Source organism: Syngnathoides biaculeatus, chromosome 6 (genome assembly GCF_019802595.1).
Source record: "Syngnathoides biaculeatus isolate LvHL_M chromosome 6, ASM1980259v1, whole genome shotgun sequence".
In the NCBI taxonomy this organism is placed as follows: domain Eukaryota; kingdom Metazoa; phylum Chordata; class Actinopteri; order Syngnathiformes; family Syngnathidae; genus Syngnathoides; species Syngnathoides biaculeatus.
Window position 1 is genome coordinate 10,789,917 of NC_084645.1, and position 228,252 is coordinate 11,018,168.

The following is a 228,252-nucleotide window of genomic DNA, read 5'->3' on the forward strand; positions in this document are numbered from 1 at the left end:
TTTTTTAAATCATTATTGGCACATCATTGTTCTAGACAAACAAAATGGTAATGAAGAATCAACAAGTTATCACTTATTTATACATACTATCAAAAACAAATGCTTTTGGGTAACTGCTCTCAACTTAATTTCGGGCATTGTCGTTTATATCACATCACACAATTATATGTACATACAAAAACTCGAAAGTATTGTTGTGCTGCCATTCTGCAAAACTAAGGACTTTAGTTATTAAAACAGCTCTCATGTTCTCAGGTACTTGGCACAGCTAGAGAACACAAGCCCATCAAATGATTTATTGTTTTAAAAGTTTATACTTCATGAGAAATTAATCTAATAAGACTTTAAAGACATTGTATAAAGGGAATCCGCTAAGACAACAATGAGCATCAGTTTCCGCAACTAAATGAGGCATCAAACAGCTGCCTGAGTCGACAAAAGTGTATTGATGTCAGCTCTTATGATAGCCTCAATTACTGTTTTGTGGAAGACAAAAAAGAAGACTCAAAACAGGATAGCACAACCTGGTGTGTATGAGAAAGCATTTATGCAACAGAATGAGTGCTAGAAAATAAAGTGAAGCAAACATTGATCAAAACACTGAGGTCAGCTAAAATGGCTCATGCAGCTGTTTCCAGTATTTTAAAAAAAGTTCACAAACAGCCTAATTGTTTGTAAATCACAGCAACATTTTCATTGAAGAAATTGTAGCATATTAAAACAATATATACGTTGATTGTATAATACTGTGCTTGTAGGAGAATCATTTCATTTTCTCCATTAAGTGCTCAAGGAACTCAAAACACAAAATAACACCATAAAACTCCATATTTGGGAAACTGTTGGACGATGCTTGAAATATTCAGGTGTGAAAGTTGAACAGTTAAAAATGAAGTGTCGAAGAATTTCTGTCAAAAGAAACTGTTTTCCAGGTCTAACTAGCTTTTTACAAACATGCACCCTTTCAAGTACACTTAAACTTGTAGCAATTTTTAATTATAAAATATGAATTTTGCTTTCTGGCCAAAACAACATCAGTTTTCAACAAAAGGCAGTTAGAGTGCTGCTGCTATCTTGTATCCCCTGGTGTTCTTGGAAGGGTTGAATATGCACCAGAACAGAAGTTGGAAGGAATTCCATGTCAAATCAAGCACTCAGTTGGATACTATAATTTTAAAAATCTTGTAATAAGGCTAATAAAAAAAAAAAGTTTTAAATTCCACATATAAAGGCTTTTTACATCTACAGTATCTAACAGAGTTTCTGGGCCTTTCTAACCTCTTTTTGATGAATACTTTCTGATTATCTAAATTTTTGGTTGGAAAATTTTGTTTTTCAATACAAGTGCAAATAAGAGGAAATGTATTATTCCCACCTTGAATTAACCTCACACAGAGGCTGCATAGTTGCATCTGCTAGTATTGTAATTTAAAGTTGAAGTGGCATTTAGTCACAAACGTTGGTAATTCAACTGTGATGTAAATCTCACAGGACTTGTGGATTTTCTTGGTCTAGCTGTCAGTGAAGAGTGCATTAATGGGTAAGTCTTCGAAACTACGAGACAGCGTGAAACTTAACATGATTTAGGAGCAGCTGTACCAATATTTGCCCAGATGTTACAAATAGGAACATCATTGTAGCATTCCAAGTGAAGGTTAAAGAAAAAAAGCAAATCAATGGAATGCCTTCACTCGTCATTTGACAATAAATGCAAATATTATGCATTTACAAATAGTAAAATAAAGGTTTCAGTCTAGTCAGTGTCTTGCAATTCAAAAACAAGATTTGGGTTTCCTGGTTTTGAAACAATGTAGTCAATATTTAAAATTGTCAGGTGCAACTTGCAGGTTTTCTCATGAATCCCATGACAAATATAGGGCACTAGGTTAAACGGCCACATAACCTTGAGAATCAAAAATCATTGCAAAAGGAAGGAGCAACAATTTCAGTTGTGAGTCTACACTTCTATGTAAGGCACTTTGAGCTGGGCTGTGTGGTTTTACGATACTGAAAAGAGAAATCACATTCACAGTCTTTTGGCAGGTTAAAAACACAAGTACTAAACAGAGCAATTATGGCAAGATGAGATAATCTTAGACGGAAGGCAAGACATGCCTTCATTTTTGCCTTTCAAGGTCGCGTCGATGTTGCTGCAAATCTCCAGCGGCCACTCTTCAAGACAAATAGTACATAAATTCACAGCAATTATCATCAATCAAGAGGGTGTGAGGGAATGTTTACTGTCCTTTTAAGTAACTTAATTAGCCCAACCACTGTTTAACAGATCCTCATGTAAGGTCATTATTCCAGTGACCAACTGAATGAAGACTGCCCACATTAATCAATAAATACATGTCAAGACACATGAAACAACAATATAAAAGGAAACAAGTACTCCAACCAGTTAGTGGATGGATAAATGGAATGCGAGATGACAATGTGGTAAAACATAATTGGAAAAAAATGCTATAAAAAGTAGGTCCTTCAAAGTTCAGGGATTATCATTTTGATTTATTCTACAGTTTTGATGGCAACAGGAACTTCCTCGAAGTTTGTTTGTCAAGGCGTTTGAAACAGGTTATTCTCCGAGTTTCTTTTTGGGGGTACCGATACCTATTTGACCTTTTCAGTCCCCACAATAAGTTATGCTTCAGCCATTGTACTGCTGCTGATAGCGTCTGTTCAACTCACGCAGCTCTTTTTCCCGAACACGACGAGCTTTGTTGGATTTGGTTGAACGACTGGAGTGCGTAGACTGGGCCGACTTGGTGCTATGGCAGCGAGATGACGCACGCTTCAGCAGGTTCTGAGATATACAGCGTTGTAGGTTTTTCATGGAGGAGGCAGCAGCCATGCTGACGATCCAGGGGTGCTTGAGCGCCTGGCCAGCAGTCAGCCGCGAGCTAGGATCCACTGTTAAAATTCGCTCCACAAAGTCTTTGGCAAGGTTGGAGACACTGGGCCACGGCTGTGGAAAGACACAAGAAAGCATTACCTTAACTGTAACTGTAACGGAGTGCCGGAGTCTATCCCAGCTGTCAACAGGCAGGAAGTGGGGTACACCCTAAGATGGTTGCCAGTCAATCGCAGGGCACGTAGAGCCAAACAGCCGCACTCACAATCACACCTAGGGGCAATTTAGAGTGTCCAATTAATGTTGCATGTTTTTGGGATGTGGGAGGAAACCAGAGTACCCGGAGAAAACTCATGCAAGCACGGGGAGAATATGCAAACTACACACAGGGAGGGCTGGGATTGAACCTGGGTCCTCAGAACTGTGAGGCCAAAGATTTCCAGCTGATCCACCGTCCCACCATTCCTTTTTTAACTTTCGCAATTATTCTCAAGAGTAAACATAAGTAGCATGTGTAGCTCATCTTTGCTCTCTGTTAGGCAGACTGTGTTGCTTACTAAAGAACCGGTGGTGGGCAGTGGATCAGGATGCTGACATTATAAACCACATTGATGGGCTGCATAACTCTAACATTCGTAATTAGGAGTGTACCCCTTTAAGAGCCGAGGGGGGCGGTGTTAGGTAAACTACGAAAAAAAGTGTAGCCAGCAGCAAGTTGTTGTTAGAGAAACTTCCGTGTGCCGCCTAAAAGAAACCGTGGCTTCTCTTCATTTTTTACAGTACGTAAGTGAATTGTGCCATTGAATTCAGCAACCTAATCTACCTCACTCATTGAATCACTTTGGAAGATGCCACAAACTGAATAGCTGTATGTAATATTTTCAATTTACGTTGGATTTAATTTTTAATGTGCGCAACGCCAAATATATGTGCGAAGAGACATCAGCGGTGCGCAAATTTTTTTTTTTTTGGCACGCGATCAACCAAAATGCCTCGCGGTCGACACATTGAGCACCCTTGGCATGCATAAACCATCTGCTACTACCTTACTAAGACTTACTGTAATTTCTTGAGTATAATGCGTCCTGAAGTATAATGTCCACTCCCAAAATTGACCTAAAAAAAAAAAAATCAGGAAAACCCTTCTACCAATGTAGAATACACACCACCAATTTGCTGCTCTCTATATTCTCAAAATATAAACTTAGGGGCATTCAATTCTGATGTTTGGTGCAGTAGCAACAAATATTCGACGCTAACAATCATAAAATGCGAAGCTCCTCCCCCACCCCCCGGAGGTCAGCGTTCAGAGATCATATTGGCGGTTAAAGGAAATGAAATGTATAAAAGTTAATCAACAAGGCGATGTATTTGCAATACTGCTTAATGTGTGAAAGTCTGAGGATGAAAAGTTGCAGTGTGAGAATGTGGCAAGAAAGTGATTACAGCAGATAGCGTGCTAGAACGGAATGTTCTCGACGGTTGGTGGTGACCACAATCAGGTGTGGGGCGACGCTTGACCTAGAGGGAGACGGGAGCAACAAAACGTCAACAACCGCAGGCGCGAGGAGTCGGCCCACCATCCTGCGGACAAAGAAAGACCAATGAGAGAGCGCCGAGGATAACTGCAGGGGACACATAACCAATAGTGAATTAGTAGATTGTACTTTTAAATTGTCCTGGGCAACTCGGATGTGGAGTACGTCGGCTGGAGGGAATGGAGACGTACAGGGTTGTATTGAGAGGGACCCGAGACCCAGGTGTTTGTACTAGTTTTGTAGGAATAAATCCACTCGCGTGTGAAAACGCCGGCTTCCTAGTCCTTTCTCTTGCAGAACGAGCGCGCAAATTGTTGGATGGGTGGTGGTTGGGTAAGGTCACAATTTGGAGTCAGATGATTAACGGACTTTCGTATTGATTGAAAATCATATCCAACACGGTGCACATTACTGTAATATATATAAATCTGTAACATAAGACATTGAATATCATATCAAAAATTTCATGTATAGCTTTTATACCACTATGTACCTGTATACTGCTATAAAATGTGATGTATTTTTTTAATCCAAACCTAAATATAATACGCTCTATTGATTTTTTGAAAATATTTTATCGCAATGTCGCTTATGGTACGTGTGCTTTGTGGCTCCGCTGGGACCACAACTAGGGTCACAACCCACAGCACTTCAGTGCAAAAAAGACCAGTGCAACAAATATGACATGGGCTGATCCGATGAGCAAAATTTTGTCTTAAACGTAAGAGTAGAGTAGCCTAACATTGTTCTCGATTAAGAGTACAGTTACTTGACAATATTGTGACGAGTAAAAAGTAGTCCACCAAAAAATTGGGTTGAAGCAAAAAGTACGAAGGGAAATTATTCCTGAAGTACTGAGTAGATACTTCTGATTTACTTTGTTACCACAGCATGAACGTCAATAAAATAAAAAATACATTAAAAAAATGCTGTGTGTTTCCGTGTGTGGGCCCACATGTTTAGGGTTAGACACAATACAACACATCTGAAAGTGACTGCACATTGTTTTCTATAAGTGAGGCCAAATATCCACATTTTGGAAGACAGTGGCAGACGAGTACTACAAACTCAATTCCAATGAATTTGGGATATGTTGTTAAAGGGGAAATCCAGTGGTTTGCATGAACAATGTATCCAAGAGGTCATGTAATATGTACTCTATTTTGACAATCTGATGTAAAATCCTTTAATAGTGTTTTAAGAAGATTTTTAATCGACAATTATGAATTTTCAGGGGTGCTGTCATTTTCGCGTGTTACATGACCTACTTGGGAGGATGTCACGTGTTACGTGCCATCCCAAACGCTCGATTACATGGGACACCATTTATGCCCAGCGCTGATTTCTTGGATTTATCCTCATCTGATGAACAAATAGCAGTATTGGTTGATCAGGAAGATGGAGGAATACTTCTAGACAGATTTGAACCTGTTGCTGTAAATGTTGAATATTCGGATGGTTCTTCAGACGAGAATGACGTGGAGTCGGACTACTTGGAGGCCGAAGTGAGTGACATTAAGGGCGTAAACAAAGGACCCCGGAGCGCTGGACCGGCAGCTGCGGATGGTTCTTCGAACGGGAATGACGCGGAGTCTGATGAGCGAATATCATGGCTGCAACATGTTCCAAAAAAGCTGTGACAGGGTCCTGTTTACGGTTCCCTCTGTTACATCACCTTTTGTTTGAGTGACATTCAATAAATGTTTGTAAACTGAACACTAATTGTTGAAGCTTTGTAGGTGGAATTCTTTCCCATTCTTGCTTGATGTACAGCTTCAGCTGTTCAACAGTCCAGGATCCCCATTGAAGTATTTTACGCTTCAAAATGCGCCACACATTTGTAAATGGGAGACAGGTCTGAACTGCAAGCAGGTCTAGTGCCTGCACTATTTTACTAAAAAAAACACGCTGTAGTAATACTTGCAGAATATGGTTTGACATCTTGCTGAAATAAGCAGAGGCGTCCATGAAAAAGACATTGCTTGGATGGCAGCATGTTTCTCCAAAATCTGTATGTACCTTTCAGCATTAATCGTGCCTTCAAAGATGTATAAGTTACCCAACACACTCCCATAACATCACAGATAGTGGCTTTTAAACTTTGTGTCCTTAACAAAGGATGGTTCTTTTCTTCCTTACCCCAGATCACACAACATCCACAATTTCCAAAATCATTTTGAAATTTGGACTTGTCAGACCACAAAACACTTTTTCAATTTGTATCAGTTCATCTTGGACAAGCTTAGGCCCAGAGTATAGTAGATAGTATAGTAGTAGTAGTATAGTAGAGTTTTAAGATGTACTTTCGGATGTAGCTCCGAACTGTATTTACTGACATTGGTTTTCTGAAGTGTTCCTGAGCCCATGTGGCGATATCTTTCACACAATAATGACGGTTTATCATGCAGTGCCTGAGGGATCAAAGCTCACAGGCATTCAATGTTGGTTTTCGGCCTTGCCGTTTACATGCAGTGATGTCTCCAGATTCTCTGAACCTTCTGATGATATTATGGACTGTAGATGATGAAATCCATCAATTCCTTGCAATTGTACGTTGAGGAACATTGTCATTAAACTGTTCAATTATTCCCTCATGCACTTGTTCAGAAAGACCTGAACCTAGCCCATGTTTGCCTGTTCCCAATTACCAGGTTTACCTGTGGGATGTTCCAAACAGGTGTTTGATGAGCATTCCTCAACTTTATTTTTGCCACCTGTCTTAGCTTTCTTGCAATGTGTTGCAGCTATAAAATAACAAGTTCATGATTATTTGCTAAAAACAATAGATTTTATGAGTTCAAACATTAAATATCTTGTGTTTGTAGTCTATTCCACGAAATATATGTTGAACATAATTTGTGAATTATTGTATTGTTTTTATTTATGGTTAAAAAATTCCAACTTCATTGGAATTGGTTAAGTACAATACAAGAAGGCTGTTGTTTTTCTTTGTCAAATGTAAACACGAATGGCCATCACTTCATTATTACGATGACCAGGAGTTGTCGCGGTTATCACGTACCAAATCACTAAATACTCGGTGTTTCCATAATTTCAAAACAACACCGAAAACGTAGTTTATACATTCTGGATATAGAAGCCTTTACTATTTAGCAGTTTATGACTAACTAAACCAAACAAGAATGTCACAAACGCTTACCAGTAAATAGTTCCAACACGAGGCATATCCTGCTCCATGCTTGGCACTTTCTTTATAGTCAACCATTTTGTCTGCATTTGAACATGTGTGCTGTCTAACTGCCTCAAACTGATAACCTTTAACACCTTCATAAAGCTCGTATTCTTCACCGTCTTCATGGGACCCTTCAGAATAATGTTCATCGCTTGAATTATCAGAAAATTCATCGTCGTTCTTCCAGTGTATTCCTACAGGATCTATCTTGTTGTCACAACGTCCTACGTCACACCCCTGATCGGTTTTCTCCGCCAAGTTTCCGTAATTTTCCGGCGGATACAGCAATGTGCAATCATTTGTTGCAGATAATCTAAAAATAAAAATGTAATGGATTTAAGATTCGTATTCAGCATAAAAACTGCATAATATTAGCAAAAAGGTACATTGCTGCCCATCCATTCCCTTTCAAATGAATCAATGCAAACAGCACCCAAAGTGGAAGTCAAAGTCATAGTCTCGTGCAGAAAATATTTGCTGAATAATTGATAAATAAAAGCAGCAACCAACATTTACATCAGAAGTGGTGGAAGTTTTTTTCCTTGTCTCGTCAACTCCTGTGACTTAGCCAAACCAGGTCCCGAGCACACAGGCGAAACCTCAGGCTAATGTACTCGCATGAACCCGCGTGGGGTAATATTCAGAAATTACATGTGTGGATGGTGGAAGTGTGAAAGGGATCTAGCAACCAGTTGACCAATGATGTCAGCAACAGCCACAGCTACATCCATGAAAAAAACTCATAGGCTCTAATGGTTTCATGTAAATGGGCTATTTTGAATTCAAAACGGTGAATTTCGCCATAAAGCGTTTGATTGCATGTATGTCTCTATAATACACCCACAACACAATAAACCTGTTTTTTTTTTCCCCAAAATATGAAAAGATTATGCAAATGTGTGTTTTTTGGCAACTCCTTACCTCTCCAGAGAAGCTGTACTTCCCCTTGAGAATCTGACGGTAGAGCCTCATACGGTTGTCATCCTCAAAGGGCATGGTTCCACACAGCAGGATGTATGAGATCACTCCCAATGCCCACATGTCGACAGCATTCGTGTAGGGTTTCCTCACCAGAATTTCAGGGGCAATGTACTCGGGCGTGCCACAGGAGGTCTTCATCAGACACTCGTCTCCCTTCTTCCTGCTGTTGGCCAGTCCAAAGTCAGTGATGATGATCTTAGAGTCGGCGCCAGGGTGGTAATACAGCAGGTTTTCGGGCTTCAGGTCTCGGTGTGTGATCCCCAAAGTGTGGAGATACTTGACGCCATCCAGCACCATCTGCAGCACCCGAGTGGCATCTCGCTCCGTGAAGGAGCCCCGAGCAATGATGCGGTCAAACAGCTCTCCTCCGGTGGCCAGTTCCATTACCATGTAAACACGCTCGGTTGTCTCAAAGACCTCCATGAGCTGGATTATGTTGGTGTGGCGAACCCGTCGAAGAACGCACAGCTCAGACTCACAAACTTCCCTTCCCTCCCTGTACCGAGTCTCAATCATCTTTATGGCATACGGCTGCCGAGTGCTCTTGTGCTCCACGCGAACAACTCTGCTAAAACTCCCTCGACCTATCAAAGCTTTGATGTCGTACTTGGCTGTGACTCGTGGGTCAAACTTGGCTCGATATTTGGCCACCTTTTTCCGTTGAGGGTCTGACACCTCAGATGAATTTTTAGGGTGTTGGGTGGAGGCGACAGTAGTGGCAGCTTGTGCCTGCTGTGTAAGAGATGGGGAGGTGGAGCCCACCTTGTCGTTTCCCACTCCATCAGCCTTGCTCGCTGTACCATCTCCTCGAATGAAGTGTTTGTAGATGTCTGTTTGAGGGGGTGGATCCACCTGAAAGAAAATACATTTGAGTCAGTCCCAGATGAAACATTAAGGAGACACAGAAAGGAAGAGAAAAAAAAAACATAAAATCACCTAATGGTGAATCTCTCCTGTTTGTCACTCAACAACCCACCTTTTCACTGTTTTATACTCGGGCCTAAGCCCTGTCTCATATAATACATATTATAACGGTATTGCTTTGGCACCACCTTGTGGCATCCTCGTGCAAGGGAACAATGCTGAAGTGAGTTGAGGAGCTCTGTGTAGTGCTTTGCAACCATCATGTGGGATCTATTGGTAAGGAACTCCGTCTAATGAGTTAAGCAACTTCATGCAGTACTTTGCTACCATCTTGTGGTACCTATAAAGAATTAGAAACCCTTCCAGGGGCAACATATGCAGGTTTTTGCTGTGTGCAGCAGGGTTCAGACTTCATTCAGAAGGGAATACTGTATTATTGGGGAGTAGGGACCACACCCTATTGTAAATAGCAAAAATATTCAAGTAATTGAAATCCTCCTAAATAGGTTTACACTTGTCAAGATGGCCGCAAAGCACTACTTTTTTGTCTCAATGAAGCTCTTCAACTCACTTTAACATACTTCCAAGATACTGCCAACGTAATACTTTTTACACCCTGATGTGTCAATGTCATGTGATAGTAATAAACCAGTAATAAACCTCTTTTCAGTGTTTTAGAAGAACGGTGGAGCAGCTGCAGAGTTGGCCTCACAGTTCTGAGGACTGGGGTTCATATCCCTGCCCCGCCTGTATGGCGTTTGCATGTTCTCCCCGTGTTTGTGTGGGTTTTCTACGACAACTCCGGTTTCCTCCCACATCCCAAAAACATGCAACATTAATTGGACACTCTAAATTGCCCTTTGGTGAGATTGTGAGTGCGACTGTTGTCTGTCTCCACGTGCCCTGTGATTGGCTGCCAACCTGTTCAGGGTGTATCCTGCCTCCTGCCCGTTGACAGGTGGGATAGGCTCCAACACTCCCAAAACCCTCGTGAGGATACGTGGCTCAGAAAATGGATGAATGGATGTGTTGGACTGAGGCTTTATTGGATAACTTTAATAACTTCTACAAGTTTTTATGTCAGTTTAGATGTCATCAAAAATTTAAATATGCCCTCACTGCTCACAATTGAATTTCAGCATGGCTAGTAATGAACTTAGTTATAATAGTGCCATTGCTGCTTTAGAAGGGACAATATGGTAACAGCAAGTGAACATAGGAATAATTCAATTACTATTTATAAACTCTATAGAGTATACTATGTTTTTGCAGTTTTCAATTCACCAATAAAACAGTTTAAACACCTCAACACAGCAAAGATTACAAGCACTCACAATTTACTGAAAATCCCCATCTGTGAAAGTTTTTTTTGGAAGAAAATAAATGAATCAATGTGGGGGTGGATAATTTTGCGTAAATGGTCTGAAGATGGCAAACACAATATTTGCTATGGAAAGCTGTTCATGACCATTTTCACATAGCATTATTCTACCTACTAGCAAACAGATATTTACAATAGTCTGATACAGATTCTCTCATCATGTTTAAATATAACAATTTACCACACAGTTAATAAAATTTAGCCAAAAAAAACCATTTAAAAATAATTATGGCTTCGATTTACTCTTATTAACAGTATTTTCCATGGCCATTTTTAATCATGTTATAAAATAAGCATCAATCAAAATTTGCAGCGGTTTATTGTAGCTTGAGCAACTAATGCATCTAATGAGTGCAGTTTAAACAATATACTGACCTTTTTGACCAGGTCCAACTGAACATCCCCTGGAGGCTCAGGGAGAACCTTACTGTTCCTGCACCCCATCACATAACTTGGGGACTCAGCCCAGACAGCCAAGCAGGCCACCAGGAGCCCTGCCTCATCACCGCAACAGGCGACTCAACGTCGTCTAGGCTGCGGCCCGACTCAGACAGGGGGTTCATGAATTGAACTGAAGTCCCAATCAGCTGGCATCAGCAGTCACTGATCTTGAATGTATCAGATCCATCCACTAATGCAAAACGTCCAAGATTTCATTACCTCAATATCACAAACATGTTGGATGTCTTCTCTCTCCAGCAAATATGCGATTACTCCATGTCACCATCTGTTGCTGTGCTGATATATCTGCACAGAGTCAGTGCGTCGGAATCCAGTGACAATTGAAGCAAGGAAAGCACTGCAGCATCCAAAATTTAACATGAGCTTGGTTGCACTTGGGACAGAGAAGTGCAAACTTTAAGAATTGGTTTCGATGAAAGTGCGTGTAGAGCGCAAGGTCAGCATCAATGTATTCACAGGCAAAGCTGGTGAAGTGAAGATGAAGACTCTGTAACGTAGAACATAACACTTTCGTTAACACCTCTGCAAAACTAAAAGTTCTGCGACATTATGCAAAAGTCGCTTCTGAAACTCAGATTACTTGTCATTTTAAGACACTACTATATTTTCTGAACAATTCCATTTCATGAGTGAAGTCTAGAGTGTCATGCGTGGTTTTGTGAGAATTTGTCCAAAAGTTTTGTTTAAGCAACCCAGGCCCTTCTGATGCCCAACCTTTCCGCACACAAAGACAGAAATTTAGCATTTTGGTATAATGGGTCAGTACTGAGTATTCCGCACAGGCACCCACACACAACTTAGAAATAACATATCAAAGCAAAGTTGAATTGTTACCTCAATCGTGCCAAATAGCGATGGCGAAGCTGAGCATGCTAATATGCAAGCTAGCAACAGGGCAGGACTTCTAAATATGCCAAATCCAGCCCCCTCACCCCACTATCACTCTGCTGGCCTCTCCATTTTCAACTCGATAACTTTTCAAAATTCGTTCTTCAAGTTAAAAGAGTCAAACCCCCTCAACCACCTAAGAACGACGGTTAGACTCAAATCCGCATTTGATGGTATCCTTCGTATACGATGTCAAGTTGAAAGTTGTCATTAGACGTTGCAAACGTTCCTCCTCGGATGTTTTTCTGGTCGGTGTTTGTCAATGTCGATCAGGACCACCTTCCCGAAGCCAGAATACAGACTAACGCGCTCACACATTTTTTTCCGGTGTATATTTTCAAAATAAAATATATTTTGGGAGGGGGGAGTCGGTCTAATTTCCTCAGTTTTGCTCAAGTAAAAAGAAAAAGTACAGACTGTTAAAAGCACTTAGGTAATGTACAAAATAAAAAGTTAAAAAAAAGAAGTCAGCATCCATTTTCTAAACCACTTATCCTCACAAGGATCCGGGAGTCCTGGAGCCAATCTCACCCATTTTCCGGCAGGAGGTGGGGTATATCCTGAACCGGTTGCCAGCCAATTACAGATAAATAACCATTTACACTCACATTCACACCTACAGGCAATTTAGTCTTTAAATCTAGCACACAACACGAGATATTATCCATCAATTAGGTCACAGTTGGGGAATATCCTGCTTCTCTAAATATTTTGCTATTATTTTTTTTCTATCTTGGAAGGTTCCATTCCTCTGTATTTTTTTCCTCCCCCATAAATCCCCCAAATCACAACAATTCAGCAAACAAAATCTCAGCCACGGTTGACTTTACCTTTCTGTGTTTGTGCAGTCTTCTATATTGTTTCATCACCTGCAGAAGCTGACAAAAGTAACAAGTCTATTTTTGAAGAAGGAATAGAAATTACACGTTTCTTTTTTCGATTGGAGAGCGCATAACACAGTAAATATAGTACTTGTACATTTAGAGACACGGTGCACAAAGGTCTATGATCACTTGATTTGTTAAAATTAACATTGCACTTTTGATAATACAGTACCGTGGTGATGTGGTAAATAATAATACAGGGAGATTAGAACCAGCCATGTCATATTACTCTCAACATACAAACTGAGTATTTTTTATGTCTCACAGCCAACCACTCCCCTTGAAGCCATCACCTACCTTTGACACTTTCATCTCCTTGCTGCTCCCGTCAAGATGTCCGTCCTTGGTGAATGTCTCCCTTTTATGGTTCACCACAACACTATGCTTTATGTCTTCTTTGTACTCTCATTCAGTTGTAAATCTAAACGTATACGTGTACACTCGCGCCAGTCCAGGCGACCGTCACCTCTTCCTTACTCTAGTTTGCTGTAAATCAACAAACTGTAAATCTTTCATTCTGTATGAAATGTGACTGACTCTTGTCCTTGGATATGTTGCATCCACTCAATTCCTCTTCTATCTTTACAGAATCAGAGGTCAGGACAAGACAGACTCACAGACCTGTACAGGAAGGGTTCAGAGCAGCGATTCTCAACCAGTGTGCCGATGCACATTAGGATGCTGTGAGCGCCCTTCGGGTGTGGTGTGGGAAATAATACCATCTTATGTAATTGCTCTGAAAATTATTTATTGACAAGAAATAATCTAATTATGTGCGTGGACATAATGACAGATAGTGACAGACACAAATCAAACCTCTCCTAGTTGATGGCAGAAAGTACATAGAGTATTTATTGTATTCACTTCATGTTGACATTTAGGGCTGTTTGTTTTTCAATTATAAAATGTATGCCTCGGCTCCATAAGGGTTGGAAATCATTGGTCTATATGCGTGGATTGATTCATTTTAAAGTGGCAACCTGATGATCCAAGACAAGCTGCTCACCGTGCTGCCATCTAGCCATGCGTTGTGCTTTTACTTTGAAGGCAATTCACTCAATTTCCGTGTTCACTATCACTGTTAGCGTGACTGGGCTCCTCTTCCTCCTAACTTCTTTTGTAGAGACTTGACGACCTCCCTGGGGCTGTCTCGACCCCGCTAAGTCATCTCCGTCACTTCCTGGATACAGGGAGAAGTTTGCCAAAAGTGCTGACTGCTATCTTGGAAAAGTACTAGAAATCCGAGAGGCAAATCATCCTCTTCACATCAAAGTTCCGAGTTGGTGGAGAGTGACTTTTATTAAATCCATGTCTGATCAGAGCGAGCAATCAGTTAGCACCATCTCATAGAATCTCTTGATGAACTTGCTGTTAAGTTCTCGAGTTGTTCAGCAAGCATCTGAGTCTAATCTGAACGATATGGAACTAATAACATTTTTATTATTCCCTTATGTTGTGGGGGTTCCGATGACCTCCATTGTAGCACCCCTGGAGATCCATGCTCTTTTTCTGCGATCAACTAAGCGCCTTAGTTCAGTACATACTTGCAGAGGTATCACTTATTCGTAGTCACGTTTCACATTTCAATTTAGCACCAACCCTTTCACAAAGACTTTACTGTAATTCTGACTGTAGGTTTGACAATGTGAAAAGTAAATATAGGGGGTTTCCCACTGCAAGAACCTTTGCAGCAGCTTCCAAGCTACTCTGATAGCTTGAGTTCCCCCTGTGCCCCCATTGTTTTGTTACGATTTTGTTCCTCCTGTTAGATGGTGTCTTCCTGGAGCTACCAGGATGCTTAGGTTTTAAAGATATCTAGAATATTTTCAATTTGAATTAAAATATGGAGACACTGATAGTGTAGTGGTACACTTGGGTGACTGGTCGCCATCCAATCACAGGGTAAGTACAAACAAACAATTCACACACGCATTCACACCTAATGGCAATTTAGAGTCTTCAATCAACCTACCACGCATGTTTTGGGGTTGTGGGAAGAAACCACAGTTCCTGTAGAAAACCCATGGGAGAACACTTGAACCTGGGTCCTCAGAACTGTGAGCCAGATATGCTAACTAGTCACCCACTGTGCTGTTACATGCAAAATACTAAAATATATGCTTAATTCTTGCAACAACAAAAAAGAAATCAGTAAAAAAATTTTTTGCAATAATTCAAATCATTGTTACATTAAAAGTTGCTGTCGTTTTTGTGTTTGGTGCTTGGAATGTATAATTTAAGACACCTTTAGCTGTCACATTTATTGTTCATTTATGTTGTACAGTTTTTTTGTTCGTTTGTTTTTTTCAAATGAAACAATTACTTTAGGACTTTAGGTAGTATGGGAAAGGATCTCTTTGTCCTAACAACACTCAAGCAATAATGCTACCAGACATTTTGACATAGTAAACAATCATTCGTCCCTTCAGCATTTTCGTCTTCTTTTCCTTTCGGCTTGTCCCATTAGGGGTCGCCACGGCGTGTCATCTTAGATGAACGCATATTTTGTTTGACACAGTTTTACGCCGGATGCCCTTCCTGACGCAACCCCTCTGCATTTAGCCAGGGAGAGAAGCTTACAGCACCCGTTATTCCTAGGTGGTCTCCCATTCAAGTACTAACCAGGGCCAAACCCACTTGGCTTCTGAGACCTGACCAGTTCAGGCGTTCTCAGGGTAGCGTGACCGTAAGCCCCTTTCAGCATTTTGTGATCACTTATTTTTTTCTGTTGTAAGTCGCTTATAACTATTGAAAGAGGAAGCTATTAAAGTGTTGGTTTCTCAGTGCTTTAGTCAAAATAGCAAGTCTTTGAAAGTCAACAGGTTCAAATCCAAGTGGAGTCACCAGTTGTTGCTGCGCAAGTCCAACTCGAGTTGCTTCGAGTCTTTTCACATTTTGTGGAGTCGAGTCTGAAGACATCAAATTTATGACTTGAGTCTAACTGGAGACTGAGACGTGTGACTCAAGTCAACACCTCTGGCTCAGTGGATGTAATCTTTTTATTTTGAAAAACCAGTTGCTTTTCACCTTGGTCAGTACATATAGTAGTCATTATGACGAGACTAAGACCTTCAAAAATGTCGAAGGTCTTGGTCTTGTCATTTACAACACGGTAAAAGGGGGCTGTAGTGTACATTTGCTTTCATCTGTGTTAAAACAGTGGGAGCAATTTTTCAATTTGCTGTGGATGAATATGAGACAGGCGCAACAAAGTGGCCAACAGGTAAGCAGATCGGCTTCCCACTTCAAAGTCATGGGTTAAAATATAATAAAATCCTTCCTGTGTGGAGTTTGAATTGAATTTTGGGTGTCTGTATTGTTTATCTCCAGGTACTCCAGTTTCTTCCACATTGCAAAATCATGCATGATAGGTTAGTTGAAGACTAAATTGTCTCAAAGTGTGAATGGTTGTCTGTTTATACCAGGTGTCAGCAACCCCAAAAAGAAACCACAGGTGTATCAAGTTAGATGTCGAATGGGTAGATCAAGGAAAACAGCAGCAGTTGACGACCGAAACATGAAGCTGTAAAGAAAGACCATAAAACAACTTTTAGTGACATGAACAACCTTGAGAGGGCAGTAGTGACTGCATCATAATCAACTGTTTGCAGAAGACATAAAAGAGAAGAGGCTATACAAGAAGATGGAAACCAGCAACAAGAATAGAAAGGGCAGACTGACTATGCTCAAACACTTTAGAAACTAGATTAAAAAAGAAAACACTTTTTTGGACCAATGAAAACAAATATTAACTTCCCCCTCAAATTAAGAAAATGTTTAGATTTGTTCTGACATGACGGTTAAAGCAGTTATTGCACACAAAACATTTGAAACTGTTATTTCCAGGAAAACATTTGTTAAAGATAGCGACTACTGTAGATTGCTGTTGGTGCAGTGACATACTGCATGTGGTTGGGCTGTCTCACTTGGCCCCAAAGCAAGTGGACTGTAAATGTGAAAACATAAGATACATATCTGTCAATTTTGTTTGGAACATGTGTCAACCCTTTGCACAAAGTTGTGTAAGTTCTTGGATAATCACTGCTGATGAGCAAACCAACAGTGCAGACTGTAAATCTGGATTGTATTCTATTCTTCACTCAAACGACACAAATACATTTTGGGCAGGTTGTCCATCCATTTTCTTTCTACAGATCCATCCATCCATCCATCCATCCATCCATCCATCCATCCATTCATCCATCCATCCATCCATCCATCCATCCATTTTCTTAGCCGCTTATCCTCACAAGGGTCGCGGGAGTGCCGGAGTACAAGTTATTAAAGTTATCCAATAAAGCCTCAGTCCAACACATCCTTTCATCCATTTTCTGAGCCACGTATCCTCACGAGGGTCGTGGGAGTGGTGGAGCCAATCCCAGCTGTCAACGGGCAGGAGGCATGAGACACCCAGAACTGGTTGTCAGCCAATCGCAAGGCACATGAAGATAGACAACAGTTGCACTCAGAATCACACCGAGGGGCAATTTAGCATCCAATTAAATGTTGCATGTTTTCGGGATGTGGGAGGAAGTTCCTGGGAGAAAAAAAAAACATGCGGCGTAGGATCTCAGTCACGAATCAGTCACAGGCTTTATCCGCACGATGTCACCAAACCGTTAAAAGTCGATTCCATGGCTGACTTAATGGTCAGTTTTATTTTGCAGATACTGCAGTCATTTCGGCTTTTATCGTAACAACAGCTTTCACTTAGCGTACAGCCCACAGTGCTTGTTCGTGAACATTGAAAAAGTTAATAAAGAATACATGGCCATAAACTGAATATTGATGTGAGAGAGTGAGTGCACTGGCCTTACTTAAGGCCTCCGTGACTTGTGCAGCCCCCTACAGTAAGACGCTGTAGGCTTCTGTGGAGAAGCACTGACGGCAGAGAATTATTAACAGGACAATTTTACCAGAAGGAGTGCCAGAGAGAGGGTAAAATTACATTTTAATGCCAATAAACCTCGTTGGATCGGATTGAGACAGTGAAAATGCGGGGCGGGCCGGGGGTGGGGAGGGATGATGACAGATGGTGAGCATCAGATAGAGATATAGTAAGAAAGGGAGGGGGAGCAGGGGCTGGCTCGGAAAACGTTCTTTTATCACTGTCTTAAATTCTAATCTCGTTACGTCTTGTTATAAAATTGAAATTGCCGTGAACACTTAGGTCTTTCAAAGTGTAATCACATAACTGTAAAGTTTTGAGAACAAAGGTCTGCCACGTGTCTTTCTGTCACTTTCGCTCTCCTTTTCTCTTGCTGTCGTTTAAAAAAATAGATAAAATACAACAGTCTCCTCTAAGATCATCACAAAGCCACTCAGACTCTACTCCACTACTTCTTCGTGTCTTACCACAGAGAAACATAAGACAGACTATTGATTACGACTGGCACATCTTTCCTAAGGGGAATATTGTGTGACTACTACTCAGACACCGCAGGAGATAAAAATATCATAAAAAACAGTATGCTGATGGCAACAAATACAAGCTCAGGCCAGGTCTTCATATTATAGACATGGGGGTATTGTTTGCTCATTAGAGAGATTTTTCTATTTATGTCAGCAGGTGCAGTATCTCCCTATCCTATATATTAAAATTAGTCTGGGACTCTCTTTCACTGCCTGACTTTCAACTGACCTCAACACAACAAGGGCTCACATTCCACATTCGGCTTTTGGCTTTTTACAGTGCTGTGCAAAAAAAAAAAAAAAAAAACAGGCTAAGACTACTTTGGTGTAGCTTTTCAAGGAAGTCATTTCAGAGTCACAACTGACTACTCCCAAAGCATTGTTGAGACACCATGCATGTTTCAAAGAAGAAAGCACACAGCAAAACATAGTGTTAAAATTTCAGGGTTAAATTTTTGGGTGGTGATTTTAACTCCCCAAGTGTCATTTTGATATTTCACATTTTTTCTGATTACCGGTGCCAGCTTATAAATATATTTTAAAATAGGAAAATGCAACCTTTAGCTACAACTAGAGTTATAGCAAAAGCTATAGGTCAAGGTTGCTTTTTTCTTGCCTATTTTGAACACATTTTTGGATGCAAAATTCAAAATTGATCTCAGTATTTTTCTCTATCATGTCAAGGTTTTGAACAACAGACCCATACATCCATTTTCCAAGATGAATTTCTTCAAAAGGCTTTGTGGAATGCTGGACCCTATCCGAGCTAACTTTGGGCAAAAGGCTGACTACAGATCCATGTTTTCTTTAAAAATGTGAAAAATACTGTTCCTAACCTTATAAAACTTCTCAAATATTGTCATACTGGAAATATGAAAGAAACTGGAACTACTGCAATGTTTATTGAACACAATTATGTTTTAAAAAGTGGTGAACCTGGTGAACGACATGTTAGCACATCCCCTCACAGTTCTGAGAATTTGGCCTCAAATCTTGGCCTTGCCTGTGTGGAGTTTCCATGCTCTCCCTGTGCTTTCGTGGGTTTTCTCTGGTTTCTTCCCACCTTCACAAAACATGCATGGTAGGTCAATTGAAGACTATAAAATGTCCATAGATTTGAATCTAAGTGCAAATGGTTGGTTGGTTGTATGTGCCCTGCGATTGCCTGGCAACCAGTTCAGGGGGGTCCCTGCCTCCCTGCCGACGATGGGTCAGATAGTCTCCAGCATGCCCACAACCCCCTGGGTGTTTTACAACGCATATGGCACAAATACCTACTATGCTTGCTTTCTGTTTGCAGAGATCGACAGTAGTGATCTGTTGGGCGCTACGTGCACCTCCCACCGCATTGTTTCAAAAGTGCACAAACAAGTTGTCACATAGCTCTAGATGAGTCCAGTCATTATCACAATTTTGGGAGGGGAAACTGTCAAGAAAAAAAAACATGACGCAAAAAAAAAAAAACCTGAGTGCAATTTTGGAATGAGTATGGCAATTTTTCTTTTAATCATCATAAAAATGTCACAGATTTTTTTTCTAAATTGTTCCCTAGTTACTTTCCAGGGATGTAGATTGTATCAACAATTTTTTGGGTGACTGAGCAGATGTGTAACAGTTTCTGGTTCCATTAAGGATGTTCTTCTTCTTTTTTTTTTGGCTTCTCCCGTTAGGGGTCGCCACATCTTTTTCCATCTAAGCCAATCTCGTGTATCTTTTTCTCTAACACCCACTCTCCTCATGTCTGTCTGTTTCTTTCGGCTTGTCCCTTTCGGGGTCGCCACAGCGCATCATCTCAGATGAACGCATATATATGTTTGGCACAATTTTTACGCCGGATGCCCTTCCTGACGCAACCCTTCTCAGGGAGTGGAGGCCCCAGTGGGATACGAACCCACAACCCCTGGTTTACCAAACCAGCGCTCTAACCAATGAGCTACGGGGCCTCCCACTCTCCTCATGTCCTCCCTCAAAACATCCATCAACATTTTCTTTGGTCTTCCTCTTGCTCTTTTGCCTGGCAGCTCCATTCTCAGCACCCTTCTACCAATAAACTCACTCTCTCGCCTCTGAACATGTCCAAACCATCTAAGTCTGCGCTCTCTAACCTTGTCTCCAAAACATCCAACTTTGGCTGTCCCTCTAATGAGCTCATTTCTAATTCTGGATTTCTATTACAAACCCAATTTAAATTAAGTTAGGACATTGTTTTAAACATAATTAAAAAAAAAATAATTGAATACACTACAAAGACATGATTTTTGATGTTCAAACTGATTAACTTCATTTTTAGCAAATAATCATTAACTTGGAATTTTATGGCTACAACACATTCCACAAAAGCTGGGACAGGGTCACATTTACCAGTGTTATGTGACCTTTTCTTTTATCAACATTGAATAAACATTTGGGAACTGAGGACACTAAATGTTGAAGCTTTGTTGGTGGAATTCTTTCCCATTCTTGCTTGATGTACAGCTTCAGCTGTTCAACAGTCCGAGTTCTCCATTATCATATGTTTGTTTATGTTTCATAATGCGCCATAGATTTTAAGTGGGAGGCAGGTCTGGACTGCAGACAGGCCAATCTAGTACCTGCACTCTTTTACTTTGAAGCCACATTGTTGTAAGACATGCAGAATGTCATTTAGCACTGTCTTGCTGAAAATTCACAGGGCTTTTTATGAGAAAGATGTTGCCTGGATGGTAGCATATGGTTCTCTTTGAGCATTAATGATGGGTTCACAGATGTGTAAGTTAACCATGCCATTGGCAGTAACACAGCCCCATCCCATCACAGAGGCTGGCTTTTGAACTTTGCGTCAATGACGTGCTGGTTAGGGTAACCCTAACCCTATTTCTAAAAACTATTTGAAATGTGGACTCGTTGGACCACAGACCACTTTTCTACTTTGCATCAATCCATCTTTGATGAGCTTGGGCCAACAGAACCCGAAGGCGTTTCTGGGTTTTGTTACTACACGGCTTTTGCGTTGCATAGTAGAGTTTTACTTACGAATGTAGCACCGAACTGTACATGGTTTTGGCCTTGCCACTTACATCCAGTAATTTATTCTGATTGTCTGAACCTTTTGATTATATTATGGACTGTAGATGATGAAATCCCCAAATTCCTTGGAATTGTCATGATCCTGCCGCTTCAGCACGAGCTGTGCTGGTGCCCGTGCGGCTGCGCTAATTGGGAGGCACACACCTGTGCCTCATGCGGGCTGATCATCCCCCGTATATATAGGACCCGGTGACGACTGGTCCTCCGCCAGTTCGTTGAGCTTTATGTCCCGTTCCAGCACACTCGTATCCCTGATTGAACCTGTGTGTACCGACCTTCGTCCGTTCTCCGACCAACCCTGTAAGCCTGACTCCTTGACACTTCTGCCTGCGTTGATTGTTTCCCCGTGTACCGACTCCTGCCTGTCCGCTCATCTGTTCTCGTCGCTCGACGTCCCAACTACCACTGCTGCACCGGACTGCCTGCTCGATCCCCGCCCTCTGCATACAATAAACGTGTCTCTTCTTGAACTACCTTGCGTCTTCCGAGTTCCTGCATTTGGGCCCTACCTCTCGTTCCGATGGGACGTGACAGGAATTGTACGTTGAGGAACATTCTCCTTATTCTCCTCAACTGTTTTCTCATGCCTTTGTAAATTTTAAACATCTATAGAAATGGAGTGCAAGTGCCCTCGCTCATACCTTGGAAGTTCATATAGATAATGAATAAGGGTTATTTCTTGCAAAGATTGAGTGGCCCCAGACCAAGCGAATAAGTCCCATGGGTCTGTATGTTCAAACACATGCAAGTGAATCGACACCGTCTCACATGCACAATAACTGTCAAGTGTAATAGTTGTGTCTTCATTGCTGGGGCTGTGGACCCCACCCAGATGAGAGGCGGGGTTAGGCCAAGAGGCCACCCAAGAGTGGCAAGGTGTACGGAACACCACCCACCCCCACCCAGGATGGTCCACCAGGCCCAACAAGGTGCCCAAAACTGGCCACACAGCGGAGGCCAAATGCCACTCACCCAGCCCCTCCCTGCAGCTCCATGTGCCCCACAAATGCCGCCTCCACCCATGCCATTATAGCCACTCCTCACCCAGCCAGAGGGTGAGATGGTGTCTCCCATTTGGTGCAAAGGAGGGTGGAAAGGGGCACCCAACAGGGGACCTCAGAGAGTAACCACTGGGCATAAGAGGGGACCCTCCACTCCAGGTTTCCATTCAGCCAAAGGAGCCCGGTCCAACTGGCAGTCAGTGGCCCTCCCCTGTGCATGAGTGGGGCTTGAGTGGATGTAGCAGTGCATAAAAATCTGGAGTGGTTTGGGATGATGTTGACAAGGGTATGGCTGCCGGGCACTATTGCTCAGCAGACATCAAAAGGTATTTTTCCCATTCAGTGATGGTAAGTGCATCGATTTTGTATTCATCCATCCATTTTCCTCGCCGCTTATCCTCACAAGGGTCGCGGGGAGTGCTGGAGCCCATGTCTGCTGTCAACGGGCAGGAGGCGGGGTAAACCCTGAACTGGTTGCCAGCCAATCCTAGGGCACATCAAGACAAATAGCTGCACTCACAATCACACTTGGGGGCAATTTAGAGTGTCCAATTAATGTTACAGGTTTTTGGGATGTGGAAGGAAACCGGGGTGTCTGGCGAAAACCCACACAGGCACAGGGAGAACATGCAAACTCCACACAGGTGGGTTTGGGATTGAACACCTCAGAACAATGGGGCCCACGCTTTTCAGCGGCGTGCTGCCGATTGACTTTGTATGTGTCGTGATCCTGGATTCCAGCCAGGGCTGGGCGTGGCCGTCTAATCGGAAGGGTCACACCTGCGCCTCATGACCTCCGATTAGACCCAGTACATATAGGACCCGGGGGACGACAGAGACTCTGCTAGATCGTTGCCTCTCATGCCTCGTTCCTGCACTACCGTACTCCTGACGTCTACCTCCCGTGTACCGACCAACGCCTGTCTCCCGACCTACCCCGTAAGCCTGCCGTTACTGATCTTGCTGCTTGTTTGGACTGACTCCCTGGTAACCGACATTGGAACGAATAAAGGCTTATTCCGCACTGCTTACCTCTCACCTGAGTCGTGCATTTGGGTCCACCCCCGAGTCTCGTCCGTGACAGTATGTGAGATTAATTTAGAAACTTTTGAGACAGATCTTTTTTCTTGCAAGAGAAGCTCCACTTTTGCTTAACAAACTCCAACAATTGAAGAGGGCTCTGAAGTTTTGGGATTTGTTACTTTCAGTAAGTATTAAGAAGAACGTGCAGAAAGTTGCTTTACATGTACTTTTTGAACTTGCAAAACATTACACAGGCACATAAAGAAGAACAATTAAAACAAATGGAAGAGCAGGAAAAGGATTAGGAAACAAAATTAAATCTAATATAGACTAGTGAGCCTTAGACAGATTGGACAAGAAGGAAAACCGCTTTGCAAACAAACACAAAATCAGATAAATGAGATTAAAATGTATCCAAGAGATAAAACTGAGTAAACATCTGAAATGCAAGGATTTATAAAGGTACTATTGAACAGCTTTCAACACAGCTGTGCTGTCATTTTTGTTTTTCTAGCATCTGCAGGAGATTTGAGCAGGGAAACACAGTGGTCTGTAATTGCAAGAGTCGAGGTCATTTAATGCCGTGTAAGTAATCTTCACAATCTTGTCATTGATTCTTGATTTTCTGGCCACTGGGGACAGTGATTGAGTCATGTACAGAAGGAATTAATAAAGAAGTGAATTAATGAACATACATGGCAATGAATAAGCATGTGTCATGAGAACACTGCAAAAAAAATATATATATATATCATATAGTATGAGAAATAGCCGTGTAGCACTGGAGATGTACACATAGACAATAGAGGACACTGAAACTCCCAGAGCACAGTCTGGTGTCATATGTATCTTGAATCTCTGTGAATGAAATTGCCTAGGTGCCTGTGGGTAACGTTTGCAGGACCGCAGATACTGTACCTTTGAATAAACATTCACGTTTCATCAAAGTGACCAAAGAGGTAAATTTACCCATCCATACATTTTCTGAGCTGCTTATTCTCCCGAGGGTTGTGGGAGTGCTGGAGCCTATCCCAGCTGTCATCGGGCAGGAGGCAGGGTACACCCTGTTTCCATGTTCTCTGTGTCTTTGTATAGGTTTTTTTTGCAGGTACTCATGTTTCTGCTTGCATTTAAAAAAACATGTATAACAGTCAGTTCTTCTTCTTCTTTTCCTTTCGGCTTCTTCCGTTAGGGGTCGCCACAGCGTGTCATCTTTTTCCATCCAAGCCTATCTCCTGCATCTTCCTCTCTGACACCAACAGACCTCATGTCTTCCCTCAAAACATCCATCAACCTTCTCTTTGGTCTTTCTTTCACTCTTTTGCTTGGCAGCTCCATCCTCACCACCCTTCTACCAATATACTCAATCTCTGGCCTCTGGACATGTCCAAACCATCGAAGTCTGCTCTCTCGAACCTTGTCTCCAAAACGTCCAATTTTGGCTGTCCCTCAAATGAGCTCATTTCTAATCCTATCCATCCTGCTCACTCCTCGAGAGAATCTCAACATCTTGATTTCTGCCACCTCGAGTTCTGCTTCCTGTTGTCTCTTCAGTGCCACCATCTCTCACCCATACATCATGGTTGGCCTCACCACTGTTTTAAAAACGTTGCCTTTTATCCTAGCAGAGACAGTGAAGACTCCAAATTGTCCATAGGTGTCACTGTAACTTTCAATCTTCTTCTTTTCCTTTCGGCTTGTCCCGTTAGGGGTCGCCACAGTGTGTCACTGTAACTTTCAATTATTTTTATTTTTGTGCATTGCAATTGGTTGCTGGCGGCACGGTGGATCAGCTGGAAAGCGTTGGTCTCACAGTTCTGAGGTGCTGGGTTCAATCAAGGACCCACCTTTGTGGACTTTGCATGTTCTCACCATGCCTGTGTGGGTTTTCTCCGGGTACTCCGGTTTCCTCCCAGTTCCCAAAAACATGCACCATTAATTGGACACTCTAAATTGATTGTGAGTGTGTTTATTTGTCTCTATGTGCCCTGCGATTGGCTGCCAAACAGTTCAGGGTGTACCCCACCTCCTGCCCCTTGACAGCTGGGATATGGCATTGACTCCTGCACTCCCGCGACACTAGTGATGATAAGCGGCTAAGAAAATGGACAGATGATGGATGGATGGATACAATTGGTTGCTCAGCTCCAGTTTAGTCATCAGCCCAATTAGGACAAGTGGTGTAGAAAATAGATAAATGAGCAAATAAAATATCATGGTAAATATCCATCCATCCATTTTCTTTGCCGCTTACCCTCACGAGGGTCGCGGGGAGTGCTGGAGCCTATCCCAGCTTTCAATGGGCAGGAGGTGGGGTACACCCTGAACTAGTTGCCAGCCAATCGCAGGGAACATGGAGACAAACAGGCGCACTCCCAATCACACCTAGGGGCAATATTAGAGTGTACAATTAATGTTGCATGTTTTTGGGATGTGGGGGGAAACCGGAGTGCTGATAAGAAACCCATGCAGGCACAAGGAGAAAAATGCAAACTCCACACAGGCGGGTCCGGGATTGAACCCGGCACCTCAGAAGTGAGGCCACCGCTTTACCAGCTGAACCACCGTGCCGCCCTGTGACACAGTATATATATTTTTTGTAAGTACTATACTCTCCTTAAATTTGACACATTTTGGCCAATTTCAATTTCTTTCTTCTCGATTTAATTTTCAATCACTTCTTTATTTTTAAAACTAATTTAGGTAATTTCTTACCAACCTATTAAGGAAACAGTCCTATATCATATTTTTGAAGGGATTTCCTTGCATGATTTAAATGGCCAAAACGATTTTGTTTTACTAGTGAAACAATGTTTTTTTTTTAGGTTCTATTTGGGCTGTAATAAATAATTTTGCCTTTTAGTGTTGAGTAAAACCAAGTCAAATTTCAATGAATGCTGTTAAGCTTATCTCTTCAATGAAACAAACAAGGTTAATTAGATATATTTGTCACAAGAATACAGTTATTCAGAGAATATGGTCCATTACGTCCATCTTAAATTAGAAAGACACTAAGACTAAGACAATGCGAATGTTGAATATTGATAAACATCATGTGTCATTTGTTGAAAATATTGATGTGCCTGACAGTATACAGTATCTAGTTTTGCAGGCACAGCTTCATTGGTTGTACCTGGAAGGTGGGTCAAACAAAGCTTTGTACATCATAAAAACAATAGCTCTCATATTTGCATGGAGGTACTTAGAATTTTTCTGTAACATTGACAACAACAGTGGTTTGTCGGAATGTGCATCTGTCATTTTATACACAAACAATGTAAATGCCAGTAAGGAATGTTTACTGCGGTCTGCACCCCGGAGGAATACATGGCTGGCTACAGCCTACTGCACACAGAAAAGTAGTCACCACATTTTTACTCCAAAGCCATGTATTGGACTGCAGTAACACATTCAGCCATCGTCTAATTGAAATGAACTGGAATGTCCTTGATAAAAATATAGCCTCATTGCCAAGTCAGCAATTTTATATAATTATGTATATCTTACATTAAAGGTGCTTTGACAGATGTGCAAGTTACCTAATGCTGTCTGATAATTTAAAATGAGGGTCTGTCTTTTGAACTCATGCTGACAGATTTGAACTCGTGCCATAGCTACAGAAAATTGCAGTAGGTCAAAATTTTACATTGTTTCTGATAACCATGAGTATTTCCTGTGGAAAGCAATTGCTTCTGTTTTATTTTTATTCCTGTCACTGACTGGATCAGCAGTGTAGAAAAGAAATTGAGAGATGGTACTACGATTGAAGTTGTTCCGAAAATGCTATGGATGATCCCGATAACCATTTAGCAATAAAACATTAAACAGAAATGTCAGCTGATCACTTAAGCAACAAAAAAATATAGCTTTAAAACAGTGACCTTCAACCTTCTTAATATTCATCAAAAATACATGGTTCATTCCAGTTCAGACAATTTGAACAACCTAGTTTTCTTCAAAAAGGCCATGGTATTACCAGCAGAGAAATCATCCCCAATTTAACATTTGAACTGCAATCCATGTCCAATTCTCCCAGGACTCTTTACATTGTATGGCTCATCGTGGCTTAGCGAGACATACGTGGCATGGATGCTTATGCTCAGCACACTAGCATCTAAGACTGAAAAGAGGGATGGAAAACCAAGATAAATCCAATTTGGATGATATTGCCTTAGGACCATATTCCTTTTGACATTACCAAGGGTGCGTAGGATTTATGGTCAAGTATGACAGCTACAGAGGCATCCTCTGAAGCAGATACTGCCCAAACTAAGTAGGTGTCAGGGGTACAGTCTTGTGCAGAAGAATGAAGCCCAGATAGGGCTCATGGACATTACCTATACTGACCACACTTCCAGGCTAATTGGGGTGGGGTGGGGGGGGGGGGCATAGAGCTCTTACAACTTTCAAATTCTTATACTGTATAAGCAGATTTCTTACGTTTTGTATTTCAAGAAGCCTGTGCCCATTTTCCTTAAATTAAATATTTAAAACAAGGGTATGTGTTAATTACACATAATCATATTACGACATTCCAATTATCTGGGCAATTTTCCTAATGTCTAAAACCTCTGGTGATTAAAAACCTTCTGAGGAACTGTATAACTAATGCAACCACAAGACATAATGTGGAGACAAATTTAACATTCGGAATAAATGACAGCCAGTAAAAACTCGAGTTGTTAAGGTCATACAAAAGTTGCCAAAGACAAACCAACACACAGCATCCAGTAAGCTACGTAATTGCGGAACTGTTAAATTGATACACTTGAGGTCAGGGATGAGTTTTACCTCTATTTATTTCAGCAGTCTTAATGACTGTTAAACGACATCATTACGTAATTCTTCTTATATTACACCCACCAGATGGATGCTGTACACTCACTTGAAATACTCTACTTCGAACCCCACTGGGGCCTCCACTCCCTGAGAAGGGTTGCGTCAGGAAGGGCATCCGGCGTAAAAATTGTGCCAAACATATATGTGCGTTCATCTGAGATGACACGCTGTGGCAAGCCGAAAGTAACCTCCATACATACTGTAGATATTGTTCAGAACAACAGTCTCACGATTCTGAAGACAGGTGGAATGTTGGTTTTACATTTCAAAATATCTACAGTTCACATTGGGACATACTGAAATATTAATAGATGCTCATGTAATTTCGCAAGTTTTTAAGGGAATGTTGTTTTAAAAAAAATTCATTAAGTTGATTTTGCCACAGGATTGTTGGTGAGCCACACTGCTGATTGTGGTGTAACTATTCATGTACAGTACTCAGGGTATCCCAATCTGTCATGACCAAGAATGGGCTTGGGCGTGGCCTGGCCACTGCTTTGGGCGGTGTCATCGCTGACACCTGTCAACGGTCACAGCTGTTTCTCATGAGGCACTGTGATTAGACAATGTATTTAAGTGGGAGTTTTGTCACTGCAATTTGCCAGTTCGTTGCCTTGAGTTAGAGAGTTGCGTTCGCTGCTAGCAGGAATCTCCACCACCGAGAGAAAGTGTAGTGTGCGCTATCCTTGTCACAGCGATTCTGTGCCACCCTATTTTAGGCCCATCTTAGTTCATGTATCCAAGTTTGTCTCCTAGTCATCAGACCTCGCTTCATGTTTTTGGATTTTGCTTATAGCCTAGCGTTGTGCCTCTGCCTTCTCGGACTGCCTACATTGTGTATGACCTCAGCTTTGATTAAAACTATGCCTAACATCGTGCCCTCGTCTCAGAGTCCTGCATTTGGGTCCGCCCCCATACCGCAGGTTCGTGACACAAGCCAATCTTTGAGATTGTAAATTGGTCTGGTGTCAGAAAATAAAGTATCGAATCGGACTGGATCTCATATGTCTGAATTTCAGTGTGTACTCGAATCACATAAAGTCATGATTGACGTTCTCTATGATTAGCACTCAGGTTGGATGTATGCCATCGTTTCATTAGAGCTTATTTCTGTTGACAGTTAACACCCTGTTGGGCACGTTCAAGAAGGGGAATTGACCAGCAAGGCACACTTTCAGGGACAATAGAATGTAACTTGTTGTTCTTCTTTTTTAAAGAAACACAGTGCAACCTAAACCAACAATAAATGTGGCAGTTACACAAGTTGCACATTCCACAAAGTACGTACTGGTAACACAGAAACAACATTGACAATTCACATGACAATAAGGTCATTAATTATTGCAAAAGAAAAAAACACATTGCATTGTGGGAATCCTGGGGCTTGACGTCACCTATGCTCATTTTCATTAGCATTAGCATTCATGTTGCACTGGCCTTGCAGTCTCTGGTATTACTGTTCATTACAGTCTGATTTAGTTACAGATGTGTTCTCAAAATTCAGTCTTGTATTTCTTTTTTTATTCACTTTATTTAAAGATCAGCACGCTGTGAGCATCTATTCCACATGAAGCTACATTTTGTATGAGCTCTTTTTCTTCTTGTTTGCCTCTGTTTTGACATAATATTGCATTGTATTGGATTTCTGTATCGATTATCCTCACTAGGGTCACAAATGTGCTGGAAACTATCCTAACCATCTTCAGGGGAGAGGCGTGGTACACCCTGAACTGGTCGCCAGCCAATCACAGGACACTTATAAGCAAACATGCATTCATACTCACGATCACACCTATGGGCAAGTCATTAATGAACTTACCACTCATTTTTAGGATATGGGGGACAACCAGTGTACCTGGGGAAAATCCACACATCCCCAGGTAGAACATGGAAACTCCACACAGGCGAGGCCAGGATTTGAGGCACGGTAGATGCACTAACTAGTCGGCTATTATGCCCAAATGCAACACTTCTGGATGCAAATTATCATTTGTGACAGGTCTGTGAAATCTAACTTCAGAAATGCAGTAAAAAAAAAAAAAAAAGTTGGAGAAAAGTATTTTCCTCAAATAAATGAAAACGTAGTATTGATCGGCTTTGAAGTGTGAAAAACTAAGCCCCCCCATCCTTGACAATCTGCTTTGAAGGTGCAGAAATCTTGTTTCAGCCCACTAGTTTTCTTTGAAAGTTCAATGTACTTCCATCCATCTATTTTCCATGCCACTTATCCTCACAAGGGTCACGGGGATGCTGGAGCCTATCCTAGCTCACTCTGCTCGAAAGGTGGGGTACACCATGAACTGGTCGTCAGCTATTCGCAGGGCCCATATAGACAAAGTTCTTGAATATATAAATGTATATATTTTATATATAAGTATATAACATTAATGAAAAAGATTTTATATACTCAAATATATTATTACTTTGTTGTTGTAATGATTCAAACAGACTTGAAACGCCAACTTATCACTTTGCTTGGGACTTGCTCGACTTGACTTGGACCTGACTCGTGACTGAAGGGTAAAGATTGAGACTTACTTGGGACTTGCAAAGCAATGCATTGCCCCCACCTCCCAGCTTGCATGGAACCCATTCGAAGTCCTAGACTGGTGACTTCGGCTGGACCCTCTCCTCTTAGTTCAGATGGCATAGGTTTCAGGTTTCTGTGACTTGAAAAGGAGAAGCATATTGGATGTGCAGTGTCCTTGAGGGCCTTGAAAGATGTTTACAAATAATATCCACAGGAATTGAGGAAGAGAGTTTAAATGTTTACAAAAAAGAGAAACTTAATAAAGAAAACGTGCATAATGTGTATACCGTCTGTAGGCAGGGTAAAATAGAGGAAGATTAAAACCAATTGCTAGTTCGAGTGCTTATCAATATGTTCCCATTGAAACCAGGTGCTTGGTGCATCTGGAAATGTGGTAGATGAGAGCATTGAGGGTGAACAAAAGTAATTTGCAGGATGTAAAACGAAACAATATGCTGAGACCTGCCAAAAGACGGCAGAGGTCTGGGCTGAGTTTCAGCTTAGAGTGATTATGACACACAGGTTCATCACTGGGACTGCCCCTTTCATTTGACACGTGGTCATTTCAGCAGTCGTTGAGCCAATGCTGAGCATTGGGAAGTGCATTTTTTTTCCCAACATGACCTTGCCAAAGCTTGTTTGGATGTGCTTGGTGTGGAAAAATGGAAGAGCCCTGACCTGAAAGTTAAAATACATTTGGGATGACCTCTGACTTCACAAATTTAATTGTGAATGAATTAACAATCCACCTATCCATCCATCCTTCCCTCCATTTTCAATATCACTTACACTGTAAATGTTTAGATGCATTTACCACTATGGAACCAAACCTGTGACATCCTTCCCATAGGAAGATGTCTCAGAAGGGTTGCCTTTTGTTGTTGTTGTTTAATGACATATGACTATATTTAACACTTTACATCCCCAAATTGGGTTGCAACGCCGCTCTCTATTACTGTATTATAACTGAGATAAATGCTATCACAATCAATGATCAAGATGCAATAATAAAGTAATGACTGACCAGAAATCTTTAGTTGAATGTCAAACAGTATTTTGTCAAGTCCGTTGTTCTTTTTTTCTTTTCGTTGGCTGTGCTTTACATAGTTTTGTTTATTCTTCAAGCTTATTACAGGGTGTCATGTGTCTGTTTTCAGTTGTATTTTTTCTGTTTCAGTTGTTAGTTATTTGCTAAAATTACTCACAAGGCTTCCTTCAATCAAGTGTGTATTTCAGGATACACACATAAAAAAAATGCTGATAACCGAGAAGGAATGTGTTTTACTACCAGTGTCAAAAATGCCATTAAAACGTATGTATATTGTAAATGCATTAAGCATTTAAAAATAAGTGTTAATTTTAATTAGATAATCTAATGAGCGTTCTCTCTTCATTGTTTTTTTTTATTTATTTATTTTTTAGTTAGTGTTAGATCATGGCAAAATACAATTAGCCTGTGGCATTAAAATTTCCAGGTTGAACAACTCCTGGATAGTAAGTGGAATTTACTTAAACTCAAAATTAAGTACTGAAACCTTTAAAGGCACCCCCTCAAATTAACTTAAATAAATTCAAATTATTTAAGTTAATTCACTTAAATAATTCAAATTAGTTAAGTTAATTTGAGTCCAGCACACTCTCAATTAACTAAGTCAATGAAATACAGTAAATTTACATCAAGTATTGCACTTCCAATCAAAGAGGGGACTAAGTCATTGCTTTACAAGTCACAAGTCTCAAGGCTTTTCCGTCAAGTACCGCGTCATGTTCAAAATCAAGACAGGCAAGTCCTTTGTCAAGTTGCAAGTTGTACACCTTGAGTTTAGAATCCTTTTGATTCAGTGCAACAATGAAACAAAAATATATTTTATCCATCCATTTTATTAGCCGCTTATCCTCACTCAGGTCGCAGGAGTGGTGCAGCCTATCCCAGCCATCATAAGGCATGAGCCCGGGAGCACCCTGATCTGGTTGCCAGCCAATCGCAGGGCAGATAGAGAAAAATTCATATTCAAACCAACGGTCAATTTAGAGTGTCTAATTAATGTTGCATGTTTTTGGAATGTGGCAGGAAAACGGAGTGCACAGAGAAACCCCATGGAGGTATGGCGACAACATTTAAATGCCATACAGGCAAGGCTGGGATTTGCCCCTAACAAACTGAAAGTGTTATGCTATGACTTACTTTTTCTCACTTTATTTCTGTTGACTTTAAATAGAAGTAAATTTGAACAACCAACGGGTTTCCTCTTTTAGATACTCAACTGTTTTTTTTAGCATTATACATAAAGCAGGAAACTGCACATTCTTGTCTATAAACATTTCTAGTGAGACAATTTCAATCACAAATATTAATAGATCAATTTAAACTTGGCCTTTCTTGTGAGTATCAAAACATGAGGCAATAATGCAGCGTACGGCCCAGAGTGTATCCTGCCATCAGTCCTGTTAGCAGAGATAGATGCCACTCAAGCCCGGGACCCGAGGGAGGGTAAGCAGCACGGAATGGATGGGAAATGTAGTATCTTACATCAAAGCCAACTAATCGTGTGTTTTCTTGTTTTCACCATCCACCTTTAAAAAGTTGAGGAAGATGGATGTAACTTAATCACAACAGTCACATGGCACAGACAAACGTATACCTTAAACTAGTCTATACCAGTACACGGCATGCGGTGACATTTAGTGAGTGTCCTAGCTCTCTCGTGCACCACTCAATCGCTCTTCAACACCCCCCCCCCCACACACACACACCATCAATGTAAAACCACACCACACAAATATCAGTGCAGTCCAGTCACTGCAGCTAATATTAGTATTTATGCTTGATCAAGTATAAAACAATAAACACTGTAAGTAAGGAAGTTGACTGTTTTGAAAAATATAATACTGTATGCCTGCGTCTGTGTGCCTTTTGGTTTAGAATAAGGTGACTGTGATTAATTTCTCTCTGTAGCCCTGGCTCTAATTCCCGGTTGGGTGGGAATGGTCCCTGAAAGCGTCCCCTTGGAAATCACAGGAGGCAGGAAGGCAGCAGCTATGAGAAACACTGATGAATTATCTATAGCTGGAGATAGAGAGGGGGAGGGTGTGAGGAGATAGGGAGGCATGGGATGACAGAAAGAGAGAGAAGGGGCCGTTAAAAGTGGGGTTGATAGAAAAGAAGTAGGAATATTAGCAAAAAAATTAAGGAAGGTAGGGTGACTTATCAGATATTTAAAAATCAATAAAAGAAGATAAAGAGTTGAGAGAGGAGGTAAAAGCCACATCACCTCCTCTTACTTTTTACACATTTTCTCATTTCATCAGTTTTACTGTACATTACATTTGACAAAAACAACAACGATATTGTATTGTTAATTCCGACAGGACAGTAATTGATGAGTTATGATGTCTAGCTCATAGTTAAAATAGGGGGATCGAATCTTGACTCCGGGCTCCCTGTGTGGAATTTTCATATTCTCCCAGTGCGTCTTGCAATTTATTTTGACTGTAAAGTGTGTAGGGCATGGGTGGCCAACCAGTCAGAGATGAAGAGGCACGTTTTTTACTGTGATATGGCAGAAAGCCACATCATACACATGAACATTATTCCCTCCTCACACATACCTTTGCTCAGCCAGATTTATTGTAAATGTCACACACCAACATAAGAAAAATCGACTCCGACAGAGTACCAAGATCACAGGCCAATAAATGTTTCAAAAATTGAATTGTGTGTTCTCTCACACAGAAAAACTACCAGTTCAACCAAGTCTTATCTTGCATGTCACAACTATCATCTAATGCAAAAGTAAAATCTCACATGATTGGAGGTCTGAGTGCAACTGTGTATCAGTAGCCATGCTAATGTCTGATATTCTCTCCAACAGTTGGAGGTCTGACACCATTTGTTTAAAGAGGAATTCCAGTGCTTCGCATGTATCCAAGAGGTCATGCAATATGTACTCTATGTTGACAATGTGTGTTTCTTTCAGCTTGTCCCGTTCAGGGTCACCACAGTGTGTCATCTTAGATGAACACATATATATATGTTTGGCACAATTTTTACACCAGATGCCCTTCCTGACGCAACCCTTCTCAGGGAGTGGAGGCCCCAGTGGGATACGAACCCACAACCCCTGGTTTACCAAAGCAGTGCTCTAGCCACTGAGCTACGGGGCATCCGAGGAGGTCTTTGGCCTGGCTCCGGCTAAATGCCTCCACCGTCTGAAAGCTCGGTTCGCGGCCCGCCGCCGGAGATCATTAGTCATTCCCATCCGAAGAACATTTCACGGGTGCTGGACCGGAGCTCCAGGGGCCTTTGTTGGCTAGCTTCGGCTAACGGCCTTCACCGCTGGAGCTCGCTCATCAGACTCTGCGTCATTCCCGTCCGAAGAACCCTCTGCGGATGCCGGCCGGAGGCATTTAGCCAGAGCTTGGCTAAAGGCCTCCCCGGATGTCGAAGCTCGGCTTGCGGCCCACCACCGGCGCTCCGGGGGCCTTTGTTTACGCACTTACGTCCCACGCGTAGGCCTCAGAGTATTCAGACTCCGGCGTCATTCCGCCCGAAGATCCATCCGAATATTCAACATTATTTCCAGCCAAAGTTCAAATCTGTATGGAAGTATTCCTCCGTCTTCCCGATCAACGAATACTGCTATTTCTTCATCAGCTGGAAATAAATCAGAGAAATCAGCGCTGGGTACAATGTAATCGAGCCTTTGGTCCGGCACCTTACACGTCACATCCGCGCACATAAGTCATGTGGCTCACGAAAATGGCAGCACCCCTGAAAATTCGTAATTGTCGATAAAAATCTTCTCAAAACTTACAGGATTTAACATCACATTGTCAAAATAGAGTACATATTACACGACCTATTGAGTACATTGTTAATGCAAGCACTGGATTTCCTCTTTAATGTTTTTGTTTTCAGGAGACAATATTTCAGCGACATCACCAATGCATTTTTAAAAAGATAAATTACCCTGAATTGTATGGAGGTATGGAAGGAATTTGGAGAGGTGGCTGTGGAGTTTTTGACTAGCTTATTCAATAGAATACTAGCGGGCAAGAAGATGCCAGAAGAATGGTGGAAAAGTGTGCTAGTTCCCATTTTTAAGAACAAAGGCGATGTTCAGAGCTATGGAAACTAGTATCTGCGAGCAACAGTATGGTTTCATCCCTAGAAAGAGTACCACAGATACATTATTTGCCTCGAGGATGCTAGTGGAAAAGTACAGAGAAGGTCAAAAGGAGCTACATTGTGTCTTTGGGGATCTAGAGAAAGCCTTTGACAGAGTACTAAGAGAGGAACTGTGGTACTGCATGCGTAAGTCTGATGTGGCAGAGAAATATGTTAGAATAGTACAGGACATGTATGAGGGCAGCAGAACAGCACTGAGATGTGCCGTAGGTGTGACAGAATAATATAAGGTGGAGGTGGGACTGCATCAGGAATCAGCTCTGAGCCCCTTCCTGTTTGCAGTGGTAATGGATAGGCTGACAGATGAGGTTAGACTGGAATCCCCTTGGACCATGATGTTCGCAGATGATATTGTGATCTGCAGTGAAAGCAGGGAGCAGGCGCAGGAACAATTGGAAAGATGGAGGCACGCACTGGAAAGGAGAGGAATGAAGATCAACCGAAGTAAAACAGAATATATGTGCATGAATGAGAGAAGTGACACTCAAGGGAGAAGAGATAGCAAGGGTGGATGACTTCAAATACTTGGGGTCAACAATACAAAGCAGTGGTGAGCGTGGTAAAGAAGTGAAGAAACAGGTCCAAGCAGGGTGGAACAGCTGGCAGAAGGTGTCTGGTGTTCTATGTGACAGAAGAGTCTCTGCTAGGATGAAGGGCAAAGTGTATAAAACAGTGGTGAGGCTGGCCATGCTGTACAAATTAGAGACAATGGCACTGAAGAGACAACAGGAAGTAGAACTGGAGGTGGCAGAAATGAAGATGTTGAGGTTCTCGCTCGGAGTGAGCAGGTTGGATAGGATTAGAAATTAGTTCATTAGAGGAATAGCCAAAGTTGGATGTTCTGGAGACAAGATTTGAGAGAGCAGACTTCGATGGTTTGGACATGTCCAGAGGTGAGAGAGTGAGTATATTGGTAGAAGGGTGCTGAGGATGGAGCTGCCAGTCAAAAGAGCGAGAGGAAGACCAAAGAAAAGGTTGATGGATGTTGTGAGGGAGGACATGAGGACAGTGGGTGTTAGAGAGGAAATTCCTCGAGATAGGTTTAGATGGAAAAAGATGGTATGCTGTGGCGACCCCTAACGGGACAAGCCGAAAGGAAAAGAAGAAGGCTTTTTGGCCCTTGCAACGTTCCAAGTCACTTGATATGATGCAAGCATTCACCTCTGGATATATTTTTTTAAACTGCAGCTGCTTTTCTGTGTGATTTTTCCAAGTGATTAACTTGTGACTGGGAAGTTCAGTCCCTTTTGGAAATTCCAGGTTGATGTTAGCATGGAGTGAGTTGAAGTGAAGATTTGAAGCTGTGAAATGCACTAGATGTCTGACACAGGGTAAAGTGGCTTGCCCTTGCGTTCAACAAAAAAGAAATATGAGTGCTCCTGCTCTGGTAAATATGTCCTGTGTTCAGCCACCTATTTTTGTTAAACTGTGGATTTTCCCTTCCATTTTGAGAACGAAAATGTGTGGGAATTATAGAGGAATAAAGTTGATGAGCCACACAATGAAGTTCTGGGAAAGAGTAGTGGAGAATATTGTGAGAATATTGAATTTTTACAATGTACCAGTGCGTACGGAATGCAGTTGAACCGGGGCGGATGGTGTAACAATGTGTAAAAATGCTACACAGAGTTGGTGCAGCCAATTAACAGGTGCACATCACAAAAAACAGTAATATTGTAAATAACACATTCACACAAACATGTACACACGTGCATGCAAATGCACACTTCAACCAAATGCACATTGAAACACTCCATGAAAAGCAGTGGTGAAATCCACACAACTAATTTCTGTTCTGAACAACTCCACAAATGTGTCTTGCAGACAATTTACTGCAGTTAAGATCATCTCTTAGATCATCTTCGCTCAAAGTGTGTTTCTGAAACACAGTACAAAGGCATGGAGGTACATTGCTCAAGGTCTCAAACCCTCTTACACATGTATGCACATGCACACATACCCACACGCACACACACACACACCACACACACACACACACACACCACACACACACACACACACACACACACACACACACACACACAACACACACACACACATTATCCTCTGCTTTCTTCACTACACACTAAGCACTCATTAGTATAACCTTCATTCTCTTTCTGTTCTTTTCCTCCCCCCGTGCTTGCATACTGTATCTTCATAATCTGTCCTTCAAATTTTCATTTTCCTCCAGAATTTTTGCTCTGCACTGTTTTTTGTCCCATCTCTTGCCGCATTATCTCCACCCATTCATCTTCTCTTACTGCATTTACTTTGCAGAGAAGAAATGGATTAGAATAAAAATGGTCAGGTGGATCAGAATTACTTTTATCCATCTCATCTTTCTTTTACCAAATGTAGTTTCAAATCATACTTTCATGTTAATTCTTTCTTTCATTTCACATAGTGTCATGATCCTGCCGCTCCAGCACAAGCTGTGCGGGTGTGCTAATTGGGAGGCACACACCTGTGCCTCATGCGGGCTGATCATCCCCCGTATATTTAGGACCCAGTGACAACTGGTCAGCCGCCAGTTCGTTGAGCTTTATGTCCCGTTCCAGCACCCTCGTATTCCTGACTGAACCTGTGTGTACCGACCTTCGTCCGTTCTCCGACCAACCCTGTAAGCCTGACTCCTTGACACTCCTGCCTGCGTTGATTGGTTCCCCGTGTACCGACTCCTGCCTGTCCGTTCATCTGTTCTCTTCGCCCGACGTCACAACTACCGCTGCTGCACAGGACTACCTGCTCGATCCCCGACCTCTGCGTACAATAAACGTGTCTCTTCTTGAACTACCTTGCGTCTTCCGAGTTCCTGCATTTGGGTCCTACCTCTCGTTCCGATGGGACGTGACACATAGCACTTATCCTCACTAGAGTCGTGGGCATGCTGGAGCGTATCCCAGCTGTCTTCAGGCGAGAGGTGGTGTACACCCTCAACTGGTCGCTAGCCAATAGCAGGGCAAAAATAAACAACCATTCACACCTATGGACAATTCGGAGTCTTCAGTTAACCTACCATGCATGTATTTTGGATGTGCAAGGAAATCAGACTACCCGGAGAAAATCCACACACGCACAGGAAGGACATGCAAACGTCACACAGGCGAGGCTGGATTTGAACTGAACTGTCAGAACTGTGAGGCTGATGTGCTAACCACTCGTCCACCATGCCACTAAGTCACATTTATAACAAGCAAATACTTCTGCTGACTTCACAACACATGTTACGAAGTCATTACGTATAAATTATCGCATTGTGATCCCTACCGAATATGCAGGGTTTCGCTGGTCTATGAAATTAACAACACAAACCGCCCCTGCCACACACACTTAACACACCAACCAGGTTGAGGGTCACGTCACAAAAATTGGGTCCTATGTGGGTTCCGACTTCTGATAAAATTGGATTAAATTGGTGTCGTAAGAAAAGAATCCGGTCGGAAGAATGCCTGGAGTGTTCTGTCGATATAACCTGATATATTCAAGAATGCTATAGCGAATATTGATGACTCAAAAAAGACAGAATTCCAAACCAAAGTACAAGAGAATGTCCGACCTAGCTATCCATCACCCTCATCCTTCATTCTGAAAAACAGACAACTCAATACCCCCCACAAACCACTGGCTACCCACACGGCGAGATTTTTGAGCAAAGCAGCTGCCTGCTCCCAAACAGATCAACGGTGATGTGACCCACCTAGCCAGCCAGACTTTGGCACTGCTGGTCAAAGAAAATAGATTTTTGACAAAGCTGAACTTTATTCTTCCTTCAAGTCATCGCTCAGGGCAAGCCTACTATACAATGGCACGCTGCATCCTTAGCCGCAAAGTGAAACCATAAATCAAACTTTACTATTCACCAAATGAAGTACAAATCGATCCATCGCATATTGGCGTTGATTTTACAAAGGGGAGAGTTTCACAAATCCCACTCTTGGCCCATGAATGTATTTACTAGCAGTACATATTAGGCAGTTTCACCTGTGTCATCCCTCAGTTTTTATCTCACCTTTCTTGAAGTAGATTTTAGAAGATTCTCTTCTTGATACTCGTTGAATTAAAAATGAAATCTCACAAAACACGTGAACGTTGCTCTTTGCATTTCTTGAATAAAATATGAGAACCTCTGTTGTTGGAGAACCACCCAAATTAAAGAAATCACGGATTTATCGACATGTTGTTGTCGCTTGGACATGCTCGTAACAAAGAAAGAAACAAAGTTGTCCCTTTTAACAATAATATGAATATACTAGTTATTATCAACACTTAGATACCTGACTAGGCAGCACTGTGGCACAGCTGTAGAGCGTTGACCCCACAGTTCTGAGAACCGGGGTTCAATCCCGGCCACGGCTGTGTAGAGTTTGCATTTTCTTCCTCTGCCTGTGTGGGTTTTCTCCAGGCATTCTGGTTTCTCCCACACCCCAAAAACATACACCATTAATTGGACACTAAGTTGCCCTGAAGTCTGATTGTGAGTGGGACTGTTGTCTGTCTCCACGTGCCCTCCAATTGGCTGGCAACCAGTCCAGGTTGTATCCCGCCTCTTGCTCGCTGACAGCTCGGATTGGCTCGGGCACTCCCAAGACCCTTGTGAGGATAAGCAGCTCAGAAAATGGATGGATGAATGAACGATATCTGACTAGTGGTTGTGGTCAGTACTGCTGCCGGAGCCTTTTGTGATCTTAAAACAAATGAAATCCATTTATTGAAGAACCACTACACACTAAAATGCACCCAAACAAAACTTAGGAAAGATTTAGACAACACATGAAAAGATTTAAAAGAATGATGTATGGCAGGTGTTTTGCATTCAAATCTAATTATACCATCAGAATTTGTTTAAAACAATCCAATGCACCCAATAGTGTTTACTTTTCTTCAGCATCTGTCATGGCCCTGCCAGTCCTTGTCCTGGCTAAACCGGTACCCGATGCGGCACGCACCTGCTGCAATTAGCGGAGGCGCATACCTGCACCTCGTCTCTGGTATTCACGTCCCATTTATATAGAACCACACCGATCGTCTGGCCATTGCCAGATCATTGCCTCATGCCTCGTTCCCGCACTTTCCTAATCCTGTTCCTGCTTTCTCGTATACCGACTCCCGCCTGCCGACTGACCTCAACCTCGTGTTCTGGCAGAAACATGGACCACGCCGACTCAGCTGCACTCCGCCATGCCCTGCGAGTCCAAGAAAGACATCACCGAGCAGGAAACCGCTCTCCAAGCGACTAAACACTGGCTACAGGAGATAGTTGCTTAGCTGGATTCCTGGTTCAAGTCCCTGTCCAATGCTACCGGCGCAAGTTTGGAGGCAGCTACCACCGCTACAAAACAGATTCCGTCCGAGCCCGCTCCCCTTCAGGTCGCTGATGCCCCGTGGACCATGTGTTCGCCACTCTCCCGGCCGGAGCGGTTTTCCGGAGATTCTGGTAACATTAAGCCCTTTCTCACCCAATGTGATCTACATTTTGAGATGCAGCCCTGCGCCTTTCCCACCGATCACTCCCGGCTAGCGTTCGTGAGTTCCCACCTAACGGGTTCCAACACATGCTGCTCCTGGGCTTCCTTCGTGAAAGCGATGACTATTCCAATACTCGTCCCCGGAATGGGGGGCGGTGACCTCGCTGATCTCGCAGTGGCAGGGTCGACGTAGGGTCGCACACTATGCAATCGAGATCCGCATCTGGGCGGCCGAGAGCCGTTGTAACAAAGGAGTGCTACTGGACGCGTTTTTTTCAGGGGCTGTCGCCCGGGATCAAGGACCGCCTTGTTTCACTGGAACTACTTCTGGGCCTGGATTCTCTCATCCCCTTTGCCTTATGTTTCGACCAGAGGCTCGCAATACAAGAACAGGTCGACTCGCGACGGTGGGAATGCTCGACAGAGCCCTGGACCGCCCACTGCTCTCCAACCGGCTCCTGTCGAGGGGATGGAACCCATGCAAGTTGAGGGGGTTAGCGGTTCTCCAAAGGAACGACAACGATGCTGGCGAGAGGGCCGCTGTTACTACTGCGGACAGCTGGGCTACCTCAGGGCTTGCTGTCCGTTGAAACCCGCCCGACCCACACTCAAGGTATCCATGACGGTGTGTTTGAACTATGCCGCGGGCGGTCCGACGCGGCCTCTGCTTCAGGTGACGTTAAGCACAGGTGGACGTTTATACATGGCTAAGGCGTTCCTTGACCCCCCCGTCTGACGCCAATCTCTTGAACCCGCAAATGGTTGACTTATTGGGCCTGGAGACCTTTAGAATGCAACGTCTCTGACACGCCTATGCAGCCAATGGCAAGTTTTTGTGTTGGATAACTCACCGCACCCAGACCATAGACATGACATTCCCAGACGCACACACCGAACACTTCAGTTTGCACGTTTTGGATTCACAGAGCAGTGACATAATCCTGTGGAACCCCTGGCTCCTGTTGTCCCGCCATTGAGGAAGGGGAGTCCAGTACCTGGTAGACTGGGAGGGCTAAGGTCCTGAAGAACAATCATGGATCCCGTCAGGGTTCGTGCTTGATCCCTCCCTTATCAGAGGCCTTCATCCTTCCCAACCTGAGGCGCCTGGGCCATCCAGGGCTGGCCGTTAAGGGGTGAGAGTGGGGTACTGTCATGGCCCTGCCGGTCCCTGTCCTGGCCCTACCGGTCGCCGATGCTGCATGCACCTGTCGCAATCAGTAGAGGCTCACACCTACGCCTCGTCTCTAGTAATCATGTCCCATTTATATAGAACCACACGTACGGTCTGGCCTTTGCCAGATCGTTTCCTCATGCCTCCTTCCCGCACCTTCCTGATCATGATCCTGCTCTCTCGTGAACCAACTCCTGCCTGCCGACTGACCTGCCTCTTACGCCTGGCAATCCCATTACTGCTGCTTCCTTGGACTGCCTGTTGGGTTCTTGACACCGGTCTGAATAAAGACAATTCCCAAACTGGCTCTGCACCTTCTGAGTTGTTCATTTGGGTTCAACCCCATGTTCTGGTCGTGACAGCATCTCATATTTAAAATGACCATACATCCAAGTTATACAGAGCTGTTATGCCTTTGATATGCCCAAGCCTTTTGCCCGCTTGCATCGTACTTTTTAACAACAAACAAATTTTAACAATAACAAGATACTGTCATGGTCCTGCCGGTCCCAGCCCTTGCTTAACGTCCTTGATACTGCTGCTCTCTCTGACTGACCTCCCGTGTACCGAACCCTGCTTGCCTGCTGACCTGCCTTCTACGCCTGACGTCCTGGTTGCCGCTGCTTCCAGTTGACTGTCTGCCTGATTCCCGACCTTGGAACGAATAAACACTTTTCCCCAACTGCCTCTGCGTCTTCGGAGTCCTGCATTTGGGTCCTCCCCCGCACCGATGGGTCGTGACATATACCTTGGGAAAAATGTTTATTGGTGGTTATCATTCTTGATATTGCAATTAAATCACAATTCAAGATTCATTGTGGGGTTTAATTTTGATAAGCCCCATGAGCTGATTTGTAGCATAATTTATTTTCATGTAGTTGCACACATAAATAAGCTTTTGAGGATAAATGAATGTTTATCTGAATAACTGTCATTGATCTTTATGCACAAAGGGCTCCACAAATCACATTTTATGTTAATTTTTGTAGGCAATAATAGTCCTTCTTTATTGTCTCTGCGAATAAAAAAAATAATTGTTTTTATACAGACTCTGAAAGACACAAACCATTATATTTAGCGAGTAATTTCCATGTATAATTATTCCATACATCATGTATTCTAAATGACTTACATGTGATTAAGCACTCTCGCTTGAGCAAAAATACAGCAGGAATCCTGCTCTTACGCTCGTTTAGTGTGTGTGTCTGGGTGTAATGGAATAAAATCTGTAGAACAACGGCAAAAACTAAATAACTACAAGAAAAACATCTGTATAATAACTACAAGCAAAATAGAAATGAAGAGAATAGATTTGCATTACTTTTTTTGAGTTTCCTGCAAGCGCTCCGGGCTTGCTTCACCTGTATTTCGATCCATCGGCCCTGGCATCTACCCTGGAAAAAAAATGCAAAATAAGGCTAAAAAAACAATAGATGAGCAATAGAGGAACATGAAAGAAGATTACAGAGTTGCAACGACTGTCTTAGCGTCAGCTGTCTTGACCTCGGTGTAAATGTAGCCGTGCCATTCAAATGTGTGATTACATATGCTTTCGCACTTACTGCGTAAAGCTCAGGGGGTTCTGGGAATTACTCTTCACATCATCAACTGTTGCTGCTGTTCTGTTTACCGAGGCATCCGGCTCTGATGAAATATTCATTGACCAAACCATCCAAATAACTCCAAGTACTTCCTCATGCGTGACTTTCACCTCACACAACTGAACGTGTATGGTGCACACACACACACACGCATGCAATCGTCGTAGTTCTATTGAGAAATTCGACGTTCCATGTGACTTCAATGGTAATTAAAGCTGTTTTGACATTCGCGGTCATCAAAGGGTATCGCAAACTTCTTTACAAGACCATGTCTTTGTATTGTTTTGGTTTGAATTTAAGCTATGCAATGAGTTTACCAAATCGTTTTAATACACATTTGTAAAACTGTAGTACCTCATGAGCTGAATAAGTTTAATAAATTCCATATTTCATCCTTGAGTTTTTTCATTCTTGTATGAAAAAGTATTTCATATTCATGATGGATTTTTTTCTGTTTCTGATGACTGAATTTCATTTGCCTGTGAAAGAGATGGAATTCTAAAGGATTTTGCCTTTGTTTGATTTTGCCTTGTCATATCACTTCCCTTTGCAGTGCATACGATTTCTGACTTGTGCTTATCATGTTTCTTGTTTTTGATGTTGTCCTGCTCTGTTTTGCCTTCTCTTTACAGTCTCCTGGAGGAGAGGTTCTGAGTACTGGTGTTCTCATAAGAGCGAGGTTGGGTCTGAATCCCACTGTCCTCCCACCTGAAGCAAACATGGCTTATTTATTCATAAATTGCTAATAGGAGTTTTGTTTGGTTTCCGAGCATCAGGCCGAAAAAGCAATGGCAAGTCCTCTAGTGAGAAAAAATTCCCTCGCAGGTAAGCCGTGACAAAACAAATTCCACAGAATTGCAAGTTATTGACGGAGAAATCATTTACTAAACTGAGAATTTGTTGATAAAATTAAGATCTTTTGACATGCTGTGGCTCACTTGGGGACCAGTCTCATTCTCCGGTGGACAAAGTATTGGTACTCTACATGATACAGTGAAGAAAATAAGTATTTGAACACCCTGCCAGATTGCACGTTTTCCCACTTAGAAATCATGGAGGGGTCTGAAATGTTCATCGTCGGTGGATGTCCACTGTGAGAGAGATAATCTAAAAAGAAAAATCCAGAAATCACAATGTATGATTTTTTTTTTAACGATTTATTTGTGTGATACAGCCGCAAATAAGTATTTGAACACCTGTCCATCAGCTAGAATTCTGACCCTCAAAGACCTGTTAGTCCGCCTTTAAAAGTCCACCTCCACTCCATGTATTATCCTGAATCATATGCACCTGTGTGAGGTCGTTAGCTGCATAAAGACACATGTCCACCACATACAATCTGTAAGACTCAAACTTGTGACATGGCTAAGACCAAAGAGCTGTCCAAAGACACCAGAGACAAAATTATACAATTCCACATGGGTGGAAAGGACTACTGAGAAATTGCCAAGCAGCTTGGTGAAAAAAGGTACACTGTTGGAGCAATCATTAGAAAATGGAAGAAGCTAAATATGACAGTCAATCTCAATAAGAGTGGAGCCCCATGCAAGATATCACCTCGTGGGGTCTCAATGATCCTTAGAAAGGTGAGGAACCAGCCCAGGACGACACAACAGGACTTGGTCAATGACCTGAAAAGAGCTGGGACCACCGTTTCCAAGGTGACTGTTGGTAAGACGCTAAGATGTCATGGTTTAAAATCATGCATAGCACGGAAACTTTCCCCTGCTTAAACCAGCACATGTCAAGGCCCGTCTTAAGTTTGCCAATGACCATTTGGATAATACGGGGGAGTCATGGGAGAACGTTTTGTGGTCAGATGAGACCAAAATGGAAGTTTTTGGTCATAATTCCACGGACCGTGCTTGGAGGAAGACGAATGATGAGTTCTATCCCAAGAACACCATCCCTACTGTGAAGCATGGGGGTGGTAGCATCATGCGTTGGGGGTGTTTTTTTGCACATGGGACAGGACGACTGCACTGTATTAAGGAGAAGATGACCGCGACCATGTATTGTGAGATTTTGGGGAACAACCTTTTTCCCTCAGTCAGAGCATTGAAGATGGGTCGTGGCTGAGTTTGTCAACATGACAATGACCCGAAGCACACAGGCAGGAATACCAAGGAGTGGCTGCGTAAGAAGCATATCAAGGTTCTGCCATGGACTCGCCAGTCTCCAGACTCCAAGCACAATAGAAAATCTTTGGAGGGAGCTGAAACTCCATGTTTCTCAGCGACAGCCCAGAAAGCTGTCTGATCTAGAGAAGATCTGTGTGCAGGAGTGGGCCAACGCCCCCCCCCCCCGCAGTGTGTGCAAACCTGGTGAAGAACAACAGGAAACGTTAGACCTCTATAATTTCAAAGAAAGGCTACTGTAGCAAATATTAATATTGTTTTTCTCAGGTGTTCAGATACTTATTTGCAGGTGTATCACATCATTTAGCTAATTTTCCAACCCCAAATTTATTGTATCTATTGTATCATTTCTCTAAAAAATTGGAATATTGATTAACCCTAGATAACCCAAGATATCCAAGTCCTCTTTTAAAATTGTGACCCCCCATGGATTCTCTCGGGTTAAATCTTAATCAAAATTACTTGAATGACTTATTGTAAATTCAGTAAACCTCTATTATTAAAGATCAGATGATTGATTCTTGCAACTGGCTGGCAACCACGTCTGGGTGTCCCCCACCTCCTGCCCGAAGATAGTTGGGATAGGCTCCAGCACTCCCGCGACCGTTGTGAGGATAAGCAGCTCCAATAATGGATGGATTATTATTGCATTGTAAGAGTAAACATTAAAGTGAGAGTTAGAAGGTTCGAGAAATGCTATGTAAATTTGACAAACCACAGAGAAAAATAACGTTAACAAGCAATAAATGATTTTAAAAAAAGAGGGCGAGAGATACCACATATTTACTGGTTTTTGCCTGTATGTGTGTTCTTTGTGCAGACAGGCTATATGGGAAGCAAGTACCATTTGCAGTGTTCCATCAAGAAGCCAGCCACCACTTGCATTGTTTTTTGCCACATGGTAAGTCCTGCTTTCATGAACTCAGTCTTGTGTTTACAATTTGGGGTCCTAACAAGTGCATAATGAGCCACTCAGAGGGCACACACAGGTTTAAAGAAAATGCTCCGTGCTTGGTTTCATCAAACATACTATCTGAAATTTACACATACAACATGACATTAATAATTTAGTCAGAACCTATTTAATTATTTTTCTATAAAGGTAGCAAAACATATAATGGTATGGATGAAGGATATTTGAATTGGATTCAAGGAGAGAACAAAGCACAAGGACAAACACGAGGACACATTAAAAACAAACAAATTAAAAAAACACATTTGTTTGCTTTACAAACACAAAACGTTATTTTTGAGAGCAGGATGATATTTTGGACATATGCCTCAGTGTACAGTACGTACTCTACAGCTACTTTGAAAAACATAACTCATTGCTGCTGTCTAGAGGGAATGCATGTCTTGTGATTGGTGTACACTCATCACACTTGTTGAGCAGCTTCCTACTTCCATCCCACGAAAACCGCACCTTTCAAAAATGGCACATTTGAACATGTGTTGTTTTAGATGAGAACAGAGTGACAAGTATATAATGTGAGCTCATGTCATTGTCGATTTCCTGTTGGGCTATGTTTTTATTGTACATATCGATCATGTGTACAGTGAACTAACTATAAGATAATGAATTTTTAAAAGTGGCACCAGAAGAATATAGAATATTGTGTATCCATCCATCTATCCATCCATATTCTGAGCATTTCAGTTCACAGTATTTCATGCACACAACAGATAGGAAGTTTCTTTCGGCTTGTCCCTTTCGGGGTCGCCACAGTGTGTCATCTCAGACGAACGCACATATATGTCTGGCACAATTTTTACCCCGGATGCCCTTCCTGACGCAACCCTTCTCAGGGAGTGGAGGCCCCAGTGGGATATAAACCCACAACCCCTGGTTTACCAAACCAGTGCTCTAACCACTGAGCTACGGGGCCTCCCATGTACACAACAGATGTCCAGAGTAAATTTGTATGTAATGTTTTGCACAGAGCTTATGAACATTGGTTTTTGTATGTGTTGTTTCTTTTCTGTTTTTATTTCATGCTGGTTTGAAGTGCCGTCTGCCAGTAGCATCCGGAGGGAATAGTACTTGTGATGAAGACATAAATATTTTCATCTTTTATCTGAAACATTTCCATAGTAACAGATGACACAATATCCAGACATTTTTTTGCTCAAAAAAGAACACACTTAAACCTACATGTAATTGTTTTTGTAATATTGTCTAAGTCAAAACTGGTTAGAGTGGTTAAGGTCTTTGGGTTGGACCCTAACAGGGTCCATCCATCCATTTTCTCTATTGCTTATCCTCACTTGGGTCGCAGGTCTCTTGGAACCTATCCCAGTTATTGTAAACTTTAAAATTCAAAAGTCTCCTTTTAGACATTAATATCCCAAATTACTTTAGACAGGTACCCTTCCATCTACAGAACAATTTGAAAAGTGCTTCTTGAGATATTCTTTCTCTACAGCAGTGGTTTTGAAACTGTAGGGCCCCCAAGGGTGATCACAGTGTTATGACGGATTATTAAATTACACCTAGCTGTTGTTAATCTTTTTGCTTATTCTCAAGCAGGGGGTGGCTGATAATTTGCAAGCAGGGGCTAAAAATTTCATCTCCAAAAAGGGGGGCGCTGCAAAAAAAAGTACATTTTATGTATGTACATTTTGTAAACTTGCTTCTGGCAAGATAGATCAGCAGGTTCAATGCACGGCGAAGTCCAAATATCATCAGATCTTCTTTGTCACAGCAGTTTCATAAATGTTCACCTTTTGCAAAGTGCGTATACTCTTGCCTTAGACCATACCAGTCAAACTCATGGCCCGGGCGCCTGATCCGGCCCACCACATGATTTCATGTGGCCCTTGAAGGCAAATCATGTGTGTGCACTTCCTTGATTCTTGTGAAAATCTGTACCAAAATTTCAAATTGTCATATATTATAAATTATACTTTTGCGATATAAGCATTTTTGTGTTACTAAACATGAACAGAGGCTTGATTTCCGATTCCAAAACGAGCTCATAAATTTTGTGTGTAAATATGAGGCATTTATTATAAGGAGATTTTAATGGCCATAACAGCCCTCCAAGGTAAACCATAACTGCAATGTGGCCCATGCCAAAAATGTTTGACATCCCTGCTTTAGACGAGTGGTTTCATGAAAAAAGAACCTTAAACAGTCTGATAAACATTCGATGCTAGACAACTAGATTGAACGTGTACATCTGAACCACGAACAAAAGTGTTGTCTTTCCAAGAGGACTCTTCCCTTACCCCCAATCCAACTCTAATGTGACAATATTTCTGATCGCGAGCCAGACAAAAGCAACTGTTCCCAGCACCCAGTTAGAATAACAAACATTTCAGCAGGCCTGCAGGCTGAAACTACACTTCCCGGAGCATGAAATACACTTGGCGTTTGATCGGGCTGCAGTGCTGTCAGAAGCACATATTGGTCCCATAATGTAAAGATACAGTGCAGGCTTCCAAGGAAGATCCCTGGAGTATTCCAGACCTGCGCAACAACCAATTAAAATAAACCAAAAAAAACAGCTCAAGCACATTCACTTCACAGTAACTTGTAGCATGTTGTGACTGTTGTACAGGAAACTGCTGTGACATCCCAGCAAATAATCAAAAGCTGTTCACCTAATTCTCCTTGTTGCATAATTTAGAGATGTAATGTGTAAATGCGTTTTGCAAACTAGTCCAGGAAAATCCAGGAGAAATTATTCATTCCAGCACTGCATTGACTGAATTTTGAATAGTTGTAATTCTTTAGGCAGCACGGTGGTTCAGCTGGTAAAGCACTGGCCTCACAGTTCTGAGGACTTAGTTTTGATCCCAGCCCCACCTCTGTGGAGTTTGCACGTGTCTCCCTATGCCTGTGTGGATTTTCTCGGGGCACTCCAGTTTCCTTCCACATTCCCAAAACATGCACCATTAATTGAACACTCTAAATTACCCCTAGGTGTAATTGTGAGTGTGGCTGTTTGTCTCCATGTGACCTGCGGTTGGCAGGCAACCAGTTCAGACTGCACCCTGCCTCCTGCCCGTTGACAGCTGAGATAGGCTCCAGCACTCCCTGTGACCCTCGTGAGGGTAAGTGGCAAAGAAAATGGATGGATGGATGTAATTCTTTACATAAGCTTCACTTCTTTATAGACCAGACTTCCAATTTATATATGTAACTGTATGTCTATATGGGTGTTTTTTTCTGTATACAATATATGTATAAATCCATCCATTATCTGAGTCGCTTATCCTCACAAGGGTCGTGGGAGTACTGGACTCTATTCCAGCTAACTTTGGGCAGGAGGGGGGTATACCCTGAACCTGATCCCAGGCAATCACAGGGCACATAGAAACATAGGAGCATTCACCCTCACAATCACACCTAGGGGCAATTTAGAGTGTGCAAAGAATCCATGTTTTGTGGGATGTGGGAGGAAACTGGAGTGTCCTGAGAAAACCCAAGCAGGCACAGGGAGAACATGCAAACTCCACACAGGCGGGGAGAAGATTTGAACCCCGGTCCTCTGAACGGAGGCAAAGTCGTCCAGGGAACCCCTCTCCTGATTTTGGGAGGGGTGGGGTGCGGGTGGGGGAGTTCACCCTGGACTGCTGACCAGCACAGGAGACATTAATTCAAACTAATATCCACACCTTAAGCCCCTTTAAAGTCATCAGTGAAAATAAACTTCCTGTCTTTGAAATGCGGGAGGAAACCGAAGATTCAAACTGAGGCAAATGTGCTTATCACTGCTGCTTTGTGCTGTCCATTAGATAAACCTCATTGAAAATTAAGGAAAACAATCTTATTTAAACATTATGTGTATTTAGAGAAGAGCGTAAAAGACATCAGACACCAAATACAAATGATTTAAACCAACAACAAATTGGCAGAGCATCATTACATCTGTTCACTGCATGTATTTTTGAGTGAGATCAAATATGTGGGACAGCTTTAAATTCCAGCGGGATTTGGTGCTATCAATCCACAGTACTTTCATGCAAAGGCTCAAAAATGGGTCTGACTTATCAAGCATGGAGTCTCAGGAGAACATTGACAATTTGTGGCTGCAGAGTAGCACTCATCTCCACCTCATCTGTAGTAGATCAGGGCTGAGCATGAAGGAAAAGAACCTTGTAGTTAAATCAAGGTACAGTACATCATGCTTTTTGTACTTGATATTGAAACATGCACCTTAAAGTCAAGAAAAGCTGTACACTCTACACACTGAAAATCCTCAGAGTTAGTCTTCAAAAATGTTGTTTTAAAAGCCCCTAACATAAAGCCCACAGTCTTGTTGTATGATGTTTTGGATGAACCCGAACAGGACATTAGATAAGTGTCTTTGCGCTCTCCTTTTCAGCCCGTTCTTGATACAAGCTTGCAGTTTATGAGACAAATAAAAGTATAATGACAGATAGGTGACATATGGCCATTTTCTTTCTTTTGTGTGTGTCTTGACTATGTACAATTTTCAGATATCACTAGTTGAAATCTGTAAGAAATGGGATTAAGGAAATTCCGAAAGAAAGCATGCATTCCTCTCTTCTGGTGTTTAGGAAAAGGGGGACAGTGAGGAAAGGTGGAGGCGAGAATGCACAAAGTTCATATTTACACAAGTCCTATTGTGTTTTGGCAGTTCTGTTCAAAACAGCAGCAGTAGAGAAGACAGAAGCATGGGAAAGTAGTAGGAGGCTGCCAAACAACTGACTCGCCCTCTTAGAGACTCTTGGTTGAGCTCGCCTTGGATGTGGGAGCCACGCGAGGACCCAGAGGTTAATGTGTGACTGTTGCGGTTGGAGCACATGTCATAGAGATTTCCTGAAAACTGCATCTTCTTGGATTCTTGGCGGAGAGACTCCCAAACGGTTGCTGCTTCCTCTGGACAGCCGGCCATTGCTACGTTGGCACAGTCATGAAACTCATCCCATGACCTGAGAAGAAAAACAAGAACATGGAAGAATTGATTGGAAAAAAGTATCATGTGTCGGCCATGTTTTTGATGGGATAAAGAAACCCAATTCATACACACAGTTTGGGATTTGGCAAAATTTTGTGTAAAGTTGGTCAAAACCTTGTGTCACCCGATTTTAAAAGATAACACTGGGCATGCTTGGGTATTTGTTTCGTGACTCTCATTTCAAAACCTTGGCTCATTTCAGTGGTTTTCAAACGTTTTGTGGCACGGCCCCCTTTTTGGAGATTAACACCCCAAAAACAATTTGAAATGGGGACTCATCAGACCACAGAACACTTTTCGACTTTTCATTTAGTCCATTTTAGATGCGCTGGGATCCAGAGAAGCTGGCGGGGTTTCTGGGTGTTGTTGGCAAATGGCTTTTGCTTTGCGTAGTAGAGGTTTAAATTGCAGTTGTGGATGTAGCACCACAGTGTATTTACTGACATTGGTTTTCTGAAGTGTTCTTGAACCCAAGTTATGATATCCTTTACATATTGATGTCAGTTTTTGATGCAGTGGTGCCTGAGGGATCAAAGTTCACGGGCATTCAATGTTGGGTTTCAGCTTTGCTGCTTATCTGCAGTGATTTCTCCAGATTCTCCAAACCTTTTGAACTATCAATGGTGAAATCCCTATATTCCTTGAAATTCTTGTTCGAGGAATATTGTCCTTAAAAGGTTCGAGTACTTTCTCACATACTTGTTCATAAAGAGGTGAACCTCACCCCATCTTTCCTTGTGAATGACAGAGGAATTGAGGGAAGCTCCTTTTATACCCAATCATGGCACCCACCTGTTCCCAATGAGCCTGTTCACCTGTGGGATGTTCCAAACAGGTGTTTAATGAGCATTCCTCAACTTTCTCTGTATTTTTTGCCACCTGTCCCAGCTTTTTTTTAACATGTTGTAGCCATAAAATTTCACGTTAATGATTATTTGTAGGCTCTAGCACTCCCTGCATCTTGTGAAGATGAGCAACTAAGAAAATGGATAAATGGATGGATGTTGATTTGTTAAAAGCAATGTTTATCAGTTTGAACATCAAATATCTTTTCTTTGTAGTGCATTCCAATAAATGTAGGTTGAACATGATTTGCAAATCATTCTATTCTCTTTTTATTTATAGTTAACACAACATCCCAAGTTCATTATAACTGGGTTTACGTGATTAACATGGTTAATAATTTTGTTTTTAGATTTGATTTTTTTAATCCAGTAGATTGCCTACACACTACAATAAATAAAGCTTTTTGGTGACAACAATTTTACCCAAAATGGATTGCTTGTAATAATGCAAAATACTTGTGATTGGCAAGTGATCAGTCCAGGATGTACCCATTCAACTGGGATAGGCTCTAGCTGCCCTTTGATGGTGAACAATGAAAGCGCTGTGGAAAATAGATGACTGGATATCTGATGGGCTGAGTACTGCCTCAGTCAAGATGATGAAAGAAAGAAATCTTCTCCAGCATTTCTCTTTCCGTTTAAGATTTAAATGTCTTTTGAGGTGGCATGGTGAAAAACTGGTCAGAGCATCTGCCTCACAGTTGTGAGGACCGGGTTTCAAATCCTGGCCCTGCTTGTCTGGAGTTTCCATGTTCTCCCCGTGCCTGTGTGGATTTTCTCCGGGTACTCCGGTTTCCTCCCACATCACAAAAACATGCAACATTAATTGGAGACTCTAAATTGCCCCTTGGTGTGATTGTGAGTGTGACTGTTTGTCTCCATGTGTCCTGTACCCTGCCTCCTGCCCCAAACTTGGCGATATAAGCATTTTGGCTCCAGCCCCCGCCCCGTGATCCTTGTAAGGATAGGCGGCTGAGGAAATTGATGGATGGATGGATGGATGGATGGATGGATGGATGGATGGATGGATGGATGGATGGATGGATGGATGGATGGATGGATGGATGGTGTCTAGTGTTCTTCGAGCACAGAGGTGGGCAATATACAGCCTACGGGCCACATCCGGCTCATTGACCATTTCAATGTAGCCCACCATAGATTGGTCCAGAATTGCCCGGATCCTGCCAAAATCATGACTACATTTGTTGGATCTTGTCTGGAACACGAAATGGTTCTACCAGATTGTGCTGTAATGCCCACTAGTTCCCCCAGTCAGTCGGTCCAGTGATACATTGAGTTGACTTGAGTTGCTCTGTTTTTACTTCAGCTCTAGACACTTCGTCCACAAGGAGTAGACTAATGATGTGAAATGCCAACAGCGAACGCTGAGCAGTGCTGCCACTTTAGAAAAGAGAAATGAAACACCTTACCTCCCCCAACAGAGCTACCACATTGCATTACTTGTGGCCTCCTAACATTTCTCAGCAAAGGATAGCTGCATGGCAATGATAAAGGTGATTTTTCAACCATTTGCAAGTATTTTGCAAGTCAAACAAGTTGTTAATTTGTAAAAGGTTGAAAGGAATGGATTGAAAGGTGATTGTCAAATCTATAATGCACAGTGATGATCCAATACCAAAAAGTGGTTAAGCAATGCACAATTCACTATTGGCACCCTATTTTGATTTTTCCTTTTTAAAAACTATTTTTGTTGTTGTAAAGTTTGACTAAAGTGCGTGCATGTGTGGGTGTGTGTGCAAAACAGTTTTCTACATGGACCAGTATCAGTTGAGTCGTTTGTCAGGTGTACTGAGAATGATGTACAATACTTGTTTATATTTATGTGCTTACTGTATCTGTCATGTCACTTTGATGCGGACAGCGTGGGATCAATTCTTGCTCAGTGATGGTGTTGATATAAGCCAGCTGACTGACTGGCAACCACTTCAGGGTTTTGTCTGCCTTTTACTTAATGTTAGCTCTGCTGTGACCCTTCTTAGGCTTTGCGGCTTGAACAATGGAGTTTCATGGAGAATTTCTCATGTCAGATGTCAAATCTGCGCTAAGCTGCTGATTTAATGTGGCCTCAACTCCATTAATATTTAAGTTATTGGTTCATGTTGGTGGCTACATGGTGGAGTAACTGGTTAGAGCGTCTGCCTTAGCGTTCTCACGATCATGGTTCAAATCCTGGCCCCGCCCATGTAGAGTATGAATGTTCCCCCTACATTGCTAAAACTTTTATATAGAACATTTCTAAAGAATTTCTATAAGAGATTCTATAGAAATGCTATAGAACTTTTGGACCCAAGTTTAAAAAAAAATGTATAGAAATATTCTACAGATATGCTATAGAACTTTACCACTATAATAATAACAACACATGTACTGGACCGTCCAATAATAATGATTCAACCATCCATCTATTTTCCATACCTCATCCTCGCCCAAATTTGAACTTGTGTCTACTGAAATGAGAGGCAGATGTGCAAACCAGTCCTCCACTATGCTGCACCTTTAATTCATTTTCTTGGAATTTGGGAGGGAACCAAGGACAGGGAGAACATGATGAAGGATGAACTGAGAGGAGACTCAAACCCGGGTCTTCTGATCTGCTGCCCAGCTTGTCAATCACAAAATAACCATTTATACGGGGTCTTCCTTTTGCATTGGTCCCAACCTATGATGGTGCTCTTGGTATTGCGGGCTGCCCAAGGAATGGTCGATCAGTTCTACACACTTCGTTGTACCCTCAAGCGTGCATAAGAGTTCAGCTAGCAGTCAAAATTTGTTTTGTAGACTTGGAGAAAGCATTCGACAGTGTCTCTCAGGGAGTTTTCTGGGGGTGCTTCAGTGTTATGGGGTAGCAACCCCCTGATTTGGGCTCTTCAGTCACTGTACAAACAGTGTCAGAGTTTGGTCTGTATTGTCGGCAGTAAATTGGACTTGTTTCCAGTGAGGTTTGGATTCCTCCAACGCTGCCCTTTGTCACCATCTCTGTTCATTACTTTTATGGACAGAATTTCTAGAGAGGTAGAGGGGGTCTGGTTTGGTTGCCTCTGTATTGCATTTCTGCTTTTTGAGGTTGAGTTCATCAAGCTGTGATCTCCAACTCTCACTGGAACAGTTTGTAGCCTACTGTGAAGGAGCTGGAGTGAAATTAGCACCTCTAAATGTGAGACTGGGTAGAGTGCCCTCTCCTGATTTGGTTTGAGATCCTGCCCTAAGAGAAGGAGTTCAATCAGTCTTGTTCATGAGTGAGGGTAAAATTGAGCAGGAGATCGACTGGAGCTACAGACTCTGCAGTGAAGGAGCTAAGCTAAAAGGCGAAGCTTTCGATTTACATATGTTATGTTACGATCTATGTTCCTACCCACATATATTCATGAGTTCAGGGTTGTGAGTAAAAGAACAAAATTGTGGATATGAGGCGAAATGAGTTTCCTCCACAGGGTAGGATAGGGTGAGAAACGGGGTTATTTGTGAAGGACTCAGAATCAAGCCGCTGGTCCTCAACATCTAGAGGAGGTGGCTATGGCATCTCTTGAGGATGCTTCCTGTACACCTCCCTGTTGAGGTGCTCTGGGCTTGCCCCACCAAGAGGAGTGTCCAGGAATGATCAAGAATATGTTGGTTACCTCCCAGGCTGGCATGGGAACCCCTTGGGAATCCCCCTGAAGGGCTAGACAAGAGGAGACAGAAGTCTTGGCTTCTCTGATAAAGCTCCTGCCCCCCCCATTCATGAAAGAAAATGGAGGGATGCATCGAGAACTTTTCCAAGATGCTTGAGATGACGATCTTTTGATACCATTACATTTTATTTTTATTTACTTTTATCATTAGTAAAAAAAAAAAAAAAGGACCCTACATTTCTATATTACTTCAGATTGGTTATATGACATGATGTCACCATTTTGCAGAATCTACCTGAAATCCACTGCTATACTGCACCGAAACATATAATATTAAACAATGCATCTTTAGATCCTACATATCTATGAATCAAAAATGTCTGAAAGGTCCTCCCCCCATCCCACAAAAGCTCAATCCAAACTCTGGAAGTAACTCTGAGTTTATTGACAAATTCATCATTGAATGTTTATCTCCTGACGAGTCTGTCGCAACTACCAGCCTGAAGGGCTGTGCTTCACAGACTCACTACACTGGCTTGAAATAGAAGCATACAGATCTTTTTTCTTTGTAGTATATGCACTTTTTGTGTAGAAGACTATTTGTTTTATTTGTTTGACTGGCAAATGGAAAATTATTATAGGATTTATTTTGTGGTGCTGTGTTTCTTTGGAATTGAGACTCATTTCTGCAAGAGACTGCAGTATTTTTCAGTTGCAAAAGCACAAAACCATAGTTTCTGAACAAAATTCTTGGTGTCCTGAACATACCTGAATTGCACAAGTTTTGATGGAACCTTGAGCACTTTTGACGTAGTTAGACACAACTAGAAAAGATATTTCTCCCACTACTTTGATGCACTTGTATTGCACAATGGTGATCACATGTACCAAGAGTGAAAGTCAATTATTTTTTATGCCGAGATAGACACTAAAATCAAAAGTATTACACAATTGCAAAAACCTTCCACTCAAGTAAAATTTCGGCTCAAATTTACTACATCCTAAGCCCAATGTCAGCCTCACACATTTGCCAAGCGATTACATGCAGTGATTTACAAAAGACTTAATCCTCTTGCATACATTTGACACTGAAGTTTAGCGCGGTGTAATTCTTTTGCAATTCCAAAGCACTAGCTGTCAAATTACCACGGCTATTTGTTAAACTCAGCCAACAGGGGCCCAAACACATAACTGCTTAATTGTAGACACACAACTAAGGTTTAAGCTCTAGAAAAATGCAGTAGGTGAGTTCACGTGTCTTCAACTAAAATGAAGACAGAAAAAGACAGAAGGTGAGAGAGGGAGTCCACGGAGGAGAAGGGAGACCAGAAGTAGGAGGCGAACAAAGAAGTGTCCCAAATTTGTCAAGTGAAATTTGCACAACACAGATTGACCATGCCATGAACCAAAGACTGATGCTAAGAGAGGCTGGATTAAAGTTCAATCAAATCTTAGAAGTGTTACAATGGAATGGAAGCAACTGGTTAGAGTAGTGGCCTCACAGTTCTGAGGACCAGGATTCAAATACCAGCTCTGCCTGTGTGGAGTTTGCATGTGTCTCCCTATGCCTGTGTGGGTTTTCTTGGGGCACTCCGGTTTCCTCCCACATCCTAAAAACATGCAACATTAATTGGACACTCTAAATTGCCCCTAGGTGTGATTGTGAGTGCGGCTGTTAACTGTCTCCATGTGCCCTGCAATTGGCTGGCAACCAATTCACCGTGTACCCAGCCTCCTGCCCGTTGATAGCTGAGATAGGCCCCAGCACTGCCGGGACTATTGTGAGGATAAGCAGCTAAGAAAATGGAAGGATAGATGGATAGTAATAATAATAATAATAATAGGTGCCATGGTGGCCGACTGGTAAGACTGCGGAGGTGTCCAAGTCAAGCCCCAGGGGCCAGATCTGGCCCACCACATCATTTTTTTGTGGCCTGCAAAAGCAAATCATGTGCTTGAAGTGCCATGATTCATACTGTCATATGCAATAAATCTTTGCAATTTTATTTCAAAACCCCTTTTTACAGTATTGCACTGTAACTTGAACAACAGTTACAAACTATTACCCTTTTAATTTGTTGTATATGTAATAACATAGGGTGATGATTCAATATTTATATGATTTGACAGTCATAATGGCCCTCTAAAAGAACCATAACCAGAATTTGGCCCAGGACAAAAATGAGTCTGGGTTAGAAAATCTGCCTCACGGTTCTGAGGACCCGGGTTCAAATTCACTGTCACCTGTGTGGTGTATGCATGTTGTCCCTGTGCCTGCATGAATTTTTTCCAGGTACTCCAGTTTCCTCCCACACCCCAAAATCATGTTTCGTAGGTAAATTGAAGAATCTAAATTGCGTGTTAGTGTGAATGGTTGTTTGTGTGTGTGCCCTGTGATTAGCTAGATACCCATTCAAGGTGTACCCCGCCTTCCGCCCAAAGATACCTGAGATAGAGTCCAGCACACCTGCGATCCTAGTGAGGATAAGTGGGTACGGAAGATGAATGAACAAGGACAGACAACCCGGACGCCAAGCACCAGGATCCCCACGGGGTGATTCGGGTGGACGACCTCGGTGAGGAACCAAACGGCGAAGCAGGAACCAGACCAAGTCATGCCACTGCTCGGGACGAGGACCTCCCACACCGTGGTTGCGAGACGACCAGGGATTGGTAGCCACCGAGGCTTAGTCACGAGGCAGCCAGAGATCAGTCTCAGCCGAAGTCCGGATACAAAGGGGTCGGGAATCATCCGAGGAGGACGGCGGAGAGAAGAACCAAAGCCATGACCGCCACAATCACCATCACAGCCATCCCGAGGACCCTCCAGCTTCGGAGTGGCTCATCAGAACTCCCCAGTTCCTGTTTCCGTTGAGACAGGGGCTGCCACGCGGAGGACCCGGGTAGATGGGCAAGCGAGTTCCTTCGAACGGGTTGGAGGACTCGGACCTACCGGGCGAAAACGCTCGGGAGCTGGAAATGCGGGGAGGTGAAACAAACTGACTGGGATTAAAAATCGGGCGAAGAGATTCATAGTCGAAATAATCCGTGTCGTAGTCAGGCAGCCGATCATATAAATCACGGTCCTCCTCGTAGTCCAAAAAATCTGAGTCCAACAGAATGTGAGGCGCTGGACGGGTCGTGGTTGGGACGTATTCATAGCTTGCCGGCGGGGCGTGTGACACGGAAGCGGAGGACGTCAAGGAGCCTACCTGGATCGGACAGGCTTGGTCCTCCGGCAGTCGGTCTACCTTGCGTCGGTCCCGGCGACTCCGGGCCCTCCTGCTGGGTCCTGTTTTGGCCAGATCGTTCTGTCACGACCCATCGGAACGGAGGTAGGACCCAAATGCAGGAGTACACAGGAGACGCAGAGGTAATTCGGGAAAAAAGTTTACTGTTCCACGGTCGGGGATCGGGCAGGGAGTCAGGTGCAGCAGGGGTAGTCAGGACATTGGGCATAGAGAGGAGGTCAGCGGGCAGGCAGGAGTCGGTACACGGGAGATCGATCAAAGCAGGCAGGAGTATCAAGGGAGTCAGGCTTACGGGGTCGGTTGGAGAACAGGCGGAGGTTGGTACACACGGGTTGACAATCAGGGGTACGGGAGTGCTGGAACTGGGCATGAACCGCACCAGTCGTTCACATGGTCCTATATACACCGAGACCAATCAGCCAGTATGAGGCGGAGGCGTGTGCCTCCCAATCAGCACGACTGTGCGGGCACCAGTGCAGCTGGGGCTGGACCCCAGGATCATGACAACTTGTATTTGTTTTTATTCAAATAACCTTCAAACTAGACCTGTAGAGCTCAGTCTGACTACAAATGGCCGTTAACGCATCCTAACATAATGTTGGCTATCTGTTCCCACAGGAGAAACTGTGACAGTAATGACAAGGCCTTGAGAAGGAGGGACAGATGAACAGAGAGAGAGAGAGAGAGAGAGAGAGAGAGAGAGAAAGAGAGAGAGAGAGACAGAGACAGAGACAGAGACAGAGAGAAATAGCGAGAAATTGTGTGGAAGCAGATGGTTCTGACAAAAAAAAATACAGGAGGCAAAAAAAAAAGCCTTTTAAAAATCATTCCATGGAGATTAGTGGCAATGAAAATCACATTTTAAGATCATTAACATGACAAAGCGATGTTGTTCACTTGGTAAAACACGAATAAGAAACAAATAAAGCAGTCAGGAATACAATTAAGCAACATACTGGTTTCATACTTGACTTATTTGAGATAGCGATAGAAGTTTTATTGCTGTGTGTTGATAGTTGTGTTGTATATAGTTCAAGATTTTATTGTATGCATTGTCTTTTTCAATATTTGATGGCTCATACACACGTTGCCATTGCTGAGACCAAAGCAACTTCTCCAACTTTTCCACTTCCAAGGAGAAGGACCTTGTTAATTTATATCCCGAATTAGTGTGGACTTCAAAATAATTTAAAATTTCTCATGTGCCTTCAGCTTTTCCACATTTTGTCATATTTCTGCCACAAACAAAAATTATTGGTTAATGGGGTTTCATGCTATTGACTGACACAATATTATTTTTCAAATACAAAGGACAAAAATGTGGCATGTCAAACTACACACCCCAAATAATATTGTGTTCTGTCCTCAGAAAAAAATCCACCACAACTAGTTGTCTTCAGAATTCACGTATAGAGTGCTTGTTGTTGGCATAGAACTACACAGCATCAGTCGTAATGGTGACTTTATGAAGAGAGCGGTTTGGCAACGATGTATCAAGAAAAAGGAATCTTTTTAGTGAACGGAGCTAACCAAAGCTCTTAATGGAAAGCCTTGGTTTTCTGCCTGTAGGACAGCACTACTCTTGGACATAAAATGGCAAATGTAGGTATTGGCAAGATGAATTAAGGGCCGCAAAATTCTCATGGGCTGTAGATTGGACATTGCGTTGTTACATCTGCAAACTATTTGTTCAGAATGACAAATATTTTTAGTGAAATGAAACAAATCAGTTTAGGAAAGCATTTGGTAATTGACACCCAAAAAAGTATTGCACATAGAAGTAAAAAATTAGCTCCAAATAATGCTTGAAAACAGACACAAATACAAATGTGTAGTACTACAAATTGAAGAATAACATGTACAGATGCAATTGGCACTTAAAGTGGAATTCCGGTAGTTTGCATTAACAATGTATGCGATAGGTCATGTCATCTGTACTGTACCTTGAAAATTTGAAGTTAATCCTCTCTCATTTAATGGTGTTCTGAGAAAATTTTATCGGCAATTACAAATTTTCAAGGGTGCCACCATTTTGGTGAGTCACATGACCTACGTGCGTGGATGTGACGTATTAGATGCGGGCAACAAAGGTTTGCTTGGGAAGCAATTATGGCCAGCGCTGATTTTTCAAGTTTATGCTCATCTGATGAAGAAATAGCAGTATCGGTTGATCGGAAAGACGGAGGAATACGTCCATACAGATTTGAACCTGTGGCTGTAAATAATGTTGAATATTCAGATGGTTATTTGGACGGGAATGACACGGAGTCTGACTACATGGAGACCGACGTGCAGGACATCAAGTGCGTAAACAAAGGCTCAGTTACATTCCTAAACAATCATGGACAGTGCTGATTTCACGGATTTATCCTCATCTGATGAAGAACGTGAGTCGGCCAATGCGAGGGACACCATTCATCCATCCTATCGATTTTGGAGTGCGTTTAGGCCAGCCAGTGGAGGACTGAGGACACCATTCGTGGACATGAAGGATGGGAGAACCCATGAGTGAAAGGTCGGCCTTATACTGTGGGAAAGTTTGTCTGAGCCAACAGGGTGGCCGTGAAAATGAAATGATCTTTGGCTTGGTGAAAGTTAATACTGCCTCCACAACACCAGCACGGTAGTTCAGCTGGTAAAGTGTTGGCCTGTTGATTTTTGAGTTTTTTTTTTTTTTTTGAGTTGTGTGTGTGTGTGTGTGTGTGTGTGTGTGGTGTGTGTGTGTGTGTGTGTGTGTGTGTGTGTGTGTGTGTGGAGAATTGTGGAGTTTGCATGTTCTTCCCGTGCCTGCATAGTTTGTGTGTGTGTGGAGAATTTTGGGGTTTGCATGTTCTCCCCATGCCTGCATAGTTTTTCTCCGGGCACTCTGGTATCCGGTCCTTACATGATTCTTTTTCTTACTGGGCAAAACATGCCACCGAACATTCCACGGATTATTTCTATCTGAATTATGGCAGAACTTCGTGATACAGTAAGGTATTTTACCGTGTCCATTCGTGGTTGTAGCGCATGTGAAGACGTTACAAAGCGACAATTTCTTTGTTTCCGTACTTAATACGTCACATCCACAAATGTAGGTTGTGTGACTCGCCAAAATGGTGGCGCCCATGAAAATTCATAATTGCCGATAAAAATCTTCTCAAGACACCATTAAATGAGAGAGGATTAACATCACATTTTCAAGATACAGTACAGATGATATGACCTATTGGATCCATTGTTAATCCAAACCACCGGAATTCCCCTTTAAAGATATCTATCATTGTCTAAGCCACTTATCCTCTTAAGACAGGAGGCAGGGTAAACGCTGAACTGGTTGCCAGCCAATCGCAAGGCACATTGAAACAACCATTCACACTCACAACAACACCTAAAGGCAATTTGGAGTCTCCAATTAATACGTTTTTAGAATGTGGGAGGAAACTGGAGTTCTTGGAAACAAAGCCATGCAGACACGGGGAGAACATGCAAACTCCACAGAGGCGGGGCTAGGATTTGAATCTCGGTCCTCAGAACTGTGAGGCTAACACACTAACCAGTCACACTACCATGCCACCTACTTAAAGGTCAAGTGTCATCCTTATAAACATTCTAAAATATATATTGTAATGAAAATTACATATAACATTATTCACTTCAGCGGAGAGCGTGTCATCCATGCGCAAAGTTGCAGAGGTGTCATTCTACGACGTCCAAGTGGTCGCCATATTGGCTGCATCCCCTGTCCGTCACGTCACACGGACATTCGTCAATGAAAACACGCAGTGGATCCAACTATGGGAGACGAACACGCCCCTTCTGACACGGAGGCTCTTTTCGAAAAGGAGAACATCACACAACCGAGTGAAGTTACCGGGGCAATATTACCCTATTGTTTCTAGCCATAATCAGATGATATGCGCTCACGGCTAAACCGCCTCCCTGTCCGATCCATTTCCGCGGCGGAAATGACCCATCACGGCTAATCGCAGCCGGCCGGTGTGGCTCATTTTCGGCGCCGAGGTGGCTTATCACAGAGCCGAGCCGTGCTGCTTTAGGGGGTTGTTCATAGCTGCCACAGTACGCGATGAGCAACACTGTCGAGCCTGGGCGCTTTACTGCGTTGTCGTCGCACGCAGTTGAGTGAGGCATTGTCGGCTGCGTTCTACAGAGCCGCCGCAGTCCACAATCTCGACATGCAGCCTTCGTCGAAGCCATGATCAAGCTCGAGGAGGAGTTTGCAAAAGTAGAAAGCCTGAAAACTTCTCGATCAAGCCTAGTGAAGGACGAGGAAAGCATGGCAAGGCGTGGAGGATCCAAGTGCATGGAAGCAGTGAGGTAAGGCAAGAGTAGAAGAAGCTCCAAAAATTAATTAAAAATGAAAACAACTTCATAAAGTGACCAAAATCCTCAATGTAATAAACCATGACCGAAATCAAGCTAAACTACACACGACTGACTGACTGACTTCATTACTTTGTAAAAAATCAATGACCAACAAGTGACACGGATGATGGGTAGATCCGTGCCGGGCGCTTTAGCCACGCCTACTTAGATACTGTTGTTATGCACCCCAAGCTACTGAGCAAAATGGCAGATGCAGTGCGGCCGAAGCATGTATGAGCGATTCATTAGAACGAATTCCCGATCGTATTTCTGTTTCCTTTCTGCCCATGGTATCAGAAATATCGACAAAGAGGGTACAGAAAGGCCTGAATTACTTTCAACAGGGATATATTGATAATGTCAAGGTTTCACAAAGGTTAACGCCAGTTAAAGTTTCTGCAATGTGTTGGCCGTCCATGCGAAAGAATCAACCACCTTATAAACTAATGTTAGACATCGAATGCGATAAGATTTTTGATGCCTATTGTTCATGCAAAGCAGGGTAAGTTTGCATTTTTACGCCACATAAACATGTCGATGCAAAATTACATCTACGTTCATAGTGGATACTTAATTTACATAAATTATGGCAGCCACTGTACACGTAAATGTAGGCCCAAAATATTTGTATTCACGTGATGTGTCTAATCATGGATAAGAAGGCTTGAGAGCAGAGCCGAGGTGCGGCTGGAAGCTTTGAGTTGCCCCCAGCTCAGGTAGAGCTTCCTTCTTCCTTTATAGCTGTTACACCAACTAATTGAATAGTTTACCTTGGAACAGAGGGCTTTGTGCTGACTTATCTTTGATACGTTCAGGTGGTTGTGAGGTCAGCCACAAGCCTTAATCGACCCTTTGCATTTATCTAAATTACGCTTTGGGGTGGAAAAGCGCACCAGATATCCTCCCAGTAATCTCTCTGGATAGCGCTTATCTCCATTACACATTCCCCAGCCACATCGAAGCACCATATTTCAAAATCGGATATAAGCAGGACTATACACTCGCAATTCAAAGGCTTAAAGTAACCACCCTCTCTCTTTGTTTGTGGGTAAAACATCGCAGCTGTGGACAGCATGCGCAGAGTTCAGAAAATGACGCTCACTGATTGGTCAAAAAGGACCTGTGAATCATTCTCACGAATCCATCCATAGACTGACAAGAACTGAAAAAAAAAATGAGTTAAATACGCAGATTGATGAGACAACGAAAAACACCGAGACAGGACATAAGTTAGTGGAGGGAGCTGATTGATCAACACAAGGTAGGAGATTTAACGAGAACAGGTGGACCCAACTCACAAAACAAGCACACGAGACATGGAACACAGGAAAAATAAAATCAACCTAACCAAAACTGAGAACATGAGAGAAAAAAAAAAATCATTTTGTACATTTCCTACAAACACTCATCGATCACTTCCTGTTGGATCTGTGGTCACATGTAATGCTTTCTGTTGCATCCTCTGTGATTTTATACTCATCTGCTACTTTTGTACTCATCCAATAACCAACTCAAAGCTAGGAATGCAAACAGTCCAAAGAAAACGTCAGTCACGTCATTTTCCTTAAAGTGATAAGCACACCGACATGAGGTGTCATCTGTGTGCAACTGTTGTCTGTCTCAATGTGGCCGACGATTGGCTGGCAACCGGTTCCGGGTGTACCCTGTCTCCTGCCTGTTGACAGCTGGGATAGGCTTCAGCTCTCCCACGACCCTTGTGAGGATAAGCAGCTCAGAAAATTGATGGATAAATAATGCAAATATGAATTTTAAATGACACCATAACATCTTCGTCCTCTGACCTCTATGTAACACCTTCAGAGTGTCATTATTTTACACTAGCAAGTGTTGTTTAGTAAGTCTCACTCTATTAATAATGTTTATGGTTTCAAAACCTTTGGTTTAAAAAGTGGTTTCCATATAAACCCTGTAACACTGTTGATTTCAACTCTGAGTGTTTTAAATTTGATTTTAAATCTGCCAAAGGGAGAATGAATTTAAAAACTTCAAATTGTCATAATATCATCCAAAAGAATGAGAATAAAACCACCACGACTGAATAATTTCAAACTTATCTTTGTAAGAGTTACAGTGAAGAAAATATGTATTTTCATCCTGGGTGCATGTCCACTGTGATAGAGATAAGAGAAAAGAGCTGAGACCACCATTTCCAAGGTGACTGTTTGTAATACACTAAGACACCATGGTTGGCACAAAATGTTCCCCTGCTTAAACCACCACATGTCAAGGCCCGAATTAAGTTTGCCAATGACCATTTGGATGATACAGAGGAGTCGTGGGAGAAGGTTTTTTGGTCAGATGAGACCAAAATGGAACTTTTTGGTCATAATTCCATTAACCGTGTTTGGAGGAAAACAAATGAGTTCCATTCCAAGAACACCATCCCTACTGTGAAGAATGGGGGTGGTAGCATCATGCTTTGGGTGTGTTTTTCGACACATGGGACAGGTGGGACAGGGCGACTGCACTGTATTAAGGAGAGGATGACCGTGGCCATGTATTGTGAGATTTTGGGGGAAAAGCTCTTTCCCTTAGTCAGAGCATTAAAGATGGATCGTGGCTGGGTCTTTCAACATGACAATGACCCGAAGCACACAGCCAGGAAAGCCAAGGAGTGGTTCCGTAAGAAGCATATCAAGGTTCTGGCGTGGCCTAGCCAGTCTCCAGACCTAAACCCAATAAAAAAATCTTTGGAGGGAGCTGAAACTCTGTGTTCCTCAGCGAAAGCCCCGAAAACCTGTCTTATCTAGTGTGTAGTGGAGTGGGCAAAAATCACTCCTGCTTCTTCTTCTTCTTTTCCTTTCGGCTTGTCCCGTTAGGGGTCGCCACAGGGTGTCACCTTTTGCCATCTTAGCCTATCTCTTGCAGCTTCCTCTCTAACCCCAACTGCCCTCATGTCTTCTCTCACCACATCCATAAACCTTCTCTTTGGTCTTCCTCTCGCTCTTTTGCCTGGCAGCTCCATCCTCAGCACCCTACCACCAATATACTCACTCTCTCGCCTCTGAACATGTCCAAACCATCGAAGTCTGCTCTCTCGAACCTTGTCAGCAAAACATCCAACTTTGGCAGTCCCTCTAATGAGGTCATTTCTAATCCTATCCAACCTGCTCACTCCGAGCGAGAACCTCAACATCTTCATTTCTGCCACCTCCACTTCTGCTTCCTGTTGTTTCTTCAGTACCACCGTCTCTAATCCGTACATCATGGCCGGCCTCACCACTGTTTTGTAAACTTTGCCCTTCATCCTAGCAGAGACTCTTCTGTCACATAACACACCAGACACCTTTCGCCAGCTGTTCCAACCTCCTTGGACCCGTTTCTTCACTTCCTTACCACACTCACCATTGCTCTGGATTGTTGACCCTAAATATTTGAAGTTTTCCACCCTCGCCATCTCTTCTCCCTGTAGCCTGACTCTTCCCCCTCTACTTTTCTCATTCACGCACATATATTCTGTTTTACTTCGGCTAATCTTCATTCCTCTCCTTTCCAGTGCATGTCTCCATCTTTCTAATTGTTCCTCTGCATGCTCCCTGCTTGCACAGCATATCACAATATCATCTGCGAACATCATGGTCCAAGGGGATTCCAGTCTAACCTCATCTGTCAGCCCATCCATTACCACTGCAAACAGGAAGGGGCTGAGAGCTGATCCCTGATGCAGTCCCACCTCCACCTTAAATTCTTCTGACACACCTACAGCACATCTCACTGCTGTTCTGCTGGCCTCATAAATGTCCTGTCCTATTCTAACATATTTCTCAGCCACACCAGATTTACGCATGCAGTACCACAGTTCCTCTCTTGGTACTCTGTCATAGGCTTTCTCTAGATCCACAAAGACACAATGTAGCTCCTTCTCACCTTCTCTGTACTTTTCCACTAGCATCCTCAAGGCAAATAATGCATCTGTGGTACTCTTTCTAGGCATGAAACCATACTGTTGCTCGCAGATACTTACTTCTGTCCTGAGTCTAGCCTCCACTACTCTTTCCCATAACTTTATTGTGTGGCTCATCAACTTTATTCCTCTATAGTTCCCACAGCTCTGAACATCCCCTTTGTTCTTAAAAATGGGAACTAGAACACTTTCCCTCCATTCTTCAGGCATCTTTTCGCCCGCTAGTATTCTGTTGAATAAGTTGGTCAAAAACTCCACAGCCATCTCTCCAAATTGCTTCCATACCTCCACCAGTATGTCATCAGGACCAACTGCTTTTCCATTTTTCATCCGTTGTAGTGCCTGTCTGAGTTCCCCTTTACTAATCATTGCCACTTCCTGGTCCTTCACACTTGCCTCTTCAACTCTTCCTTTTCTCTCATTTTCTTCATTCATCAACTTCTCAAAGTATTCTTTCCATCTATTTAGTACACGACTGCCACCAGTCAACACATTTCCATCTCTATCCTTAATCACCCTTACCTGCTGCACATCCTTCCCATCTCTATCCCTCTGTCTGGCCAACCTGTAGAGATCCTTTTCTCCTTCTTTCGTGTCCAACCTGGTGTACATGTCTTCATATGCCTCTTGTTTAGCCTTTGCCACCTCTACCTTTGCCCTACGTTGCATATCGATGTACTCCTTTCGCCTCTCCTCAGTCCTCTCAGTATCCCATTTCTTCTTCGTTAATCTCTTTCCTTGTATGACTCCCTGTATTTTGGGGTTCCACCACCAAGTCTCCTTCTCCCCTTTCCTGCCAAAAGACACACCAAATACTCTCCTGCCTGTCTCTCTGATTACCTTGTCTGTCGTAGTCCAGTCTTCCAGGAGCTTCTGCTGTCCATCGAGAGCCTGTCTCACCTCTTTCCGAAAGGCCGCACAACATTCTTCCTTTCTCAGCTTCCACCACATGGTTCTCTGCTCTACCTTTGTCTTCTTAATCTTCCTACCCACCACCAGAGTCATCCTACACACTACCATCCTATGCTGTCGAGCTACACTCTCCCCTACCACTACTTTACAGTCAGCAACCTCCTTCAGACTACATCGTCTGCACAAAATATGATCCACCTGCATGCTTCTACCTCTGCTCTTGTAGGTCACTCTATGTTCCTGCCTCTTCTGGAAATAAGTGTTCACTTCAGCCATTTACATCCTTTTTGCAAAGTCCACCACCATCTGTCCCTCAAAGTTCCTTTCCTGGATGCCATACTTACCCATCACTTTTTCATCGCCCATGTTTCCTTCACCAACAATCTGCACCAGTCACAACTCTCTCTCTGTCTGGGATACATTATCATCTTCATCTAGTTCCTTCCAGAATTTCTCTTTCATCTCTAGGTCACATCCTACCTGTGGGGCATAGAAGCTAACCACATTATACATAACACCCTCAATTTCAAATTTTAGTCTCATCACTCGATCTGATACTCTTTTCACCTCCAAGACATTCTTAGCCTGCTCTTCCTTTAAAATAACCCCTACTCCATTTCTCTTCCCATCTACTCCGTGGTAGAATAATTTAAACCCTGCTCCTAAACTTCTAGCCTTACTACCTTTCCACCTGCTCTATTGGATGCACAGAATATCAACCTTTCTCCTAATCATCATGTCAACCAACTCCTGAGCTTTTCCTGTCATAGTCCCAACATTCAAAGTCCCTACACTCAGTTGTAGGCTCTCTGCATTCCTCTCTTTCTTCTGACGATGGATTCGGTTTCCTCCTCTTCTTTGTCTTCGACCCACAGTAGCTGAATTTCCACCGACGCCTTGCAGGTTAGCAGTGCCGGGGGCGGGCGTTGTTAACCCGGCAACGACCGATCCGGTATGGGATTCTTTAGATGAACTCTCACATTTGTTTGGCACAGTTTTTACGCTGGATGCCCTTCCTGATGCAACCCCCTGCATTTATCCGGGCTTGGTACCGGCCTACAGATTCCACTGGTTTGTGCCCCCCATAGGGCTGCATTGCAAAAATCACTCCTGCAGTGTGTGCAAACCTGGGGAACAACTACAGGGAACGTTTGACCTCTGTAATTGCAAACAAAGGCTACTGTACTAAATAATATTGTTTTTCTCAGGTGTTCAAATCTTTATTTACAGCTGTATCACACAAAACCATTACAAAAATTCATATATTGTGATTTCTGGATTTTTCCTTTTGGATTATCTCTATCACAGTGGACATGCACCTACAAAGAAATTTCAGACCCCTCCATGATTTCTAAGTGGGAGGACTTGCAATATAGCATGGTGATCAAATACTTATTTTCTTCACTGTCTTTAAAAACAGTTCTAGTTTTGGATCTCACTTGGAATCTGCAGGTGCAACATTACGTTGTGAGTGTATAAGAATGAAATGTGAGGTGTAGAAAAGTTTTACTTTTTTTCATGTCATATCTGAGGAATTGTTTCTCATCTCACACACACACACACCACACACACACACACACACACACACACACACACATACACACACACACATGCACACACATGCATGCATACACAAATTTGGATTAGGTCCAGAACTTCAACATTCCAGCAGTCTGCTACTGGTTCAGGGAGGCTTGTTGCCTCCTTGCTATGGGAGGAGCAGCAGATGGAAGTGATGAGTCTTGTATGCTTGTGTGTGTGTGTGTGTGTGTGTGTGTGTGTGTGGTGTGTGTGTGTGTGTGTGTGTGTGTGTGTGTGTGTGTGTGTGTGTGTGTGTGTGTATGTGTTAGCTTGAAGTCACAGGTGGTGCGTAAACAGCAGAACAACTGTGAGGACACTTAACAGACAAGCAGCTGCTTACAAACAAGACTAAAACCTCAAGAGAGTTCTACTCTACTGCTGATAACATTTTATTGCTGTCATTGTAAAACTTCCAAACGCATCTTCTCAGCTTTGTTCTTGAAGTTCTTTTCCTCAACTGGAATAAATACTGTGACCTGAAGGGTGTTTTGGTACTTTCAGCATCAGCAGTATTTGAGATACCAAGTTGTAGATACTAAGTTGTATCAATAGAGTTGAGTAATTAATTTAAAACTGGGCGGCACGGTAGATCAGTTGTTAAATGTTGGCCTCACAGTTCTGAGGTCCAGGGTTCAATCTCAGCCCCACCTGTGTGGACACAAAATCACCAACTAAAGGAAGAATCCAGAAACGTGAAACAAGGTCCGATGACTATGACACAAACTAAGACTTGACAAGATGTGGATAAACAAAAGGGCACAGACTTGCTGTGACAAGGAAATCTCAACACTAAACTTGCAACTTATATACACTGTAGCGGAGAATCCAACATGCAGTAAATGCAACACAATGCACTGGCAAATGCCAGTGACAAAACTCCAAATTAAATATATGGTCTAATCACAGTGCGTCATGCGACACAGCTGTGACCAGTGACAGGTGTCAGAGATGAAACCGCTCGGAGGGGCGGCAAGGTCACGCCCTTCTTGGCCATGGTCCAGCCTTGCTCATGACAGTGGATTCGTCCAACTGCAGTGAGAAACACTCACAATCTCCGATGCCCTTCCACACATCAGCCATGGCTTCACAGCGCCGTGTAACTGCCCTCCTTTACAACTGCAGAGATTTTATTGAAGAGAATATTTCCGCTTTATTTTTAAAAGATCGGAACTATGAGTCAGGTATGACTCATCTCTCCATCTTGGAAGGACTTCTTGTTATCAACGATGATGTGACGAACCCGGAACGAATGACAGCTTTCACTGTTGAACTCTGATGTGTAAAAAGTGACTGCTGTGCGGCCAGTTGGAATTTTAATCCGTTCACTTTTCTCATTCTTATCCTGCTTTTCGGCGCAATGTCGGTGTTGTATTTTCCATAAACAGTTCGAAGACGCCGCTCCACATTTCACTACACTGTTAGATGAGGCAAACGCACTTCGAAATGACATCGTTAAAAAATTGTCCGGCTCCCATTCCGTATAAAAGTGATACATACGTCTTCTTTACTGCAGCATCCATACTCATGTTTGTTAAGATTTCTGAAACTAGAGCTTAAAATAGGTTGGGAACTCTAACTTTTCCTGTACTGTCGCTGTTTGCACATGCGCGGTGAGTTAAAGTTAAAAAAAATACGGCTGATGTCTTTTTTTTTTTCTCGGCACGCCATTTCGATCGACCGAAACTGCCTTGTGACCGACTGGTTGATCGTGATCTACGCATTGAGCACCCTTGATGTATACAGTACATACACGGGTTTTTTTTTTAAAATAGCATTCATTTTTTCTTTGTTTGTACTCTAGAATTTGCTACATAGGTGTGACTGAGAATCTCCTGACCATGAGATGCCAATGCGGCAGTGGACCAAAAGTTTGTCACCATCCTCAGACACTCAGTTTGGAAATATCTATTTGGTTAGCATCTATAGGTAACTTTCAATAGTTATGCTCGCCCACACTGTTACAATTGTGAATACACTTTATTAAGTCAGTGTTTAATGGTTCATGATTAAATTCAGTTTTACTTTGCATGTTTTACTACTGTCTTTACAGTGGGCAAGTAACCTTTAAGATACATTATAAGATATATAATTTTGCCCTGTTGTAACACAGCAACTATTTTTCATCAGTGCCTCTCCCATTCCATCTTAAGCACAGCAAAAGGTCACCGTTTAATTCCATTGGGCATCCTTAGCCCTGAATATTTCCTTTTCAGCCCTGCTGATCTGCAGCCACCAAGAGAGATTACAAGTGCACAATATCTATTGTGGAGATGAGGAATAAAAAAGCAGAGCTGCACTTCAGGGATGCCTTTGACAATGGTGCAGCCTTGGCCTAAATGCAAATTGCACTTTCAGAATCACAATCATCTCTATTGGCCAATCATGGAAACAACACACAAGGAATTTGTCTCCGGTAGTTGGAGCTGCTCTAGCACGAGATACATGTTGAGTACGACAGCAGACAGACAATTAATTGACATAGAACCTCTGTTTTTTTTTTTTTTTTTATCCAACTCACAGTTGTGTAAAGGATGCCGAGTCTTCCAGCATTTAGTAAGAATGACCATGAGAGCAATAGTCCAGTGCAATGATTGTTGTGCAAAGTGTGTCAAGAGTGGATGCAGTTTAAAGTGACTAGTCATGCAATAGTTCGGGACAATGTTGATTGTCCAAATGTTGCTGATACACATCAGTCGATAGTGCAAGTGGTACAGATGCTACTCAGGTTTGAGGGGCTAGTATTGGTCAACAACAAATATGTCAATGGTGCAGAGTGGTCAGACTACCATAGTGACAGCATGAATAATCAAAAATATATAGTACTAATTGGCCCGGAAGAATGTGACAACTAATTCAAGAACAAAAAATTGTCAGCATGTTGCAGTTGAATTGTACGTTAGCTGTTCAAGAAGTGAATTGCAAGAGGGAAAAAGCTGTTAGAATGCCTGCCAGTTTGGTTTGCAGTGTACGGTACTGCCTACACGAGGGAAGGAGCTGGAAGGCCAATTGGCCAGGATTTGGAGGGTCCAATAGGATCCTGCCTGTTCCTGTCCTAGTTTGGATGTTGTGCACATCCGCAAGGGTGGGTAGGGTGGTGCTAACAATCTTTTCAATAGTTTTGATTGTCTCTTACAGTCAGAGTTTGTCCTTTTTGTGGGAGCCCCAAACCAGACTGAGATGGAGGGACACAGTACTGATTGGATGACTGCTGTGTAGAACTGGTTCAGCAGGTATCATGGCAGGCTACGCTTCCTCAGAAGCACCAGGAAGTATATCCTTTGCTGGGCATTTTTTGAGGATAGGGTTGATGTTTGTCTCTCACTTCAGGTCCTGTCCGACTGTAATTCCCAGGAACTTGTATGTCTCGAAAGTTGACACAAGACAGTTGATCAGCGTGAGCGGCAGCTGTGGTGAAGCACGCCTCCTGAAGTCATCTCTATAGTCTTGGACACGCTCGGTTGTGTCGGTCACACCAAAGTTTCAGTCTCTCCACTCTCTGTCAATTGGCAAACTAATCATCTTTTTTGATGGGTCCGATGACTGTGGTGTCATTGGCAAACTTCAAGAGTTTGACAGCCAGGTGCATTGAGGTGCTGTCATTTGTGTAGAGTGAGAAAATCAGATGGGAGAAGACACAACATTGGAGTGCCCCAGTGCTGATGGTGCAAGTAAAAGATGTGGTGTCCCCCAGCCTCACCTGTTGTGTCGCGCCTGTCAGGAAGTTGTAGATCCACTGGCAGATGGCAGCCAACATGCTGAAGTGGAGAAGCATGGAGGACAAGAGTTCAGGGATGGTGTTGAATGCAGATCTGAAGTCCACCAACAGGATCGTCGCGTGGGTTCCCATGCTATCGAGGTGTTCAAGAATGTTGACTGCATCATCCACAGGCCTGTTTACTCGGTAGGCAAACTGCAGTGGGTCCAGCTAAGGACCTGTGATGCTCTTGAGGTGCTCCAACACAAGGCATTCAAAGGACTTAATAACCACAGATGTCAACGCAACAGGCCTGTAGTCATTCAGACCTGAGATTGCAGGTTTCTTGGGCAGTTGGATGATGGTGGAGCATTTGAAGCTGGTTGGTATTTCGCACAGTTCCAGAGACCTGCTGAAAATATTTGGAGCAAGTTGGTCTGGGCAGACTTTTTGAGGTAGGATGGAGACACAAAGTACGGGCCCACTACTTTGTTAATCTTATTATTTGAAGATGTGTCTCATGTCCTGTTCTTGGATGGTCAACCCAGAAGTCGAAGGTGTTGAAGTAGTCAGTGGTCGAAATGGATGGGTGTGTGGAGTGAAAGTGTCCTTTTCAAATCTGCAGAAAAATCTCTTCATGTCATCGGCTAGCCTACTATTGTTTTCCACTCGGGAGAATCGTCACTTGTAATTGGTTAGTGATTGTAATGCGTGACGGACTGATTTGTAGTCATTGGCACAGTTTTTCCATCTTTGCTGCATAATTCCTCTTTGCAATGTTAATTTCTTTAGTTAGGTGATTTCTAGTGAGATTGTACAGGGCGCTATCTCCACTACGATATGCAACCTCTTTAGCCTGGCGAAGTTGCTTAAATTGTGCAGTAAACCAGGTTGGCTTGTTGTTATTGTACACATGAAAAGTTTTTCTTGGTACACACACCTCTTCACAGAAACTGACACACGATTTAATAGGATCCATATATTCATCTAGGCAGCTCACTGAATTTTCAAAAACACTCCAGTCGATGGATTCGAAACAGGCTTGAAGTTCTAATTTTGCCTCATTGGTCCACTTTTCATTTGTGTACATAAATTCTTGCCTGTATGTAGGTATTAAATACATTAAGCAGTGATCAAAAGAGCCTAAGGGAATGCCACAGTATCTGTTTACTGCGGTATAGCAGTGGTCTAAAGTGTTATTATCTCTGGTGGGACAGTCAATGTTCTGCTTGCACTTAGGGAGCTTGTGGTTGAGTTTAGCTTTGTTAAAATCTCTTAAAATAATGAGGCGTGAGTCTGTTTTTTTTTTTTTCCCTCAATCTTATTCAGTTGTTCTGCAAACTTTAGCAGTCCTGCATTCATGCTATCTTGGGGCATGATGGAGACACCGACAAATATGAATGAGGCAAATTCACGCAGCAAGTAAAATGGCATACAGTTCAAGAACAGAGACTGTAAAAGTGGGCTGTGTCATGATCCTGCCGCTCCAGCACGAGCTGTGCGGGTGCCTGCGCAGGTGCGCTGATTGGGAGGTGCACACCTGCGCCTCATGCAGCCTGATTATGCTGTGGATTTATATGACCGCGATGACAACTGGCCGGCGCCAGTTTGTATGATCTTCATGTCCCGTTCGTGTGCCCCGGTATCCCTGATTGAACCTGTGTGTACCGACCTTCGCCTGTTCTCCGACCAACCTTGTAAGCCTGACTCCTTCGTTACTTCTGCCTGCTTTGATTGTTCTCCTGTGTACCGACTCCTGCCTGCCCGCTCACCTGCTCTCTTCGCCCGACGTCGCAACTACCGTTGCTGCATCCGACTGCCTGCTCGATCCCCTACCTCTGCATATAATAAACGTTTCTCCTTGAAGTACCTTGCATCGTCAGAGTCCTGCATTTGGGTCCTACTCTCGTTCCGATGGGCCGTGACAGGCTGCAGTGTATGCAAAGTAGTGTGACGTCCATGGACCATTTTTCATTGATGTAGAAGCATATACCAATGAGTATAGAGTCGCTGGTCTGGTGAGTAACTTTGGGGAAAAAATCTGGAAATTTTTTACAGTTGTTGAAAAAAAGTCCATGGAGCACTCCCTGATGGTTACCAAATCTTCCCTTGTGTACTTAAATCCAGAGACGACCCAAAAACACAAAAAAATAAACAAAACCAGGGAACACCATAATGAGGCAGCCACACATGTAGGACTTAGAATATATCCTGAGTAAAGTCCTGAATATATACTAAGTGTAAATTTGCTGTAGCTTGACCAGTCTGTGTTTTTAATAGGTGCCTCTGTCCGTAAATCACATAAACATGTGATCAGAATGAAGGAAGAAAGGAAAAGTGTAGTAGAGGCGGAATTGGGAGCAAGAACAACTAAGTCAAAGAGAGTTAAAATCCTCAGAGAAAGAAAATATATGGTAGTAACATTAGGAAGACTGCTTGGGGGGGAAGTGTGTATGTGACAAGTGGGTTTTGTGAGTATTTTAACACCTCTGCCATTACATTAGGCCCACTCCCGCTAAGGTGGCTGGGTTTCAGGATAAGTGCTTTAATTGGTACCTCAAGGAATAGAACTAAGTGAATAATAGTGAAGGGGTGCTATATGGGTGGGCTGTAGGGTCACGGTAACACACAAATACTCTCTAAAATTAGGCTTTTAAAGATTTTTTTGGGGGAGAGAGAGGGTAGACAGTGTGAATCATTCCCTTAATAACAATTTCCACCAGATGATACTACTGCAGATCTTCCTGTTGGTTTGAATTCCTGCTCCTTTTGTTCTTGTGTTGGCTGTCTTGGAAAGAAGGATAACTAATTACATGTAATGTAATTTACTTTCAAAATATATGTAACGTTACATTAGTGGGAGAAAATTGGAGCTTAAATTAGAGTTGTTTTTGGAAATTTTCACAGTTTTAGTCATACTTGAAAAAACAACTGTTAAACCACATTTTTTCACATTTTTCTCCTACTACAGCTGACACTTGTGATTGATTCTCTCTATTTGTGTACTGTTCTTGCCTTTTTATCCAACACAACATATTTTTTTGCCCAAATATGAACTCACAGCACCACCTTGAGATTTTGCAAATGTTGGAACAGGTAAGGCTCATCTTTCGTTACATTTTTTAATATAAAAAAGAACATTGACTTTTGAAGAGTGGCAGCATGGTGGTGCAGCTGTAAAGCTTTGGCCTCACAGTTCTGAGTTCAATCCTGGACCCGCCTGTGTGGAGTTTGCATGTTCTCTGCGTGGGTTTTCTCCAGGCACACCAGTTTCCCGCCACATTCCATAAACATGCAATATTAGTTGGCCACTAAAAATTGCCCCTAGGTGTGTTTTTGAGTGCGGCTGATTGTCTTGATGTGCCCTAGGATTGGCTGGCAACCAATTCAGGGTGTATCCCGCCTCCTGCACGTTGACAGCTGGGATCCCGCGACCCTTGTGAGGATAAGCAGCAAAGAAATGGATGGATGGATGGATGGATGGACTTTTGAGGAGTTTAAACTGTATAATTTTTTTCTTTTTTATGGAACAATCACAATCAGAAAAATATCTGATTTCTAATATGAAGTAGTATTGGGTGAATTGTGCACATTTGACATTAGGTCATGATTTCCACATGTTCACTTATACACTGTATTTACAGTTGTTTGTACAGTATTCCTATGTAATTTGAAGCAAGAATCTTGTTTATTAATGTATTAACATTTCATCATGTTTTCTGATCAGATTATTATTTTCATAAAGAATACATATGTGGTTAATTCCAAAATAATAATCTATGGTTTGAATCCAATTTTAAGGGGGGAGGAAACACTCAAGGGTCCCGGTGATACATTAATTCAAAATTGGGAAAATGTAATCAAAATGTAATCAAATGTGATTAATTATTCATCTATCCATCCATTTTCTGTACCGTTTTTCCTCGCTCAGGCGGCGCCTACCACAGATGACTCCAGGGGAGTGACGGTGTAAACGCTAAATTGGTTGCTATCCGATCACAGGTCACATATACTGTAGACAAAAAAGTATGCACACGTATATTCACACCCGCGTATAATTTAGTCTTCAATCAACTTACTATGCATGTTTGTGGAAAGCGGGAGGAAACCAGAGCACCACCCACCACCACCACCACCACCAAAAAAAAACAAAAACAACGCAGGCACAGGGCAAAATATGCAAATTCCACAGTGGGGAGGCTGGATTTGATCCCTGGCCCTCAGAACTGTGTGGCAAATGTACTATCCAATCATCCACCATTCCATCTAACTAATTTTCTAACCTTGATAAAATACTTGGACTACTACAGAATTACATTTTGAACAGGGTAACTTGTAATTGTTAACCACATTTCCAAAGTACTCTTCCTCACACTGTTTATCAAACATTAAATAAGGTGCATCAGCATTGTAACCTCTAAAGTTAACCTCTTGAGTCATACAATTGGGAATTCTAACGCAATTATCAAGACAACTATGGCCTCATTATTGTCAATGATCCTGTCGATATGTGCCCTGTGACTGACTGATGTCCAGTTCAGGGTATTGTCCACCTTTTGACCAAAGATAACTGGGATAGGCTATAGCACTCCCGCCACCCATGTGAGGATAAGCAGCTTGAAAAATGTATGGATGGATAGTTGGATAAAACTTAGGTTTCATCACAGAAGACCTAAGAATATTGCCAGCACCAAGTATCCAATGCATCATGTATTTTCTTTTGAAAAACTGTCCATAAAAAAAACCCTTCAACTCTCCATTTCTGTGTGGCCAGAGCCTAGTAGTTTTTGGATGAGTTGTCCCAAGTTTGAAACGCAATCGTAGACAGAATGGGCTGATGCATCCAATTCTCACTCACTGGTGACAAGTTCAAAAATGCAAAATATGGCATTTACAGCAAGTGGTTGTTGGGTTCCAAGAATGTTTGGATTTTCTGTAACACAGTAATGTTTATTATCCAGACTTACTTCCATGTCTTTCTTGCTTGCATTGCTCTCTATTCATCAATTTTAACAATTCAATATTTTTTTCTGTCAATATTTGCTGTGTATATATTAATCAGGAAAAAATGAACATAGGTGATTTTGGTAAATTACTGCAATATAAGCAAGAGAGAAAAACTGAAGAGGGTATTAATACTTTGCATACCCATTGTTTATGTAAATCTTTATCTGTATTTGCTTTCATTTTTGCCTTGTTGTACTCTGCAGTCTGCAGAGAGGTGGGAATTGCAAAAGAAAATCTGGTCTCAAGTGACTTACCTGAATAAATAAAGGTGAAAAAACTTTTTAAAATATGACCAAAACATTGGTGAGGGTCATATGTGCATTCAAGCTTTCTTGCAGAGAATGGAGCTCATTCCAATAAAAAATACCACATGCTTCATCACTGGTTGGACTTCTTTTTAAGAGTTATACAAGCAAATTGAAGGAAATACAGTATACACACGGTTATTGTTCATATATGCCTGGTAATCTTGAGAAAAAGAATACCTTGCCTGGCAGATTAAGTGTGCCTGGGTGAAAACCCTCCTTCATTATATATTGCAAAGAGTTCTACTCCTAGTCCCTGCTGTTAAACAGTCAGATTCACACTACAGACAGTTTTGACGGAGATCTACTGTGCCATCCACTGAGATGATTCCATTTACTTCCTCTAGCGCTGTACACATTTATTTTCTGACAGAAACCCAGCACTTAAATCAGTGATCCTTTTCCAAGACTCTCAGCCAGTGGGTCTTTACTTTAGTCAGTAGCATGTCTTCAGAAGATAGATAAAAGAGAAACGTATAAATAGAACAGTGAATAGAGATGACAGCATGAGTGCGAGGAATCACCGTTAGGGATAGGCTATAGAGGAATGTAGTGGTACCTGAAAGGAGAATAGGAAAATAGGAGTGACGAGAGATGTACATCTTTAAACAGCAACATCCGCTGCAAATAAAGAGAGGTTAAAAGGGTCATCAGAGTGCAGACGCGCTCCTGAAAGAAATAACTGTGAGCCACTGGAGATGGTATTTCAATTTCCATTTGTCAAGGTATCCGATAAAGTACTGTATCATGCCGAGAAAAAAGGTTTCTAAGGTAACTTGATAACATAAAATGAATCATCTGCACTATTCTGGGGGATACTCATTGACCATTTGCCGGACCCAGAATTTTATGTTAAATAAAATTTAATCGGGAGCACAGTGGTGCAGCTGTAGAGCATTGGCCTCACAGTTCTGAGGACCAGGGTTGGAATCACAGCCCCGCCTGTGTGGAATTTGCATGTTTTCTCAGTGCCTGCGTGGGGTGTGTTTGTGAGTCCAACTGTTGTTTGTCTCTATGTGCCCTGTGATTGGCTGGCAAGTAGTTCGGGGTGTGCCCCGACTCCTGCAACATGATAGCTGGAATAGGCTCCAGCTTTCCCACGACCCTTGTGAGGATAACCAGCTCATAAAATGGATGGGTGGATGGATAGATACAGATGTATGGAGGGAAGCAATTCAGATAAAAGAGCATTAATGCCATTATACTCTGTATTACTGGTGTCATAATGGCCCTATTATGACCCTTAAACTATATACTTTATATATATATGAACAATAAAATGTTGGATAAATTGTTTTCAAATCAGAAGTCAAGAATAATAGTTTAACTATTGTTCAAGTTATTGTAAAGTTGAATATTTATTACATAATAGTGCCATGTCCTCATTATCTGCTGTTTTTTCACTTTCAGTCCTCAGTTTCCAGGCTGACTGCTGGTGGGCGGGGTCTCCTGTTGTTCACCTGATGGCAATGACGATCTGGAGGTAATTTAGGTGCAACAATAGAAGAAACAGGGTGCTGGATAATTATTTTTTGCATTGCTGTCTTCTATTGTTCCAATCCCCTGTGTATTTTACTATTGGCTCTAGTACTGTAATATCCACTATCATACCTCAAGGCCTAAATCACTCCTAATGTTGTCTGGATTAGATTCCCTCTTTCCTTGGCGTCATCCTTCTGCTGTGGCTCTGTGCACCGAGTCGATTTAGAACAGGATGACTGGCATTTGTTAACACGCTGACCTTTTTATTAGCATCTTCTATGTTTTGTACTTTTACTGCTTCTACTCGTGTGTTACGTGCACTTTTATTCCCTCTTCCTCCCCGTATGTTATATACAAGCTGTGTTATTAAATTGTGTGTATGTTACCTAAACACGAGTGCGCAGATGGGGGTTCTTATTCTTTTGAGATTGCATAACAATTATGATGGAAAATTTTCTGTTTTCCTCCTACATTATTAATTCGACACACCAAACTGCCCCAAGGTGTGATTATGAGTGTGACTGTTGTCTGTCTCTGTGTGCCCTGCGATTGGCTGGCAACCAATTCAGGGTGTACCCTGTCTCCTGCCCAATGACAACTGGGATGGGCTTCAGCACTCCCGCAACCCTCATGAGGATAGGTGGCTCAGACAATGGATGGGTGGTGGTGTTGCTTGAGGATAAAAATTGATTTTTGGTTTTGACAGTGTTTAATTTCATATTAACTTATTCATTGGTGTCTTTTGTGTATGTTGTTTACATGTTCAACTCCAATGAATGTATTGTAACTACTGAATCAATGAATTATGGCGATCTACTATATTGATGTACTACGTGCTCTCCTAATCTATTATGTGTACTGTTGATTATATGTGGACCCCGAGAAGATTTGCAAACGTTTACAGCACAAGCTAATTGCAATGTCAGCAATGTCAACAAATGAACCGTCAGATGTACTTCAAACTTCTCAAAAAACAAGAATAAGAATAATGCTGAATCACATCCATATACTGTAGTTGTGTCAGAATCCTTTAAATGTATGATTTTCAACTCTGAAAACACCTTTTACAGTCAGATTTGTGTTGTAACAACTACGAGGAAGGAACAGTTTTGTCTTAGTTAAAACTTTGAATAAACACTTTAATGAAAACCTACCCCATAAAGATGTAAACCTTTTTTCTTCCAAACGTCATTGCCTCCAATCAAATGAGATGTCCTTCGGCATTCTTTTCTTGAGTCGTTCGCCGGTCGCTTTCACTTTTTGAAGTCAGGTTGCTCAAACACAACCACGACTTCTACAGCAATGTGTCTTCATTCAACCAAAATTAGCAGTAACAGTTAGTAATTCTGCCCTGCGATTGGCTGGCAACCAGTTCAGCATTTACCCTGCCTCCTGCACGATGACAGCTGGGATAGGCTCCAGCACTCCCCGCAACCCTTGTGAGGATAAGCGGCTAAGAAAATGGATGAATGGACAGTTAGTAATTCTTAAAATGCATGAGTGGATGCAGAAGGACCCAAAACTGGTTCCTTTGACACTGGTAGTTCTTTAGCTGTTGTAAAGCCACACTCCCAACACTGAGTACTGTATATTCCATTCAAATAAATGTACACAGCTCAGGGAATTATGTGGACATGTCTGGCTGATGCGATTATGCGGGCCAATGTCACACTGACTTCAAATTGATTGGCCAGGAGCTTGACATGTTTGCTTTATTTGGTCAAGGATGACACGAGTCGCTTTATTTCTATGAGCGGTTACAGAATGCCCACTTACAGACAAGATGCTATCGACTACAACTCACGCCCAAGCATGCCACACTCAGACTCTCTGACTTGAGCCGACATACAAGCTTAAATGTCTCTTTGCTTTTCATCTTTGCTCATGTCACAACCCCAGTCAACAGGCCCTGCCCTTAACAGCCCACAGTCAGAGTTCAGATTTTACAGTGTAAATCATGCAACACGTAATAAAAGGAGAGCTATTTACAACCTGAGCTGTGAAGCATGCTGGGATGCCATCGACTTCACAAACACAACAATATGTTACAGCAATCACAGTGTTCACATTCTGCTGTACTGACTTTTTGTCTGTAGAAAACAACAGATTGTTTAGAATAATGTACACCTGCATATTATTTACGGACAGACTGAAGGATAGTTGTGAGCTGTTGTCCTCCTAATTAAATCTACGGTTTTTCTGAAAACAAAAGAGCTTTACTATGTTTCTAAGTTTTATAACTGCTGCTTTTGGGTGAGTGGCAGTCACTGCCAGTTAAGTGGTTCCCTCATTTGACTTGCATGCAGGCAGTTTGAGTTCAGTTTAGCCTCAGTAACAAAGTGAATATGAGTGTAAATTGTTGTGTGTCTCTACATGTCCCCTGTGACCAATCCACCGCCTTACACCCTAAGTCAGCTGAGTAGGCTCCAGCTCCCTTTGACCCTGAACCGGATTAGTGGTAGAATGAATGCTATGTATATTTTATTTCTTGTTTCCCGTATTGCTGCTGAAAAAAATTAAAATATCCCCATTCTGGGACGAATCAAGGTTATCTTACTTTATCATATCTTAGAATGGATGGATCACTGATGGTGTAGTGGTCCACATGCCTCACTTTGGTGCGAGCAGTGTGGGATCGATTCCCGCTCAGTGATGGTGTCGATATATGCCCTGCAACTCACTGGTGACCAGTTTAGGCTGCAGTCAGACTTTCGTGTGAAACCAGCTGGGATAGGCTCTAGCTCTACCATGACCCTTGTGACGGTATTGTAAGTGGCTTGGATACTGGATGGATGGGTGGGTGGATGGATAGATTAATTGTTGGATGCAACCAATCTTTCCATCATGTGAGCCAATGCAAATCTTAGCTGTGCAGGGCAAAAGTGATATGCACAGCAGGTTTTCTTTTCCCAGCAACTCAGCATGTGGGTGTTTAAACGGGACCTCAGTGTCACTTGTCTACTGACAAGACAAGTGGTGTGCCGTTATTGTTGATACCCTGGGAAAAATAGACAACAACAGCAACAATTTGCAAGCCAGCAGAAGATATTTGCTTGGATTGCATCCAACAACCACAAGTGCAAACTACCAATGAGAGTCACTCCTGTTATCTACCTTCCCTTTGATTATCTGGTCACACATATTTATACATTGTAAGAATTCCCCAGGCATTATAATATTCAGTCCCTTCTGTATAGAATAAAGTATGTGATGGAATTTATCCATCCAACAATTTTCTGAACCGCTTATCCTCACAAGGGTTCCCTAAAGTTTGACTGTGGGTGTGAATGTTTTTTTGTCAGTCAGTGCCCTGAAGGTCTGGTGACCATTCCACCTCATCCCAACGTCAGGTGTGATAGCTTTTAGCTCAACCGCTACGTTGAACATAGTATAAGGAGGATAAGAAAAAGTATAAATAGATGGGCATTGTGAAACATGGGTTAGCACATCAGCCTAAAGTCAGAGGTCCTGGTTTTGGATTTCGACAGGACTATTAGTATGTCTTCCCCCTGCCTGTGTGAGTACTCTCCAGGTGCTTCGACCCAATGCATAAAAACTACCACATAGAAAGTAGGTAAGAGTAAGAGTACCTAATTAAAACATACGATAAAGTAAATACCTTTGTTGTCAAAAGTAAGGACTCATTAGCCCTGCCACATCTGTTGACAGCAAAAATGAATTATGTCTCTGTTATGTGCTCATCAAATACACACCACAAGCAAAGTGCCAGCCTCCAGGAGCACACCATGTGTCATTGAAAGCTTGAAGAGAACCATAATAGGAGAGCTATAAAGCCTAATTGATACCAAAATGTGGGTAACCAATTTGGAAAATTTCTAATATGGTATTATGAGGGTTGTGGAAAGCTTTGAATCCCCATAACAAAATATTAACAACTCAATAAAAAGTAACATTTACTACATTGATTGCAAATAAAGAAGATACACTGGCAAAGACACTTTAACGACTGCACAAGTCAAAATTAGCCATATGAAATAAAAGCCTGTAATTAAATGAAAAATCATTATGTGGGAAACATCGAAGTGGCTTCACTTGATTAAGTATGTAATTTAAATTAGATGTAGTCGACAAGTAATTTAGCAATAAGATATTTTTTGAAATGTTGATCACTGGCAGAAGATGGACTGCATGGCTCGTATGTATGCCTCATAATCAAAAGGTTCTGGGTTCAAACCTCTTCCTGTGGGTTTTATGTATGTCTTTTGTTTTGGTTTGTTTCTTTTTTTATGAGGGGGGGGTTCTCTGATGTCCTCCCACTTGATCAAATGGTGAAGCACGGGTTCAACAGCGAGACCAGCTGATGCCCAGTCAGCAAAGTCCACTGCTGGCCAACTTGGTCTTGCTAAAGGGTGGCGGTCCGAGTCCAAGCAGTCATGTGTGAGTTCCACAGCGGAACCAGAAAAGACAAAGACTTAAAAGTCAATTTGTAAAAGTAGCAGGCATACATTCTCTTAGCATGTCCAAACTCTCTGCTAGTCACTTTTAAATGGGAATTCCACTGGTTTTCATTAACATTGTATCCAATAGGTCATGTAATATGTACTTTATTTTGACAATGTGATGTTAAATCCTCTCTCATTTAATAGTGTTTTGAGAAGATTTTTATCGACAATTCCGAATTTTCAGGCGCGGTGCCATTTTTGCGAGTCACATGACCTGCGTGCATGGATATGATGTGTTACGTGGGGTTCAAAATGCTCAATTACATGGGACACCAACGCTGATTTCTTGGATTTATCCTCGTCTGATGAAGAAATAGCAGTATCGGTTGATCGGGAAGACAGAGGAATATTTCCTGCTTACGGCTCTTTATTGCGTCTCCCCAATCAACCGAGTGGTGGAGTCGTGAGCTCGACCCCTGACCCCTGGAGCTCGCCCATATGGCTTGGGGAGCGGGCTCGCGGCTCACCGGAGCCCCGGAGCTCACTCGCACGGCTCGGGGAGCGAGCTCACGGCTCCCGCGAGCCCCGGAGCAGTGCTGCTCATGGCTGTGTATGGAGGTATTCATCCGTCTTCCCGATCAACCAAGCGGCCGAGCAGCGGAGCCGCTCACGACTGTGCCGCTTACAGCTGTGTATGGAAGTATTCCTCCGTCTTCCCGATCAACCAATACCGCTATTTCTTCATCAGATGAGGATTAATCAGAGAAACCAGCGCTGGGCATAATGGTATCCCATGTAATTGAGCCTTTGTTGCGGCACATAACACGTCACATCCACGCACATAGGTCATGTGAGTCGCCAAAATGGCAGCGCCCCTGAAAATTCAGAATTGTCGATAAAAATCTTCCCAAAACACTATTAAATGAGAGTCGATTTAACATCACATTGTCAAAATAGAGTACATATTACATGATCTCTTGGATACATTGTTAATACAAACCAGTGGAATTCCCCTTTAATTTTATAGTTGATTCACTGTACAATCCAGAACACCAACATCACAGCAGAACCTGTGATATGACTATTGCACACACATACATCAGGACGGCAATACTCAAACATATATTTTGCAGCCCTGATATAGATCTATATCTACAGGGTGACTTATTTCAAGTGCTGAGAACATTGACATTGAATAGTGTAATTTCATTTAAGAAGCTATCAGAGCAGACACACAATACAAAAGATCTAATACTGGGAAATACAGCAAGATGATAGATAAGTTAATTCGTTCAGTCAGGGTCATTTCTGGGTTAAAACCAGAACAAGATAAAAGTTACATACTCCAGCCTTATGTGAGTAAATGCACTCACCTGCAAATGGAGTGTATCTCATGTGTGTCTTCATCCTTGTGCGCAGTGTCCGTCAGACTGTCGCCCAGTGCCATGAGACACTGCGCAAAGCCCTTGTAGATAAAATGACACCTTCTAGTTGAAACTGCAGCAACAGAGCAAGGGCTCAGCACTGAAAGTACACGTAAGGAATCAAAACCACAATATTAATTCATTTATGAGGCTGAAAGCACATAGAATCCAAGAAATGACATGTTCTTTTGTTTTTTTTTTGTTTTTTGTTTAGTGCAGTTGTTTTATGATGGACTTCATCATACTTGTGCATAACATAACTATAAACTGTCTTTTAATATGACTTTACTTTAATATTACATTTTGTCATATTTGTTTTGAATGTAACAACACACATGATAGTGTTTGAATGGAAGGAATCCAACTTCAAATACATCCAAGGGTGTTTAACAAGAAAAAGCAAAAGAACGCAGCTTGTGGTACAAAGACAGATAAAGCAGTGCACACACACCCTGCTTTTTAACATGTTGATATATTGAAAACGTTAAAATTCCCCACACATCACAAGGGGTAGAAATGAAAGATGTTTGTTTTCTGCTTTGTAGTGTTTGGTGTAACTCAACATGACTGAAACACCTCACCATTCACATGGTAATACATCTCGACCAACAGCTCTTCTCCCAAACCACATTTCTGATATAGGACCAGGACTAACTTATTTTGTCAAAGGGCATCGATTTGTGCTCCTAAACAATAGATTCATTCATAATCATGTCTTCAGAAATTTAGACAATCTGCTACATCTGCAATTCTTTTTTTTTTTAACTAGTCAACATTAAAGTTCTGAAGAGTGTGACGGAAGGATAGCAGATACATGCTTAACAGAAGGGGTCCAAGAACTGACCTTTGAGGGACCCCACCAATCATTGTCACTTGATGAGATTGAACATTCCACTGGTTAGGAAATAACTCTTTTACTCCAGGTAGGACCTGATCATTAAAAGGACTGTTGCATTTAGTCCTACCCACATTTCCAACCTGTTCAGTAGTATATCATGATCCACCATATCAAAAACCGCACTGAGATCAAACTACACCAGAACTGACACCTTTTACAGACTCAATATTCAACCTTATATAATTTAGCACTGTCATGATCCTGCTGCTTCAGCATGAGCTGTGCAGGTGCCAGCGCGGCTGCGCTGATTGGGAGGCGCACACCTGCTCCTCATGCGGGCTGATCATCCCCTGTATAGATAGGACCCGGTGACGACTGGTCCTCCGCCAGTTCGTTGAGCTTTATGTCCCGTTCCAGCACTCTCATATTTCTGATTGATCCTGTGTGTACTGACCTTCGTCCGTTCTCCGACCAACCTTGTAAGCCTGATTCCTTGACACTTCTGCCTGCGTTGTTTCCCCGTGCACCGGACTGCCTGCTCGATCCCCAAACTCTGCATACAATAAACGTGTCTCTTCTTGAACTACCTTGCGTCGGTCCCGGCGACGCCGGGTCTTTCCTGCTGGGTCCTGTGATGGCTAGTTCGTTCTGTCACGTCCCATCGGAACGAGAGGTAGGACCCAAATGCAGGAACTCGGAAGACGCAAGGTAGTTCAAGAAGAGACACGTTTATTGTATGCAGAGTTGGGGGATCGAGCAGGCAGTCCGGTGCACGGGGAAACAACGCAGGCAGAAGTGTCAAGGAATCAGGCTTACAAGGTTGGTCGGAGAACGGACGAAGGTCAGTCCACACAGGATCAATCAGAAATACGAGAGTGCTGGAACGGGACATAAAGCTCAACGAACTGGCGGAGGACCAGTCGTCACCGGGTCCTATCTATACAGGGGATGATCAGCCCGCATGAGGAGCAGGTGTGCGCCTCCCAATCAGCGCAGCCGCGCTGGCACCTGCACAGCTCATGCTGAAGCAGCAGGATCATGACAAGCACATTGTTAAGGGCACATTCTATACTGAGGGAACTCTGTAAAATTTGTCAAAAAGTCAATATAAGTCCAAGAAATTTCATAGTTGACTAAAAATAACCTTCTAGACAAAGTTAGATTTGAAAGGGAGATGACATGCTTGCTAACATGGACATGTCCAGCGTTCTATTTTCTAGACGAGGCTAAATGTCAGAAACTTTAAGAGCTTTAGGAAACTCGCTTGACTGAAGTGAGCAATTGATTGCTTGCTGCAAATCAGTGAGATAGTATTGAGTCATATCAGCTTGTTGATGGTTTCAGTTGCTGTACTGTTTTCTCTACAGTTTTTTGGTCAACTGTATGAAATTCTTATGTGGTAATGAGTTTTTATCCATGGGTGACATCAGATGTATTTTCAATTTATTATTTTGCTGATTTGTACTGATATCTAAGCTGATATACTTTTTTTTTTTTTCAACTAAAATGACAAGCAAATTGGCGGCACGCTGGCGCAGTTGTAGAGCATTGGGCTTACAGTTCTAAGGTCCGAGTTTCCCCGCTTGTGTGGAGTTTGGATGTTCTCCCCATCCCTGCGTGGATTTCACCGGTCACTCCGGTTTCCTCCCACATCCAAAAACCATGCATTAATTGGAGACTCTAAATTGCCTTAAAGAGTGATTGTGAGTGCGACTGTTGTCTGTCTTCATGTGTCCTGCTGGCAACCAGTTGAGGGTGTACCCCGCCTCCTGCCCGTTGACAGCTGAGATAGGCTCCAGCACTCCCATGACCTTTGTGAGGATAAGTGGCTAAGAAAATGGATGGATGGATGGATGGACAAGCAACTTTATCAGATTTGTTAGTTATTCAAAGTTCAGGCGCTATCTGATTCTGGGGGGTTGTGAGCCTGTCAACTACAGCATAAATATTGCAAGAATTGTTGAAATTCTGACTGATGATTTCAGAAGTGTTGCTTTCCAGCCCTGACCAACTCTTGGTTAAAATTACAATGAGGTGCCTCAAAAGCAAGGACTAGCACATATCAAAAGGCTATTCCAAAAGGAGTGATTCTTTTATACTTATCAGAGTTTATGATTAGAGAGCTAAAGCCCATTTATCAATGCGTATAACTCCATTTGATCCCTTAAGATTATTGTATAAATTGTATGTCTATTTGATTCTGTAAGGAATATGTTTTAATGCTGTTACTGTGCCTTTATATGATTGATGGATGACTTCAATTTCGATGGCAAAGGCATTCCGATTGTGATTTCTCACAGCATGGGTGAATCTAGGATCAGAAGATTGGGGATCCTGAGCTTCTGGCAGGCAAGATAAATTTTATTATTGTGGATCCAGTATTTTAATGCAGTTTAGTTCCTACATTTGAGAAAGAAAAGCACATCACTTCTGTGGAAGGTCTGTGACTAAACCATCAAATCTAAAAATGGTTATTTAAATGCAGAGGCTCTGGAAAAGACAAATGGAGTGGATTTTAAAAACAAACATTGTACAGGACACAACAGCCAGCTTCTCTGATTCCAATTCAAACAGGGGTCTGTGGGATCATCTCTGACCACCTGAAATATCTTTTAGCTCGGAAAAAAATAAATGGAGCAAAACTGAGGAATGGTTAATGATAACAGTGTGTTTTTAAGTGGTAGGAGTTAATAAATGTTCCACAAATCCTGTTTTAAGACAGGTACTTACACCACGACTGTACATAAATGGACAGCAGCCTAGTTTTTTGTGCAGATAACACGTTAAGAGTCCAGTTGAGCAGACTGAGAGGGATTGGGTGGAACAAACCATTTTGAGGCAAGGTGGTGCTGTGTTTTTGTTCTGAAGAAATACATTTCAACCAAGTATTGTATATGATATAGTTTTCTGGCTTGAATTTAAAGAGATACAGTTGAAAAAATAAATAATCTGAAATTTAAGGGGTGCTGTGATTCAATTTAGTGGTGTTTGAAAACCCCCAAATGTGGCCTTAAAAAGTCCACCGCACCGGAGTGCCACCACACTCTAAATAGGAATCACTGTTCTATAGCACTTGTCCACGTTAAGGTCAAGGGTGAGCTGGAGTACATCCTGGCTGACTTTGGGCAAGATGCAGGGTACTCCCTGGATTAGTCATCAGTCAGGGGAAGGGCACACACTGTATATAAAAAAAAATAAATAAATAAATAAAACTTTTAAACTCGCATTTACACCAATGGTCAATTTAGAGTCTGACAGGAAGCCAGAGTTCCCAGATTCAAACTTTCAAGGTCCACACAGGAAGGCCCCCATCATAAGAACTGTGAAGCAGACCTGCTAACCACTCACCCTGTTTTTGAATTGATTTCTGCATTCTTCTATCACAGTAAAGTCAGATTTCATCCAGGGATGGACCGCTCTTCTGGGACAAAAGCAGTGTTGTCTGATTTAGACGCTCCTATTTTAGCTTTTAAATAATGTAGTGGCAAATTGATGAGAGTAAAGGCTAAGCAGCAGTGGTAAAGTCATACTAATTAAAAGATGTTACCATCACACAATTTTGTCTTCTTTTCATTAAATTCCCAATATCTCCCTCATCCTCTCTTCAATTAAGAAAACACGTTCTCTAGTATCTCCTCAAATGCTCATGACAAATGTATAGTGCTCAAGCCTGGAAAGTGAGACAAGAATAAAGCACATCCATGCATTTACAAAACATTTTACTTACAACCGTGACAAGAATTTTTACACAAAAAAAAACAAAAAACAATTCCATTAAAGGTGAACATTCAATCAAACTTGTGCCATCACTTCATGTGCATGGCTCCTGAAGAGATTAAGTGAATGTGGCTTTATTCACGTCACAATTCATCTCATCTCTCAACTCGTTGATTTGGAAACTCATTGGTGCTGACAGCCAATACACAGAAATAACTAGCTGCCTGTTCATTTGCCAAGTCTGAAGCGCGTAGGTGAAAGAATGGAGAATGATGACAATTAAAAACACATACACATATGAATACTACGCAACACATGCATAAAACCCTCAAGGGTGTGAATCATCACACCGCACTCCAGTCATTCAGCTGGAATGAGCTCATGTGATTGAATCGTATCAATGGAGCTGATGTGATGCAAATAGCTTAACCACGGTATGCAGGCTGTGGATTCAGATCTCCCAATGGATATGGGAAAGTAAGAGCATGACCCACCCTACCATGGGCCTAAGGTGCTCTCAACCAAGACACCTCCTCCAACACTGAAGTGGTCCTCTGTTTCCATGTCAAACACTGGATGTAGAAATGTCAATTAACTATTCACACGGGCCAAGAAAAAAAACATTGTGTTCAGTGATGCTAGCAACATATTACTCCAAATTGGATGTTATTTTAAGTGATGAGCAATAGTAAAAAAAGTTGTTGGGAGATAGGAATCATTGCTCACATCTCAATGATTTCAAAATATATAGCTTTCATAATAAGAGCATAGCGATATTAGCAATAAGGAATCACTAGTACACAGCACACTGTACTTGATCGTGAATCCCTCTCTCGTTGTTTGTGTACATCCGCAACTTCTGTTCGACGACGCTTGACTTTTGTTATAATGAGATTCAATAAAATTCTCACATCCTGCTCCACTTTATCTTTTGTTGAATAAAGCTGCTGCTTTTTCGGTCAAGGTTTCGCCCGCACACAATGAGATCCCTCTCTCGTTGTTTGTATACGTCCCCGACTTTTTACCCGACGACGCTTGACTTTTGTTATGTTGAGAATCAATAAAATTCTCACAACTTGCGCCACTTTATCTTTTGTTGAATAAAGCTGCTGCTCTTTCGGTCAAGGTTTCGCCCACACACGATGCATTGTTGTGTCGACAAGCGATCCTCTGAGTTTTATCATCCCCGCCACATCAAGCTTGTTTATCTTTGAAAAGGGTGGAATTCTCCAGCTGCCAACGTCTGCATTTCCCAAGTGTAAAGACCAAGATTGATTTGTCCAAATCTTCCGTGAGTTTGGAAATGTGTTTCCTATTGGTGCAGCGGAAGTAACGCCATTTGCAGAAATACTAGAATGGCAGTTAGCCGACTCTAACAAAAAATCCCATTTTGCAGCGGTGGCATGGTGGCACAGCTGTTACAGCATTGGCCTCACAGTTCTGAGGACCGGGATTCAAGATTTGGCCCCATCTGCGTGGAATCTGCATGTTCTCCCAGTGCCTGCGTGGGTTTTCTCCAGGAACTCTGGTTTTCCCCCACATTTCAAAAACGGGCATTAATGAAAGACTCTAAATTGCCCCTAGGTGTGATTGTGAGTGTGACTGTGGTCTGTGTCCATGTGCCCTACGATTGGCTGGCAACCAGTTCAGGGTGTACCCTGCCTCCTGCCATTTGACAGTTGGGATAAGCTCTGGCACTCTTGGGACCCTCGTGAGGATAAGCAGCTCAAAAAATGGAGTGATGGAAATTTAAATCACTTTTTTGTCTGCCTAGAGCAAAGCTGTTGATTGTCTGCCATGATGGGCGAGATGGTGTGATATGGAGTCCATTATCCTGAGAGCTGTATCTATCAATAGTTGACTCCTATTATGGTCCCATTTGCATTATTACCTCTCCCTTCTGCATGTATTGCATGACTGGGCCAACCCACATTAAACGTGATTTAACCACTTCTGATCACTTCGGGTGTAAAAAAAAATGTCACATTCACTTAGTTTTTACTTCCTAATTACATGAGGCTCTTTTTCTGTAAGTCATAAATATATTTGTTTTGGGTTTTTTTCTCATTTATATATATATATATACACAAGTGCCCTCCATAATTATTGGCACCCCCAGTTAAGATAAAAATAAATTTAATTAAATCACCTTTTCCTCAATTATTGGAACCGTTAACAATTCCCAGGAAATGAAAATAATTGAAGCATTTCTGTCATTTATACAGTAGTTTACAAAGTTTACCAGAGTATGTAGAAACTTTTAATTCGTAATTCATCACTTCCTGTTTCTCTGGGGTATAAATATGACATGACACAGAGGCCATTTCTCTTATCCACTCTTAAACATGGGAAAGACAAAGGAACACAGCATACAAGTGAGGCAGATGTGCGTCGACCTTCACAGGTCAGGTAGAGGCTACAAGATTGCCACTCAACTGCAGCTGCCCATATCCACTGTGAGAGGAATAATTAAGAAGTTCAAAACAACTGGAACAGTGGTAAACAAACCTGGACGAGGACCCATATTTATTTTGCCACCACGCACAGTGAGGAGGATGGTAAGAGAAATCAAATGATCTCCCTAGCTCACTTTTTCAGAATTACAACAAATGGTAGCATCCTGGGGTCACAAGGTCTCCAAATCAACCATCAGGCGCTGTCTACATGCCAACAAGCTGTTTGGGAGGCATGCACGGAGAAAACCTTTCCTCACTCACAATCATAAACACAAACGTCTGGAGTTCGCCAGGCCGTATAGGGGCTTCAACTGGGACCATGTGCTTTGGTCAGATGAGAGCAAGATTGACCTTTTTGGCAACAAACACTCTAAGTGAGTCTGGCGTGCCACGAAAGATGTGCATGCTGAAAAGGACCTCATACCCACTGTGAAGTATGGGGTTGGGCCAGTGATCCTGTGGGGCTGTTCCACTTCCAAAGGCCCTGAGAACCTTGTTAGGGTGCATGGCATCATGAATGCTTTGAAATAACAGGACATTTAAAATCAAAATCTGTTGCCCTCTGCCCGAAAGGTGAATATGGGTCGTCACTGGGTCTTTCAGCAAGACAATGACCCTAAACATATGGCCAAATCTACACAGAAATGGTTCACCAGAAACAAAATCAAGCTCCTCCCATCTCAGTGCCCAGACCTCAACCCCATTGAAAACCTGTGGGGTGAGCTGAAGAGGAGAGGACCCACGTCTCTGGATGATTTAGAGAGATTCTGCAAAGAGGAATGGCTGAAGATACCTCTTTCTGTCTTTTTTTCTTGTGAAACATTATAGGAGAAGATTAGGTGCTGTTTTGTTGGCAAAAGGGGACACCAGGGGTGCTAATAATTGTGACACACATTATTTGATGTCAAATAATTATTTCTTTATGTGGGATTTTTTTCCTCACTCAATAAATGCACTTGTATTGAAGGTTGGATTTTTCTCTTTTTATCCATTAAGGTCCCATATTATTTAGAAAAAAAATATTAGAAGCTAAAAAACATATCTTAACCAGGGGTGCCAATAATTATAATTATATATATATAGATCTGTCCGTACCCAAATGAACTGAAACTTTCTGAATGCATTGAATCAATGACAACTAAATCATGCAAGAAATCCTGTTCTGTTCTGTACTAAGCCTCGGGCTAGATCTTGTCTTACTAAGCCTTGTTCTATGAACTGATGACATTGCTCAGCTGAGAAGAAAAACATCTTCTAACACAAAAAGAGTCCATCTGTGATCGATTCAATGCCCTGCGAATTAAATGATTTGGATCATGCAAATATTGACGAGCATCTTTTTCAACCAAATAGAGCACTAAACTTTTTCTTTCTACATATCTTTTTATGGGTCCCCACAGCACACCAGCCTGTCATTCATCGATTGCATTTTCCTCTCTTAACATCATGTGCCCTCATTGTCTTCCAGCTCTACATTATCAACCTTCTCTTGGGTCCTGCTCTCACTCTTTTTCCTGGCAGCTCAATTATCATCATTCTTCTACGAATGTATCTACTATCGCTCCTTCAAATGTGTCCATCTAATTATGATTTATTATTAGTCACCACACTCACTGAGAGATGCTGCCAAAGCGACTAAACTAGACAAATACATAAAAATTCCTGTCTGTGACCAGACACCACCCATCATAATATTGACCTTCACACATACAATCAACTTGCTGCACTGGAAAAATCGCGATGCTCGGTGTGCGTAGCAGGAAACGTTTTGAGGCACCAAACACAGTGTACTTTTTAAAAATTGACATGACAAGATGGAGTAATTGTCAACAATAAAAGAGAAATAAAAGTACAGTGAGTGTAAATATTTTAAGAGGAAGTTGGCAATGATCACCCTATTCATGGACTGACTGTACTCCTACGTGTCCAGCTGTTAGCGGCCGTCTGAATGTTGCTTTGTTCATCCTAACCTAATTTTGGTTCTGAAGGCTTCAATATTTCATCCACAGGTATATACGAAGTTATAAATATACAGTAGCTACACAAAGCATTGTTTTGAAACACACATTATGTAACACCTTTCACCAGCACTTCAAATTTTGAATTTAGCAACAACACCAGTTGGCTGACAGTCTGCCACTAATGAAAAATAGTTACTGAATCCTGCACACTGTGCTTCAATTCTGTCAGTTTTGAACACATCCTTCAGTATGTGATGGGACCAACTCTGGTTCCAAAACTTTAAAAATAGACTGTCCCTCCGATGTGATCATTTCTTATCCTCTTCAACTTGGTTACTCCGAAAGAGAACCCAAACACCTTCATCTCTGCCACTTCCAGCACAGCCTCCTGTCATCTTCAGTGCCACAGTCTCCAATTCATATATACTGGCTGGCCCTCACACCCTTTCCACAATCACCGTTGCTCTGAACTCTTGACCCTAAATTTGTTAGGCCACCCTTGCTATCTCTTCTCCCTGTAGCCTCACTCGTCCCCCTCCTCTCTTCTCATTCATGTAAATATATTGCCAAATCTTAGTGAATTTTCATTCCGATTTCCTGTACATCATTCAAAGTGTTCCTCCTCCTCCTCCCTACTCTCACAAAAGATCAAAATATCATCTGTGAACACTAATTTCTATGCAGGATTTTAATCTCGCTTTAACGGTCACCCGATGTTCGTTATTTCAAACAAGAAGACACCCAAAATTCCTTTGTCACAGCTAGAGCACATCTTACTGCAGTCCTGCAACTCTTATAGTTGCCCTGACCTACAGTACCACCAGAAAGTATTCACACCCCTTCACTTTTTCCACATTTTGCAATGTTACAGACTTATTCTGAAGATGATTCGAGTATGGTTGTCAAAAAATTGGGATAAAATATCCCATACTGGCAAAGTAAAATATTTTCAGACAGTCGTGCAAATATATTGAAAATGTAAACATTTGAACTAGGTACATAAGTATTCAAACCCTTGGCTTAATATTTTGTTGAAGCAAATTTGGCAGTAATCACAGCCTCGAGTCTTCTTGGGTATGTCTCTATGGGCTTTATACACCCGTTTTGGAGCATTTTTCTCTCTTTGTTCTCTGCAGATCCTCTCCAGTAGTCAGGTTGGATGGGCAGAACCATTTTTGGGTCATTCAAGAAATGTTCGATTAGATTCAAGTTCGAGCATTGGCTAGGCCACTCAAGGACATTCACAGGCTGCTCCTGAAGTGAATCCTTTGTTATCCAGAATGTATGCTTTGGAGCTTTCTCATGTTGGAAGGTGAATCAACGCCCTTGTCTGAGTTCCAAAACACTGGAACAAGTTCTTTCGAAGAATTTCCCTATATTTGCCACCTGTCATCTTACCCTCTATGCAGACTAGTGTCCCAATTGCTGCAGCAGAAAAATAGCCCCACAGCATGATGCTGAAACCACCATGCTTCACAGTACGGATGGTGTTAGCCATTGATGAGCAATGCCTCTTCTTCCCCAGGTATGAGGCAAAAAAGTTCCATTTTGGTTTCAAGAGACCAGAGAATGTTCTTTCTGTAGGTCTGAGAATTCATGAAGGGCCTTTTGGCAAACTCCAAGCAGGTTGCGATGTGCCTTTTAGTGAGAAGTGGGTTCCATCTGGCCACTCTATCATAAAGGACTGATTGGTGGTGTGCATTAGCAATGGCTGACTTTCAGGAAGGTTCTCCTGTCTCTGCAAAGGAAAACTGGAGCTCTGCCTGACCAAAGAGTTTTTGTTCACTTCTCTGACCAAGGCCCTTCTTCCCCAGGTACTCAACTTGGTCGGACGGCCAGAACTACGAAGTGTCCTAGCGGTTCCAAACTTCTTCCATTCCCAAATAATCAAGACCACTTTTCAGTACCTTCGATGCAGCTGAACTTCACAGCTACTCCAAAGAGTTCCTCTCTGGGTACTGTAGCATGGGGTTTCCCTACATCCTTTGACAGAGCAAATCTAAAATCTGTAAAAAGATCTGGGCTTTCCAAGTGGTTTGTATATTAAAATGAAAATATCAGAAATCAAAAAGCTGGGTGAAGATGCAAGGTATCACTATGCAAACACATGAGATTTAAAAACTGATTACTCTGTCAATTAGGTTAATCAATGTGAACGACCAAGAAGATGAGGAGGGGATGGATGGGGAGCACTAAGTGTTTTGCACTCATGTATTGGGTACTGTATGTGGTGTGTAGATGTAATGTTGACACATGGATGCTTATATTCCTATAAACTGCTGTCTATTGTTACAAAGACAAGTTTCTTCTAAGGTAAATATCCATCTATAAATCCATTTTCCGGGCCAGCTATCCTCATAAGAGTCATGGCTGTACTGGAGCCAATCCAAGCTGACTTCAGGTAAGAGGCGGGGTACACCTCAACAGGATTCCAGCCAATTGCAGGGCACATTTAGACGAACAACCATTCATACTGACTTTGACAACAATGGACAATTTCCAGTATTCAATTAACTCGCCATGTATGTTTTGGGAATGTGAGAGGAAACCAAATGATAGATGTCTCATGAAATATACAGGTCAAGTTTATCAAAACATATTAGTGGGGAAGCAAGTATGGATCAAGCAGATCAATGGCACGGCTGCTGATCTACACAGTTCGCCTGTATTTATATTTGATATCTGAATTAAAACAAGGTAGCATGAAAGCAAGCAGAATCTTCATGGGTTTCAGATTTGTTTGTTTTCATAAAGAGCGCATTAAGGGGATTTTACAAAAGAGGATATTATAGAGGGTTTGTTTTTTTTAGGAAGCTGCATGACTAATTACTTCTTTTACAGATTTGTTTAAGTGTATTGATGTTAGCAAACATTGATCTCACTGCAGACTGCAGCAGAGTATAATATTAGGATGCCAAATGTTGGAGTGACAATGCAAATATGTTTCTCATGAAGTCCGCTGCAAGCCCCCCGCATATACTATACAGAATAAGTGAGACTTGATCTGTAGCCCACTTGTTAGACATTTAGATGATTTGATTGATGGACTTCATAACATAGAAACATAGCCACACATGTAGGGGGAGGACAATTCATCTCTTTTCATTTACTTTATTGTGTGGACTAAGGTTCAAATTCTACTGTGTGGTTGGATACGGCAGCCCTAATGGGGTAAAGAGTTGTTCAGCTTCTACACCTCAGAATTGACAAGGCAAAACCCAGAGGCACACTGCATAACGGTGCTGAATACTGTTGCATTTGGATCCGTCAAACAGCTATGCAGCAAGGTCAATGGGAGAATTTTAAAAGTACTGCATAGGGGAACACTGGAAGTTCTGACAGAAACTAAAATTTGATTGGGATATTGTTTTGTCACACTAACTGCAGCTACACAGATCAACAAACGGGTGTCACTTGGTTTTGTTTTGTTTTGTTTTTGTGCTTGCATGATTTAGTCTTAAAACAACAACGACAAAGATTTCCTACTTGTGTTTCTGGTCAGAAACGATCAGCCGTCATCCATTGTATTACGCTTCAGGGGGAGCTAGAGTCTATGGAGGCTAATTTTGGGGATGAGGGAAGTTACTTCATAAATTAGAGTTTTCAACAAACTTACTTGCATGTTTTTGGTTTTGAACGGGGGCGGAAGTTGTTTTATTTATTGTGGACATTTTCAATAAAAATAACGGTTACCTTCTTTTGACACTTTCGTGATAAAGATGAGTTCTTAATTGGCTTTTACTGTAACATTCCTTTTACAGTAAATACAGTTCATATAATGGCGATGGGTGCCAGTATTTCCATAGTATAGTTCGAGGGACATATCCAATTTTACAATTTGAAACAGTTACAGTTACCCTAACAGGTAGTTATGTGTAGAGCTATTAAAAAAAAAATTGTTGTTTGGGGGCTAATTTGTCTCGCAGTTTATAGCATATGTTACGTGTGAATTCAGAATAAATCTCCTTGATCAAACCAGCAAAATATAACAAAGCACTTGTACTGCGTTTAAGACAATTTATCCATCCATCCATGTTCTTATCCGCTAATCCTCACAAGGTGATGTGGGTAGTGCTGGAGCCTATCCCAACTGTCAAAGGCCAGGAGGCGGGGTGCACCCTGAAATGGTTGCCAGCCAATTGCAGGGCACATGGAAACAAACGACAGCCACAGTCACAATCACACCTCGGGCTAATTTGTCATGTCATTATCCAAGTCACTTATCCTCACAAGGGTTGCAGGAAAGCTGGAGCCTATCCCAGCTAGCTTCGGGCGAAAGGCGGACTACACCCTGAACTGGTCGCCAGTCAGTCACAGGGCAGATATCAACACCGACATTGAGCGGGAATCCATCTCACGCTGCATGCACCAAAGGCAGGCGGGTGTACCATTACATCATCAGTGACTCTAGGGGCAATTAAGAGTGTCCAATTAATGTTGCATGTTTTTGTAATGTGGGAGGAAACCGGAGTGCCCAGAGAAGACCCACGCAGGCACAGGGAGAACACACAAACTACAGACAGGCGGGGTCGGAATCGAACCCGGGTCCTCAGAACTCTGAGGCCAACGCTTTACCAGCTGACCCACCGTGACGCCCCTAATCTTATAATATGATCTGTATATATAGAACTGTCTCCACAAACTTCATTTACAGTTCTACTTATTCCACTGGTCGTTGGGCTTTCAAAAGGTGAAAAGGTGTCACCAACATCACAGGTGTTATTTTCGCTTTTTGGCAGATATAATGCAGAATGCATCTTGATACACGCTTGCACACAAAAATTCACGGTACTGATCTATTCGTGAGTCCGCTTGTGTAGAGGCTGGCAGGGTCACTGCTGACTGTACTGAAATGCTGCTGATGCCTGCTGCTCTCCTCACCTGACAAGCACACACACATAGAGCAGATTTAAATTGATTAGACCTGCAGCTATTTTTCTTAAACTGTCAATCCGTCCCTAAATGATCCACATAGCTCCATGTTATCGTGCTATCTCCAATAATCTGCACATACACAATGTAAAAAAGCACACACTATGTGAAACTACGACAACTTATGTTATGGAGAGAGAGTGTCACCTAACTCCTTGTGAAAACATATTTAGAAGTTAATGATGGTTGCCAGGGTGGTGGAGCTCATTGCATGAGAAACACCGTTCCTTTGAGACTAAACACTGTTTACGTGTGTGCACGCGTTTGTGTGTGCGTGTGTGTGTGTGTGTGTGTGTGTGTGCGCATGTGGGTGTGCGTGCGTGTGCGTTCGTTTGTGTGCGTGTGCGTTCGTGTGTGTGTGTGTGTGTGTGTGTGGTGTGTGTGGTGTGTGTGTGTGTGTGTGTGTGTGTGCATGTGTGTGAGTCTTGCCCTAGCAACATGTGTATTCGTAGGACCAAAGATGAATAGCATAATTAGTTAGGCCAAGGCTAGGTGACTGACTTGGAACCCTGCCTTACACTATACTTTTGCATCAACACTTGAATCTGTGGCCTCTTTACACTGTCTGTTGTGGAAGAAAAAAAAAAAATGTGAAGAAATAGAATAGAGTCAGTTCTAGTTCTCTCTCTCATATCCAGCGCTGCATTTGGCATAACTCTGCAAAGAGATGGGCTAGACCTAATTTTCCAATTTAAAAGTTGGACATCTGAGCTGGTCTGACCGTCTACATAGCAAGTTTAATCCTGTCCAATCGACCTGGCTTCACTCATTCCCTTTAAAAGGGACTCAATAATCTTGCCTGGAAAGGTCTCAAGTCATAAGAGGAGCCAGCGTTGGGCGCAAAAGAAAGCAAAAGAGAGACCGTAGAACCGCCTTTATGTGAGTGCGATCGATGTATCTGCCACAACTGAATCAAGCGGCGAGATGGAAAAAAGGCTGACGTCAACGTTTCCTCTAATTTTTTATGTGTCTGAGCAAACACACTAAACCCGTGAGTGCTCCCTTTGACCATTGTGAGCAACATCAGACATATGCACTGTGGTCAGATCACTGTCATCCATTGAAACTACATGGCTCATTCAAAGATTCACATTAGAGCATTTACATTCCCATCAGAACATTTTTAAGAACAATTTTATTTGTGTTTTGCAAACTTACAATGAAAATGTCAACAAACAAAAAAATACATTGCTAACCAAACCAAGCCAACTATGAACTATAAATTAGAAAGGTCGCTTCCAACTTTGTTTAATTTTTTTTTTAATCCACAATGATATTGCTTCCAGGTACCCGAGTGAGGATATGCAGCTCAGAAAATGGATGGATGGATGATTGATGGGCTGCGTAAATGCTGTAACATTTATAATTATGAGTGTACCCCTTTAAGAGCGGAGCTAAGGTAGTAAACTATAGAGCTCGTGCAGCTACGTCATAAAATCATGTGACCTTTGTTTACTTCCCCATATTGCTGGTCTAACAAAGCATTGTTCAATGCTAAGTCAGTAAGAGACAGCACGAAAATATGTCTTATAGCACGACATCCAGACTCTTGTCCGATACCGTTAGACATTTAGAAGGTGACAATAAACAAAGGTACGTGGAAAAATTAGATAAACTCGGCATAGAGGATTCGTATTTAATGCCGAAATCTATGTTTTCGCCAATAAGAAATTGGACTGTTAATTCACTTCGGGTTGCCGGCTCATGAACGCAGAAGTGTGTTTGGCCGCAAGTTAACCTTTGGCGGAATCCATCGATCTTTTCTGCTACTATTCAATACAAATGCCAATATTAAAATAAACGACCCCTGGTTTTACACAAACTCGCATTCATTAACTATGATTGAAAAAAAAAAAAGAGGACAGAGTCGTCTCCACGAACGTACACGGAAATGATTGTGGCCACACTTAACCTCCGTAAACCTCTGCGACAGTTTTTTTTTTAATATGCATTGTTCTCAAATGAGCCAACTTGGCATTATAAATACTTCTTGGTATTTTGACATTGACAAGAATAGTTCCTACCTAAAATGAAGCAAACGCTACACAGGCGTGTGTGTATTTTGGTTGGGCAACATCCATCATGTTTAATTGCCGAACTCCATCAATATTTTCTGGTCTTCTCTCCTGCTATTCCATAGAATGATCTCTTTGAATATCTGTCTAGTCTGTTGTGACAACCAACAGCACAACAGGTCTCGAGTATTGTAAATATTCTCCTCCGGTTCATTGTCTCCCACAATGTCGAGCAGCTGTTTGACCGGGAATATGGCTGTGTGAAAATGGTGACGTCAGATGCACGAGCTCGAGAGGCAGGAGAGTGTGTGGCCGAACAGGAGGCCGTTGTTTGAGAAAGTTCCGTGTGATGCCGAAATGTAAAAAAAAAAACGTCACGCGGTCGACAAAAACTGCCTCGCGATCGACTGATCCAGCCCCTCCAAGACTCATTTGTTTCAGCCTAACCCCACGATGTGGAACGAAAAAAATATATACAATAATGTTGAAAATTTGTTAATCATAATGTTGATAATAAGAATAAGAATGTGTTAAATTAATTTATATTCACATTGATTGAGGGCTGGATGTCCGCTGTTGAAAGAAGTTTGTCATACACAACACTTTCACTGAGTTTGAATATCCCTCTGCCTACTTGTACCTCAACCTCAGTCATCCAAATCGCATTAGATCACCTGCACCAAAACGGTCCCTGATGGCTTCAATCAGGGTGTCAAGCTCATTTTTGTCACAGTCTATGTTAGTTACGATTTCCCTTGGAAGTCCGTTTTGACTGTGAAATTATACAAACGTTCAGTTGCCACTTCATAATATTACATATTCACAACAATGTGATGGAGAACTAGTTTTCAAATCAGAAGTCAAGGAAAACAGATTGTCTAATCTTATCATTCATTACATTTGACATTTAAAACTTTTTGGTACAGATTTAGCAAGAATCGTGGAATTTGACACATGTGATCTGCTTTCACAGGCCAGATAAAATGGCATAGTGGGCCATATCGGCCCCTCGGCCCTTGACTTTAACACATGTGGTTTAGATCGACTTTCTGACAAGAAAAATCTAATTCTGCCAACCACAAGTCTGACAGCACACCCCCAATGTTGCAGCTGTGGGTTTGCCAAATTGATAAACACGCAGTGAGTCGTTTGCACAAAACTCATAGATGCGCTTACATGGACTACGAAAATACAGCCGAGTGTGTCAAATCAGTGGATACTATGCATTTTCTGTGGGCTGGTTCAATATGTGTTTGGAGTTCTTAATGAACTAATTTATTGAAAGTCACGTGAAGCCAGATTTGCAAGAATCCGTGAAGAACTACTTTCTTTGCCCTCAGATGACAGGTCTTTAAATTGCAGCTCATGTTTTATCCACACAGGACTATTTCACAGACATAGTAAGAGTGTAATTCATGTAATTTTTATGAGGTATGCTGATGCTAGACAACCACGATGAAACAGTTTGCAGAGTATAACTTGGGGATTTTTAGAGACTTCACTTGTTTAGCAAGACTTATTCTTGTACATTTAACATGTAGTTGAATGGAACCTAGTGGTTAGGACAAAAAATTTGCGTAATCTTTTGACACTTCTGTCACAAGTACTCATTGTAATCTTTTTATTTTCCCCCACATTTCAAATGAAACATTTACAGGTAGATATTTAACATGTATTGAGTGAAGAGTGTTTCTGAAAATTGTTAAAATGCAGCATAAACATTTGGAAGCAATGACTGCCGTGGGATAAATTTAAATTAATTGAATAGAATTTATTGAGCTGTCCGAACTCAAACCAAAGCTCAATTTATACTAAGCATTGTGATCGTGGTTGTGATTGTGATTGTGAATGTAACTGTTGTCTGTCTCCATGTGCCCTGAGATTGGCTGGCAACCAGTTCAGAGTGTGTGAGGATAAGTGGCTCAGGTAATGGATGGATGGATGTTCATCTTGCCAGAATTCACCACCTCATATTGCAGAAGATTAGTTTTTCATACTCGTAATGAAAATGGTGAACTTCGAGCATTCATTTAGCTGCTCTAAATTGGGCAAATAATCATTTTCAATGATGTATGGACATAGAAAAGAAACAAAACAACAGCAGAGGCAACATTCTAAATGGTTGCATTCAAATGCAAACTAGTTCTTGATTTTATTATCAAAATGACTTATGTAACTTCACTAGAAGCTCTTAAAACAAAACTATTTTAACTGTTTGGAACCAACAAGAAAAGCTTCAAGGCAAGCAGAAATTTACACTGTGTTATAAAATGATTATGCATGTAGGATTTGTGGTAAAGTAAAGTTTTGCTTTCTTGGAAATCTTTTCACATGTTGTATCTCCTGTCTCGTCAGATTATAGACGTCAATCTCTGACAGGTTTAATTTTTTTGTCTCTTTCAAGTTTATTGGTTGAGACTTAGAAAATGAATACGGTTTTGCTTTATGAGTATGTTTCACATTATTAACAAAATCCCAGTTTATACATAATGCAGTAAAACTGACAGACACCATAGGATGGTCTTGTCAAAGTAATGAAAACCCTGGACATTTAAAAAGAAAAATCATCACACTGTTATATAATTTGTGTGTGATTCCGAGAGCAAACAGGTACGTTCAGAAGAAAAGTATGGTATTGTTTTCCCAGGCAATTTCCTTAAATGAAAAGAGAGATGTTAAAAAAAAAAAGACTGATCGTCAAGGAGCAGCTATTTGAAACTGCTTGCATGCGGACAATTTCAATTCATCTAACATACCGGGTTTTGGAATGTGGGAGGAAGCGGGAGTACCTGGAGAAAAACACACACGCAAACTCCATGATGGAAATCAGAATGGATTTGAGTTTCCAACACCATACCTTCTAACTGTGAGGCAGACACGCTGACCACTGCCTAGGAGTGAACATTATATATTATTTGAGATGGGAATATTTTTCATTCAGCTTTTGGAGTTTATAATGGGGTTTTTTCAAATGCTTTAAATCATGTGACGCACATTGAGTTACCTTGTGTATGAAATGTGCAGTATTTTGCCTTTTGCTTTGCTTTGTTTACGGTGAATGCAAGAAATGGTTGGGGAAGTTTTATGATTTATAAAGGGAATGTAAAGTTGTAAATGCCCATTTTTGCAGTCGCAGATTGATGCAGTTGGAGGAAAAAGTATGTGAACTCTGTAATTTCACAAGTTTCAGGTTAATTTGGTCCCAAAATGTAGTTTGATCATGTAAATCACAAGAGTAAAGTCTGTTAGAGTAATACCACACAAACAATTATAGAGCATAACTGTCCAGCCATTAAAGGAAAAAGTAAATGAACCCATGCATTTAATAACTGGTAGACCCTGTCCTTTGGCAGCAATGAATCCAATCAAATATTTCCTGTAGTTTCAGATCAGATGTGGGTATTGATCAGGATGAAGTTGAGACCATTTCTCTTAAAAGAAGAACAAAGAAAAAAAACTTGCAGTTCAGCAAGATTCCAGGGATATCTGACATGATTAGCTCTCCTGAGGACATGCAACAGCATCATAATTGGGGGGGAGTCAGGACACATTTTCTTCTTTTGAAGCCTTTCTGTTTTTGATTTTCTTTTGTGTTTTGGGTCATTGTCCTGTTGCAGCATCTTTCCTCCTTTAAGCTTCAACTGTTGGACACAGGGCCTCAAGTTGTTCTGCAAAATACTGTATCTTGATACAATCAAAACTGTCTAGGCCCAGCGATAGCAAAGTACACCCATACCATGATTCCGGTTCCCTCATGGTTCATTGTCGAGAGAAGGTTTTGATGTTGGTCTGCTGTTCCATTTTTCCTCCACAAATGGTATTGTGTGTTTCTCCCAAACAATTCAACTTTGGTTTGATCTCTCCACAGAATATTTACTTTGTTGTGGTGTGTGTCATGAGCAAGGACAAGCATAGGACCCAAATGCAACGACTCCAAGGCAAGACGTAGTTTATAAGGGAGGTTTAATGCTAGGCAGATGTCAATATACATGAAGGCAGTCCAAAAAGGTGACAGTACAAAAATATGAGGCAAAAGGCAAGGGCCAAAAATCATTAATCAAGCTCAGATATCGTCAAGAAAAAAAAACATGGAATATGGAAAACAAGACAAGACTAAGAGACGTAAGATTGCTGCAACATGGGACCGAGGCACATACACTCAACAAGAAACCCATGTACTCATGCAACGAACTGGCAACTCGTTACAAGACAGAAGAGGCTTAAATGCATGGTTTTCTGTAATTAACATCAATAAGGTTCTGGTGTCAAGAGCAGATGCGTGCGAGGCCGTGGCATGACCACGCCACTGACACTCTATTGTGAAGTACTACTTGACAAACTTCAGTGCAGATTTGTTTTATTTATGTATTTATTTATTTATTTATTTATTTATTTATTGCAACAATGGGTTCTTCCCTGGTGTACTCCCATGAACCTCATTCTTGTACCTGTGCTGTGCTCTTGCAGTCATCTTGGCAAGATGGCTACTACTTGAAAGAGAAGCAACAATGCTGAACTTTCTCATTTCATAGACAATTCGTCTAACCGAGGACTGATGAACATCAAGACATTTAAAGATACTTTAGGCACCTCTTTCAACTTTATACAGATTAACAGTACGCACAATATGCACCCCCAAATATCCACCTAATGATATACATTGGGTGCCCAGGCCACAAAACACGCTGGTGAAGCCCCTCAACAACGGTCGATGTAATCATTGTGTGAGCGAGTGTTCCGTTTGTGGCCCCAAGTTATAAACATAAAGGCCTCTTTACACTCTTATGCTTGCACGGTCCACATCTCCCGCATTCCGTCACATAACCTATGCATTGCCCTGCACAGCACTTCTGCGTAGTTTGCAGCGCACATGACAAAAAAGTTGCTGCGCGGAGAAATCTCTTGTCATTGATCTGTTTTAATTAAGTTGTGATGACGTACTCAGCGCTCCTCCACATGCCACCTGCAGCGCCGCCTTCCTGATCGATCTTGCAGCATATTAAACATAACATCTGGTCATTTAAGATCCTTTGTTATTCCAGACAGTATGCCAAGATCATCATTGTTGTTCCTTGTTATGGAAAGGAAAATAAAAATGGCTACCAGAAATGACCAAATTATCCTGACGAAACTCCACCCCTGTTGAGTCCTAGCCAATATCAGCTATAGCGGCACCGATGACTTGGAGAAGAACTGCATTACGGTCTCAAAACTGTGAGCCAGGTTTGCGCTTGAGTATAAAGCTACTTTAATTTACACGCGGGATAGCTACAGTGACATCAGTGCAGTCGCCGCACGCGCAAGTATAAAGAGGCCTTAACGCTGTACAAGTTACTGCACTCACAGAGAGATGTGGCTTGGGACCTACAGTAATTTTAGTGGTGCATTAAATTGTTGTCAAGAGATAAAATTCTAGCACCAGCACACCAAAGGAGAGATGAAATGGATCTCAGAGTTTACTCAGGGCTTTTTAGTCTAAGCCTTTCAATGGCTCATTAAATTGTTTTTAATAGCAGGGATGACTCAGTGTGTGTGTGTGAGTGTATTTTAAATCTGCTATGATGTAAATTGCTCAAATTGGATGAATGGCTTTCTAGTCCATCAATGCATTTCAAAGCGTGTACTCAAAAAGAAAGAAGGACAAAAAGGACAGATACAGTATGTAAGTAATGGCAATAATTTGGCCCCTGCTGACTTGAGTGTCTTACAATGGATAAGTGTGACCATTCATCAGTGCATCCCACATGAGGTCGCAGCTGGAGTGTATCCTAGAACACCCAGGCTACATTCACCCTAAAGTGAAATATGGGCATGTCTGCTCATCCTCCTCATGGGACACCTAAATCCTTAGCGCATATTAATGAGCACAGAAACAATCTATTCTATCATCAGAAGTGCTGATTCAGGACATTGATGCAGTCTGCCTAAAGACTCTACTTGTACAGTACGTGTGTTGTGACAATCAAAGCCTCTTATGCAAAGTATGTCAACCAAAAAAAGTCAACAAATAACAAATGATTAGGAGCAACAATTTTCAGATTTATTTGCTGCGTTTGAACTCGATATGGTTTTAGCATACTGGAAATATACTTAAGGCACAAAGTCAGCAGAACCTGCACTTCCACTTTGTATTCTGTTGTCGTGTCTTCATGCTCCATACATCAATCTTTGAAAAAAAAAATCTATTTCACTCAACGCAGTGTTTCATTTTAACCAGCTTGTTAAATCCATAGCTACTGTAAAAACAAACACTGAAATCCCGGCGACTGCGTATTTTTCACTACTTTGCTCAAAGACGCATGCAGCCAACTGGCCCAAGTACTTTGTAGCATTTAACTATCAAGAAGAGACACTCTGACAAGCTACAATAGCAACAATACTTTGCATCCCATCACATTATGCGGTCCCACAATGGCTGTATGCTCGTCGGCTCTTTTGAGCAAATAAGAGCAGTTTAATTTGAATCTTTGTTCACTCTGACAGCCCCCATTCATATAACTGACATTGCAAATGTCAGGCAGTATATAAGGAAACACATGGATATTGTCATTATTACCATTGCATTTTTTCAAATAAAAACTTGATGGGGAAACAGCCGCCATGTTGATGACAGAAACAGTTGGACCTTGTGTGCCACTGCGTTGAAAAACATCCAGCCATCCATTTTCTGAGCTGCTTATATTGGTTATGGTCGTGGGGCGCTGAAGCGTACCCCAGTTGATTTTGGGCAAAAGGCGACCAGTTGCGGCGACACCCTCAGCTGGTCACCAGTCACAAGCCACATGTAGACCAACCATTCGCACTCACATTCACACTGTCAATGAGTGACAAGGGAACTCAAGCTACCCGCACCAAAGTTAGGTAAGTGTAGGGCTACACTGTCAGTGACTCTAGATGGAGCGCATAGATATTTAAAAATAAGTTTATGACGGGCTTGTAATTCTCAGTAAGCAAGCACCTTGTAGTTGCTTTTGTCATTTACCTCCCATATGAGTTTAAAGTGTGACTTTCTCAGGAAATAATCAACTTTAGCACTTAATGTGTCTTGTATTAGCCAGAAAATAAACAATGCCAGATCAATACTTTTACCTCCAACTTTACTGTCACCAGACAATTAACACCATAAGCAATATGTCTACTTGACATGCGGTGTAATTAAAAACGGGAAAAAAAACAAGTATCTCTTCACAACCCAATGACGATAAGCAATTAATTTTACACTCACACACAAAAAAAGGCATATAAAATTTCAGGTCTTGCTTCCATTCATTTCTTTATCTTCAGTACACTACAGCACACTTTAAGAGAAATGCAGAGTTGACAAGATGAGTACAGTAACTGCATGTTCCTAATGGTTGTCTCGTGTCTCCACCAGGTGATGCACTACATCTGGGGCAGTGCCATCAATAGGAGGACAGAATTGGTGGAAAAAAAAAAAACGGGAAAATACTCCTACAGTGTTTTCTTCTCCAGTTGGTGCATTCACTTCAACCAAATTTAATCAAAGTGCTTGGTTTAGTCAACAATAGACTTATCGTGTATGTGCTGTTAACCCCACATGAAGTTAATTACAGTGCAGGATTTACGCAGAAAAAGCAGAGTAATAAGACTGCGGGCCTAAAGAAAGTTGTTGGTGCGTAGCCAATTACAAAGACTGACTGCTAAGTCTATACTGTACTGGTCCCTGACAAATAAACATGAAGAAGGTTATTAAAGTGCTTCCTGTACGTTCAGAGGACACGTGAACATAATTAACAAAAATGGATTTACTGGTATTTATGTTCATATCTACTGTATTTAACATTGATTCGCATAATGAATTGAAATGTAATACAGGAGTCTTCACGATGGTTATGATTCATCTACAACTGTGGTATTAGCACATTAAATGCACTCTATTGTTGACTATGTTTTTAAATAAAGGATTTCATTTGGTTCTTCCTAAGTGTCAGCCAAACTGTGGGACAAGTTATATCATTAAAAAAGATCTATTCGAACTGGGAGTGGATGATTCTGTATTCAAGTCTTTTCTCCTAAAAGTACAGTATTTAAGGAAACTTGACCATGTTTAGCATGTAAGACATTTCACAAATCAAAAGGGGACCCGCCTGGGTGGATCTGAATTTGTCACGAACGAGGCTCGAGGGCGGACCCAAATGCAAGACTCCAGAGGCAAGCAGGTAGTGTACAGAAAGCCTTTATTCGGTCCGTGGACAATGATCAGCGAGTCAGTCAGAAAAAGCAGCAGTATCAGAAGAGGCAGGCTTACTAGGATGGTCAGGGAACAGGCGAGGGTCGGTACACGGTAGGTCAGGTATACGGGATTGCGGGAACGAGGCATGGGAATCAACGATCTGGCGGAGGACTATTTGTCCCCCGTGTCCTATAAGTACCGGGTGTAATCAGCCGAAAAGGGGTGCAGGTGTGTGCTGACTAATTGGCTGACCACGCCCAGCCTGGGGAGGATGCCAGGGGCATGACAGAATTAGTATTATTTGCAAAACAAATGGGAGATCACAAACTATTTCCACCTTTATATGTTGAATAACATTTGTTCCTATTTTTGAACAGCTCAAACAAATATTTCAGTTTCTTCAGTATTCTGCCCCCAATATTATTTTAAATCAACACAAAGGTATTTTTTTTTTAAACTCAAACAGCACGTGAGCGACACAGTGATGCAGCTGTAAAGCCTTGGCCTTTAATCCTGGCCCCACCTGCGTGGAGTTCGCATGTTCTCCCCGTGCTTGAGTGTGTTTTCTCTGGGCACTCTGGTTTCCTCCCACATCCCAAAAACATGCAACATTAATTACACCCTCTAAATTGCCCCAAAGTGTGACTGCGAGTGTGACTGTTGTCTGTCTTCATATGCCCAGTTCAGGTTGCACCCAGCCTCCTGCTCCATGACTGTTGGGATTGGCTCCAGCACTCACGTGACCCTTGCGAGGATAAGCAGCAAAGAAAATGGATGGATGGAAACATCATATTTACACAATACCTATATATAGTGACATTGTTCAACCTAAACATTGTTGAGGCATCTTTGGCAGCAATTCCAGTCCACGTCTCTTTGAATAGCACAAACTTGGCACACCTTTTTTTATGCACTGCCCTTTTTTTCTACTCTGTAGAGTCTTTGAACTCTATCGGGTTCGATAAGGAGTGTTGGTGTGAAGCCAATTTGAGGTCTCTCCAGGGATGTTCACTCAGGTTCCCCGCTCCTGACAAGCCTCCCAGTTCTTCCATCCATCCATCCATCCATCCATCCATCCATCCATCCATCCATCCATCCATCCATCCATCCATCCATCTATTTTCTTAGTCACTTATCCTCACAAGGGTCACGAGGAGATCTGGAGTCTATCTCAGCTGTCAATGGGCAGGAGGCATGTACACCCTGAAATGGTTGCCAGCCAATCACAGGGCACTTGGAGACAAACAGCCGCACTCACAATCACACTTAGGGGCAATTTAGAGTGTCCAATTAATGTTGCATGCGTTTAGGATCTGGGAGGAAACCGGCGTGCCCGGAAAAAAAACCCACGCAGGCACAGGGAGAACATGCAAACTCCACACAGGCACAGGATTGAACCCGGGACCTTAGAACTGTGAGGCCGACCCTTTCCAGCTGATCCACCATGCCGTCGTCTCCCAGTTCTTGTCAGTGGAAAACATCCCCACGGTATGATGCTGCCACTACCATGCTTCACTGCACGGATTGTATTGATCAGGTAATGGGTGGTGAATTTTTTTTCTAATGGCACTTGGGGACAGTATCTTAGCACCAAATTCTGAGCCTTCTGAAGGGCCCCCAACCCTACTGCCCTTCACACACAAACATTAGCTGTTTTAACATGCTTTATGAAGGGAAATATGGAAGGCGGGCCTATAAATGACCCCTGAAGTAGACTACAGTAAACACAACTATTATTTCCTTCCTACAGATTTAAACAATTGCTAAGGCTACTGTACTATAAATGTGCCACGCCCTCTGAAAATCTAAAGGGATGCGCATCCTAACAGTGAGAATAAGTATACCATTAACACAATGTTTTAATTACGTATTATGAATATCATAAAAAGTATGTTTTTAAATGGAGTAGGTTCATAGTTAGCAGTTAATAGCAGGCTGTTTTACCTTCACCTAAGAGGGCTATTTCATATTGGTGATCTATGATATGGAGGTCTAATTAAAAACATTAGTCAAAATGTTCATAAACATTTGGTCGGAATTAACCTTTCTTTTTGCAGAAAGCCCCAGTTCTGCACGTCTGTGAGATTACATCAACCCGGTCTAACCTGCGCCTTGCAGAATGAAACCATGCCCTACACCGGATTTATGCTAGTTAGGAAAATAGAGCCCTTCAACACAGCAGTCTCAACCAATTTGGCATATTTTAATTAAGAATCACAATCATCTTTACTTTGCAACAGTCTATCGACACAGAATTTTAGAGGTAAAGACATTGAGAAAAACTGTCAAGCAATAAAAGGTTGCTAGTAATCTACAGTAATTAGTACAGTAATTTACTACAATTTATTTAATTTTGACAACAGATGCAGATTCCTCTAGCAACTAGAGCAGTTTTAATGACTAATAGAGCAATAGTCCAGCGCAATAATCATTTTGCACAGGGGGTCGAGACATCAAGAAATGTATGCAGTATAAAGTGACTAGTGGTGCGATAATCTGGGACGATGTCAGTTCTGCAAATGTTGCAAATACATTTCAGTCGAGGCTTAGGTGAAAGTCATGGAGATGCTATTTATTCAAGCACATGAGTGGCCATGATTCGTCAACAACAGATATGCTAATAGTTCACCATGGTGAGACTACTACAGCAAGTGCAGGAGTAATGTATATAAATGGACCAACAAAAGTGTGGCAGCAAATCAAGACAAAAATAAATGACAGGATTTCCATCCATCCATTTCCTGAGACACTTATCATATTGCAATGGACTTGAAAATTAGCTGTTTTAGAAGTTAATGGAAAGAGGGGAAAAAGCTGTTGGGATTGTCTGCTAGTTTTGGTTTAAATTGTTCAGGAGGGGCTACCTGAGTGAAGGAGTTGGGACAGCCGGTGACCAGCATCCTCCTGTTTTAGTTCTGTCATTACCAGAAAATGAGGCTGAACCCAAATTGCATGTCTCAGGAGAGCGGGTACAGTTCGGGAAGCGGCTTTATTCAGTCCAAGGTCAAAACACAGGTAGGCAGTTCAAAGAAGCAGCAGTACCAAAATTGGCGGGCGTGAAGGCAGGGTCCTTAACGAGGCAGGGTTCAGTACACCGAGTAGCAAGGACATAGGTAAAGGGTTGTGGGAACATGAAATAGCAGTACATCAATGTGGCAAGGACTAGACTGCACACGTGGCAATATACAGTGAAAAGAATCAGTAGCTATATTGCAAGTTCTCCCACTTGGAAATCATGGAGGGGTCTGAAATTTTCATCGTTGGTGCATGTCCACTGTGAGAGAGATCATCTGAATAGAAAATTCCAGAAATCACAATGTATGATTTTTTTTAACGATTTCTTTGTGTGATACAGCTGCAAATAAGTATTTGAACACCTGTCTATCAGCTAGAATTCAGACCCTCAAGGACCTGTTAGTCCACCTTTAAAAGTCCATTTCCACTCTTTGTATTATCCTGAATCAGATACATCTGTGTGGGGTCGTTAGCTGCATAAAGACACCTGTCCACCCCATCCAGTCAGTAAGACTCAAACTTGTAACATGGCCAAGAACAAAGAGTTGTCCAAAGACACCAGAGACTGTCATGGTCCTACCGGTCCAGCCCTGGCTGTGCAGGTCCCCTGCGTTGATTAGGAGGCGCGCACCTGCGCCTCATTGCTGATAATTAACCCCAGTATATAATGTAACCAGTGGACAGTCTGGCCTTGCCAGACTGTTGCCATCCATGCCTCGTTCCTGCACTTTCTCGTTTCCTGATCCTGAACCCATTTGTACCGACCTCTGCCTGTTCTCCGACCAACCCCGTAAGCTTGACGCCCTTGAGACTGCTGCTCTTTCCGACTGATCTTCGGTGTACCGATCCCTGCTTGCAAGCTGACCTGCCTTCTACCCCTGATGTCCTGGTGACCGCTGCTCCAGTTGACTGTCAGCCTGATCCCCGACCTTGGAATGAAAAAATGCTTTTCCCAAACTGCCTCTGCATCTCCGGAGTCCTGCATTTGGATCCTCTCCCGCATCGATGGGTCTTGACAGAACTATCTGGTCATTACAGGAACCAGCAGGAAAGACTCAGTGTCGCCGGAACAACGCCAGGCAAACTGCCTGCCAGAGGGCCAAGCATATCCTATCCGTGTAGGCTCCATGATGTCATCCTCTTCCTTGTCACACACACCGCCCGTGTGTCATGATTATGTCCAGACCACCGTCTTAGTTTGCCAATGACCATTTGGATGATACAGAGGAGTCATGGGAGAAAATTTTGTGGTCAGATGAGACCAAAATGGAACTTTTTGGTCATAAATCCACTAACCGTGTTTGGAGCAAGACGAATGATGAGTTCCATCCCAAGAAGGCCTTCCCTACGCATGGAGGTGGTAGCATCATGCTTTGGGGGTATTTTTCTAACCATGGGACAGGACGACCGCTCTGTATCAAGGAGAGGATGACCATGTATTGTGAGATTTTGGGGAAGAAAACCTCTTTCCCTCAGTCAGAGCATTGAAGATGGGTCGTGGCTGGGTCTTTCAACATGACAATGACCCGAAGCACACAGCCAGGAAAACCAAGGAGTGGCTCCATAAGAAGCATATCAAGGTTCTTGCGTGGCCTAGCCAGTCTCAGACGTAAAGCCAATCGAAAATCTATGGAGGGAGCTGAAACTCCGTGTTTCTCAGCGAATGCCCAGAAACCTGCCTGATCTAAAGAAGTTCTGTGTGGAGGAGTGGGCCAAAATCCCTCCTGCAGTGTGTGCAAACGTGGTGAACAACTACAGGAAATGTTTGACCTCTGTAATTGCAAACAAAGGCTACTGTACCAAATATTAACATTGGTTTTCTCTTACTTACTTACTTGCAGCTGTATCACACAAATAAATCATTAAAAAAATCATACATTGTGATTTCTGGATTTTTCTTTTTGGATTATCTCTCTCACTGTGGACATGCACCTACGATGAAAATTTCAGACCCCTCCATGATTTCTAATTGGGAGAAGTTGCAATATAGCAGAGTGTTCAAATACTGTACTTGTCATGACCCATCGGAACGGGAGTAGGACCCAAATGCAAGGCTCGGAAGATGCAAGGTAGTTCGGGGAGAAACGTTTATTATTCCGTGGTCGGGGATCAGGCAGGCAGTCAGGTGGAGCAGCGGTAGTTGGGACGTCGGGCGAAAAGAGCAGGTGAGCGGGCAGGCAGGAGTCGGTACACGGGAGATCAATCAAGGCAGGCAGAGGTCTAAAAGGAGTCAGGCTTACGGGGTCGGTCGGAGAACAGGCGAAGGTCGGTACACACGGGTTGTCGATCAGGGATACGGGAGTACTTGAAAGGGACATGAAGCTCAACGATCTGATGACCAGTCGTCATCGGGGTCATATGAATACACAGGATAATCAGCCCACATGAGGCGCAGGTGTGCGCCTCCCAATCAGCGCAACCGCGCGGGCACCCCCACAGGAGCGGCAGGATCATGACAGTACTTATTTTCTTCACTGTATTAGTTTGTGCAACCGCCAGAGTGGTACAAGAAAGGGGCTTAGTTGGATGACAGTCATCCGACATCGACTGAGGAATGCTTTATGTCTCATTCGATGTGCCCAGAAGACTGCTTGAACTCTGTTCGATAGACCATTGAGTTCTTATCACAAAAGCTGTGTCCACTCTGGATTTTGATGGATATTGTCCAAGCATTTTCAATCCGAATTTGTTACTGAAGTGTCCCTGGGCATGATGTTGAACTCTAAAAGGCCTCCAAGTCAGCAATGTAAATGTAAACTAAATGTAATCATCTATTGTATCGTAGTGCTGTTACGCATCATCCAGAAACACCAATTGGAACCTGACATGGACAAAAAAACTATAAGCAAGGGATATAGAGAGTGTGAGAGGGAGATAGAAAGAGAGAGACAGAAAGAATTTTTATTAGATGAGAAATTAAGCAGAGAGTATGCGGGAAGTTGGATAGACTGACTAGGAAAGAACTACAGCAAGGTTGGTGAACAGAAAATAGAAAAGACCAGAGGAGTCACAGGAGAAGGTCACCTTGGCAATTCAAAGTACATTCCACTCCGTAAAGCTAATGTGTGATGGGAGTAAAGAAGGTTCGCTGTATGGTTTTAATCTAGTATGAGGGGGGAAAAAATTGAAAGAAACTAGAAAAAAAGAAGTTCGTGATGAGAGAGGATTAGAAGGAATGAACAGACATGCCATAGATATATTAATTGCTGCATCTGCAGTGAATATCTGTCAGTCATTTGCTTTACTACAAAGAAGGCATTGATGTGTGGCCATGACTGTTCTTCATGATTTCCCCATTGGTGCATGAACATTCACACACCACGTGTGCCCCCCCCCCACCCACGCACACGCACACACACATAGTGAATCTTGACTACACGCATTACTGTCTCACTTTCAGTCCCATTAGAACAAGACTAAGAGATTAAAAAGACCTTTGAACAAATGGTGTTGGTTCATGAATGTCTATTCAAATTTAAGTGTGTTTGTGTGTGCGTGTGTGTGTGGGGGGTTGGGGGGGAGAGACAAGGATTGCATTCAAATTTTCAATGCCAGTGAGAATCCCACACCACTTTGTGGACCCCCACGAAGGCCTCAGTAAGTGGTGCACCTCAGGAGGTAGACGATCTAATCATTTTGGCAGAAAGCTTTTAAGGTCTGTGCCGGTGTTTTATTCAACAGACAGAGTTGCTCTCATCGTCCCCAAGCATGTCACCAACAAATTAGAGCGAACTTTGTCACCAATTCAGTTTGTGTTAAGTTTTAAGGTGCCCTTGCATAACTATAAAATACAGTACGTGCTTCCCCTACCAGCTCGAGGCTTTTATTTTCTCCTCCCGAGGTGTATCAGTAAAGTTCCAAGATGGTCACAAAAGCTATATCTCTGAATTTTCCCCATTAATGTTGGCCAGTTGAGATGAGATGAGATGAGATGGAGAAGAAGTGACAGTTAAGAGAGGATGACAATATGTATATATCCTTACATTAATATATCTATATATATTTATATATCCAATATATCCTTACATTTCCCTGATCATGTAACAGTTCAACAGCAATATGCTGGAGTAATTTTTGTAATCACCCAAGGTGGCTTTGTGTTATATATATTTTTTTCTTTACAAGCTTGAAGAAGCCATCAAGATGACCTGGAGAACGTCAGGTTGACCGTGATGAGGAATCAGGAAAAGTCCTTGCTGTTGTGCGTGGTGAGGTAGCAGAGATGGCTGAGAAAGTGCACTAGAATCCGAAAGGATTACGTCAAAGGGAACATTTTTAAGTTTCTCATTTGGATTTGAAAAAATGTTTTGTGACACTAGTCCTGGAGCTTTTTTGAAACACCTTGGATGTTCTGATTTGTGCTCCAGTGCTGCAAGGTTCATTTGATTAGAGATTTTGCTGCAAAACCCTGAGATCATTGTTTTGCATAATCCGTTTTCTTTTCTGTTTTCTTGTACAGCTTATGTAAATTTAGCCATGCTCTGAAATTAATGATCTCAGTTTCTGTCATAACTATTCATAGTTAAAACATATGCTCCATTCATAATCAGCCATGCTGCATGAGTGGTAGTGCTTTGTGGCAGAATGCACATTATAGAAGAGCCAATCAGAGAGCAGTGAAATGGCACAAATAAGGGTCCTGACTTCTGCGCAAACAGTGGAAGCATCATCTGTCGTTAGAGATATCGTACATTTAGTTAATGGCTCACAGCTCACCTGCAATATCCATCTTTCCATTCATCTACAGGTACATCTGCATCACATGTCAGCAATAAAGTGCATTGTGGATATTTTGGGAATACTGTAGCCCAAAAATAACATAACTCGAGAGTCCCCTTAGAAGTTTCAGTGTCTATACTACTCTCTATACTAACTCAGACATCATAGACATTCCCAGCGCCACAATAAAAGACAACAACTGTTGTCTTTTGTACAATTACATGAAATGCAGTTATTTGGGGGAGACTTTGCAGTTTGTTCACTTAAACATTATATAATATATTGTGTAAAGCAGATTACAGGCACACACATTTTTAACATTTTACCCAATTTTCTAATGTGAGAAACCCCACACACAATGAGCAAAACAAACTACACAAAAGGCCTATTTCTGCCATATTTGCAGACAAATTGGTCTAAATCTCTCTCCGTGAGCATATCCATCCACAGTCAGTACCTGGTGTAACCCAGTACAGCGCATTGCTGTTGATTGTGGAATGTTGGTCCACTCCTCTTCAATGGCTGTGCGAAGTTGGTGAATATTGGCAGGAAGCGGACGATGCTGTTTAATCAAAAGCATCCCAACCAGCTCAATGGATGACACGTCCAGTGAGTGTGTTGGCAATGCAAGAATGGTGATGTTTTCAGCTTCTAGGAGTTGTGTACAGATCTTTGTGACATAGGGTTGAGCATTATGTTGAAGGGATGGTAATGGATGAATGTCACAAAAATGGCGCTCAGTGCCTCGTCAAGGTATCTGTGCATTAAACAAAATGCACGATTATTCTTTGTCCATAACATAAATCAATCCGTACCATAACCCTGCCCCCGGCATGGGCCACTTGATCCAGAATGTTGACATCAGCAAACCCCAGGACGCCACACAGATGCCCTGTCGCCATATGATTGAAAAGCGGCATTCATCCATAAAAGGGAACACATCTCTAAAGTGCCATCGAAAGTGAGCATTTTCCCACTGAAGTCGGTTGCTACGGTAAACTGCAGTCAAGTTGAGACCCAGACGAGGTTGACGAGCATCCAGATGAGGCAGTTTCTGATTCTTTGTGGAGAAACTCTCTGATTGTGCAAACCAAAATTCTTGGAGGTGAAAATGCCGGATCTGGGGGCCCATGTTCAAATACTTGGTGGACTTCCTACTGAAACATGGCGTCCGCTCAAATCCGGAAAACATTGTATACAGAAAAATATCCAGATTTGGCAGCACGGTGGATCAGCTGGAAAGCGTTCACAGTTCAATATTAATTAGTGCTACATGTTCATGTATCTCTGACATGGCGATTTATCAGTTTCTCAGCATCACCTCTGTTGCCGAACCACCAACCACAGCAAAAACGTGCATACGCCAGCCATGAAGTTTGCGTCAAGCGCCTTTGATGTCTTTGCTCATTTCACTGTTGATACTTCAGTACCCATTGCTGTGCCATTCATCTAAAAGTATGACCTCATTTTGCAAAATCCCAGTATCGATTGAGCAGGCTGGGATGCTTGGGATCGGCGTATACGAAAGCGTGTTCCATGTTCTCCCACCATGCCGCCACTTCTCACATTTCAAAGTAGTTGAACAACATTCCACAGCTACAAAGAACAACCTGATCAACTTTAAAGGTCAAGTGTCATGAAATGGATGATTTTTGGTATATTATGAATGAAAAACCCACAGCCAATATGGTCCCAAGTGTTTTTTCACCACAAAACATGATTTTGACGTATACAGCTTTTTGTAACTCCCGCCATGAAAATCCTCTCGAGGGATTTGTTTTCGAGAAGAAGCAGGAAGTGACGTACAGGACAGCGGCTCCCCCTCGTGGACTCATTTGTTTCCATTAGTTTTACCTCCGGGAAGGTAGCTCATCGTTCCTTCGTGTTAGCCAAAACGCCGGCTCATTGCATTGCTGGACATTGCTTGAACACTCGGGAGAATGGAATTACCCTTCATAAGTTTGAAAGAGACCCTGTTCGTTGTGAAAAATGGATCGCACGGGTGCAGAGGACAAGAGCTTTGTGGGTTCCGAATAACAGGTAGACAGTAATGTGCCCGGCTCGACGGTGTTCAACAAGCACTGCGGCGCCTTTGAACATACCCCTAAAAGCAGCGGCTCCACCTCCTCCTTATATGCCACCACGGCGCAGAAAATCAGCCACCCCGGATGAGGCGGCGCGTTCGGTGGTCACTGCTTCTGCGAAGGCTGCGCGTCGCCGCGATGGCTCATCTCCGCCGCGGAAATGGATCGGACGGGATGAGGTTTGGCCGTGATCGCATATCATCTGAATATGGCTCGAAACAATAGTGTAATATTGCCCCGAGGGCTCGAAACAATAGTGTAGTCTTGCCCCAGTAAATTCACTCAGTTGTGTGGTGTTCTCCTTTTCGAAAAGAGCTTCCGTGTCAGATGGGGTGCGTTTGTTTCCCATAGTTAGGGTGCACCGCGTGTTTTCATTTGCGAATGTCCGGATGACGTCACGGACGGAGGACACAGCCAATATGGCGAGCACTTGGATATCGTAGAATGACACTTCCGCAACTTTGCGCATGGATGACGCGCTCTCCGCTCACATTTATTTTTTCGTATAGACATTGAAGTGAATATTGTTATATGTATTTTTCATTATAATATCTATTTTAGAATGTTTATAGGGATGACACCCAGGCTTTAAGCTATATTCTATGCATTGCATGCTTAAATTCAACTAAGTATGTTTAACTTAACTGAGCCTATTTCTGAGAAATTCCATGTAACAATATTATGTAAAAAGCTTGCTGAAATGTTTCCAGGCTGGACTCCAATTGCTTGAAGGTGTGACCTTTCAAATACTTCCCTAGGTCATTAAAGTCAACAACCACCTTTTTGACCTTTTCCCAGAGCGCACACGTGTATATTAATAGTGTCACGATATTTCAGGAACGATATCCTGGTTAGCAATTTTGCAGAATAAACCTAGTTTGCGTCTGCTGGTAAAGTCCACTGAGAATGAGGATGAACTAAAGGATTTCACAACTTTATTTCCTGGCTCTCTTCTTTACACAAGAGCAATTGTTTATTGCTGTATTTTATCACAGTGGATGAACACGCAGCAACAGGGAGTAAAAAGAAAAAAAAATGGAAGCACATACAGTTTGTCCTTTTTACATTTTTTTCAGCTTCTAACCCTGAGTAAACACATACCAATCTTGAACATCCAAACTATCCATTTCCTGAGCTGCTTATCCTCAGGATGGCAGGGTAAACTCTGAACTGGTTGGCAGCCAATCACGGGGGACATAGAAACAAACAACCATTGTGACTCAGTGCCTCTGGGCAATTTAGGTTGCTCAATTTATCTACCATGCTTGTTTTGGGGATGTGGGAGGAAACCGGAAAAAAACTCACACAGGCAAACAGGGAGAATATGAAAACTTCACACAGGTGGGGTCAGGATTTGGACCATGGACCTGAGAACTGTGAGACAGACACACTAACCAGTCTTCCACGGTGCCGCCTAATATCCTAACCAATTTCTAAAAAAAAAAAATCACTAAGTGTGTGCTTACTGACCTTATGGTGTGAATTGCACTTGAGAGGATCATCACAGGGCACCACACACATACTTCAGACATAGAGTATTCCCACAAACAATCACAAATCTCTACCCCCAAAACCAGAAGTCTGTTTTAGTAGAAAGACTGAGAGACTGTGGTGAATGACTTCTAAAACACATACAAAGACAACAACCAACTTCTCTGTGTCAGAGAACGGCGCCAGCTACTTGTAGCTCAGTTGAAGTCTTGTTTTGGTCACATACACAGGGTTTCAGAATGGTAACTATTGAACATTTTGAACATTTATTGTTAGCCAGACTCTTTTCTCAAAATACCACAATTCACATACCCCACACCACAGGGAAATCAGTCAGAATAATCTTTAAAGGGACCTTTGTTGACAATAATGGGGAGGGTGAAAAAATGTTCAAATTCAACCTGATTATTGTTATGTCTGTAGTTCACTTAAACTGGACAAACGAAGATAGACCCAACATTCAGGATTACAGTGTTCCGTGCAGATTTGCGATTCACTATTTGTAAATCCACCTGTTTGCCACATTTGGGAGAAAGTTATCTTCCTTTATTCACTGAAATTCTTGTCAATGTGTTTATTTTTGTGTATTTCTTTGGGACCCTCATGGTTAGAGTGAGGCATTTTTTTGTAATTTGAACGATTGTGGTTCCAGTTCCAGCTCTTTGTTGTGATTCCGGTTCCAAAAATCTGGAATAGTTTTAAAAGAGGGTAACATTTGAAAGTCAATATAAAATGGTTTTTAAGCTCTATAAAGTTTAGTGTCTGGTTCCAAGAGACTTTTTTGTCAGTCTTGGGTTACTCCATATGCCTCGCAATTTTAGTAGACAATCAAAAAAAATAATGTTGGTGACGCTACTGAACCATCTTCTAGAAATTACACAATAAATCTCCAAAATATTGAAATGTTTCCAAGGTTTGTTGTTTGTGTAAAGTTCGAGTTTTCTTGCACGTTTATACCCTTAAAAGAGTTTTGTTATTTTGGCAAACAGCCCTGCAAATAGCATCTCACCATGGCAACAGTGTTACACGGAATGAAAAGTTTTCAACATCTTTTCAACTTCTGTATCTTTAGATGAGTAACACAAAGTAAATCGGATTAAATCGCCTGGTGTTTGTCGAAATATGACCTCTGTGAAAGGCAAAAAACAAGATAAAACCTGAAAGTAAATTAAAATGGCCTTTCACTTGAAAAGCACGTTTCTACCGAAAGTACTCAAAGTGCTTTCACACTGCCTCCTCATTCACCAACTGATCATCCAATATTAAAAGCAAATTGGGGTTCAGTTTCTTATACATATAGATATTTGGACATGGTCACAGGTACCAATGATCAAACCCACAATCTCTGGGTTGAGAGACAACCACTCAACCATCTGTGCCATGCCCAGTACTGAAAACATTACGTTACGGACCTCCCACTGAGAGGCAAACCTGGTGTGTGAGTACGACCGAACGAACGAACCAGAGTTGAAGAAAAATTATTCTATCTGCCTTTCCAGGCAGCGTGTATGTGGATTGTGGGCAAATACAGTAATGTCCCCTGTGGAGGAAAATGCACACACTTGGAATACAAAATATATGTTGTTAATTCCAAAGGTTAGCTGGTTATTTGCATTGGAGTTGACCTACCGTTGACTTGTTAGCTGCCTCAATGTTGGCATATTTTAGTTTTTACCGCCCTGATTCTGACGTCAAAGACATATCACTTACTCCAAGTCTGCAGTGGTGTTTAACGATGTTAGTCATGGTTCTAATCGATTCTTGATACTCAATGGCCAATCTTAATTATCGTGTTAAGGAACTATGTTACAGTTAAGAGAAGAGCTTCCTTTCTACAGGGCACAGTCCTGTCTAATTGAACAGTACTTTTTTTGTTACTCAATGAGGTTTTCAGGCAGGGTTTGGTCTCGAACATTGTAAGAGGTGGTACTGGACCGAATGGCATCCAAAGAGCGCCCATATCGCCCGCATCAGAAATTGGTGCTGACTGTAATGGAGAATTCTCATGGTAAGATGAATTAAAATTCATGTGGGGGGGGGAGTTTAGGGGGTCTAGCACAACCTCTGATTAATTAATTCCTGAATTGATGAAGAGTTATGTCCCAAGAGCGTTTTCAATGCACACCATATTTTTTTAATGAAGGGCAACCACAGAACTGTCCATAGAGGATGTACACGTGTTGTTTGAATGTGTGTGTGGTTGTGCGTCACAAATTGGATACCTGCAACTTCTGGCTTTTGCTCCTGTGTGTTATATCAATGTGGCTTTAATCAAAGCACTTAACCTTCCAAAATCTACTGAGGCCCTCATTTCAAAGGTGTGATGCTCTGCTCTGCCGTGGTAATAAATCGAATAGATCATCGGCAAGGAGCTCCTGGCCACTACTTTGCACATTATGCAGCCTAAAAGCTTGATTAGAGGACTCTACAATGCAGTTTTAATGGAAGATTGATGTGTAAAATAAATAAATAAAAACTGTTTAGTTGGCTGTTTTTATGTACAGCAATAAAGAAACAGTTGGGGAGCAGAAGTGTAAAGATGGTGTATAGCCACCGATATTGAATACACACAACCCCACACGAAACAAGAAGGGGTGGGGGGTGACCTGTTTACGAGGAAGGGTGGGGGGACACAGAGAGGGAAAGCTGAGATTTGTTTTGAGGTACAGTCTCACATTGGTTGGAGTCCTTGGAGCAAACATCATTGAGCAGAAAACAACATTGCACAAACAAACTGCATACAGATAAACTTACACGTTCTGCGTTCACATTATCAAGATGATTATGAGCATTACAAATCTTGAAAGCAAAGCACAGCAAATTTATTTGTACAGCGCATTTCATACCAAAGGTAACTCAATATGCTTTACATGATTAAAAGCAATCACATACAAAAAACATTAAAACATTTGAAATAAAAGTACAATTAAAACAGCAGCGGCACGGTGGAGCTGCTGGAAAGTGTTGGCCTCACAGTTCTGAGGTCCAGGGTTCAATCCCGGAACCACCTCTGTGGACTTTGCGTGTTCTCCCCGTGTCTGCGTGTGTTTTCTCCGGGCACTCCAGTTTCCTTCCACATCCCCAAACAACATTAGTTGGACACTTTGAATTGCCCCTAGGTGTGATTGTGAGTGCAGCTTTTTGTCTCTATGTGCCCCGTGATTGGCAGGCAACCAGTTCAGGGTGTACACCGCCTCCTGCCCGTTGACAGCTGGGATAGGCTCCAGTATTCCCGCGACCCCATTAGCATTTCTTTCATGTATTCAGCACCTAAACCATTGACTGATTTATAGACCAGGTGCAGAACTTTAAAATCTATTCTAAAGCTGACTGTAAGCCAGTATAAAGACTTTAGAATTGGAATTATATGCTTTGACCTCTTTGTTCTGATTTTAACCCGAGTTGCAGCATTCATTAAGGAAAAGTGAAATTGTTTATGATATGCATATATCATGTTTATTATCATCCTGTTTCAATCTGCAGCACACAGTAACCCGTAACAATCATTTATCCAGCTCTTCCCTGAGGTAGGTGCTATCGAACAATGCAAACTAAAACCAGCATGAGTTTACGATTGACTTCTTAAACTTCTTTAGGATTAACTTCTTAAACAGTTGACGTACAGTTTCATTGTAACATGCTGCCAATTTTGGACATCTCTGTCGAGTCACTTCTGCGTTATTCATACACCTATTTTATCACACGGGACTTCTTGCATACTATTGTTTATAATTGGCCACTCATATTTGTGGACTCACCACAACATTTGCACAATCGTCACCATACAATATTATTGCATTACTAGCTACTTTAAATTGCTTTGAATTGCTTGAGGAGGACTGCATTATTTGCACAATTGGAGGCAACCCAGCTATCATCTTGCAGAAGGCAGGGTACACCCTAAACAATCGCAGGGCACATGGAGACAAACAACAGTCGCAGTGACAATCAAACTTATGGCCAATTTAGTGTCTTATATTAATGCATGTTTTTGGGATGTTGGAGGAAACCGGAGTACCTGGAGAAAACCCCCGCAGGCACGGGAAGAACTTGCAAACTCCACACAGGCGAGGCCGGTATTTGAACCCCAATCCTCATAACTCTGATGTCAACCCGGTACAGCTGTACCTGCGCCACTGTTTGCAAATCATGTTCAACCTATATTTAATTGAATACATCACAAAGACAAGATATTACATGTTCAAATTGATGAACTTGATTGTTTTTTGAAAATAATGATTACCCTAGAATTTGATGGCTGCAATCCATTAAGAAAAAGCTGGGACAGGTGATAAAAAAGATTGAGAAAGTTGAGGAATGCTCATCAAACACCTGTTTGGAAGTCCCACAGGTGAACAGACTAATTGGGAACAGGTGGGTGGCATGATTGGCTATAAAAAGAGCTTTCCTGAATTGCTCAGTCATTCACAAGAAAAGATGGGGCGGAATTCATCTCGTGAACAAGTGGGTGTGGGTATAGTCGAACAGTTTAAGGACAATGGTCCTCAATGTACAATTGCGAGGAATTTAGGGATTTCATCGTCTAGGGACCATAATATCGGCAAAAGGTTCAGAGAATCTAGAGCAATCAATGCAAGGCCAAAAACCAACATTGAATGGACCTGCTCTTTGATCCCTCAAGCAGCACTGCATCAAAAACCAACATCAATGTGTATAATACAGTTCTGTGGTACAGTGAAGGAAATAAGTATTTGAACACCCTGCTATATTGCAAGTTCTCCCACTTAGAAATCATGGAGGGATCTGAAATTTTCATCGTAGGTGCATGTCCACTGTGAGAGAGATTATCTAAAAAGAAAAACCCAGAAATAACAATGTATGCTTTTTTTAACGATTTATTTGTGTGATACAGCTGCAAATAAGTATTTGAACACCTGTCTATCAGCTAGAATTCTGACCCTCAAAGACCTGTTAGTCCGTCGATAAAAGTCCACCTCCACTCCATGTATTATCCGGAATCAGATGCACCTGTGTGGATAAAGACACCTGTCCACCCCAAGCAATCAGTAATGGCTGGAAAGGGCTACGGAGAAATTGCCAAGGAGCTTGGAGGATGCAGATGGGGTTGGATGGAAAAAGATGACACGCTGTGGCGAACCCTAACGGGACAAGCCAAAAGAAAAAGAAGAATTGCAAACAAAGGCTACTGTACCAAATATCAACATTGGTTTTCTGAGGTGTTCAAATACTTATTTACAGCTGTATCACAAATAAATCGTTAAAAAAAAATCATACATTGTGATTTCTGGATTTTTCTTTTTAGATTATCTCACTCACAGTGGACAAGCACCTCCGATGAAAATTTCAGATCCCTTCATGATTTCTAAGTGGGAGAACGTGCAATATACCAGGGTGTTCAAAAACTTAATTTTCGTCACTGTACATCTGTAAGTTCAATTTAAAACTCTACTATGCAAAGATATCAATCAAGCCCTGAAATGCCGTCGGGTTCTCTGGGCCGAAACTCATCTAAGATGTGATGATGCAAAAAAACAAGTGTTTTGTGTTCTGACAAGTCCACATTTCAAACTGGTTTTGGATATTGTGAAAGTGTCCTCCTGGCCAAAGAGGAAAAAAACTATCTTTTATGGACGCAAAGTTCGAGAGGCAGTATCTGTGATGGTATGAGGCTTTAGTGCCAATGCCATGGGTAAGTTACACATCTGTCTGTGAAGGCACCATTAGTGCTGAAAGGTACATGCAGGTTTGGGAGAAACATATGTTGCCATCCAAGCAATGTCATTTTCATGGACACCCCATCTTATTTCAGCTAGAAAATGCCAAATTGCATTCTGCACATGTTACATCAGCGTGGCTTCGTAGTAAAAGAGTGCGGCTACTAGACTGCTCTGCCTGCAGTTCAGACCTGTCTCCCGTTTAAAATGTGTGGCACATTATAAAGCATAAAATACGACAGATTGTTGAACACATGAAGCTGTACATGAAGCAATAATGGGAAAGAATTCCACCAACAAAGCTTCAACAATTAGAATCTTCAGTTCACAAAGGTTTATAAAATGGGGACGTTAACACAGTGGTAAACATGACCAGCTACTACTCTAATTGATACTGGTTCTGATTCACAAAGCAATTCACAACACATAATTACAGGAGCCATTGAGGATGAGTGTTACCCCACTATTTGTCCATCATTGACGCTCCTGCTATACAAGAGAACATATTGAGCAGGTTTTAATTTTTGACATTACAATTCCAATATCTGCTCTGTTTTATATTAGAACAAAAGGGGGAAAATATTGCTGGCTTGCTGACTGCTGATCACACTTTTACTGGAATGAATTAAGCATAATCACACAGAGAGCAAAACTAGGCTGAGAAGATCCCAAAGAACAGAGAGAATTGATGCTTGTGAGTGTTGTTGTATGCTGTCTTTGTATGTGTTGCAGCCCTCCCCTAAAAAAGTTGCTGGGATTTTCTGCAGTGTGGCAACAGACTGAGAAAAATGTTTTCATTGTGTAATGAAAGGAATGGAAAGCAAATGCTCTCTATAGGCTGGGAAATAAGTGATCATTTGAGAAGATTGGTATTAGTGTTACAACAACGGTTGTCACATTGACTGCTTTCATTCATCATATTATTGTTGCTGTTCCTTTTCAATTGTTTCCTTCTCTTCCCCAGATCATCCCTCCATCTCTTTCTAAAGTCACAGGATATGAACCATGTGCTCCCATTGATCCAGCAGCTCACACATGAATGCATACGCAGGGAAAAGAGCAGCAGCCCTCATGTGCACCGTACCTCCCACAAGAAAGACAAAGTGGGAGGCATATCATGTTGGACGGAGCCACCGACCCGCTTGTTGAGTTAATGAGCTTTTATTGACTCCAGCACCTGAAGTGGCTGCTGTAACTTATCACACTTAGCACTTCCCTCCCCAGACACACACACACACGTTTGTGAGCAAAACTCAATGGACACATAAACAAACATTCGACTTGTAGTATATGACTAGTATTTTCTTTCAATGGCAGAGCTTGTAAACACACATCAGAATCAGCTTTATTGGCCAAGTATGTAAGAGCACACAAGGAATTTGTCTCCGGTAGTTGCTGCTGCACTTGTACGACATATATGTTGAGTGCGAAGAACAATAGACAGTCAATTGGCAAAGTTATGCAACATTGCACTCTTCTAGCATTTAGAGCAGTTACAGAGGCCATATGAGCGATAGTCCAGTGCAATGATAATTTTGCAAAGGGTGTCAAAGTTGAAGGAGTGTATGCAGTTTAAAGTGACGAGTCGTGCGATAGTCTATCGTACATAAGACTAATACTGATTTGCCCGACAATAACTCAAGGCAGAAAAGGTTAGCTGTTCAAGAATTTAATAACCTAATTGCAAGAGGGAAGAACATAACGCACAAACCACCTGGACAAAATGCATTCTTACCAAGAAATTTCTTCTTTCTCGCGGAGATTACGTTCCATCTGCATTCTAATTGCATTATTTCACTTTTTTCAACATATTATGTAATGAATTCTTCTTTTCTTTTTGGCTGTCCCTCTATTGAGCTCATTTCTAATCCTACCCAACCTGTTCACTCCAAGTGAGAACCTCAGCATCTTCATTTCTGCTACCTCCAAGTTCTGCTTCCTGTTGTTTCTTCAGTGCCACCGTCTCTAATCTGTACATCATGGCCGACCTCACCACTGTTTCTAAACTTTGCCCTTCATCCTAGCGGAGACTCTTCTGTCGCATAAAACATGAGACACGTGCCGGCAATTGTTCCACCCTGCTTGGACCCCTTTTTTCACTTCTTTACCACACTCTCCGTTGCTCTGTAATGTTGACCCCAACTATTTGAAGTCATCCACCCTCGCAATCTCTTCTCCCTGGAGCTTCAGTCTTCCCCCTCCTCACCTCTCTCTTTCATGTACATATATTCTGTTTTACTTTGACTAATCTTCATTCCTCTCCTTTCCAGTGCATGTCTCCATCTTTCTAATTTTTCCTCCGCCTGTTCCCTGCTTTCATTGCAGATCACAATATCATCTGCGAACATCATGGTCCAAGGGGGTTCCAGTCTAACCTCGTCTGTCAGCCTATCCATTACTACCACAAACAGGAAGGGGCTCAGCGCGGAACCCTGACACAGTCCCACCTCCACTTAAATTCTACTGACACACCTACGGCACATCTCTGTTCTGCTACCGTCATACATGTCCTGTACTATTCTAACATATTTCTCCGCCCGACCAGACTTGCGCATGCAGTATCACAGTTCTTCTCATGATACTCTGTCACTGGCTTTCTCTAGGTCTACAAAGATACAATGTAGCTCATTCTGACCTCTGTACTTTTCCACGAGCATCCTCAAGACAAATAATCCATCTGTGGTACTCTTTCTAGGCATGAAACCATACTGTTTCTCGCATATACTTACTTCTTACCTGAGTCTAGCCTCCACCACTCTTTCCCATGATTTCATTGTGTGGCTCATCATCTTTATTCTTCTATAGTTCCCACAGTTCTGAACATCGCCTTTGTTCTTAAAAATGGGGACTAGCACACTTTTCCTCCATTCTTCTGGCATCTTCTCTCCCACTAGTATTCTATTGAATAAGTTGGTCAAAAACTCCACAGCCACCTTTCCAAATTGCATATTATGTAATGAATGAGGTATTTTATTTTTAATTGTCTCGGGGTCTGTTTTGTTGCAATTTTCGGAGTGCATCCCATCACACCCTGAACCACTTCTCATATGGTGAACAGTGGCTCTAAGAGTTATTGTTCCATTCTATGTTGTTCTTTGGAATACTCCAGCAGACTATCTATGACAGGGGTGCTAAAATTTGATTGCCCCAAGATCTACTTTTCAAGCATGCAACCTCCTGCAATCTACCGACCAGGAGGCAGGGGCAAAGAACATATGCACAAGAGTGTATTGTCACTGCGACAGTGGTGGAAAAAAAGCATGCGACATAAATAGAAGGCCAACTTGCCAGCTTGCTTGAACGCACCTTTATGTGCACACGTGTAGTGACGTGTGTCACAAAAGGTCAAATCGAATGTCAGTCAATCGACGCGACATGATCGACGCATTAGGTACACTTGAATCAAGCGCCGAGATGGATGATAGGCTGACTTTTTTTTGTCACACGATTCCGATCAACCAGTCGATCACGATCAACGCATTGAGGACCCCTAGTCCATGGCATCTTGTTACATTTTATTTTTTACAACATGTGCCCGCTTAAAGTGACTGTAGAGACTGTCGAGGGAGTTTAAAGCATGGAAGCTGACAATCTGAGATGATTCTGAAGATGGATTGTACAGGGATCCTGTGGATTATGGTGGCTCTGCTGTTCCAAATAATGGATCTCTTCGGGTTATCAAGTGGATACAGCCTACCAGATACACAGTGGATTCCATATCCCAGGAACCTGCTTCTGCACCTGCAATCCGATCAAGTTGTTTTAACCAAGAAGCTACTGGAGATGATACTACCAAAACATTCGCCATTTCGCAACACATCAAAAGAAAAAGGTAACATCTCTCCTGTCAGCTATTCTTGCTAATGTCCGCTCATTGTGTTATAAAACTGACGAACTCCGAACAAACATCAACGACATGTATGAATATTGGATGGCATCTACCCTTGCATTTACAGAGACATCACTGAATGAAAATGACAACAATGATGCCCAGCACATAGGTGGCTTTGGTCACCCCATAAGGCTGGACAGACTCTGGATTGACTGGAAAACGTCATGGTGGAAGGGGTCCGCATCCTTCTGCTCCGAGTGAACATGTTAAGAACACTATGTACAGGTTAGAATCTGTTTCTCCGGACAATCCCAGATTTCTTTTGGGTTATTTTAACCAAGTTTCACCACACAAAACACTTAAAGGGTTTGGCCAATATATCAATTCTACCATACGATTTGGGAAGATACTGTAACTAGACACATGCTATGGTTCTATTCTAAATGCATATAAAAATATTTCCCTTCCCTCCTTAGACTCTACCGACCATAATAGCATATTGCTTGTTCCCGGTTACCTAGCTATAGTCAAAAGGTCAGACAAAATTACTAAGAAGATCAAGCAATTACATGGCTGCTTTGAAACTACTGACTGGAATTCCCTCCCGACTTCCAGTAACATCCATGAACAGGTCGAGACAGTGTTAGACTATATGTCTTTTTATGTGGACAGTATGATACCAGCCAGAACTCTAACAATATTTCCCAATAACAAACCCTGGGTTACTAAAGATCTAAAACAAGTACTGAATAAGAAAATGAGAATTTTCTTCACTGGCTTGGAGAAGGAAAAGAAGGATCTTAGTCATGAGGTCAAACTATGCCATTAAAAAAGATAATCTGGACTATGAAAAACAAAATAGATGCCTCTTTTACCCGACTAAAAGCTCCCCCTGGCAGGGCCTGAAGAACATGACAGCTGTGAATTGCACAGCATCCAGTAATACACCCATCTAGGATGACGGCTCCAGTACTTCATTCCAACCCAACAACCTTACGTCTTTCTTTTCTAAATTCGAAAAAGACAATAGGACAGAGATAAATACCATCATCTCCTCATTTTAGCCTGTTGATGCTCGTATCACCTTGAACAGGGAAGAAGTGGTGAAACCCTCAAAAGAACCAAAATCAACACTGCCACTGCCACCACAAAAACATCTGTGAGTGGACCCTAAAACTGAGTAGCTGGGGGAGGTATTCTAGCAGTACTTCCATTCATCACATCTCCACTGGCCCCCCGATGGGGTGTGTGCTATCCCCCCTGCTTTACATCCTTTACACCAATGAGTGGAGGATGGAGCCAGACTGCCATCAGGTGAAATACACGGACTTTCTACCACCTTCATTTAGAGTGTATTAACATTGTCATTGATCGCTTTGTTTCACTCCATCAGTCTACAAGATCAGTCACGACTACTCTCCATCACCAAAGTCTGCACTAAAATCCCTGGACTCCCTGTTGGAGCTCTGTCTGCTTTTTGTGACCAGAAAACCTCGCTCACAGGATCTTATATGACCCCTCACACACATGCATTCCATTCAGTTTTGGGTGGCTTCCATCAGGATGCAGGCTGTGCTGTCCATGCTGCAGGACACCAAGGAGGCCGTCCACTTTTGTTCCCACAATGGTCCCATTGTTCATCATTGACCCCTCACTGTCTCAACCTCATTGTCCGGCCCCTCAACAGACTGAATGCACACAGGATTGACAGCCGTAGAGTATTCCAATTTGTGTTTTCATGTTGTGTTATGTTTTTATGTCCTCCGCTGTCTGATGTCTGACTGCCCTAATGCTGCTCTTTATGCCCTTTTAATTGACCTGCGGGGACAAATAAAGTCTTTGGAATTTAATTGAATTGCTTGGTTTTGAAGGAAGATTCAGGGGTTTTGTGACTTTTGCTCAAATTATTGGATTTGTGTTTAAGGTACTGAGAAAATGAGTGGAGGTTTCATTAAATGTGTTTTAGTATCTGAGAAAAACTGTAACATCTGAGATCACAGGTTGACAACTTGCGGCCTGCAAGCCATAATTGGCCTGCCACCAATTACATCTGGCCCACCAGTTGACGTTTGCCAAGGCATGATAATGATCTGAGCTGCTCACGCACAATGGTGGAGAAAAAAAGATGGTTACAGCATTGACTTTTCTTCCATGTTACAGTAATTAAACTCCGGATTGGCTGCGTAACCGATGTAATGTGACATCACAACAAATGGAACCAAATGGCCGACTTGGCAACGAAAGAGAAATTTTGATAGTAAAAGAAAATTGAGAAATATACAGTAAATCTAGCTCAATCATTTACTTTTCCTTTAATGAGAAAAGGAGCGATGTGTTGTTGTCCTATTAACTTGTTAATTCCGGCAACAAATATTGAATACTGGTTCAGATGTGAAACTTCCCCGTCTGCCCATATCTAGGCCTGTCATGATAATTACTAGATCAACTTATTGTTTACAAAATAAAATTGATATAATACTGTTATCAGATTCGATAAATTGCCATTGTTATGGTAAGCCAGCACACGGATCACACAGTCAGCAGAAAAAGTTGAATGGCTACGTCATCAGCCACTAGAAAGCTCATGAAACACTGGAGGACCAGTACACCTTTGCTGGTGTTGGCTCCGTCCAATACTCCACAGCCTGGGTCCATGTGCAGCAAGTCGATTCACACAACAGACGGACTTAATGGAAAGTTAACTTCATCATATTGCTGTTGAGCTAGCCTGCGAGCTAACAATTTAAGAAGCATAAGAGCTCACTCCACCGAGGCAATGTTATTTAGAAAATCAGCGCTTGATTCTGAGTTATGTACGTTAGTCCTCAATGAACACACACAGGGAGAGTCAACTGTCCGGTAGACCACGAGGTAGCGAGGGAAACAGCTCGTTCCACTGCAGCGAAGTCAAAACGTCAGCGCCTCTCCGACAGCTGTTGTGTATTGATACACAATTAACACAAACATGGAAAATGTAACTCTTGATAAAACAACATCAGTGGCACACTTTATTCAGACAGTAAGTGAGTGCACTGAACATCAATATATATTTGATGGATATGTGACCATTTGGTCCTCAGCAGACCAACCACAGTTTACTTGAAGCTCAAAGGCTAGCATTATTTGTCATGATTTCAGAGGCATAAAATAAATGGCAACGATCATGATATTTTGTGGGAAAATACAAAAACATTTTTTATTGTGACAGCCCTCACCATAACCATGGCATAACAGTCGAGCTTCTGGTTATATTTTTTGCAAGGTCCAAATCCGTTGGGGTGAAGTTGGACCATTGGTGCAAAAGCAAAGACCAGAATTTCAACATCACGCGGTTGAGTAGTTTGCACTCGGATTCTTTGAAAGGACTGAGGGGAGCCAACATTGACGATGCAACCTGATGCTGATGGGTTTTCTTGTTTAATATACCCCATTTGTGCAAACAACAGCTTACAATTTCTCCAAGGACAGTCACGAGGGACAAGCAAAACTTTATGGATTTATGGCCTCCCCATCACATGTTAACTGAATATTCTGAGTGCAAGGACACCATTTATTGTTATGCTTGCAGGCACTTTAACCTTCTGGAAAATTTGTTTTCACTTCAAGATATAGGCAATAAAAAAAAAAATGGAAAAGAGCTTGTTCAAATGAAGGCTGCCTGAAGCACACACCAATTCCATCACATTTTATTTTAATAGAGGGGAAAAAGGACAATAAAAGACAAAAAATAAAGAAAACAATGATCATATAGAAGATGTAGTATAGTCATCTGTCATCTCCATGGAATCATGAGCAAGTAGTACTGACAAGGTCGTAGAAGCGATTTGACAAAGTATTTGTGGAAGCTGAATAATATTTCTTGAGAGGGGGCCAGAAACAGGCTCTAATACAAAATGAAAGGGATTTTACTCTTAATGTACGACTATGACACAGGGAGAGTGGAGGTAGGGAGTTGTGGTCAAGAAAATATTCAAAAATTGCATGAAATTGAGTTTTGAAGATTTTTACAAATTAAAAAATATTGAGAGGCACATACCGGGATAATTGTCAGATGTAGTCTTAAAACCCCAGTTGTTTTTCCAAAAACAACAGTCTTTAAATCATAAATAACAGAAATAAGAGAACAACTGAATTCCTCGAATTACATTCCTAGTCATGTCACATTTGTATCGTCAATTCTGGTCGATTTAATTTCCACTCCACTATATTGTACGTAGTACATATTTCACTCTGTGAGTGGAAAAAATGGGAATTTTGGAAGGGTTGAAAAGCTGGTGTATCAGACATTTTACATTTTTCTTCATTTTTAAAATGTTGGACCACCAGAATTTTGCACCCCATTTATGCACTGAGTCAATTATCTTTGGGGGTAGAGTGGGAGTTGGTTGCCACAAAACTGGGCTCTGTCCAGGTCAGCATCCTTTCCTTTCCATAGACCAAAACACAAAAACACACACAAGCAGAAAGAGCATACAGTATGTGCGCATCCACCGGGACACGGGCATCTTTTTTTAATGATAACGTCACTTCACATTGCTGCAATGAGTGCGGTATATTAAAACAACTTCCTCTCTCATCTGCAGTGGGAGGCGGAAAGAGACAAAAGAAGTTCCAAATTCAGTACTGCTGCTCAACTGCCACATTGGAATCATTTCCAAATGGTTTTGGATGTTGCTGTCAAAAGAAAATATTTTAATATTACAAACTGTCATACAAGTACATATAATGGTAAATTTAAAAACTAAATTAAAGGATTGATAGAACAATACTGATTTTGTTTTTTAGGTATAGCTGGAATTTGCAATTGTTGTCTCTTATTAAAATCGAATGGGAGTTTCAATGCTTGTTTGGAAATGGGCCTGATTTTACTAAGATCCCAAATAATTTTCTGACATTGACGACCTTTTAAAAAAAAAAAGAAAGAAAAGAAAAAGGAATCGCAAGTTGTAACTGCTAAATAAGTAAAATACTGTGTGGTTTTTCTGTCTGCAACAGAGCTTGCCCTCTATCAACTTGATGGACAATAATATAGTCTGTTACCGCTGATTCTGTAATCGGGATGTGTGATATGTCCTTAAAATAGTACCATGATATTTCAGCATATATTGTGTATTAAGTGCGTATACTTAATGTTCAAATATGTTCTAGAGTATATTGAATTGTAAAGCAATGTTGAACAATCAATTACGGTGATGTTTTTTTTTTTTTGTATGGTACTGTATATGGGGGAATGAGGGCAAAAAGCATGGGTGATTCATACTTAAAACCATTCATGTAGTACAGTATTTTTTTATCTTGGTAATCTGAAATTTTATTTTTTAGACCTGCCAACGTGTGTGTGACGTGCATGGGTGTGTACTGTGTAGAGGTATTTCTTTAACAAATACCATCAAAATACCAGTAGAGTATGACTCACGTCTCCTTTTCCCTAAGCAATACAGGGCTTTAATAATAATTCACATTCAAGTACTGGATAAAAATGCTGTATCGCCCTCACTCTCTCTTTTGCATGCTATTACACGCAAGCACGCGCACATACACACAAAAACACACACACTCAAGAGTGAGAGAGTTATACAATTAGAGTGAACTCAACTTTGTGGGCAGTGTACCTGATACACGTGCAGATTGTACAACTGCAGGACTGATACTAGGAAATAACCGTCAGTTTACATGCAGTAGAATCTACTGTATATGGAGGTATGTATGAGGCATATTTCCAAGAAACCGGCTTGTAATTCCTTTTCATTCCACTTCCATTACACTTATCCTCACTAAGGTTGGAGGCGCGCCGGAGCCTAACTCAGCTATCTTCGGGCGAGAGGCAGAGTACACCATGAACTGGTCACCAGCCAATCACAGGGCACGTATGAACAAACGAGCAATTGCGCTCACATTCACAACTAATTTAGATTCCCTCATGTTTTTAGAATGTGGGAGGAAACTGGACCACGCAGTCACAGGGAAAACACGAAACGCTGCACGGGTGGGGCGAGGATTTGAACCCCGGTCCTCAAAGGCAGATGTACTAACCAGTTGTCCATCATGCTGGCCGCTTGATTTCATCCGTCCATCCACTACATACATACATACATTTATATTTTCATTAGCCGCTTATCCTAACAAGGGTCGCGGGAGCACTGGAGCCTATCCCAGCTGTCAACGGGCAGGAGGCAGGGTACACCCTGAACTGGGTGCCAGCCAATTGCAGGGCACATGGAGACAGGCAACAATCACACTCACAATCACAGCTAAGTGCAATTTACTCTCCAATTAATGTTGCACGTTTTTGGGAGTGCCCGGAGAACAGGGAGAACAGGCAAACTCCACACAGGAGGGGCTGGGATTTGAACCCTGGTTCTCAGTGTACCATGTGGCCAACACTTTATAGATGCGCCACCGTGCCGCCAATTTCATATCAATAGCACCTTTGGAAATATATTAAATGTGAAAAATTGTGGTGTGGTAAATAGTTATTTCAGCCACTGTATAACTAGTATCTGACTGGTGAGACTTCCTGTTCAAGGATGGAGTGAGTGTGACATCATTGGTACATCATTTGCTATATACTTTTATCATATACATTATCTGTTAACTTATCTTCTACTTTCCACCACTTGGTCTCCAGCTGGCTACCTTTATATTTTTCACTCAGAATGTATTCCTTTCTAATTGGATCACTATTTTGCATTGCTAAGTACTGGTAAGCTACATAGCGCCTGCTTCTAACTCCCATAGTTAAATCTCCTCACTTCTAGCTACTACCTAGCATCTGGAGACTCGCAGCATAATAATGGCCTGACTATACACCAACTATTAATTAATGACTTGATTCATCCAATGGTACGGACTCTGTCAGTACCACTGGACTACTTATTTCATTCCAGTCATCAGAAGAGACAGTTGATATCGTACAAAGTTGCAACATACCCGATAAAATTAACATCCATCCATCCATTTTCTGAGCCGCTTATCCTCACAAAGGTTGCTGGAGTGCTGGAGCCAATCCCAACTGTCAATGGGAAGGATGCGGGGTACACCCTGAACTGGTTGCCAGCCAATCGCAGGGCACATGAAGACAGACAACAGCCACTCTCACAATCACACTTCGGGGCAAGTCTCCAATGAATGCATGTTTTAGTGATGTGGGAGGAAACCGGGGAGGCCAGAGAAAACCCACGGAGGCACGGGGGGAACATGCAAACTCTACACAGGCAAAGCAGGGATTTGAGCCCGTCTTCAGAACTGTGAGGTCCGCGCTCTACAGTTGCACCACCATGCCACCACAACTAACATATTATTTAAAAATCGAAATAACACCAGCATGCAGCATGCACAAAGAACAGAATTTGTGTGTGTGTGTGTGTGGGGGGGGGGGGGACAAATACAGCACAGATAATACTTTATGTTCTGAGCATGGGGTATGCATTATACAGAGGTAGAAGGGTTTTTCACATTTTATTTCGGGTCAATTTTGAGTACTAATTATATCATCGACCTATCCCTTTTCTGTGCAACTTATCCTCACAGGGGTCGTGAGAGTGTTTTTTTTCGGGAGAAGGTGGGATATACCCTGAACGAGTTGCCAGCCAATCGCAGGGCACATAAAAACAAACAACCATTCACACTCACATAAACACCTACAGGCAATTTAGAGTCTTCACTTAACCTACCATGCATGGTTTAGAAAGTGTGAGGCAACCGGAGTGCCCCGAGAAAACATGCAAACTCCACACAGGTAGGGCCGGGATTTGAACCACGGTCTTCGGAACTGTGAGGCAAACGCTCTAACCAGCCGTCCACCATGGAACCTGAACTATACGCTTGAGAATATTCCACAAGAAAAATTACGATATTATTGTCACAAGCTTTGTATAGTGGATGAAGCTTTTGTGCTGGAAGTCATTCTAGACTGGAGGGTTCCTTAATGATCTTTTTGGTGAATGTGTGTGTTGCCCCCCTTTCCCTCTCCCACAAAAGCATACCCACAATGTTTGCAAAGATTACTCTGTAAGGGTATTAAAAGTGGCCTTCCAAGGTCACTGTTCTCATTTTATGGGATGCACACACACAGATTGAAAAGGTGTACCAGGTGTCCTGGGAGCCATGAACATGAGTGGTGTAATATGGTGGAGAGAGAGCCAAAGGAAAAGCAAAGAAAGCACATATACGAGAAAAGCTATAGGAAGACAGGATGCAGCCACAGACATCATGACCTGTGTTTATGAAGCCTGTTGGTAAAATGGCAAGACATCATGGGTCACACCCGCATACAATCACACCGTTCACTTCCATGTGATTTGCAGCAAAAGAAGAGAGAATGCAGAAAAGCTCTTAATCGTTGAGAATCAAACAGACAGGAGAAGCGGTGAAAGAGTAAGTCAGTACGAATGAAGAACTGTACCTCCAACAGTTTCAAGGGAAGAACTTTCACAAGTGTTGCAACAAAAAAGAGGAGGCCTTCATCCATTTCAATAGAATGAAGATGACAGAGATATGTCAAACATGCAGTAATGCACAGTTAGTTGTGATGCATTTACGCAAATATCATGACCCAAACTGTAATTTATTTCAGGTTTTTTTTTTCCTGTACTAATTGTTTACGAGGACAACTATAGTTTGCATGTTTAAAAAGAAAAATAAATGGTGGACTTTTTTTCAATATTTTCCATTACTACTTTTACAGCCATAAATTCCAATGATGATTAAACTTTTCACCACGTAATTTCATCCATCGATGCATTTTCTATAGCACCTGTCCTCATCACAGCTGACTTTGGCACGGATACCGTGCACACGCTGGACTGGTCGCCAGTCAATCGCATTGGACACAGACAACCACCCATCCATTTTCTTATCTCCTCATCCTCATAAGTGTCGCAGGAGTGGTGCAGCCTATTCCAGGTATCTTTGGGCAAGAGGGGGGTGTACCCTGAACTGGTTGCCAACCAATTGCAAGGCACATAGAAACGAACAACCAGTCACACTCACAATCACACCTACGGGCAATTTAGTCATTAGTAAAGATGTTCACACTCATGGTGTCACATTGAAACTAAAAATATCATACCACAGCAAACATAATGGTAAGTAAGCTTCTTCTGCTTATGTGTAGTTGAAATTGTTCCTCACTGTCTCGTGAGCGCCATCATTTGGTAGCTTGTATGCATATGAAAACACATGCTAGCATGCATGCTAACCAGTGACGTAGAATAAAAACTGGACTCCACACAGGCCCCTTTCACATGGTCAACTCTGTCATGGTCCTGCCGGTCCAGCCCTGATTAGGAGGCTTACCTCTTGAATCTCTTTCATCCCCATATCCTTTAAATCTACATATCCTTTACATTTTTGATACTCTAACCTTCTTACCCACATACCCTTTTAACTTTAACTTTAACATAGACCAGGTAGTATATGAATTGTGTTACTCGTGCTGACTTTGTTTATTTGACTGCTTCTATTTGGACTTTAACATATATTAAGTTGGATGTGAATTGTGTACCTTATGTGTTGACTTTGTTTATTTGATTGCTTTTTTGACTATCTGCAGCCCTTTGGGGAACGCAATATTGTGCGACCTGTAGGCCGTTCCCAAGGCCGGATAAATGCAGAGGGTTGCGTCAGGAAGGGCATCTGGCGTAAAACTGTGCCAAACATATATCTGCGTTCATCAAACAAATTCCATAACAGATAGGTCATGGCACGGCCTAAATACGCCCGCCCTGTTAATCTGCAAGGTGTAGGTAGAAATTTAGATAACGTAGGTCGAAGGCAAAAAAGAGGAGGAAAGCGTCTTAGTCGGCAGGAGAAGAAGAGGCATGCACAGTCCCTACAGCTGTGTGTAGGGACTTTGAATGTGGGGACTATGACAGGATAAGCTCAGGAGTTAGTTGACATGATGATTATGAGAAAGGTCGATATAGTGTGCATCCAAGAGAGCAAGTGGAAAGGGGAGTAAGGCTAGAAGTTTAGGAGCAGGATTGGAATTATTTTACCATGAAGTAGATGGAAAGAGAAATGGAGTTGGGGTTATTCTAAAGGAACATCTGGCTAAGAATGTCTTGGAGATGAAAAGAGTATCAGATCGCGTAATGAGACTAAAATTTAGGGTATTATGTATAATGTGATAAGAGGCTATGCCCCACAGGTCGGATATGACCTCGAGTTGAAAGAGAAATTCTGGAAGGAACTAGACAAAGTAGTCCTGAGCATCCCAGTCAGAGAGTTATGATTGGTGCAGATTTCAATGGACATGTTGGCGAAGGAAAACAGGGGTGATAAAGAAGTGATGGATATGTACGGCATTCAGCAAAGGAACTTTAAGGGGCAGATGTAGACCTAGAAAAAGCCACTGACAGAGTACCAAGAGAGGAACTGTGGTACTGCATGCACAAGTCTGGTGTGCCTGAGAAATATGTTAGAATAGGACAGGACATGTATGAGGGCAGCAGAACAGCAGTGAGATGTGCTGTAGGTGTGTCAGAAGAATTTAAGGTGGAGGTGGGACTGCATCAGGGATCTGCTCTGAGCCCCTTCCTGTTTGCGGTAGTAATGGATAGGCTGACAGATGAGGTTAGACTGAAATCCCCTTCGACTATGATGTTCAAAGATGATATTATGATCTGCAGTGAAAGCAGAGAGCAGGCGGAGGAACAATTAGAAAGATGGAGTTATGCACTGGAAAGGAGAGGAATGAAGATGAGCCGAAATAAAACTGAATATATGTGCGTGAATGAGAGGGGTGGAGGAGGAGGAGGAGTGAAGCTCCAGGGAGAAGAGATAGCGAGGCTGGATGACTTCAAATCGTTGGGGTCAACAATACAGAGCAATGGAGAGTGTGGTAAGGAAGTGAAGAAACGGGTCCAAGCGGGGTGGAACAGTTGGCGGAAGGTGTCTGGTGTTCTATGTGACAGGAGAGTCTCCGCTAGGATGAAGTGCAAAGTTTATAAAACAGTGGTGAGGCCGGCCATGATGTATGGATTAGAGACGGTGGTACTAAAGAAACAACAGGAAGCAGAACTGGAGGTGGCAGAAATGAAGATGCTGAGGTTCTCGCTTTGAGTGAAAAGGTTGGATAGGATTAAAAACGAGCTCATTAGAGGGGCAGCGAAAGTTGGATGTTTTGGAGACAAGGTTCGAGAGAGCAGACTTCGATGGTTTAGACATGTCCAGAGGCGAGAGAGTGAGTATATTGGTAGAAGGATGCTGAGGATGGATCTGCCATGCAAAAGAGCGAGAGGAAGACCAAAGAAAAGGTTGATGGATGTGGTGAGGGAGGACATGAAGACTGTGGGTGTTAGTGAGGAAGATGCACGAGATAGGCTTAGATGGAAAAAGATGACACGCTGTGGCGACCTCTAATCGGGACAAGCCGAAAGGAAAAGAAGAAGAAGATAAGTAAAAAGGCACATTCACATTTTCATAGACTTACTCTATGTTTAAGGCCTTTAAATAATAATAATTTAAAAATATAGCTTGGATATGAATGGATATGATGGATATTCCAGATACATAACTTTTACAACCAACATTGCCAACTACTGGTTTGACATGCATATTGCTGCATCTTCAGGCATTTTTGCAGGTCCACGTGAACAGAGATTGTTGTCATCTTTCCATGAGACCTGAAAAGTGCTAAAACTCAATTTTAACACACCATGCAAACTACTCACTGATCACTGTGTTGGGAGAAGGAGGTGAGAAACGGGTAGGAACAGTGAAGGGAGCAGATTGCACGGAAGGCAAAGTAAACGCCCTGCTTGACCTTTACAAGTGTTACAATTAAAAAACCTCCGCTGCAGTGTCTGCTCTGCAGTTGAAAAACTGCACAGGGGAATTTGTGGGAAGAAAAGACATATTGTAAGTTTTCTTGAGGGAGAACAATTAAAATATAATCCTCCCCTCACCAGTGCACAGCTTTTAATGTGATTTTGGCGTCTCTGATGGCGTCTGTGACTTTCGCTGTCTCACTAGAACACGAGCTGTATCACTACCTTGCAACAGAATGTATTTGTAACACTGTTTTGTGCTCATTACAGTTACTTTGACACAATTTACAAAGTACAGGGTACATATTTTGCCACAAAACTATCAATGTTGTACTTTTGGTCATATTTTGTTCATTCCTATTAATTATAGATATATATAAATATAGATATAATAATTATATATATATATATATATATATATATATATATATATATATATAAATATAGATATAAATAAATTGTTAACACTGCCTTGTACCATTTGAAGAACATATCAAGAGAGAAGGCTTGCATGAGTCAAGTAGACCAGGAAGAGCTCATCCATGCATTTATCTCAAGTAGACTTGACTATTGTAATGGTCTTCTGACTGGGCTCCCCAAAAAGAACATTTAAACAGATACACCTCATTCATCATACTGCAGTTCAGGTTCTGACCAGAACAAAAAGGTCAGCACATATAAGTCAAATTCCAAAGTCTTTACACTAGTTGCCAGTTAGCCTTAGAATAGATTGAAAAGTTCTGCTACTGATCGATAAATCACTCAAAGGTTTAGGTCCTGAATTCATAAAAGAAACAAACCCAGTCGAGCTCTGAGATTGACTGACTCAGGTCAAATGGTGGAGCGCAGAGTCCAAAGCAAGCATGATGAAGCAGCATTATCTATTATGCTGCAAAAAAATGCAATCAATTACCAACACAGGTGACATCAGCCCCAAGTGTGAGTGTTTTTAAATCCAGGTTAAAAACTTTTTTTCTCCCGTGTTTTAGAGTTTTTTCCACTTTTCAATTTTTTTCACTGTCCCCCCCCCCCCCACAGTTTTAAACGTTTTATTTCTTTGTATTTGAATGCTTTTAATCTTGTAAATCACATTGAGTTACGTTGTGTATGAAATACTCCACACAAATAAATTTGCTTTGCATAGGGGGTGTAGTGGACTATATCAAGGTCTGTATGGAAACTGCGCGTGTGAGGAAAAGTATCAGGTTTTCCAAATCAGAGACCCTGAATTACCAGCCAGTTACCTTCACTCCTCAGGGCTCATGACACTACCTTCAGGTCAGGTGATAGAGCTCTTTAAAGCGTGGCTCGAGCTGAGGGGCCGAGCTTCAGCCAGACTCTGCCTCCAGCGGCCCCAATGGAAATTGAGTTTGAGACCCCTGCTTGAAATAATCCCTCCAGCTATCTCCATTTCTCTTCACATCTATACCATGGTAAAATCATTCAAACCCTGCCCCTAAACTTCTAACCTTACTGCCATTCCACCTGGTCTCCTGGACACACAATACAGCAACCTCACTCCTCTTCATGTCAACCAACTCTCGAGATTTTCCTCAAAGTCCCCACTCTCTGTTGTAGGCTCTGTGCTTTCCTCTTCTCATTTGGTCAAAGAACCCACTTTCCAACTTTCAACCCAGAGTAAGTATATTTCCACCGGCGGCAGGTTAATGGTGGCTGGGATGTTGTTAAGCCTGGCCATGACCAATTCAGTACGGAAGTCTTGAGATGAACGCTATTTGTTTGGCAAATTTTTAAGCCTGATGCCCTTCCTGACGCAACACTGAATTTATCTGGTTTTGGACTGGCTTGTGCTCACCATAGGGCTGCATTCCTCATTCCAGTCTTTAATGCATGCTTTTGGACTGTGAGATGATGATGACTGGACAACGTGGAGAACACCCAAGCAAGGACCGGAAATTAAGTCCATACAGGAAGGCCAAAGCAGGCTTCAAACCCAAAGCCATCGAGCTCCATCACACACAGTACAATATTAAATTAGGGTTTATTTCTCTCACACACGATGCATCATAGTCTATAAAATGTGACAAAGATTGAGTGACACTGAGCGAGATGTCAGAGAGGATCTCTTTGAGTAAAGAGCCGAGTAAACCCTCGCGAGACTCCGCTGTGAGGAGGAGGAGGAGGAGGAAGAGGAGGAGGAGGAGGAGGACAGATTTATGTATTTTATCTCTATGATGAAACTTTTTGTTCCCACGCTCCCGTGGGACGCCTTTACCAAATCCTTCCGCTGACAGCAGAACGAACAGATCATCACTGTCAACAGCGGTGGGAAATGATGAGCATTTAGCTAACATCTGACTTGGAAATGGAACATATTCAAGCCAAGCGCCGTGCACTTAGTTGCACTTCTGAAAGTTGAATCGCGTTAAAGGCGCATGCGCACTTTTGGTGGGGCTTGATGGACCGGAGTGTGACAGTCTGGAGGAAAAAAAATAATATAATGTTGCACGCAAGTTATATAAGCATCTATTTGCAGTAAGAGGCAGCCAGGTGTCTGTCCGAAAAGATCCGCGCACGCTTGCGCAGCCTCAAATCTATTCTGATGTGGGGGTGAATACGTTGCTTGGTGCAGGCTGTTGCGACGGACACTTTTGATGAGGAACTTACAGGAGACGGCTCGTCGAACCAAACCATACAAGTACCGACTCAACTTTTACAGGTTATTTGTAGTCCAGTACTTACTCAGAATGAGAGCAACAGTCACGAAGAAGCACACGGAGTTCATGATGTTGAAACGCGTCCTGCAACCACGCAGTAGATGTCCGACGTTTTGCTCAAATAAAGTCAGTTGCCGAGTCTCGACGATGTTTCTCGCTCCGATATTTGGCGCAGCGCGGTAGTCCGGAATGAGTGAGAGGATGCACAGTGCGCTCATCTGATGGCAAGGGCGAGTATGTGGACTGGAGGGAGGCAAGGAAGGACGATTGCGAATGGGGTGGGGTGGAGAGCACAGCCCCATCTGCTTTGCACAGACAGATGATGGGGGCAAATTGAGCCGACAGTTGGGGAGGACGCGATCCGATTTTCGAACCAGTCTCACGTTTCGGTGCAGCTCAGAATACAAAAGGTTGTACTTTAATGGGATTTCACTTTAAATGCTTTCAGTGTTTTTTTTTTTTTTTTTTTTTTTTGCCATGTTCAGCTGTTCTGTCAAGGGAAAAGCAGATGTGTCGCTTTTATACCGGAAAAGTTTGACTGTGCCAGTGTGAAGTTTTTAAGATGGCACTGCGGTTCTTTGTATGATGATGGATTTTTATTGTAAAGTCAGTCAGAGGGAACAAAGTCTTAAAGGGAAATTTAAAAAAAAAAAGGGAGTGACAGAAAAGATAGCAAGAAAGGACAAAATACAGGACATTCACTGAAATAAAGATGAGGAAAATAAATCAGATGCCTTGTACAGTGAGACAGATTTGAGTGTTGTATTAGGGAGTGGTGCTACACCAATGAAAAGTAAGAAGAGCACAATTTGGGACAGGACTGGACAAGAAAAGAACTAGAAAAAAAGCAAGCAGGTCATGAAGTGGACATGTCAAATCTAAACATCCACAGAAACAATGTGCAACCGAGGGGAAACCCAGGAAGTTCACAATCATGAGTGATTTATTTCAATGAGTGATTGCTCCCACACTAAGTGAATCAGTCCAAGAGATCTTGGCGGACGTATGCATGTGAATTGACAAGTCTCACATGCGCAGGCCTTCAGAAGTGACCTCTACATCTTGCACCTGCATTGGTGCCTGACCCCACACCACCCACCAGAGAGGCAGGGTCGGACCCAGGAGTCCACCCGAGGGAAGACCAGTGGACAAGGCACCACCCACATTGAGGAATTACAGGTGGTCCACCAGCTCCACTGAGGCCCGCCAAAACCAGCCACCCACAGGAAGTTTGGAAGATGTCTTTATCGTGACATTTGCCTTAAATATAGCAGAACATCTGGTGGTGGACAAAAAAACACACAAACAGTCAAACATGGTGGTGATGGTCTTGGACTGTTTGCTCCTTCACACCCGGGCAACTTGCTGTGATTGATGGAAGCATGAAGGCTGCTCTTGAACAGAAAATGCTGAAGGAGAATAATCAGTCATCAGTTTGTGCAATGACCAATAAAAACACCAGTAGGCCACAATCTGAATGGCTTAAAAATCAAAAACAAAATGAAGATTTTGGAGTGGCTTAGGATGCATGATGGCACAGTTCTGAGGACCAGGGTTCGATCTCGGCCCTTTCTGTGTGGAGCTTGCATGTTCTCCCTGTGCCTGCATGGGTTTTCTCCAGGCATTCCTGTTTCCTCCCACATCCCAAAAACATGCATGAATTGGACACTCTAAATTGCCCATCGGTGTGATTGTGAGTGCGGTTGTTGTCTGTCTCCACGTGCCCTGCGATTGTCTGGCAACCAGTTCACGGTGAACAGCTGGGATAGGTTCCAGCACTCCCGTGACCCTTGTGAGGATAAGCAGCTAAGAAAATGCATGGATGGATGGAGTGGCTTAGTCAAAGCCCAGACTTAAGATTTAAATGCTGTAGCATGACCTTAAAATGGCCATTAACTGTTCAAAAAACCCTAGATTTTTGCTGAATTCAAATAATTATACAAAAATGGGCCAAAATATCTCCACAGAGACGTGAGACTCATGGCCTATTAAAGAAACCGCTTGACCTCAGTTGTTGCTGCCGAAGAGGGGCCAGTCATTAGGTTTAGGGGGTGCTTACTTTTTTCACATGGAATGGATTTTTTTTTCTTTAATAAATAAACTAATTTAAAAATTGCATTTTTTTTTTCAAGTTCACTTGAGTTGAGTAGTTGTCTGATACTTATTTGGAAGATAATCTTGAAAATTACAGTTGGGAAAAAAATGCAAAAAAGAATTTGAGAAATGAGACAATTGTTTTGTTTTTTTTAAACACACATTCACACACACACACACACACACCACACACACACACACACACACACACACACACACACACATCCATACACAATAAGCCTATTATATTAAACTTTTTGGAGTTTTGTTATGAATGTGAAATGTTCCACTAAGGATTCTCAACTTGAAAGAATGAGGCTGACAAACCTTTCACGAGCGGAAGCTTCGTAACAAACCACAAAATAGCAATTCAACATTATTTTATGCCAACTGTTTAAAGTAGAATACAGAGTAAAAGACTGAAAGAGTACAACACACAAGCTTGTTCTCACTCGGTGAAGCAGAAGTCAAACTATATTCTCTTGAGATGTGCAACTGAGATTTAACAGCTTATTGTAAAAAAGCTTGGCATTGATGTGCTGCTTTAGTCTCAGATGCAATCACAAACTGCCTGTTAATGACAGACGATTGTAAATGTCAGACCAAACAAGACTTCAGGGGGTAATGCTTCATTATTAGAACTTCCTTGAAAGGCCTAAATAGGATTAAACATCCATGTAAAACAAGATAAAATACAGTAAGGCACTTGCTAAACAAATCCAACTTAAATTTTTCACAAAAATGTCAAAATAAAACATTTACTGTCAGCAAAACAGTGACGACCCAGGAAACCGGTACTTGCAAATAAGATGCACGAGTGCAAACAAAACTTCGAGGGCCTAAAGCAAACTCAATGGTGAGCAATAGGGAATGCACTTCAATCAGGTGCTGCCTCCTAAAGCCCACGAGAAGTAACTGCACACCCAGTTTTCAAAAACAATATTAAATCAGTAACAAGTGTCAAATCAATTTGGAAGATTTTTTCACTGGTTTCATCATTTTAAACATGGCTGAACAAAGACTAAATGTCTAGATGAAAAATGGAAAAACAAGTGAGAAAACAAAATCAGAGCACTATGGTTTCTCTGGACGGCAAGCAGCAGCCAAATATACGTCAGACTATAAAACAACATTTTTTAAGCATTCTGTGGCTTTGTTAATGTTTGAATTATTTAGTTTGCATCTTGCAAGTGAAATGGTTTGAGGGGAAAGGCCAGTTAGGATCAGGTACTAAAGATTTGTTTTTTTCATTATTTTTCCTTCCAAAAGAAAATGAAGAATATTCCAGAAAGCAAAGGGGCTCAATTAATCCAGTTCAGGCCAAGAAGGCCCAATTCCTTTGGCTTTGGATATTACATATATTTGTTTGACATGAACTTTGTCATTAAAAAAAGAAAAAAAAATACAAAGGATGACAAACTTTTCTAAAGACGCAGAAGTGAAAAGAACTGAATGGTTTGAGGTCACCAGCCACTGAGATTAGTATCCTGACACACAGGTACTTGATGGAGTGGCAAAACTCTCGACTGTCTTCAATGACAATTGGAAAACTCAATCTTATTAGAACACGGATATTCACAACATTCTTTGATGTGAGCCAATTGAACTGCACTGGATGGAAAGAATTATGTTCCTAGGAATTACCAGTACATATGGCTTGGATTAAAAGAGTAGAAAGGATAGGAGGAAAAAAAGAGCAATTAACAACCTTCCTCAACTAAACGCGCATTTATTATTCACGTGAGCCCCAGCCACTAACACCAGGTTTGCAGCATCCATTTCCCAGGGGCAGCGGTAACAACTGTCGTCTCACCAAGAAAATAAAAAGATGGTGGGCTGAAGTTGTCCTTCAAGATTACAAAGGATGATTTCTCCTCTACAGTCATGGAGATGTACAAAAATGGATTCAACATTGAATTTCTATGAACACCCTTTAGTTCAGAATGAGATTTGAAAAACTAGTGGTTGACGAGTCCTTGAAGCATCATCATGAGACGCCGCGCTCGCTTGGTAAGAGGCCTGTGGGGGTCCTGTTGGATGAAGGCAAAGAGCTTTGGTCTAACTTGGGTCAGCACTGACGCCATGTGATCTCTCGTTCGAGGATCACTGTGGTCCAGATTCATTAATGCGTCCTCCAAGTAGCTGCAATGGGATCCAGAGAAAGACTTGGATTACAATGAGTCATTGATTCTGGCACAAAACATTTGCAGTCATTTCAACGGACGTCTTTGCTTAAAGGCAAAAATACACAAATTAGTTTCATTGGTTGTCTTTATTTAACACAGTCACCAGAAGTGCCAAGTAATGAAGTACAAGTATTTTGTTACTGCACATTTTTAGGCATGTCTACTTTAGTATTTTCTTGGAACTTTTCACTTTTACACCTTGCGGTTTTTTTTTTTTTCCAAAAAATTATTTCTTATTCCTTAATTTTCAAAATGAGCTTGTTACTTTTGTAATCTAATCTATGGTTAGTGAAGATGTGGGTTGACACTTCAGTAAAAAAGACCACTTATTCCAACATTTTTTAAAAATAGACATTAATTCCTAGGTATCTTTAAATGGCAGGTATTGTCACCGGCAGTTTTTTCTCACATTGGTCTCTGTCTCAGAGGGTCTATATCCAGTATCGTGTCACTGTACCTGGACAGACTACTCGAACTCAGGTAGACTTTTTTTTTTTTAACTTGAAATTTGTTTCAGAGTTGTATGTAGTGTTCCTTGAAATTTCATCTTGATTTGCCTCTGCTGCTTAAATTCAAATGAATGTGAGCCTTTTTTTTTAAGTTGCATGCATTAAATAAAATGTCGTACTGAGTGGTAGGCCTGGGGTGTTTTGCCTGTTGAGTGGTTATTTACTTGTATCTTATTAGTGTTCTTTCTTTGTATTCAAATGCAAACTGTTAAGGGTTTGGGTATTTTAAAAACCACAATTTAAAATGTGTTTCCATGTTGTTCTCCTTAAGTCGTGTGAAAATAGTTTAATTTAAAATAGACTATTTTCCATGGAAAGCAGAACATCGTATTTGCTGGGAATAATCCTCTAAATACATGGGAAGAATTTTTTTCCCCAAATGTTCAATATTAATAGAAAAAAAGTAAACATCATGAAAGTCAGTTGTGCTATATTTTCATGAAACATATGGTACATTGCCTTTGATGGGACCAATGCCTCCAGTCCACTCAGTTATTTATCTTATAAATATTATAAGAATATTGTTGCCAGTATTGTATATGAGCAACGCACCTAAAAATGAGGGGTTTATTTTAATTATTTTTTAAAAATAAATATATCCTGTTGTAAAGGTCTGGCTCACTGACAGCAAATCATGTCATGTTTGAGCATTAACAATATTTCAAACATTTATTTTAGTAGGCTAATGTGTTTGAAACAAGATTTTGTATTTAACTAATTATGAAGTATGTAGACTCCCCCCCTCCCCCCAATAGTACAAATATTATAATTTTTTTTTTTTTAGTTAAAACTATCCTTTTCATTTTGTCCATTATTGCTCCCAGAGAAAACGGGCACAAAAATCTCCCTACATGTATTTTATATGGGGCTGAAAAATAATTTACCTTTTACATTTTTAAGTACATTTGTAAGTGTACACACTTCTGTCAAATCTTTTTCAGAATTATATATTTTGGGTTGTATCACTTTTTTTCCACAAGTATCAGTACTTTTACTTGAGTACTGAATACTGGTACTTTTGACTTTTGACACCTCTCAGTCACTTAATCGTCAATGTCAAGGACTGACCTTAACCTTTCCTGACAACCTGTCCATTTCTCTTAATGACTATTTTGTGTTCTCACACAAAAAAAAAAAATGCAGTGGGATGAAGTTGACATCTGCACAATCTCTTCTCCTGCCACCCTGCATTTCTCTTGTTAATTGTTACAATCACACATCTGGTGGTGTTGAGTGTCCAGCTGCGTTACTGTCTTCGCATTTTAAATGACCATTTCTATGGGCACAGTACACCCTTTCCTGATCTGTAGCGCCAACTGGCCAGACAGGCTTACACAGGAGTCACGAACATGCAGAATAATTGTGTCCAAAGCCCAAAAGTGAATATTTGTATTTATTAAATTAAATTTAAATAATTGATGGGTATTCAGGAAAAAGAACATTTTGTAGCAAATTCTGAATGGCAGCAGAATTAGGGATTCCCACTAAATACTAGTGAAATGTATTTGCATTTGAGTAATGATCTTGTTAATAAACCCAAGCCCAGCCTGTGCAGCTAATCTACGTTGAGCTAATAAAATTTCATAATGAACCACACCCTCGTTCTCTACGGTGCAATACCCCAGCTGCAAACCAAAGAAGTGTCTGATCTCTACACCTGGCTATAGAGAGACATTGTTTGGGTTGGGGAATTGGAAAAGCAGAAGAGAAGTGATGCACATATTCAGAGGTGAAAGGGACAAAGATGGTTAGGTACACCTGAAGCCTGAACTTTACAAATACTGCACAAAAAACTTTTCATTTTAGTCTCACTGTCTGAAGTCATTCAGACTAGACCTCTCCCGTTTCAGGTCAGTCAGGGTGAACAAAATTATTTGATTTTGTTACAGTGAAGAAAATAAGTATTTGAACACCCTGCTATGTAGTAAGTTCTCCCACTTGGAAATCATGGAGGAGTCTGAAATTTTCATCATAGGTGCATGTCAACTGTGAGAGAGATATTCTAAAAAGAAAAATTCAGAAACCACAATGTATGTATATTAACGATTTATTTGTGTGATTCAGCTGCAAATAACTATCCTCAAAGACCTGTTAGTCTGTCTTTAAAAGTCCACCTCCACTCCATCTATTATCCGGAATCAGATGCACCTGTCTGAGGTTGTTAGCTGCATAAAGACACCTGTCCACCCCATACAATCAGTAAGACTCAAACTTGTGACATGACGAAGACAAAAGAGCTGTCCAAAGACACCAGAGACAAAATTGTACAACTCCACATGGCTGGAAAGGGCTACGGAGAAATTGCCAAGCAGCTTGGTGAAAAAAGGTCCACTGTTGGAGCAATCATTTGAAAATGGAAGAAGCTAAACATGACGGTCAATCTCAATCGGAGCGGAGCCCCATGCAAATTATCACCTTATGGCATATCAATGATCCTTAGAAAAATGAGGGATCAGCCCACGACTACACAACAGGACTTGGTCAATGACCTGAAAAGAGCTGGCACCACCGTTTCCAAGGTGACTGTTGGTAATCCACTAAGACGTCATGGTTTGAAATCATGCATGGCACGGAAAGTTTCTCCTGCTTAAACGAGCACATGTCAAGGCCCGTCTTAAGTTTGCCAATGACCATTTGGATGATCCAGAGGAGTCATGGGAGAATGTTTTGTGGTCAGATGAGACCAAAATGGAACTTTTTGGTCACAATTCCACAAACCGTGTTTGGAGGAAAATGAATAATGAGTTCCATCCCAAGAACACCATCCCTACTGTGAAGCATGGGGGTCGTAGCATCATGCTTTGGGAGTGTTTTTCTGCACATGGGACAGGACGACTGCACTCTATTAAGGAGAGGATTACCGCGGCCACGTATTGTGAGATTTTGGGGAACAACCTTTTTCCCCTCAGTCAGAGCACTGAAGATGGGTCGTGGCTGGGTCTTTCAACATAATGACCCGAAGCACAGAGTCAGGAAAACCAAGGAGTGGCTCCGTAAGAACCATATCAAGGCTCTGGCGTGGCCTCGCCAGTCTCCAGACCTAAACCCAATAGAAAATCTTTGGAGGGAGCTGAAACGCTGTGTTTCTCAGTGACAGCCCAGAAACCTGTCTGATCTAGAGAAGATCGTTGTGGAGGAGTGGTCCAAAATCCCTCCTGTTTGTGCAAACTTGGTGAACAACATAGGAAATGTTTGACCTCTGTAATTGCAAACAAAGGCTACTGTACCAAATATTAACAATGGTTTTCTTAGGTGTTCAAATACTTATTTGCAGCTGTATCACACCAATAAATCATTAAAAAAACAACAACAACAACAAAAAAAAAAATCATACATTGTGATTGCTGGATTTTTCGTTTTAGATTTTCTTTCTCACAGTGGACATGCACCTACGATGAAAATTTCAGACCCCTCCATGATTTCTAAGTGGGATAACCTGCAATACAGCAGGGTGTTCAAATACTTATTTTCTTCACTGTAAATGTGATAATGACAATTTGTTGAAAAATTTTATATTTTCTTCTAAGCCCAAAGTTTACATAAATTTCCTTGGTAGCATTTCCTTTGAACTGCTGGATTTGGGTCAAGCATTTTGGGTAAACTTCTCCAAGCTTCTGACTGTACTCTGTTGGAATTCTGTTCCATTCCTTCAGAGAGAACTGGCGTAACTGAGTGAGGACTGTCAGTTGCCACAAAATTTTGATGAGAACTCTAGTTCCTTCTGCAGAAAAACAATATGCTGCTGCCACCTCCATGCTTCACAGTTGGTATGGTGTTCTCAGGACTAGAAGCATCATCCTTTTTCCTCCAGATGTAACGTGATTCATAATGGCCAAATAGGCCCACTTTAGTTTCATCAGACCACAGGATGTTTGCAGAATTTAAGATCTTTGTCTTCGTTTCTTTTTGCAAAGTACTCTGGCTTTTTATGTTTCCTTAGGAGTAATGGCTTAATTCTCAGTGAAGCTCCTTTCTATGGGACATAGTGCCCGTCTATTTCCTGAGAGGTGTGATGGCTGGATATACCCATGATTTTTATAGTTTCATATAACTCTTTGAACAGATGAGCATGGCACCTTCAAGCACCTGGAGATTGTAACCAAGGATGAGCCACATTTGTGGAGTTCCACAACTCTTTCTCTGATTTCCTGGCCGATTTCTTTTGATTTTCCCATGATTTTAAAGGAAGAAGTGTTTGAGGCCTTAAATACATCCCCAAGTGTTCCATCAATTTACTCACATGTTGTCAGATATTCTATCAGGAACTTGCAAAGCCATGACCTCAACATCTGAGTTTGTCCATGTTCTTTAAAGACAAAGTAGTTTTCGTTCATGCAAATTCTGGACCTCAAAGAAAATAAAATTCTCTAAGAAATTCTGTCATTGTTGAATCTAACAAAATTGAATAATTTTGGTGACGCAGACTCACCTGAAACAGGAGAGGTTTAGTCTGATTTTACTTCAGAGACAAAAAATTTGTGTTTTGAGACAAGAATAGACATGTTGCAAGAGCACTGACGATTCTAATTAGGTGCAAATGGAGCAGTGTTCATTTTATCCAGCAGAGGATGTTGTACTGTCATGACAAAGGGCTCATTGTCAAAAACGTTCTTCCTTTTAGTCCAGACATTTCCAAGGTCCCGCTCAGGGCCCAATTGCAGCCTGTGTTAAAATTTTTATTGGCCCACAACCTCTTAAAAAATTACATGCGGGTCACTTGCAATGTTGACTGCTGTATAAAATACTTGTGTAAAAAATAGGTATTTTAAATTTCACCAGAAGATGGTAGTAGCACTGAGGCCACATCCTTGTTGCACTTGACATCTGACCTTCTGTCATCATTTCAGCTAATCCCATTACAAACATGGCATTCCAGGTCACCCCATTACAAACATGGCGTCTGTAGCTTAATAAAAAAAAAGAGTTGACAGCGAGTACTGTCGATTCTACAACAAATAGAAATTGTAGTATTTTTTGACGAAATACGAAACAATTGTCTCTGCCTAATTTGCCACAAGACTGTAGCTGGTTAAGGAATTCACTACCAGACAAAACATGCTAACGACGAAAAGCTTTTGAACAGGTGAAAAGTTGACAAATGGAAGCTCTTTTAACGGAGCAGCAGCGCTCTTTCACAAGAGCCCGTAAGTCAAATTAAAAATGCAACAAGGGTGAGATACGAGATGCCAATGCTAATTGCCAAGCACTGCAAAAGCTCATTGAGTTACAGTGTGACGCCGAGTGTCACAACCGACACCAACAGCTCTCGGTGGTCGATTTCTACCGCCATCTGGATTGAGCCACATTTTCAGAGATTGGAACGGTTGCTACGAAAATGCGGATCTTGTTTGGCTCAACATACTTGTCTGAAACATATTCTCAGTCATGAACATTACAAAGAGCCGTGTGAGAAAGAGTAAGTAACTCTCACCTGCGTGAAATGTTACGAATCAAGACCAGTCTTTGAGCCAGAGCTGGACTACATTGTGCAGGCAAGAACCCAGTTTCACCCTTCACATTAGTGCGGGCAAGTAATTTGTTTAGTCCTCTGTGGTGAATAAATTCTAAAGTATCACATTTTTTGTAATGATCTAAACCACTGTTTTGAATATGCACTGGCCACAGTTTTGAATTCAAAAGTTTACTGTGAGCATTTAATAGTGACTAATATGCATTGTTTCAAAGAGAAGTCTTTAATCTTTCCAAAAGGGGATTTTGCAGACAGAATTTTTCATTTTATCTGGTCTTCAAGTGATTTTGGCTAAAAACCTTTGTAATAAGTTTTTATGCCAGTCCCAAGTATGCTATTTGCACAAACAAAAATTACAAAATTCAATATTTGATTTTCATCTAATATTATTGTGTCAAATGTGTTGAATGGTCGCCCCCCTGCACATTTTCACCTTACCAAAGCTGGTGGAAAAAAACACCCCTGGTTTATTCCTTAATTGACATTATTCTTATTCTGTTTATTTTCATTTCAGATCCATATGAGATTTGCTTTTCTTTTTTACCTTTGAACTGGATTTTATTCAAATGTACACTCTTGCAAGAAAATCCATGTATTTTTAGAATGATGATTGGTCTAGAACGGCTACTGTGTCAGTGCCCTACCTGATTTTGAGCTCAGAGCGAGTGTTGAGGTTGGATGAGAGTTGTTGTATGAGTGACAGGAGCACAGGCTGGCTGAGAGGGCAGGGTTGTTGTCCAAACACCTGCTGGGAGTCAATGGTCTCACACACATACAAGACCAAGTTCAGATCTGTTGCTGAGAGAGCCTGGAAAGGGAGTAAGGAGGTTATATTACTCAATGAAGTACCCCACGCACCACAATTCAAAGTTGGGATGAGGTGTGCGCTATGCACTGCTTGTCACCAACCCCACCTAAACATATATGTCCCTTTCAAACAATTCAAATTCGTTTTTGTGTGTCAACATAACATATTGCCATAAGTGCTGTGGAGCATCCAGGTGCTCTTTTGCAAACATGTAGCAAAGTTTATTAGACAGCAGTGGCTTCCTCACTGGTTTACTCTTATGACATCAATCTTCTTTGATGTTTTACTCATCGATTTGTCAACAGAGGTGTTAACATGGGATGAAGATTTGTGTAACCCTTTTGCCAAGATTCTAGGACTTTTCATCACCACATTGAGGATTCTGTGCTGTGTTCTTGTAATTATCTTTACATGACGCCCAATGGAGTGAACAGTCTTGAACTTTCTAGACAAACTATATTACCACAAACTGGTGAACATCAACCGCTTTAGAGAGAATTTAGTGACCATTTTCAACTTAATTCAAATTAACTAAACTGCAGAGTAGGCACTCTAAGAGGTTTTGTGCAAGGTATTGCTCACATCGCCCAATGCTTCTTAAATAGAAAATTAAAAAATTTAAAAAAAAAAAAGTTTTTTTTGGACTGTGGAACATCAACACTTCTAATTTCATTAGTTGGGCTCTCAGTTGGTTGACTCCTAACTGAGATTGGCTCTTGGAGAGGTTTTTAAGTTTTGGCGGTCATACATTTTCCATCTTCAAGTGTGAATGTTTACATTGTGTCCAAAAATAATCTCACAACCCAATTGGTTGTGTGGTGTTATTCAGGTAAAATGTCAATTGCTGTGACTTAGCTTTTAAGGCTATTCATGCCGTAATTCTGGTACAGTAGATCGCCATATATTGGTCATTTGGCGCCTGCTGATATCCTCTAGCCACGGCTTTAAAAGAAAATGTTTTCACATTTAGTATGGTGGGGTGAGGAAAATACCCCACCACTGATTGCATAAACCAATCATTGGCAGTGTTTTCCCGCAGAGTCATGACTTTTTAGGATATTTTTCTTGCTTCTTCATGGCAATTAAATTAGGCAACAGCTATTCAAAGATTTTCATGAACCAAAATCTGGCCCAGTCCTTATCCCCAGCGAATGGATGCAATTATTAATAATTCCAAAGATGTTTTTTTATATATATATAAGGATTAATTTGTTAGAAACTTGTAAATTACAGTTAAACTTGTGATTTGACAAATTTCTATCCAGGACTTCATCATCATTTAGCAGTTTGGAGATTATTTTCAATCAGAAAGCATTAAGAACTCTCTTCTCCAGCTGTCAGTTTGTAGACCCAACTGACAGAAGCTGTTGAAACAAAATATTTGCTATTCTTACTTAACTCTGCGGCTGCCACAAACTATTTTACTAGTCGGCTAGTAGTCAGTCACTGATCATTTTTGCGATTAGTAATGATTAGATAGTCAGAACATAATATTATGTAAACTGCAACTGATTGCTACACCAGGCAGCTGGTCTTAATCATCATTAGCTTACAGCCTTGAGTGAATAAAGTATGTGTAAAACATTTAAGTACATTCAACTTTTAATACATTGTCAGACAAGCAAACACTAAAGGCATGAAAAAGATGACAAAAATATAATTCCGGGGGACCAGATATTTTTTTTCAAGTTTTAACTTAAATTTATCAATCTGAAAGACTGAAGAGTACAACAAGGTAAAATAAACATTTTCCTCAGGCGGAAAAACATGTACTTACACCGCTCAAGCACACGTTTATGTATAAAATTGAGATTATATTTAAATGTACATATTTTCTTTTGTTTCAGCTTCCAATTTGAGCCAGGCCCACCTGCACCCTGCTTCAAGTTGCGCCACCTGAATAGCATCCTCCTCTTTAAGCACTTTAATTGTGGCAAAAAATGGACCAAAATCACTGTTTCACTAAATGTCTCACTATTGCCTACTCCAAAGGCAATTTCCCAAATGCATCCTGCAGGAAAATAAGTTCAATATTATTCTGTTTTTATTGGCCATTCAGTGTTGTGACATCCTTAATATCGCGCCAAATATATTAAAATTTGTACACTAATTAGATAATTACATCCAAGTTTCCTAATTAATACAAAATGCACTAGCAGATCAGCTCTTCTCACCGATGCAACGTGCTACGTGGTTCCGCTGGGACACGACCTGCTGCACCTCTGTGCGAAAATATAAAGACCAACAAATGCAACAAACCAATTTGCTGACCTGATAAGCAAAATTGTTGCTGAAACATAAGAGCAGCAATAGAGGATGTCTGCTTCAGAGGTGGATAGAGTAGCAAAACAATGAAAGAGTAATGTTATTTGACAATAACGTCACAAGTAAACGTAGTCCTTCGAGAAATTACTTGAGTAAAAAGCAAAATTACTCAAGTACTGGTTACTTCTGATTTTACCACAACATGAAAATAATATGAATGTGCAAATTCTGATGTTGCAACGTGTGCCTGTGAGAGTATGTGTATGTACAGTCAAAAGTGCCCAAAGAGAACTGCAATTTAATGCAGTGTTTTCTCACGTTATAAGTGCCCTGAAATATCCACATATAGGCAGACTTTTCCAGACAAATACTACAATACATGAAAGCTGTTGTTTATGTCTGTCGAAATGTAAACACGAGTACCATGCCATTGCCTTCAAAGTAATGAAAACCTTCCCAACATGGCAGCCACATGAGCATGGCGATCGTCAGGGTAGGCTTATCTAGTGTGAATACCTGTAACAGGAAAGCCCAATGGAAAATGTGTGACGTTGGCACTTTCTTGAGTCATTTGATTGGTGAATTAGACCCAGACCTGACACAAACAGCGCACAACGTGGAAGTCGAAGTTGTAGTCTCACGCACGAAATAGTTAAGAAATAAGCAATAAATAAATAAAAGTAGCAAGTGACATTTAGATCATTGTAATGGCGTAAAGTTGACAGTTAACACCAGTCACCAGTAATTTCTGGGACAAATAGACAGTCAGCGACATTTTAAGTAAAAAAATGAAAAATTTGCCTTGATCAAGACCGATATCCACTATATTGGCGTCTGGTTTAGCGAGGTTCCACTGTATAAATAAGACTCTGAAATTTAAAAAAATTGGTTTGGCTTTGAGCTACAGGACTGTCTGGGTATGTCAGTTGATGGAGCTGAGGATAGCCCATTAGCTGTTCATCAAATAGAGTCATTCCTATCAGTACTCAGTGTCTGTACTGAGCTATTTGCTGAATAACGTGTACCGCTAGGGTTAAAAAACGGTTCCATGTGTCTGTCATGTGGGGAGACCCACACACAACTCAGAGCGAGGCATTGATGTATTAAATGACCAGTCTACTGCCAACCGAGTTTCTTAAATTGAATTAATTTAACGTTCCCTTAAGTGTCTGTTGTGTGGCGCATGGGAGACCGTTTATAGACGTGCATAAACATTTTAGCCACTTGATGCTTTCATTCAATGTTCCAGTGTTGTTCCAGCATAGCAAAAACTATGGTATTTGAATTTTTCAAGAATTCACTTACAAATATAGAGAAAATTTATAGGAATAGCTTACAATGGATAATACAAACTGATTCCTTGTGCTTTGGTGTTAAAGGCACAACTATTTCATTGTGTTGGCGGGACTGTCAATTAATGTTTCTATTGTAAATTACCTGCTGGAAAGCTTGGTTGAGCTGTCCCTGCTGAAGGAGCTGCAGGATGTTTGCTTGCTGTGTCTGATAGTCTAGATGTGCTGTTGGGACAGGGGTACCTGCAGCAGATCTCATTGCCTGCATAATGCTTGAGGCAACCACTGCCTGCTGTTCCTTCATTGCCAGGCTTACCTCACCTTTGACAATGCGCTGTACTTGACTTAGAATTGACTCCTGGAAACTGAATGAGAAAGAAAGAGATAGGTGGAATCCATATCACAGCAAGCATAAACTTTATTCTGCTAAATGTGTGAACAGTTGATTTTGTCTGCTTGGAATAATAATACTATAAACCTAGTTTAAATTCTCTGTCATCGTGATATCACATTGTTTCATTTAAATACTGGCCAGAAATCATTAAGAGGGGAGCAGAAAAAAAAAAAAAAAGACCTCAAAATTTTTTCATAAAAAATAAAAATATCACAAACAACAATGAGCAACATATTGAACATGCGGCTCAGTTATCCACTTTTTGTATATGATCGTGATAAAAATGTGTCACAAAAATTGGGTAAATAATGCCGTGTGAATAGCTATTTGCATGGACAAACGGTTCATAGTTCAACATTGTTCATTCAACAAGGTTTATAAAGTGGTACCTGTTTTAGCAAACACCTCAATGTATTCCATTTAAGAGAAATAGATCAGACAAAAATAATTGCACGATGGTTGAACCCTGTCGTAGTGGGAGGAAATTGTATTCATCCTTTTGTGCTGGACAGTGCAGGCCTTTTGTGCTGCTCCAGCGATGCAGTTGGTCGCTATTTTCCCGAGTGTGTCAATGCGTGTGACTTTTCTGTTTTTCACCTTGCTCATAGCTCAGTGGTTAGAGCATTGGTTTGGTAAACCAGGGGTTGTGAGTTCGTATCTCACTGGGGCCTCTACTCCCCAAGAGGGGTTGCGTCAGGAAGGGCATCCGGCGTAAAAACTGTGCCAAACAAATACGAGCCTTCATCTGAGATGTTATGCTGTGGCGACCCCTAACGGGTTAAGCCAAAAGAAACTTACTTAACGTCTTTGAAGTTGAACTTCACTGAAATAAAACTCCTTCAAGAAACAATTAAGTCCTTAAATTAAGGTTGCAATGAAAAAAAATGGGATATTTAGCAATTTTCAGGTCATAGTACCTCAGCTTGTAAAAGAGCCTCATATCGTTGGTAACACCGATGATGGATCACTTGGACACTTACTTTCCCACCATCATCTGAATCTGATGTTGGATCTCAGCCCGGATGTTAGATGTGATGCTATTGGCCAGCTGATCGGTGGAGTTTTGGAAGCTGTCCATGATTTGTTGCAGTTGGTCAATCATGGGGTCTCGCATTTCCTGTTCTCTCTGTTTCCTGCTTTTGGCATGAGCTTCGAGCTGCTGTATGTCTAGAGAAAGATCAATAACTATGTCATCTTCACTCAAACTAATTTTAAAACATACAATGCCAACATATGATTGACAAGTATGAGATAGTGGTAATGCTACGTAGATGGAGATAATTCTGGCTTTATGGTTGTAATAAACTCAAATCTTTCTCCACAAATTCTCAAATTTATGCATTTAGGCACAGTAGAGGCAAAACTTGGGACAATCTCTTACACAGCATTTCATACCTGATCAAAAAAAAACCTCTGACGTCATATCTGTGGATACTGATATATTGCTTTTCTCTCCCCTTTACACTAGTACATCTTTACCAGAAAACTTAATTTTTCCGTGTCTTCAGTGGTTTAAAACCTGGTTCTCACGCATGGAATACATTTTAAAAGTTTCATTTATTTTGAATCTGGCAGAGTCTAAAGGAGTAAGATGTTTTACTAAACTTTTGTAAAGAACAAGAAAGTGAATCAATTTCCCTAACCCTAGACAATCCTTTAAAATTCCAACCGCTTTGAGGACAGAGACCACTGTTGAGACAAGTAGAAATCATATTCTCAGCATCAACAATACGTGTTTGACCACTAAAGCAGTGTTGTGGGCAATGTTGCCTCTAAGCTGTGCACCTGCACAATTGCGTGCTTGTAGCGCACACTCACCGCACATGAAAATCGATCCAGTGCAGTGAACCACAGCCTGACTTTTTTTTTTTTTTTTAATTTAAAACACAGCAGCACACTGTCTCTAACAAGTTGCTGCTTGGCCACACCATGCCACGCACTCTACTTCCTTGTTTACCTGACACTGCCCACCTCCTGCTCTTAAAGGGGTACACTCAACTACAAACACCGCCCACCACCGGTGCTTTAATTAGAAACACAGTCAGGGCAATGTAGCGCAAAGATGAGTTAGACATGCTGCTTATGTTTACTCTTGATAATAATGGCAAAAGTTAAAAAAAAAAAAAAAAAAGAAAAGAAAAGCTGTTGCCTTAATGAATGTCGGAGTAAGTGAATAATAATAATAATAATAATAATAATAATAATGAAGAAACAGTGCTGAAACTAGATGAGATTTTCTCTTTGTGTAAAAAAGGTCTGGTCTGAAGCCAATGTAGAAAGCACAGGATGAGATGGTATAGAATGTTAAAATTCCACCTTGGCGCAGCCTGATATAGGATGAATGCACAGTCAATACAGCGCACAAAAAGCTAATTCCATATTTTAAAAATAAGAGACCTCATAACATTAACCTTAAAACTGTTTGGTAGCATCATTCAGCTTTCAACATGCATTGCTAAAGATATTCTGCAAGCAATAATTCAGTTTTACACCAAGAAAAACAGACGGGGATATCATTGTGCGTTAAAAATAAATAAATGAAACCAAATTGGAGCAGATATTTCAAATTTACAGTTCATAGTTGGCTTGCTTTGGTTAGCAATGTATTTTTGTTTGTTGACATTTTCATTCCAAGTTTGCAAAAACACATAAAATGACTTTACATTTTCTGATGGTAAGGTAATTGCTGTAACCTGTATCTTTTAATGAAGCATGTAACTTCAATGGATAACACCGCTCTGACCACAGTTCATCTGCCTGATGTAGTTCACAGTGGTCAAAGGAGCGCTCACGGGCTTAGCGTGCTTGCTCGGACATGTCAAAAATTAGAGGGAACATTGGTTATGGGTTAGGAAAAGGAAGGGAGGGGAGGGGAGACTGCTCCAATGGTCACGTTGTCAGGAATTGACTTGGGCCCCTTAAATTTCTCTTGCAACTAAAACAGGATCAGGTGCTACAGCCACAGCCATCAAAGAGTTTCCTAGAGCTGCCCAAGTCCCTTTGCCCGAGGAACACATCAAACCCCAAAATACTGGGGGTGCTCATTCATGTGCAGAGCACCTTCCCATGATTTGTTTCTTGACATTGTGTGAATCTATACGACAGTCACTACAGTCTGTAAAACTATTTCACTTCAGGGCACAAATAAAGAGGTCTCTTGATTGAACAAGAAAAAGTTACACCCACCCAATAATTTAAAAAAAAAAATCCATGTCAAAAAAACAGTTCTTGGCTCAAAGAGTTCTGAACAACTGATGTTACAGCGGATCTGAGTGTTACAGTTTATGTGCTAGATTGTAAACTGTCAATTTTATTAAGGGTATCTATAAAATTTTGTAACTCTCCATTTATGACCAACAAACTGCACCTCTCCCTCTATCAAAAGCATATCAACTTTGATGAAGTTGTAAATAAGATGCTAGTGTGAAAAAGTACAACGAGAGAACTACTGGACAACTTTTCAAGACTGCAGATAATTGGCATATTCTTTTAAAAACTCATCCCTGAGGTTTTTCCTAGTAATGATTGCTCTTGACACAGGGTTCCATTCCATAGTTTTTCAGAGCCTTATTTCTGAACTTTCAAATTCCAATATTTGATTATATCTGACATCTGATTAAATATGTATCATTCTGATTCTTTAAATGCCATTACGTAGGTAAATATTCCGGTAATCCTTTATAATTAGATATCTTGAAGAGCACAAACCTGCTTATATTATGGTCACTTGCCATAAAAAATAATTAATGAAATAACCAATTAATAATTTCATACATTTTGTCATCAAAACAGAAAATTCATTTTCCCTCATCATTCCAATCCCATAACTTTCTAGGGAAATGTAAACCTGATTCAGTAATAGAGCAAATTTCTTAGTTGACAATGTTAAATGACACCACGCAAGCTCTCGGGTTGGCAATGCTAAACTCTGCCGGTCTTTATTGACTGGTCAGGGGTATAAAATAGCCGCAGGGTATTATTCAAAACATTGGGTGAAGTGTTCTCGTAACTGCTTTTGTCTTCGTTTTTCCTCAATTCCTTAGCAGCAACCAAGTCATCAAAGGTTTCCTAATCACCATATCAAGTAAATGATAAAATAAAACTGTCTTTAGAGTCCTTCACACTTAACCAGAAAATATAACTGTCAGGTTGCTATGCTGACCCGTATAATTTAACGACAGGCTGCTGCGCGCTAATTTGGAACAATGCAATGACAGGAAGTACTTGAAACATTAGAAGGATGTGAGCAAATTAGAACAAAGTATTCACCAAAACAAGGGTATAATATTGTGTGCTCTCACACAAACATTGCAGATGCTCTTTCAAGCGCCTAAAAAAACTTTTTTCATATTCAGGATTTTTTGTTTTAGAAAATATAGCTCTTCTAATAGTCTAAGAAACAAGTATTTTTACATTGTTTCCCTTTTTCAGAAATGCATTAAATCAAGTTTCACATTTTTCATATTTGCATAGGAACCCTGCATATTGGTCACAAATTTGAATGTCTAACAGAAAATAAAATCATCTCAAAACCACACAAGGAGTTTCAAACCGTGTCAAGGTATTGTTCCATAATTCAAAATGATCTGTACCTACATAATTAAACAAAATCATCACACGGCTCATTTTGCATTGAAATCTTCAGGCAATCAAAATGAACTTACATTCTTGTGTTCCTTGCTTGAAACTGTCATTAATTTGCTGAAACATGGACTGGCAGCCTCTCTCAAAAACAGGCAGCACAATGCTCTGGAAGGCATCTTTATAAGCAGACTGGATAGGACCTTGCATTGCCTCTGCTGCAGCTCGGCCAATTGCGTCAGTTGTGTTCTAACAATAAGGAAACAGCTAATGTAAGCAAAGATCTAAATGGAGAACTGACATTGTAATGCAGGTCCTAGACAATGCGGTCATAATGAGTGCCGGTGAATGCTAGCCACCAACCTTGGATTTGACAACCTTGCCGACATTGTCCTTTAGGGTGACCTCTACAGAGGTCATCTTTGAAGTAATGGTGTTGCTCAATTGAGATGTCACTGGCTCCAGACACTTAGAAATTGCTAAAAAAAATATATATACATACATATATATATATATATATCATAGCTCAAGTACAGCTTTGTGCTAAGGTCTACAAAGCTCACCAAGAATGGTTATCCATGTATTGAAATAAAATACTGTATATGTTTGGATATGGGCCATTACATTTGTTAGAGGAAAATACTTGAAATGAAAAAAGAAAAAGAATACATCCCAACCCCTTACTTAGAAAAGCTGTCATATCCACATAAGATCATTTGTCAAGCAGCGATTTCTATATTAAACAGTTTTGTTTTGTTGTTTTTGCATCTGTGCCCATCAATTGCTTGACTTTCGCCTTACTTGGCGGAACAGTTTTTTTCATCTCCTCTCGAATCAGTTTGTCGATCCTGCTTGTTAGGGAATTGCAGAGTGTGTGGCTCAGATGCTGGGTGAGTTGTTCTTGATGGTGCTTCTGATTCCGAGTTTCTGTCAGAAACTCCTCTAATCTGCAATCTGAGGTCCCAAAAAGTTAAAGTTCACAAGAAGACAGTTTTATAGATGTGCCATGATCAAGATTAGCTAGGTAGAATAATTTTATTTTGGTTGGTAGAAGTAGGTTTGAAATACAGATTAAGATTAAATTTTACAGCGAAACAATTATCATACTTCACATAAAATATAACCAGCGAATTCCTCACAGCATGCCACGTCTCAGATTCAAATCCCTGGTGGTTTACATTTTTGCCTACGGCCATGTCGACTCTGTCATTTTCCCACATTGCAAAAAGTGCATATTAGGTTATTCTATGTAAATCCAGTGATTTTGTGAGATAAGGGATTATACAAAGATTACTATACAAAGTAAACTGGGAAAGGATCCAGTCTGACAAGAGCTAAAGGATACGTTCTTGCTCCTGATGATTGGCCAGCATACGCTCTACTTGGGCCATTATGGAGGTCTGCATCGCTTCAATTTGTCCGCGTAGCTCAGTTAACTCTCTCTGTTGGCCTCTGAGAAACATCAACAACTCTTGCTGCAGATCTGTAGTCATCTGCGAAGGTCACGAACAAATTGAGATAGACAAAATTACAATTAAAAAAAATAAATCTAAATTGGTAAGAATAATCTCAAAACAGAAGGCCAATGTTTAAAATGTTTTTTTGGGCTTTGTTAACTTCACAAATTGAGCGTACTATTAGAAACACCAACAGGTTTGTGACTAGACAGGAACAACTAAAGTTGATGATTTTTCACGCGCACTTTAACTTGGTGAGTACTTTACCTGACCAGAGTCCAATTGTCTCGACTGCGGTGATTCACTAATGAGAAAAAAGGAGGGACACGGGTGAATGAAATTTGCTAATTCGGTAACAATTCCAAAATGTTCTAGATTGACATGAAAAATCAACATACCTCTCATCTTTCTTGGTCTCTCTCTTAAGCTTTGGTGAGCATCTGGGTGAGGTCTTCCAGTCTTTAACTGGTAGCCTGTGAGAAGGGCGAGTCCCACAATTTGCAGATGATATTGAACCAGTCTCCTCATCCTCAGGTTCACTATATTAAAACAATGAAACAGGTAGAAGAAGAAAAAACTCTCATCGTCTATCTGAATTAACAAGAGTATATTCGTTACCTCTGCTCAACACCAGGGTCCTGACTGTCGTTCTGTGAAATGTGATAGGTTCGACATGCAAAGGGTGAAACCAGGAGTCTGTCATTTGACTCATCCCTGGAGCTAAGACACAGAAGTATATGGGGAATGAAAATTCACTCAATTACATTTTTTGTTCCATTCAAAATTAAATGCAAATACACACATTGTGCCACACACACACACAACACACACACACTTTTTCGATAAAGCCAGTTAAGGATTAGCAACGTCATCTTGCAGTGAAAAGCTGAACATGTTTTACAGTGGAGATGAGTCATACTTTTTGCAATATATAAATGCAAAACTGAATACCAGGAAAGTTTTCAAAAAAGCATTTGGATTATTTATTGATTGGCAAATGAAATCCATTTTCTGAGCCGCTTGTTCTCAAAAGGGTCGCGGGCGTGTTGGAGCCTATCCTAGTTATCTTCTGGCAGGAGTTGGAGTACACCCTGAATTGGTTGCCAACCAATCGCAGGGCACAAAGAGACAGATGAGAGTTGCACCCACAATCACACATAGGGGCAATTTAGAGTATCCAAATAATTCATGTTTTTGGGATGTCTGAGGAAACTGGAGTGCCTGGAGAAAACTCACGCAGGCACAGGGAGAACATGCAAACCCACACAGGTGGGGCTGTGATTTGAACCCCGGTCCTCAGAACTGTGAGGCCCACGTTCTAACCAGTTGCACCACCATGCCGCCGGCATATGGCATGATATAGCTCATATTCTATACGTATCTATTGAATCGTATACGGAGTCACAAATCAAATCTGATCCACTGGTAATTTGTGCAAGTCCCCACAAATAGTGGGGATATTTACACCAAATCCAATAACTACTATTTATACACCACCCAATCACGACATATGCTATCCCAGGACAGTTTCCATGTAGGTATCTAAAACCATACTTATCACTTGTGAAAGTAACAAATGAAACTCACATGAGCAGAACTAGTCTACAGCGCCACGGAAAACTTTATCTTTGGATGATTTAAAAATACTCAAGCAGACCTAAGACTCAATGTGGGACAGCCGTATCCATCAACCAATTGGGTTAGAGCGGGGCCAGGAAGATTTTCGGCTGAGAGTCATAAATGCCCAGTATTTTAAAATGTAATTTCAAAAGAGCCATACAGTGGTACCTCAACTTACGGAAGTCTCCACTAAGAAAACTTCAAGTTACGAAAAGCCTCGTTGAAAATTTTTTGTCTAGTGACAAAAGAAATTCAGGACACGAAAAAAAGAAAATGGCACTGGATTCCACCGAAAGTAACCATTTTGTACTGAATCTTTGTTTGAAAGCAGCACGATAGAGCTGCACACCAATTGGCTACTGCCAGAGCACCTTCCAAGCATCACATTGGCCCGATGTCAATCTTTAGTCATGACACAAATCCTGTCTTGTGGTTTTCATGGAGCATTGTCCTAGTATCACATCCCGCCATTGGCTCGGAATGTCAACCTTTGGGCATGACTCACAATCCCATTTTTGGGGTTTGTGTGACTGGATCTTTTTTTTTGTGTGTGTGGCTGGATAGAGCAGCTCTACTTTTGGCTTTCATGGAGCATCTTCCTAGCATCACATCCCGCTATTGACTAGGAAAGATGTATATCTCTAGCCATGACACACATCCTGTATCTTGGTCACCGTATCCATTGTCATAGTGCACTGTGTGCACCGTACAACCTTTTCATGAATTCTTTCGACTATTTTTTCAACATGGGACCAAAGAAATTGATGGCCAAAGCCAGTGAGAAGATGACGAGAGTTGCTTTGTCCATCAAAATTCATTCATTATGAGGGCTCCATGAGCCATATGCAACCATCAAAAGAGACAGATATGGCTTGTGAACCATGGATTCCCGACCTCTGGGTTGAAGAATAGAAAACAGGTGAAAATGAAAAAGAGCGAGAGAGGGAACGATCTCGCCATAAAATTCAAACTTTATGATTATTTGCTAAAAACTATTAGCAGTTTGAACATTAATATTGTTTGCAATGTATTCAATTAAATATTGGTTGAACAGGATTTGCAAATCATAGTTCAGTAATCCCTCTGGACTTCACGGATCACCTATCGCAGATTCAGTGCATTGCAGATTTCAGGACAAAACACCCCCCCAAAAAAAACAACAACAAAAAAAAAACAAAGTCAGATCGTTACGTACTAATGCATGCACGAATGAAGCAAAAAAAAAAAAAAAAAAAAAAAGTCAAAACCGCCGCTGTACTTTACAGTAGCCGCAATTATGGGGTATCATGCGGCATCCCAAGCAAGACGACATGGACCAATGAAGCAAAAACCATAAATAAATGAAATTAAATAAATAAAAAACACCAGCATACATTAGTAGGGTACTGTAGCGGGAAGCCACATCGATAGGGTATAATGCAACATCCCCAGCAAGACGACATGGACCAATGAAAAAAAAAAAAAAAAAAAAAAAGTATGCATACATTAGTAGAGTACTGTAGCGGGAAGCCACATTGGTAGGGTATAATGCGACATCTCCAGCAAGATGACATGGATCAGTGGAAAAAAGAAAAAAAAACGCCAGGATACATTATAAAGTATTGTACTGTATATTACGGGCGAAGGCAATGACCCATCCCCAGTGCGACGACATGGACCAATGAACCAAAAAAAAAAAAACTTTTGCATACATTGGTACAGTAGTGTAGTGGGAAGCCACGTTGGTAGCGTATAATGGAGCATCCCCAGCAAGACAACAAGGTCCTATGAAGCAAAAAAAAAAAAAAAAAAAAGCCATTTACCCGTACTTCGCGATTTTTCACTTTTTGCGGGTAGCTCTGGTACCAATTAATCGCAAAAAATGAGGGATTACTGTATTCTTTTTTTAATTTATGTTTAACAAGTCAGAACGTCATTGGAATTGGGTTTGCATATTTGTTAGTATGCAGGCTGGTTTCTGGTTCAAAGAGGATGAACAAAAGTCAAGCAATGCCAATATGATTCTTGAAGTTTACAGGTTCCAAAAGTATCATATAGACTCAAAAGGTTTATAAAAAAAAAAAACAAAAAAAAAAACCCACTTGTGCATACCATCACCAAAATTGATTAAAATATAATTGGTTGCTGAAAGGTGATTGGATACGGAAATGTCATTGGCTGTTCTTTCATGCACCATTCCTTGACAAAGTTGTTGACATTGATTTAGCATTTTGTTGTCTTTGTTTTCACATTACTGTATATTACCTGTTGTGCAAAAAGGGTAATTACTAAGTAAGTTTCTTTTGGCCTGTCCCGTTAGGGGTCGCCATACCGTTATATCTCAGATGAAACGTTCATATTTGTTTGGCACAGGTTTTACGCCGGATGCCCCTCCTGACGCAACCCCTCAGGGGGAGTGGAGGACCCAGTAAGATACAAACTCACGACCCCTGGTTTACCAAACCAATGCTCCAACCTCTGAGCCATTGGGCACCACCATGCAAAAAGGGTAATTATTCTATTTAAAACAAAGCTACTTATGACGAAAGACTTTTGCACAGAAATGTATCTCTATTGTTCTTACCAGTCACCAATACTATTGTCTCGATTTCTGGTTTCCCTGGTGATGTCGGGAGCAGCTGGCCATGAGGTGTGGCTCAAGCTCTTCTCTGCAGACCCTCCTGCTAACCCAGGGTTTTCCTGTGATGAAGCAGTCTCCAAGAGCGATGGTGTTTGGTTAAGTCTGGCCTCCAATTCGAGAGACCCTCCAGCAGACCCATCTACACATCCAAGCTCAGGGGGCAACAGGCTGCTAAAAAAAAAAAAAAATACACGCAGGTTAAGTCTGGGAAAAGGAAATGAAGCAGTTTTTGGCCCTTATGATTGTGTCACTGAAACCTAGAGTGAGATAACTAGAAAATTAAAAGATATTTTAGTGGCTCCAATAAAATGGGCAGGATTTATAACTGTTATTCCAACAGACTCACCACCTGTGAGAGAGGCTATCGAGGTCGTGTGCAGTGTGAGTTGGGTGGTGGCCAAAGGTAGGGACCTTGCCGATCCGATACCCAGGTATAGAACCTGGCTCTAGGGAAGTGGAATTTCACCTCTCTGATATGGAAACAGCCTGAGTTAGTGAACGAGGTCAAGACGTTCCGACAAGTCGGCCTTGGCTCCACACATGGCTCGGGCTTTGGTAAAATTCCCCTTGAGAAAGGGGTAGAACTTTCTTCCAATCTGGAGTTGCACACAATGGTGAAAACCAGCTGGCCAAGCGGAACGCAGCTAAAACTCAGGTAAGGGAGGAGTGAGGAGAGGTCATGGAGAAAGACTTCCAGACGGCTTTGAGGAAATTCTGGTCCACTATCTGCGATTTTAGGAGAGGGAAGCAGTGCAGAGTCAACACTGTGTAGTGTGGAGATGTGGGACTGCTGACCTCAACTCGGGACATTGTGAGGTGGTGGATAGAGTACTCTGAAGATCTATTCAATTCTATCAACACACCTTCCCATGAGGAAACAGAGTCTGAGCTCTCTGAGGGGGGATTTCTTAAGTCTGGGGTTGAGATAACAAGGCCCCGGGGAGGATGAGATTTGCCTGGAGTTCCTAAATGCTCTGGATGATGATGTGGGGCTGTGCTGGTTGACAAGCCTCTGGAACATAGCATTATAATCGGAGACACACCCCTCAGCCTCCTTGGTCAGGTCTATTCAGGTGTGCCAGTGAGGAGGGCCCATGAGAAAGTTGAATCTCACATTCAGGAGGAGCAGTGTCGTTTTTCTCCTGGCCATGGAACATTGGACCAGCTCGAGGGTGCGTGGGAGTTTGCCCATCCAGTCTGTGTGTTTTTATTGGACGTGTTGTTCTGTGGACTTAAAGAAAGAGTCAACTGTGTCCCTTGTGCAGGGGTACCGAACCTCCTGATAGGGGCTGTTCAGTCCCTGTACAACCAGTGTCAATTTTTTCAGCATTGCCAGCAATAAGTCTGAATCGTTTCCGGTGAGAAATGGAGTACGCCAAGGCTGCACTTTTGTCATTGACTCTGTTCAGAACTTTTATCATTTTTGTTTAGAATTTCATGGCGCAGCAAAGGTTTAGAGGGGAACTGGTTTGGTGGCCTCGGTATTGCATCTGTCGTTTCAGCTGATAATGTGGCTCTGTTGACGTCATCAAGCCATGATCTCCAAGTCTCAATCGAGTGCTTCGGAGCAGACTGTGAAGTGGCTTGGATGAAAATCAGCATCTCAAAATCTGAAACCATGGTTGGAAAAGGGAGGTACGGCCTCTTCAGGTCAGGGATGAGATCCTGTATCGAGTGGAGAACTTAAAGTTCTTTTTTTTGTATGTGTGTATTTACAAGTAAAGGAATAATGGAACATGAACTCGACAGGCGGCTCAGTGCAGCATCTCCAGTGATCCGGACTTTGTATAGGTCCCGTTGTTGTAAAGAATGACCTAAGCCGGAAGGCAAAGCCCTCAATTTACCGCTCGATTTATGTTCAATACCCACAACCCATGGTCATGAGCCATGGGTCATGTCAGAAAGAACAAGATCCTTGATACAAGCGGCCAAAATGAGTTTTTTTCTGCAGGGTGTGGGGCTCTGGGTGAGAAGCTCAGTCATTTGGGAGGAGCTTTGATTCGAACTGCTGCTCCTCTGCATTGAGGGGAGACAGATGAGGTGGCTGGGGCATCTGATTCGGATGCCTCCCTGACGCCTTCTTAGTGAAGATTTCCAGGTACATCCTATCGGCAGGTGACCCGGGTGACGACCCAGGACCTGCTGGAGAGACTAGGTCTCTCGGCTGGCCTTGGAACACTTCGGGATCACCCCAGAAGAGCTTGATGAAGTAGCTGGGGAGAGGAAAGTCTGGGAGTCCCTACTGCCCCCGCAACCCAATCTGGATAAACAGTAGATGTATGGATGTATCTGTGATTCAATATGGCATTGCTTATTTCTTATGCATTTTATTTTGCAGATTTTTTTTTCATGATTTTAGTGTATTCAAAAAAATCTGTCAAATCTATCAATATTTCATTAAAGAAATACAGTCCTCTCCAAAAGCACTGGAACAGGAACGTCAGTTTGTTTTTGTTATAAACTGAAGAAATTTGGGTTTGGGATCCAAAGATTAATTAGAAAATTTCATAATTGCAGGTTTTATCTCATGGAATTAACCGAGAAATATGTTGAACGACTCGGGACAAAGCACCTTTTGTTTGAAGCCACCCACTTTTCAAGTAAGCAAAAGTATTAGAATTTGACTAGTAGGTAATTCTAGTTGTTTAGGTGTTGTCTTTTCGATCGACTGATTAATTAGATTGTGCTTGTTTCCGGCTTTGAGTTTAACCTGAGAAAACTGCATTGCAGTTCAAACATGAACAGGAGAATAGCAAACCATTTTGAAGCAAAGAGAAGAGGGAATATCCACCATACCTATTGCACAAACATTGGGCACCGCCAAAACAACTTGAAATGACGTGAAAAAGAATTAAACTACTTGTAGACTGAGAAACGAACACTGAACTGGTCGGCCGAGTTTTTCAACAGCAGTTGATGACCAAACATTGTGAGAGCGGTGAAGAAACACCCAAAGACAATAGTCTGACATCACTGTCAACCCCCATAGGGCACGGGTGAATGTTTCAAATGCAGTCTTCAAAAAAAAAAAAAAAAAAAAAGACTAACAGAAGAAACAAATGTCCTCCCACAAGATGCAAAGCACTCATTAGCAAAAAGAATTACAATGGCAGATTGGATTTAGCAAGCAAATACAGAGATGATGAAGATTACTTTTAGGACAAAGTTCTGTGGGCTGATACCAAGATTATCTTCTACCAAAGTGATGGATCAGCCAAAGTATAGAAAAATAATTATTATTATGATCCAAAACACAAAAGGTCATCTGCGAAGCAATCATAGCTTTGGATTACAAGGTTGTATCAGGAACAAGCTCTCTAGTCTTTATTGCTGTAACTCGTAATGGAATAAGAATTAATTTTGAAGACCACAACACCGTCTTGTCTGGCAATTTACAGAAAAAAGCATTAAAAACAAACGGGAGAAGCTTTTAAGCATGCACATATCTCCTGAAGCAGACACTAAGTGGGCAAAACAACCAGAAAGAAACAAGAACAGAATAAATCAACATTCTGTTGAAATCAATGGGCCACAGGTTTGATGCAATTATTCTAAGTAAGGCCACCAAATATTAAATGTTATCATTAAGGTAATTTAATAATGTCTGTTAAATACTTTTTCTTACTTGAAAAGTGGGTGCCTTCAAACAAAAGGTGTTTTCTCGAGTTGTTTAACACATCTAGATGTAAAATATCATGAAATAAAAGTTGTGATTCTGAAATTTTCTTTCAAATTCATCTTTTGATCAGAAACTCAAATATCTTCAGTAGTCAACAGAAACAAAGAACTTGACCTTGCAGTTCCATTACTTTTATATGTGATTGTATAATACTAAATTATTCTACCATGGAGAAGCACTGGCACCCAACCAAAAACACAAGCGTACCGAACATATTTTTGAGTCTTCTACCTATCGCTGAACCTGACTGGCAAAGGGATGTTTTTCCAGAAAAAACTGATTTAATGGGTGCAAAAATCTTGGAAATGGGAATAGCCCCAGTTGTACTGATGAATCAGGAACAGTGGTGAGTAGAATAATGGGCTGCAAATATGTCAAAATTGAAACTAACTCCTTACTTAGCCCAGTACAGCATTCCCGTGTTTCACGTGGTGGGTAGCATCCATCCATCCCAAAAAAAAAAAAAAAAAAAAAAAAAAATGTACACACTAAGTGAATTCCGTGTCACAAAAGTTTTTTTTTCCATCTTGTTTAATTGATCATTATGGTTTTTGTTTTTTTTATTTACAGTATTTTTTTCCATCTACAACGCATGTATTTTTATTTACAGTATTTTTTTATTTAGTTTTTTCCCCTCCACAATTTTGTTTCTTGTATATTTTAAGACTGTTAAACTCCTAACCAACACTTTATAAACTTTTCTTAGCCATCAAAATTTTCTCTCGTTTAAACGCTCTCAAAGATCAAACCTTGGTAGATTAAAAAAAAATTACACGACTGTATTCCTGACTGAACCCAAAGATCAAAACCTGTTTGAAGCCAAAACATTTATCTAATATATAGACGGCCTTCTATCCATTTTCTTCCACATAAGTGTTTTCTTAAAAAAGAAAAATATAGTTTTTATCTATCTAGATCTATTTTATTTTAATGATAAATCATTGAGGTTGGACAAGAAATTATTAATAGCAACTCAGACGTATTTTACAGTTCCTCGGACTGTGCCTTTTCCTCCTGGTGTGGCTCTGCCGTAGCATCTTTTTCCGTTGAAGAACCTTGGACCAGGTGTGTGTGTGTGCAAGTAAAAAACACAGCAATGGATCAGTTCGGCACTCTATTTTTCTTCTGGGCAAGAATATTCTTATAAACAAACATGGACCCTTCAATTATGTCAGAGCCATCAACTCCTTGAACTCAAACCTCTGAAATAGTACTGTAATGGAATATTATGCAACGGCACTTTTTGTGCATTCATTTATTTTAGCAATAACTGTGCCTTGATGTTTTATCTAAGATGTTCTTCAATTTTTATTCTATTTTATTGTACCTTGTGGAGAAGCGCTCATTTCGTTCTATGCACAGCATATAATGACAGAGTCTTTTGATTTTATTTTGATATACTTTATGAAATGTGAGCACACGTGCATCATATACTGTACTCTGTCACATTTGTATTAGCTTTTTTGGGCAAAGGGTGCCACAATTACCAGCTGATGTGAATGTCCCACCCTGTTTTTTGTTCCTAACTGAAGAAATTGAGTGGGATGACTGCTTAAAATGGATTTTGTACCGCTGAGATCTTAAGACAACATGTCTCTTTCGCGACACAAATTTGACTTATCATCTTATTGGTGTGCATAGAATGGCTGCATTCAACAGGCTTCAATCCAAAATGTTCCTACATCACCATGTTGTCATTAGGCTTTGGAACTACATAATTCCATTAATGTCACTAAATTTTCTGTGACTCTGCAACTACTGGCTCACTTCGTTTCATTCACATGAGTGCCCCTATTCCAACAGTACGCACATACACAATCAGACGAAGGACCATGATGGTTTTCATATGTGCTTTGATGTCGCGGAAGTTTTTAAATTTTTTTCTTAATGACTGGGCACTAGAAGGACCTTTTTTTTTTTTCCCCCGTTTTGCCGCCAACCGCCCCTATGTACCGAATGCCGCCGCAGTACAACGCGGGGTGCGCTGAAACGCCACGGGGCCTCCCACACGCCCACATGCAGCAGTACGGTACTTAGGGCGATTGAAATTGGTCTTCAGTACCTTAGGCGATTGGGATACAGTACACGATGCTGGGTTTCCTTTCGCGAATCAGGATACAGAACACAATGTGCAGTCATACACAAAAAAAAAAAAGCCTCGTACAATGTAAAAAATTACAAAAGAAATCTGTGTAATAGCAAGGGCGCGTAAAGTGAACTGTGTTGTAGCAGGGGAACACTATTTATCAAAATATGCAATTTTACTATTCATTTCTGGACTTAAAATTACAAACCTGGAGTTAGCACACTGTAGTCTATGCTGGTTTACTTAAACATTGCTGGAGATCTTTGTAGAATACCTTTTGGCTTTGACTAATACTGAAATGTCAACCTCCCACTCAAGTTCTCTAGCTTCCTCTATACATTCAATGTGATTCAACTGATCCCAAATTTTACAATCTACAATTTCCTTTCTGGAACTGCATATATTTTACGAGTCCATTGCGTTACCTGTTGCTGTTGGCTGAACGTGGTGAAGTGAGCAAGTGAAGGGCAGAGGCGGCAGAGGCCATACTATCAGTTTGAAAAGCAGACAGAGTTAAGGAGTCCAAGGTGGACACAAGACCACGCTGAAGCTGCAGTGTCTGGGATGCAATCTCTGGAATATCCTGTGACATGACTGTGGAAGCTGAAGAGATAACATCAGGGGAGCGAGCCCTAGTTGGGGAGGTAAGGGGTTGCATGAGTGGGGAACCATGAACCTGAGGGTTGTCAAGCACAATTTGAGAGCTGGGGGATGCCGGTGCCTGAAGAGAGAGAAAAAAAGTGAGAGAATATTGGATATTTTGGAGGTTTTAAGGATTAAAGTGTGGCTGCCAGAAGTTGTGTAAAGTCATACCTGGATGGTCTCCAATCCAGGCACGACAGTGGAAGCAGATCTGGGACTGCTTGTGGAAGCAGGAAGTGACAAAGTATTATCTGTGCGGTTGGGACTCTGACTAATGTCATCAGAAGTTCTAGGAAAACAAGGACATAGCAATATTCCACTTTAGTTATAACTGCATGCCTACATCGGAAGGATGTAGTGCATACATTGAAAAAAAACAACTTGATATTCAGACAGTGACTGAAGCTCAACTTGTGCTGCCGGTATTATAGTACTTTCATAAGCAATCTTTGTTTTTCTACATTTCACAGTATATATAGATTTCAGATGGTTATTTATTCCATAATACATGAACTAAATAGATATATCCATCAGTCGGGATGTCCTGATAACATTTTTTTTTTTGACTCAAATCAGTCTTTGATTTTAAGGATCTACCGATACTGATTCTCAATCTGAAACCTCGACAATGCATTATAAACAGCATGCATTTAAATTTTCTCGAATAGATGTACATGTTGACAGTCTATAGTTGTAAAATGATAGATATACACATTCCTATGATGAATATTTAATATTTTGTGAACTGTAAACTTCATCCTCAAAAAAGCCCAGCAGAGGATGTACTTCTTGCAGCTTTTAAGGAAGCACGGGCTTCCACAGGAGCTGTTGAGACAGTTCTACACAGTGGTCATCGAATCAGTACTGTGCAACTCCATTATAGTCTTGTTTGGTGCTGGTACAAAAAGGAACAAACTCGAGATAACCGGAGCTGTCATGCTGTGCTACTTAAAAGTGCTGTTTATGTCTAGAGCCAGAAGCTTTTTTTGGGCTGTAGTGTGGCAAGAATGTAATATCACATTGTGTCTCCTTGAATAAAAACATTTCTCTCTTTCTCCAAAGTAGGTTTATGACAAAGACACAGCCGACAATACTGTGTTGCAATGGCCAGACTGTGTGTGTGTGCGCATGCGCATGTTTGTGTCTGAGAGAATCTGTGTGTCACACTGCATCTGTTCATGATTCTACACCTGGACTAGTACAAACCAACCATCCATCCATTTTCTACCGCTTCTCCGGGTCGAGGGGGAAGTATCGTCAGCAGGGATACCCAGACTTCCCTTTCCACAGCCACTTCTTCCAGCTATTCTGTAGGGATCCCGAGGTGTTCCCAGGCCAGCCAAGAAACAGTATCTCCAGCATGCCCTGGGTCGTTCCTGGGCTCTCCGTCCGGTGGGACATGCCTGGAACACCTCACCAGGGAGGCGTCTGGGAGGCATGATCAAATGCCCCAGCCACCTTGTCTGGCTCCTCTCAATGCGGAGGACCAGCAGCTCGACACTGAGCACCTCTCAGATGACCAAGCTTCTCACCCTATCTTTAAGGGAGAGCCCGGACACCCTGCGGAGGAAACACATTTCGACTGCTTGTATCCGGGATCTTGTTTTTCATTCACAACCCACAGCTTGTGCCCATAGGTGAGGGTAAGAACGTAGATCGACTGGTAAATTGAGAGCTTTGCCTTTCGACTTAGCTCCCTCTTTACCACAAAGTCCGCATCACTGCAGATGCTGCAGCGATCCGTCTGTCGATATCCCACTCCATTCTTCCCTCACTCGTGAACAAGACCCCAAGATACTTGAACTCCACTTGGGGCAGGATCTCATCTCCGACCCAGAAAGGGCACGCCATCCTTTTCTGACTAAGGACCATGGTCTCAGATTTGGAGGCGGGGATTCTCATCCTAGCTTCTTCCCACTCGGCTCCGAATCGATCCAGTGACAGTTGGAGATCACAGCTTGATGAAACCAACAGAACCACATCATCTGCAAAGAGCAGAGATTAGATACTGAGGCCACCAAACTGGACACCCTCTACGCCTCGACTGCACCTGGAGATTCTGTCCATAGAAGTTAGGAACAAAATCGGTGAGAAAGGGAACCATTGACGGAATCCAACACTCATCGGAAAGGAGTTAAGACTTATTACCGGCAATGCAGACCAAACTCTGACAGCGGTCGTACAGGGACCAAACAGCCCGTATCAGGTTTCGGTACCCCATACTCCGGAAAAAAACCCCACAAGACTCCCAAGGGACACAGTCGAACTCCTTCTCCAAGTCCACAAAACATGTAGACTGGTTGGGTGAACCAAAAATTTTAATTTTGTAATAAAAAACAAAGCTTTAACTGTTCCATTTGGAAAGGTCTTTGTACCTTTGGATTATTAAGTTCCTTTAAAATGTTTAAAATGTCTATTCAGCTATTCTTGATTGAAATTTACTCGAGTGAGCCCGATTTTTGATCACATGATCCGATGAGTACATCCCTACACATCAGTATTTATTACACTAGCCATGAGGCAGAAAAGCTCACCTATTGGTCGAATCAGTTGAGTTGCTGCTGATTGCTGTGACAATTGTCAGACTACTGGCACTGCTGCCAGGAGATACAGGAACCTGAAGAGTAGACCAATACAACAGGAACACAAAAGATTTGCCCAGGCTGATAGAATGTTTCAATGCAATGTATGTTACGATGATAAAAATTGGGAACAAATTTGTCAAACCCACAAAAAAAAGTGCATTTGTTAATAATATGCTGTTCACCAATGTCTGAACTGAAAATTTCAGTTGATAAACTCAACAATGTATAAAAATTCCAAATAGAAAATGTTGAACGGGTTGTACCGAAGTGCTTGGAGTCATGAAGGCATCAGGAGTCATCAAGTTTGGCATTCGCCCGTTGCCATTCGTTGCATTTGACAAGAAGTCAGCAGGTGCAGGAAATGATATGTTTCTCAGGTCAATCTGTGGGTCATTTCCTGAGTCCTTGTCAGGAGTCCGGTCTGCCAGATGTTCCGAAAACACTGTTATATAGATGAAATAATTCATTCATCCATCCATTGCACGAGCCGCCACAGGAAAAGCAAAACTAATCACATAAATCATTGATTTGGCCACATTTTTAATACTGAAAATGTTAAAGGGAAATTCCGGTGGGTTGGAGTTCCAATATCCAAGAGTATAGTAGTATCCAATAGGTCATGTAATATGTACTGTATCTTGAAAATGTGATGTTAATCCTCTCTCATTTAATGGTGGTTTGATTAGATTTTTATCGACAATTACGACTTTTTGGCAAGTCACATGACCTACGTGCGCAGATGTGACATATAACGTGCCGCACCAAAGGCTCGATTACGATGGGACACAATTATGGCCAGCGCTGATTTATCCTCATCTGATGAAGAAATAGCAGTATCGGTTGATCGGGAAGGCAAAGGAATACGTCCATACAGATTTCAACCTGTGGCTGTAAATAATGTTGAATATTCGGATGGTTCTTCGGACGGGAATGACGCGGAGTCTGACAAGCGAGCTCGCTCGGGGATGATGATGATGATGAGGATGGGGATAAATCCGAGAAATCAGCGCTGGCCATAATTGGGTCCCATCGTAATCATGCCTTTGGTGCGGCAAGTAATAAGTCACATCCGCGCACGTAGGTCATGTGACTCGCCAAAATGGCGGCGCACCTGAAACTTTGTTGATAAAAATCTTCTTAAAACACCATTAAATGAAAGAGGATTAACATCACATTTTCAAGCTACAGTACATATTACATGACCTATTGGATACATTGTTGATCCAAACCACCGGAATTTCCCTTTAAATAATTAATTTTGTTCTAATATATCAGGTTGAAAGTTCAAATATCATTCTTAACTGATGGCTCAGGACCCAACAGTAGGTCAGGGATCAGTTCTGGGTGGGTCACACACAGCGAGTAAAAAATTACATGTATTTCTATTCTGCTTTTTCATTAGCATTCTGACAAGGAACACAGTAGATAGGTGACAAGACAGGTTACTTCCTGCACTCTAGCAACTGGTCTCCTATGTAAACAAATACAGTGCAGCTCAGCCTTTAGTTGGTGTCATGGCTAGCAACATGACTTTGGTGGTAGGGGAAAAGCATTGGAAATGGTGTTTTTAAAAAAAACTGCAGATTTGCTTTCAGAGGATATTTCTAACCCATCCCACCTGCCACAAAAAAAAGTTAACATTTAAGAAAGCAGGTCACAACTTTGCAAAAGAGGGAAAATGCGGTCCCAGAGTGGCAACAGTTGAGAACCACTGAGTTAAAGAAAGCAGTAACCACACTTTGTAAGACCTGTTGTTCTTTTTAAAAAATGTGACAAACCAAAACTATCTGAAGGATCAGAATGCGGAACACTAGTGGAGTTTGAGCCCGCATTAGGCTGGAACCAGATCTGTACATCCTGCAGACTCCTAAAAATAAAAAAAATATATATTCATCAGAATAAGAAAACTTGAAATATACATTGTATACCTTGTTACATGTAACATCTTTTAAAGTTGAACAGTATTAGAATCAGGTGGGTAGAGTAACCAAATACTGTACTGCTAATTTACAGTAATATGACTCCAGTAAAAGTAATAAGTAGTCCTCAAAAAATTACCTAAACTACTCAGGGATAAACCAAGTACTGAGTAAATGGTGACTAACTTAAATCAGCATAAATCTAAAACAAATAAAATTAAATTTAAAACAGTTGATGCACCCCTTTTCAAATGCCCGGTTTTTACCAAACCCTTTTGAAACTTTGTCCACCATTAATGTGAAAAAATGAGTTGATTTTTTCCTTGTAAATTGTTTTGAGGGGGGCAGTGAAAATAAACTGAAATAATCAGAATCAGTTTTATTGGCTAAATATGTACCAACACACGCGGGATTTGTCTCCAGTATTTGGTCCCACCCTCATAAAACATACATGTTGAGTACAAAGAACAAACGAATGGACAAGAACCAAGGACAAAAGACAGACTTGTTTTGGTCACCATTGCAAAAGAGATGTTCTGACTCAACTGGTCTTTTACCTGGTTAAATCAAGTTTAAATAAAATAAAAACAAAATAAATCTGTTACCACAAGGGCATAATCCCTCTACTACAGGAACTAGCATGTGGCTGTAATCCAAACTAAACAATCACATACACATGTTAAATGGGGGTCCACAGGCACCATTTATATTTTAAGTGCCCCAAAATACATGCATACCTTAAAGAAACAGTTTTTGCTTCATTCACAGAAATTACTGAGAATGAAAAAGCTGTTGACCAATTATTGATTGTGCGCGTGTGTGCGTGCACACGGTTGTGTGTCCAGGTGAGCAAGAGAGACTATACAACATACCTGAAAGACGCATGTTTTACAGCTACCATTAAATATAGCTTATTCATCAGTCCATTTTCTTTACCACTTATCCCCACAAGGGTTGCGGGCATGGTGTAGCCTATCCCAGCTATCTTGGGGCGAAAAGTGTGGTACACCCTGAACTGGTTGCCAGCCAATCGTAAGGCACATTGAAACCAAAAATAATTCGCACGCAAATTCATACACTCCTGCAGGCAATTTAGTATTCAATCAAACTACCATACATTGTTTTGGGATGTGGGAGGAATTCAGAGTGCCGGGAGAAAACCCATGCAGAGGCGTGAAGAACATACAAACGCTACACAGCCAAGGCCAGAATTCAAACCTTAATTCAACCAGAATTCTGAGGCAGATGTGCTAACCAGTTGACAACTGTGGCACCTATAGCTGATGTTGCACAGACAAAGCAACTAAACAATAAGCAATTAAATCTAAAACCCTGGGCAGACCACGCCAGAGCCCAACAAACACACCAAAAGAGAACAAAAAAGATGGGCAGTTTGTTTCCTGTGCCCGCACAACTACCTTTGAGGAAGGCACGGACTAACACTTTATAAAAACTCAAGCTATTGAATGAGAGGTGTCTCAACTTTTAACTGGTATTTTTTTTTCCATAAAACACTCAAATTTGAACGGTGTAAGGGAACTCACTTGGTGTGAACACAGTACAGTTTAATCTGGATGCCAGATTTTGACTCTGTGGGTCCTTGAGTTTCCTCTGAAAGAAACCAGGGAGGAAAAATAATCAATCATGACCTCTGTGCTGTGTGTGAATAACTGATTATAAATATGCTCCAGCTCAAAAAAGGCTCTTTAGTTAGAGTGAAGAAAATTTGAACACCGTGCTATATTGCAAGTTCTCCCACTTAGAAATCATAGAGGGTTCTGACATTTTCATTGTAGGTGCATGTCCACTGTGAAGAGATAATCTAAAAAGAAAAATCCAGATATCACAATGTATGATTTTTTTAACGATTTATTTGTGTGATACAACCACAAATAAGTATTTGAACACCTGTCCATCAGCTAGAATTCTGACCCTCAAAGACCTGTTAGTCCACCTTTAAAAGTCCACCTCCACTCCATGTATTATCCTGAATCAGATGCACCAGTGGGAGGTTGTTAGCTGCATAAAGACACCTGTACACTCCATACAATCAGTGAAACTCAAACTTGTAACATGGCCAAGACCAAATAGCTGTCCAAAGACACCAGGGACAAAATTGTACAACTCAACATGGCTGGAAAGGGCTATGGAGGAATTGCCAAGCAGCTCAGTGAAAAAAGGTCCACTGTTGGAGCAATCATTAGAAAATGGAAGAAGCTAAACATGACGGTCAATCTTAATTGGAGTGGAGCCCTATCCAAGATATCACCTCGTGGGGTCTCAATGATCCTTAGAAAGGTGAGGAATCAGCCCAGGACTAAACGACAGGACTTGGTCAATGACATGAAAAGAACTGGGACCACCGTTTCCAAGGTGAGTGTTGGTAATACACTAAGACATCATGGTTTTAAATCATGCATGGCAAGAAAGGTTCCCCTGCTTAAACCAGCACGTCAATGCCTGTCTCAAGTTTGCCAATGACCATTTGGATGATACAGAGGAGTCATGGGAGGAAGTTTTGTGGTCAGATGAGACCAAAATTGAATTTTTTGGTCATAATTCCACTAACCGTGTTTGGAGGAAGACAAATGATGAATTCCATCCCAAGAACACCATCTCTACTGTGAAGCATGGGGGTGGTAGCATCATGCATTGGGGGTGTTTTTCTGCACCTGGGAGAGGACGACTGCACTGTATTAAGGAGAGGATGACCACGGCCATGCATTGTAAGATTTTGGGGAACAACGTCTTTCCCTCAGTCAGAGCAGTGAAAATGGGTCGTGGCTAGGTCTTTCAATATGACAATGACCCGAAGCACACAGCCAGGAAAACTAAGGTGTGACTTTGTAAGAAGCATATCAAGGTTCTGGCGTGGCCTAGCCAGTCTCCAGACCTAAACCCAATAAAAAAATCTTTGGAGGTAGCTGAAACTCTTGTGTTTCTCAGTGACATCCCAGAAACCCGTCTGATCTAGAGAAGATCTGTGTGGAGGAGTGGGCCAAAATCCCTCCTGCACTGTGTGCAAACCTGGTGAACAACTACAGAAAACGTTTGACCTCTGTAATTGTCAACAAAGGCTATTGTACCAAATATTAACATGGGTTTTTCCCGGTGTTCAAATACTTATTTGCAGCTGTATCACACAAATAAATCGTTAAAAAAAAAATTATACATTGTGATTTCTGGATTGTTCTTTTTAGATTATCTCTCTTACAGTGGACATGCACCAACTATGGCAATTTCAGACCCATGATTTCTAAGTGGGAGAACTTGCAATGTAGCAGGGTGTTCAAATACTTTTTTTCGTCACTATCTTTTTTCACCCACCATTAAGGATATCATGGACCCACCTGTTGTTGTGCTCTCACTCTCCTCCTCTGCAGGAAGAACTTCAGTATGTCGTAAAGGGCTTTGGGCAACATCTTGAACGCCAAAGCTCAGCACAGGATGGGTCAATAAAAACTCTGACACTGCAGTGAAAGTTGCTTTCCCTTTTTCCAGATCTTGGCTCAGCTCCATCACATAAAGAACCTGGAAAAGGATGACAACAAATTAATATTAAACATAGTAGACTGTCTCCAGAGTCTGCAGTGATATATTGGTCATGAACGAAAAAGCTCTTGATTCCTTCAAGTAAATAAAGGGGTGTATTTTCCAGCCATTGGCATAATTTTTTTCTTATTTTACCATAAATTAAGCAATCTGACACTGAAAAGCAGAGCAAGGTAAAATAGTATTTTCTTCACGCAGAAAAACATTTATTGACAGCACTAAAATACATTTGGATGTACCGTAATTTCTTTGAGTATAATGTGCCCTGAAGTATAATGCGCACCCCCCAAAGTAGACCTAAAAAAAAAAAAAAAAAAAAAAAAAAAAAAAAAATATCAGGAAAACCATTCCACCAATGTACAATACGCACCACCAATTTGCTACCCATATCCTCAGAATATTAGGAATGATCTGTATCTATATTTTGTTAGGTTTGTACTTGTATTGTTTTTCAAAAAACTGTCCGCACAACACTCATTAATAATAATGTGCATGTGCTGATGTAGCGGTAATATAATCTTGGGACAAGCCACAGGACACACTTGTCCTGGTCCCTGTTATTGTCAGAACAGAATCCCTCAACCAAGTCAAATAAATGCTCAATGATGGCACAACATTTTATTAATACTGTTAACACATATTTCAGTCTTAAAAATATAAACCCTTTAACATTGTTTATTAAACACTGCATTAAATATTTGTACATAAAACGTTTGTGCACAGTGCAGTTTATCCACTATATTACACATCCTTGGCCAAGCCTTCAAAAGAAGCATTATGACTCATGTCCAATCCAAAAAAGATCCATCGTAGCTTTATTTGGTGCATCGCTGTGGAACTCATCATTGATGAGTTATTTTTTTTTTTTAATTCCAAGAGTTTGCGTGGCGCACCACAATCCCTCCCCCTCCATTCGGCTCCAATCCGTAGCATCTTTCAATATGGCGTCTGGTGGCTATCAAAACAACATGAGCTCAAACTACATAGAAACGTGTGAAATGGGCACATTATTTAAAAAGCGAGCATTTCAATTATGTGCGCTCTACCGCTTTTATTTTATGTCCACATGATGATCGTATTACATAGTTTGAGCTCACATTGTTTTGATAACCACCTGAAGCTATTGAGGCGAGCTATCATTGTTTCGGACTGGGGCGCGACTTCCGGGTTGCTGGCATAATCCGCAGGAGTGATGACACGTTTCTTTTAAAAGCAGCTGCACAACCAGCTGTTGTAGTTGACATTTGTTTGTCTTAGTTTATGTTTAAACTCGTGGACAGTTGTTTCTGATCTTTGGTGCAGTAGCAACAAGCATGCTACGCTAACAATCGTAAAATGCAAGCTGCCGGAGCAGCTCTGAGAGCTCAAGTCGGGGGTGCACATTACCATAACATATATAAATGTGCAACATTAGACATCGGATATCATATTGAAATGTATGTTTTTTTACAACGCTATGTACCTGTATACGACTATACAATGTGATTGTATTTTTTTTTTTTCAACCATAGCTAAATATAATGCGCTCTATTAACTTTTTGAAAATTTTTTGAAAAAAATTTGCGCATTATTTTTGAGACATTACGGTATATACCAAAGATTAAAATTAAAATGGCTTCATTTCATTGCTTTATTGTTTTGACCTCCAACTTGAGCAAGGGATGCCAGATGTGCCCCCGCAGGCCCTTGCTATGGGCTCACCACCTGTGGGAGTCGGGAGCAGCGTGATTTGGGTGGTGGCCGAAGGTGGAGATCTTGGCTATCTGATCCCCAGCTACAGAACCTGACTCTAGGGATGTGGAATGTCACCTCTCTGACATGGAAGGAGTGCGAGGTCAAGAAGTTCCAACTAGTTATAGTCAGGGTCACCTCCACACATGGCTCAGGCTCCAGTAGCAATCCTCTTAAGAAAGGGGTAGGAGTCTCTTCCACTCTGGAGTTGCCCACAGTGAGAGGCAACGAGCAGGTTTGAGTATCCAGTAGTAATAAAACAAATTGTCTGTGACTAACCACATTAATCCACGTTTTCAGTTTATTTTATTATTCCTACATGTCAAACAAGTTACCAGTAGGTGGAGTAGATTCTCAGGAAACCAACAAGACCCAGCATTCATGAGTATAGAGCTCGTGTACCTACAGTACGTCACGTGACAGGCCAAAGTGCCGGGCAAGCAAAGCATTGCTCAATGCTAAGTCAGTTGGAGACGACACAAAAATATGTCTTATAGCACGATGCTCGGAGTTTTGTCCGATACCGTGAAACATTTAGAAAGTGTTGATAAACGAAGATACGAGGAAAAATGAGAGATACGTGGTATATAGACGACCCATATATAAAGCAGAAGTCGATGTTTTCGCCAATAAGAAATTGGACTGTTAACCCGCTTCCGCTTGTCTTGGACAACTGGGTCTACACATGTATCTGGTGAGTAAGTCGTCGAGATTTACACGGAAGAGTTTGAAGGCGTAGAAAAGTCTGGACGCACACAAATACAGTACTTCGTTGCTGGATCATTTCTTAATGGGGAGACAGCTCGTGAACACAGGAATGTGTTCGGCTACACTTAACCTTTGCCGAAATCCATCGATCTTTTCAGCTAGTATTCAATACAAATACTTTTGTGTGTGTATTTTCATTTTTGTACTTTATTTTTCTTTTATGCTTTTGTTATAATGTGGGTCTTTGTGACACTGTTTCCTTTCATACTATTAGGTCTTTATGATGTGAGGTCGTTTCCTCTAATGCTCCTGGGTCCATGTGACGCAAACTCTTTGTATCCTTTGTGACGCAGAAGTCTGAAATGTTTCAAGGATTACCTATATAAGTACGAGAAAGACGGACAGCGAGGCTTTTTAAAACCTCACTACTGTTCTGGAAAACTACGCTGCTTAGAACACTAACTACACAAACGCCTGCCACCTTTCGTTTTTTGGACTGGCTTGAACTTTCGCTAACTTGGAATACCCGCTGGGACGAACATTTGCTTGTTTGGGAACACTCGTTCAAGAATGGTGACTATTCGCCATTGTGGCTCAACTACTCTGTTGTTGAACGCCTATTTTGTTACCTATTTTATCGCATTTGTGTTGTGTTGATGTGTGTGAGATTAAATTGTCAGAAACAATACAACTTCCTTGTCGCATATTGCTGGTTTGAACAAAGCTGACGTAAGTCTAAATTCACACGTAAATATTTAAATAAATGACCCCAGGTTTTACATAAATTCGCATTCATTAACTATGATTGGGGGAAGAAAAAAAAAAAAGGAACAGCAAGTTGGCTCCTACGTAGCATTTACCAACAAGTATTTATAATGCCAAGTTGGCTCATTTTTAAAACAATGCGTTTAAAAAAAAAAAACGACAGGAGTCGGCTCCTCCACACACAAAGCGTGTTCCGGCCACACGTTAAACTTCGGTAAACCTATCCGTGACAGATTTTTTTTTTTTTTTTTAAATATGCATTGTTCTTAAATGGGCAGCATGGTGGTTCCGCTGGTAAAGCATTGGCCTCACAGTTCTGAGGACCCGGGTTCGAACCTGGACCCGCCTGTGTGGAGTTTGCATGTTCTCCCCATGCCTGCATGGGTTTTCTCCGGGCACTCCGGTTTCCTCCCACATCCCAAAAACATGCAACATTAATTGGACACTCTAAATTGCCTCTAGGTGTGACTGGGAGTGCGGCTGTTTGTCTCTATGTGCCCTGCGATTGGCTGGCAACAAGTTCAGGGTGTACCCCGCCTCCTGGCCTTTGACAGCTGGGATAGGCTCCAGCACTCCCCGCAACCCTCGTGAGGATAAGCAGCAAAGAAAATGGATGGATGGATGTTCTCATATGAGTCCAATGCGTATTTAAAAAAAGAAAATGAACTGCTGGGATAGGCTTCAACCCCCGTACACGGAAGCGTATTGCGGCCACATGTTAACCTACCTTAACCTCTGTGTGACCGACGTTTTTTTATTCTATAGAATGACCTCCTTGAATATCTATCTCGTCTGTTGTAACAACCAAAAGCACAACAAGTCTCGGGCATTGTGAATATGCTGCTCCAGTTCAATGTCCCGCACACCTGTCGAGCAGCTCTTTTTGACCAGTAATATGGCGCTGTGAAAATGGTGACGGCACGTACACAAGCTCTATACAGTATAAACACACAAAAATGGGCAATTTGTTGAAAAGGGTGTGTTTAAAAAAGCAGTGGCAATCAGTGAGGTCATCAATTTTGTGAAAATCAGGTGTCAATCAGGTATTCTCCTTGAAAGCCCTAGAAAAATTGGTCGTTCAACACAATAAGAAAATCAGCGTACTTTGATTAACAGTTTGATTGGAGAGGGGAAATTTTATAAAGAAATGCGAAAAATTAGAGGCTGTTCAACTAAAATGATCTCGAATGCCTTAAACTGGAGAACAAAACCAGAGACCCGTGGCAGAAAACAGAAGATAACCATCAAAATGGATCGCAGAATAACCAGAATGGCAAAGGCTCAGACAACGATCAGCTCTGGGATGATCAAAGACAGTCTGGAGTTACCTGTAAGTACTCCGACAGTGAGAACACATCTGTGTGAAGCTAATCTATTTACAAGAACTCCCTGCGAAGTCCCTCTGTTAAAATAATAAAAAAATTGAAAAAAAGGCATGTGCAGAACAGGCTATAATTTGCCAACGAATATATCAACTGGCCTAAAGAGAAATGGAGAAACATTTTGTGGAATGATGAGAGTAAAATTGCTCTTTCGGGGATCAAAGGCCGCACACAGTTTGCAGGGATGAGAATGACCAATTTGGAAAAACTCTGAAAATGTCTGCCTTTGGGGAGGTTCAAAGTGGGGTGCGCCCCCCTTTCGGCAATTTTTTTTTTTTTTTTTATAAAATGCACTGTTAAATGGTGACCTCTGGTTACTTCTAACAGTATAAATACAGGTCAATCATAATATTTTGAAAACTTAAAATATGAGTCAAACCCAAAATAATTTTGCCAAACTTGGGGAAAAAAAAAAAGTGAAATTTATAAAAAATAGGCTACTACACTTACAAGTTATACTTCAGAGATAAGTACACCATTTGTTTATAATATATAAAAATAAGAGATTATGAAATAAAAGTGAGCGATAAAATGAGTGATTGATAGGGCCAGTGCAAAAAGATAGGCCTAATTGTATTAACAGTTGTGGGTTTAGATATGCTCCTGGATATTTTTTGCTCCTATCGGAACACAGAGTGCAGAGCACTTTGCGGGGAATGTCTACATTTTGTGTGTTCGGTTAGACATGTTGATACAGTTTTCATTCCTATCTGCACGGTTACACTTTTTTCAAGCTATGCCCGTCTGAAACAGTTTTTTACCCTGTCGTTTTTATCAATTTCCCTGTACGATCTTCGCTCCAAGACTTTCACCATACTGGCAAACGTGCAGACCGCTCGATAACATATGCGTACGTATGTCTATAAGATATAAATATGCCGTAGTAAACAGAATGCTTCTTTATAAAATGTTAACATCACAGTGAAAATACCGACGAAATACCACCAAAATGCTGAAATCGGAATGTTGTCCTTGTTGAAAACAAATTTTAATGCAAACAGATAGCAATGCCGTTTTCCACTAACCCTGCCCCGCGTCAAGCCGTACCCCCCACTCCACCCCAAATTTTCTGAACGGATTTACACGTTTCACAAAAATCAATATTTCAGATGAAAAAACTTGGAAGTACGTGACTCCGCGGTAAATTCTCATCCCTGAGTTTGTGAGACAACCCCCAAACTCTGAATTCAAGCCACAGCACACAGTAAAGACAGTGAAGCATGGTAGTGCAAGCATCATGATTTGGCATGTTTTTCCTACTATGGTGTTAGGCCTATTTAGCACATACTTGGGATCATGGATTGGTTTGCAGATGTCAAAATACTTGAAGACATCATCCTGCCTTATACTGAAGAGGACACGCCCTTGAAATGGGTGTTTCAACAAGACAATGACCACAAACACACTAGTAAACATGCAAAGTCTTCGTTCCAAACCAACAAAGTTAATGTCATGGAGTGGCCAGCCCAATCCCCAGACCATAATTAAATCAAGAACTTGTGGTGTGACATCAAAAATGTAAATGAATTGCGGAATCCTGTTAAGGTATCTTGGAGTGGAATAACAGCTGAAAATTGCCAAAAGTCTATTGACTCCATGCCACCGAGATGTGAAGCATCAATTAAAAAAACAAAAACAAAACAAAACTGGTCATCCAGCTCAATATTGGTTTAGTGACTCAAAGGATTGGTAAAACCTGGAAACAAAAGTTTGTAAAAAATAGTTCTGAGTTTGTAAAGTCAACAGCAGACTTATTTTGAAAACATCTCTATCAACCATTGGCCCAATTGCCGCTGTCCACTCTTCCAAAAAAAATAATAATAATCAGTCACTCCGCCGTGTCACATCAGTCCATGATTTCATGCCAGGCTCATGAAAAAAAGTCAAACTCTGCTCCTTTTGTCTCTTAATATCTAATGAAACATCTTCAATTCTCCGTACCATAGTGTTGCAAGCCAGGCAAACTGGCAAAATCTTGCTTTTTCTCAGGACAAATTTTCAAAACTATTTTCAGCACACATTCTCTAATAAATTCACACGCAGTGAAAGGTTTTTATTTAGCTGCAGTTTCCATGTTTGGAATGGGGTGTGCTGAAATTATGACAAAAAGGTCAGATGTCAATTGCAACAAGGATTTGGCCACGGCACTAATGCCATCTTTTGGTGAAATGTAAACTATTTTTTTTACATGAGTATTTTATACAGCAGTCAACGGTGCAAGCGGGCCGCATGTAATTGATTTTTTCCACAGAGGCTGCGGGCCAGTGAAAATTTTAACGTGGGCCGCAATTGGCCCGTGGGCTGCACTTTGGAGATGCCTGACCTCTGCGGTCCCTTAAAGGGTAAATTCTTAGACCCCTTCTGTTCAGCTTGTACATGCTATCCTTGGGTGAAATTCTTTAGAATTTGAATTTTGATTATCATAGCTATAGAGCTCATGCACGTGACGTCACAGTTTTTACACGGTGCCATATGGCCAGCCAAACCAAGCCGGCCGGCAGTGCTGGCGTCGTTGAACCGGAGCAGATTTTTCAAACTGTCCGATACCTGTTGTGCTGTTGGTTGTCACAATAGATGACAGAGTTCTTCAAAGATATCATTCTATAGAATGCCAGCTAAAAAGACCAGAAAAGATAAATGGGTTGCCGGCCAAACAAGGCTGCACAGGAGTCGGCTGAACCGGAGCACATTTTTCCCAATGCTCAAGACCTATTGTGCTGTTGGTTGTCACAATAGATGAGACAGTTCTTCAAGGAGATCATTCTATGGAATACCAGCTGAAAAGAGGAGAAAAGATACATGGATTTTGGCAATTAAATGGAATGGATGGTGCCCAACGAAAAAGACATGCCTGTGTAGCAATCATTTCAGGTAGAAATCTTGAATTATCAAGAAGTGTTTCTTATGCCAAGTTGACTCATTTGAGAACAATGCGTATTTAAAAAAAATAAACCATCTGTCACAGAGATGTTTACGGAGGTTAACGTGTGGCCGCAATACACTTATGTGTACAGAGGAGACGACTCCGTCTTAATTTTTTTCCCCCAATCACAGTTAATGAATGTGAGTTTGTGTAAAACCATGTGTTATTTATTTAAATATTGGTATTTGTATAGAAAAAATGAGAAGTTAGAGCTCGTGCAAGATGGATGGCCCAACAAAATATACACACCTGTGTAGCTATCATTTCATGTAGGAATTATTCTTCTCAATCTCAAATTATCAAGAAGTATTTATAACGCCAAATTGACTCATTTGAGAACATTGCGTATTAAAAGAATAATAATAAACCGTCTGTCGGAGAGGTTTGCGGAGGTAAGCATCTGGCAGCAATACACTTACGTGTACATTTTTTCCCCCAGCCAGTTAATGAAGGCGAGTTTGTGTAAAACCATGGGTAATTTATTTAAATATTGGTATTTGTATTGCAAAAATCTGAGTGGCTCCATCACTGATGTGGGATTTGTTCTTGATTGAGAACAGATCCAGCAATGAAGTATTTTTATGCGTCCAGACTTTTATACGCTTTCAAACTTTTCAGTTTAAATCTCGACGACTTACTCACCGGATACATGTATATATCCAGTTGTCCAAGACAGGCAGAAGCGAATTAAGAGTTCAATTTCTTTTCAGCAAAAACATCGACATTAGCATTAAATATGGGTCCTCTATGCCAAGTGTCTCTCATTTTTCCACGTACCTTCGTTTATTCTCACAAAACTGGGTGTCGTGCTATAAGACATTTTCGTTTTGTCTCAATGGAATTAACTTGCAACAATGCTTTGTTTGACCGGCAATATGGTGATGTCACATGATTTTATGACATAGGTGGACGAGCTCTATACAGATGAGAATTATATTTAGCAGCGTCTCCAGATGACTACAGATAGGTTGAGGTGTTATGTCACTGTGTGTTATGTCTAAAATAACTGGATAAGTCAAAGCTTTTTTTCAATTAAACCACAATTACGAAAGTAAATATGTGCCACCAGGATTTGAATTAAAAATGCCACTGACAATTTTGTTGTAAAATTCACAACTAACTACAATTGGCCATCTGTAATTCAACTGACTACAATTCGCTGTCTGAAATTCACTGTCTATATTCAGTGTTAAGAAGGCAGGGTTACTTCAGGTGTTGTTAACACAGAATTTAGACGATGAATTTCAGACAGCGAATTGTAGCCAGTCTCTCCAGCGTGTCCTGGGGCATCCCCGGGGTCTCCTCCCATTGAGCCATGCCCGGAACACCGCACCAGGGATGCATCAAAGACGAATCTGAATCAGATTCCCTATCCACCTCATCTGGCCCCTCACAATGCGGAGTAACAGCAGCCCAACTCTGAGCTCTTCCCGGATGACCGAGCTTCTCACCCTATCTCTAAGTGTGACCGCAGGGATGCCATGCGAAGGAAAATAATTTCGGCCACTTGTATCCCAGGTCTTGTTCTTTTGGTCATGACCCACAGCTCGTGACCATAGGTGAGGGGAGGAACGTAGATAGGCCGGTAAAGAGAGCTTTGTCCCTTTTTCACCACAACGGACCAATAGAAAGACCAGAGTAAGTATTGTTGAAGTTTTGACTGATGATTTCAGAAAAAGTGCTAAGTCTTAGCCCTGACTACCTCTTTTTTTTTTTTAAACAATATATTTATAAAATAATATATTTATAAAAACAACACAATAACAGTAAAACAAAAACAAAAGAAACAACAAAAAAAAAACACAGTATGCACAGACATAGTATTAAAAAAAAAAAGCACACAAATCACAAATAATTCACATTTTTTTCAAAAACTCTTCTAAGGGTCTCCATATGTCCTCAAATTCCTGAGCTCTTCCTCTCGTAATATACGTGAGTCTTTCCAGTGCAACACAAGATGCCATTTCCAACATCCATACTTTTATTGGAGGAACGTCCACTTTTTTCCAAAATAATGCAATTGTTTTCCTGGCCTGCGGGAGACCAAAGTCTATAAGCGTGGCCTTTTTTTTTTATTAACAGCAAAATCCTTGGGATATATACCTAAGATACACAGTGTTGCGCAATGAGGAACCTGCATTCCAACTATTATAGAAATTGTTTGAACAATAGATTTCCAATAATCTTTGACTTTCCAACAATCCCATAAACAATGATATAAAGTACCCTTGTCATTAGAGCACTTACTACACGTGTCTGGAATGTCAGGGGTCCCCTGATGAAGTTTAACAGGAGTCACATAAGTTCTCATAAGCCATTTATAATGTAATAGCCTCATTCTAGTATTTATTGTTTTTTTTTGTGCTTTAAGGCATGCATTTTCCCAATCAATTACTTAAATATTTTCTTTAATATCTAGTTTCCATGCCTCCAGTCTATTTTTACTTGATTCTGTATCATGTGAGACTAGTGATTTATAGAACATAGATATCTGCTTACATCCATGCAAACCTGACTGGAAAATATCTTCTAAACTGGACAAAGGGGGTTCATACATTATGTTTTTGATTTGTGCTGACAAAGTGTTTTAACTGCAGATATTTGAAAAAATGCTTATTAGGAATAGAAAATTGTTGAAATATTTGAATGAATATAAGGATTTCACCATTTACATAAGGGTCACCTATTGATTTTATACCATTATTTAACCATAATTTAAAACCCCCAATCTGCTCCTCTACCATTAAAAGTCGGATTACCCCATATGGGAGAAAAGCGTGAAAGTAAAGGAGTGTCCCCTATATGTTTGTGTGATTTAAACCAGATATCTATAGTATTTTTCAAAAATTAATTCTTGGTCTGCCGTTTTAATACTCTATTCTCAGCAGCATATCAATAATACTTTAATAGAAGGTGTGGTACTGTTGCTTGCTCTATTTTTACCCAAGAGGGTGATGGTGATGTTGAAAAATAATACATAGGTGAGCGTAGTTAAGCAGACCAGTAATACCATTTAAAGTTTGGAAATTGTAACCCTCCAGTTTCATAAGGCATATAAAGCAACCGTAGTCTTAATCTGGCCTCCTTATTATTCCATATAAAATTCAGCAGCATTCTGTTGAGTCTAGTGAAAAAAATGTCAGGTCATGGAAGAGGTATGATTTGAATAAAAATTAACAATTTCAGCAAAACACTCATTTTAACTATGTTTATACGTCCCAACATTGAAAGTGGCATAATCATCCACCTATCTAGTAACTGTTGTACCTTCAAGATTCAGGGGGCATAATTAACCTGAACTATATTGTTAATATCAGGGGAACTTTTGACCCCCAAATCAGTAAATCCATCTCTTGCGTTCAAAAAAGGAGTGTTAGTCACAGGATTAAGTCTCTCTTCAGTACTTAAAAATAAAATGGATGACGTTGTATCATTAATCACATAACCTGAGAAACTACCAAACTTTTTAATTTGATCCAATAAATTAGGAAGGCTCGTGGATAACTTAGTCAAAAAAGAGAATGACGTCATCAGCATAAAGAGACAATCTGTGATCTTGATCACAGATTGGGATGCCCGTCAAGCCTCTATCCATACGAATCGACATGGCCAGGGGTTCTAAGGCTAAAATGAAAAAAATTGGGGAAAGAGGACAGCCCAGGCGTGTGGATCTTTCCAAAACAATTGGTTTAGAAGAAATACTGTTAGTGATAATACTAGCAGTAGGGTTTGTATACAAAATTTTTAACCATTTAAGAAAAATTATTGCCAAATCCAAACCGTGGTAGAATATTAAATGGAAATGACCATTCAATTCTGTCAAAGGCCTGACGTGCATCCAACGACAGCAGTGCTGTGTCTTTACACTCAAGCCTTTTCATGCAATATATTCAAAACTTTTCGAATATTGTGAAATCCTTGACGTTTTTTCATTATGTATTAAACTAGGTATATACTGATCCAATCGTATTGCCAGGGCTTTGCAAAGTATTTTTGTATCGCATCCCATCAAGCTTTATTTGCTTCTCTAAATCACACATCTCTGCTTTTTGTTGTTTAGATTTAGAACTTGTATAACTAATAATTTCTCATCGAATGTAAGCTTTGAATGCTTCCCATCTTGTACAGGCTCCCGTTTGATCTGTATTAATTTCAAAAACTAAATCAAGTTTACTTTTTATGAAGGAAACAAAGTTCTCATTCTGCAGCCATAAAGATTTAAATCGCCAATTGCAGGGGCGGTGACAAAGTTTGTCTATTTGACTATTCATAGATATTGGTGCATGGTTGGTAATCACTATACTGTCATACCAGCAGTTTTTAACCTTTGACCAACTACCTCTTGGTTTAAACTATAATAACTATCTGAAGAAGGGTGGCATGGTGGAGCAACTGGTTAGAGCGTTGGGTTCACAGTTCTGAGGACTCGAGTTCTAATCCTGGCCCCGCCTGTGTAGAGTTTGCATGTTCTCCCCGTGCCTGCATGTTTTTTTCCAGGCACTCCAGTATCCTCCCAAATCCCAAAGAAATGCGTTACTTGGAGACCCTAAATTGCCCCTAGCTGTGATTGTGAGTGCAATTTTTGTCTGTCTCTATGTACCCTGTGAGGCTGGCAAACAGTTCAGGGTGTACACGGCCTCCTGCCCTATGATAGCTGGGAGAGGCGCCAGCACTCCCACAACCTTTGTGAGGATAAGCGTCTCAGAAAATGGATGGATGGATGGACAGAAGGATGGACAGTAAGCTATCAGTTATGCGGAGAAACATGGGAATTAAGCGACCACAAGATAATTCAAGATCAACAGATCCATGGCGCTAAAGTTCAGGAAGCAGGAAAATGAGCTTCACCAAGTCAAGTAGACAAAGCTGAGTTTCTGCGGAAACACGGCGAGGTGGCCTGAGTTGGAAGAGCAACTATAGCAACAGATTAATGATCAAAGAACAAACAACTGCTGTGAAAAAAACAAGTGCAGCAAATTAACTCGGAGCTTGCTATTATTCTGGGAGGCTTGACTAGTGACTTGCTTGCACCAGTCGTACTGTGGTGGTGGTGGTGGTGTGGGGGCGGGGGGGTGTATTAGGTTGTTGTTCTGCTTACAAAAATAAAAAGGTACAACTCTTGCCTCACAGTGTCATGAGCACCACCATGCCTCCGCCCCAAATATTATATATGTGTTAAATTCTGTAATTGCACCCACAAGTGAGACTGCGCCTTTTAATGTCATGCAAATTATTGTTATGAAAAAAAACGGTAATAAAACAGCTGACAAAATTGCACTGACCTTCCTCTGTACGTCAGTAAGGATGAGATACTCAGCGGAAAGGTCCAAACTTGCCTTCAGACTTGGCAGAACTGTTAAGTTCATTGGATCTGGAGAGAATCTACAAAACAGCACAATGCATTAAAGACAAGAGCTCTTCAGCAACGTTGGATGTTTATACAACAAAAGGGCAGACATTTTATGAATGGCTTGATACAATTCTCTTTTTAAATTGATGCAGATTGTGTTAGAGCAGTTATCCGGGAAGTGTCAATATACAGTCATACCTCTACTTACAAAAGTCTCTACCAACGAAAAATTCAAGTTTACGAAAAGCCCCCTCTGAAAAATTGTCTCTTATTACGAAGGAAATTCAGGATACAAAAGGAAAAACATGGCACTAGACTCCACCGAATGTAAACATCTTGTACTGTCGCTTGGTTTGAAAGTGACATCTTCGCATCGTTGGTCAATGCCAAAGATAAATGAACAATTTTTTATTATTCTTTACATTATGTATACATTGAATGCTAATTTTTAAAATTATTTTTTTTTATTATTCTTTACATCATGAAGACTTTGAATGCTTATTTACATGTAAAATGCGTTTCTACTGATGAAAAATTCAAGTTACGAAACAACTTTTGGAACTGCTTAATTTCAAAATCATCGGTACCACTGTATAATATCGTAACAATAGTAGGTGTTGCTTTCAAAAAGGTGCCCGAATTTGAAAGGTAGTGATGAAGCACAACCACAATTTCAACCAGACAATGTACACTTGGGTGGGTAATTATTGACATGACACTCAAGGTGCAACTGAAAGACTGAAGAATTGCAATAACCTGATGGTCTGCAAACAACTCCAGGAAACAGTACACCACATCTTTAATTCTTGGTTCTGATCTGCTCCAGTTATAAGAAATCTCCAGAATGGAACCCTAATTAGAGAAACACAGACATGACATTGCAAATGAAACAGCAATAGATACATATTAGTGGATATTGTGCATTTTGATCATAGGAATTCTGGACATATCTACTCACTCAGGGTCCTGCCTTTTATGGTTGTCACAGAAAAGAAGGCAGGAAAGGGGACGTCCACCATGAGGACGCAATTCATGAAGACATCTAATTAACAAAATAAATACAAGGAAGTTCTGCAACTCTAGTACCAGAGAGCCAGACTGTACAGCAACTTTAAAGTGTATGGAATGTCTAATTTCTAACGCAAATTATGTTATCTAGAAGCAAATATATGTTGAACTGTACCATAAAATGCATAACCTTTTCCATGTTTTTACCCAAAAATATAAGTGTTCATGAATTAAAGTCTGTGAACTTTGACCGAGTTTCCCATGTATGAAAAACACGTGTGGCTGACCTCTGACGTCACTACAGGTAAACACATCGTACTGCAGATAATTTGGCATACAAGCACAGGCAGATCCATCGCGCTGTACAATGAACGGCCGGGTTGTCAAGTACCTATTTACTAAATACATGGCAATTGCATAATTTTAAAACAAGACCGGAAAACTTTGTATATACAATCAGGATATTGAAGCATTCTATTTATCAATTTATGACTAACTAAACCAAACAAGAACTTCACAAATGTTTACCAGTCTTTGTTTCCAACACACGACATATCTTGCTCCCTGCGTGCTCGGCACTTTCTTCATAGCCAGCTATTTTGTCTACATTCAAACATATATGATGTCTAACTGGCTCAAACTGATAACCTTTAATGCCTTTATAAAGCTCTTATTCTTCACCGTCTTCGTGGGATCCGTCAGAATAGTGTTCATCGCTCGAGACGGAAAATTCATCGTCGTTCTTACAATGTATTCCAATGCTCGCCATTGTTGTCACCGGTTCTGACGTCACATTCCTACTCGTTTCCGCTTAATTTCCGTCTTTTTTCGGCGAATCCAGCAATGTGTGATCATTTTTTGCCGATGATAAAAAAATAAATAAAAAGGTTTCCTTCATAACGGATTTCAGATTCGAATTCTGCATAAAAAAACTAATATTAGCAAAAAGGTGGATTGAGGACCTTCCATACACTTTAAGGAAAAGCTTCTTCCATACCTTGGCTTGTCCTGCCCCCCTTCAATATATATCTGCCAGAACTTGATGTAGCCATCATGACTGGCTGTGGCTAACACTGTTCCATCTGGAGACAGGGCACCTTCACTGACACGCTGGAAAAACAGTAAAATGTTTTACTATTTGTCACTTCAACAAATTTAGAATGGAAGTCTGTCTGCTTTACTATTACAATAGCATATCAGTCACTATTTCTGCTTTACAACTGCTGCTAAAGTGGAGGTATGGAAGCAATTTGGTGTGGTGGCTGTGGAGCTTTTGACTAACTTATTCAATAGAATACTAGCAGGAGAGAAGATGCCAGAAGAATGGTGGAAATGTGTGCTGGTCCCCATTTTTAAGAACAAAGGCGATGTTCAGAACTGTGGAAACTACAGAGGAATAATGATGATGAGCCACACAATGAAGTTATGGGAAAGAGAAGTGGAGGCTAGACTCAGGACGGAAGTAAGTATCTGCAAGCAACAATATGGTTTCATGCTTAGAAAGAGTATCACAGATGCCTTATTTGCTTTGAGGATGCTCGTGGAAAAGTACAGAGAAGGTCAGAAGGAGCTACATTGTATCTTTGTAGATCTAGAGGAAGCCTATGACAGAGTACCAAGAGAGGAACTGTGGTACTGCATGCGCAAGTCTGGTGTGGTGGAGAAATATTTTAGAATAGTACAGGACATGTATGAGGGCAGCAGAACAGCGGTGAGATGTGCCGTAGGTGTATCAGAAGAATTTAAGGTGGAGGTGGGACTGCATCAGGGTTCTGCGGTGAACTCCTTCCTGTTTGCGGTAGTAATGGATAGGCTGACAGATGAGGTTAGACTGGAATCCCCTTAGATCATGATGTTCGCAAATGATATTGTGATCTGCAGTGAAAGCAGGGAGACAGCGGAGGAACAATTAGAAAGATGGAGGTACACACTGGAAAGGAGAGGAATGAAGATTAGCTGAAGTAAAACCGAATATATGTGCGTGAGTGAGAGGGGCAGAGGAGGAAAAGTGAAGCTCCAGGGAGAAGAGATAGCGAGGGTGAACGACTTCAAATACTTGGGGTCAACAGTACAAAACAATGGTGAGTGTGGTAAGGAAGTGAAGAAACGAGTCCAAGCAGGTTGGAACAGTTGGCAGTTGTCTGGAAGAGTATCCGATGAAGGGCAAAGTTTATAAAACAGTGGTGAGGCTGGCCATGATGTACGGATTAGAGACAGTGCCTCAGAAGAAACAACAGGAAGCTGAACTGGAGGAGAGTGAGTATATTGATAGAAGGGTGCTGAGGATGGAGCTGCCAGGCAAAAGAGCGAGAGGAAGACCAAAGAAAAGGTTGATGGATGTTGTGAGGGAGGACATGAGGACAGTGGGTGTTGGAGAGGAGGATACACAAGATAGGCTTAAACGGAAAAAGATGACACGCTGTGGCGTCCCCTAACAAGAAAAGCCGAAAGAAAAAGAAGGGCTGTTTTTGGTGACAATTGTGGAAAAAGATGCAAAGTCCTCTAGCAATTAGAGTACTTTGAATAACCAATGGAGCAATATTCCAATAGTCCAGTGCAATGACCATTGCTCAAAGGCCACAGAGACTTCAAGAATTGTATGCAGTTTAAAATGACATGTGATTAGTAGTGGAATAAACTGGGACAATGTCGATTTTACAAATATTGCAGATAAACCTCACTCCAAATGGTGCAGATGCTACTCAGGCACATGAGTGGGCAGTACTAAGTTTCTGATTCGCTGGAGCTCGACTGAACAAGCCAATGAGCTGCCTTCTTCTACGGCAGGGGTGCCCAGACTTGTAATTTTTGTCTCAAGTATGCAAAGTATAAATGCTGTACTGTTGATTAAACATTCTGGTACCCACACAGCGGCTCCAGCAGAAATCTCCAAGTGATGAACGGTAACTATTCAGCGGTGCTTTTCAAATATACCAGCGGAAGTGCATGTGACCCTGGGACAATTTTTTTCCCCCTTCCCTATCAAATGGTGCAATAAGTCAGTCAAAGATGTGCAAAGTTTAAACAGATTTCTTTTAATTTCAGGCAATTGATGGACTTAAAATCTTTTCTGTTACAGACTAAAGTTATTTGTTATAAGTTGAACTATATTTCTAATCTATTTTTCTTTTCTTTAATGTTAATGAGGATAAATGTTATGCAGAGGTGTACCTATGACAATTTTATTGACAAATGATATTTATAGTCGTGGCTGAGAGAGGGAGGGGCGCAAATTGTTTTCTTCTTGCAAGGAGGGCCTAACAGAAAACTGAGAAGCACTGCTATATAGTAATACATTTCAGTAAGTGCTTTATAATTTATATTCTAAATTTAGAATACTGTACATATTATATTTATAAGGTTTTATAATTAAAGATTTCACTAAATACCACTTTTTGTTGAATAAAAAAAACAGTACAAATACTGTTTATATATCTTAAACGTTCTGGTACCCACATACATTAAATGCACATCCCCGCTACTTCAATTTTTTTCTTGTACCTTTCATGGTTTGTTCAAAGATTAGCCGAAGTAAAACCGAATATTTGTGCGTGAATGACCAAAGAGAAGGATGTTGGATGTTGTAAGGGAAGATAAGAGGGCAATGGCTGTTAAGAGAGAAAGATGCAGGCGATAGGCTTACATGGAAAAAGATGACGCGCTGTGGTGACACCTAACGGGACAAGCCGAAAGGAAAAGAAGAAGTGGTGTTTTTGGTGACAATTGTGGAAAAAGATGCAAAGTGCTCTAGCAATTAGAGTTTACCTTTTTTTATTTACATACATTTAAACGCAGTTCTCATGTTGAAACTGCATGTTACAATGGAGTACAAGAATATCTAACAATTTGGGGATAAAATATTCACCTTGTTTATAATTGACAGCACATCAAACAATGGTCACAATGGTGCTATTTGGAGAACTAAGTATTTTTTATGTTGCCTGATGTAAAATATATTGAGAAACACTGGTTGTGGGTGCAGTGCACCTACACAGGCAACTGATGAAGTAGACATGGATCTAAACCTCACTTTAAATGCTACATTTGTACATTACTGTCTTACTTACTAATGTCATACCTGGGTATATCCCTTCACTGTGATGAGGCCTTCGTTCAAATCTGTGGCATCAACAGGCCAACTAGCATTGTTGGCCCTTAAGACTTCAAGGTCCCACACTTCAGCCTAAAATAAAGAAAAATAAACTCTTCAATATAATTATCTAGAAATAAAGACTTGTGAGGCTATACAGTTGATGGTGGTTGAAAGGGCCAAGAAAGTTGTGCCAGAAAAAAAACTTTTCATCATCACAGCTACCAAGCCAGAAGTACAACTGCTATTTAAATGGCTTGGCGTACTCTGCAAACACACTCACTAGCTTTTAAACTGTATTTTGGTTTAATTGTGGACCCCTTGAACTGGCTAAAAATGTGCTTAGTTTTAGTGCAAGTGGCTATATTAACAACAGTCTCTGGTACTTGATTTGTGTCAAGGTACATTTTTGCAATAAACAAATACCCTGTCTTCATGCAGAAGGGCCAAGGTCTGACTGGCGTCATCTGGGTTGTCCTCGTTATCATCCGGAATGAAAGGGCACCAGATGAGACGCCGATGCAAGTTCAGTGGAGTGTCAGGTGGCCTTCGGATATGAACAACTATCTGATCTCTTAGAGGTATGGATTAAGGAAAGCATGCGGCACAAACATTGTTGGATTATTGTGTATAATGTCAAAGATAGTAGTGTGAAAAAGCACATGCCCGTAATTTCTTATTTATCCATGTTCATCACACTTAAATGTTCCCCATCATGTTAGCATAGTTTCTTGTGTATTGTGAGCATTTTTTTACCCCAAAAAGTAAAAAAAAAAAAAAAAATGGTGTGCATTAAATACATAGGTATAGGGGAAAATGAAAGACAAAACCATTTTTATAAGTATATGCCGCAATCTAGAGGTTATGGAAAAAGTATGTTCCAACACCATCTAACGTTTATGAAACAGGTGTACACCTTCATTCTAATATGCAAGCATCACCTCGAGGTTATGAAACGGTGGAGCCTACACGTTCATTCAAATACAGTATGACGGCTATTACATTCAGTGGCTTGTGAAAATATTCAGCTTCCTTGAACTTTTCAACCTTTCGCCACATTTAAGGTTTCAAACAAAGATATCAAATTATATTTTCTTGGTTAAGAATTAACAACAAGTGGAACAAAATCATGAAGTGAAATGAAAATTAGTGGACATGTTATACTTTTTTAACAAATAAAAACCTGAAAAGTGGGGCGTGCAATATTATTTGGCCCCCTTGCATTAATACTTTGTAACGCCAACTTCTGCTGCAATTACAGCTGCAAGTCGCTGGGGGTATGTTTTTTCTAAATTTTGCACATCGAGAGACTGAAATTCATGCTCGTTCTTCCTTGCAAAACAGCTCAACCTCAGTAAGGTTGGCTGGAGAGCGTTAGTGAACAGGAGTCATCAGGATCCAAGGTAAACTAGGAGAAGAGATTATGGCGGAGCAGCGGTCGTTGTTACAAAAAGTTCCATGTGCTGCCTAAAAGAAACAAGTAGCTTCTTTTCATTTTTTACAGTATGTATGTGAATTGTGCCATTGGATGTAACAACCAGTCATCCCTCACTCGATTTGAGTCACATTGAAAAATGCCACAAACTGAATAGCTGTGTTATACTTTTAGTTTGCATTGGATTATTATTTTTTTTTTTTTTTTTTTTTTTGCACACAACGCAGAATATCTGCAAGACTGCATCAGCGGTGCACAATTGCGCACGCGCGCAGTTTAGGGACCACTGGCTGACGATTTTTTTTTTTTTAATGCCGTATCACGATCGACCAAGAGTGCCTCGCGATCGACCGGTCAATCGCTATCGACGCATTGAGCACCCCTGGTATAAACAGATCTTCATTATGGAGAGTACAAGTAGCAACTCCTACGACGCAGCTTTCAAATTAAAAGCAATCAAGCTCGCTGATAAACACGGAAACAGACCTGCTGCTCATGAACTACGAATAAATGAAATCGATGGTGAGACGTTGGAAACGGCAGAGGGAAGAATTGCAGCAATGGAAAAAGACTAAAAACGCCTTTAGAGGTTGTTAGGGCAGGTGGCTCGAACTGGAAAACATTTTCGAAGACTGGCTGAACACGCAGAACGCAGACGGCCGAGGTGTTTCCACTGTGCAGATCAGACTGAAAACAAAAACAATAGCCACCGAAAAGAAAATTAATGATTTCAAAGGAGGACTGCCGTGGTGTCTTCAATTTATGAAGCAAAAAGGTCTGTCCATCAGGACACAGACAACTCTGTGTCAACAACTCTCATCCGACTATGAGAAGCAAGTCGCAAAATTTCAACAATTCATCCAATCAACAATCCAACAAAGATAACAGAATTTTATCAGACTAGACGACATTGTAAATAGGTATGATACCACTGACTTTTGACCTGGTCCTCATCACATGAAGCATTTGTCATACTGAAAACAATCAGCCATGAGGGGATGCATTTCACCTGTATTTTGGGCTGCACTGCATCCGGACTGAAGCTTTAACCAATGATCATTTTTAAGCGGATTACTATGGAAAGAAACACATTGTCGTGAAAGTTAACACAAAAAGATGGATTGTAGAGAGCCTAATGATAGAAAGGTTGGCCGAGTGTCATGGCAAGCGACCGGGAGGATTTTTTCGGAGCAAAATAGCACTGCTCATTTTGGACAGCATGAGGGCACATATTACGGATTGTGTGAAAGTAGCCATCAAGAGGACGAACTCAATTCCACCTGTGATTCCTGGGGGCACAACAAAGTATTTGCAGTCAGTTGACATCAAGGTGAATCGTGCATTTAAAGTGGCCCTCCGAGTTGAATGGGAGGCTTGGATGACCAGTGGCAAGAAATCACTTGCCAAAACTGGCCGCATGCAAAGAGCAACTTTTGCACAAGTCTGCCAGTGGATCCTGACAGTATGGAGCAGTGTGAAAAATCCACCATCACCAACGGGTTTCAAAAAGCCAGTCTGTTGCGTGAAGGGTTGGGACAGCACAAGCTCAGGAGTGAATTTGCCTCAGGGTGAGAGTGTCACTGACAACGAAAGAGAGACTGAGACAGTGTGTGCCAAAGAGTATCTGACACTATTCCAATCTAACACTGACGAGGAAGACTTCCAGGGTTTCAGTGCACAGGAGGAAGATGAAGACAGCTCTCAGAGAATTAACGGTATGTTTTTTTTTTTTTTTATAGCCCTGTTTGTGCTGTGCTACCGTGTTGCCTTCTCCAAGTCCACAAAACAGACTGGTTGGGTGAACTCACACCACCCTCGAAAATCCTGCAGTGTGTAGAGCTGGTCAACTGTTCTACAGTCAGGACAAAAATGAGATTTCTTTCCTGAATCGGAGAGTCAGCTTCCCGACGGACCTTCCTCTCCAGCAACCACTGAATGGACCTTACCAGGGAGGCTGAGGAGTGTGATTCCCCTATAGATTGAACACACCCTCCAGTCCCCCTTCTTAAAAAGAAGGATCACCACCCCAGTCTGCCAATCCAAAGGCACTGATGTCCACTTGATGTTGCAGAGGCGTGTCAATCAGGACAACCCCACAACATCCAGAGGTTTTAGGAACTCCGGGCAAATCTCATCCACCCTGGCGCTCTGGCACAAAAGAGCTTTTTAACCACCTCGGTGACCTCAACCCCAGAGAGAGAAGAGAGAACCCAGACTCTCCTTCCTCATTGGAAGTCGTGTCAGTGGAATTGAGGTCTTCGAAGTATTCACCCCCACCGACCTACAAAGTCCCGGGTTGAGGTCAGCAGTAGCAGCAGTGTTGACGGTACACTGCTCCCCCCTCCTGAGACGCCAGATGGTGGACCAGAATTTCCTTGAAGCCGTCTTGAAGTCGTTCTCCATGGCCTCACCAAACTCCTCCCATGCCATGGTTTTCGCCTCAGCGACCACCGAAGCGCATTCCTTTTGGCCAGTCAGTACCTATCAGCTGCCTCGGGAGTCCCACAAACCAGAAATGTCCAATAGGACTCCGATAGAACTGCCTTGACAGCATCCCTCACTGTTGGTGTCCACCAACGTGTTCGTGGGTTGCCACCACGACAGCCACCGACAACCTTACGGCCACACCTCTTGTCGGCCGCCTCAACAATGGAGCCACAGAATGTAGTCTACTCGGATTCAATGTTACCCCCCTCACCCAGAACTTGACCAAAGTTATTTTGGGCGTGGAAGTTGAAATTCATTCTGACAAAGGAATCTGCCAGCAGTTCCGAGCAGACCTTACAAAACGTTTGGGCCTGCCATGTGGGACAGGCATCCTCCCCACCATCGGAGCCAACTCACTACCAGGTGGTGATCAGTTGACAACTCCGCCCCTCTCTTCACCCGAGTGTTTAAGACATGCGGTTGCAAGTCCGATGACACGACCACAAAGTTAATCATCGAACTGCGAGCTAGGGTGTCCTGGTGCCAAGTGCACATGTAGACAGCCTGATGCCTGAAAATGGTGTTCGTTATGGACAATCTGGGATGAGCACAGAAGTTCAGTAACAGAACTCATCTCGGGTTGTGATAGGGGGTGGCCGACAGGCGCCAACCAGAGGGGCAAAAGTACATCAAACCTGATTGGCGTCTCTCACCATGGGCAACTCCAGAGTGAAACAAAGTCCAACTCATCTCAAGAGGACAGGTACCAGAGCCCTAGTGATGCATAGAGGAGAGTATATCTAGTCGGAACTTTTCAACCTCACGCACCAGCTCGGGCTCCATCTTTGCCAGAGAGGTTGACATTCCATGTCCCTAGACCTAGTTTCTGTAGCCGGGGATCGGCTCACCAAGGTCCCCTACTTTGGCTTCCGCCCAGCTCACATCTCCATCACTGTCATCGTATATCTTCGCTAGCAACAATGGCATTGTCACCATGACCTGACGCATCTCTGATCAAAGTAATTAGCTACCTGTTGCCACCTACTGATAGAGAAGCGTATTACACAATTACTCTGCTCATCATTGAACAGCACGGACAGTCGGCGACAGCATATTAGCTGTGGATTCTTTTGTGCCAATTAGGTGAAATGATTTCCCGAGGCACAACAGACACTGCGCCACGGCACAGTGATTGAAAAACACTGGACTAAGTGAACGCAAATGCTTGATTGCAGTTTTTGCTGTTAAGGTTGGCTAAACCAGTGATTAAGTTAGGGAGTATTTACCTTTTCAGAGAAGAACATGTAGGTTTGTTTTTTCACCCCTCTACTAACAACAAAAAATACTTAAAAACTACAGTTTGTTTAAATGTGCTGTCTGACTAATACTCAAATTTGCTTGATGATGGGAAACATTTAAGTGTGACAAACATGCGAAAAAAATTTATTTAAACCAGGCAGGTAACAAACACTTTTTCCAAAACTACTGTGTATAGGTAAGCTTCCAGCGCAAGTATTTCAATGACAGCCTTTCTTTCGGGTTGTCCCATTAGGGGTCACCACAGCATGTCATCTCAGATGAACGCTCATATTTGTTTGGCAGAGTTTTTACGCCGGATGCCTTTCGTGACGCAACCCCTCTTGGTGAGAAACGAACTCACGACCCCTGGTTTACCAGACCAATGCTCTAACCACTGAGCTATGGGGTCTTTAAATATTTCATTGACATGCATGAGTAAAATTTTTGAGAATAAGTTTGTAGCAGTTTGTTGGTTATTTATGTCTTTGTCCAAGATAGCTGGTATTCTCCAAGATTAAAGACAATGGAAAATAGAAATGAATTACTATTGATTTTTCATTATTATTATTGATTTTTTTTTTTTTTTTTTTATTATTCCCTTTCCAATAGAAAGGGAAGGACATTTTTATGGGAGAGCTTCTGGTAAGGATACAATATTGTACTACTGGTGCATGTGAGCTCCCAAACCATAAGGTTGCCAGCTTCATCTACACAACCCAATAGAGGCGAGTCAAGGTGGGCAAAAGCCAGATCAGTGACCGCACCAGTGAAGCCTTTCAGCAGGGAACGTTCTGCTGTGTCCACACTCAGGACACGTATCATAGCCTGGTTGTTGGCTCCTGAGGAAAGATGTTTATTTTATAGAAAAGACTGCGACATGGAGCATATAAAACATATAAAATGCAATTGAATGTACTTTTGTGAGATAAAGCGAAGACAGTAATATGCGAATGTTTGCCATTTTTCCTGTTAGCATTTGGTACTTCAACTAAAAAGAAAAGGCTGAATCCAGTACTAACCTCTAATTGCATATGCTGTGAAAGAATTTGACACAGCAATAAGTCTGCCATAATGATACTTGTGCTCCCAGTCATATTTGGCAACAGGCTGAATCTTCACCTTAAAAAAAATGAAAAAAAATTCACTATTCATAATTCATTACGAGTGATGACTGGGTTTGTAAAGATCAATCAACACTTGATATACAAAACATTATGTTTGCCAGAAGCAGAACTAATTCCCAACAAATTCAATGAATTAGTCAATCACAAGTAACAAACCTCTGTACTGACTGAAAATGTCAGCGCGATAGAATGTTCCTGTTGTGCAGCGAATTATTTTTGAAACATTAATTTGAAATTCTACTATCTTCTTCTTTCGGCTTGTCCCGTTAGGGGTCACCCCAGCGTGTCATCTTTTTCCATCTAAGCCTACGTCGTGCATCCTCCTCTGTAACACCCACTGTCCTCCCTCAAAACATCCATCAGCCTTTTCTTTGGTCTTCCTCTCGATCTTTTGCCTGGCAGGTCCATTTTCAGCACCCTTCTACCAATATACTCACTCTCTTTCACATGTCCAAACCATCTAAGTCTGCTCCCTCTAACCTTGTCTCCAAAACATCCAACTTTGGCTGTCCCTCTAATGAACTCATTTCTAATCCTCTCCAACCTGCTCACTCCGAGCGAGAACCTCAACATCTTCATTTCTGCTACCTCAAGTGCTGCTTCCTGTTATTTTTTCAGAGCCACTGTCTCTAATCCGTAAATCATGGCCGGCCTCACCATTGTTTGATAAACTTTGCCCTTTATCCTAGCAGAGACTCTTCTGTCACACAGAACACCAAACACATTCTGCCAACTGTTCCACCCCGCTTGGACCAGTTTCTTCACTTCCTTACCACACTCTCCATTGCTCTGTATTGTTGACCCCAAGTATTTGAAGTCATTTACCCTTGCTATCTCTTCTCCCTGGAACTTCACTCTTCTTCCTCTGCCCCTCTTATTCATGCACATATATTCGGTTTTACTTCAGCTAATCTTCATTCCTCTCCTTTCCAGTGCGTACCTCCATCTTTCTAATTGTTCCTCCGTCTGCTCCCTGCTTTCACTGCAGATCACAATATCATCTGTGAACATCATGATCCGAGGGGATTCCAGTCTAACCTCATCTGTCAGTCTATCCATTACTACCGCAAACAGCGCGGATCCCTGATGCAGTTCCACCTCCACCTTAAATTCTTCTGACACACCTATGGCACATCTCATCGCTGTTCTGCTGCTCTCATGCATGTCCTTTACTAATGTAACATATTTCTCCGCCACACCAGACTTGCGCATGCAGTATCACAGCTCCTCTCTTGGTACTCTGTCATGGGCTTTCTCTAGGTCTACAAATAACCAATGTAGCTCCTTCTGACCTTCTCTGTACTTTTCCACGAGCATCCTCAGGGCAGATAATGCATCTGTGGTACTCTTTCTAGGCATGAAACCATACTGTTGCTCGCATATACTTACTTCTGTCCTGAGTCTAGCCTCCACTACTCTTTCCCATAACTTCATTGTGTGGCTCATCATTTTATTCCTCTGTAGTTTCCACAGTTCTACATATCATCTTTGTTCTTAAAAATGGAGACTTGCACACTTTTCCACCATTCTTCTGGCATCTTCTCTCTCGCTAGTATTCTATTGAATAAGTTGGTCAAAAACTCCACAGCCACCACACCAAATTGCTTCCATACCTCCACTTGTATGTCACCAGGACCAACTGTCTTTCCATTTTTCCCGCCATTCTGTCTAGTGCCTTTCTAACTTTCCCCTTACTAATCATTGCCACTTGCCGGTCACTCACGCTCACCTCTTCTCCCATTTTCTTCATTTATTAACTTCTCAAAGTACTCTTTCCATCTACTTAGCACACTACTGGCACCAGTCAACATATTTCCATCACTATCCTTAATCACCTTTACTTGCTGCACATCCTTCCCATCTCCATCACTCTGTCTGGCCAACCTGTAGAGATCCTTTTCTCCTTCTTTCGTATCTAACCTAGTATACATGTCGTCATATGCCTCTTTTCAAACTCTATATTATTTTAAAATATGAATTTAAAGCACATTGAACAGGCGTGCATATTTATTAGGGGTGTAACGATTAGTTTTTCTTCCATTCTCATCTCAATTTGTGGTTGACATTTCAAGGACGATATCGGTTCATCTAGAACAGGGGTGGGCAAACTTCGGCCTGTTGACCATTTCTATCTAACCCGCCAAAGATTGATAAAGAGTTGCCCAGATCATACCAACATCATGACTCCATTCATTTGACCTCATCTGTAATGCTGAGTCGTTCCCCGAGTTAACACAGTAGGTATATGGATACATTGACTGGATTTTGCTTGTCCTGTGTATACTACGCTGCAACCCTGGACCCTTCTTCGACTAGGGGTGGAGCAAAAAAAAAATAATTCAACAGTGAGTGTTGAACAGCATCTTCCCTGAGGGGAATAAACAATCGACTGTCGCTTCCGTGTCATTAATGTTTCCCAGAATATCATAAATTATAATTATTACCTTTCAACAGGGCACATTCTATTCTATATTTTACATTATTCAACAAAATACAGTTGCCATTAAAAGTAAATACACATAATCATAACACGACAATGCCTTTTATTTTGTTTATTTTTTTAAATACAACCATCTGGTTCTGACTTGGCCCGCTGGTCAAATTATAAGTCAATGTGGCTCCCTGAGCCCAAAATTGTGCACACCCCAGCTCTATATTGCTATCAGATCGTTTTTTTTTTTTTTTTTTTTTTTTTTTTTTAAACCCACTGATCGGTCCCACAACATCTGATCATGTAAAGCCCAGTCACTGACATTTGAAAACTGTATGGGTGTGGTCAGTAATGCCTGCAGATATAAACTTGCGAATGTGATTCGGGATGGAATCTCAAGACCTTAAAATAACTTACTGAGTTGTTAAACCCGAGTATGTAGTTTTTACCGAATACCATAATCATAACTTATTGACACCGCACAGACAGACAATTTTAAAGAGGCCAATAGACATTCAATTTCAAAACTAAATATAAATTGTTCACATTAACATGTGTAGACAGACTAGTCTAACGTTCCAACTTAGATCAAGTCAAAGTAAATCACAATCTCATAATTAATAGTTAGATACTGTAACATTACCTGTGTTGTACCCCAGAAATGTTTTCAGTGTTTCCTTTGACATGGCTGATGATGTTGAGGACTCTCAACGTAAATGCGCTCGCAGTACGTGAAGAAGATCAGAACATGTGCTTTTGGCATAACTTCCGAACATGCTCAGTACGGTTAACTTGCATTTCCTGTTTCCGGGTGAATACTGATTGTTTAGTATCAGGCTTGTTTTGTTACCAATGTTCAGGAAATAAACACGGAAATTTAAGTCAAGACTATAAAAAATAAGCAACTTCTTTCAATACCTATGTATTTCTACTAGAAACATATTTTACGTTCGTGATTTTTCGTGCTCGATTGTGCATATTTGCCAGCGCGATGGCGCGCGGGCGCATACGCGCCCGTCAAATCAAAGTGACTGAAAGCCTACTAAACATACATAGCCATGTAATTTGTAATAATATAAGGCAACGATGAAATGTTTCTATGATTTCACAGTCATAACAGCCCTTTGAGGGAAAATGCACCAACAATGATGCACTTGACAAAATGAGCTTGAGACCCCTGCTTCAATGCTACAAGGCATTAAAATGAACAAGAATTTGAAGAAACAAGGGTGGACTAATAATTATTTCGGTGACTGTATCTACACGCAATAAGATATGAGCCGCAGCAGTGTTTAGATGAATATGAATTCATAGTATCCCACCACTCTCTAAAATAACAGCCAGGAACACAAATGGGAATACAGTATTCAAAATCTTACCATGTTGCTACCTCGAGCTTTGCTATTGATGCTTGAGTCCTGACTGGCAACAATCTCCACATTATCTGAGGTGATGGGGATACAGGTAGACTGATCATCACCAGAAAGGCGGCTGAAATTACATCAGTTATTGAAAGAAAAATGTATTCATCTGTAATGCAAGATGAAAAAAATCTTAATTTTTTGGATAATAAAATGACATAAAGGGAAGGAAATTAAAATACTTTGATAATATATGTTAAATGACAAAAGTATATTAAAAAAAAAGAAAACATACATTATCTGGATATCCTGAGGAATGCTGTTAACTTCGGAGATTGGTCTGGTCAAGTCTGACATGGCTGTCAAATCCCCAGCTCCAAGAAGCCCTGCAGGACCCAACAGCCCATTCAGCTCACCATTAAAAGACAACCGTCTTTGACCATCACCCGATTCTGCACCTGAAGAATAAAATACATTTCACTCAGGTGGTTTCATTATGATTGAACATAAATTTCAACATAACGCAAAATTAAATAAATTAAAAATACATAGGAGCAGATGCCCATGTTGATTGTCAACAACAATAATGGGCATAATCAAGGATGTTCAACAAAACTGGGCAGTTTTATCACTCAAATGCTTTGGAACAGTGAGCCCAATTCCTTTGTTTTTACTGTAGACTGAAAACTGTAGTCTTTCACAGTTATTAGTTTCATGGACATCTGGAAAAACAGTTTTTTGTTTTGTTTTTTTAAGTGCACAAAAGCATTGGAATATTCACTTACACCAACAGAATATTTAGTTGTGAATTCTGTAAAACTGCATCAAAAGTGTGACCCAATTGACACCAGAAAACTTGAAACACTCTTTAGTGATGCTTAAGGCCTCTTTATACTGTCACGCCTGCATTGGCTCACGTGATCTATGCATTAGTTTCATTCTAGAAGTCGTTCTGTAGCGTAAATTTCGACTATACGAAGAGAACGGTGAGTGAGAAGCAAAAGTCATTGTGCGGGACGGAGGAGGATGCAAACGTTTCACAGATGAGCGAAAACATACGTACGAATATATGCACTCGCACAACTTAATTCCACTAAAGTTTCTTGGTCACTCGCACAACTTAATTCCACTTAAGTTTCTTGGGGCCCAAGGTGAAGAAATATGAATATAAGTTGAAAAAACACAAACAAAAAATTCACAAAAAAGCTGGACTTTACCAATGTGCAATAGCATGTGACAAAGCGCGTGAAAGTGCTAGCGTGTGATTCTGTGACACTCGAGTGTCGAACGGAAATCAAAGTTATTATAGGTAAAGATAGTCCTTGCTAGCCAATGGGATCCAAGGAAGATGCTATGGCGATAGGCAATGGAAAAGCAGCCACACAAACCAAGACACAGGTTCTTTACATTCGATGGAATTTGGGGGCTGCACATCAAGCGCCTATTTTTGCATTTCATATGCTGAATTTTCCTTAGTAGATAAAGACATTTTTCCAAAGAGGCATTTTGTAACTTGATTTTTTTCAATACTATAGACATTCGTAAGTGGAGGAACCACTGTACACGTAAAAACTCTGGCTACACTGTTAGCATGTATGCTAACACATTTTAGTGTGATTGTAAGCCACCATATGATGGCACTCGCATGGCAGGGAGGAATAATTGTTTTTTTTACATCTGAAAGTAAAAGAAGCTTACATTGCCCCACACACATGCAAGTTTGAACATGAAATTGTCTGTGTCGTGGGTTTAATTGAAGACATAATTAAATATATTCTGAGTCTCCTCCTGGTGAGACGTGCGCAGAACACCTAACTAAGGAGGAATCTGGGAGGCATTTGAATGAGATGCCCCAGCCACCTCTCAATGCGGAAGAGCGGCGACTCCACTCTGAACTCCTCCCAGATGCTTCTCACCCTATGGAAGAGCCTGGAAACCCTGCAGAGGAAACTCATTTTGGTCACTTGTATCCGGGATCTTGTTTTTTTTGTAATGACCCACGGGTCGTGACCAAAAGTGATGGGAAGAACGTAGATAACAGAACACAGCTCAGGTCCTGATAGGAGGTGTCCATTCTTCTCAATCACACCCTTCTAGGTCTCGTTGTCATAGCCCATGTGAGCAATGAAGTCCCACAGCAGAACAACAGAGTCCCCAGTAAGAATGCCCTCTACCACGTCCACCAAGGACTCCAAAAAGGGTGGTTACTCTCAATTGCTGTTTGGTACATTGGCAAAAATCACAATCAAGACCTGTCCCCTCACTCGAAGGCAGAGAGAGGCTACTCTCTCATTCATCGGGGTGAACCACAACGTACACGCGGCAAGCCATGGGCAATAAGTATATCCACACTTGTTTGGCCCCTCACCAACTTCAGAGTGGAAGAGGGTCCATCCCTTCTGAAGAGGACTGGTACCAGAGCTCAAGTGGTGTGTGGAGGAGAGTCCGACTATATCTAGTCAGAACTTCTTGAACTCACACACCAGCTCTAGCTCCTTCCCTGCCAGAGAGATGATGTGCCACGTCCCTAGAGCCAGCTTCTGTAGCTGGGGATCGGATTGTCGAGGTCCCAGCCTTTGGTCACTGTGTATCTCGCAGGGTACCCACCCCAATGGCCCCAGGTGGTGAGCCAATGGGAAAGAGGAAACACGTTACCCTTTTGGGCTTTCCCCAGCTCACTACCCGCCGCCATGGGTAGTGACCAAACATCTGGGTAAAGGAAACCTTTATCCATTTAGGTCTTTCATCATAGGAGTCTCACCATCATAATTTTTCATGTTCCTCACCTAGTAACTGTCATGTCACAGTTCTGCTATTCTGTTTGCTGTGGTGTGATAATTTTAATTTCAATGTGACACCCTGAGTGTGTACATTGTCATGACCTCCCTACATAGGCAGTATGTGGAGAAATGTAAGCATCTTCTGCTTTCAGATGTAAAAACAATTATTCCTCTCTGCCTTGTGAGACACCATCCTATGGTATCTTACATACACACTAAAACGGGTGCTACCATTCATGCTAACAATGTAACCAGTATGTTCAAGTGTACTTCATTGAACAAGTCACACAGCATTTGTGCACATCAGGTATGCTGTTCATTTGAGAACATTTAAGACTAAAGGCTATCCCTGCAATTTTCAGGCAGGAGGCAGGGTCCAACCTGAACTGGTCCCGGCCAATCACAGGACACAGCTGACCGTTTCACTATCGTGTTCGCATGCATACACTCACATGCATACCAAAGACGAACATTGTTGTGGGATGTCTTGACAGTTATGGCTGCGTAAGATGTTTCTCAGAACCTGAAGGACACACTTAGGTGTCAATAGTAAATCGGCTACAATTGTTGCGGCGCCAGGTGGGACGGGTAGGCCACCCGTCCTTTCTCTCGCACGCAACTGAAAAGTATAATAGAGAGATGCAAAGTACAAACAGGTAGAGTCTGCTGCGGGTTTCGTACGGACGCCCAGCTGGTTGACAAGCGGACCTCTACCTGGGTGAATGGCTCTCCACCTTCTCGGCATAGGTAAGGGGCTCATATGATTGATTTCATGCAATGTCAACTGTGTTTTGAGAACTTGCATTTGGTCGAAATAAATATGCCAGTTATTGAGGCTAAATAGCATTTGGGAACGTTGGTCTTTTGTTGAGTGTCGTCTTTGTCTCCTGAGCGCCGACCAGCACCGATCCTTTCAATAAAACATTTTTGGCGTTGTCGGCAGGATCGTGCAGGCTACGCGCAGGAGATAAAAACAGGATGCGTTGTTTTAGAAGGAAAACTAAGGGTGCGCAAGAGGCACCAGAGGAGGAGGTGGTGCCCGGGTGGGAAGGCATCACTTTCCGAGAGATAGAAGCTGTCTTACGGGAGCATGGTGGACGCCCCGGACCGTGGACAGGAGTGAATCCCGCTGCCACGCCGCTGGCATTATGTGATATGTTGAGGCAGGTGGATGTGAATGCTCGTGCTCCGCTGGGAGGCACGCAGCAGATGTGGATGTGTGCGGAAGCTTGGAAAAATTGCGTGTTGGAGTTGGATAAGGTTAGAAGCACAGAAAATCAAAAGGCGCAAGAGGTTATCCAGCTAGAGGTTATAGTGAAAGAATTAAAGGAGCATTTGGCAAAAATACAGAGTATAACGGAAAGAGCTGTAATGCATATCTCCCGAGTGGCGCAAAGAGGGCGAAAGAAGAAACCTCGTAAAATAGAACAAGCGCAAATCCGTTCATTCACCACTGGGCTGTCAACGCAGTGGAATCCGGAGGAGTGGAACGGGGATATGTGGGGGGATAAGACCAGACCCGCCATCACAGACTGGGTTCTATCCCTCGTTAAAGGGGTTGCAGATACACCCTTTCACGCGACGAAAAGAGCAGCGACGCGTGATACCAGATCGAATCCAGGATATGATGGGGGCGGACGGTCAACCAATTCTGGACGAAAATGGGGAGCAAGTGCGAGGGCCGGTCCCACAAGTGCAGCCAGAGCCAGAATTGTTCATGACTAGAGAAGATTATACACAGGATAACGCAGTATAGGAAATGAATGAATGTTCACTTTTGCACATAATACTGCTTACAACCATACTCTTATCGTGCGTGTATGTGTTTGTACGCGTGTGCGCGCGCGCGGGTGTTGCCTTTCTACAAGTGTTTCAATTGATATGTTACAAAGATCTTTGTTTACCGAAAAAGCTATCCAAATACTATATTGTATGCTTGTCATATCTTCTGAATAATGTGCACTATGTTTGCATGTACAGTTTTACAAAGGATGCACCGGTTCCTTTTTGTTAACTACGACTGTGTCTTTTGAAGTATATGGTATGGAAATTTATTGGGATAAATCAGGTCAAACAGTAACAGCGTTAGTAGATACCGGTGCGGAGGCCTCAATAATTTATGGAAATCCAGAGAAAATGAAAGGACCCCTCGTACCATTAACAGGACTAGGAGGAAAAGTGATTTATGGAAAACATGTAAACTTACCTTTGAAAATAGGAAATATGCCTATAAAAACATATATGGTGATTATAACCCCTATCCCAGAGTGGATAGTGGGCATGGACATATTAGCCGGAATGACACTTTATTTATTTATTCTATTTTATTTATTTATTTATTTGAGATTTGAATTCGGAGTAAATCCACTGAAAATACATGCAATATTGATGGGTAAAGTAAAAATGCCACCTTTTCCGATACCACAAGCTACACAGGTAGTTAGTCAAAAGCAATACCGGATACCTGGAGGACAGGAAGAAATTTCGGCGACCATTAAAGAATATTTAGAAGCTGGTGTATTGAAAACAGTGACGACAAACTGGAACAATCCGTTGTGGCCAGTCAGGAAATCAGATAACTCTGGGAGGATGACAGTAGACTACAGAGGATTGAATAAACACACACCTGCATTGACTTCCGGGATACCCGACGCAGTGACAATTATAGAACGAATCCCGTAACGTGGTATGGGGTCATAGATTTGGCTAACGCATTTTTCACTATTCCTATTCCTGAGGATAGGATGAATCAATTTGCGTTTACCTGGGAAGGGCGCCAATACACGTTTACCAGACTACCACAGGGTTATTTACATAGTCCCACAATCTGCCACCGAGTGGTAGCAGAGCACCTGGAAAAGCTAAAAGTTCCTAAGGAAATAATGATACTTTAGTTGGGGAAAAGAACAACAGCAATCATTTGATATGGCGAAGGAAGCGATACAGCAAGCAGTGTCACTGGGAAAAATGAAATCGTGACTGGTAGAATTGCAGGTGTCGGTGTTAAATGAATACGCTAACTGGAGTTTGTGGCAAAAGCAAGATAGGATTCGTAAACCCTTGGGATTCTGGTCGAGAAAGCTCCCAGAAGCAGGCCTAAGGTACACACCTTTTGAAAAGCAGCTATTAGCATGCTATTGGGCATTGGTTGAAACTGAGGCTCAAACGGTGGGCCATGAGGTGTTAATGAGAACACATATACCGATTTTGATATGGCTTAAAGGTAACCCGACGACACATAGAAGAGGGACCGCACAGGAAGCTAGTATTATCAAATGGAAATGGTATGTGTCTGAGTGAATTAAAATAGGGGGAAAAGGAGTCTAGAGAGTAGGCAAAGACTCACCATGTAGAATGGATCTATCACATTCCCTATTATCCGCAGGCTGCTGGGTTAATAGAGCGAATGAATGGAATTCTTAAGGAAACATTGAAAAAGCTATCTCGAAACAAAACAAGCCAGAGTAATTGATGCGGACTATCAAGGAGAAATTGGAGCGGTATGCAAATTATTAGCAGAACAGCCCCTTACATTGGAAAGAGGGGACAACATTGCTCAATTGGTAGTGAAGCCTTGCCTTGTAAGCAAGGTAAAAGAAATACCTAAACCTGTGGTGATAACCACTAGAGGGGAGGGAGGATTTGGCTCCACTGATTTGGCAGGGGAAAAACGGTCCTCCCCGAGCAGCAGAAATTATAGCTCAAGGGCAAGATGCTACTGTGAGCGTCTTATATCCTGGAGAGGAAAAATGGGTAAATGTACCGGTGTCAAAATGTTATACAAGAGACAACTAATCACATGTTTGTAGTATGCACTATTTGTTGTAATACAGATGCCGTGGTGGTATTTGCTGATTGGAAGACTCTCATCGGAGAGGCGCCATGGCCGGACCAGGGAAGACCGAGGGCCCAAGAGGTGGCAGTGTTGTCTGCTGGGTCACGTGTATCCTTGTCTTTGGTGCCATGGTCCAACTCTGCTGCGCAATGACGGAGGGTGACAAATTGGAGAAGGTCCAGCGACTCCACATAAGATGGAAAAGCAGTACCCAGGACCGTACTCAAGGAGACTACACCTGTCCAGCTTAGCGAGCTTGCGGCGTGGTAAACGTCACCAGCAATTGTCAGATGTGGAAGTGCAAAAAGTGCCTTGGAGGAAAGGGCATCCCGGTGGTGGAACAAGGATGCAACTTAACCGTCACTTCAGTAGTCCCCATGTGCCACTACAACAGGACGACCAAGACCTGCAATGAGCACAACTGGACGAGGTGGACGATTACCGTAAAAGAAACCCTTTTTTTTTTTTTTTTTTAACAGCACTGAAATCTCGGGACGGAACACATTTTTGTATATAATATGGGTGTTACCTGGGAAACCTAATGCTACAAGAACACACATAGCACCAGTATTAGATACCTGTACACACATGGCACAAGCCAGGGTTAAAACCCGAGTGTACTGGGAAATAAAATTCCCCGATATACCACACTGTACACGAAGACGTAGAGCTTGGTATGATACACTCTTAGGAGGAATGGGAACACTGTATGGTGTAGCTAATGCTGCAGATAATGAAGTAACCAGAACAATGTTATCTAACACAGGGCAACATGCATCAGAGGCTATACATCAAGTAGGGGTATGGCTTCCAAAAGCTATGATAGGGCAATTGGAAAACACAGGTGTTTGGAAAAAGGCATTTACGTGGGAGTTAAAATTATGGAATGAAACATATGATGCGTTAAAGAATCTATCACATATGGGTAATTGGACAACCTGTGCATTGCAAATGATACATGCGGAAGCTCAAAAAAAGCGATTCCAGAGAATAATGACAACGGGAAATTATCACGAATGGAGACGGGTTTGGAATATTTGTAGCAAACTTTGGTTACAGTTACACTCGGAACGAACAAAATGCAACAGTACATATTGTGCTGGGTATTGGACTCAGTACAATGTGTCTACTGTTAAAACGATATGCAAGTATCAAGTATTACCGATGATTACTACTACAGGATTTTGGTTTCTACATCTGGATGGAGAGTGGATGGATGTGGGAACAAATACGACTTATAAGATGAAAATGTGTGACGAAACAGACAGAGGAATGGCGTGTATATTACAACAGGGACACAGCAATCCATGTTTAACCGACTCAGAGGCTGTACTTTGTGATTGGACTAGGGAGCCACGAAGGGAGATGTTGTGGCAAATCGGACCACATGCTCTATGTGTGGCAACAATGCAAAATAATTCACAAGTACCATCGGTTCCTTTCGTTGGTTGCTTATATAATGTGCACCTATGGCATTGGGGAAACCAGACGTATCGTTTGACGAATTACTCTGTACAATGGGATGTACTAAAGAATCCCTGGAACCTCTCACTGGAGCGTTTCAAATGCGCATTAGAACAACATCCACTGAAGTTCAGAAAATTATACAGTCACATACGTCTAACATCTCTAAGCTCATGGTGTCCACATTAGTAGCCAGCGGACGGGTACAACATGCTGCTAAAATAGTACAACAGTCCTCAGCCCATCACTGGTGGGAAATCTTTTCAGGGATGTCAGTCACTGCTAGGAGGACTTTGGTGCCCCCTCTGATTCTGTTGGTTATTGTAATAGTATTGCTATCACTATGTAATCTGCTAACGTGTATCTACGTAAGACGTATCCGAGCTGAAGTGGAGTGGGTGATTATGCAACGCATGAGATGATTGTACGCCTTGAGAAAAGTAATGGACACTTTGGTGTCGAGAACTACACTGTAAAGTTGGTGCCTCACCCCACTCATATATACATTTATGCTAGATGGCAAGGATGTTTATCACATCAATATATTCACAGAAACCTAACGTTGCGGGAATTATGGTCCATGTTCTTTCATGACATCATGAATCACACTGGAAATGGAATAGTGTTACCATCGACGTTTGACGGGTATATCAACCAATATGTGAAGCCTCAAGAGTGGAATGAAAGGAGTGTTAATTAGTGATGCTTCCCATAACCGTCGAATACCCGAATGTATTGTGCAACCATGGTCATATAAGTTGTTTTTCACTCACTTGTTTTTCTGGTCAAGACGTCTTGACCGTTTCACTATCGTGTTCGCATGCATACGCTCACATGCATACCAAAGACGAACATTGTTGTAGGATGTCTTGACAGTTATGGCTGCGTAAGATGTTTCTCAGAGCCTGAAGGACACACTCAGGTGTCAATAGTAAATCGGCTACAATTGTTGCGGTGCCAGGTGGGACGGGTAGGCCACCCGTCCTTTCTCTTGCACGCAACTGAAAAGTATAATAGAGAGATGCAGAGTACAAACAGGTAGAGTCTGCTGCGGGTTTCGTACGGACGCCCAGCTGGTTGACAAGCGGACCTCTACCTGGGTGAATGGCTCTCCACCTTCTCGGCATAGGTAAGGGGCTCATATGATTGATTTCACGCAATGTCAACTGTGTTTTGAGAACTTGCATTTGGTCGAAATAAATATGCCAGTTATTGAGGCTAAATAGCATTTGGGAACGTTGGTCTTTTGTTGAGTGTCGTCTTTGTCTCCTGAGCGCCGACCAGCACCGATCCTTTCATTAAAACAACACCCATTCGCACTCTCAATCTCATCCATGGGCAATTTAGAGTCTTCAATCAATGCATGTTTTTGGGATGTGGGAGAAAACCAGAGTTCCTGGAGAAAACCCATTTAGACATGGGGAAAAAATGCAACCCTCAGACAGGCGAGGCTGGGATTTGACCCCTAATCCTCAGAACTGTGAAGCATACACTCATCAGTCGCCTACCGTTCCACCTTTTTTTTTTGTTCCTGTGAGAAGTCAAAATCAAATTTCTAATAATCACCCAGCCAATGTTGACAAATTTTGTTAGTTCCAGAACTGACCGCTGTTTGTTTACTGCCGCATTCAAGCAAAATAGGCAGGTAATAGGACAGACATATTTCCAGGTAAAAGATCAATAATATGACTAGAACTACCCAACAGAGTACCCAGCGCCTAAGTGGCAAGTTGAATGCGGCAAAATTCCACCAAAGGGAACACATTGACAAATGATGGCCATGTTGAATGTAGCAAATTTTTTGGCACTGTTTTGATGTAGCATCCAGGATAGCAGGAGTTAATTTATTCTCGCATAGAGATTTGTGTAATGATGACAACAAGCACACCTGTATGGTAAGTTTGGATAAATGCTGATCATATTAAAAGCGTTTGAGAATTTATTTAAAATAACTGCTGGACTGGACATTTTAGGGCATGAAAAAGAACTATACTATTCAGTCATGGGTGCATATGGCCAAAAAAAAAAGTGGCCGACCCCCTCACCCCATTTGTCCATTACTTCAAGGCTCCTCAGCATAGGCAAAAAGAAAAAAAAAAAAAATACTGGAATACTGGGTTTTGGTTTGACTAACACTAGGATATATCTCTATGTAGCAAATTGGTAAAAGTTTACATTGCATAATTATTTGAGAATAGCCTCCAGTTTGTATTTTCATGTAAGGTTCTTCTGACTGGATTCCCCAAAAACTGTACTAAACAGCATGAGCTCATTCCGAATGTTGCAGCTTGGGTTTTGACCAGAACGAAGAAGTTCAGAGCATAAAACTCCAATCCTAAAGTCTTTACATTGGCTTCCAGTCAGTTCTAGAATAGATTTTAAAGTTCTGCTGCTGGTCTATAAATCACTATATTGTTTAGGCCCTGAATACATGAAAGAAATGCTAATGGAATACAAACAGAGTAAGGCTCCGAGATCGACTGACTCAGGTCAAGCAGGGGAGACCAGTCCAAAGCAAACGAGATGAAGCAGCATTTGGCTTCCCCCCCCCACACACACACACACACACACACATTTATCTATATATATATATATATATATATATATATATATATATATATATATATAACAGCCAAACGCGATTACATCAGCCCCAAGTCTGCTTTCAAATTTGATTAAAACATTTTTTGTCATGCGTTTTAGTACTTCCACTTTTCAGTGATATTTCTTGCACAAGAAGCTCTTGGCTTTTGATTTCAAAATGTTTTTATTTTTGTATTTGAATCATTTTAATCATGTAAAGCGCATTGAGGTACCTTGTGTATGAAACGCGCTATACAAATAAATGTTTTGCTTTAGTACGAGTGCAACAACTAACTCAAACCTCACTAACATACAGTCACTCGATGCCCAGGTTTCAGAAAACCCATCAGACAGAGCATTTTGTCATAAATCAACAAACATTTGAACTTGTACATATCCTTGTGAAGCCAAACACCCGAAATTCTGATATTGCTACAATTACATACAAGTTAGTAAAGCATTATATAGTACACATTAATATGAAACTAACCCCTCCATTAAACAAAAAAAAAACAGTCGCAAGCAATTGTATCAATCTGATATGTTTATAAAGCAATTATGTAATCGTTATTGTTCGAAGCTAACAGACCATGCCGATACTAAGCTAGGCAACAATCCGGTTAAATCGCGTTTCGTTAGCGTCTGCGGCCTGGACTAGCGCTTCCAATTTCCATTAACGGTCAAACTCACCAGTGTTGTTTCCAGGACGATCGAGTTTTAGAATATCCCGGAGATGCTGTGTCGCCCCCTCAACATCAATACTCGCGTTGAACGCCATAGATGAGGGAAATGGATATTGGGTATAAGAAGGGCAGCAATAATATTTTTGGTTTATAGTGACGCTGTCAGGATATACTTCGTTCACCCAGAGCAACCATCTAAACTTCCGGTGTGCCCGATATACACTCCGACTGCTATCTGCAAATGCTAATTCATTCCTACCTCATTGTACGACTCAACTATTATCAAGCAAAAATTCTGTCTCTATTCTAAATACTGTACTGTAATCTTTGCACATCGTGATTCTGCTGCTACCAATTGTGTATAAATTAGAGGTTGTACAAGTACTCTCACCGTCTTCCTAGGTAGAAACACTTCAGTCTCGTCAGATTTTTTACTCTATATTGGGCACATACTTAGAAAACATTAAAAAAAAACAAATAATGCTAAACTAACTAATGGTAATAAATGAACATACATACATACAAACATATCTTACTTGTGTGTGTTCTTTTGGACTTGTTATAAATGGCAACAGCTCATGGTTTTTAGCTTCGCACAAGACATCACGCATTCACCATGACTCATTGTTCTAGCTACCAAAATAAAGCAATTATCGATAAAGCCATGGTTTGGGAATATCTTGTTTCTCCCAAACTAATAGCCTTTGGGGTTGATGTTTCTGGTTTCACAATATTTGCCGTCATTTTTTCACCGCAGTTGACTATACCAATTATCTCATTTAATCCAACGTTTTGTAATTTTATCATTTCATCATCCTTGGACTGCGCAGGTTGAAAGTAATCAGTAAAAATTTCAGATATCTGGTTTGAATTTTAGACGGTGAAAGTAAAAAAAAAAAAAAAACAATAGTGCATACCTTAAAATGTTGATGTGCAGTCATAAAATGTTACTTCAACCCACAGGTAGGCTGTAAATGTACTAGTCCCACAACCTTGACACAGTAATACTACTACCTATTAAATGTTGTGTGTTGTTATTATTTTACTGTTGCTATAGATTCTGAGGGGCACGTTGTACCACCCAAGTGGGCATGACTGCCAGCTGCATTCTTTTTAGTGGATTTGGGGCACCGTTGTCAATCACAAATTCTGTATAACAATGGCCACAAATTTGTCAACTTCCACCAGAAATGGCTTCATAAGGAATTTGCTGACAAACTGCTGCAAGAAAAACATGCAAAATATTTGGAATTAGTCACTGATGGTGTAGTGGTGCACACGTCTGATTTTGGTGTGGGCATGGGATTACGTCCTGCTTGGTGATGAATGTCGATTAATCTGTGCCCCGTGACTGACTGGTGACCAGTTCAGGGTGTAGTCCACTTTTCCCCCAAAATTAGCAAGGATAAGCTCCGGCACTCCTTCGAACGTTGTGAGGATAAGGCGGCTTGGACAATGGACATGGACATTTTAATATTAACCCTTATAATGAGAACAAAAAACAGATTGATGTTTCCCTTGACTGAATGCGGGTCACTCCGGACATTCTCTGCAGCCAGGCCTGGAGAGGGGGTTCTAAGGTAAGCAGTTGGTGGCCGGGCCAACACCCATGGGGCTCAGCTGGACAAAGCCCGAAAGGGTAACGTGGGTCCCCCTCATGGGCTCATCACCTATGGGAGGGCCCATAGGGGTAAGGTACAGTGAGTATCCTCCGCAGGGTGTCCAGGCTCTCCCTTAGTGATAATGGGAGAACCTGGCCCCTGCGGGAGGGCCTCAGAGTTGAGCCATTACTCCGCCGTATTGAGATAGACTTATCCAGAAAATGAACATGGCACAGTTGTCTGCATATTGTATGTTTTTTCATTGTATTGATGGTTTCTCCTGTTGCAATGACATAAAGGTGGGAGCGATCAGACAAGCTGAGGGATGCGATTGAGAAATTCTTACTCATTTTTATCTGTTCTAGCTAATTCAATATTTACACATTCTGTTAAATGTACTGCACATAAAGCTGTTTGATGTGCTGTACTGTTACATATTGATATATGTTTAAATTTCAGTAACTTTTATTGAAGCATGATTCTTTTTTGGGGGCGGGACAAATGATCTCAAAAAAAAAAAGGCATGAATATAATTCAAAAGCTTCCAAATTTGGTTTTGGAGTTTTGCCATACCTCCAAACTCAGAGTTTTAAATATTTTTTTTCTTTTCAACAAAAAAACAGGTTTATTTTCAATTGCGGAGACACCTCACAGAACCAAACATAAAATAGAATATAACAATCAGCCCCTTCACTGCAGGGAGAGGCAGCAGTGCCTATGACCAGACCAAGAAAGAGATAGTTTGTAAATGAAAAGACAATTTATAAGCACACAATGTTTTAGAGTTTGTAAACTGGAACAGTATATTTAACATATCCTATTTGACCTATTATTTCATTTCATATTAACTACAAAATAAACCATAAACAGATTACATGA

The 228,252-nt window shown here is 41.5% G+C and overlaps 4 protein-coding genes, 1 long non-coding RNA gene and 1 pseudogene across 8 annotated transcripts; 2 read left to right on the forward strand and 4 right to left on the reverse strand.

Annotated features, from left to right (window-relative positions):
* Positions 1 to 20: 20 nt before the first annotated feature.
* Positions 21 to 13,382, reverse strand: pskh1 (protein serine kinase H1). Of its 2 annotated transcripts, none has more exons than XM_061822263.1 (4): positions 12,992 to 13,382; positions 11,187 to 11,760; positions 8,507 to 9,418; positions 21 to 2,968 (listed from the first exon to the last, which is right to left on the reverse strand). In XM_061822263.1, exons 2-4 carry the CDS (start codon positions 11,253 to 11,255, stop codon positions 2,651 to 2,653), a joined length of 1,299 nt encoding a protein of 432 aa, XP_061678247.1. In that variant the 5' UTR covers positions 11,256 to 11,760; positions 12,992 to 13,382; the 3' UTR covers positions 21 to 2,650. The 2 variants fall into 2 exon arrangements, with proteins under 2 accessions (XP_061678247.1, XP_061678246.1); XM_061822262.1 differs by lacking the exon at positions 12,992 to 13,382 and adding an exon at positions 12,108 to 12,896.
* A 2,236-nt stretch (positions 13,383 to 15,618) lies between these two features.
* Positions 15,619 to 15,737, reverse strand: LOC133502825 (5S ribosomal RNA; annotated as a pseudogene).
* A 7,652-nt stretch (positions 15,738 to 23,389) lies between these two features.
* Positions 23,390 to 47,445, forward strand: LOC133502010 (uncharacterized). Its single transcript, XR_009795332.1, has 4 exons — positions 23,390 to 23,463; positions 24,062 to 24,132; positions 44,977 to 45,169; positions 47,303 to 47,445. It is a non-coding gene; the product is annotated as an uncharacterized LOC133502010 (long non-coding RNA).
* Positions 47,446 to 50,922: 3,477 nt separating this feature from the next.
* nrn1la (neuritin 1-like a) lies at positions 50,923 to 146,901 on the reverse strand. Its single transcript, XM_061822264.1, has 3 exons — positions 146,660 to 146,901; positions 87,185 to 87,335; positions 50,923 to 52,383 (listed from the first exon to the last, which is right to left on the reverse strand). Exons 1-3 carry the CDS (start codon positions 146,850 to 146,852, stop codon positions 52,095 to 52,097), a joined length of 633 nt encoding a protein of 210 aa, XP_061678248.1. The 5' UTR covers positions 146,853 to 146,901; the 3' UTR covers positions 50,923 to 52,094.
* Positions 146,902 to 149,093: 2,192 nt separating this feature from the next.
* Positions 149,094 to 226,290, reverse strand: edc4 (enhancer of mRNA decapping 4). Of its 2 annotated transcripts, XM_061821948.1 has the most exons (30): positions 225,780 to 226,290; positions 214,723 to 214,885; positions 214,446 to 214,557; positions 210,531 to 210,630; positions 210,164 to 210,350; positions 204,777 to 204,924; positions 204,339 to 204,443; positions 201,258 to 201,370; positions 200,211 to 200,294; positions 200,009 to 200,104; positions 199,185 to 199,284; positions 186,192 to 186,372; positions 184,386 to 184,452; positions 182,701 to 182,789; positions 181,186 to 181,364; positions 180,872 to 180,954; positions 178,509 to 178,626; positions 178,121 to 178,416; positions 171,874 to 172,101; positions 168,309 to 168,410; positions 168,089 to 168,229; positions 167,958 to 167,994; positions 167,579 to 167,726; positions 167,035 to 167,187; positions 166,597 to 166,712; positions 166,317 to 166,482; positions 162,633 to 162,819; positions 161,404 to 161,623; positions 157,538 to 157,701; positions 149,094 to 150,870 (listed from the first exon to the last, which is right to left on the reverse strand). In XM_061821948.1, exons 1-30 carry the CDS (start codon positions 225,865 to 225,867, stop codon positions 150,687 to 150,689), a joined length of 4,155 nt encoding a protein of 1,384 aa, XP_061677932.1. In that variant the 5' UTR covers positions 225,868 to 226,290; the 3' UTR covers positions 149,094 to 150,686. The 2 variants fall into 2 exon arrangements, with proteins under 2 accessions (XP_061677932.1, XP_061677933.1); XM_061821949.1 differs by lacking the exon at positions 225,780 to 226,290 and having other exon boundaries at positions 214,446 to 214,510; positions 214,723 to 214,854.
* On the forward strand, positions 189,142 to 223,637 carry LOC133501857 (uncharacterized). 2 transcript variants are annotated; one of them, XM_061821950.1, is made up of 3 exons: positions 189,142 to 189,405; positions 195,421 to 195,540; positions 221,017 to 223,637. In XM_061821950.1, exon 3 carries the CDS (start codon positions 221,631 to 221,633, stop codon positions 222,693 to 222,695), a length of 1,065 nt encoding a protein of 354 aa, XP_061677934.1. In that variant the 5' UTR covers positions 189,142 to 189,405; positions 195,421 to 195,540; positions 221,017 to 221,630; the 3' UTR covers positions 222,696 to 223,637. The 2 variants fall into 2 exon arrangements, with proteins under 2 accessions (XP_061677934.1, XP_061677935.1); XM_061821951.1 differs by lacking the exons at positions 189,142 to 189,405; positions 195,421 to 195,540 and adding an exon at positions 204,839 to 204,931 and having other exon boundaries at positions 221,041 to 223,637.
* Positions 226,291 to 228,252: the final 1,962 nt, after the last annotated feature.

Bases quoted from the DNA above. Each gene is read 5' to 3' on its own strand.
- pskh1 (XM_061822263.1), bottom strand. From the start codon at position 11,255: ATGGGGTGCAGGAACAGTAAGGTTCTCCCTGAGCCTCCAGGGGATGTT. The intron at 9,419-11,186 runs GTCAGTATATTG...ATTTTCTTTCAG, and splicing joins AGTTGGACCTGGTCAAAAAG to GTGGATCCACCCCCTCAAAC. The intron at 2,969-8,506 runs GTAAGGAGTTGC...GTCTTTCCACAG, and splicing joins AGTACAGCTTCTCTGGAGAG to CCGTGGCCCAGTGTCTCCAA.
- edc4 (XM_061821948.1), bottom strand. From the start codon at position 225,867: ATGGCGTTCAACGCGAGTATTGATGTTGAGGGGGCGACACAGCATCTC. The intron at 210,351-210,530 runs GTTAGTACTGGA...ATCTTTCCTCAG, and splicing joins CACAGCATATGCAATTAGAG to GAGCCAACAACCAGGCTATG. The intron at 200,295-201,257 runs GTATGGAAGAAG...TTTGTTAATTAG, and splicing joins GGGGGGCAGGACAAGCCAAG to ATGTCTTCATGAATTGCGTC.
- LOC133501857 (XM_061821950.1), top strand. From the start codon at position 221,631: ATGGCACAAGCCAGGGTTAAAACCCGAGTGTACTGGGAAATAAAATTC.
- nrn1la (XM_061822264.1), bottom strand. From the start codon at position 146,852: ATGAGCGCACTGTGCATCCTCTCACTCATTCCGGACTACCGCGCTGCG. The intron at 87,336-146,659 runs GTAAGTACTGGA...GTGTACTTTCAG, and splicing joins GACTGTTGCTCTCATTCTGA to TGCTGAGCCCTTGCTCTGTT. The intron at 52,384-87,184 runs GTGAGTGCATTT...TTTTCTTCTCAG, and splicing joins GAGATACACTCCATTTGCAG to GTCATGGGATGAGTTTCATG.